The 243,578-nt window shown below is 57.6% G+C and overlaps 2 protein-coding genes across 3 annotated transcripts; one reads left to right on the top strand and one right to left on the bottom strand.

Annotated features, from left to right (window-relative positions):
• Positions 1-17,046: 17,046 nt before the first annotated feature.
• On the top strand, positions 17,047-176,532 carry LOC148141845 (uncharacterized). Its single transcript, XM_087977049.1, has 7 exons — positions 17,047-17,122; positions 18,753-18,870; positions 171,869-171,964; positions 172,546-172,636; positions 174,052-174,170; positions 174,675-174,838; positions 175,788-176,532. The coding sequence occupies exons 1-7, from the start codon at positions 17,073-17,075 to the stop codon at positions 175,918-175,920; spliced, it is 771 nt and encodes a 256-aa protein (XP_087833175.1). The 5' UTR covers positions 17,047-17,072; the 3' UTR covers positions 175,921-176,532.
• A 1,455-nt stretch (positions 176,533-177,987) lies between these two features.
• On the bottom strand, positions 177,988-225,735 carry ywhae1 (tyrosine 3-monooxygenase/tryptophan 5-monooxygenase activation protein, epsilon polypeptide 1). 2 transcript variants are annotated; one of them, XM_087977143.1, is made up of 7 exons: positions 225,207-225,735; positions 194,921-195,120; positions 187,253-187,359; positions 186,535-186,741; positions 185,798-185,934; positions 184,296-184,342; positions 177,988-181,144 (listed from the first exon to the last, which is right to left on the bottom strand). In XM_087977143.1, the coding sequence occupies exons 1-6, from the start codon at positions 225,268-225,270 to the stop codon at positions 184,335-184,337; spliced, it is 723 nt and encodes a 240-aa protein (XP_087833269.1). In that variant the 5' UTR covers positions 225,271-225,735; the 3' UTR covers positions 177,988-181,144; positions 184,296-184,334. The 2 variants fall into 2 exon arrangements, with proteins under 2 accessions (XP_087833269.1, XP_087833268.1); XM_087977142.1 differs by lacking the exon at positions 184,296-184,342 and having other exon boundaries at positions 225,207-225,731.
• Between the last annotated feature and the right edge of the window lie 17,843 nt (positions 225,736-243,578).

The following is a 243,578-nucleotide window of genomic DNA, read 5'->3' as shown; positions in this document are numbered from 1 at the left end:
TCAGTCAGTGCAGACAGGTTTAAGCAGTGTGTTAAAGGTGGTGAGAGAATAAGAGAGGTTTAAGGGAGGGAATTCCAAACAGCCCCAGAGAAGTGAAACAATTCACATCCGTGATACGTCAACTTCCCGAATTCAAAGAGCACGGAGCTGCTGAGGGCCGGAGATTTCCGAGATGGAGTTTGGTGAGGTTTTGGTGGAATTTGTGAACAATGAGGGGAATTTTTAAAATTGAGGTGTCAGTTAACCAGAAACCCATGGAGGTCATTGAGCACAGGATAAAATTATCCAATGATGGGGATAAGATGGTCCAGGGTCACGGAGCAGTCCAGGGTCACGGAGCAGTCCAGGTCACGGAACAGTCCAGGGTAGAAGCAGCTTTGGGAAATAGAGTTCAAGCTCTCTCCCTGCCCCTTGTTCGAAATCAGGCCCAGGTACAGAACACAGAACTGTACAGCACAGTTGTATAGAATATGATGCCAAATGAAACTAATGCCTTCTGCCTGCCCTTGGTCCATATTCCTCCATTCCTTGCATATTCCATCTGCTTATCTAAAAGTCTCTTAAAACCCCAATCGTATTTACCTCCACCACCCCCAGCAGTGCATTCCAGACTCTTACTGCATATCTCCTTTGAACTGCCCACCTCTCACCTTAAATATATGTCCCCTGGGTATTAGACATTTCAACTCTGGGGGGAAAAAAATTCTGACCATCAACCCTGCCTCTGCATCTCAATTTTATAAACTTCTCCCCTCAGTCTCTGCCCGAGTTTTTCTTATAGCTCATTCCCTCTAATCCAGGCAGTGGTAAACCTCTTCTGCAGGGAGAAAGTGAGGACTGCAGATGCTGGAGATTAGAGTCGAGAGTGTGGTGCTGGAAAAGCACAACAGGTCAGGCAGCATCTGAGGGGCAGGAGAATCGATGTTTGGTGAAGGGCTTCTGCCCGAAACATCGACTCTCCTGCTCCTCAGATCCCGTCTGACCTGCATGCTTTTCCAGCACTTCTCTCGACTCAAACCTCTTCTGCACCCTCTCCAAAGCCACTGCATCCTTCCTGTAATGTGGCAACCAGGACTAAATGCAATAATCTAAGTGTAGCCTAACCAAAGTCTTATAAAGCTGAAACATGACATCCTGACTCTTGTAATCACTTCTCCAACCACTTCAGGCCTGCATGCCATACACCACCTTTACCACCCTATCCACTTCTGTGACCACTTTCAGGGAGCTATGGACTTGAACCCCAAGATCCTTCTGTCCATCAATGCTTTTCGGAGTCTTGCCATTAACTGTATACTTTTCCTTAACATTTCTGTGGGAACTAGGGAAGTGATTGCCGGGCCCCTTGCTGAGATATTTGTATCAGCGATAGTCGCAGGTGAGGTGCCGGAAGATTGGAGGTTGGCAAATGTGATGCCACTGTTTAAGAAGGGTAGTAAAGACAAGCCAGGGAACTATAGACCGGTGAGCCCGACATCGGTGGTGGGCAAGTTGTTGGAGGGAACCCTGAGGGACAGGATGTACATGTATTTGGAAAGGATTGATTAGGGATAGTTAGCATAGCTTAGTGTGTGGGAAATTATGTCTCACAAACTTGATTGTTACTTCAAGAAACACAGGATTGATGAGGGCAGAGTGATAGACGTGACCTCTATGGACTTCTGGTTAGCAAGGTTAGGTCACATGGAATAGTGAGACCGAGCCGTTTGGATGCAGAACTGGCTCAAAGGTAGAAGATAGAGGGTAGTGGTTGAGGGTTGTTTTTCAGACTGGAGGCCTGTGACCAGTGGAGTGCCACAAGGATCGGTGCTGGGTCCACTACTTTTCATTTATGTAAATGATTTGGATGTGAATATAGGAGGTACAGTTAGTAAGTTTGCAGGTGGCAGCAAAATTGGAGGTGTAGTGGACAGTGAAGAGGGTTACCTCAGAGTACCATGGGATCTGGACCAGATGGGCCAGTGGGCTGAGAAGTGGCAGATGGAGTTTAATTTAGATAAATGTGAGGTGCTGCATTTTAGGAAAGCAAATCAGAGCAGGACTTATACACTTAACGGTAAGGTCCGCGGGAGTGTTGCTGAACAAAGAGACCTTGGAGTGCAGGTTCATAGCTCCTTGAAAGTGGAGTCACAGGTAGATAGGATAGTGAAGAAGGCGTTTGGTATGCTTTCCTTTATTGGTCAGAGTATTGAGTACAGGAGTTGGGAGGACATGTAGCAGCTGTACAGGACATTGGTTAGGCCACTGTTGGAATATTGCATGCAATTCTGGTCTCCTTCCTACCGGAAAGATGTTGTGAAACTTGAAAGGGTTCAGAAAAGATTTACAAGGATGTTACCACGGTTGGAGGATTTGAGCTACAGGGAGAGGCTGAACAGGCTGGGGCTGTTTTCCCTGGAGCATTGGAGGCTGAGGGGTGACCTTATAGAGATTTATAAAATCATTAGGAGCATGGATAGGATAAATAGACAAGGTCTTTTCCCTGTGGTGAGGGAGTCCAGAACTAGAGGGCATAGGTTTAGGGTGAGAGGGGAAAGATTTAAAGGCCTAAGAGGCAACTTTTCAAGGTAGAGGGTGGTACATGTATGGAATGAGCTGCCAGAGGAAGTGGTGGAGGCTGGTATAACTGCAATATTTAAAAGGCATCTGGATGGGTATATGAATAGGAAGGGTTTCAGGGGATATGGGCTGGGTGCTGGCAAATGGGATTAGATTAGGTTGGGATATCTGGGCGGCATGGACTATTTGGAACAAAAAGTCTGTTTCTGTGCTGTACGTCTCTATCACTCCTTAAGGTTCACACTTACCCTGATTAAACTCCATCTGTCATTTTCTCTGCCCATATGGACAACTGATCTATATCCCACTGCTTCCTTTGACAACCTTCTACACTATCCACAACTCAAACTGATCTTTGTATCATCTGTAAACTCACTAACCCATCCATCTACATTTTCATCTAAATCATATATATATATATCACTAACAGCAGAGGTCCCAGTACAGATCCCTGGGGAACACCACTTGTCACGGAATTCTAACCTGAAAAACACCCTTCCACCGTTGCCCTCTGTCTTCTATGGGCAAGCCAATCCTGAATCCACGAGGCCAAGTCACTGTTGATCCCACGCATTTTAATCTTCTGGATGAGCCTATGATGACAGAGCTTGTCGAAATACTTACTAAAATCCATGTAAACAACATGCACCGCTCTACCCTCATTGATCATCTTCGTCACCTCCTTGAAAAATTCCATCAAGTCAGTAAGACATGACCTGCCCTGCCACAATACCATGCTGATGCTCCCTAATTAGGCCATGCTTTTCCAAATGTGTTTAAATCCTATTTCTAAGAATTCTCTCCGATAGCTTCCCAACCACCAATGTGTGACTCACCAGTCTATAGTTCCCTATTTCCCTTGAACATCGGGTTAGTGTGTGTACTGGGAATTGATCATACTTGATATGGAGCTTGGATCTTTTGTGTCCTGATACTGTGCGTGAAGTATCCTTTGAGGAGTATGTTCGGTTCTGATGTTTCATTAAACTATCGGCGTTCAGGAGGAAGCCTCAATTCCAATGAACTCACTGCTCAGAACTCTCTCTGCTCACATCAAGGCATTCTGCAAACACAGTAACAAGCTACTCAAATGAGGAACCTGTCATAGGTAAGCCTGATTTATCCCTTTTCCTGATAAACTGCAACAGTGTTGTGATCTGTGATGAATCTTCCATTGCTGTAGCTTTAGTCTTCATGTTTACAGAAGGATTTGCATTCCTACAGTACTTTTTCACCTGTTGTAATATAGAAGACCTGACAGTCACCGAAATAGAAAGCTGAGAATGATCAGATCACCTGTTATACTTGGGTGAGTGTTCCCCAGAACACGAGGAGAGAATTCCCTTGTTCTTTGAATCTTGGCTGCTTGGGATCTTTCTGAACCACCTGAGAAGGTAGACTGGGTCTCTGTTTAACACCATTCCAAAAGATGTCACCTCTGATAGTGAATTACTCTCTTGGTCTCCTACCTTAAAACAGTGTCAGCACTTCAGAACAGTTTCAATAGTTGTAATTTTGATTTGGAGATTCCGGTGTTGGACTGGGGTGTACAAAGTTAAAAATCACACAACACCAGGTTATAGTCCAACAGGTTTATTTGGAAACACTAGCTTTCAGAGCGACGCTCCTTCATCAGGTGGTAGTGAAGAATAAGATCGTAGGACTCAGAGTTTATAGCAAAAGTTTACAGTGTGATGTAGCTGAAATTATACATTGAAAAATACCTTGATTATTTGTTAAGTCTCTCATCTGTTAGAATGATCATAATAGTTTCATTTCTTTCATATGTAAGTCACAAAACATTTTTTAAAAAGTGTGGAAGGTCTTGGTGAGGTGCTCATCCTCATTGATAATGAGTTTTTCGGCTCCTGGGAAATACTGGACAATCGGTCTAAACATTATGGCACAGACAGCAGCACGCAAGGGGCTAACACCCTCAACACATTATCTGGGCTGACACCAATTGTTAAAGTTAACCTGAGAATGTAACGTTTAAAAGAAAGTTTTGTGACTTACAATTGATAGAAGTGAAACTATCATGGTCATTCTAACAGATGAGAAACTTAACAAATAATCAAGGTATTTTTCAATGTATAATTTCAGCTACATCACACTGTAAACTTTTGCTATAAACTCTGAGTCCTACGATCTTATTCTCCACTACCACCTGATGAAGGAGCGACACTCTAAAAGCTAGTGTTTCCAAATAAACCTGTTGGAATATAACCTGGTGTTGTGTGATTTTTAACTCAATAGTTGTAAAGAGGCTTGGGAGAAGCTGCAGGTGGAGAATGCTTTTGACATATGACTTGAGCCATGATCATATTGATTGGTGGAGCAGGCTCAATGGGCAGAATGACCTACTGCTGCATCTATTTTCAATGTCTGTTTCTATGTTTGGTCCCACACCCCGATCATTAAAAGTAATATGGTATTGAGCCACAGGTTGGCTGGGAAAGGTGCTTTGAGGGTCCCAGGAACATCTCAAAGCAGGGACCTGATTCAGCCCATCGAGTCCACTCCGCTATTCAATGATGGCTGATGGGCATTTCAACTCCCCTTACCCGCACTCTCCCCGTAGTCCTTAGTTCCTTGCGAGATCAAGAATTTATGTCTCTGTCTTGTACACATTTAATGTCCCGGCCTCCACTGTGCTCCGTGGCAATGAATTCCCCAGGCCCACCGCTCTCTGGCTGAAGAAATGTCCCCTCATTTCTGTTCTAAATTGACCCTTTCTAATTCTAAGGCTATATGCCCATGGGTTCTAGTCTCCCCACCTAACGGAAACAATTTCCCAGCATCCACCCTTTGTATGCCATGCATTATCTTGTAAGTTTCTATTAGATCTCCCCTCAACCTTCGAAACTCTAACGAATACAATCCCAGGATCCTCAGAGGCAGGGAAGATGGAGGAGAGGATTCTTGAGGCTATTAATAGTATTGACTTTATTGTCCCTTTAACCAACTGCGCATGTGTAAATTTGCATTAAAGAGCCCCAAAAGGCAGGTGTTTCTGAGCCAGAGTCCAGGTTCAAGCCTCACCTGCTCCAGAGTTGTATCTCAACATCCCAGAACTGGTTGATTCAAATATCCACAACACCCTGTCTGTGGAAGTCCGCCTCAACTGATGGGCAGCTCAAACCTTCAGCGAGAGGATCAGTGTCGACAGACTACCATCCAAGCATTTGCCCGAGACAAAGTGTAGTATCGGTCCGCCACTAGACTGATTGAAATAGAGAACGTTGGAGAAACTCAGCAGGTCTGGCAGCCTCTGTGGAGAGAGAAACAAAGTTAACATTTCAGTCCAGTTACCCGTTGTCAGAATTGACAATAGCTGGGAAAGGATGGTATTTTTGTAGCTGAAAATGTGTTGCTGGAAAAGCGCAGCAGGTCAGGCAGCATCCAGGGAACAGGAGAATTGACGTTTCGGGCATAAGCCCTTCTTCAGGAATGTGTCAACAACAAGTGTGACCATTTGAAAATGGGAACCTGGAGGGAACAGAAGCTGATGGTGTGAGGGTGGGTGATAACATGGAGGGAGGTGGTCCCACTCTGAAATTGTTAAACTTAGTGTTGGGTCATGAACACATTGCAGTACAGACATGGAAGATGAGGTGCTGTTCCTCTAGCTGGTGTTCGTGTATCCTGGTGGCACTGTAGCAGGCCTGAGACACAAGTATTGGCATGGCAACATGGTGGGGTGTCAAAGTGGCAGGCAGCTGGGAGCTCAGGGTCATTATTACTGATAGAGCTTTGGTGTTTGGCAAATGATCACTCAATCTGCATTTTGACTTCCCAGTAGAGAAGACCACATTGTGAGCAGTGAATACATTCAACGTGCAGGTAAATTGCTGCTTCTTCTGGGGAGTGAGCCTGGGACCTGGGATAGTGAGGAGAGATATGGGCAGGTATTGTAGCTTCGGCAACTGCTGGGAAGGTCCTGTGGGAGTGTGAGGAGGTGCTGGGATGGACTACGGTGTTCTGGAGGGACCAGTCCCTGCAGAATGCTGACAAGGAAGGGGAGGGACTTGTGTCGGGTGGACATTTCCTGCTGAAGGTGGGGTAATGGAAGCTTACGATCCCTTGGATGCGGATGCTCGTGGGGTGAGAAGTGAGGACAAGGGAGACCCTATTGTTGTTGTGGGAGGGGAGGAAAGGGAAAGGCTGAAGGCACAAGTACAGGAAATGGGTGGGACATGGCTGAGAACTCTGACAACCATTATAGAGGGGAATCCGTGATTGAGGAAAAAGATTGACATTCTGAGGCCTCATCATCAGAACAGGTGTGACAAAGATGGTGAAACTGGGAGAATGGAATGGAGTGTATACAGGAAGCAGAATGAATAGTCCAGGTCATCATGGGAGTCAGTGGGATTGTAATGGGATTCAATGGCCAGCCTTTCCCCAGGAAAGGAAACAGAGATGTCAAGGAAGGGAAGGGAGGAGGTGAGAGTGGAGTAGAAATTGGAAGCGAAATTGATAATATTTTCCAATTCCAGACAAGAAAAGGAAGCAGCACTAAGGATGTCATTGATTTAATGGAGAAAGAGTTCTTGGGAGAGACCCAAGTAGGATTAAAACAAGGAATGTTCCATGTACCCCACAAAGAGACAGGCAAAACTGCGGCCCACATGGGTACTCATGGCCATTCTTTCAATCTGAAGAAAATGAGAGCAGTGAAAGGAGTTGTTCAAAGTGAGGATGAACTCAGCCAGGTAGAGGAGGGCACTGGTGGATGGGGATGGTTCAGCCATGTTTTTCCAGGAGTAAGCAGAGGGCCCTGAGCCAATCCTGATGGGGATGGAGGTGTAAAGAGATTGCACGTCCATGGTGAAGAGGAGGCAGCTGGAGCTCGGGAACTGGAAATTCTGAAAGCGACATAAACCATCATAAGAATCATGAATATAATTGGGAGCAGACTGGATGGGGGAGAAATAAATAACAGGTCAATGTTGGATGAAGTAAGTTCCATGGGGCAAGGACAGTTAGAAACAATGGGTCAGCCTGGGCCCTGCTGAGTGTGGATTTTGGGAAGAAGGTAGAAGTGGACTGGAGGGATTTGGGGATTATGAGCTGGGAGGTTGTGGGTGGGGATAGTTCCAGATGAGATGAGATTAGTGACAGTTGTACACACAATAGTTTGATGTTTGGTGGTGGGGTCATGGTCCGGGGGAAATGGGAGAATGTGCCTGACTGAGAGTTGGCAGTGAGTCTCCACAATGTAAAGGTCAGTCTGTCAGACAACAGCAACCAGCCTTTCCCACCCCCACCCCCACCCCATTGGTTGGCTTCATGATAAAGCCTGGGTTGGAATGCCATCAGTTCAGAGGGAGATGAGTTTTCGAATGGGTGAGGCAGAGAGAGGAGTTGTCACTGAAATTAAGGTGACCAATGGGTCCTGTGGATTAGAATAGTCAGGTGGTTGGTTTTGACTGGCACAGACTCAATGGACTGAAAGGCCTTTCCCTGTGCTCCAGACCTCTGACAGTTCTCAATGTAAAGGTCAAGTTCAGGTTAAAGGTCAAGTTCAGGTAAAAGGCAAGATGGAGGGGTCGAGATGAAGGAAGGGTATCGGAGGTGGGCAAAGGGGAGTGTGGAACTGGGAAAGGACTTCTGTCGAGGACACGGAGGTGAAAAGTTCAACATTACATTGTACCTGAAATTCATTATGGTGGGGCAGAGGGGGGTTAAAACGGAGACCTTTGCTGAATACAGAACATGAGGCATCAGAGAGTGGGAGGTCAGAAAGGATAGTAAATATGTGACAGGAGTGGGGGTTGTGAAAGGGGATGGAGTCAGAGGGAAGGGGATTGGGGTGAAGGCCCTGAAGGGGTGTAGGTATCTCTAAATTGTTGCATCTTGCATTCCTCAATACCTGAAAGGAATAGAAAAAGTTTCTTGTCAGAATGCTGCATGAGCCAGAGGATGAAGTGCTACTGGAGAGGCAGGGCACGGCAGCTCTGAGCCAGCGTGAGGCGGTATTGATGGGGAGAGTGGTAATGCAGCTCTGAGCCAGCGTGAGGTGGTATTGATGGGGAGAGTGGTAATGCAGCTCCGAGCCAGCGTGAGGCAGTATTGATGGGGAGAATGATTGAGAGTGTGGTGTGGCGACACATGGCACTGAGTGTGGATCTCAGAATACAGCAACGATGGTGACATGAGGAGTGATGTACGCCGTGGAGATACCTGCGATCCTGGCTGGATTCCAAACACAAAAGATGAACCTTCAGTTGGAATCCACTTGGGGGTGAGTCTGAGTCTGAGGCGGAGGCTGTTGGCGGAACACCAGGTTATAGTCCAACAGGTTTAATTGGAAGCACTAGCTTTTGGAGCATCGCTCCTTCATCAGGTGGTAGTGGAGGGCTCAATCCTAACACAGAATTTATAGCAAAAGTTTACAGTGTGATGTAACTGAAATGATACATTGAAAAATACCCTGATTGTCTGTTAAGCCTTTCATCTGTTCAAATACCAAGATAGTTTCACTTCTTTCATGTGTAAATCACAAAACTTTTTTTCTAAAAAGTTGCATTCTCAGGTTAGCTATTAACAATTGTCTAGCTATCACCCATAGTTAACAGCTAACCTAAGAATGCAACTTTTAAAAATAAAAGGTTTTGTGATTTACACATGAAAGAAGTGAAACTATCTTGGTATTTGAACAGATGAAAGGCTTAACAGACAATCAGGGTATTTTTCAATGTATCATTTCAGTTACATCACACTGTAAATTTTTGCTATAAATTCTGTGTTAGGATTGAGCCCCCCACAACCACCTGATGAAGGAGCGTCGCTCCGAAAGCTAGTGCTTCCAATTAAACCTGTTGGACTATACCCTGGTGTTGTGTGGTTTTAACTTGGAAGAGATATGGCAATGAATTAAACACAGAAATCAAACAAAGAACTGAAACCAAAAACAGGGAATGCTGGAAAAGCTCAGCCGCTACTTTGATTGAAGGTAATAAGAGAAATATTTACAGATTATAAACAAAAAAAATACAGTAGAATTTTTTTAAAGTTAAGAACTAAGTCATTAAAAGAGAAATGCAGGACCAGGCGATTTGCTGTTTAGGGACATTGTCTCCACTGGCAAGTGAAACTGGAACTAGGGAGGATATGCTCACAATAAGGGGGGAGCAGATTTCGGACTGATCTGAGGAGGAACTTCTTCACCCAGAGGGTTGTGATTCTGTGGAATTCTCTGCCCAGTGAAACAGCTGACACTACCTTGTTGAATGTTTTTAAGGCAAAGATAGATATTTGAACAGTAAAGGAATCAAACGTTATGGTGAGTGGGTGGGTGAGTGGCGCTGAGTCCATGAAAAGACCAGCCATGAGCCAGCTGACGATGGCATCATGGTGCAGAAGGCCATTCAAGAGGGGGCATCAAAAAGACAAGTCGTTGTTATAGGGGATTCTATAATTAGGGGGACAGATAACGAGACGGATTGGGAGTCCCACATGGTGTGTTGTCTGCCCAGTGCCAGAGTGCAGGACAGCTCCAACTGGCTTGAAAGGTTATTGGTCTGGGAGAGAGAGGATCCAGTTGTGGTCCATGTTGGGACTAACAACATAGACAAGACTAGGAAGGGGGACCTGTTTGGGGATTATCAAGCATGAGGAAGGAAATTGAAGAACAGATCCTCGAGGGTCATAATCTCTGGATCACTGCCCGAGCCACGTGTTCATTGGCAAAGGGATAAGAAAAATAGAGAAGTAAACACGCAGCTAGGAGATTGGTGTGGGAAAGAGGCATTCCATTTTATGGGACATTGGCATCAGTTTTGGAACCAGGAGGATCTGTACCGATGGGATGGTCTCCACCTGAAACGATCTGGAACCAGCGTTCTAGCGAAAAGGATAAGTAAGGTGGTCACTAGGACTTTAAACTTGTGGGTCGGTGGGGGGAAGGGAAAGGGAAAGCAACAGGGAGTATGGAGTCAAGTAGAAAGATAAGCAGCAGGTTAGCCTGTGTGCAGGGTTTCAGTTCAAGGCAGGCTAGGAATGAAGCAAAAAGGAAGGATAACTTAGGACCTATCACTAGAGATATTGGAAATCAGGATAAGAAAATTAGCATTAAGGTGCTTTACCTGAATGCTCATAGTATTCATAACAAAGTAGATGAATTAATGGCACAAATCATCGTGAATGATTATGATGTGGTAGACATCACAGAGACGTGGTTACAGGGGGTTCAGAACTGGCAGTTAAACATCCAAGGATTTACTATCAGAAAGACAAGGAAGTGGGCAGAGGGGGTGGGTGTGCCTTGTTAGTTAGGAATGAAATTAAATCAATTGCACTGAATGACATAGGGTCAGGTGATGTGGAGTCTGTGTGGGTGGAGTTGAGGAACCACAAAGGCAAAAAAAACCATAGTGGGAGTTATGTACAGACCTCCTAACAGTGGTCAGGACCAGGGGCGCAATATGTACCAGGAAATAGATAGGGCATGTCAGAAAGGCAAGGTCACGGTGATCAAGGGGAACTTCAATATGCAGGTGGACTGGGTAAATAATGTTGCCAGTGGATCCAAAGGAAGGGAATTCATGGAATGCTTACAGGATGGCTTTTTGGAACAGCTTGTGATGGAGCAGGCTATTCTGGACTTAATGCCATGTAATGAGCCAGACTTTTTAAAAGATCTTAAAGTAAGGGAGCACTTAGTAGGCAGCAATCGTAACATGGTAAAGTTCAGTCTGCAGTTTGAAAGAGAGAAGGCAAAATCCGATGTAATGGTGTTACAGTTAAATACAGGGGCATGAGAGAGGATCTGACAAAAATCGACTGGAAGCAGAACCTAGCGGGGATGACAGCAGAGCAACAATGGCAGGAGTTTCTGGATGTAATTGAGGACACAGTGCAGAGGTACATCCCAAAGAAAAGAAAGATTATCCGGGAGGTGGGTGGATTAGACAGTCATGGCGTATCACAGAAAATGAGAGAGCATATAAAGTGGCCAAGAGCACAGGGAAATCAGAGATTGGGAAGGCTACAAAAACAACCAGAGGATAACAAAGAGAGAAATAAGGAAGGAGAGGATCAAATATGGAGGTAGGCTAGCTAGTAATATTTGAGGAGAAAGTAAGGTCTGCAGATGCTGGAGATCAGAGCTGAAAATGTGTTGCTGGAAAAGCACAGCAGGTCAGGCAGCATCCAGGGAACAGAAGGGCTTATTCCTGAAGAAGGGCTTATGCCCGAAACGTCGATTCTCCTGTTCCCTGGATGCTGCCTGACCTGCTGTGCTTTTCTAGCAACACATTTTTAGCTAGTAATATTAGAAATGATAGTAAAAGTTTCTTTCAATACATAAGAAATGAATGAGAGGCAAAAGTAGACATTGGGCTGCTCCAAGTTGATGCAGGAAGGCTAGTGATGGGAGATAAGGAAATAGCTGCAGGACTTAAGAAATACTTTGTGTCAGTCTTCACAGCGGAAGACATGAGTAGTATCCCAACAATTAAGGAGAGTCAGGGGGCAGAGTTGAATATGGTAGTCATTACAAAAGAGAAAGTGCTAGAAAAGCTAAAAGGTCTAAAAATTGATAAATCTCCAGGCCCCGATGGGCTACATCCTAGAATTCTGAGGAAGGTGGCTGAGGAAATAGCGGAGGCCTTGGTAGTAATCTTTCAAAAGTCACTGGAGTCGGGGAAAGTCCCGGATGATTGGAAGATCGCTGTTGTAACCCCCTTGTTCAGAAAGGATCAAGACAAAAGATGGAAAATTATAGGCCAATTAGCCTAACCTCGGTTGTAGGTCAAATTCTAGAATCCATCGTTAAGGATTAAATTTCTAAATTCTTGGAAGTGCAGGGTCAGATTAGAACAAGCCAGCATGGATTTAGTAAGGGGAGGTCATGCCTGACAAACCTTTTAGAATTCTTTGAAGAGATAACAAGTAGATTAAACCAGGGAAACCCAGTGGATGTGGTCTATCTGGACTTCCAAAAGGCCTTTGATAAGGTGCCTCATGGGAGGCTGCTGAGCAAGGTGAGGGCCCATGGTGTTCGAGGTGAGCTACTGACATGGATTGAGGATTGGCTGTCTGACAGAAGGCAGAGAGTTGGGATAAAAGATTATTTTTGGGAATGGCAGCCGATGACAAGCGGTGTCCCACAGGATTCAGTGTTAGGGCTGCAGCTGTTCACTCTATATATTAATGATCTGGATGAGGAGACTGGAGGAATTCTGGTGAAGATCGCCGATGATACCAAGTTAGGTGGACAGGCAGGTACTACTGAGGAGGTGGGGAGGCTGCAGGCAGATTTAGACAGTTTAGGAGAGTGGATCAGGAAATGGCTGATGAAATTCAATGTGAGTAAATGTGAGGTCTTGCACTTTGGAAAAAAAGAATACAAGCATGGACTACTTTCTAAACGGTGAGAAAATTCATAAAGCCAAAGTACAAAAGGATCTGGGAGTGCTACTCCAGGATTCTCTAAAGGTTGTCTTGCAGGCTGAGTCCGTGATTAAGAAAGTGAATGTAATGATGTCATTTAGCTCAAGAGGGTTGGACTGTAAAAGCAGCGATGTGCTACTGAGTCTTCATAAAGCTCTAGTTAGGCCCCATTTTGAACACTGTGTCCAGGCTTAGGCCCCACACCTCAGGAAGGACTTACTGGCACCGGAGCGTGTCCAGCGGTGATTCACATGGATGATAATAGACAATAGACAATAGGTGCAGGAGTAGGCCATTCTGCCCTTCGAGCCTGCACCACCATTCATTATGATCATGGCTGATCATCCTCAATCAGTATCCTGTTCCTCCTTATCTCCATAACCTTGATCCCACTATTCCTGAGAGCTCTATCCAACTCTTTCTTAAATGAATCCAGAGACTGGGCCTCCACTGCCCTCTGGGGCAGAGTATTCCACACAGCCACCACTCTCTGGGTGAAGATGTTTCTCCTCATCTCTGTCCTAAATGGCCTACCCCTTATTTTTAAACTGTGTCCTCTGGTTCGGGATTCACCCATCAGCGGAAACATGTTTCCTGCTGCCAGAGTGTCCAATCCTTTAATAATCTTATATGTCTCAATCAGATCCCCTCTCAGTCTTCTAAACTCAAGGGTATACTAGCCCAGTCGCTTCAGTCTTTCAGTATAAGATAGTCCCGCCATTCCAGGAATTGACCTCGTGAACCTATGCTGCACTCCCTCAATAGCCAGAATGTCTTTCCTCAAATTTGGAGACCAGAACTGCACACAATATTCCAGGTGCGGTCTCACCAGGGCCCTGTACAGCTGCAGAAGAACCTCTTTGCTTCTATACTCAATCCCTCTTGTTATGAAGGCCAGCATGCTATTAGCCTTCTTCACTACCTGCTGTACCTGCATGCTTACCTTCATTGACTGGTGTACAAGAACACCCAGATCTCTTTGTACTGCCCCTTTACCTAACTTGACTCCATTGAGGTAGTAATCTGCCTTCCTGTTCTTGCCACCAAAGTGGATAGCCACACATTTATCCACATTAAACTGCATCTCTATGCATCTGTCCACTCACCTAACCTGTCCAGGTCACCCTGTAATCTCCTAACATCCTCCTCACATTTCACCCTGCCACCCAGCTTTGTATCATCAGAAAATTTGCTAATGTTACTATTAATACCATCTTCTATATCATTAGTATATATTGTAAAAAGCTGTTGATCCCTGGAATGTAGGCCTAACATACGATGAACAGCTGAGGATCCTGGGATTGTATTCATTAGAGTTTAGAAGGTTGAGGGGAGATTAATAGAAATTTACAAGATAATGCATGGGTTAGAAAGGGTGGATGCTGGGAAATTGTTTCCGTTAGGTGGGGAGACTAGGACCCGTGGGCACAGCCTTAGAATTAGAGGAGGTAAATTTAGAATGGAAACGAGGTGACATTTCTTTAGCCAGAGAGCGGTGGGCCTGTGGAACTCATTGCCATGGAGCGCAGTGGAGGCCGGGATGTTAAATGTCTTCAAGGCAGAGACTGATAAGTTCCTAATCTCGCAAGGAATTAAGGGCTACGGGGAGAGTGTAGGTAAGGGGAGTTGAACTGCCCATCAGCCATGATTAAATGGCAGATGGACTTGATGGGCCAAATGGCCTTACTTCCACTCCTATTTCCTATGGGCTTATGATCTTATTAAGTGGCGGAGCAGGCTCGAAGAGCCGGATGGACTATTCCTGCTTCTACTTCTTATGTTCCTGTTTGATGTGGGAGCTGGGGGACTCCATTGTGGTTCATAGTGATTGCATCAGAAGCAAGTATTGGTTGCTGGAAGAACGCTGACTCGGAGTTGCTGAGGTGGAGTCTGAGCATCGAATACTGTGACACATTAAGGAGGGGCCAATTACTTGGATGCTGTTTCAGGAGGCAGTCACACCCCTCAGATTGGGTCAGTGGTCAGGGACAGGAGGGCAAAGTCAGAAGTCACATGACACTGGGTTATAGCCCAACAGGTGTATTTGAAATCACAAGTTTTTGGAGCGCTGTGAAAGCTAGTGATTTCAAATAAACCTGTTGGACTATAACCTGGTGTCATGTGACTTCTGACTTTGTCCACCCCACGGGCACTTCCATGTCAGGGACAGGAGGGTGTGACTGCGAGCAAGACACGGAGAGGGATCCAGGAGGTGGTCCTGAAGGAGCCTCAGCCTAACAGGTTTGAGATCTTGCTCCCTGTGGATTTTAGAATTGATTATTAAGGATGAGATTTCAGAGTGCTTGGAAGTACACACAGCTTTCTTAAGGGGAGGTCATGCCTGACAAATCTGTTAGACTGTTTTGAGGAGATAACAAGCAAGTTAGACAAAGGAGAGCCAAGTGGATGTGCCACACAGGAGACTGCTAAATAAGATAAGAGCCCATGATGTTATGGGAAGGTGCTGGTGTAGAGAGAGGATTAGCTGACTGGCAGAAGGCAGAGAGTGGGGATAAACGGCTCTTTTTCACTAACCAGTGACTAATGGACAATCTACAAGGCTGTGTGTTGTGACTACAACACGTTACACAATAATAATCTAGATAAAGGAACTGAGGACATCGTTGCTAAGTTGCAGATCACACAAACATAGAGGGAGAGACAGGTAGTGTTGAGGAAGCAGGGAGGTTGCACAAGGACTTGGACATGCTAGGAGAGTGGGCAAATGAAATACAATGTGGCAATGTGTGACATTATGCATTTAGATTATTCTCTAAATGGGGAAAGGCTTCAGAAATCTTATGTATACAAAGGAGTCCTAGTTCAAGATTCTCTTAAGGTTAATGTGCAGATTTAGTTGGCATTCGGGAAGGCAAATGCAATGTTAGCATTCATTTAGAAAGGACTTTATTACAAAAGCAGTGATGTACTGCTGAGGCTGTATAAAGCTCTGGTCAAACCACATTTGGAATATTGTGAGCAGTTTTAGGTTCCATATCTAAGGAAGGATGTGCTGGAGTAAATTGCTGCAGATGCTGGAACCTGTACTGAAACCAACAAATGCTGGGGATCACCGCGGGTCAGGCAGCATCCATGGGGAGAGCAGGCTAACGTCTCCAGTGTAGATGACTCCAACAGAGCTGAAGGGCTGGCCTTGGGTGGGGGGGTCGGTTCCAGAAGAGGCTTACAAGATGAAGGGCTTGTCATATGAGAACTGTTAGTGTGTACTCAGAGGTTAGAAGGGTGAGGGGGAGAATCTGATTGAATCTTAAAAGGATATTGAGAAGTCTAGATAGTGCAGACATAATGAAGATGTTTCCCCAAGTAGGAGAGACTAGTACCTGAGGGCACAGCCTCAGAGTGAAGTGACTACCCTTTCGAACTGAGATGAGGAGGAATTTCTTCAGATGGTGGTGTATCTATGGAACTCATCAGCATAGACGGCTGTAGAGTCTAAGTCATTGAGTGTCTTTAAGACAGAGCTAGATAGGAGCTTGATTAGTTAAGGGGATTAAGGGTTAGGAGAGAATGGGATTGAGAAACATATCACCATGTGAATGATAGAGCACACTTGATAGACTGAATAGCCTAATTCTGATCCTATATCTTATGGTATTATACTCTATCTCTCTCACACTATCACACACACACACAGATAGACACAGATACAAACTGTCACTTACAGAGACATAGGTGCACACTAACAACCACACACACCGGCATTGATACACATGGATCCACACGTGTGTGTGTATACATACAAACAGATGTATACAGATGAATGTATATGCACACATATACAGTTCTATATAAATTCCAATCTCCCATGAGGAGAAATTGGTGGAAGCCGTGGCTAATTTTTCTTTCTGAAAGTAGCAGCATTGAGGTCAGTGGTAAGAGAGTTTCTTGAGGAAAAGCTAAAGTTCTTGTTGCTTTCTGTTCTCCAGAGCCACTCCCTGCCCTCTGTTTATTCTTACAGTCAGTAACTGCCCTGTGCCTAGCAACCAGGCAGTTACTGCCCAGAGGGAGGGTATGGACTTCAGGCAGCTAATAAAGAGGGGGCAGTCAAGAGGAGAGATCCACCAGAGACAGGATCTTCACAGAGAGAAACTCCAATGGTTCATAAAAGAGCCAAGAAATGGTTAGCTCAAGCAGGAAGCAAGAGGTGAGACGTGTAAAATGTACCAAAGGAGTGATTTCTAACTAATGTTGTTGACAGCTTCCTTACCACAGGTGGATGAGAAACATTCATTTGTGGTCATTTATACCCTGGTACCAAGATCAGAGCTTGAGCAAACATGTTAATACAAAGGATTGGATATTTTCAAAACGATGGGGCAAGAGCAGGAGAGTGGGACAAATTGGACACTTTCACAGAGCTAGCACAGGCATGATAGGTTAAGTAGCCTGCGATATCATTCTGCCACTTAATATATCACCCCAAAGGAGTACACACACATATCCAGTCAAAAAGAACTGACAAGCGGGAAGACAAGCACAAACATATGTACAAGACTTGTATACACCTAGATCTACAACAATAATAGCTTGCAACAAAAACAGAATTTGCTGGAAAAACTCAGTAGGTCTGGAAGCATCTGTGGAGGGAAAGCAGAGTTAATGTTTTGGGTCCCATGAACCTTCCTCAGAATCGAAGGGTCTGAACAAGAGATACTAGACCTTAAATGTTAACTCTGATTTCTCTCCATCGATGCTGCCAGACCTGCTGAGTTTTTCCAGCAATTTGTTTTTGTTTCAGATTTCCAGCAACCACAGCTCTTTGGGTTTTTAAAAACTTAATAATAATTTGCATTTATATAACTCCTTCCATATAAAAAAGGCATAATTAGTAAAAGTGTGCACTGACCTCTTAAAAAAATCTATTAGAATTGATGACCAAATGCTGGTTAATTAGGGAGATTTCCCCAATCTGGACTAGTCTTACAGGCGGTGAGAGGCAGAGAGATGGACAGAGAGAATTCCAGAGCCAAAGAGTGTGTATTGCTGGAAAAGCTCAGCTGGTCAGGCAGCAGCCGAGGGCATTTCAAGCATAAATTCCTGATGAAAAGCTTATACTTGAAATGTTGATTGTCCAGCTCCTCGGATGCTGCCTGACTGGCTGTGCTTTTCCAGCACCACACTCTCAACTCTGATCTCCAGCATCTGCAGTCCTCACCCTCTCCCAGCAGCTGTGGTCCCACCAACACAACCAAAATGTGGGTGATGCCAGGATGGGAAGGTTGCAGAAATCCCTGATGGCTGTACACATGGAAGAGGTTACAGAGATAAAGAGTGATTGATTTGAACATTTCAATAGCACTGCCGGACTGAGAGCCAGACAAACAGGACAGTGTTGAAAATGTGTTGCTGGAAAAGCGCAGCAGGTCAGGCAGCATCCGAGGAACAGGAGAATCGACGTTTCGGGCCCTTCTTCCTGCTGCGCTTTTCCAGCAACACATTTTCAGCTCTGATCTCCAGCATCTGCAGCCCTCACTTTCTCTCAAACAGGACAGTGTGCATGGTGTTAGGTTACAGGCAACAGGGCTCTGACATGGAAATAGTTAATGCTTCAGGCCAATTAAATTCATTTCAGGGGAGTGTCGGAGACTGGTCACTAGATCAATAAATTTTAAATGTGACAAAGATGTAAATGAGAATTTCCACCATTAGATGGAGATAATTAAGAATCAGTAGCTTTGAATCCTAATCCCCTAACTCAGCATCTTACACCTTTGAGTATCAACAACAACTTCAAATATGTTGGAGTAATTAATGACTTGTGTGTTTCCTCAAAGCCAAGCGAAGGAAGCCCGGAAATCAGGGAAAAGTAAAACAAAGACCGTAAAGAGGAAATCAAAATCCAGAACAGATGTCAAGCCTCCCAGTGACAGCCTGCTCCTGTATGACCCAGAGGTACAGATTTAACACCATCATTGGTCTTCACTGACAAAGTTTAAAAATCACGCAGCACCAGGTTATAGTCCAACAGAATTATTTGGAAGTACAAGCTTTTGGAGCGCTGCTCCTTCATCAGGCAGACAGTGGGGCAGGATCATAGGACACAGAATTTATGAGTCAAGAATGGTCACTAGGAACAAGGTTGTGTCCAGTAACGAAAGTCCGTGCAACTAACACCCCCAGGAAGGTAACACCAGGAGTCATAGTCATGCAGCACAGAAACAGACCGTCGAACTCAACCAGGCTGCACAGCTTTCATTTGCCAGCACCCGGCCCATATCCCTCCAAACCCTTCCTATTCATATACCCATCCAAATGCCTCTTAAATGTTGTAATTGTACCAGCCTCCATCACATCCTCTGGCAGCTCATTCCATACACGTACCACCCTCTGAGTGAGAAAGTTGAGCATTGTAACAGTGAGGGGGTGATCAGTTGGGGTGCCTCAATGTAGGGGGGTGTCAGTGTGGGGGCGTGTGTCAGTTGGGGGGATGTGTGTCAGTTGGGGGGATGTGTGTCAGTTGGGGGGGGCGTGTCAGTTGGGGGGGGCGTGTCAGTTGGGGGGGGCGTGTCAGTGGCAGGGGGCGTGTCAGTGGCGGGGGGCGTGTCAGTGGCGGGGGGCGTGTCAGTGGGGAGGCGTGTCAGTGGGGAGGCGTGTCAGTGGGGAGGCGTGTCAGTGGCGGGGGGCGTGTCAGTGGCGGGGGGGCGTGTCAGTGGCGGGGGCGTGTCAGTGGCGGGGGGCGTGTCAGTGGCGGGGGCGTGTCAGTGGCGAGGCGTGTCAGTGGGGAGGCGTGTCAGTGGGGGGGCGTGTCAGTGGGGGGCGTGTCAGTGGGGGGGGCGTGTCAGTGGGGGGGCGTGTCAGTGGGGGGGGCGTGTCAGCGGGGGGGGCGTGTCAGCGGGGGGGGCGTGTCAGCGGGGGGGGCGTGTCAGTGGGGGGGGCGTGTCAGTGGGGGGGGCGTGTCAGTGGGGGGGGGCGTGTCAGTGGGGGGGGCGTGTCAGTGGGGGGGGCGTGTCAGTGGGGGGGCGTGTCAGTGGGGGGGCGTGTCAGTGGGGGGGCGTGTCAGTGGGGGGGCGTGTCAGTGGGGGGGCGTGTCAGTGGGGGGGCGTGTCAGTGGGGGGGCGTGTCAGTGGGGGGGCGTGTCAGTGGGGGGGCGTGTCAGTGGGGGGGCGTGTCAGTGGGGGGGGGGGCGTGTCAGTGGGGGGGGGCGTGTCAGTGGGGGGGGGGCGTGTCAGTGAGGGGGGGCGTGTCAGTGGGGGGGCGTGTCAGTGGGGGGGGCGTGTCAGTGGGGGGGGCGTGTCAGTGGGGGGGGCGTGTCAGTGGGGGGGCGTGTCAGTGGGGGGGGCGTGTCAGTGGGGGGGGCGTGTCAGTGGGGGGGGCGTGTCAGTGGGGGGGCGTGTCAGTGGGGGGGCGTGTCAGTGGGGGGGCGTGTCAGTGGGGGGGCGTGTCAGTGGGGGGGGCGTGTCAGTGGGGGGGGCGTGTCAGTGGGGGGGGCGTGTCAGTGGGGGGGGCGTGTCAGTGGGGGGGGGGCATGTCAGTGGGGGGGCGTGTCAGTGGGGGGGCGTGTCAGTGGGGGGGGGCGTGTCAGTGGGGGGGCGTGTCAGTGGGGGGGGCGTGTCAGTGGGGGGGCGTGTCAGTGGGGGGGCGTGTCAGTGGGGGGGGCGTGTCAGTGGGGGGGGCGTGTCAGTGGGGGGGGCGTGTCAGTGGTGGGGCGTGTCAGTGGTGGGGCGTGTCAGTGGTGGGGCGTGTCAGTGGTGGGGCGTGTCAGTGGTGGGGCGTGTCAGTGGGGGGGCGTGTCAGTGGGGGGGCGTGTCAGTGGGGGGGCGTGTCAGTGGGGGGGCGTGTCAGTGGGGGGGCGTGTCAGTGGGGGGGCGTGTCAGTGGGGGGGCGTGTCAGTGGGGGGGCGTGTCAGTGGGGGGGCGTGTCAGTGGGGGGGCGTGTCAGTGGGGGGGCGTGTCAGTGGGGGGGCGTGTCAGTGGGGGGGCGTGTCAGTGGGGGGGCGTGTCAGTGGGGGGGCGTGTCAGTGGGGGGGCGTGTCAGTGGGGGGTGGCGTGTCAGTGGGGGGTGGCGTGTCAGTGGGGGGTGGCGTGTCAGTGGGGGGTGGCGTGTCAGTGGGGGGGGCGTGTCAGTGGGGGGGGCCGAGTCAGTGGGGGGCCGAGTCAGTGGGGGGCCGAGTCAGTGGGGGGGCGTGTCATTGTGGGGGGGCGTGTCATTGTGGGGGCGTGTCATTGTGGGGGCGTGTCATTGTGGGGGCGTGTCAGTGGGGGGCGTGTCAGTGGGGGGCGTGTCAGTGGGGGGCGTGTCAGTGGGGGGCGTGTCAGTGGGGGGCGTGTCAGTGGGGGGCGTGTGGGGGGGCGTGACAGTGGGGGGGCGTGACAGTGGGGGGGCGTGACAGTGGGGGGGGCGTGACAGTGGGGGGGGCGTGACAGTGGGGGGGGCGTGACAGTGGGGGGGCGGGTCAGTGGGGGGGCGGGTCAGTGGGGGGGTCGGGTCAGTGGGGGGGTCGGGTCAGTGGGGGGGTCGGGTCAGTGGGGGGGTCGGGTCAGTGGGGGGGTCGGGTCAGTGGGGAGTCGGGTCAGTGGGGGGTCGGGTCAGTGGGGGGTCGGGTCAGTGGGGGGTCGGGTCAGTGGGGGGTCGGGTCAGTGTGGGGCCGTGTCAGTGGTGGGGGCGTGTCAGTGGTGGGGGCGTGTCAGTGGTGGGGGCATGTCAGTGTGGGGGGTGTCGGTGTGGGATGGTGTCAGTGTGGGGGGGCGTGTCAGTGTGGGCGGCGTGTCAGTGTGGGGGTGTGTGTCAGTGTGGGGGGGGCGTCAGTATGGGGGGGCGTCAGTGTGGGGGGGCGTGTCAGTGTGGGGGGGCGTGTCAGTGTGGGGGTGTGTGTCAGTGTGGGGGGGGCGTCAGTATGGGGGGGCGTCAGTATGGGGGGGCGTCAGTGTGGGGGGGCGTGTCAGTGTGGGGGGGCGTGTCAGTGTGGGGGGGCGTGTCAGTGTGGGGGGGCGTGTCAGTGTGGGGGGGCGTGTCAGTGTGGGGCAGTGTCAGTGTGGGGCAGTGTCAGTGTGGGGGGGCGTGTCAGTGTGGTGGGTCGTGTCAGTGTGGGGGGGCGTGTCAGTGTGGGGGGGCGTGTCAGTGGGGGGGGGCGTGTCAGTGGGGGGGGCGTGTCAGTGGGGGGGGCGTGTCAGTGTGGTGGGTCGTGTCAGTGTGGGGGGGCGTGTCAGTGTGGGGGGGCGTGTCAGTGGGGGGGGGCGTGTCAGTGGGGGGGGCGTGTCAGTGGGGGGGGCGTGTCAGTGTGGGGGGGCGTGTCAGTGTGGGGGGGCGTGTCAGTGTGGGAAGGTGTGTCAGAGCGGGGTGGGTGTCAGTGCAAGGGGGGGTGTCAGTGCAAGGGAGGTGTCAGTGTGGGGGATGAGTGTGGGGGGGCGTCAGTGTGGGGGTGTGTGTCAGTGTCAGTGTGCGGGCGTGTATCAGTGTGTGGGGTGTCAGTGCGGGGGGTTGTCAGTGCGGGGTGTGTGTCAGTGTGGGGTGTGTGTCAGTGTGGGATTTGTGTGTCAGTGTGGGTGGGGTGTCTCTGTGTGGGGTGTCAGTGGGGGGGACGTGTGAGTGGGGGGGCGTGTCAGTGGTGGGCTTGTCAGTGGGGGGGCGTGTCAGTGGGGGGGGGCGTTTCAGTGGGGGGCGTGTGAGTTGGGGGCGTGTGTGAGGGGTCGTGTGAGTGGGGGGGCGTGTCAGTGGGGGGGCGTGTGTCAGTGTGCAGGTGTGTGTCAGTGTGCGGGTGTGTGTCAGTGTGGGGCGGTGTCAGTGTGGGGGTGTGTGTCAGTGTGGGGGTGTGTGTCAGTGTGGGCGTGTCAGTGTGGGCGTGTCAGTGTGCGGGTGTGTGTCAGTGTGGGGGGTGTCTGTATGGGGGTGTGTCAGTGCGGGGCGGTGTCAGTGTGGGGGGGTCAGTGTGGGGGGTCAGTGTGGGGGGTGTCAGTGTGGGGGGTGTGTCAGTGTGGGGGGGGTGTCAGTGCGGGGTGTTGTCAGTGTGGGGGGGTGTGTCAGTATGGGGGTTTGTATCAGTGTGGGGGGTGTCAGTATGGGGGTTTGTGTCAGTGTGGGGGTGTGTGTCAGTGTGGGGATGGGTGTCAGTGTGGGGGTGTCAGTGTGGGGGTGTGTGTCAGTGTGGGGTGTGTGTCAGTGTGGGGGTGTCAGTGTGGGGGTGTGTCAGTGTGCGGATGTGTGTCAGTGTGGGGTGTGTCAGTGTGGGGCGTGTCAGTGTGGGGTGTGTCAGTGTGGGGCGTGTCAGTGGGGGGCGTGTCAGTGGGGGGGCGTGTGTCAGTATGGGGGGGCGTCTCAGTGTGGGGGGGGCGTGTCAGTGTGGTGGGGCGTGTCAGTGTGGTGGGGCGTGTCAGTGTGGTGGGGCGTGTCAGTGTGGTGGGGCGTGTCAGTGTGGTGGGGCGTGTCAGTGTGGGCGGCGTGTCAGTGTGGGGGGGGCGAGTCAGTGGGGGGGGCGTGTCAGTGTGGGGGGGCGTGTCAGTGTGGGGGGGCGTGTCAGTGTGGGGGGGCGTGTCAGTGTGGGCGGCGTGTCAGTGTGGGCGGCGTGTCAGTGTGGGCGGCGTGTCAGTGTGGGCGGCGTGTCAGTGTGGGGGGGTGTCAGTGGGGCGGGGCGTGTCAGTGGGGCGGGGCGTGTCAGTGGGGCGGGGCGTGTCAGTGGGGCGGGGCGTGTCAGTGGGGCGGGGCGTGTCAGTGGGGCGGGGCGTGTCAGTGGGGGGGCGTGTCAGTGTGGGGGGGCGTGTCAGTGTGGGGGGGCATGACAGTGTGGGAAGGCGTGTCAGAGCGGGGTGGGTGTCAGTGCAAGGGGGGGTGTCAGTGCAAGGGAGGTGTCAGTGTGGGGGATGAGTGTGGGGGGGCGTCAGTGTGGGGGTGTGTGTCAGTGTCAGTGTGCGGGTGTGTATCAGTGTGTGGGGTGTCAGTGCGGGGGGTTGTCAGTGCGGGGTGTGTGTGTCAGTGCGGGGTGTGTGTGTCAGTGTGGGGTGTGTGTCAGTGTGGGGTGTGTGTCAGTGTGGGGTGTGTGTCAGAGTGGGATTTGTGTGTCAGTGTGGGTGGGGTGTCTCTGTGTGGGGTGTCAGTGGGGGGGACGTGTGAGTGGGGGGGCGTGTCAGTGGTGGGCTTGTCAGTGGGGGGGCGTGTCAGTGGGGGGGCGTTTCAGTGGGGGGGGCGTTTCAGTGGGGGGCGTGTGAGTTGGGGGCGTGTGTGAGGGGTCGTGTGAGTGGGGGGGCGTGTCAGTGGGGGGGCGTGTGTCAGTGGGGGGGGCGTGTGTCAGTGTGCAGGTGTGTGTCAGTGTGCGGGTGTGTGTCAGTGTGGGGCGGTGTCAGTGTGGGGGTGTGTGTCAGTGTGGGGGTGTGTGTCAGTGTGGGGGTGTGTGTCAGTGTGGGGGTGTGTGTCAGTGTGCAGGTGTGTGTCAGTGTGCGGGTGTGTGTCAGTGTGGGGCGGTGTCAGTGTGGGGGTGTGTGTCAGTGGGGGGGGCGTGTGTCAGTGTGCAGGTGTGTGTCAGTGTGCGGGTGTGTGTCAGTGTGGGGCGGTGTCAGTGTGGGGGTGTGTGTCAGTGGGGGGGGCGTGTGTCAGTGTGCAGGTGTGTGTCAGTGTGCGGGTGTGTGTCAGTGTGGGGCGGTGTCAGTGTGGGGGTGTGTGTCAGTGTGGGGGTGTGTGTCAGTGTGGGGGTGTGTGTCAGTGTGGGCGTGTCAGTGTGCGGGTGTGTGTCAGTGTGGGGGGTGTCTGTATGGGGGTGTGTCAGTGTGCGGGTGTGTGTCAGTGTGGGGGTTGTCAGTATGGGGGTGTGTCAGTGCGGGGCGGTGTCATTGTGGGGGGGTCAGTGTGGGGGGGTCAGTGTGGGGGGTGTCAGTGTGGGGGGTGTCAGTGTGGGGGTGTGTCAGTGTGGGGGGGGTGTCAGTGCGGGGTGTTGTCAGTGTGGGGGGGTGTGTCAGTGTGGTGGGTGTCAGTATGGGGGTTTGTGTCAGTGTGGGGGGGTGTGTCAGTGTGGGGGTGGGTGTCAGTGTGGGGGTGTCAGTGTGGGGGTGTGTGTCAGTGTGGGGGTGTCAGTGTGGGGGGTGTCAGTGTGGGGGTGTGTCAGTGTGCGGGTGTGTGTCAGTGTGGGGGTTGTCAGTATGGGGTGTGTCAGTGTGGGGCGGTGTCAGTGTGGGGGGTGTCAGTGTGGGGGTGTGTGTCAGTGTGGGGGGGTGTCAGTGTGGGGGGGTGTCAGTGTGGGGGGTGTCAGTGTGGGGGGTGTCAGTGTGGGGGGTGTCAGTGTGGGGGGTGTCAGTGTGGGGGGTGTGTCAGTGTGGGGGGGTGTCAGTGTGCGGGTGTGTATCAGTATGGGGGGTGTCAGTGCGAGGGGTTGTCAGTGCGGGGTGTTGTCAGTGTGGGGAGGTGTGTCAGTGTGGGGAGGTGTGTCAGTGTGGGGAGGTGTGTCAGTGTGGGGAGGTGTGTCAGTGTGGGGGGGTGTCAGTGTGGGGGGGTGTCAGTGGGGGGGGGTGTCAGTGGGGGGGGGTGTCAGTGGGGGGGGTGTCAGTGGGGGGGCGTGTGTCAGTGTGCGGGTGTGTGTCAGTGTGCGGGTGTGTGTCAGTGTGCGGGTGTCAGTGTGGGGGGGTGTGTCAGTGTGGTGGGTGTCAGTATGGGGATGTGTGTCAGTGTGGGGGTGTGTGTCAGTGTGGGGCGGTGTCAGTGTGGGGGTGTGTGTCAGTGTGGGGGTGTCAGTGTGGGGGGGTGTCAGTGTGGGGGGGTGTCAGTGTGGGGGGGTGTCAGTGTGGGGGGTGTCTGTATGGGGGGGTGTCAGTGTGCGGGTGTGTGTCAGTGTGGGGGTTGTCAGTATGGGGGGTGTCAGTGTGGGGGTTGTCAGTATGGGGGTGTCAGTGTGGGGGGTGTCAGTGTGGGGGGTCAGTGTGGGGCGTGTCAGTATGGGGGTGTGTCAGTGTGGGGCGGTGTCAGTGTGGGGCGGTGTCAGTGTGGGGCGGTGTCAGTGTGGGGCGGTGTCAGTGTGCGGGTGTGTGTCAGTGTGGGGGGGTGTCAGTGTGGGGAGGGTGTCAGTGTGGGGGGGGTGTCAGTGTGGGGGGAGTCAGTGTGGGGGGTGTCAGTGTGGGGGGGTGTCAGTGTGGGGGGGTGTCAGTGTGGGGGGGTGTCAGTGTGGGGGTGTGTGTCAGTGTGGTGGGTGTGTCAGTGTGGGGGTATGTGTCAGTGTGGGTGTGTGTCAGTGTGGGGCGGTGTCAGTGTGGGGCGGTGTCAGTGTGGGGCGGTGTCAGTGTGGGGGGTGTCAGTGTGGGGGTATGTGTCAGTGTGGGGGGGTGTCAGTGTGGGGAGGGTGTCAGTGTGGGGAGGGTGTCAGTGTGGGGGTATGTGTCAGTGTGGGGGGGTGTCAGTGTGGGGAGGGTGTCAGTGTGGGGGGGTGTCAGTGTGGGGGGAGTGTGTCAGTGTGGGGGTGTGTGTCAGTGTGGGGGGGTGTCAGTGTGGGGAGGGTGTCAGTGTGGGGAGGGTGTCAGTGTGGGGGTATGTGTCAGTGTGGGGGGGTGTCAGTGTGGGGAGGGTGTCAGTGTGGGGGGGGTGTCAGTGTGGGGGTATGTGTCAGTGTGGGGGGGTGTCAGTGTGGGGAGGGTGTCAGTGTGGGGGGGTGTCAGTGTGGGGGGAGTGTGTCAGTGTGGGGGTGTGTGTCAGTGTGGGGGGGTGTCAGTGTGGGGAGGGTGTCAGTGTGGGGGGGGTGTCAGTGTGGGGGTATGTGTCAGTGTGGGGGGGTGTCAGTGTGGGGAGGGTGTCAGTGTGGGGGGGGTGTCAGTGTGGGGGGAGTGTGTCAGTGTGGGGGTGTGTGTCAGTGTGGGGGGGTGTCAGTGTGGGGGGGTGTCAGTGTGGGGGGGTGTCAGTGTGGGGGGGTGTCAGTGTGGGGCGTGTCAGTGTGGGGCGGTGTCAGTGTGGGGCGGTGTCAGTGTGGGGCGGTGTCAGTGTGGGGTGTGTGTCAGTGTGGGGCGGTGTCAGTGTGGGGCGGTGTCAGTGTGGGGGGGTGTCAGTGTGGGGGGGTGTCAGTGTGGGGGGGTGTCAGTGTGGGGGGGTGTCAGTGTGGGGGGGAGTCAGTGTGGGGGGAGTCAGTGTGGGGAGGAGTCAGTGTGGGGGGGTGTCAGTGTGGGGGGGTGTCAGTGTGGGGGGGTGTCAGTGTGGGGGGGTGTCAGTGTGGGGGGGTGTCAGTGTGGGGGGGTGTCAGTGGGGGGGCGTGTCAGTGGGGGGGCGTGTCAGTGGGGGGGCGTGTCAGTGTGGGGGGTCGTGTCAGTGGGGGGGCGTGTCAGTGAGGGGTCGTGTCAGTGGGGGGGCGTGTCAGTGGGGGGGCGTGTCAGTGGGGGGGGCGTGTCAGTGGGGGGGGCGTGTCAGTGGGGGGGCGTGTCAGTGGGGGGGCGTGTCAGTGGGGGGGCGTGTCAGTGGGGGGGCGTGTCAGTGGGGGGGCGTGTCAGTGGGGGGGCGTGTCAGTGGGGGGGCGTGTCAGTGGGGGGGCGTGTCAGTGGGGGGGCGTGTCAGTGGGGGGGCGTGTCAGTGGGGGGGCGTGTCAGTGGGGGGGCGTGTCAGTGGGGGGGCGTGTCAGTGGGGGGGCGTGTCAGTGGGGGGGGCGTGTCAGTGGGGGGGGGCGTGTCAGTGGGGGGGCGTGTCAGTGGGGGGGCGTGTCAGTGGGGGGGGTGTCAGTGGGGGGGCGTGTCAGTGGGGGGGCGTGTCAGTGGGGGGGCGTGTCAGTGGGGGGGCGTGTCAGTGGGGGGGCGTGTCAGTGGGGGGGCGTGTCAGTGGGGGGGCGTGTCAGTGGGGGGGCGTGTCAGTGGGGGGGCGTGTCAGTGGGGGGGCGTGTCAGTGGGGGGGCGTGTCAGTGGGGGGCGTGTCAGTGGGGGGGGCGTGTCAGTGGGGGGGGCGTGTCAGTGGGGGGGGGGGCGTGTCAGTGGGGGGGGCGTGTCAGTGGGGGGGGCGTGTCAGTGGGGGGGGCGTGTCAGTGGGGGGGGCGTGTCAGTGGGGGGGCGTGTCAGTGGGGGGGCGTGTCAGTGGGGGGGGGCGTGTCAGTGGGGGGGTCGTGTCAGTGGGGGGGCGTGTCATTGTGGGGGGCGTGTCAGTGGGGGGGGCGTGTCAGTGGGGGGGGCGTGTCATTGTGGGGGGCGTGTCATTGTGGGGGGCGTGTCATTGTGGGGGGCGTGTCATTGTGGGGGGCGTGTCATTGTGGGGGGCGTGTCATTCTGGGGGGCGTGTCATTCTGGGGGGCGTGTCATTCTGGGGGGCGTGTCATTCTGGGGGGCGTCTCATTCTGGGGGGCGTCTCATTCTGGGGGGCGTCTCATTCTGGGGGGCGTCTCATTCTGGGGGGCGTGTCACTGTGGGGGGCGTGTCACTGTGGGGGGCGTGTCATTCTGGGGGGGCGTGTCATTCTGGGGGGGCGTGTCATTCTGGGGGGGCGTGTCAGTGGGGGGGCGTGTCAGTGGGGGGGCGTGTCAGTGGGGGGGCGTCGCATTGTGGGAGGCGTCGCATTGTGGGGGGCGTCTCATTCTGGGGGGCGTCTCATTCTGGGGGGCGTCTCATTCTGGGGGGCGTCTCATTCTGGGGGGCGTCTCATTCTGGGGGGCGTGTCAGTGGGGGGGCGTGTCAGTGGGGGGGCGTGTCAGTGGGGGGGCGTGTCAGTGGGGGGGCGTGTCAGTGGGGGGGCGTGTCAGTGTGGGGGGCGTGTCATTGTGGGGGGCACGTCAGTGGGGGAGGCGTGTCAGTGTGGGGGGGCATGACAGTGTGGGAAGGCTGGGGGTGGGTGTCAGTACGGGGTGGGTGTCAGTGCAAGGGGGGTTGTCAGTGCAAGGGAGGTGCAAGTGTGGGGGATGAGTGTGGGCAGGCGTCAGTGTGCGGGTGTGTATCAGTGCGGAGGGTTGTCAGTGCGGGGTGTGTGTGTCAGTGTGGGGTGTGTGTCAGTGTGGGGTGTGTGTCAGTGTGGGGTGTGTGTCAGTGTGGGGTGTGTGTCAGTGTGGGGTGTGTGTCAGTGTGGGATGTGTGTGTCAGTGTGGGTGGGGTGTCTCTGTGTGGGGTGTCAGTGGGGGGGACGTGTGAGTGGGGGGCGTGTCAGTGGGTGGCGTGTGAGTGGGGGGGGCGTGTGTCAGTGTGCAGGTGTGTCAGTGTGGGGGGCGTGTGTCAGTGGCGGGTGCGTGTCAGTGGTGGGGGGGCGTGTCAGTGGCGGGGGCGTGTCAGTGGTGGGGGCGTGTCAGTGGTGGGGGCGTGTCAGTGGTGGGGGCGTGTCAGTGGTGGGGGCGTGTCAGTGGTGGGGGCGTGTCAGTGGTGGGGGCGTGTCAGTGGGGGGCGGTGTCAGTGGGGGGCGGTGTCAGTGGGGGGGTGTGTCAGTGTCGGAGGTGTGTCAGTGTCGGGGGTGTCAGTGTGCGGGTGTGTGTCAGTGTGGGGGTTGTCAGTATGGGGTGTGTCAGTGTGTGGGTGTGTGTCAGTGTGGATGGGAGTGTCAGTGTGGGGTGGTGTGTGTGTGTGTGGGATGGTGTCAGTGTGGGGGGCGTGTCAGTGTGGTGGGGCGTGTCAGTGTGGTGGGGCGTGTCAGTGTGGGGGTGTGTGTCAGTGTGGGGGTGTGTGTCAGTGTGGGGGTGGCGTGTCAGTGGGGGAGGCGTGTCAGTGTGGGATGTGTGTCAGTGTGGGATGTGTGTCAGTGTGGGGTGTCAGTGGGGGGGGCGTGTGAGTGGGGGGTCGTGTGACAGTGTGCAGGTGTGTGTCAGTCTGGGGGGTGTCAGTGTGGGGGTGTGTGTCAGTGTGGGGGTGTGTGTCAGTTGGGGGGATGTGTGTCAGTGGCGGGTGCGTGTCAGTGGTGGGGAGGCGTGTCAGTGGCGGGGGCGTGTCAGTGTGGGGGGCGTGTCAGTGTGGGGGGGTGTGTCAGTGCGGGGGGTGTTGTCAGTCCGGGGTGTGTGTGTCAGTGTGGGGTGTGTGTCAGAGTGGGATGTGTGTGTCAGAGTGGGATGTGTGTGTCAGTGTGGGTGGGGTGTCTCTGTGTGGGGTGTCAGTGGGGGGGATGTGTGAGTGGGGGGGCGTGTCAGTGGGGGGCGTGTCAGTGGGGGGCGTGTCAGTGGGGGGCGTGTCAGTGGGGGGCGTGTCAGTGGGGGGGGCGTGTCAGTGGGGGGGGCGTGTCAGTGGGGGGGGCGTGTCAGTGGGGGGGCGTCAGTGTGGGGCGGTGTCAGTGTGGGGGGGGTTGTCAGTGTGGGGGTTGTCAGTGTGGGGGTTGTCAGTGTGGGGGTTGTCAGTGTGGGGGGTGATAGTGTGCGGGTGTGTGTCAGTGTGGGGGGGTGTCAGTGTGGTGGGTGTCAGTATGGGGGTGGGTGTCAGTGTGGGGTGGTGTCTGTGTGTGTGGGATGGTGTCAGTGTGGGGGGGCGTGTCAGTGGGGAGCGTGTCAGTGGGGAGTGGGTCAGTGGGGAGCGGGTCAGTGGGGGGGGCGTGTCAGTGTGGGGGTGTGTGTCAGTGTGGGGGTGTGTGTCAGTGGCGGGTGCGTGTCAGTGGTGGGGCGGCGTGTCAGTGGCGGGGCGGTGTCAGTGTGGGGGTGTCAGTGTGGGGGGTGTCAGTGTCGGGGGTGTCAGTGTCGGGGGTGTCAGTGTGGGGGGTGTCAGTGTGGGGGGGTGTCAGTGTGGGGGGGTGTCAGTGTGGTGGTGGGTGTCAGTGTGGTGGTGGGTGTCAGTGTGGTGGTGGGTGTCAGTGTGGGGGGTGTCAGTGTGGGGCGGTGTCAGTGTGTGGGTGCGTGTCAGTGTGTGGGTGCGTGTCAGTGTGGGGGGGGCATGTCAGGGGGGGCATGTCAGTGGGGGGGGCGTGTCAGTTTGGGGGGCGTGTCATTGTGAGGGGCGTGTCATTGTGGGCGGCCTGTCATTGTGGGCGGCCTGTCATTGTGGGGGGGCGTGTCAGTGTGGGGGGGCGTGTCAGTGTGGGGGGGCGTGTCAGTGTGGGGGGGCATGTCAGAGCGGGGTGGGTGTCAGTGCAAGGGGGGGTGTCAGTGCAAGTGGGGTGTCAGTGTGGGGGATGAGTGTGGGGGGGCGTCAGTGTGGGGGTGTGTGTCAGTCTCAGTGTGCGGGTGTGTATCTGTGTGTGGGGTGTCAGTGCGGGGGGTTGTCAGTGCGGGGGGTTGTGAGTGTGGGGGGGTGATAGTGTGCGGGTGTGTGTCAGTGTGGGCGGTGTCAGTGTGGGGGGTGTCAGTGTGGGGGGTGTCAGTGTGGAGGGTGTCAGTGTGGAGGGTGTCAGTGTGGAGGGTGTCAGTGTGGAGGGTGTCAGTGTGGAGGGTGTCAGTGTGGGGGGTGTCAGTGTGGGGGGTGTCAGTGTGGGGGGTGTCAGTGTGGGGGGTGTCAGTGTGGAGGGTGTCAGTGTGGAGGGTGTCAGTGTGGAGGGTGTCAGTGTGGGGGGGGTGTCTCTGTGTGGGAGTGTGTCAGTGTGGGATGTGTGCTGCAGTGTGGTGGTGTGTGTGTCAGTGGGGGGGCGTGTCAGTGGGGGGGGCGTGTCAGTGGGGGGGCGTGTCAGTGGGGGGTGCGTGTCAGTGGGGGGTGCGTGTCAGTGGGGGGTGCGTGTCAGTGGGGGGTGCGTGTCAGTGGGGGGTGTGTCAATGGGGGGGCGTGTCAGTGGGGGGCGCGTGTCAGTGGGGGGCGCGTGTCAGTGGGGGGGCGTGTCAGTGGGGGGCGCGTGTCAGTGGGGTGGGGCGTGTCAGTGGGGTGGGGCGTGTCAGTGGGGTGGGGTGTGTCAGTGGGGGGCGTGTCAGTGGGGGGGCGTGTCAGTGGGGGGGCGTGTAAGTGGGGGGCGCGTGTGAGTGGGGGGGAGCGTGTCAGTGTGCGGGTGTGTGTCAGAGTGCGGGTGTGTGTCAGTGTGGGGGGGGTGTCAGTGTGGGGGGGTGTGTCAGTGTGGGGGGGGTGTCAGTGTGGGGGGGTGTGTCAGTGTGGGGCGGTGTCGGTGTGGGGGTGTGTGTCAGTGTGGGGGGTGTCTGTATGGGGGTGTGTCAGTGTGGGGGTTGTCAGTATGGGGGTGTCAGTGTGGGGGGTGTCTGTATGGGGGCGTGTCAGTGTGGGGAGGTGTGTCAGTGAGGGGGTGTGTGTCAGTGTGGGGGGTGTGTCAGTGTGGTGGATGTCAGTATGGGGGTGTGTGTCAGTGTGGGGGTGTGTGTCAGTGTGGGGGTGTGTGTCAGTGTGGGGCGGTGTCAGTGTGGGGGTGTGTGTCAGTGTGGGGGTGTCAGTGTGGGGGGGTGTCAGTGTGGGGGGTGTCTGTATGGGGGTGTGTCAGTGTGCGAGTGTGTGTCAGTGTGGGGGTTGTCAGTGTGGGGGTTGTCAGTGTGGGGGGGGTCAGTGTGGGGCGTGTCAGTGTGGGGGTGTGTCAGTGTGGGGCGGTGTCAGTGTGGGGGGGGGTGTCAGTGTGCGGGTGTGTGTCAGTGTGGGGGGGTGTCTGTGTGTGTGGGATGGTGTCAGTATGGGGGGCGTGTCAGTATGGGGGGCGTGTGTCAGTGGGGGGGGCGTGTGTCAGTGTGCAGGTGTGTGTCAGTGTGCGGGTGTGTGTCAGTGTGGGGGGGGTGTCAGTGTGGGGGGGGTGTCAGTGTGGGGGGGGTGTCAGTGTGGGGGGGTGTCAGTATGGGGGTGGGTGTCAGTGTGGGGGTGTGTGTCAGTGTGGGTCAGTGTGGGGGGTGTCAGTGTGGGGGGTGTCAGTGTGGGGGGGGTCAGTGCGGGGGGTTGTCAGTGCGGGGTGTTGTCAGTGTGGGGGGGTGTGTCAGTGTGGTGGGTGTATGGGGGTTTGTGTCAGTGTGGGGGTGTGTGTCAGTGTGGGGGGGTGTGTCAGTATGGGGGGTGTCAGTGTGGGGGGTGTCAGTGTGGGGGTGTGTCAGTGTGCGGGTGTGTGTCAGTACGGGGTGTGTCAGTGTGGGGGGCGTGTCATTGTGAGGGGCGTGTCATTGTGGGCGGCCTGTCATTGTGGGCGGCCTGTCATTGTGGGGGGGCGTGTCAGTGTGGGGGGGCGTGTCAGTGTGGGGGGGCGTGTCAGTGTGGGGGGGCATGTCAGAGCGGGGTGGGTGTCAGTGCAAGTGGGGTGTCAGTGTGGGGGATGAGTGTGGGGGGGCGTCAGTGTGGGGGTGTGTGTCAGTCTCAGTGTGCGGGTGTGTATCTGTGTGTGGGGTGTCAGTGCGGGGGGTTGTCAGTGCGGGGGGTTGTGAGTGTGGGGGGGTGATAGTGTGCGGGTGTGTGTCAGTGTGGGCGGTGTCAGTGTGGGGGGTGTCAGTGTGGGGGGTGTCAGTGTGGAGGGTGTCAGTGTGGAGGGTGTCAGTGTGGAGGGTGTCAGTGTGGAGGGTGTCAGTGTGGAGGGTGTCAGTGTGGGGGTGTCAGTGTGGGGGGTGTCAGTGTGGAGGGTGTCAGTGTGGAGGGTGTCAGTGTGGAGGGTGTCAGTGTGGGGGGGGTGTCTCTGTGTGGGAGTGTGTCAGTGTGGGATGTGTGCTGCAGTGTGGTGGTGTGTGTGTCAGTGGGGGGGCGTGTCAGTGGGGGGGGCGTGTCAGTGGGGGGGCGTGTCAGTGGGGGGTGCGTGTCAGTGGGGGGTGCGTGTCAGTGGGGGGTGCGTGTCAGTGGGGGGTGCGTGTCAGTGGGGGGTGTGTCAATGGGGGGGCGTGTCAGTGGGGGGCGCGTGTCAGTGGGGGGCGCGTGTCAGTGGGGGGGCGTGTCAGTGGGGGGCGCGTGTCAGTGGGGTGGGGCGTGTCAGTGGGGTGGGGCGTGTCAGTGGGGTGGGGTGTGTCAGTGGGGGGCGTGTCAGTGGGGGGGCGTGTCAGTGGGGGGGCGTGTAAGTGGGGGGCGCGTGTGAGTGGGGGGGAGCGTGTCAGTGTGCGGGTGTGTGTCAGAGTGCGGGTGTGTGTCAGTGTGGGGGGGGTGTCAGTGTGGGGGGGTGTGTCAGTGTGGGGGGGGTGTCAGTGTGGGGGGGTGTGTCAGTGTGGGGCGGTGTCGGTGTGGGGGTGTGTGTCAGTGTGGGGGGTGTCTGTATGGGGGTGTGTCAGTGTGGGGGTTGTCAGTATGGGGGTGTCAGTGTGGGGGGTGTCTGTATGGGGGCGTGTCAGTGTGGGGAGGTGTGTCAGTGAGGGGGTGTGTGTCAGTGTGGGGGGTGTGTCAGTGTGGTGGATGTCAGTATGGGGGTGTGTGTCAGTGTGGGGGTGTGTGTCAGTGTGGGGGTGTGTGTCAGTGTGGGGCGGTGTCAGTGTGGGGGTGTGTGTCAGTGTGGGGGTGTCAGTGTGGGGGGGTGTCAGTGTGGGGGGTGTCTGTATGGGGGTGTGTCAGTGTGCGAGTGTGTGTCAGTGTGGGGGTTGTCAGTGTGGGGGTTGTCAGTGTGGGGGGGGTCAGTGTGGGGCGTGTCAGTGTGGGGGTGTGTCAGTGTGGGGCGGTGTCAGTGTGGGGGGGGGTGTCAGTGTGCGGGTGTGTGTCAGTGTGGGGGGGTGTCTGTGTGTGTGGGATGGTGTCAGTATGGGGGGCGTGTCAGTATGGGGGGCGTGTGTCAGTGGGGGGGGCGTGTGTCAGTGTGCAGGTGTGTGTCAGTGTGCGGGTGTGTGTCAGTGTGGGGGGGGTGTCAGTGTGGGGGGGGGTGTCAGTGTGGGGGGGGTGTCAGTGTGGGGGGGGTGTCAGTATGGGGGTGGGTGTCAGTGTGGGGGTGTGTGTCAGTGTGGGTCAGTGTGGGGGGTGTCAGTGTGGGGGGTGTCAGTGTGGGGGGGGTCAGTGCGGGGGGTTGTCAGTGCGGGGTGTTGTCAGTGTGGGGGGGTGTGTCAGTGTGGTGGGTGTATGGGGGTTTGTGTCAGTGTGGGGGTGTGTGTCAGTGTGGGGGGGTGTGTCAGTATGGGGGGTGTCAGTGTGGGGGGTGTCAGTGTGGGGGTGTGTCAGTGTGCGGGTGTGTGTCAGTACGGGGTGTGTCAGTGTGGGGGTGTGTGTCAGTGTGGGGGTGTGTGTCAGTGTGGGGGTGTGTGTCAGTGTGGGGCGGTGTCAGTGTGGGGGTGTGTTTCAGTGTGGGGGTGTGTTTCAGTGTGGGGGTGTGTCAGTGTGGGGGTGTGTGTCAGTGTGGGGGTGTGTGTCAGTGTGGGGGTGTGTCAGTGTGGGGGTGTGTCAGTGTGGGGGTGTGTCAGTGTGGGGGTGTGTCAGTGTGGGGGTGTCAGTGTGGGGGGTGTCAGTGTGGGGGTGTGTGTCAGTGTGGGGGTGTGTCAGTGTGGGGGTGTGTCAGTGTGGGGGTGTGTCAGTGTGGGGGTGTCAGTGTGGGGGGTGTCAGTGTGGGGGGTGTCAGTGTGGGGGGGGTGTCAGTGTGGGGGGTGTCAGTGTGGGGGGTGTCAGTGTGGGGGGTGTCAGTGTGGGGGGTGTCAGTGTGGGGGTGTGTGTCAGTGTGGGGGGTGTCAGTGTGGGGGGTGTCTGTTTGGGGGTGTGTCAGTGTGCGGGTGTGTGTCAGTGTGCGGGTGTGTGTCAGTGTGGGGCAGTGTCAGTGTGGGGGGGGTGTCAGTGTGGGGGGGCGTGTCAGTGTGGGGGGGCATGTCAGAGCGGGGTGGGTGTCAGTACGGGGGGGTGTCAGTGCAAGTGGGGTGTCAGTGTGGGGGATGAGTGTGGGGGGGCGTCAGTGTGGGGGTGTGTGTCAGTGTCAGTGTGCGGGTGTGTATCTGTGTGTGGGGTGTCAGTGCGGGGGGTTGTCAGTGTGGGGGGTGTCAGTGCGGGGTGTTGTCAGTGTGGGGGGGGTGTCAGTGGGGGGGGCGTGTCAGTGGGGGGGGCGTGTCAGTTTGGGGGGGCGTGTCATTGTGAGGGGCGTGTCATTGTGAGGGGCGTGTCATTGTGGGCGGCCTGTCATTGTGGGCGGCCTGTCATTGTGGGCGGCCTGTCATTGTGGGGGGGCGTGTCATTGTGGGGGGGCGTGTCATTGTGGGGGGGGCGTGTCATTGTGGGGGTCGTGTCATTGTGGGGGGCGTGTCATTGTGGGGGGGCGTGTCAGTGGGGGGGCGTGTCAGTGGGGGGGTGTCAGTGTGGGGGGGCGTGTCAGTGTGGGGGGGCGTGTCAGTGTGGGGGGCGTGTCATTGTGGGGGGCGTGTCATTGTGGGGGGGCGTGTCATTGTGGGGGGGCGTGTCATTGTGGGGGGGTGTGTCATTGTGGGGGGGGTGTGTCATTGTGGGGGTCGTGTCAGTGTGGGGGGGCGTGTCAGTGTGGGGGGGCGTGTCAGTGTGGGGGGGCGTGTCAGTGGGGGGGGCGTGTCAGTGGGGGGGGCGTGTCAGTGGGGGGGGCGTGTCAGTGGGGGGGGCGTGTCAGTGGGGGGGTGTCAGTGTGGGGGGGCGTGTCAGTGTGGGGGGGCATGTCATTGTGGGGGGGCGTGTCAGTGTGGGGGGGTGTGTCAGTATGGGGAGTGTGTCAGTGTGGGGGGGTGTGTCAGTATGGGGGGGGGTCAGTGTGGGGCGGTGTCAGTGTGGGGCGGTGTCAGTGTGGGGCGGTGTCAGTGTGGGGCGGTGTCAGTGTGGGGCGGTGTGTCAGTGTGGGGGTGTGTGTCAGTGTGGGGCGGTGTCAGTGTGGGGGTGTGTGTCAGTGTGGGGGGGTGTCAGTGTGGGGGTGTGTGTCAGTGTGGGGGGTGTCAATGTGGGGGTGTGTTTCAGTGTGGGGGTGTATTTCAGTGTGGGGGTGTGTTTCAGTGTGGGGGTGTGTCAGTGTGGGGGTGTGTCAGTGTGGGGGGTGTCAGTGTGGGGGGGTGTCAGTGTGGGGGGTGTCAGTGTGGGGGGTGTCAGTGTGGGGGTGTGTGTCAGTGTGGGGGGTGTCAGTGTGGGGGGGGTGTCAGTGTGCGGGTGTGTGTCAGTGTGGGGGGGGTGTCATTGTGGGGGGTGTCTGTGTGCGGGTGTGTGTCAGTGTGCGGGTGTGTGTCAGTGTGGGGCAGTGTCAGTGTGGGGGTGTGTGTCAGTGTGGGGGGTGTCAGTGTGGGGGGGGTGTCAGTGTGGGGGGGGTGTCAGTGTGGGGGGGTGTCAGTGTGGGGGGGTGTCAGTGTGGGGGGGTGTCAGTGTGGGGGGGTGTCTGTTTGGGGGAAGTCTGTTTGGGGGGGTGTCAGTGTGCGGGTGTGTGTCAGTGTGGGGGGGGTGTCAGTGTGGGGGGTGTCAGTATGGGGGTGTGTCAGTGTGGGGGCGGTGTCAGTGTGGGGTTGTGTGTCAGTGTGGGGGGTGTCAATGTGGGGGTGTTTGTCAGTGTGAGGGGTGTCAGTGTGGGGGGTGTCAGTGTGGGGGGTGTCAGTGTGGGGGGTGTCAGTGTGGGGGGGGGTGTCAGTGTGGGGGGGGGTGTCAGTGTGGGGGGGGGTGTCAGTGTGGGGGTGTGTGTCAGTGTGGGGCGGTGTCAGTGTGGGGGTGTGTGTCATTGTGGGGGGTGTCTGTTTGGGGGTGTGTCAGTGTGGGGGCGGTGTCAGTGTGGGGGTGTGTGTCAGTGTGGGGGGTGTCAATGTGGGGGTGTTTGTCAGTGTGGGGGGTGTCAGTGTGGGGGGTGTCAGTGTGCGGGTGTGTGTCAGTGTGGGGGGGTGTCAGTGTGGGAGGGCTGTCAGTGTGGGGGGGGTGTCAGTGTGGGGGGGGTGTCAGTGTGGGGGGGTGTCAGTGTGGGAGGGCTGTCAGTGTGGGGGGGGTGTCAGTGTGGGGGGGGTGTCAGTGTGGGGGGGGTGTCAGTGTGGGGGGGGTGTCAGTGTGGGGGGGTGTCAGTGTGGGGGGTGTCAGTGTGGGGGTGTGTGTCAGTGTGGGGGGTGTCAGTGTGGGGGGTGTCAGTGTGGGGGGTGTCAGTGTGGGGGTGTGTGTCAGTGTGGGGGGTGTCAGTGTGGGGCGGTGTCAGTGTGCGGGTGTGTGTCAGTGTGGGGGGTGTCAATGTGTGGATGTGTGTCAGTGTGGGGGGCGTGTCAGTGTGGGGTGGCGTGTGAGTGGGGGGGCGTGTCAGTGGGGGGGTGTAGGTTGGGGGGCGTGTCGGTGTGGGTGCGTGAGAGTGGGGGGCGTGAGAGTGGGGGGGCGTGTCAGTGGGGGGGCGGTGTCAGTGTGGGGGGTGTCAGTGTGTGGGTGCGTGTCAGTGTGGGGGGGCATGTCAGAGCGGGGTGGGTGTCAGAGCGGGGTGGGTGTCAGAGCGGGGTGGGTGTCAGTACGGGGGGGGGTGTCAGTACGGGGGGGGTGTCAGTGCAAGTGGGGTGTCAGTGTGGGGGGGCGTCAGTGTGGGGGTGTGTGTCAGTGTGGGATGTGTGTGTCAGTGTGGGTGGGGTGTCTCTGTGTGGGGTGTCTCTGTGTGGGGTGTCTCTGTGTGGGGTGTCTCTGTGTGGGGTGTCTCTGTGTGGGAGTGTGTCAGTGTGGGGGTGTGTCAGTGTGGGGGTGTGTGTGTCAGTGTGGATGGGAGTGTCAGTTTGGGGGGTCTCAGTGTGGGGGGTCTCAGTGTGGGGGGTCTCAGTGTGGGGTGTCTCTGTGTGGGGTGTCTCTGTGTGGGGTGTCTCTGTGTGGGGTGTCTCTGTGTGGGGTGTCTCTGTGTGGGGTGTCTCTGTGTGGGGTGTCTCTGTGTGGGAGTGTGTCAGTGTGGGATGTGTGTGTCAGTGTGGGTGGGGTGTCTCTGTGTGGGGTGTCTCTGTGTGGGGTGTCTCTGTGTGGGGTGTCTCTGTGTGGGGTGTCTCTGTGTGGGAGTGTGTCAGTGTGGGGGTGTGTGTGTCGGTGTGGATGGGAGTGTCAGTGTGGGGGGGGCATGTCAGTGGGGGGGCGTGTCAGTTTGGGGGGCGTGTCAGTTTGGGGGGGCGTGTCAGTGGTGGGGCGTGTCAGTGGTCGGGCGTGTCAGTGGGGGTGTCAGTGGGGGGGGGGTCAGTGTGGGGTGTGTGTCAGTGTGGGGGGTGTCAGTGTGGGGGGTGTCAGTGTGGGGGGTGTCAGTGTGGGGGTGTGTCAGTGTGGGGGTGTGTGTCAGTGTGGTGGGGGTGTCAGTGTGGTGCGGGGGTCTGTGTGGTGGGGGTGTCAGTGTGGGGGGGGTGTCTGTATGGGGGTGTGTCAGTGTGCGGGTGTGTGTCAGTATGGGGTTGTGTCAGTGTGGGGGGTGTCAGTGTGGGGGGTGTGTCAGTGTGGGGGGTGTCAGTGTGGGGCGGTGTCAGTGTGGGGCGGTGTCAGTGTGGGGCGGTGTCAGTGTGGGGCGGTGTCAGTGTGGGGCGGTGTCAGTGTGGGGGTGTGTGTCAGTGTGGAGGTTGTCAGTGTGGAGGTGTGTCAGTGTGGAGGTGTGTCAGTGTGGGGGGTGTCAGTGTGGGGGGTGTCAGTGTGGGGGGTGTCAGTGTGGGGGGTGTCAGTGTGGGGGGTGTCAGTGTGCGGGTGTGTCAGTGTGCGGGGGGGTGTCAGTGTGGGGGGTGTCAGTGTGGGGGGGTGTCAGTGTGGGAGGGTGTGTCAGTGTGGGGCGGTGTGTCAGTGTGGGGGGTGTCAGTGTGGGGGGGTGTCAGTGTGGGGGGTGTCAGTGTGGGGGGTGTCAGTGTGGGGGGTGTCAGTGTGGGGGGTGTGTGTCAGTGTGGGGGGTGTCAGTGTGGGGGTGTGTGTCAGTGTGGGGGGTGTCAGTGTGGGGGGGTGTCAGTGTGGGGGGTGTCTGTTTGGGGGGTGTCTGTTTGGGGGGGTGTCAGTGTGCGGGTGTGTGTCAGTGTGGGGGGTGTCAGTGTGGGGGGAGTGTCAGTGTGGGGGGTGTCTGTGTGCAGGTGTGTGTCAGTGTGGGGGCGGTGTCAGTGTGGGGGTGTGTGTCAGTGTGGGGGGTGTCAATGTGGGGGTGTGTGTCAGTGTGGGGGGTGTCAGTGTGGGGGGTGTCAGTGTGGGGGGGGTGTCAGTGTGGGGGCGTGTGTTAGTGTGTGTGTGTGTCAGTGTGGGGGGTGTCAGTGTGGGGGGGGTGTCAGTGTGGGGGGTTGTGTTAGTGTGGGTGTGTGTGTCAGTGTGGGGGGTGTCAGTGTGGGGTGTGTGTCAGTGTGGGGGGCGTGTCAGTGTGGGGTGGCGTGAGAGTGGGGGGGCATGTCAGTAGGGGGGCGTGTCAGTGGGGGGGCGTGAGAGTGGGGGGGGCTTGAGAGTGGGGGGGGCTTGAGAGTGGGGGGGCATGTCAGTGGGGGGGCGTGTCAGTTGGGGGGGCGTGTCAGTTGGGGGGTCGGTGTCAGTGTGGGGGGGCGGTGTCAGTGTGTGGGGGGGCGTGTCAGTGTGGGGTGTCTCTGTGTGGGGTGTCTCTGTGTGGGAGTGTGTCAGTGTGGGGGTGTGTGTGTCAGTGTGGATGGGAGTGTCAGTGTGGGGGGTGTCAGTTTGGGGGGTGTCTCTGTGTGGGGTGTCTCTGTGTGGGAGTGTGTCAGTGTGGGATGTGTGTGTCAGTGTGGGTGGGGTGTCTCTGTGTGGGGTGTCTCTGTGTGGGAGTGTGTCAGTGTGGGGGTGTGTGTGTCGGTGTGGATGGGAGTGTCAGTGTGGGGGGGGCATGTCAGTGGGGGGGCGTGTCATTGTGGGCAGCCTGTCATTGTGGGCGGCCTGTCATTGTGGGCGGCCTGTCATTGTGGGGGGGCGTCTCATTGTGGGGGGGGCGTCTCATTGTGGGGGGGCGTGTCATTGTGGGGGGGCGTGTCATTGTGGGGGGGCGTGTCAGTGGGGGGGGCGTGTCAGTTTGGGGGGCGTGTCAGTTTGGGGGGCGTGTCAGTTTGGGGGGCGTGTCAGTTTGGGGGGCGTGTCAGTGGTGGGGCGTGTCAGTGGTGGGGCGTGTCAGTGGGGGGGGTGTCAGTGTGGGGTGTGTGTCAGTGTGGGGGGTGTCAGTGTGGGGGGTGTCAGTGTGGGGGTGTGTGTCAGTGTGGGGGTGTGTGTCAGTGTGGTGGGGGTGTCAGTGTGGTGGGGGTGTCAGTGTGGTGGGGGTGTCAGTGTGGGGGGTGTCTGTATGGGGGTGTGTCAGTGTGCGGGTGTGTGTCAGTATGGGGTTGTGTCAGTGTGGGGGGTGTCAGTGTGGGGGGTGTGTCAGTGTGGGGGGTGTCAGTGTGGGGCGGTGTCAGTGTGGGGCGGTGTCAGTGTGGGGCGGTGTCAGTGTGGGGCGGTGTCAGTGTGGGGCGGTGTCAGTGTGGGGCGGTGTCAGTGTGGGGGTGTGTGTCAGTGTGGAGGTTGTCAGTGTGGAGGTTGTCAGTGTGGAGGTGTGTCAGTGTGGGGGGTGTCAGTGTGGGGGGTGTCAGTGTGGGGGGTGTCAGTGTGCGGGTGTGTCAGTGTGCGGGTGTGTGTCAGTGTGGGGGGTGTCAGTGTGGGGGGGTGTCAGTGTGGGAGGGTGTGTCAGTGTGGGGGTGTGTGTCAGTGTGGGGGTGTGTGTCAGTGTGGGGGGTGTCAGTGTGGGGGGGTGTCAGTGTGGGGGGTGTGTGTCAGTGTGGGGGGTGTCAGTGTGGGGGTGTGTGTCAGTGTGGGGGGTGTCAGTGTGGGGGGGTGTCAGTGTGGGGGGTGTCTGTTTGGGGGGTGTCTGTTTGGGGGGTGTCTGTTTGGGGGGGTGTCAGTGTGCGGGTGTGTGTCAGTGTGGGGGGTGTCAGTGTGGGGGGAGTGTCAGTGTGGGGGGTGTCTGTATGGGGGTGTGTCAGTGTGCAGGTGTGTGTCAGTGTGGGGGCGGTGTCAGTGTGGGGGTGTGTGTCAGTGTGGGGGGTGTCAATGTGGGGGTGTGTGTCAGTGTGGGGGGTGTCAGTGTGGGGGGTGTCAGTGTGGGGGGTGTCAGTGTGGGGGGGGTGTCAGTGTGGGGGGGTGTGTTAGTGTGTGTGTGTGTCAGTGTGGGGGGTGTCAGTGTGGGGGGGGGTGTCAGTGTGGGGGGTTGTGTTAGTGTGGGTGTGTGTGTCAGTGTGGGGGGTGTCAGTGTGGGGTGTGTGTCAGTGTGGGGGGCGTGTCAGTGTGGGGTGGCGTGAGAGTGGGGGGGCGTGTCAGTGGGGGGGCGTGTCAGTGGGGGGGCGTGTCAGTGGGGGGGCGTGTCAGGTGGGGGGGCGTGTCAGTTGGGGGGGCGTGTCAGTTGGGGGGGCGTGTCAGTTGGGGGGGCGGTGTCAGTGTGGGGGGGCGTGTCAGTGTGTGGGGGGGCGTGTCAGTGTGGGGTGTCTCTGTGTGGGGTGTCTCTGTGTGGGAGTGTGTCAGTGTGGGATGTGTGTGTCAGTGTGGGTGGGGTGTCTCTGTGTGGGGTGTCTCTGTGTGGGAGTGTGTCAGTGTGGGGGTGTGTGTGTCGGTGTGGATGGGAGTGTCAGTGTGGGGGGGGCATGTCAGTGGGGCGGCGTGTCATTGTGGGCAGCCTGTCATTGTGGGCGGCCTGTCATTGTGGGCGGCCTGTCATTGTGGGGGGGCGTCTCATTGTGGGGGGGGCGTGTCATTGTGGGGGGGGCGTGTCATTGTGGGGGGGCGTGTCATTGTGGGGGGGCGTGTCATTGTGGGGGGGCGTGTCAGTGGGGGGGGGCAGTGGTGGGGCATGTCAGTGGGGGGGGTGTCAGTGGGGGGGGTGTCAGTGGGGGGTGTCAGTGTGGGGGGTGTCAGTGTGGGGGGTGTCAGTGTGGGGGGTGTCAGTGTGGGGGGTGTCAGTGTGGGGGGTTGTCAGTGCGGGGTGTTGTCAGTGTGGGGGTGTGTGTCAGTGTGGGGGTGTGTGTCAGTGTGGGTGGGGTGTCTCTGTGTGGGGTGTCTCTGTGTGGGAGTGTGTCAGTGTGGATGGGAGTGTCAGTGTGGGGTGGTGTCTGTGTGTGTGGGATGGTGTCAGTGTGGGGGGGGCGTGTCAGTGGGGGGGGCGTGTCAGTGGGGGGGGGCGTGTCAGTTTGGGGGGGCGTGTCATTGTGAGGGGCGTGTCATTGTGGGCGGCCTGTCATTGTGGGCGGCCTGTCATTGTGGGCGGCCTGTCATTGTGCGGGGGGCGTGTCATTGTGGGGGGGCGTGTCATTGTGGGGGGGCGTGTCATTGTGGGGGGGCGTGTCAGAGTGGGGGGGCGTGTCAGAGTGGGGGGGCGTGTCAGAGTGGGGGGGCGTGTCAGAGTGGGGGGGCGTGTCAGAGTGCGGGTGTGTGTCAGTGTGGGGGTGTGTGTCAGTGTGGGGGTGTGTGTCAGTGTGGGGGTGTGTGTCAGTGGTGGGGGGGCGTGTCAGTGGTGGGGGGGCGTGTCAGTGGTGGGGGGGCGTGTCAGTGGCGGGGCGGTGTCAGTGTGGGGCAGTGTCAGTGTGGGGCAGTGTCAGTGTGGGGCAGTGTCAGTGTGGGGCAGTGTCAGTGTGGGGGTGTGTCAGTGTCGGGGGTGTGTCAGTGTCGGGGGTGTCAGTGTCGGGGGTGTCAGTGTCGGGGGTGTCAGTGTGGGGCGGTGTCAGTGTGCGGGTGTGTGTCAGTGTGGGGGTGTGTGTCAGTGTGGGGGTTGTCAGTATGGGGTGTGTCAGTCTGTGGGTGTGTGTCAGTGTGGATGGGAGTGTCAGTGTGGGGTGGTGTCAGTGTGGGGGGGCGTGTCAGTGTGGGGCGGTGTCAGTGTGGGGGTGTGTGTCAGTGTGGGGGGGTGTCAGTATGGGGGTGTGTCAGTATGGGGGTGTGTCAGTATTGGGGTGTGTCAGTATGGAGGTGTGTCAGTATGGAGGTGTGTCAGTATGGGGGTGTGTCAGTATGGGGGTGTGTCAGTATGGGGGTGTGTCAGTGTGGGGGGAGTCAGTGTGGGGGGAGTCAGTGTGGGGGGAGTCCGTGTGTGGGTGCGTGTCAGTGTGGGGGGGTGTCAGTGTGGGGGGGTGTGTCAGTATGGGGGTGTGTCAGTATGGGGGTGTGTCAGTATGGGGGTGTGTCAGTATGGAGGTGTGTCAGTGTGGGGGGAGTCAGTGTGGGGGGTGTCTGTGTGGGGGGTGTCAGTGTGGGGGGGCGTGTCAGTGTGGGGGGGCATGTCAGAGCGGGGTGGGGTGTCAGAGCGGGGTCAGTACGCGGGGGTGTCAGTGCAAGTGGGGTGTCAGTGTGGGCGGCCTGTCATTGTGGGCGGCCTGTCATTGTGGGGGGGCGTGTCATTGTGGGGGGGCGTGTCATTGTGGGGGGGCGTGTCATTGTGGGGGGGCGTGTCATTGTGGGGGGGGCGTGTCATTGTGGGGGGGCGTGTCATTGTGGGGGGCGTGTCATTGTGGGGGGCGTGTCAGTGTGGGGGGGCGTGTCAGTGTGGGGGGGCGTGTCAGTGTGGGGGGGCGTGTCAGTGTGGGGGGGCGTGTCAGAGTGGGGGGGCGTGTCAGAGTGGGGGGCAGTGTCAGAGTGGGGGTGTGTGTCAGTGTGGGGGTGTGTTTCAGTGTGGGGGGTGTCAGTGTGGGGGGGTGTGTCAGTATGGGGGTGTGTCAGTATGGGGGGTGTGTCAGTGTGGGGGGGTGTGTCAGTGTGGGGGGGTCAGTGTGGGGGTGTGTGTCAGTGTGGGGGGTGTCAATGTGGGGGTGTGTTTCAGTGTGGGGGTGTGTTTCAGTGTGGGGGTGTGTTTCAGTGTGGGGGTGTGTCAGTGTGGGGGGTGTCAGTGTGCGGGTGTGTGTCAGTGTGCGGGTGTGTGTCAGTGTGGGGGGGTGTCAGTGTGGGGGGGTGTCAGTGTGGGGGGGGTGTCATTGTGGGGGTGTGTGTCAGTGTGCGGGTGTGTATCAGTGTGTGGGGTGTCAGTGCGGAGTGTTGTCAGTGTGGGGGGTGTCACTGCGGGGGGTTGTCAGTGCGGGGGGTTGTCAGTGTGGGGGTGTGTGTCAGTGTGGGATGTGTGTGTCAGTGTGGGGTGTCTCCGTGTGGGGTGTCTCCGTGTGGGGTGTCTCTGTGTGGGGTGTCTCTGTGTGGGAGTGTGTCAGTGTGGGGGGGTGTGTGTCAGTGTGGATGGGAGTGTCAGTGTGGGGGGTGTCAGTTTGGGGGGTGTCTCTGTGTGGGGTGTCTCTGTGTGGGGTGTCTCTGTGTGGGGTGTCTCTGTGTGGGGTGTCTCTGTGTGGGAGTGTGTCAGTGTGGGATGTGTGTGTCAGTGTGGGTGGGGTGTCAGTGTGGGGGTGTGTGTGTCGGTGTGGATGGGAGTGTCAGTGTGGGGGGGGCGTGTCATTGTGGGGGGCGTGTCATTGTGGGCGGCCTGTCATTGTGGGCGGGCGTCTCATTGTGGGGGGGCGTCTCATTGTGGGGGGGCGTGTCATTGTGGGGGGGCGTGTCATTGTGGGGGGGCGTGTCATTGTGGGGGGGCGTGTCATTGTGGGGGGGCGTGTCAGTGGTGGGGGGGCAGTGGTGGGGCGTGTCAGTGGGGGGGGTGTCAGTGGGGGGGGTGTCAGTGTGCGGGTGTGTCAGTGTGCGGGTGTGTCAGTGTGCGGGTGTGTCAGTGTGCGGGTGTGTCAGTGTGGGGGGTGTCAGTGTGGGGGGGTTTCAGTGTGGGAGGATGTGTCAGTGTGGGGCGGTGTGTTAGTGTGGGGGTGTGTGTCAGTGTGGGGGGTGTCAGTGTGGGGGGGTGTCAGTGTGCGGGGTGTCAGTGTGGGGGTGTGTGTCAGTGTGGGGGGTGTCAGTGTGGGGGTGTGTGTCAGTGTGGGGGGTGTCAGTGTGGGGGGGTGTCAGTGTGGGGGGTGTCTGTTTGGGGGGGTCTGTTTGGGGGGGTGTCAGTGTGCAGGTGTGTGTCAGTGTGGGGGCGGTGTCAGTGTGGGGGTGTGTGTCAGTGTGGGGGGTGTCAATGTGGGGGTGTGTGTCAGTGTGGGGGGTGTCAGTGTGGGGGGTGTCAGTGTGGGGGGTGTCAGTGTGGGGGGGGTGTCAGTGTGGGGGGGGTGTCAGTGTGGGGGGGGTGTCAGTGTGGGGGGGTGTGTTAGTGTGTGTGTGTGTGTCAGTGTGGGGGGTGTCAGTGTGGGGGGTTGTGTTAGTGTGGGTGTGTGTGTCAGTGTGGGGGGTGTCAGTGTGGGGTGTGTGTCAGTGTGGGGGGCGTGTCAGTGTGGGGGGGCGTGAGAGTGGGGGGGCGTGTCAGTGGGGGGGCGTGTCAGTGGGGGGGCGTGTCAGTGGGGGGGCGTGTCAGTGGGGGGGCTTGAGAGTGGGGGGGCATGTCAGTGGGGGGGCGTGTCAGTTGGGGGGGCGTGTCAGTTGGGGGGGCGGTGTCAGTGTGGGGGGTGTCAGTGTGTGCGGGGGCGTGTCAGTTGGGGGGGCGGTGTCAGTGTGGGGGGTGTCAGTGTGTGGGGGGGCGTGTCAGTGCGGGGGGTTGTCAGTGTGGGGGGTGTCAGTGCGGGGGGTTGTCAGTGCGGGGGGTTGTCAGTGCGGGGGGTTGTCAGTGTGGGGGTGTGTGTCAGTGTGGGATGTGTGTGTCAGTGTGGGGTGTCTCTGTGTGGGGTGTCTCTGTGTGGGGTGTCTGTGTGGGAGTGTGTCAGTGTGGGGGTGTGTGTGTCAGTGTGGATGGGAGTGTCAGTGTGGGGAGTGTCAGTGTGGGGGGTGTCAGTGTGGGGGGTGTCAGTTTGGGGGGTGTCTCTGTGTGGGGTGTCTCTGTGTGGGGTGTCTCTGTGTGGGGTGTCTCTGTGTGGGGTGTCTCTGTGTGGGGTGTCTCTGTGTGGGGTGTCTCTGTGTGGGAGTGTGTCAGTGTGGGGGTGCGTGTGTCGGTGTGGATGGGAGTGTCAGTGTGGGGGGGGCATGTCAGTGGGGGGGCGTGTCATTGTGGGCGGCCTGTCATTGTGGGCGGCCTGTCATTGTGGGGGGGGCGTCTCATTGTGGGGGGGCGTCTCATTGTGGGGGGGCGTCTCATTGTGGGGGGGCGTCTCATTGTGGGGGGGCGTCTCATTGTGGGGGGGCGTCTCATTGTGGGGGGGCGTGTTATTGTGGGGGTGCGTGTTATTGTGGGGGGGCGTGTCAGTGGTGGGGGGGGCGTGTCAGTGGTGGGGCGTGTCAGTGGGGGGGCAGTGGTGGGGCGTGTCAGTGGGGGGGTGTCAGTGGGGGGGGTGTCAGTGGGGGGTGTGTGTCAGTGTGGGGGGTGTCAGTGTGGGGGGTGTCAGTGTGGAGGGTTGTCAGTGCGGGGTGTTGTCAGTGTGGGGGTGTGTGTCAGTGTGGGATGTGTGTCAGTGTGGGTGGGGTGTCTCTGTGTGGGGTGTCTCTGTGTGGGAGTGTGTCAGTGTGGGGGGGTGTGTGTCAGTGTGGATGGGAGTGTCAGTGTGGGGGGTGTCAGTTTGGGGGGTGTCTCTGTGTGGGGTGTCTCTGTGTGGGGTGTCTCTGTGTGGGGTGTCTCTGTGTGGGGTGTCTCTGTGTGGGGTGTCTCTGTGTGGGGTGTCTCTGTGTGGGGTGTCTCTGTGTGGGAGTGTGTCAGTGTGGGATGTGTGTGTCAGTGTGGGTGGGGTGTCAGTGTGGGGGTGTGTGTGTCGGTGTGGATGGGAGTGTCAGTGTGGGGGGGGCGTGTCATTGTGGGGGGCGTGTCATTGTGGGCGGCCTGTCATTGTGGGGGGGCGTCTCATTGTGGGGGGGCGTCTCATTGTGGGGGGGCGTGTCATTGTGGGGGGGCGTGTCATTGTGGGGGGGCGTGTCATTGTGGGGGGGCGTGTCATTGTGGGGGGGCGTGTCAGTGGTGGGGGGGCAGTGGTGGGGCGTGTCAGTGGGGGGGGTGTCAGTGGGGGGGGTGTCAGTGTGGGGGGTGTCAGTGTGCGGGTGTGTCAGTGTGCGGGTGTGTCAGTGTGCGGGTGTGTCAGTGTGGGGGGTGTCAGTGTGGGGGGGTTTCAGTGTGGGAGGATGTGTCAGTGTGGGGCGGTGTGTTAGTGTGGGGGTGTGTGTCAGTGTGGGGGGTGTCAGTGTGGGGGGGTGTCAGTGTGCGGGGTGTCAGTGTGGGGGTGTGTGTCAGTGTGGGGGGTGTCAGTGTGGGGGTGTGTGTCAGTGTGGGATGGTGTCAGTGTGGGGGGGGCGTGTCAGTGGGGGGGCGTGTCAGTGGGGGGGGCGTGTCAGTTTGGGGGGGCGTGTCATTGTGAGGGGCGTGTCATTGTGGGCGGCCTGTCATTGTGGGCGGCCTGTCATTGTGGGCGGCGTGTCATTGTGGGGGGGCGTGTCATTGTGGGGGGGCGTGTCATTGTGGGGGGGCGTGTCATTGTGGGGGGGCGTGTCATTGTGGGGGGGCGTGTCAGAGTGGGGGGGCGTGTCAGAGTGGGGGGGCGGGTCAGAGTGGGGGGGCGGGTCAGAGTGCGGGTGTGTGTCAGTGTGGGGGTGTGTGTCAGTGTGGGGGTGTGTGTCAGTGTGGGGGTGTGTGTCAGTGGTGGGGGGCCGTGTCAGTGGTGGGGGGGCGTGTCAGTGGCGGGGCGGTGTCAGTGTGGGGCAGTGTCAGTGTGGGGCAGTGTCAGTGTGGGGCAGTGTCAGTGTGGGGCAGTGTCAGTGTGTGTCAGTGTCGGGGGTGTCAGTGTCGGGGGTGTCAGTGTCGGGGGTGTCAGTGTGGGGTGGTGTCAGTGTGGGGCGGTGTCAGTGTGGGGGTGTGTGTCAGTGTGGGGGTTGTCAGTGTGGGGGGGTGTCCGTGTGTGGGTGCGTGTCAGTGTGGGGGGGTGTCAGTGTGGGGGTGTGTGTCAGTATGGGGGTGTGTCAGTATGGGGGTGTGTCAGTATGGGGGTGTGTCAGTATGGGGGTGTGTCAGTATGGGGGTGTGTCAGTATGGAGGTGTGTCAGTGTGGGGGGAGTCAGTGTGGGGGGTGTCAGTGTGGGGGGGCGTGTCAGTGTGGGGGGGCATGTCAGAGCGGGGTGGGTGTCAGTGTGGGGGATGAGTGTGGGGGGGCGTCAGTGTGGGGGTGTGTGTCAGTGTGGGGGTGTGTGTCAGTGTGCGGGTGTGTATCTGTGTGTGGGGTGTCAGTGCGGGGGGTTGTCAGTGCGGGGGGTTGTCAGTGCGGGGGGTTGTCAGTGCGGGGTGTTGTCAGTGCGGGGTGTTGTCAGTGCGGGGGGGGTGGGTGGGGTGTCTCTGTGTGGGGTGTCTCTGTGTGGGAGTGTGTCAGTGTGGGGGTGTGTGTGTCGGTGTGGATGGGAGTGTCAGTGTGGGGTGGTGTCTGTGTGTGTGGGATGGTGTCAGTGTGGGGGGGGCGTGTCAGTGGGGGGGGCGTGTCAGTTTGGGGGGGCGTGTCATTGTGAGGGGCGTGTCATTGTGAGGGGCGTGTCATTGTGAGGGGCGTGTCATTGTGAGCGGCGTGTCATTGTGAGCGGCGTGTCATTGTGAGCGGCCTGTCATTGTGAGCGGCCTGTCATTGTGGGCGGCCTGTCATTGTGGGCGGCCTGTCATTGTGGGCGGCCTGTCATTGTGGGCGGCCTGTCATTGTGGGCGGCCTGTCATTGTGGGCGGCCTGTCATTGTGGGCGGCCTGTCATTGTGGGCGGCCTGTCATTGTGGGCGGCCTGTCATTGTGGGCGGCCTGTCATTGTGGGCGGCCTGTCATTGTGGGCGGCGTGTCATTGTGGGGGGGGCGTGTCATTGTGGGGGGGCGTGTCATTGTGGGGGGGGCGTGTCATTGTGGGGGGGCGTGTCATTGTGGGGGGGGCGTGTCATTGTGGGGGGGGCGTGTCATTGTGGGGGGCGTGTCATTGTGGGGGGCGTGTCATTGTGGGGGGCGTGTCATTGTGGGGGGCGTGTCATTGTGGGGGGCGTGTCATTGTGGGGGGTGTGTCATTGTGGGGGGCGTGTCATTGTGGGGGGCGTGTCATTGTGGGGGGCGTGTCATTGTGGGGGGCGTGTCATTGTGGGGGCGTGTCATTGTGGGGGGGCATGTCAGTGTGGGGGGGCGTGTCAGTGTGGGGGGGGGCGTGTCAGTGTGGGGGGGCATGTCAGAGTGGGGGGGCGTGTCAGAGTGGGGGGGCGTGTCAGAGTGGGGGGGCGTGTCAGAGTGGGGGGCAGTGTCAGAGTGGGGGTGTGTGTCAGTGTGGGGGTGTGTGTCAGTGTGGGGGGTGTCAGTGTGGGGGGGTGTGTCAGTATGGGGGGTGTGTCAGTATGGGGGGTGTGTCAGTGTGGGGGGGGTGTGTCAGTATGGGGGGGTCAGTGTGGGGCGGTGTCAGTGTGGGGGGTGTCAGTGTGGGGGGTGTCAGTGTGGGGGTGTGTGTCAGTGTGGGGGTGTGTGTCAGTGTGGGGGGTGTCAATGTGGGGGTGGGTTTCAGTGTGGGGGTGTGTTTCAGTGTGGGGGTGTGTTTCAGTGTGGGGGTGTGTCAGTGTGGGGGGTGTCAGTGTGCGGGTGTGTGTCAGTGTGCGGGTGTGTGTCAGTGTGGGGGGGTGTCAGTGTGGGGGGGGTGTCATTGTGGGGGTGTGTGTCAGTGTGCGGGTGTGTATCAGTGTGTGGGGTGTCAGTGCGGGGGGTTGTCAGTGTGGGGGGTGTCAGTGCGGGGGGTTGTCAGTGCGGGGGGTTGTCAGTGTGGGGGTGTGTGTCAGTGTGGGATGTGTGTGTCAGTGTGGGGTGTCTCTGTGTGGGGTGTCTCTGTGTGGGGTGTCTCTGTGTGGGGTGTCTCTGTGTGGGGTGTCTCTGTGTGGGGTGTCTCTGTGTGGGGTGTCTCTGTGTGGGAGTGTGTCAGTGTGGATGGGAGTGTCAGTGTGGGGGGTGTCAGTTTGGGGGGTGTCTCTGTGTGGGGTGTCTCTGTGTGGGGTGTCTCTGTGTGGGGTGTCTCTGTGTGGGGTGTCTCTGTGTGGGGTGTCTCTGTGTGGGGTGTCTCTGTGTGGGGTGTCTCTGTGTGGGGTGTCTCTGTGTGGGGTGTCTCTGTGTGGGGTGTCTCTGTGTGGGGTGTCTCTGTGTGGGAGTGTGTCAGTGTGGATGGGAGTGTCAGTGTGGGGGGTGTCAGTTTGGGGGGTGTCTCTGTGTGGGGTGTCTCTGTGTGGGGTGTCTCTGTGTGGGGTGTCTCTGTGTGGGGTGTCTCTGTGTGGGGTGTCTCTGTGTGGGAGTGTGTCAGTGTGGGATGTGTGTGTCAGTGTGGGTGGGGTGTCTCTGTGTGGGAGTGTGTCAGTGTGGGGGTGTGTGTGTCGGTGTGGATGGGAGTGTCAGTGTGGGGGGGGCGTGTCATTGTGGGGGGCGTGTCATTGTGGGCGGCCTGTCATTGTGGGGGGGCGTCTCATTGTGGGGGGGCGTCTCATTGTGGGGGGGCGTCTCATTGTGGGGGGGGTGTCAGTGGGGGGGGTGTCAGTGGGGGGGGTGTCAGTGGGGGGGGTGTGTCAGTGTGGGGGGTGTGTCAGTGTGGGGGGTGTCAGTGTGGGGGGTGTGTGTCAGTGTGGGGGGTGTGTGTCAGTGTGGGGGGTGTCAGTGTGGGGGGTGTCAGTGTGGGGGGTGTCAGTGTGGGGGGTGTCAGTGTGGAGGGTGTCAGTGTGGGGGGTTGTCAGTGCGGGGGGTTGTCAGTGCGGGGGGTTGTCAGTGTGGGGGTGTGTGTCAGTGTGGGATGTGTGTCAGTGTGGGTGGGGTGTCTCTGTGTGGGGTGTCTCTGTGTGGGGTGTCTCTGTGTGGGGTGTCTCTGTGTGGGGTGTCTCTGTGTGGGGTGTCTCTGTGTGGGAGTGTGTCAGTGTGGGGGTGTGTGTGTCGGTGTGGATGGGAGTGTCAGTGTGGGGTGGTGTCTGTGTGTGTGGGATGGTGTCAGTGTGGGGGGGGCGTGTCAGTGGGGGGGCGTGTCAGTGGGGGGGGCGTGTCAGTTTGGGGGGGCGTGTCAGTTTGGGGGGGCGTGTCATTGTGAGGGGCCTGTCATTGTGAGGGGCCTGTCATTGTGGGCGGCCTGTCATTGTGGGCGGCCTGTCATTGTGGGCGGCCTGTCATTGTGGGCGGCCTGTCATTGTGGGCGGCCTGTCATTGTGGGCGGCCTGTCATTGTGCGGGGGGCGTGTCATTGTGCGGGGGGCGTGTCATTGTGCGGGGGGCGTGTCATTGTGGGGGGGGCGTGTCATTGTGGGGGGGCGTGTCATTGTGGGGGGGCGTGTCATTGTGGGGGGGCGTGTCAGTGGGGGGGGGCGTGTCAGTGGGGGGGGCATGTCAGTGGGGGGGGGCGTGTCAGTGGGGGGGGCGTGTCAGTGGGGGGGGCGTGTCAGTGGGGGGGCGGGTCAGTGGGGGGGGCGGGTCAGTGGGGGGGGCGGGTCAGTGGGGGGCGTGTGAGTGGGGGGGGGCGTGTGAGTGGGGGGGGCGTGTCAGAGTGCGGGTGTGTGTCAGTGTGGGGGTGTGTGTCAGTGGCGGGTGCGTGTCAGTGTGGGGGTGTGTGTCAGTGGCGGGGCGGTGTCAGTGTGGGGCAGTGTCAGTGTGGGGCGGTGTCAGTGTGGGGGGGTGTCAGTGTGGGGGGGTGTCAGTGTGGGGGGGTGTCAGTGTGGGGGGGTGTCAGTGTGGGGGGGTGTCAGTATGGGGGGGTGTCAGTATGGGGGGGTGTCAGTATGGGGGGGTGTCAGTATGGGGGTGTGTCAGTGTGGGGCGGTGTCAGTGTGGGGCGGTGTCAGTGTGGGGCGGTGTCAGTGTGGGGGGGTGTCAGTGTCGGGGGTGTCAGTGTCGGGGGTGTCAGTGTCGGGGGTGTCAGTGTCGGGGGTGTCAGTGTCGGGGGTGTCAGTGTCGGGGGTGTCAGTGTCGGGGGTGTCAGTGTGGGGGGTGTCAGTGTCGGGGGTGTCAGTGTCGGGGGTGTCAGTGTGGGGCGGTGTCAGTGTGCGGGTGTGTGTCAGTGTGGGGGTTGTCAGTATGGGGTGTGTCAGTCTGTGGGTGTGTGTCAGTGTGGATGGGAGTGTCAGTGTGGGGTGGTGTCAGTGTGGGGGGGCGTGTCAGTGTGGGGCGGTGTCAGTGTGGTGGTGGGTGTCAGTGTGGGGCGGTGTCAGTGTGGGGGGGTGTCCGTGTGTGGGTGCGTGTCAGTGTGTGGGTGCGTGTCAGTATGGGGGTGTGTCAGTATGGGGGTGTGTCAGTATGGGGGTGTGTCAGTATGGAGGTGTGTCAGTATGGAGGTGTGTCAGTGTGGGGGGAGTCAGTGTGGGGGGAGTCAGTGTGGGGGGTGTCAGTGTGGGGGGGCGTGTCAGTGTGGGGGGGCGTGTCAGTGTAGGGGGGCATGTCAGAGCGGGGTGGGTGTCAGTACGGGGGGGTGTCAGTGCAAGTGGGGTGTCAGTGTGGGGGATGAGTGTGGGGGGGCGTCAGTGTGGGGGTGTGTGTCAGTGTGCGGGTGTGTATCTGTGTGTGGGGTGTCAGTGTGGGGGGTGTCAGTGCGGGGGGTTGTCAGTGTGGGGCGGTGTCAGTGCGGGGTGTTGTCAGTGCGGGGTGTTGTCAGTGCGGGGTGTTGTCAGTGCGGGGGGGGTGTCAGTGTGGGGGGCGTGTCAGTTTGGGGGGGCATGTCATTGTGAGGGGCGTGTCATTGTGGGCGGCCTGTCATTGTGGGCGGCCTGTCATTGTGGGCGGCCTGTCATTGTGGGGGGGGGCGTGTCATTGTGGGGGGGCGTGTCATTGTGAGGGGGTGTGTCATTGTGGGGGGCGTGTCATTGTGGGGTGGCGTGTCATTGTGGGGTGGCGTGTCATTGTGGGGTGGCGTGTCATTGTGGGGTGGCGTGTCATTGTGGGGTGGCGTGTCATTGTGGGGGGGCGTGTCAGTGTGGGGGGGCGTGTCAGTGTGGGGGGCGTGTCAGTGTGGGGGGGCGTGTCAGAGTGGGGGGGCGTGTCAGAGTGGGGGGGCGTGTCAGAGTGGGGGGGCGTGTCAGAGTGGGGGGGCGTGTCAGAGTGGGGGGGCGTGTCAGAGTGGGGGGCAGTGTCAGAGTGGGGGTGTGTGTCAGTGTGGGGGTGTGTGTCAGTGTGGGGGGTGTCAGTGTGGGGGGGTGTGTCAGTATGGGGGGGGGTCAGTGTGGGGCGGTGTCAGTGTGGGGGGTGTCAGTGTGGGGGGTGTCAGTGTGGGGGGGTGTGTCAGTATGGGGGGTGTGTCAGTGTGGGGGGGTGTGTCAGTATGGGGGGGGTCAGTGTGGGGCGGTGTCAGTGTGGGGCGGTGTCAGTGTGGGGGGTGTCAGTGTGGGGGTGTGTGTCTGTGTGGGGGTGTGTGTCAGTGTGGGGGGTGTCAATGTGGGGGTGTGTTTCAGTGTGCGGGTGTGTGTCAGTGTGCGGGTGTGTGTCAGTGTGGGGGGGGTGTCAGTGTGGGGGGGGGTGTCATTGTGGGGGGGCGTGTCAGTGGTGGGGCGTGTCAGTGGGGGGGGCAGTGGTGGGGCGTGTCAGTGGGGGGGTGTCAGTGGGGGGGGTGTCAGTGGGGGGGGTGTCAGTGGGGGGTGGGGGGTGTCAGTGTGGAGGGTGTCAGTGTGGGGGTGTGTCAGTGTGGGGGTGTGTGTCAGTGTGGGGGTGTGTGTCAGTGTGGTGGGGGTGTCAGTGTGGTGGGGGTGTCAGTGTGGTGGGGGTGTCAGTGTGGTGGGGGTGTCAGTGTGGTGGGGGTGTCAGTGTGGGGGGTGTCTGTATGGGGTGTGTGTCAGTGTGCGGGTGTGTGTCAGTATGGGGTTGTGTCAGTGTGGGGGTGTGTTTCAGTGTGGGGGGTGTCAGTGTGGGGGGGTGTCAGTATGGGGGTGTGTCAGTGTGGGGCGGTGTCAGTGTCGGGGGTGTCAGTGTCGGGGGTGTCAGTGTCGGGGGTGTCAGTGTGGGGCGGTGTCAGTGTGCGGGTGTGTGTCAGTGTGGGGGTTGTCAGTATGGGGTGTGTCAGTGTGGATGGGAGTGTCAGTGTGGGGTGGTGTCAGTGTGGGGGGGCGTGTCAGTGTGGGGCGGTGTCAGTGTGGTGGTGGGTGTCAGTGTGGGGCGGTGTCAGTGTGGGGCGGTGTCAGTGTGGGGCGGTGTCAGTGTGGGGCGGTGTCAGTGTGGGGGGTGTGTGTCAGTGTGGGGCGGTGTCAGTGTGGGGGTGTGTGTCAGTGTGGGGGTTGTCAGTGTGGGGGGGTGTCAGTGTGGGGGTGTGTGTCAGTGTGGGGGTTGTCAGTGTGGGGGGGTGTCCGTGTGTGGGTGCGTGTCAGTGTGGGGGGGGTGTCAGTGTGGGGGTGTGTGTCAGTATGGGAGTGTGTCAGTATGGGGGTGTGTCAGTATGGGGGTGTGTCAGTATGGAGGTGTGTCAGTGTGGGGGGAGTCAGTGTGGGGGGAGTCAGTGTGGGGGGAGTCAGTGTGGGGGGAGTCAGTGTGGGGGGAGTCAGTGTGGGGGGTGTCAGTGTGGGGGGTGTCAGTGTGGGGGGGCGTGTCAGTGTGGGGGGGCATGTCAGAGCGGGGTGGGTGTCAGTACGGGGGGGTGTCAGTGCAAGTGGGGTGTCAGTGTGGGGGATGAGTGTGGGGGGGCGTCAGTGTGGGGGTGTGTGTCAGTGTGCGGGTGTGTATCTGTGTGTGGGGTGTCAGTGTGGGGGGTGTCAGTGCGGGGGGTTGTCAGTGCGGGGTGTTGTCAGTGTGGGGTGTTGTCAGTGCGGGGTGTTGTCAGTGCGGGGTGTTGTCAGTGCGGGGTGTTGTCAGTGCGGGGTGTTGTCAGTGCGGGGTGTTGTCAGTGCGGGGTGTTGTCAGTGGGGGGTGTTGTCAGTGGGGGGGGTTGTCAGTGGGGGGGGCGTGTCAGTTTGGGGGGGCGTGTCATTGTGAGGGGCGTGTCATTGTGAGGGGCGTGTCATTGTGAGGGGCGTGTCATTGTGAGGGGCCTGTCATTGTGAGGGGCCTGTCATTGTGAGGGGCCTGTCATTGTGAGGGGCGTGTCATTGTGGGCGGCCTGTCATTGTGGGCGGCCTGTCATTGTGGGCGGCCTGTCATTGTGGGCGGCCTGTCATTGTGGGCGGCCTGTCATTGTGGGCGGCCTGTCATTGTGGGGGGGGCGTGTCATTGTGGGGGGGGCGTGTCATTGTGGGGGGGCGTGTCATTGTGGGGTGGCGTGTCATTGTGGGGTGGCGTGTCATTGTGGGGGGCGTGTCATTGTGGGGGGGCGTGTCAGTGTGGGGGGGCGTGTCAGTGTGGGGGGGCGTGTCAGAGTGGGGGGGCGTGTCAGAGTGGGGGGGCGTGTCAGAGTGGGGGGGCAGTGTCAGAGTGGGGAGCAGTGTCAGAGTGGGGGTGTGTGTCAGTGTGGGGGTGTGTGTCAGTGTGGGGGTTGTCAGTGTGGGGGGTGTCAGTGTGGGGGGGTGTGTCAGTATGGGGGGTGTGTCAGTGTGGGGGGGTGTGTCAGTATGGGGGGGGTCAGTGTGGGGCGGTGTCAGTGTGGGGCGGTGTCAGTGTGGGGCGGTGTCAGTGTGGGGGGTGTCAGTGTGGGGGTGTGTGTCAGTGTGGGGGTGTGTGTCAGTGTGGGGGGTGTCAATGTGGGGGTGTGTTTCAGTGTGGGGGTGTGTTTCAGTGTGGGGGTGTGTTTCAGTGTGGGGGGTGTCAGTGTGCGGGTGTGTGTCAGTGTGCGGGTGTGTGTCAGTGTGGGGGGGTGTCAGTGTGGGGGGGGTGTCATTGTGGGGGGCGTGTCATTGTGGGGGGGCGTGTCATTGTGGGGGGGCGTGTCATTGTGGGGGGGCGTGTCAGTGGTGGGGCGTGTCAGTGGGGGGGGCAGTGGTGGGGCGTGTCAGTGGGGGGGGTGTCAGTGGGGGGTGGGGGGTGTCAGTGTGGAGGGTGTCAGTGTGGGGGTGTGTCAGTGTGGGGGTGTGTGTCAGTGTGGGGGTGTGTGTCAGTGTGGTGGGGGTGTCAGTGTGGTGGGGGTGTCAGTGTGGTGGGGATGTCAGTGTGGTGGGGATGTCAGTGTGGGGGGGATGTCAGTGTGGGGGGTGTCTGTATGGGGGTGTGTCAGTGTGCGGGTGTGTGTCAGTGTGGGGCGGTGTCAGTGTGGGGGTGTGTGTCAGTGTGGAGGTGTGTCAGTGTGGAGGTGTGTCAGTGTGGGGGTTGTCAGTGTGGAGGTGTGTCAGTGTGGAGGTGTGTCAGTGTGGAGGGTGTCAGTGTGGGGGGTGTCAGTATGGGGGGTGTCAGTGTGGGGGGTGTCAGTGTGGGGGGTGTCAGTGTGCGGGTGTGTCAGTGTGCGGGTGTGTGTCAGTGTGGGGGGTGTCAGTGTGGGGGGTGTCAGTGTGGGGGGGTGTCAGTGTGGTAGGGTGTGTTAGTGTGGGGCGGTGTGTTAGTGTGGGGGTGTGTGTCAGTGTGGGGGGTGTCAGTGTGGGGGGGTGTCAGTGTGGGGGGTGTCAGTGTGGGGGTGTGTGTCAGTGTGGGGGGTGTCAGTGTGGGTGGGGTGTCAGTGTGGGGGGTGTCTGTTTGGGGGTGTGTCAGTGTGCGGGTGTGTTTCAGTGTGGGGCAGTGTCAGTGTGGGGCAGTGTCAGTGTGGGGCAGTGTCAGTGTGGGGCAGTGTCAGTGTGGGGGTGTGTGTCAGTGTGGGGGGTGTCAGTGTGGGGGGGGTGTCAGTGTGGGGGGTGTCTGTTTGGGGGGGTGTCAGTGTGCAGGTGTGTGTCAGTGTGGGGGGTGTCAGTGTGGGGGGGGTGTCAGTGTGGGGGGTGTCTGTATGGGGGTGTGTCAGTGTGCAGGTGTGTGTCAGTGTGGGGGCGGTGTCAGTGTGGGGGTGTGTGTCAGTGTGGGGGGTGTCAATGTGGGGGTGTGTGTCAGTGTGGGGGGTGTCAGTGTGGGGGGTGTCAGTGTGGGGGGTGTCAGTGTGGGGGGGGTGTCAGTGTGGGGGGGGTGTCAGTGTGGGGGGGGTGTCAGTGTGGGGGGGGTGTCAGTGTGGGGGGGGTGTCAGTGTGGGGGGGTGTGTTAGTGTGGGGGGGTGTGTCAGTGTGGGGGCGGTGTCAGTGTGGGGGCGGTGTCAGTGTGGGGGGGGTGTCAGTGTGGGGGGGTGTCAGTGTGGGGGGGTGTCAGTGTGGGGGGGTGTGTTAGTGTGGGTGTGTGTGTCAGTGTGGGGGGTGTCAGTGTGGGGGGTGTCAGTGTGGGGCGGTGTCAGTGTGGGGCGGTGTCAGTGTGGGGGGTGTCAGTGTGGGGGGTGTCAGTGTGGGGGCGGTGTCAGTGTGGGGGCGGGTGTCAGTGTGGGGGGTGTCAGTGTGGGGGGTGTCAGTGTGCGGGTGTGTGTCAGTGTGGGGGGGTGTCAGTGTGGGGGGGGTGTCAGTGTGGGGGGGTGTCAGTGTGGGGGGTTGTGTTAGTGTGGGTGTGTGTGTCAGTGAGGGGGGTGTCAGTGTGGGGGGGGTGTCTGTGTGGGGGGGGTGTCAGTGTGGGGGGGGTGTCAGTGTGGGGGGGGTGTCAGTGTGGGGGGGTGTGTCAGTGTGGGGGGGTGTGTCAGTGTGGGGGGTGTCAATGTGTGGATGTGTGTCAGTGTGGGGGGCGTGTCAGTGTGGGGGGGCATGTCAGTGGGGGGGCGTGTCAGTTGGGGGGCGGTGTCAGTGTGGGGGGGCGTGTCAGTGTGGGGGGGTGGGTGTCAGAGCGGGATGGGTGTCAGTACGGAGGGGGTGTCAGTACGGGGGGGGTGTCAGTGCAAGTGGGGTGTCAGTGTGGGGGGGGGTCAGTGTGGGGGGGTGTGTCAGTGTGGGGGGGGGTCAGTGTGGGGGGGGGTCAGTGTGGGGGTGTGTGTCAGTGTGGGGGGTGTCAATGTGTGGATGTGTGTCAGTGTGGGGGGCGTGTCAGTGTGGGGTGGCGTGTGAGTGGGGGGGCGAGAGAGTGGGGGGCGTGTCAGTGGGGGGGCGTGTCAGTGGGGGGGCGTGAGAGTGGGGGGGGCGTGAGAGTGGGGGGGCGTGAGAGTGGGGGGGCATGTCAGTGGGGGGGCATGTCAGTGGGGGGGCGTGTCAGTTGGGGGGCGGTGTCAGTGTGGGGGGGCGTGTCAGTGTGGGGGTGTGGGTGTCAGAGCGGGATGGGTGTCAGTACGGGGGGGGGTGTCAGTACGGGGGGGGTGTCAGTACGGGGGGGGTGTCAGTGCAAGTGGGGTGTCAGTGTGGGGGGGCGTCAGTGTGTGGGTGTGTGTCAGTGTGCGGGGGGTTGTCAGTGTGGGGGGTGTCAGTGCGGGGGGTTGTCAGTGCGGGGGGTTGTCAGTGTGGGATGTGTGTGTCAGTGTGGGTGGGGTGTGTCTGTGTGGGGTGTCTCTGTGGGGAGTGTGTCAGTGTGGGGGTGTGTCAGTGTGGGGGTGTGTCAGTGTGGATGGGAGTGTCAGTGTGGGGGGTGTCAGTTTGGGGGGTGTCTCTGTGTGGGGTGTCTCTGTGTGGGAGTGTGTCAGTGTGGGATGTGTGTGTCAGTGTGGGTGGGGTGTCTCTGTGTGGGGTGTCTCTGTGTGGGGTGTCTCTGTGTGGGAGTGTGTCAGTGTGGGGGGGTGTGTGTCGGTGTGGATGGGAGTGTCAGTGTGGGGGGGGCATGTCAGTGGGGCGGCGTGTCATTGTGGGCAGCCTGTCATTGTGGGCGGCCTGTCATTGTGGGCGGCCTGTCATTGTGGGCGGCCTGTCATTGTGGGGGGGGCGTGTCATTGTGGGGGGGCGTGTCATTGTGGGGGGGGCGTGTCATTGTGGGGGGGCATGTCAGTGGGGGGGGTGTCAGTGGGGGGGGTGTCAGTGTGGGGGGTTGTCAGTGCGGGGTGTTGTCAGTGTGGGGGTGTGTGTCAGTGTGGGATGTGTGTCAGTGTGGGTGGGGTGTCTCTGTGTGGGGTGTCTCTGTGTGGGAGTGTGTCAGTGTGGGGGTGTGTGTGTCGGTGTGGATGGGAGTGTCAGTGTGGGGTGGTGTCTGTGTGTGGGGGATGGTGTCAGTGTGGGGGGGGCGTGTCAGTGGGGGGGGCGTGTCAGTGGGGGGGGGCGTGTCAGTTTGGGGGGGCGTGTCATTGTGAGGGGCGTGTCATTGTGGGCGGCCTGTCATTGTGGGCGGCCTGTCATTGTGCGGGGGGCGTGTCATTGTGGGGGGGCGTGTCAGAGTGGGGGGGCGTGTCAGAGTGGGGGGGGCGTGTCAGAGTGGGGGGGGCGTGTCAGAGTGGGGGGGCGGGTCAGAGTGCGGGTGTGTGTCAGTGTGGGGGTGTGTGTCAGTGTGGGGGTGTGTGTCAGTGTGGGGGGGCGTGTCAGTGTGGGGGGGCGTGTCAGTGTGGGGGGGCGTGTCAGTGGTGGGGGGGCGTGTTAGTGGTGGGGGGGCGTGTCAGTGGTGGGGGGGCGTGTCAGTGGTGGGGGGGCGTGTCAGTGGCGGGGCGGTGTCAGTGTGGGGCAGTGTCAGTGTGGGGCAGTGTCAGTGTGGGGCAGTGTCAGTGTGGGGCATTGTCAGTGTGGGGCAGTGTCAGTGTGGGGGTGTGTCAGTGTCGGGGGTGTCAGTGTCGGGGGTGTCAGTGTCGGGGGTGTCAGTGTCGGGGGTGTCAGTGTCGGGGGTGTCAGTGTGGGGCGGTGTCAGTGTGCGGGTGTGTGTCAGTGTGGGGGTTGTCAGTATGGGGTGTGTCAGTCTGTGGGTGTGTGTCAGTGTGGATGGGAGTGTCAGTGTGGGGTGGTGTCAGTGTGGGGGGGCGTGTCAGTGTGGGGCGGTGTCAGTGTGGTGGTGGGTGTCAGTGTGGGGGGTGTCAGTGTGGGGCGGTGTCAGTGTGGGGGTGTGTGTCAGTGTGGGGGTTGTCAGTGTGGGGGGGTGTCCGTGTGTGGGTGCGTGTCAGTGTGGGGGGGTGTCAGTGTGGGGGGGTGTGTCAGTATGGGGGTGTGTCAGTATGGGGGTGTGTCAGTGTGGGGGGAGTCAGTGTGGGGGGAGTCAGTGTGGGGGGAGTCAGTGTGGGGGGAGTCAGTGTGGGGGGTGTCAGTGTGGGGGGTGTCAGTGTGGGGGGTGTCAGTGTGGGGGGGCGTGTCAGTGTGGGGGGGCATGTCAGAGCGGGGTGGGTGTCAGTACGCGGGGGTGTCAGTGCAAGTGGGGTGTCAGTGTGGGGGATGAGTGTGGGGGGGCGTCAGTGTGGGGGTGTGTGTCAGTGTGCGGGTGTGTATCTGTGTGTGGGGTGTCAGTGTGGGGGGTGTCAGTGCGGGGGGTTGTCAGTGCGGGGTGTTGTCAGTGCGGGGTGTTGTCAGTGTGGGGGGGGTGGGTGGGGTGTCTCTGTGTGGGGTGTCTCAGTGTGGGGGTGTGTGTGTCGGTGTGGATGGGAGTGTCAGTGTGGGGTGGTGTCTGTGTGTGTGGGATGGTGTCAGTGTGGGGGGGGCGTGTCAGTGGGGGGGCGTGTCAGTGGGGGGGGCGTGTCAGTTTGGGGGGGCGTGTCATTGTGGGCGGCGTGTCATTGTGGGCGGCGTGTCATTGTGGGCGGCGTGTCATTGTGGGCGGCGTGTCATTGTGGGCGGCGTGTCATTGTGGGCGGCGTGTCATTGTGGGCGGCGTGTCATTGTGGGCGGCGTGTCATTGTGGGCGGCGTGTCATTGTGGGCGGCGTGTCATTGTGGGCGGCGTGTCATTGTGGGCGGCGTGTCATTGTGGGCGGCGTGTCATTGTGGGCGGCGTGTCATTGTGGGCGGCGTGTCATTGTGGGCGGCGTGTCATTGTGGGCGGCGTGTCATTGTGGGCGGCGTGTCATTGTGGGCGGCCTGTCATTGTGGGCGGCCTGTCATTGTGGGCGGCCTGTCATTGTGGGCGGCCTGTCATTGTGGGCGGCGTGTCATTGTGGGGGGGCGTGTCATTGTGGGGGGGCGTGTCATTGTGGGGGGGCGTGTCATTGTGGGGGGGCGTGTCATTGTGGGGGGGCGTGTCATTGTGGGGGGGCGTGTCATTGTGGGGGGGCGTGTCATTGTGGGGGGGCGTGTCATTGTGGGGGGGCGTGTCATTGTGGGGGGGGCGTGTCATTGTGGGGGGCGTGTCATTGTGGGGGGCGTGTCATTGTGGGGGGGCGTGTCAGTGTGGGGGGCGTGTCAGTGTGGGGGGGCGTGTCAGTGTGGGGGGGCGTGTCAGAGTGGGGGGCAGTGTCAGAGTGGGGGGCAGTGTCAGAGTGGGGGGCAGTGTCAGAGTGGGGGTGTGTGTCAGAGTGGGGGTGTGTGTCAGTGTGGGGGTGTGTGTCAGTGTGGGGGTGTGTGTCAGTGTGGGGGGTGTCAGTGTGGGGGGGTGTGTCAGTATGGGGGTGTGTCAGTATGGGGGGTGTGTCAGTGTGGGGGGGTGTGTCAGTGTGGGGGGGTCAGTGTGGGGGTGTGTGTCAGTGTGGGGGGTGTCAATGTGGGGATGTGTTTCAGTGTGGGGGTGTGTTTCAGTGTGGGGGTGTGTTTCAGTGTGGGGGTGTGTCAGTGTGGGGGGTGTCAGTGTGCGGGTGTGTGTCAGTGTGCGGGTGTGTGTCAGTGTGGGGGGGTGTCAGTGTGGGGGGGGTGTCATTGTGGGGGTGTGTGTCAGTGTGCGGGTGTGTATCAGTGTGTGGGGTGTCAGTGCGGAGTGTTGTCAGTGTGGGGGGTGTCAGTGCGGGGGGTTGTCAGTGCGGGGGGTTGTCAGTGTGGGGGTGTGTGTCAGTGTGGGATGTGTGTGTCAGTGTGGGGTGTCTCTGTGTGGGGTGTCTCTGTGTGGGGTGTCTCTGTGTGGGGTGTCTCTGTGTGGGAGTGTGTCAGTGTGGGGGGGTGTGTGTCAGTGTGGATGGGAGTGTCAGTGTGGGGGGTGTCAGTTTGGGGGGTGTCTCTGTGTGGGGTGTCTCTGTGTGGGGTGTCTCTGTGTGGGGTGTCTCTGTGTGGGGTGTCTCTGTGTGGGGTGTCTCTGTGTGGGAGTGTGTCAGTGTGGGATGTGTGTGTCAGTGTGGGTGGGGTGTCTCTGTGTGGGAGTGTGTCAGTGTGGGGGTGTGTGTGTCGGTGTGGATGGGAGTGTCAGTGTGGGGGGGGCGTGTCATTGTGGGGGGCGTGTCATTGTGGGCGGCCTGTCATTGTGGGGGGGCGTCTCATTGTGGGGGGGCGTCTCATTGTGGGGGGGCGTCTCATTGTGGGGGGGCGTGTCATTGTGGGGGGGCGTGTCAGTGGTGGGGGGGCAGTGGTGGGGCGTGTCAGTGGGGGGGGTGTCAGTGGGGGGGGTGTCAGTGTGGGGGGTGTCAGTGTGGGGGGTGTCAGTGTGCGGGTGTGTCAGTGTGCGTGGGGGTGTCAGTGTGGGGGGTGTCAGTGTGGGGGGGTTTCAGTGTGGGAGGGTGTGTCAGTGTGGGGCGGTGTGTTAGTGTGGGGGTGTGTGTCAGTGTGGGGGGGTGTCAGTGTGGGGGGGTGTCAGTGTGGGGGGGTGTCAGTGTGGGGGGTGTCAGTGTGGGGGTGTGTGTCAGTGTGGGGGGTGTCAGTGTGGGGGGGTGTCAGTGTGGGGGGTGTCTGTTTGGGGGGTGTCTGTTTGGGGGGGTGTCAGTGTGCGGGTGTGTGTCAGTGTGGGGGGTGTCAGTGTGGGGGGAGTGTCAGTGTGGGGGGTGTCTGTATGGGGGTGTGTCAGTGTGCAGGTGTGTGTCAGTGTGGGGGCGGTGTCAGTGTGGGGGTGTGTGTCAGTGTGGGGGGTGTCAATGTGGGGGTGTGTGTCAGTGTGGGGGGTGTCAGTGTGGGGGGTGTCAGTGTGGGGGGGTGTCAGTGTGGGGGGGTGTGTTAGTGTGTGTGTGTGTGTCAGTGTGGGGGGTGTCAGTGTGGGGGGGGTGTCAGTGTGGGGGGTTGTGTTAGTGTGGGTGTGTGTGTCAGTGTGGGGGGTGTCAGTGTGGGGTGTGTGTCAGTGTGGGGGGCGTGTCAGTGTGGGGTGGGCGTGTCAGTGGGGGGGCGTGTCAGTGGGGGGGCTTGAGAGTGGGGGGGCATGTCAGTGGGGGGGCGTGTCAGTTGGGGGGGCGGTGTCACTGTGGGGGGTGTCAGTGTGTGGGGGGGCGTGTCAGTGCGGGGGGTTGTCAGTGTGGGGGGTGTCAGTGCGGGGGGTTGTCAGTGCGGGGGGTTGTCAGTGTGGGGGTGTGTGTCAGTGTGGGACGTGTGTGTCAGTGTGGGGTGTCTCTGTGTGGGGTGTCTCTGTGTGGGGTGTCTCTGTGTGGGAGTGTGTCAGTGTGGGGGTGTGTGTGTCAGTGTGGATGGGAGTGTCAGTGTGGGGGGTGTCAGTGTGGGGGGTGTCAGTTTGGGGGGTGTCTCTGTGTGGGGTGTCTCTGTGTGGGGTGTCTCTGTGTGGGGTGTCTCTGTGTGGGGTGTCTCTGTGTGGGGTGTCTCTGTGTGGGGTGTCTCTGTGTGGGGTGTCTCTGTGTGGGAGTGTGTCAGTGTGGGGGTGCGTGTGTCGGTGTGGATGGGAGTGTCAGTGTGGGGGGGGCATGTCAGTGGGGGGGCGTGTCATTGTGGGCGGCCTGTCATTGTGGGCGGCCTGTCATTGTGGGGGGGCGTCTCATTGTGGGGGGGCGTCTCATTGTGGGGGGGCGTGTTATTGTGGGGGGGCGTGTTATTGTGGGGGGGCGTGTCAGTGGTGGGGGGGCGTGTCAGTGGTGGGGCGTGTCAGTGGGGGGGGGCAGTGGTGGGGCGTGTCAGTGGGGGGGTGTCAGTGGGGGGGTGTCAGTGGGGGGGGTGTCAGTGGGGGGGGTGTGTCAGTGTGGGGGGTGTCAGTGTGGGGGGTGTCAGTGTGGAGGGTTGTCAGTGCGGGGTGTTGTCAGTGTGGGGGTGTGTGTCAGTGTGGGATGTGTGTCAGTGTGGGTGGGGTGTCTCTGTGTGGGGTGTCTCTGTGTGGGAGTGTGTCAGTGTGGGGGTGTGTGTGTCGGTGTGGATGGGAGTGTCAGTGTGGGGTGGTGTCTGTGTGTGTGGGATGGTGTCAGTGTGGGGGGGGCGTGTCAGTGGGGGGGCGTGTCAGTGGGGGGGGCGTGTCAGTTTGGGGGGGCGTGTCATTGTGAGGGGCGTGTCATTGTGAGGGGCGTGTCATTGTGGGCGGCCTGTCATTGTGGGCGGCCTGTCATTGTGCGGGGGGCGTGTCATTGTGGGGGGCGTGTCATTGTGGGGGGGCGTGTCAGAGTGGGGGGGCGTGTCAGAGTGGGGGGGCGTGTCAGAGTGGGGGGCGTGTCAGAGTGGGGGGGCGGGTCAGAGTGCGGGTGTGTGTCAGTGTGGGGGTGTGTGTCAGTGTGGGGGTGTGTGTCAGTGTGGGGGTGTGTGTCAGTGGTGGGGGGGCGTGTCAGTGGTGGGGGGGCGTGTCAGTGGTGGGGGGGCGGTGTCAGTGGCGGGGCGGTGTCAGTGTGGGGCAGTGTCAGTGTGGGGCAGTGTCAGTGTGGGGCAGTGTCAGTGTGGGGCAGTGTCAGTGTGGGGGTGTGTCAGTGTCGGGGGTGTCAGTGTCGGGGGTGTCAGTGTCGGGGGTGTCAGTGTGGGGCGGTGTCAGTGTGGGGCGGTGTCAGTGTGGGGCGGTGTCAGTGTGCGGGTGTGTGTCAGTGTGGGGGTTGTCAGTATGCGGTGTGTCAGTCTGTGGGTGTGTGTCAGTGTGGATGGGAGTGTCAGTGTGGGGTGGTGTCAGTGTGGGGGGGCGTGTCAGTGTGGGGCGGTGTCAGTGTGGTGGTGGGTGTCAGTGTGGTGGTGGGTGTCAGTGTGGGGGGTGTCAGTGTGGGGCGGTGTCAGTGTGGGGGTGTGTGTCAGTGTGGGGGTTGTCAGTGTGGGGGGGTGTCCGTGTGTGGGTGCGTGTCAGTGTGGGGGGGTGTCAGTGTGGGGGTGTGTGTCAGTATGGGGGTGTGTCAGTATGGGGGTGTGTCAGTATGGGGGTGTGTCAGTATGGAGGTGTGTCAGTGTGGGGGGAGTCAGTGTGGGGGGTGTCAGTGTGGGGGGTGTCAGTGTGGGGGGGCGTGTCAGTGGGGGGGGTGTCAGTGGGGGGGGTGTCAGTGTGGGGGGTGTCAGTGTGCGGGTGTGTCAGTGTGCGTGGGGGTGTCAGTGTGGGGGGTGTCAGTGTGGGGGGGTTTCAGTGTGGGAGGGTGTGTCAGTGTGGGGCGGTGTGTTAGTGTGGGGGGGTGTGTCAGTGTGGGGGGGTGTCAGTGTGGGGGGGTGTCAGTGTGGGGGGGTGTCAGTGTGGGGGTGTGTGTCAGTGTGGGGGGTGTCAGTGTGGGGGTGTGTGTCAGTGTGGGGGGTGTCAGTGTGGGGGGGTGTCAGTGTGGGGGGTGTCTGTTTGGGGGGTGTCTGTTTGGGGGGGTGTCAGTGTGCGGGTGTGTGTCAGTGTGGGGGGTGTCAGTGTGGGGGGAGTGTCAGTGTGGGGGGTGTCTGTATGGGGGTGTGTCAGTGTGCAGGTGTGTGTCAGTGTGGGGGCGGTGTCAGTGTGGGGGTGTGTGTCAGTGTGGGGGGTGTCAATGTGGGGGTGTGTGTCAGTGTGGGGGGTGTCAGTGTGGGGGGTGTCAGTGTGGGGGGGGTGTCAGTGTGGGGGGGTGTGTTAGTGTGTGTGTGTGTGTCAGTGTGGGGGGTGTCAGTGTGGGGGGGGTGTCAGTGTGGGGGGTTGTGTTAGTGTGGGTGTGTGTGTCAGTGTGGGGGGTGTCAGTGTGGGGTGTGTGTCAGTGTGGGGGGCGTGTCAGTGTGGGGGGGCGTCTCATTGTGGGGGGGCGTCTCATTGTGGGGGGGCGTGTTATTGTGGGGGGGCGTGTTATTGTGGGGGGGCGTGTTATTGTGGGGGGGCGTGTCAGTGGTGGGGGGGCGTGTCAGTGGTGGGGCGTGTCAGTGGGGGGGGCAGTGGTGGGGCGTGTCAGTGGGGGGGTGTCAGTGGGGGGGGTGTCAGTGGGGGGGGTGTCAGTGGGGGGGGTGTCAGTGGGGGGGGTGTCAGTGGGGGGTGTGTGTCAGTGTGGGGGGTGTCAGTGTGGGGGGTGTCAGTGTGGAGGGTTGTCAGTGCGGGGTGTTGTCAGTGTGGGGGTGTGTGTCAGTGTGGGATGTGTGTCAGTGTGGGTGGGGTGTCTCTGTGTGGGGTGTCTCTGTGTGGGAGTGTGTCAGTGTGGGGGTGTGTGTGTCGGTGTGGATGGGAGTGTCAGTGTGGGGTGGTGTCTGTGTGTGTGGGATGGTGTCAGTGTGGGGGGGGCGTGTCAGTGGGGGGGCGTGTCAGTGGGGGGGCGTGTCAGTTTGGGGGGGCGTGTCATTGTGAGGGGCGTGTCATTGTGGGCGGCCTGTCATTGTGGGCGGCCTGTCATTGTGCGGGGGGCGTGTCAGAGTGGGGGGGCGTGTCAGAGTGGGGGGGCGTGTCAGAGTGGGGGGGCGTGTCAGAGTGGGGGGGCGTGTCAGAGTGGGGGGGCGTGTCAGAGTGGGGGGGCGTGTCAGAGTGCGGGTGTGTGTCAGTGTGGGGGTGTGTGTCAGTGTGGGGGTGTGTGTCAGTGTGGGGGTGTGTGTCAGTGGTGGGGGGGCGTGTCAGTGGTGGGGGGGCGTGTCAGTGGCGGGGCGGTGTCAGTGGCGGGGCGGTGTCAGTGTGGGGCAGTGTCAGTGTGGGGCAGTGTCAGTGTGGGGCAGTGTCAGTGTGGGGCAGTGTCAGTGTGGGGCAGTGTCAGTGTGGGGCAGTGTCAGTGTGGGGCAGTGTCAGTGTGGGGCAGTGTCAGTGTGGGGCAGTGTCAGTGTGGGGGTGTGTCAGTGTCGGGGGTGTCAGTGTCGGGGGTGTCAGTGTCGGGGGTGTCAGTGTCGGGGGTGTCAGTGTCGGGGGTGTCAGTGTCGGGGGTGTCAGTGTCGGGGGTGTCAGTGTCGGGGGTGTCAGTGTGGGGCGGTGTCAGTGTGGGGCGGTGTCAGTGTGGGGCGGTGTCAGTGTGCGGGTGTGTGTCAGTGTGGGGGTTGTCAGTATGCGGTGTGTCAGTCTGTGGGTGTGTGTCAGTGTGGATGGGAGTGTCAGTGTGGGGTGGTGTCAGTGTGGGGGGGCGTGTCAGTGTGGGGCGGTGTCAGTGTGGTGGTGGGTGTCAGTGTGGTGGTGGGTGTCAGTATGGGGGTGTGTCAGTATGGGGGTGTGTCAGTATGGGGGTGTGTCAGTATGGAGGTGTGTCAGTGTGGGGGGAGTCAGTGTGGGGGGAGTCAGTGTGGGGGGGCGTGTCAGTGGGGGGGTGTCAGTGGGGGGGGTGTCAGTGTGGGGGGTGTCAGTGTGGGGGGTGTCAGTGTGGGGGGGCGTGTCAGTGGGGGGGGTGTCAGTGGGGGGGGTGTCAGTGTGGGGGGTGTCAGTGTGCGGGTGTGTCAGTGTGCGTGGGGGTGTCAGTGTGGGGGGTGTCAGTGTGGGGGGGTTTCAGTGTGGGAGGGTGTGTCAGTGTGGGGCGGTGTGTTAGTGTGGGGGTGTGTGTCAGTGTGGGGGGTGTCAGTGTGGGGGGGTGTCAGTGTGGGGGGGTGTCAGTGTGGGGGTGTGTGTCAGTGTGGGGGGTGTCAGTGTGGGGGTGTGTGTCAGTGTGGGGGGTGTCAGTGTGGGGGGGTGTCAGTGGGGGGGGTGTCAGTGTGGGGGGTGTCAGTGTGGGGGGTGTCAGTGTGGGGGGGCGTGTCAGTGGGGGGGGTGTCAGTGGGGGGGGTGTCAGTGTGGGGGGTGTCAGTGTGCGGGTGTGTCAGTGTGCGTGGGGGTGTCAGTGTGGGGGGTGTCAGTGTGGGGGGGTTTCAGTGTGGGAGGGTGTGTCAGTGTGGGGCGGTGTCAGTGTGGGGCGGTGTGTTAGTGTGGGGGTGTGTGTCAGTGTGGGGGTGTGTGTCAGTGTGGGGGGTGTCAGTGTGGGGCGGTGTGTTAGTGTGGGGGGGTGTCAGTGTGGGGGTGTGTGTCAGTGTGGGGGGTGTCAGTGTGGGGGTGTGTGTCAGTGTGGGGGGTGTCAGTGTGGGGGGGTGTCAGTGTGGGTGGTGTCTGTTTGGGGGGGTGTCAGTGTGCGGGTGTGTGTCAGTGTGGGGCGGTGTCAGTGTGCGGGTGTGTGTCAGTGTGGGGGTTGTCAGTATGCGGTGTGTCAGTCTGTGGGTGTGTGTCAGTGTGGATGGGAGTGTCAGTATGGAGGTGTGTCAGTGTGGGGGGTGTCAGTGTGGGGGGTGTCAGTGTGGGGGGGCGTGTCAGTGGGGGGCGTGTCAGTGGGGGGGTGTCAGTGGGGGGGGTGTCAGTGTGGGGGGGTGTCAGTGCAAGTGGGGTGTCAGTGTGGGGGATGAGTGTGGGGGGGCGTCAGTGTGGGGGTGTGTGTCAGTGTGGGGGTGTGTGTCAGTGTGCGGGTGTGTATCTGTGTGTGGGGTGTCAGTGTGGGGGGTGTCAGTGCGGGGGGTTGTCAGTGCGGGGTGTTGTCAGTGCGGGGTGTTGTCAGTGCGGGGTGTTGTCAGTGTGGGGGGGGTGGGTGGGGTGTCTCTGTGTGGGGTGTCTCTGTGTGGGAGTGTGTCAGTGTGGGGGTGTGTGTGTCGGTGTGGATGGGAGTGTCAGTGTGGGGTGGTGTCTGTGTGTGTGGGATGGTGTCAGTGTGGGGGGGGCGTGTCAGTGGGGGGGGCGTGTCAGTGGGGGGGGGCGTGTCAGTTTGGGGGGGCGTGTCATTGTGAGGGGCGTGTCATTGTGAGGGGCGTGTCATTGTGAGGGGCGTGTCATTGTGGGCGGCGTGTCATTGTGGGCGGCGTGTCATTGTGGGCGGCGTGTCATTGTGGGCGGCGTGTCATTGTGGGCGGCGTGTCATTGTGGGCGGCCTGTCATTGCGGGTGTGTGTCAGTGTGGGGGGGTGTCAGTGTGGGGGGGTGTCATTGTGGGGGGGCGTGTCATTGTGGGGGGGTGTGTCAGTGTGGGGGGGGTGTCAGTGTGGGGGGGGTGTCATTGTGGGCGGCCTGTCATTGCGGGTGTGTGTCAGTGTGGGGGGGTGTCAGTGTGGGGGGGGTGTCATTGTGGGGGTGTGTGTCAGTGTGCGGGTGTGTATCAGTGTGTGGGGTGTCAGTGCGGGGGGTTGTCAGTGTGGGGGGTGTCAGTGCGGGGGGTTGTCAGTGCGGGGGGTTGTCAGTGTGGGGGTGTGTGTCAGTGTGGGATGTGTGTGTCAGTGTGGGGTGTCTCTGTGTGGGGTGTCTCTGTGTGGGAGTGTGTCAGTGTGGGGGTGTGTCAGTGTGGGGGTGTGTGTGTCAGTGTGGATGGGAGTGTCAGTGTGGGGGGTGTCAGTTTGGGGGGTGTCTCTGTGTGGGGTGTCTCTGTGTGGGGTGTCTCTGTGTGGGAGTGTGTCAGTGTGGGATGTGTGTGTCAGTGTGGGTGGGGTGTCTCTGTGTGGGGTGTCTCTGTGTGGGGTGTCTCTGTGTGGGAGTGTGTCAGTGTGGGGGTGTGTGTGTCGGTGTGGATGGGAGTGTCAGTGTGGGGGGGGCATGTCAGTGGGGGGGCGTGTCAGTTTGGGGGGCGTGTCAGTTTGGGGGGGCGTGTCAGTGGTGGGGCGTGTCAGTGGTCGGGCGTGTCAGTGGGGGTGTCAGTGGGGGGGGGGTCAGTGTGGGGTGTGTGTCAGTGTGGGGGGTGTCAGTGTGGGGGGTGTCAGTGTGGGGGGTGTCAGTGTGGGGGTGTGTCAGTGTGGGGGTGTGTGTCAGTGTGGTGGGGGTGTCAGTGTGGTGCGGGGGTCTGTGTGGTGGGGGTGTCAGTGTGGTGGGGGTGTCAGTGTGGGGGGTGTCTGTATGGGGGTGTGTCAGTGTGCGGGTGTGTGTCAGTATGGGGTTGTGTCAGTGTGGGGGGTGTCAGTGTGGGGGGTGTGTCAGTGTGGGGGGTGTCAGTGTGGGGCGGTGTCAGTGTGGGGCGGTGTCAGTGTGGGGCGGTGTCAGTGTGGGGCGGTGTCAGTGTGGGGGTGTGTGTCAGTGTGGAGGTTGTCAGTGTGGAGGTGTGTCAGTGTGGAGGTGTGTCAGTGTGGGGGGTGTCAGTGTGGGGGGTGTCAGTGTGGGGGGTGTCAGTGTGGGGGGTGTCAGTGTGGGGGGTGTCAGTGTGGGGGGTGTCAGTGTGCGGGTGTGTCAGTGTGCGGGGGGGTGTCAGTGTGGGGGGTGTCAGTGTGGGGGGGTGTCAGTGTGGGAGGGTGTGTCAGTGTGGGGCGGTGTGTTAGTGTGGGGGTGTGTGTCAGTGTGGGGGGTGTCAGTGTGGGGGGGTGTCAGTGTGGGGGGGTGTCAGTGTGGGGGGTGTCAGTGTGGGGGGTGTCAGTGTGGGGGGTGTCAGTGTGGGGGGGCGTGTCAGTGTGGGGGGGCATGTCAGAGCGGGGTGGGTGTCAGTACGCGGGGGTGTCAGTGCAAGTGGGGTGTCAGTGTGGGGGATGAGTGTGGGGGGGCGTCAGTGTGGGGGTGTGTGTCAGTGTGCGGGTGTGTATCTGTGTGTGGGGTGTCAGTGTGGGGGGTGTCAGTGCGGGGGGTTGTCAGTGCGGGGTGTTGTCAGTGCGGGGTGTTGTCAGTGTGGGGGGGGTGGGTGGGGTGTCTCTGTGTGGGGTGTCTCAGTGTGGGGGTGTGTGTGTCGGTGTGGATGGGAGTGTCAGTGTGGGGTGGTGTCTGTGTGTGTGGGATGGTGTCAGTGTGGGGGGGGCGTGTCAGTGGGGGGGCGTGTCAGTGGGGGGGGCGTGTCAGTTTGGGGGGGCGTGTCATTGTGAGGGGCGTGTCATTGTGGGCGGCGTGTCATTGTGGGCGGCGTGTCATTGTGGGCGGCGTGTCATTGTGGGCGGCGTGTCATTGTGGGCGGCGTGTCATTGTGGGCGGCGTGTCATTGTGGGCGGCCTGTCATTGTGGGCGGCCTGTCATTGTGGGCGGCCTGTCATTGTGGGCGGCCTGTCATTGTGGGCGGCCTGTCATTGTGGGCGGCCTGTCATTGTGGGCGGCCTGTCATTGTGGGCGGCCTGTCATTGTGGGCGGCCTGTCATTGTGGGCGGCCTGTCATTGTGGGGGGGCGTGTCATTGTGGGGGGGCGTGTCATTGTGGGGGGGCGTGTCATTGTGGGGGGGCGTGTCATTGTGGGGGGGCGTGTCATTGTGGGGGGGCATGTCATTGTGGGGGGGGCGTGTCATTGTGGGGGGCGTGTCATTGTGGGGGGCGTGTCATTGTGGGGGGCGTGTCATTGTGGGGGGGCGTGTCAGTGTGGGGGGCGTGTCAGTGTGGGGGGGCGTGTCAGTGTGGGGGGGCGTGTCAGAGTGGGGGGCAGTGTCAGAGTGGGGGGCAGTGTCAGAGTGGGGGGCAGTGTCAGAGTGGGGGTGTGTGTCAGTGTGGGGGTGTGTGTCAGTGTGGGGGTGTGTGTCAGTGTGGGGGGTGTCAGTGTGGGGGGGTGTGTCAGTATGGGGGTGTGTCAGTATGGGGGGTGTGTCAGTGTGGGGGGGTGTGTCAGTGTGGGGGGGTCAGTGTGGGGGTGTGTGTCAGTGTGGGGGGTGTCAATGTGGGGATGTGTTTCAGTGTGGGGGTGTGTTTCAGTGTGGGGGTGTGTTTCAGTGTGGGGGTGTGTCAGTGTGGGGGGTGTCAGTGTGCGGGTGTGTGTCAGTGTGCGGGTGTGTGTCAGTGTGGGGGGGTGTCAGTGTGGGGGGGGTGTCATTGTGGGGGTGTGTGTCAGTGTGCGGGTGTGTATCAGTGTGTGGGGTGTCAGTGCGGAGTGTTGTCAGTGTGGGGGGTGTCAGTGCGGGGGGTTGTCAGTGCGGGGGGTTGTCAGTGTGGGGGGTGTCAGTGCGGGGGGTTGTCAGTGCGGGGGGTTGTCAGTGTGGGGGTGTGTGTCAGTGTGGGGTGTGTGTGTCAGTGTGGGATGTGTGTGTCAGTGTGGGGTGTCTCTGTGTGGGGTGTCTCTGTGTGGGGTGTCTCTGTGTGGGGTGTCTCTGTGTGGGGTGTCTCTGTGTGGGGTGTCTCTGTGTGGGGTGTCTCTGTGTGGGAGTGTGTCAGTGTGGGGGGGTGTGTGTCAGTGTGGATGGGAGTGTCAGTGTGGGGGGTGTCAGTTTGGGGTGTCTCTGTGTGGGGTGTCTCTGTGTGGGGTGTCTCTGTGTGGGGTGTCTCTGTGTGGGGTGTCTCTGTGTGGGAGTGTGTCAGTGTGGGATGTGTGTGTCAGTGTGGGTGGGGTGTCTCTGTGTGGGAGTGTGTCAGTGTGGGGGTGTGTGTGTCGGTGTGGATGGGAGTGTCAGTGTGGGGGGGGCGTGTCATTGTGGGGGGCGTGTCATTGTGGGCGGCCTGTCATTGTGGGGGGGCGTCTCATTGTGGGGGGGCGTCTCATTGTGGGGGGGCGTGTCATTGTGGGGGGGCGTGTCAGTGGTGGGGGGGCGTGTCAGTGGTGGGGGGGCAGTGGTGGGGCGTGTCAGTGGGGGGGGTGTCAGTGGGGGGGGTGTCAGTGTGGTGGGTGTCAGTGTGCGGGTGTGTCAGTGTGCGTGGGGGTGTCAGTGTGGGGGGTGTCAGTGTGGGGGGGTTTCAGTGTGGGAGGGTGTGTCAGTGTGGGGCGGTGTGTTAGTGTGGGGGTGTGTGTCAGTGTGGGGGGTGTCAGTGTGGGGGGGTGTCAGTGTGGGGGGGTGTCAGTGTGGGGGGTGTCAGTGTGGGGGTGTGTGTCAGTGTGGGGGGTGTCAGTGTGGGGGGGTGTCAGTGTGGGGGGTGTCTGTTTGGGGGGTGTCTGTTTGGGGGGTGTCAGTGTGCGGGTGTGTGTCAGTGTGGGGGGTGTCAGTGTGGGGGGAGTGTCAGTGTGGGGGGTGTCTGTATGGGGGTGTGTCAGTGTGCAGGTGTGTGTCAGTGTGGGGGCGGTGTCAGTGTGGGGGTGTGTGTCAGTGTGGGGGGTGTCAATGTGGGGGTGTGTGTCAGTGTGGGGGGTGTCAGTGTGGGGGGTGTCAGTGTGGGGGGGTGTCAGTGTGGGGGGGTGTGTTAGTGTGTGTGTGTGTGTCAGTGTGGGGGGTGTCAGTGTGGGGGGGGTGTCAGTGTGGGGGGTTGTGTTAGTGTGGGTGTGTGTGTCAGTGTGGGGGGTGTCAGTGTGGGGTGTGTGTCAGTGTGGGGGGCGTGTCAGTGTGGGGTGGGCGTGTCATTGGGGGGGCGTGTCAGTGGGGGGGCTTGAGAGTGGGGGGGCTTGTCAGTGGGGGGGCGTGTCAGTTGGGGGGGCGGTGTCAGTGTGGGGGGTGTCAGTGTGTGGGGGGGCGTGTCAGTGCGGGGGGTTGTCAGTGTGGGGGGTGTCAGTGCGGGGGGTTGTCAGTGCGGGGGGTTGTCAGTGTGGGGGTGTGTGTCAGTGTGGGACGTGTGTGTCAGTGTGGGGTGTCTCTGTGTGGGGTGTCTCTGTGTGGGGTGTCTCTGTGTGGGAGTGTGTCAGTGTGGGGGTGTGTGTGTCAGTGTGGATGGGAGTGTCAGTGTGGGGGGTGTCAGTTTGGGGGGTGTCTCTGTGTGGGGTGTCTCTGTGTGGGGTGTCTCTGTGTGGGGTGTCTCTGTGTGGGGTGTCTCTGTGTGGGAGTGTGTCAGTGTGGGGGTGCGTGTGTCGGTGTGGATGGGAGTGTCAGTGTGGGGGGGGCATGTCAGTGGGGGGGCGTGTCATTGTGGGCGGCCTGTCATTGTGGGCGGCCTGTCATTGTGGGGGGGCGTCTCATTGTGGGGGGGCGTCTCATTGTGGGGGGGCGTGTTATTGTGGGGGGGCGTGTTATTGTGGGGGGGCGTTTCAGTGGTGGGGGGGCGTGTCAGTGGTGGGGCGTGTCAGTGGGGGGGGCAGTGGTGGGGCGTGTCAGTGGGGGGGTGTCAGTGGGGGGGGTGTCAGTGGGGGGGGTGTCAGTGGGGGGTGTGTGTCAGTGTGGGGGGTGTCAGTGTGGGGGGTGTCAGTGTGGAGGGTTGTCAGTGTGGAGGGTTGTCAGTGCGGGGTGTTGTCAGTGTGGGGGTGTGTGTCAGTGTGGGATGTGTGTCAGTGTGGGTGGGGTGTCTCTGTGTGGGGTGTCTCTGTGTGGGAGTGTGTCAGTGTGGGGGTGTGTGTGTCGGTGTGGATGGGAGTGTCAGTGTGGGGTGGTGTCTGTGTGTGTGGGATGGTGTCAGTGTGGGGGGGGCGTGTCAGTGGGGGGGCGTGTCAGTGGGGGGGGCGTGTCAGTTTGGGGGGGCGTGTCATTGTGAGGGGCGTGTCATTGTGAGGGGCGTGTCATTGTGGGCGGCCTGTCATTGTGGGCGGCCTGTCATTGTGCGGGGGGCGTGTCATTGTGGGGGGGCGTGTCATTGTGGGGGGGCGTGTCAGAGTGGGGGGGCGTGTCAGAGTGGGGGGGCGTGTCAGAGTGGGGGGGCGGGTCAGAGTGCGGGTGTGTGTCAGTGTGGGGGTGTGTGTCAGTGTGGGGGTGTGTGTCAGTGTGGGGGTGTGTGTCAGTGGTGGGGGGGCGTGTCAGTGGTGGGGGGGCGGTGTCAGTGGCGGGGCGGTGTCAGTGTGGGGCAGTGTCAGTGTGGGGCAGTGTCAGTGTGGGGCAGTGTCAGTGTGGGGCAGTGTCAGTGTGGGGGTGTGTCAGTGTCGGGGGTGTCAGTGTCGGGGGTGTCAGTGTCGGGGGTGTCAGTGTGGGGCGGTGTCAGTGTGGGGCGGTGTCAGTGTGGGGCGGTGTCAGTGTGGGGCGGTGTCAGTGTGGGGCGGTGTCAGTGTGGGGCGGTGTCAGTGTGCGGGTGTGTGTCAGTGTGGGGGTTGTCAGTATGCGGTGTGTCAGTCTGTGGGTGTGTGTCAGTGTGGATGGGAGTGTCAGTGTGGGGTGGTGTCAGTGTGGGGGGGCGTGTCAGTGTGGGGCGGTGTCAGTGTGGTGGTGGGTGTCAGTGTGGTGGTGGGTGTCAGTGTGGGGGGTGTCAGTGTGGGGCGGTGTCAGTGTGGGGGTGTGTGTCAGTGTGGGGGTTGTCAGTGTGGGGGGGTGTCCGTGTGTGGGTGCGTGTCAGTGTGGGGGGGTGTCAGTGTGGGGGTGTGTGTCAGTATGGGGGTGTGTCAGTATGGGGGTGTGTCAGTATGGGGGTGTGTCAGTATGGAGGTGTGTCAGTGTGGGGGGAGTCAGTGTGGGGGGTGTCAGTGTGGGGGGTGTCAGTGTGGGGGGGCGTGTCAGTGGGGGGGGTGTCAGTGGGGGGGGTGTCAGTGTGGGGGGTGTCAGTGTGCGGGTGTGTCAGTGTGCGTGGGGGTGTCAGTGTGGGGGGTGTCAGTGTGGGGGGGTTTCAGTGTGGGAGGGTGTGTCAGTGTGGGGCGGTGTGTTAGTGTGGGGGTGTGTGTCAGTGTGGGGGGTGTCAGTGTGGGGGGGTGTCAGTGTGGGGGGGTGTCAGTGTGGGGGGGTGTGTCAGTGTGGGGGGTGTCAGTGTGGGGGTGTGTGTCAGTGTGGGGGGTGTCAGTGTGGGGGGGTGTCAGTGTGGGGGGTGTCTGTTTGGGGGGTGTCTGTTTGGGGGGGTGTCAGTGTGCGGGTGTGTGTCAGTGTGGGGGGTGTCAGTGTGGGGGGAGTGTCAGTGTGGGGGGTGTCTGTATGGGGGTGTGTCAGTGTGCAGGTGTGTGTCAGTGTGGGGGCGGTGTCAGTGTGGGGGTGTGTGTCAGTGTGGGGGGTGTCAATGTGGGGGTGTGTGTCAGTGTGGGGGGTGTCAGTGTGGGGGGTGTCAGTGTGGGGGGGGTGTCAGTGTGGGGGGGTGTGTTAGTGTGTGTGTGTGTGTCAGTGTGGGGGGTGTCAGTGTGGGGGGGGTGTCAGTGTGGGGGGTTGTGTTAGTGTGGGTGTGTGTGTCAGTGTGGGGGGTGTCAGTGTGGGGTGTGTGTCAGTGTGGGGGGCGTGTCAGTGTGGGGGGGCGTCTCATTGTGGGGGGGCGTCTCATTGTGGGGGGGCGTGTTATTGTGGGGGGGCGTGTTATTGTGGGGGGGCGTGTTATTGTGGGGGGGCGTGTTATTGTGGGGGGGCGTGTCAGTGGTGGGGGGGCGTGTCAGTGGTGGGGCGTGTCAGTGGGGGGGGCAGTGGTGGGGCGTGTCAGTGGGGGGGTGTCAGTGTGGAGGGTTGTCAGTGCGGGGTGTTGTCAGTGTGGGGGTGTGTGTCAGTGTGGGATGTGTGTCAGTGTGGGTGGGGTGTCTCTCTGTGGGGTGTCTCTGTGTGGGAGTGTGTCAGTGTGGGGGTGTGTGTGTCGGTGTGGATGGGAGTGTCAGTGTGGGGTGGTGTCTGTGTGTGTGGGATGGTGTCAGTGTGGGGGGGGCGTGTCAGTGGGGGGGCGTGTCAGTGGGGGGGGCGTGTCAGTTTGGGGGGGCGTGTCATTGTGAGGGGCGTGTCATTGTGGGCGGCCTGTCATTGTGGGCGGCCTGTCATTGTGCGGGGGGCGTGTCATTGTGGGGGGGCGTGTCATTGTGGGGGGGCGTGTCAGAGTGGGGGGGCGTGTCAGAGTGGGGGGGCGTGTCAGAGTGGGGGGGCGGGTCAGAGTGCGGGTGTGTGTCAGTGTGGGGGTGTGTGTCAGTGTGGGGGTGTGTGTCAGTGTGGGGGTGTGTGTCAGTGGTGGGGGGGCGTGTCAGTGGTGGGGGGGCGGTGTCAGTGGCGGGGCGGTGTCAGTGTGGGGCAGTGTCAGTGTGGGGCAGTGTCAGTGTGGGGCAGTGTCAGTGTGGGGCAGTGTCAGTGTGGGGCAGTGTCAGTGTCGGGGGTGTCAGTGTCGGGGGTGTCAGTGTCGGGGGTGTCAGTGTCGGGGGTGTCAGTGTCGGGGGTGTCAGTGTGGGGCGGTGTCAGTGTGGGGCGGTGTCAGTGTGCGGGTGTGTGTCAGTGTGGGGGTTGTCAGTATGCGGTGTGTCAGTCTGTGGGTGTGTGTCAGTGTGGATGGGAGTGTCAGTGTGGGGTGGTGTCAGTGTGGGGGGGCGTGTCAGTGTGGGGCGGTGTCAGTGTGGTGGTGGGTGTCAGTGTGGTGGGGGTGTGTCAGTATGGGGGTGTGTCAGTATGGGGGTGTGTCAGTATGGAGGTGTGTCAGTGTGGGGGGTGTCAGTGTGGGGGGTGTCAGTGTGGGGGGGCGTGTCAGTGGGGGGGGTGTCAGTGGGGGGGGTGTCAGTGTGGGGGGGTGTCAGTGTGGGGGGTGTCAGTGTGGGGGGGCGTGTCAGTGGGGGGGGTGTCAGTGGGGGGGGTGTCAGTGTGGGGGGTGTCAGTGTGCGGGTGTGTCAGTGTGCGTGGGGGTGTCAGTGTGGGGGGTGTCAGTGTGGGGGGGTTTCAGTGTGGGAGGGTGTGTCAGTGTGGGGCGGTGTGTTAGTGTGGGGGTGTGTGTCAGTGTGGGGGGTGTCAGTGTGGGGGGGTGTCAGTGTGGGGGGGTGTCAGTGTGGGGGGGTGTCAGTGTGGGGGTGTGTGTCAGTGTGGGGGGTGTCAGTGTGGGGGTGTGTGTCAGTGTGGGGGGTGTCAGTGTGGGGGGGTGTCAGTGGGGGGGGTGTCAGTGTGGGGGGTGTCAGTGTGGGGGGTGTCAGTGTGGGGGGGCGTGTCAGTGGGGGGGGTGTCAGTGGGGGGGGTGTCAGTGTGGGGGGTGTCAGTGTGCGGGTGTGTCAGTGTGCGTGGGGGTGTCAGTGTGGGGGGTGTCAGTGTGGGGGGGTTTCAGTGTGGGAGGGTGTGTCAGTGTGGGGCGGTGTGTTAGTGTGGGGGTGTGTGTCAGTGTGGGGGGTGTCAGTGTGGGGGGGTGTCAGTGTGGGGGGGTGTCAGTGTGGGGGGGTGTCAGTGTGGGGGTGTGTGTCAGTGTGGGGGGTGTCAGTGTGGGGGTGTGTGTCAGTGTGGGGGGTGTCAGTGTGGGGGGGTGTCAGTGTGGGGGGTGTCTGTTTGGGGGGTGTCTGTTTGGGGGGGTGTCAGTGTGCGGGTGTGTGTCAGTGTGGGGCGGTGTCAGTGTGCGGGTGTGTGTCAGTGTGGGGGTTGTCAGTATGCGGTGTGTCAGTCTGTGGGTGTGTGTCAGTGTGGATGGGAGTGTCAGTATGGAGGTGTGTCAGTGTGGGGGGTGTCAGTGTGGGGGGTGTCAGTGTGGGGGGGCGTGTCAGTGGGGGGCGTGTCAGTGGGGGGGTGTCAGTGGGGGGGGTGTCAGTGTGGGGGGGTGTCAGTGCAAGTGGGGTGTCAGTGTGGGGGATGAGTGTGGGGGGGCGTCAGTGTGGGGGTGTGTGTCAGTGTGGGGGTGTGTGTCAGTGTGCGGGTGTGTATCTGTGTGTGGGGTGTCAGTGTGGGGGGTGTCAGTGCGGGGGGTTGTCAGTGCGGGGTGTTGTCAGTGCGGGGTGTTGTCAGTGCGGGGTGTTGTCAGTGTGGGGGGGGTGGGTGGGGTGTCTCTGTGTGGGGTGTCTCTGTGTGGGAGTGTCTCTGTGTGGGGTGTCTCTGTGTGGGAGTGTGTCAGTGTGGGGGTGTGTGTGTCGGTGTGGATGGGAGTGTCAGTGTGGGGTGGTGTCTGTGTGTGTGGGATGGTGTCAGTGTGGGGGGGGCGTGTCAGTGGGGGGGGCGTGTCAGTGGGGGGGGGCGTGTCAGTTTGGGGGGGCGTGTCATTGTGAGGGGCGTGTCATTGTGAGGGGCGTGTCATTGTGAGGGGCGTGTCATTGTGAGGGGCGTGTCATTGTGGGCGGCGTGTCATTGTGGGCGGCGTGTCATTGTGGGCGGCGTGTCATTGTGGGCGGCGTGTCATTGTGGGCGGCCTGTCATTGCGGGTGGGTGTCAGTGTGGGGGGGTGTCATTGTGGGGGGGCGTGTCATTGTGGGGGGGTGTGTCAGTGTGGGGGGGGTGTCAGTGTGGGGGGGGTGTCATTGTGGGCGGCCTGTCATTGCGGGTGTGTGTCAGTGTGGGGGGGTGTCAGTGTGGGGGGGGTGTCATTGTGGGGGTGTGTGTCAGTGTGCGGGTGTGTATCAGTGTGTGGGGTGTCAGTGCGGGGGGTTGTCAGTGTGGGGGGTGTCAGTGCGGGGGGTTGTCAGTGCGGGGGGTTGTCAGTGTGGGGGTGTGTGTCAGTGTGGGATGTGTGTGTCAGTGTGGGGTGTCTCTGTGTGGGGTGTCTCTGTGTGGGAGTGTGTCAGTGTGGGGGTGTGTCAGTGTGGGGGTGTGTGTGTCAGTGTGGATGGGAGTGTCAGTGTGGGGGGTGTCAGTTTGGGGGGTGTCTCTGTGTGGGGTGTCTCTGTGTGGGGTGTCTCTGTGTGGGGTGTCTCTGTGTGGGAGTGTGTCAGTGTGGGATGTGTGTGTCAGTGTGGGTGGGGTGTCTCTGTGTGGGAGTGTGTCAGTGTGGGGGTGTGTGTGTCGGTGTGGATGGGAGTGTCAGTGTGGGGGGGGCGTGTCATTGTGGGGGGCGTGTCATTGTGGGCGGCCTGTCATTGTGGGTGTGTGTCAGTGTGGGGGGGTGTCAGTGTGGGGGGGTGTCATTGTGGGGGGGCGTGTCATTGTGGGGGGGTGTGTCAGTGTGGGGGGGGTGTCAGTGTGGGGGGGGTGTCATTGTGGGCGGCCTGTCATTGCGGGTGTGTGTCAGTGTGGGGGGGTGTCAGTGTGGGGGGGGTGTCATTGTGGGGGTGTGTGTCAGTGTGCGGGTGTGTATCAGTGTGTGGGGTGTCAGTGCGGGGGGTTGTCAGTGTGGGGGGTGTCAGTGCGGGGGGTTGTCAGTGCGGGGGGTTGTCAGTGTGGGGGTGTGTGTCAGTGTGGGATGTGTGTGTCAGTGTGGGGTGTCTCTGTGTGGGGTGTCTCTGTGTGGGAGTGTGTCAGTGTGGGGGTGTGTCAGTGTGGGGGTGTGTGTGTCAGTGTGGATGGGAGTGTCAGTGTGGGGGGTGTCAGTTTGGGGGGTGTCTCTGTGTGGGGTGTCTCTGTGTGGGGTGTCTCTGTGTGGGAGTGTGTCAGTGTGGGATGTGTGTGTCAGTGTGGGTGGGGTGTCTCTGTGTGGGAGTGTGTCAGTGTGGGGGTGTGTGTGTCGGTGTGGATGGGAGTGTCAGTGTGGGGGGGGCGTGTCATTGTGGGGGGCGTGTCATTGTGGGCGGCCTGTCATTGTGGGGGGGCGTCTCATTGTGGGGGGGCGTGTCATTGTGGGGGGGCGTGTCATTGTGGGGGGGCGTGTCATTGTGGGGGGGCGTGTCATTGTGGGGGGGCGTGTCATTGTGGGGGGGCGTGTCATTGTGGGGGGGCGTGTCAGTGGTGGGGGGGCAGTGGTGGGGCGTGTCAGTGGGGGGGTGTCAGTGGGGGGGGTGTCAGTGGGGGGTGTGTGTCAGTGTGGGGGGTGTCAGTGTGGGGGGTGTCAGTGTGGGGGGTGTCAGTGTGGAGGGTGTCAGTGTGGGGGGTTGTCAGTGCGGGGGGTTGTCAGTGCGGGGGGTTGTCAGTGTGGGGGTGTGTGTCAGTGTGGGATGTGTGTCAGTGTGGGAGGGGTGTCTCTGTGTGGGGTGTCTCTGTGTGGGGTGTCTCTGTGTGGGGTGTCTCTGTGTGGGGTGTCTCTGTGTGGGGTGTCTCTGTGTGGGGTGTCTCTGTGTGGGGTGTCTCTGTGTGGGGTGTCTCTGTGTGGGAGTGTGTCAGTGTGGGGGTGTGTGTGTCGGTGTGGATGGGAGTGTCAGTGTGGGGTGGTGTCTGTGTGTGTGGGATGGTGTCAGTGTGGGGGGGGCGTGTCAGTGTGGGGGGCGTGTCAGTTTGGGGGGGCGTGTCATTGTGAGGGGCGTGTCATTGTGAGGGGCGTGTCATTGTGGGCGGCCTGTCATTGTGGGCGGCCTGTCATTGTGGGCGGCCTGTCATTGTGGGCGGCCTGTCATTGTGGGCGGCCTGTCATTGTGGGCGGCCTGTCATTGTGCGGGGGGCGTGTCATTGTGCGGGGGGCGTGCCATTGTGCGGAGGGCGTGTCATTGTGGGGGGGCGTGTCAGTGGGGGGGGCGTGTCAGTGGGGGGGGGCGTGTCAGTGGGGGGGGCGGGTCAGTGGGGGGCGTGTGAGTGGGGGGGGGCGTGTGAGTGGGGGGGGCGTGTCAGAGTGCGGGTGTGTGTCAGTGTGGGGGTGTGTGTCAGTGGCGGGTGCGTGTCAGTGTGGGGGTGTGTGTCAGTGGCGGGGCGGTGTCAGTGTGGGGCAGTGTCAGTGTGGGGCAGTGTCAGTGTGGGGGGGTGTCAGTGTGGGGGGGTGTCAGTGTGGGGGGGTGTCAGTGTGGGGGGGTGTCAGTATGGGGGGGTGTCAGTGTGGGGCGGTGTCAGTGTGGGGCGGTGTCAGTGTCGGGGATGTCAGTGTCGGGGGTGTCAGTGTCGGGGGTGTCAGTGTCGGGGGTGTCAGTGTCGGGGGTGTCAGTGTCGGGGGTGTCAGTGTCGGGGGTGTCAGTGTGGGGCGGTGTCAGTGTGCGGGTGTGTGTCAGTGTGGGGGTTGTCAGTATGGGGTGTGTCAGTCTGTGGGTGTGTGTCAGTGTGGATGGGAGTGTCAGTGTGGGGTGGTGTCAGTGTGGGGGGGCGTGTCAGTGTGGGGCGGTGTCAGTGTGGGGGGGTGTCCGTGTGTGGGTGCGTGTCAGTGTGGGGGTGTGTGTCAGTATGGGAGTGTGTCAGTATGGGGGTGTGTCAGTATGGGGGTGTGTCAGTATGGGGGTGTGTCAGTATGGGGGTGTGTCAGTATGGGAGTGTGTCAGTATGGGGGTGTGTCAGTATGGGGGTGTGTCAGTATGGGGGTGTGTCAGTATGGGGGTGTGTCAGTATGGAGGTGTGTCAGTATGGAGGTGTGTCAGTGTGGGGGGAGTCAGTGTGGGGGGAGTCAGTGTGGGGGGAGTCAGTGTGGGGGGTGTCAGTGTGGGGGGGCGTGTCAGTGTGGGGGGGCATGTCAGAGCGGGATGGGTGTCAGTACGGGGGGGTGTCAGTGCAAGTGGGGTGTCAGTGTGGGGGATGAGTGTGGGGGGGCGTCAGTGTGGGGGTGTGTGTCAGTGTGCGGGTGTGTATCTGTGTGTGGGGTGTCAGTGTGGGGGGTGTCAGTGCGGGGGGTTGTCAGTGCGGGGGGTTGTCAGTGCGGGGGGTTGTCAGTGCGGGGTGTTGTCAGTGCGGGGTGTTGTCAGTGCGGGGTGTTGTCAGTGTGGGGTGTTGTCAGTGTGGGGGGGGTGTCAGTGTGGGGGGCGTGTCAGTTTGGGGGGGCGTGTCATTGTGAGGGGCGTGTCATTGTGGGCGGCCTGTCATTGTGGGCGGCCTGTCATTGTGGGGGGGGCGTGTCATTGTGGGGGGGGCGTGTCATTGTGGGGGGGGCGTGTCATTGTGGGGGGGCGTGTCATTGTGGGGTGGCGTGTCATTGTGGGGTGGCGTGTCATTGTGGGGTGGCGTGTCATTGTGGGGTGGCGTGTCATTGTGGGGTGGCGTGTCAGTGTGGGGGGACGTGTCAGTGTGGGGGGGCGTGTCAGTGTGGGGGGGCGTGTCAGTGTGGGGGGGCGTGTCAGTGTGGGGGGGCGTGTCAGTGTGGGGGGGCGTGTCAGAGTGGGGGGGCGTGTCAGAGTGGGGGGGCGTGTCAGAGTGGGGGGCAGTGTCAGAGTGGGGGGCAGTGTCAGAGTGGGGGGCAGTGTCAGAGTGGGGGGCAGTGTCAGAGTGGGGGTGTGTGTCAGTGTGGGGGTTGTCAGTGTGGGGGGTGTCAGTGTGGGGGGTGTCAGTGTGGGGGGGTGTGTCAGTATGGGGGGGGGTCAGTGTGGGGCGGTGTCAGTGTGGGGGGTGTCAGTGTGGGGGGTGTCAGTGTGGGGGGGTGTGTCAGTATGGGGGGTGTGTCAGTGTGGGGGGGTGTGTCAGTATGGGGGGGGTCAGTGTGGGGCGGTGTCAGTGTGGGGCGGTGTCAGTGTGGGGCGGTGTCAGTGTGGGGGGTGTCAGTGTGGGGGTGTGTGTCTGTGTGGGGGTGTGTGTCAGTGTGGGGGGTGTCAATGTGGGGGTGTGTTTCAGTGTGCGGGTGTGTGTCATTGTGGGGGGGCGTGTCAGTGTGGGGGGCGTGTCAGTGTGGGGGGGCGTGTCAGTGTGGGGGGGCGTGTCAGAGTGGGGGGCAGTGTCAGAGTGGGGGGCAGTGTCAGAGTGGGGGGCAGTGTCAGAGTGGGGGTGTGTGTCAGTGTGGGGGTGTGTGTCAGTGTGGGGGTGTGTGTCAGTGTGGGGGGTGTCAGTGTGGGGGGGTGTGTCAGTATGGGGGTGTGTCAGTATGGGGGGTGTGTCAGTGTGGGGGGGTGTGTCAGTGTGGGGGGGTCAGTGTGGGGGTGTGTGTCAGTGTGGGGGGTGTCAATGTGGGGATGTGTTTCAGTGTGGGGGTGTGTTTCAGTGTGGGGGTGTGTTTCAGTGTGGGGGTGTGTCAGTGTGGGGGGTGTCAGTGTGCGGGTGTGTGTCAGTGTGCGGGTGTGTGTCAGTGTGGGGGGGTGTCAGTGTGGGGGGGGTGTCATTGTGGGGGTGTGTGTCAGTGTGCGGGTGTGTATCAGTGTGTGGGGTGTCAGTGCGGAGTGTTGTCAGTGTGGGGGGTGTCAGTGCGGGGGGTTGTCAGTGCGGGGGGTTGTCAGTGTGGGGGGTGTCAGTGCGGGGGGTTGTCAGTGCGGGGGGTTGTCAGTGTGGGGGTGTGTGTCAGTGTGGGATGTGTGTGTCAGTGTGGGGTGTCTCTGTGTGGGGTGTCTCTGTGTGGGGTGTCTCTGTGTGGGGTGTCTCTGTGTGGGGTGTCTCTGTGTGGGGTGTCTCTGTGTGGGAGTGTGTCAGTGTGGGGGGGTGTGTGTCAGTGTGGATGGGAGTGTCAGTGTGGGGGGTGTCAGTTTGGGGTGTCTCTGTGTGGGGTGTCTCTGTGTGGGGTGTCTCTGTGTGGGGTGTCTCTGTGTGGGGTGTCTCTGTGTGGGAGTGTGTCAGTGTGGGATGTGTGTGTCAGTGTGGGTGGGGTGTCTCTGTGTGGGAGTGTGTCAGTGTGGGGGTGTGTGTGTCGGTGTGGATGGGAGTGTCAGTGTGGGGGGGGCGTGTCATTGTGGGGGGCGTGTCATTGTGGGCGGCCTGTCATTGTGGGGGGGCGTCTCATTGTGGGGGGGCGTCTCATTGTGGGGGGGCGTGTCATTGTGGGGGGGCGTGTCAGTGGTGGGGGGGCGTGTCAGTGGTGGGGGGGTCAGTGTGGGGGGTGTCAGTGTGCGGGTGTGTCAGTGTGCGTGGGGGTGTCAGTGTGGGGGGTGTCAGTGTGGGGGGGTTTCAGTGTGGGAGGGTGTGTCAGTGTGGGGCGGTGTGTTAGTGTGGGGGTGTGTGTCAGTGTGGGGGGTGTCAGTGTGGGGGGGTGTCAGTGTGGGGGGGTGTCAGTGTGGGGGGTGTCAGTGTGGGGGTGTGTGTCAGTGTGGGGGGTGTCAGTGTGGGGGGGTGTCAGTCTGGGGGGAGTGTCAGTGTGGGGGGTGTCTGTATGGGGGTGTGTCAGTGTGCAGGTGTGTGTCAGTGTGGGGGCGGTGTCAGTGTGGGGGTGTGTGTCAGTGTGGGGGGTGTCAATGTGGGGGTGTGTGTCAGTGTGGGGGGTGTCAGTGTGGGGGGTGTCAGTGTGGGGGGGTGTCAGTGTGGGGGGGTGTGTTAGTGTGTGTGTGTGTGTCAGTGTGGGGGGTGTCAGTGTGGGGGGGGTGTCAGTGTGGGGGGTTGTGTTAGTGTGGGTGTGTGTGTCAGTGTGGGGGGTGTCAGTGTGGGGTGTGTGTCAGTGTGGGGGGCGTGTCAGTGTGGGGTGGGCGTGTCAGTGGGGGGGCGTGTCAGTGGGGGGGCTTGAGAGTGGGGGGGCATGTCAGTGGGGGGGTGTGTCAGTTGGGGGGGCGGTGTCAGTGTGGGGGGTGTCAGTGTGTGGGGGGGCGTGTCAGTGCGGGGGGTTGTCAGTGTGGGGGGTGTCAGTGCGGGGGGTTGTCAGTGCGGGGGGTTGTCAGTGTGGGGGTGTGTGTCAGTGTGGGACGTGTGTGTCAGTGTGGGGTGTCTCTGTGTGGGGTGTCTCTGTGTGGGGTGTCTCTGTGTGGGAGTGTGTCAGTGTGGGGGTGTGTGTGTCAGTGTGGATGGGAGTGTCAGTGTGGGGGGTGTCAGTGTGGGGGGTGTCAGTTTGGGGGGTGTCTCTGTGTGGGGTGTCTCTGTGTGGGGTGTCTCTGTGTGGGAGTGTGTCAGTGTGGGGGTGCGTGTGTCGGTGTGGATGGGAGTGTCAGTGTGGGGGGGGCATGTCAGTGGGGGGGCGTGTCATTGTGGGCGGCCTGTCATTGTGGGCGGCCTGTCATTGTGGGGGGGCGTCTCATTGTGGGGGGGCGTCTCATTGTGGGGGGGCGTGTTATTGTGGGGGGGCGTGTTATTGTGGGGGGGCGTTTCAGTGGTGGGGGGGCGTGTCAGTGGTGGGGCGTGTCAGTGGGGGGGGCAGTGGTGGGGCGTGTCAGTGGGGGGGTGTCAGTGGGGGGGGTGTCAGTGGGGGGGGTGTCAGTGGGGGGTGTGTGTCAGTGTGGGGGGTGTCAGTGTGGGGGGTGTCAGTGTGGAGGGTTGTCAGTGTGGAGGGTTGTCAGTGCGGGGTGTTGTCAGTGTGGGGGTGTGTGTCAGTGTGGGATGTGTGTCAGTGTGGGTGGGGTGTCTCTGTGTGGGGTGTCTCTGTGTGGGAGTGTGTCAGTGTGGGGGTGTGTGTGTCGGTGTGGATGGGAGTGTCAGTGTGGGGTGGTGTCTGTGTGTGTGGGATGGTGTCAGTGTGGGGGGGGCGTGTCAGTGGGGGGGCGTGTCAGTGGGGGGGGCGTGTCAGTTTGGGGGGGCGTGTCAGAGTGGGGGGGCGTGTCAGAGTGGGGGGGCGGGTCAGAGTGCGGGTGTGTGTCAGTGTGGGGGTGTGTGTCAGTGTGGGGGTGTGTGTCAGTGTGGGGGTGTGTGTCAGTGGTGGGGGGGCGTGTCAGTGGTGGGGGGGCGTGTCAGTGGTGGGGGGGCGGTGTCAGTGGCGGGGCGGTGTCAGTGTGGGGCAGTGTCAGTGTGGGGCAGTGTCAGTGTGGGGCAGTGTCAGTGTGGGGGTGTGTCAGTGTCGGGGGTGTCAGTGTCGGGGGTGTCAGTGTCGGGGGTGTCAGTGTGGGGCGGTGTCAGTGTGGGGCGGTGTCAGTGTGGGGCGGTGTCAGTGTGGGGCGGTGTCAGTGTGCGGGTGTGTGTCAGTGTGGGGAGGTGTCAGTGTGGGGGTGTGTGTCAGTGTGGGGGTTGTCAGTATGCGGTGTGTCAGTCTGTGGGTGTGTGTCAGTGTGGATGGGAGTGTCAGTGTGGGGTGGTGTCAGTGTGGGGGGGCGTGTCAGTGTGGGGCGGTGTCAGTGTGGTGGTGGGTGTCAGTGTGGTGGTGGGTGTCAGTGTGGGGGGTGTCAGTGTGGGGCGGTGTCAGTGTGGGGGTGTGTGTCAGTGTGGGGGTTGTCAGTGTGGGGGGGTGTCCGTGTGTGGGTGCGTGTCAGTGTGGGGGGGTGTCAGTGTGGGGGTGTGTGTCAGTATGGGGGTGTGTCAGTATGGGGGTGTGTCAGTATGGGGGTGTGTCAGTATGGAGGTGTGTCAGTGTGGGGGGAGTCAGTGTGGGGGGTGTCAGTGTGGGGGGTGTCAGTGTGGGGGGGCGTGTCAGTGGGGGGGGTGTCAGTGGGGGGGGTGTCAGTGTGGGGGGTGTCAGTGTGCGGGTGTGTCAGTGTGCGTGGGGGTGTCAGTGTGGGGGGTGTCAGTGTGGGGGGGTTTCAGTGTGGGAGGGTGTGTCAGTGTGGGGCGGTGTGTTAGTGTGGGGGTGTGTGTCAGTGTGGGGGGTGTCAGTGTGGGGGGGTGTCAGTGTGGGGGGGTGTCAGTGTGGGGGGGTGTCAGTGTGGGGGGGTGTGTCAGTGTGGGGGGTGTCAGTGTGGGGGTGTGTGTCAGTGTGGGGGGTGTCAGTGTGGGGGGGTGTCAGTGTGGGGGGTGTCTGTTTGGGGGGTGTCTGTTTGGGGGGGTGTCAGTGTGCGGGTGTGTGTCAGTGTGGGGGGTGTCAGTGTGGGGGGAGTGTCAGTGTGGGGGGTGTCTGTATGGGGGTGTGTCAGTGTGCAGGTGTGTGTCAGTGTGGGGGCGGTGTCAGTGTGGGGGTGTGTGTCAGTGTGGGGGGTGTCAATGTGGGGGTGTGTGTCAGTGTGGGGGGTGTCAGTGTGGGGGGTGTCAGTGTGGGGGGTGTCAGTGTGGGGGGGGTGTCAGTGTGGGGGGGTGTGTTAGTGTGTGTGTGTGTGTCAGTGTGGGGGGTGTCAGTGTGGGGGGGGTGTCAGTGTGGGGGGTTGTGTTAGTGTGGGTGTGTGTGTCAGTGTGGGGGGTGTCAGTGTGGGGTGTGTGTCAGTGTGGGGGGCGTGTCAGTGTGGGGGGGCGTCTCATTGTGGGGGGGCGTCTCATTGTGGGGGGGCGTGTTATTGTGGGGGGGCGTGTTATTGTGGGGGGGCGTGTCAGTGGTGGGGGGGCGTGTCAGTGGTGGGGCGTGTCAGTGGGGGGGGCAGTGGTGGGGCGTGTCAGTGGGGGGGTGTCAGTGTGGAGGGTTGTCAGTGCGGGGTGTTGTCAGTGTGGGGGTGTGTGTCAGTGTGGGATGTGTGTCAGTGTGGGTGGGGTGTCTCTGTGTGGGGTGTCTCTGTGTGGGAGTGTGTCAGTGTGGGGGTGTGTGTGTCGGTGTGGATGGGAGTGTCAGTGTGGGGTGGTGTCTGTGTGTGTGGGATGGTGTCAGTGTGGGGGGGGCGTGTCAGTGGGGGGGCGTGTCAGTGGGGGGGGCGTGTCAGTTTGGGGGGGCGTGTCATTGTGAGGGGCGTGTCATTGTGGGCGGCCTGTCATTGTGGGCGGCCTGTCATTGTGCGGGGGGCGTGTCATTGTGGGGGGGCGTGTCATTGTGGGGGGGCGTGTCAGAGTGGGGGGGCGTGTCAGAGTGGGGGGGCGTGTCAGAGTGGGGGGGCGTGTCAGAGTGGGGGGGCGGGTCAGAGTGCGGGTGTGTGTCAGTGTGGGGGTGTGTGTCAGTGTGGGGGTGTGTGTCAGTGTGGGGGTGTGTGTCAGTGGTGGGGGGGCGTGTCAGTGGTGGGGGGGCGGTGTCAGTGGCGGGGCGGTGTCAGTGTGGGGCAGTGTCAGTGTGGGGCAGTGTCAGTGTGGGGCAGTGTCAGTGTGGGGCAGTGTCAGTGTGGGGCAGTGTCAGTGTGGGGCAGTGTCAGTGTGGGGCAGTGTCAGTGTGGGGCAGTGTCAGTGTGGGGGTGTGTCAGTGTCGGGGGTGTCAGTGTCGGGGGTGTCAGTGTCGGGGGTGTCAGTGTCGGGGGTGTCAGTGTCGGGGGTGTCAGTGTCGGGGGTGTCAGTGTGGGGCGGTGTCAGTGTGGGGCGGTGTCAGTGTGGGGCGGTGTCAGTGTGCGGGTGTGTGTCAGTGTGGGGGTTGTCAGTATGCGGTGTGTCAGTCTGTGGGTGTGTGTCAGTGTGGATGGGAGTGTCAGTGTGGGGTGGTGTCAGTGTGGGGGGGCGTGTCAGTGTGGGGCGGTGTCAGTGTGGTGGTGGGTGTCAGTGTGGTGGGGGTGTGTCAGTATGGGGGTGTGTCAGTATGGGGGTGTGTCAGTATGGAGGTGTGTCAGTGTGGGGGGTGTCAGTGTGGGGGGTGTCAGTGTGGGGGGGCGTGTCAGTGGGGGGGGTGTCAGTGGGGGGGGTGTCAGTGTGGGGGGTGTCAGTGTGGGGGGTGTCAGTGTGGGGGGGCGTGTCAGTGGGGGGGGTGTCAGTGGGGGGGGTGTCAGTGTGGGGGGTGTCAGTGTGCGGGTGTGTCAGTGTGCGTGGGGGTGTCAGTGTGGGGGGTGTCAGTGTGGGGGGGTTTCAGTGTGGGAGGGTGTGTCAGTGTGGGGCGGTGTGTTAGTGTGGGGGTGTGTGTCAGTGTGGGGGGTGTCAGTGTGGGGGGGTGTCAGTGTGGGGGGGTGTCAGTGTGGGGGGGTGTCAGTGTGGGGGGGTGTCAGTGTGGGGGGGTGTCAGTGTGGGGGTGTGTGTCAGTGTGGGGGGTGTCAGTGTGGGGGTGTGTGTCAGTGTGGGGGGTGTCAGTGTGGGGGGGTGTCAGTGGGGGGGGTGTCAGTGTGGGGGGTGTCAGTGTGGGGGGTGTCAGTGTGGGGGGGCGTGTCAGTGGGGGGGGTGTCAGTGGGGGGGGTGTCAGTGTGGGGGGTGTCAGTGTGCGGGTGTGTCAGTGTGCGTGGGGGTGTCAGTGTGGGGGGTGTCAGTGTGGGGGGGTTTCAGTGTGGGAGGGTGTGTCAGTGTGGGGCGGTGTGTTAGTGTGGGGGTGTGTGTCAGTGTGGGGGGTGTCAGTGTGGGGGGGTGTCAGTGTGGGGGGGTGTCAGTGTGGGGGGGTGTCAGTGTGGGGGTGTGTGTCAGTGTGGGGGGTGTCAGTGTGGGGGTGTGTGTCAGTGTGGGGGGTGTCAGTGTGGGGGGGTGTCAGTGTGGGGGGTGTCTGTTTGGGGGGTGTCTGTTTGGGGGGGTGTCAGTGTGCGGGTGTGTGTCAGTGTGGGGCGGTGTCAGTGTGCGGGTGTGTGTCAGTGTGGGGGTTGTCAGTATGCGGTGTGTCAGTCTGTGGGTGTGTGTCAGTGTGGATGGGAGTGTCAGTATGGAGGTGTGTCAGTGTGGGGGGTGTCAGTGTGGGGGGTGTCAGTGTGGGGGGGCGTGTCAGTGGGGGGCGTGTCAGTGGGGGGGTGTCAGTGGGGGGGGTGTCAGTGTGGGGGGGTGTCAGTGCAAGTGGGGTGTCAGTGTGGGGGATGAGTGTGGGGGGGCGTCAGTGTGGGGGTGTGTGTCAGTGCGGGGGTGTGTGTCAGTGTGCGGGTGTGTATCTGTGTGTGGGGTGTCAGTGTGGGGGGTGTCAGTGCGGGGGGTTGTCAGTGCGGGGTGTTGTCAGTGCGGGGTGTTGTCAGTGCGGGGTGTTGTCAGTGTGGGGGGGGTGGGTGGGGTGTCTCTGTGTGGGGTGTCTCTGTGTGGGAGTGTGTCAGTGTGGGGGTGTGTGTGTCGGTGTGGATGGGAGTGTCAGTGTGGGGTGGTGTCTGTGTGTGTGGGATGGTGTCAGTGTGGGGGGGGCGTGTCAGTGGGGGGGGCGTGTCAGTGGGGGGGGGGCGTGTCAGTTTGGGGGGGCGTGTCATTGTGAGGGGCGTGTCATTGTGAGGGGCGTGTCATTGTGAGGGGCGTGTCATTGTGGGCGGCGTGTCATTGTGGGCGGCGTGTCATTGTGGGCGGCCTGTCATTGCGGGTGTGTGTCAGTGTGGGGGGGTGTCAGTGTGGGGGGGGTGTCATTGTGGGGGTGTGTGTCAGTGTGCGGGTGTGTATCAGTGTGTGGGGTGTCAGTGCGGGGGGTTGTCAGTGTGGGGGGTGTCAGTGCGGGGGGTTGTCAGTGCGGGGGGTTGTCAGTGTGGGGGTGTGTGTCAGTGTGGGATGTGTGTGTCAGTGTGGGGTGTCTCTGTGTGGGGTGTCTCTGTGTGGGAGTGTGTCAGTGTGGGGGTGTGTCAGTGTGGGGGTGTGTGTGTCAGTGTGGATGGGAGTGTCAGTGTGGGGGGTGTCAGTTTGGGGGGTGTCTCTGTGTGGGGTGTCTCTGTGTGGGGTGTCTCTGTGTGGGGTGTCTCTGTGTGGGAGTGTGTCAGTGTGGGATGTGTGTGTCAGTGTGGGTGGGGTGTCTCTGTGTGGGAGTGTGTCAGTGTGGGGGTGTGTGTGTCGGTGTGGATGGGAGTGTCAGTGTGGGGGGGGCGTGTCATTGTGGGGGGCGTGTCATTGTGGGCGGCCTGTCATTGTGGGTGTGTGTCAGTGTGGGGGGGTGTCAGTGTGGGGGGGTGTCATTGTGGGGGGGCGTGTCATTGTGGGGGGGTGTGTCAGTGTGGGGGGGGTGTCAGTGTGGGGGGGGTGTCATTGTGGGCGGCCTGTCATTGCGGGTGTGTGTCAGTGTGGGGGGGTGTCAGTGTGGGGGGGGTGTCATTGTGGGGGTGTGTGTCAGTGTGCGGGTGTGTATCAGTGTGTGGGGTGTCAGTGCGGGGGGTTGTCAGTGTGGGGGGTGTCAGTGCGGGGGGTTGTCAGTGCGGGGGGTTGTCAGTGTGGGGGTGTGTGTCAGTGTGGGATGTGTGTGTCAGTGTGGGGTGTCTCTGTGTGGGGTGTCTCTGTGTGGGAGTGTGTCAGTGTGGGGGTGTGTCAGTGTGGGGGTGTGTGTGTCAGTGTGGATGGGAGTGTCAGTGTGGGGGGTGTCAGTGTGGGGGGTGTCAGTTTGGGGGGTGTCTCTGTGTGGGGTGTCTCTGTGTGGGGTGTCTCTGTGTGGGAGTGTGTCAGTGTGGGATGTGTGTGTCAGTGTGGGTGGGGTGTCTCTGTGTGGGAGTGTGTCAGTGTGGGGGTGTGTGTGTCGGTGTGGATGGGAGTGTCAGTGTGGGGGGGGCGTGTCATTGTGGGGGGCGTGTCATTGTGGGCGGCCTGTCATTGTGGGGGGGCGTCTCATTGTGGGGGGGCGTGTCATTGTGGGGGGGCGTGTCATTGTGGGGGGGCGTGTCATTGTGGGGGGGCGTGTCATTGTGGGGGGGCGTGTCAGTGGTGGGGGGGCAGTGGTGGGGCGTGTCAGTGGGGGGGTGTCAGTGGGGGGGGTGTCAGTGGGGGGGGTGTCAGTGGGGGGTGTGTGTCAGTGTGGGGGGTGTCAGTGTGGGGGGTGTCAGTGTGGGGGGTGTCAGTGTGGGGGGTGTCAGTGTGGAGGGTGTCAGTGTGGGGGGTTGTCAGTGTGGGGGGTTGTCAGTGCGGGGGGTTGTCAGTGCGGGGGGTTGTCAGTGCGGGGGGTTGTCAGTGTGGGGGTGTGTGTCAGTGTGGGATGTGTGTCAGTGTGGGAGGGGTGTCTCTGTGTGGGGTGTCTCTGTGTGGGGTGTCTCTGTGTGGGGTGTCTCTGTGTGGGGTGTCTCTGTGTGGGGTGTCTCTGTGTGGGGTGTCTCTGTGTGGGGTGTCTCTGTGTGGGAGTGTGTCAGTGTGGGGGTGTGTGTGTCGGTGTGGATGGGAGTGTCAGTGTGGGGTGGTGTCTGTGTGTGTGGGATGGTGTCAGTGTGGGGGGGGCGTGTCAGTGTGGGGGGCGTGTCAGTTTGGGGGGGCGTGTCATTGTGGGCGGCCTGTCATTGTGGGCGGCCTGTCATTGTGGGCGGCCTGTCATTGTGGGCGGCCTGTCATTGTGGGCGGCCTGTCATTGTGGGCGGCCTGTCATTGTGGGCGGCCTGTCATTGTGCGGGGGGCGTGTCATTGTGCGGGGGGCGTGCCATTGTGCGGAGGGCGTGTCATTGTGGGGGGGCGTGTCAGTGGGGGGGGCGTGTCAGTGGGGGGGGGCGTGTCAGTGGGGGGGGCGGGTCAGTGGGGGGCGTGTGAGTGGGGGGGGGCGTGTGAGTGGGGGGGGCGTGTCAGAGTGCGGGTGTGTGTCAGTGTGGGGGTGTGTGTCAGTGGCGGGTGCGTGTCAGTGTGGGGGTGTGTGTCAGTGGCGGGGCGGTGTCAGTGTGGGGCAGTGTCAGTGTGGGGCAGTGTCAGTGTGGGGGGGTGTCAGTGTGGGGGGGTGTCAGTATGGGGGGGTGTCAGTGTGGGGCGGTGTCAGTGTGGGGCGGTGTCAGTGTCGGGGATGTCAGTGTCGGGGGTGTCAGTGTCGGGGGTGTCAGTGTCGGGGGTGTCAGTGTCGGGGGTGTCAGTGTCGGGGGTGTCAGTGTCGGGGGTGTCAGTGTCGGGGGTGTCAGTGTGGGGCGGTGTCAGTGTGCGGGTGTGTGTCAGTGTGGGGGTTGTCAGTATGGGGTGTGTCAGTCTGTGGGTGTGTGTCAGTGTGGATGGGAGTGTCAGTGTGGGGTGGTGTCAGTGTGGGGGGGCGTGTCAGTGTGGGGCGGTGTCAGTGTGGGGGGGTGTCCGTGTGTGGGTGCGTGTCAGTGTGGGGGTGTGTGTCAGTATGGGAGTGTGTCAGTATGGGGGTGTGTCAGTATGGGGGTGTGTCAGTATGGGGGTGTGTCAGTATGGGGGTGTGTCAGTATGGGAGTGTGTCAGTATGGGGGTGTGTCAGTATGGGGGTGTGTCAGTATGGGGGTGTGTCAGTATGGAGGTGTGTCAGTATGGAGGTGTGTCAGTATGGAGGTGTGTCAGTGTGGGGGGAGTCAGTGTGGGGGGAGTCAGTGTGGGGGGAGTCAGTGTGGGGGGTGTCAGTGTGGGGGGGCGTGTCAGTGTGGGGGGGCATGTCAGAGCGGGGTGGGTGTCAGTACGGGGGGGTGTCAGTGCAAGTGGGGTGTCAGTGTGGGGGATGAGTGTGGGGGGGCGTCAGTGTGGGGGTGTGTGTCAGTGTGCGGGTGTGTATCTGTGTGTGGGGTGTCAGTGTGGGGGGTGTCAGTGCGGGGGGTTGTCAGTGCGGGGGGTTGTCAGTGCGGGGGGTTGTCAGTGCGGGGTGTTGTCAGTGCGGGGTGTTGTCAGTGCGGGGTGTTGTCAGTGCGGGGTGTTGTCAGTGTGGGGGGGGTGTCAGTGTGGGGGGCGTGTCAGTTTGGGGGGGCGTGTCATTGTGAGGGGCGTGTCATTGTGGGCGGCCTGTCATTGTGGGCGGCCTGTCATTGTGGGCGGCCTGTCATTGTGGGGGGGGCGTGTCATTGTGGGGGGGGCGTGTCATTGTGGGGGGGGCGTGTCATTGTGGGGGGGCGTGTCATTGTGGGGTGGCGTGTCATTGTGGGGTGGCGTGTCATTGTGGGGTGGCGTGTCATTGTGGGGTGGCGTGTCATTGTGGGGTGGCGTGTCATTGTGGGGTGGCGTGTCAGTGTGGGGGGGCGTGTCAGTGTGGGGGGGCGTGTCAGTGTGGGGGGGCGTGTCAGTGTGGGGGGGCGTGTCAGTGTGGGGGGGCGTGTCAGTGTGGGGGGGCGTGTCAGAGTGGGGGGGCGTGTCAGAGTGGGGGGGCGTGTCAGAGTGGGGGGCAGTGTCAGAGTGGGGGGCAGTGTCAGAGTGGGGGGCAGTGTCAGAGTGGGGGTGTGTGTCAGTGTGGGGGTTGTCAGTGTGGGGGGTGTCAGTGTGGGGGGGTGTGTCAGTATGGGGGGGGGTCAGTGTGGGGCGGTGTCAGTGTGGGGGGTGTCAGTGTGGGGGGTGTCAGTGTGGGGGGGTGTGTCAGTATGGGGGGTGTGTCAGTGTGGGGGGGTGTGTCAGTATGGGGGGGGTCAGTGTGGGGCGGTGTCAGTGTGGGGCGGTGTCAGTGTGGGGCGGTGTCAGTGTGGGGGGTGTCAGTGTGGGGGTGTGTGTCTGTGTGGGGGTGTGTGTCAGTGTGGGGGGTGTCAATGTGGGGGTGTGTTTCAGTGTGCGGGTGTGTGTCAGTGTGCGGGTGTGTGTCATTGTGGGGGGGGTGTCATTGTGGGGGGGGTGTCATTGTGGGGGGGCGTGTCATTGTGGGGGGGCGTGTCATTGTGGGGGGGCGTGTCATTGTGGGGGGGCGTGTCATTGTGGGGGGGCGTGTCATTGTGGGGGGGCGTGTCAGTGGTGGGGCGTGTCAGTGGTGGGGCGTGTCAGTGGTGGGGCGTGTCAGTGGTGGGGCGTGTCAGTGGTGGGGCGTGTCAGTGGGGGGGGGCAGTGGTGGGGCGTGTCAGTGGGGGGGTGTCAGTGGGGGGGGTGTCAGTGGGGGGGGTGTCAGTGGGGGGGGTGTCAGTGGGGGGTGGGGGGTGTCAGTGGGGGGTGGGGGGTGTCAGTGTGGAGGGTGTCAGTGTGGGGGTGTGTGTCAGTGTGGGGGTGTGTGTCAGTGTGGTGGGGGTGTCAGTGTGGTGGGGGTGTCAGTGTGGTGGGGGTGTCAGTGTGGTGGGGGTGTCAGTGTGGGGGGTGTCTGTATGGGGGTGTGTCAGTGTGCGGGTGTGTGTCAGTATGGGGTTGTGTCAGTGTGGGGGTGTGTTTCAGTGTGGGGCGGTGTCAGTGTGGGGGTGTGTTTCAGTGTGGGGGGTGTCAGTGTGGGGGGTGTGTCAGTGTGGGGGGTGTGTCAGTGTGGGGCGGTGTCAGTGTGGGGGTGTGTGTCAGTGTGGAGGTGTGTCAGTGTGGAGGTGTGTCAGTATGGGGGGGTGTCAGTATGGGGGTGTGTCAGTGTGGGGCGGTGTCAGTGTCGGGGGTGTCAGTGTCGGGGGTGTCAGTGTCGGGGGTGTCAGTGTCGGGGGTGTCAGTGTCGGGGGTGTCAGTGTGGGGCGGTGTCAGTGTGCGGGTGTGTGTCAGTGTGGGGGTTGTCAGTATGGGGTGTGTCAGTCTGTGGGTGTGTGTCAGTGTGGATGGGAGTGTCAGTGTGGGGTGGTGTCAGTGTGGGGGGGCGTGTCAGTGTGGGGCGGTGTCAGTGTGGTGGTGGGTGTCAGTGTGGGGCGGTGTCAGTGTGGGGCGGTGTCAGTGTGGGGCGGTGTCAGTGTGGGGCGGTGTCAGTGTGGGGGTGTGTGTCAGTGTGGGGGTTGTCAGTGTGGGGGGTTGCCGTGTGTGGGTGCGTGTCAGTGTGGGGGGGGTGTCAGTGTGGGGGTGTGTGTCAGTATGGGAGTGTGTCAGTATGGGGGTGTGTCAGTATGGGGGTGTGTCAGTATGGGGGTGTGTCAGTATGGGGGTGTGTCAGTATGGGGGTGTGTCAGTATGGGGGTGTGTCAGTATGGGGGTGTGTCAGTATGGAGGTGTGTCAGTGTGGGGGGAGTCAGTGTGGGGGGAGTCAGTGTGGGGGGAGTCAGTGTGGGGGGAGTCAGTGTGGGGGGTGTCAGTGTGGGGGGTGTCAGTGTGGGGGGTGTCAGTGTGGGGGGGCGTGTCAGTGTGGGGGGTGTCAGTGTGGGGGATGAGTGTGGGGGGGCGTCAGTGTGGGGGTGTGTGTCAGTGTGCGGGTGTGTATCTGTGTGGGGGGTGTCAGTGCGGGGGGTTGTCAGTGCGGGGTGTTGTCAGTGCGGGGTGTTGTCAGTGCGGGGTGTTGTCAGTGTGGGGGGGGTGTCAGTGGGGGGGGGCGTGTCAGTGGGGGGGGGCGTGTCAGTTTGGGGGGGCGTGTCATTGTGAGGGGCGTGTCATTGTGAGGGGCGTGTCATTGTGAGGGGCGTGTCATTGTGGGCGGCCTGTCATTGTGGGCGGCCTGTCATTGTGGGCGGCCTGTCATTGTGGGCGGCCTGTCATTGTGGGCGGCCTGTCATTGTGGGCGGCGTGTCATTGTGGGGGGGCGTGTCATTGTGGGGGGGCGTGTCATTGTGGGGGGCGTGTCATTGTGGGGTGGCGTGTCATTGTGGGGGGCGTGTCATTGTGGGGGGGCGTGTCAGAGTGGGGGGGCGTGTCAGAGTGGGGGGGCGTGTCAGAGTGGGGGGGCGTGTCAGAGTGGGGGGGCGTGTCAGAGTGGGGGGGCAGTGTCAGAGTGGGGGGCAGTGTCAGAGTGGGGGGCAGTGTCAGAGTGGGGGTGTGTGTCAGTGTGGGGGTGTGTGTCAGTGTGGGGGTTGTCAGTGTGGGGGGTGTCAGTGTGGGGGGGTGTGTCAGTATGGGGGGTGTGTCAGTGTGGGGGGGTGTGTCAGTATGGGGGGGGTCAGTGTGGGGCGGTGTCAGTGTGGGGCGGTGTCAGTGTGGGGGGTGTCAGTGTGGGGGTGTGTGTCTGTGTGGGGGTGTGTGTCAGTGTGGGGGGTGTCAATGTGGGGGTGTGTTTCAGTGTGGGGGTGTGTTTCAGTGTGGGGGTGTGTTTCAGTGTGGGGGGTGTCAGTGTGCGGGTGTGTGTCAGTGTGCGGGTGTGTGTCAGTGTGGGGGGGTGTCATTGTGGGGGGCGTGTCATTGTGGGGGGCGTGTCATTGTGGGGGGGCGTGTCATTGTGGGGGGGCGTGTCAGTGGTGGGGCGTGTCAGTGGGGGGGGCAGTGGTGGGGCGTGTCAGTGGGGGGGGTGTCAGTGGGGAGTGGGGGGTGTCAGTGTGGAGGGTGTCAGTGTGGGGGTGTGTCAGTGTGGGGGTGTGTGTCAGTGTGGGGGTGTGTGTCAGTGTGGGGGTGTGTGTCAGTGTGGTGGGGGTGTCAGTGTGGTGGGGATGTCAGTGTGGTGGGGATGTCAGTGTGGGGGGTGTCTGTATGGGGGTGTGTCAGTGTGCGGGTGTGTGTCAGTGTGGGGCGGTGTCAGTGTGGGGGTGTGTGTCAGTGTGGAGGTGTGTCAGTGTGGAGGTGTGTCAGTGTGGGGGTTGTCAGTGTGGAGGTGTGTCAGTGTGGAGGTGTGTCAGTGTGGAGGTGTGTCAGTGTGGAGGGTGTCAGTGTGGGGGGTGTCAGTGTGGGGGGTGTCAGTGTGGGGGGTGTCAGTGTGCGGGTGTGTCAGTGTGCGGGTGTGTGTCAGTGTGGGGGTGTGTGTCAGTGGCGGGTGCGTGTCAGTGTGGGGGTGTGTGTCAGTGGCGGGGCGGTGTCAGTGTGGGGCAGTGTCAGTGTGGGGCAGTGTCAGTGTGGGGGGGTGTCAGTGTGGGGGGGTGTCAGTATGGGGGGGTGTCAGTGTGGGGCGGTGTCAGTGTGGGGCGGTGTCAGTGTCGGGGATGTCAGTGTCGGGGGTGTCAGTGTCGGGGGTGTCAGTGTCGGGGGTGTCAGTGTCGGGGGTGTCAGTGTCGGGGGTGTCAGTGTCGGGGGTGTCAGTGTCGGGGGTGTCAGTGTCGGGGGTGTCAGTGTGGGGCGGTGTCAGTGTGCGGGTGTGTGTCAGTGTGGGGGTTGTCAGTATGGGGTGTGTCAGTCTGTGGGTGTGTGTCAGTGTGGATGGGAGTGTCAGTGTGGGGTGGTGTCAGTGTGGGGGGGCGTGTCAGTGTGGGGCGGTGTCAGTGTGGGGGGGTGTCCGTGTGTGGGTGCGTGTCAGTGTGGGGGTGTGTGTCAGTATGGGAGTGTGTCAGTATGGGGGTGTGTCAGTATGGGGGTGTGTCAGTATGGGGGTGTGTCAGTATGGGGGTGTGTCAGTATGGGAGTGTGTCAGTATGGGGGTGTGTCAGTATGGGGGTGTGTCAGTATGGGGGTGTGTCAGTATGGGGGTGTGTCAGTATGGAGGTGTGTCAGTATGGAGGTGTGTCAGTGTGGGGGGAGTCAGTGTGGGGGGAGTCAGTGTGGGGGGAGTCAGTGTGGGGGGTGTCAGTGTGGGGGGGCGTGTCAGTGTGGGGGGGCATGTCAGAGCGGGGTGGGTGTCAGTACGGGGGGGTGTCAGTGCAAGTGGGGTGTCAGTGTGGGGGATGAGTGTGGGGGGGCGTCAGTGTGGGGGTGTGTGTCAGTGTGCGGGTGTGTATCTGTGTGTGGGGTGTCAGTGTGGGGGGTGTCAGTGCGGGGGGTTGTCAGTGCGGGGGGTTGTCAGTGCGGGGTGTTGTCAGTGCGGGGTGTTGTCAGTGCGGGGTGTTGTCAGTGCGGGGTGTTGTCAGTGTGGGGGGGGTGTCAGTGTGGGGGGCGTGTCAGTTTGGGGGGGCGTGTCATTGTGGGCGGCCTGTCATTGTGGGCGGCCTGTCATTGTGGGCGGCCTGTCATTGTGGGGGGGGCGTGTCATTGTGGGGGGGGCGTGTCATTGTGGGGGGGGCGTGTCATTGTGGGGGGGCGTGTCATTGTGGGGTGGCGTGTCATTGTGGGGTGGCGTGTCATTGTGGGGTGGCGTGTCATTGTGGGGTGGCGTGTCATTGTGGGGTGGCGTGTCATTGTGGGGTGGCGTGTCAGTGTGGGGGGGCGTGTCAGTGTGGGGGGGCGTGTCAGTGTGGGGGGGCGTGTCAGTGTGGGGGGGCGTGTCAGTGTGGGGGGGCGTGTCAGTGTGGGGGGGCGTGTCAGAGTGGGGGGGCGTGTCAGAGTGGGGGGGCGTGTCAGAGTGGGGGGGCGTGTCAGAGTGGGGGGCAGTGTCAGAGTGGGGGGCAGTGTCAGAGTGGGGGGCAGTGTCAGAGTGGGGGTGTGTGTCAGTGTGGGGGTTGTCAGTGTGGGGGGTGTCAGTGTGGGGGGGTGTGTCAGTATGGGGGGGGGTCAGTGTGGGGCGGTGTCAGTGTGGGGGGTGTCAGTGTGGGGGGTGTCAGTGTGGGGGGGTGTGTCAGTATGGGGGGTGTGTCAGTGTGGGGGGGTGTGTCAGTATGGGGGGGGTCAGTGTGGGGCGGTGTCAGTGTGGGGCGGTGTCAGTGTGGGGCGGTGTCAGTGTGGGGGGTGTCAGTGTGGGGGTGTGTGTCTGTGTGGGGGTGTGTGTCAGTGTGGGGGGTGTCAATGTGGGGGTGTGTTTCAGTGTGCGGGTGTGTGTCAGTGTGCGGGTGTGTGTCATTGTGGGGGGGGTGTCATTGTGGGGGGGGTGTCATTGTGGGGGGGCGTGTCATTGTGGGGGGGCGTGTCATTGTGGGGGGGCGTGTCATTGTGGGGGGGCGTGTCATTGTGGGGGGGCGTGTCAGTGGTGGGGCGTGTCAGTGGTGGGGCGTGTCAGTGGTGGGGCGTGTCAGTGGTGGGGCGTGTCAGTGGTGGGGCGTGTCAGTGGTGGGGCGTGTCAGTGGGGGGGGGCAGTGGTGGGGCGTGTCAGTGGGGGGGTGTCAGTGGGGGGGGTGTCAGTGGGGGGGGTGTCAGTGGGGGGGGTGTCAGTGGGGGGGGTGTCAGTGGGGGGGGTGTCAGTGGGGGGTGGGGGGTGTCAGTGTGGAGGGTGTCAGTGTGGGGGTGTGTGTCAGTGTGGGGGTGTGTGTCAGTGTGGTGGGGGTGTCAGTGTGGTGGGGGTGTCAGTGTGGTGGGGGTGTCAGTGTGGTGGGGGTGTCAGTGTGGGGGGTGTCTGTATGGGGGTGTGTCAGTGTGCGGGTGTGTGTCAGTATGGGGTTGTGTCAGTGTGGGGGTGTGTTTCAGTGTGGGGCGGTGTCAGTGTGGGGGTGTGTTTCAGTGTGGGGGGTGTCAGTGTGGGGGGTGTGTCAGTGTGGGGGGTGTGTCAGTGTGGGGCGGTGTCAGTGTGGGGGTGTGTGTCAGTGTGGAGGTGTGTCAGTGTGGAGGTGTGTCAGTATGGGGGGGTGTCAGTATGGGGGTGTGTCAGTGTGGGGCGGTGTCAGTGTCGGGGGTGTCAGTGTCGGGGGTGTCAGTGTCGGGGGTGTCAGTGTCGGGGGTGTCAGTGTCGGGGGTGTCAGTGTGGGGCGGTGTCAGTGTGCGGGTGTGTGTCAGTGTGGGGGTTGTCAGTATGGGGTGTGTCAGTCTGTGGGTGTGTGTCAGTGTGGATGGGAGTGTCAGTGTGGGGTGGTGTCAGTGTGGGGGGGCGTGTCAGTGTGGGGCGGTGTCAGTGTGGTGGTGGGTGTCAGTGTGGGGCGGTGTCAGTGTGGGGCGGTGTCAGTGTGGGGCGGTGTCAGTGTGGGGCGGTGTCAGTGTGGGGGTGTGTGTCAGTGTGGGGGTTGTCAGTGTGGGGGGTTGCCGTGTGTGGGTGCGTGTCAGTGTGGGGGGGGTGTCAGTGTGGGGGTGTGTGTCAGTATGGGAGTGTGTCAGTATGGGGGTGTGTCAGTATGGGGGTGTGTCAGTATGGGGGTGTGTCAGTATGGGGGTGTGTCAGTATGGGGGTGTGTCAGTATGGAGGTGTGTCAGTGTGGGGGGAGTCAGTGTGGGGGGAGTCAGTGTGGGGGGAGTCAGTGTGGGGGGAGTCAGTGTGGGGGGTGTCAGTGTGGGGGGTGTCAGTGTGGGGGGTGTCAGTGTGGGGGGGCGTGTCAGTGTGGGGGGTGTCAGTGTGGGGGATGAGTGTGGGGGGGCGTCAGTGTGGGGGTGTGTGTCAGTGTGCGGGTGTGTATCTGTGTGGGGGGTGTCAGTGCGGGGGGTTGTCAGTGCGGGGTGTTGTCAGTGCGGGGTGTTGTCAGTGCGGGGTGTTGTCAGTGTGGGGGGGGTGTCAGTGGGGGGGGGCGTGTCAGTGGGGGGGGGCGTGTCAGTGGGGGGGGGCGTGTCATTGTGAGGGGCGTGTCATTGTGAGGGGCGTGTCATTGTGAGGGGCGTGTCATTGTGAGGGGCGTGTCATTGTGGGCGGCCTGTCATTGTGGGCGGCCTGTCATTGTGGGCGGCCTGTCATTGTGGGCGGCCTGTCATTGTGGGCGGCCTGTCATTGTGGGCGGCGTGTCATTGTGGGGGGGCGTGTCATTGTGGGGGGGCGTGTCATTGTGGGGGGCGTGTCATTGTGGGGTGGCGTGTCATTGTGGGGGGCGTGTCATTGTGGGGGGCGTGTCAGAGTGGGGGGGCGTGTCAGAGTGGGGGGGCGTGTCAGAGTGGGGGGGCGTGTCAGAGTGGGGGGGCGTGTCAGAGTGGGGGGGCGTGTCAGAGTGGGGGGGCAGTGTCAGAGTGGGGGGCAGTGTCAGAGTGGGGGGCAGTGTCAGAGTGGGGGTGTGTGTCAGTGTGGGGGTGTGTGTCAGTGTGGGGGTTGTCAGTGTGGGGGGTGTCAGTGTGGGGGGGTGTGTCAGTATGGGGGGTGTGTCAGTGTGGGGGGGTGTGTCAGTATGGGGGGGGTCAGTGTGGGGCGGTGTCAGTGTGGGGCGGTGTCAGTGTGGGGGGTGTCAGTGTGGGGGTGTGTGTCTGTGTGGGGGTGTGTGTCAGTGTGGGGGGTGTCAATGTGGGGGTGTGTTTCAGTGTGGGGGTGTGTTTCAGTGTGGGGGTGTGTTTCAGTGTGGGGGGTGTCAGTGTGCGGGTGTGTGTCAGTGTGCGGGTGTGTGTCAGTGTGGGGGGGTGTCATTGTGGGGGGCGTGTCATTGTGGGGGGCGTGTCATTGTGGGGGGGCGTGTCATTGTGGGGGGGCGTGTCAGTGGTGGGGCGTGTCAGTGGGGGGGGCAGTGGTGGGGCGTGTCAGTGGGGGGGGTGTCAGTGGGGAGTGGGGGGTGTCAGTGTGGAGGGTGTCAGTGTGGGGGTGTGTCAGTGTGGGGGTGTGTGTCAGTGTGGGGGTGTGTGTCAGTGTGGGGGTGTGTGTCAGTGTGGTGGGGGTGTCAGTGTGGTGGGGATGTCAGTGTGGTGGGGATGTCAGTGTGGGGGGTGTCTGTATGGGGGTGTGTCAGTGTGCGGGTGTGTGTCAGTGTGGGGCGGTGTCAGTGTGGGGGTGTGTGTCAGTGTGGAGGTGTGTCAGTGTGGAGGTGTGTCAGTGTGGGGGTTGTCAGTGTGGAGGTGTGTCAGTGTGGAGGTGTGTCAGTGTGGAGGTGTGTCAGTGTGGAGGGTGTCAGTGTGGGGGGTGTCAGTGTGGGGGGTGTCAGTGTGGGGGGTGTCAGTGTGCGGGTGTGTCAGTGTGCGGGTGTGTGTCAGTGTGGGGGGTGTCAGTGTGGGGGGGTGTCAGTGTGGGAGGGTGTGTTAGTGTGGGGCGGTGTGTTAGTGTGGGGGTGTGTGTCAGTGTGGGGGGTGTCAGTGTGGGGGGGTGTCAGTGTGGGGGGTGTCAGTGTGGGGGTGTGTGTCAGTGTGGGGGGTGTCAGTGTGGGGGGGGTGTCAGTGTGGGGGGTGTCTGTATGGGGGTGTGTCAGTGTGCAGGTGTGTGTCAGTGTGGGGGGTGTCTGTTTGGGGGTGTGTCAGTGTGCGGGTGTGTTTCAGTGTGGGGCAGTGTCAGTGTGGGGCAGTGTCAGTGTGGGGCAGTGTCAGTGTGGGGGGTGTCAGTGTGGGGGGGGTGTCAGTGTGGGGGGTGTCTGTATGGGGGTGTGTCAGTGTGCAGGTGTGTGTCAGTGTGGGGGCGGTGTCAGTATGGGGGTGTGTGTCAGTGTGGGGGGTGTCAATGTGGGGGTGTGTGTCAGTGTGGGGGGTGTCAGTGTGGGGGGTGTCAGTGTGGGGGGGGTGTCAGTGTGGGGGGGGTGTCAGTGTGGGGGGGGTGTCAGTGTGGGGGGGTGTGTTAGTGTGGGGGGGTGTGTCAGTGTGGGGGCGGTGTCAGTGTGGGGGGGGTGTCAGTGTGGGGGGGTGTCAGTGTGGGGGGGTGTGTTAGTATGGGTGTGTGTGTCAGTGTGGGGGGTGTCAGTGTGGGGGGTGTCAGTGTGGGGCGGTGTCAGTGTGGGGGGTGTCAGTGTGGGGGGTGTCAGTGTGGGGGGTGTCAGTGTGGGGGGTGTCAGTATGGGGGTGTGTCAGTGTGGGGGCGGTGTCAGTGTGGGGGTGTGTGTCAGTGTGGGGGGTGTCAGTGTGGGGGGAGTCAGTGTGCGGGTGTGTGTCAGTGTGGGGGGGTGTCAGTGTGGGGGGGGTGTCAGTGTGGGGGGGGTGTCAGTGTGGGGGGGTGTCAGTGTGGGGGGTTGTGTTAGTGTGGGTGTGTGTGTCAGTGAGGGGGGTGTCAGTGTGGGGGGGGTGTCTGTGTGGGGGGGGTGTCAGTGTGGGGGGGGTGTCAGTGTGGGGGGGTGTCAGTGTGGGGGGGGTGTCAGTGTGGGGGGGTGTGTCAGTGTGGGGGGGGTGTCAGTGTGGGGGGGGTCAGTGTGGGGGGGTGTGTCAGTGTGGGGGGTGTCAGTGTGGGGGGTGTCAGTGTGGGGGTGTGTGTCAGTGTGGGGGGTGTCAATGTGTGGATGTGTGTCAGTGTGGGGGGCGTGTCAGTGTGGGGTGGCGTGTGAGTGGGGGGCGTGAGAGTGGGGGGCGTGAGAGTGGGGGGGCGTGTCAGTGGGGGGGCGTGAGAGTGGGGGGGGCGTGAGAGTGGGGGGGCATGTCAGTGGGGGGGCATGTCAGTGGGGGGGCGTGTCAGTTGGGGGGCGGTGTCAGTGTGGGGGGGCGTGTCAGTGTGGAGGGGTGGGTGTCAGAGCGGGATGGGTGTCAGTACGGGGGGGGTGTCAGTACGGGGGGGGTGTCAGTGCAAGTGGGGTGTCAGTGTGGGGGGGCGTCAGTGTGGGGGTGTGTGTCAGTGTGCGGGGGGTTGTCAGTGTGGGGGGTGTCAGTGCGGGGGGTTGTCAGTGCGGGGGGTTGTCAGTGTGGGTGGGGTGTCTCTGTGTGGGGTGTCTCTGTGGGGAGTGTGTCAGTGTGGGGGTGTGTCAGTGTGGGGGTGTGTCAGTGTGGATGGGAGTGTCAGTGTGGGGTGTCTCTGTGTGGGGTGTCTCAGTGTGGGGTGTCTCAGTGTGGGGTGTCTCAGTGTGGGGTGTCTCAGTGTGGGGTGTCTCAGTGTGGGGTGTCTCAGTGTGGGGTGTCTCAGTGTGGGGTGTCTCAGTGTGGGGTGTCTCAGTGTGGGGTGTCTCAGTGTGGGGTGTCTCAGTGTGGGGTGTCTCAGTGTGGGGTGTCTCAGTGTGGGGTGTCTCAGTGTGGGGTGTCTCTGTGTGGGGTGTCTCTGTGTGGGGTGTCTCTGTGTGGGGTGTCTCTGTGTGGGGTGTCTCTGTGTGGGGTGTCTCTGTGTGGGGTGTCTCTGTGTGGGAGTGTGTCAGTGTGGGATGTGTGTGTCAGTGTGGGTGGGGTGTCTCTGTGTGGGGTGTCTCTGTGTGGGGTGTCTCTGTGTGGGAGTGTGTCAGTGTGGGGGTGTGTGTGTCGGTGTGGATGGGAGTGTCAGTGGGGGGGCGTGTCAGTGGGGGGGCGTGTCAGTTTGGGGGGGCGTGTCATTGTGGGCGGCGTGTCATTGTGGGCGGCGTGTCATTGTGGGCGGCGTGTCATTGTGGGCGGCCTGTCATTGTGGGCGGCCTGTCATTGTGGGCGGCCTGTCATTGTGGGCGGCCTGTCATTGTGGGCGGCCTGTCATTGTGGGCGGCCTGTCATTGTGGGCGGCCTGTCATTGTGGGGGGGCGTGTCAGTGGGGGGGGGCAGTGGTGGGGGGGGCAGTGGTGGGGGTGTCAGTGGGGGGGGTGTCAGTGGGGGGGGTGTCAGTGGGGGGGGTGTCAGTGGGGGGGGTGTGTCAGTGTGGGGGGTGTCAGTGTGGGGGGTGTCAGTGTGGAGGGTGTCAGTGTGGAGGGTGTCAGTGCGGAGGGTGTCAGTGTGGGGGTGTGTCAGTGTGGTGGGGGTGTCAGTGTGGTGGGGGTGTCAGTGTGGTGGGGGTGTCAGTGTGGGTGGTGTCTGTATGGGGGTGTGTCAGTGTGCGGGTGTGTGTCAGTATGGGGTTGTGTCAGTGTGTGGGTGTGTGTCAGTGTGGATGGGATGGTGTCAGTGTGGGGGGCATATCAGTGTGGGGCGGTGTCAGTGTGGGGGTGTGTTTCAGTGTGGGGGGTGTCAGTGTGGGGGGTGTGTCAGTGTGGGGGGTGTCAGTGTGGGGGGTGTCAGTGTGGGGGGTGTGTCAGTGTGGGGGGTGTGTCAGTGTGGGGCGGTGTCAGTGTGGGGCGGTGTCAGTGTGGGGCGGTGTCAGTGTGGGGGTTGTCAGTGTGGGGGTTGTCAGTGTGGAGGGGTGTCAGTGTGGGGGGTGTCAGTGTGGGGGGTGTCAGTGTGGGGGGTGTCAGTGTGCGGGTGTGTGTCAGTGTGGGGGGTGTCAGTGTGGGGGTGTGTCAGTGTGGGGGGTGTCAGTGTGGGGGGTGTCAGTGTGGGGGGTGTCAGTGTGGGGGGTGTCAGTGTGGGGGGTGTCAGTGTGGGGGGGTGTCAGTGTGGGGCGGTGTGTTAGTGTGGGGCGGTGTGTTAGTGTGGGGGTGTGTGTCAGTGTGGGGGTGTGTGTCAGTGGGGGGGGCGTGTCAGTGGGGGGGGTGTCGGTTGGGGGGCGTGTCGGTTGGCGGGCGTGTCAGTGTGCGGGGGTGTCAGTGTGCGGGGGTGTCAGTGTGCGGGGGTGTCAGTGTGCGGGTGTGTGTCAGTGTGGGGGGGTGTCAGTGTGGGGGGGTGTCAGTGTGGGGGGCGGTGTCAGTGTGGGGGGGCGTGTCAGGGGGGGGCGTGTCAGGGGGGGGCGTGTCAGGGGGGGGCGTGTCAGGGGGGGGCGTGTCAGGGGGGGGCGTGTCAGGGGGAGGCGTGTCAGGGGGAGGCGTGTCAGGGGAGGCGTGTCAGGGGAGGCGTGTCAGGGGAGGCGTGTCAGGGGGAGGCGTGTCAGGGGGGAGGCGTGTCAGGGGGGAGGCGTGTCAGGGGGGAGGCGTGTCAGGGGGGAGGCGTGTCAGGGGGGAGGCGTGTCAGGGGGAGGCGTGTCAGGGGAGGCGTGTCAGGGGAGGCGTGTCAGGGGGAGGCGTGTCAGGGGAGGCGTGTCAGGGGAGGCGTGTCAGGGGGAGGCGTGTCAGGGGGGGAGGCGTGTCAGTGGGTGAGGGCGGTGTCAGTGTGCGGGTGTGTGTCAGTGTGGGGGGTGTCAGTGTGTGGGTGTGTGTCAGTGTGGAGGTGTGTCAGTGTGGATGGGATGGTATCAGTGTGGGGGGACGTGTCAGTGTGGGGGGGGGCATGTCAGGTGTGGGGGGTGTGTCGGGTGTGTCAGTGTGGGGGGTGTGTCAGTATGGGAGTGTGTCAGTGTGGGGGTTGTCAGTATGGGGGGGTGTCAGTGTGTGGGTGTGTGTCAGTGGGGGGGCGTGTGAGTGGGGTGGCGTGTCAGTGGGGTGGCGTGTCAGTGGGGTGGCGTGTCAGTGGGGTGGCGTGTCAGTGGGGTGGCGTGTCAGTGGGGTGGCGTGTCAGTGGGGTGGCGTGTCAGTGGGGTGGCGTGTCAGTGGGGTGGCGTGTCAGTGGGGTGGCGTGTCAGTGGTGGGGGCGTGTCAGTGGTGGGGGGCGTGTCAGTGGTGGGGGCGTGTCAGTGGGGGTGCCTGTCATTGTGGGGGGGCGTGTCATTGTGGGGGGGCGTGTCATTGTGGGGGGGCGTGTCATTGTGGGGGGGGTGTGAGAGTGGGGGGGCGTGAGAGTGGGGGGGTGTCAGTGTGCGGGTGTGTGTCAGTGTGGGACGGTGTCAGTGTGCGGGTTGTCAGTGTGGGGGGGTGTGTCAGTGTGGGGGGGTGTGTCAGTGTGCGGGTGTGTGTCAGTGCGGGTGTGTGTCAGTGTGGATGGGATGGTGTCAGTGTGGGGGGCATATCAGTGTGGGGGGACGTGTCAGTGTGGGGAGGTGTCTCTGTGTCGGTGGTGTGTCAGTGTGGGGGGTTGTGTCTTTGGGCGGTGTGTCAGTGTGGGAGGTGTGTGTCAGTGTGGGAGGTGTGTCAGTGTGGGGGGGTGTTTAGTTTGGGGGGTGTTTCTGTGTGGGGGGTGTCAGTGTGGGGATGTGTGTCAGTGTGGGGGGGTTCTGTGGGTGGTGTGTCAGTTTGGGTGGTGTGTCAGTGTGGATGGTGTGTCAGTGAGAGGGGGGTGTGTTAGTGTGGGGATTGTCTCAGTGTGCGGGGGGTGTCAGTGCGGGATGTGTGTCAGTGTGTGGGGGGGGGGGAGTCTCTGTGGGTGTCTTTTTCAGCGTGGGTGGTGTGTCAGTGGGTGTGTGTCTGTGTGGAGGGTGTGTCAGTGTGGGGGGTGTCAGTGTGGGGGTGGTGTGTCAGTGTGGGGGTGAGTGTCAGTGTGGGGGTGAGTGTCAGTGTGGGGGTGAGTGTCAGTGTGGGGGGGGTGTGTCAGTGTGGGGGGGGTGTGTCAGTGTGGGGGTGTCAGTGTCAGTGTGGAGTGTGTGTCTGTGTGGGGAGCTGTCAGTGTAAGGGGGTGTGTCAGTTTGGGGTGTGTCAGTTTGGGGTGTGTCAGTTTGGGGTGTGTCAGTTTGGGGTGTGTCAGTTTGGGGGATGTCAGTTTGGGGGATGTCAGTTTGGGGGATGTCAGTTTGGGGGGTGTCAGTTTGGGGGGTGTCAGTTTGGGGGGTGTCAGTGTGGGATGTGCGTCAGTGCGGGGGGGGTGTCAGTGCGGGGGGGTGTCAGTGCGGGGGGGTGTCAGTGCGGGGGGGTGTCAGTGTGGGATGTGCGTCAGTGCGGGGGTGTGTCAGTGCGGGGGGTGTGTCAGTGTGGGGGTGTGTGTCAGTGTGGGGGTGTGTGTCAGTGTGGGGGGGCGTCAGTGTGGAGGTGTGTCAGTGTGGGTGTGTGTGTCAGTGTGGGTGTGTGTGTCAGTGTGGTGGGTATCAGTGTGGGGGGTGTCTGTATGGGGGTGTGTCAGTGTGCAGGTGTGTGTCAGAATGGGTGTGTGTCAGTGTGGGGGGGTGTGTCAGTGTGGGGCTGTGTCAGTGTGGGGCTGTGTCAGTGTGGGGCGGTGTCAGTGTGGGGCGGTGTCAGTGTGGGGCGGTGTCAGTGTGGGGCGGTGTCAGTGTGGGGCGGTGTCAGTGTGGGGCGGTGTCAGTGTGGGGGTATGTGTCAGTGTGGAGGGTGTCAATGTGGGGGGGTGTTTCAGTGTGGGGGTGTGTCAGTGTGGGGGGTGTCAGTGTGGGGGTGTGTGTCAGTGTGGGGGTGTGTGTCAGTGTGGGGCGGTGTCAGTGTGGGGGTATGTGTCAGTGTGGGGGGTGTCAATGTGGGGGTGTGTTTCAGTGTGGGGGGGTGTCAGTGTGGGGGGTGTCAGTGTGGGGGGTGTCAGTGTGGGGGGTGTCAGTGTGGGGGGTGCCAGTGTGGGGGTGTGTGTCAGTGTGGGACGGTGTCAGTGTGTCAGTGTGGGGGGTGTCAGTGTGGGGGGTATGTCAGTGCGGGGGTGTGTCAGTGCGGGCGTGTGTCAGTGCGGGGGTGTGTCAGTGCGGGGGTGTGTCAGTGCGGGGGGGTGTCAGTGCGGGGGGGTGTCAGTGCGGGGGGGTGTCAGTGCGGGGGGGTGTCAGTGCGGGGGGGTGTCAGTGCGGGGGGGTGTCAGTGCGGGGGGGTGTCAGTGCGGGGGGGTGTCAGTGCGGGGGGGTGTCAGTGCGGGGGGGTGTCAGTGCGGGGGGGTGTGTCAGTGCGGGGGGGTGTGTCAGTGTGGGGGTGTGTGTCAGTGTGGGGGTCTGTCAGTGTGGGGGGTGTGTCAGTGTGGGGGTGTGTGTCAGTGTGGGGGTGTGTGTCAGTGTGGGGGGGCGTCAGTGTGGAGGTGTGTCAGTGTGGGTGTGTGTGTCAGTGTGGGTGTGTGTGTCAGTGTGGTGGGTATCAGTGTGGGGGGTGTCTGTATGGGGGTGTGTCAGTGTGCAGGTGTGTGTCAGAATGGGTGTGTGTCAGTGTGGGGGGGTGTGTCAGTGTGGGGCTGTGTCAGTGTGGGGCTGTGTCAGTGTGGGGCGGTGTCAGTGTGGGGCGGTGTCAGTGTGGGGCGGTGTCAGTGTGGGGCGGTGTCAGTGTGGGGCGGTGTCAGTGTGGGGCGGTGTCAGTGTGGGGGTATGTGTCAGTGTGGAGGGTGTCAATGTGGGGGGGTGTTTCAGTGTGGGGGTGTGTCAGTGTGGGGGGTGTCAGTGTGGGGGTGTGTGTCAGTGTGGGGGTGTGTGTCAGTGTGGGGCGGTGTCAGTGTGGGGGTATGTGTCAGTGTGGGGGGTGTCAATGTGGGGGTGTGTTTCAGTGTGGGGGGGTGTCAGTGTGGGGGGTGTCAGTGTGGGGGGTGTCAGTGTGGGGGGTGTCAGTGTGGGGGGTGCCAGTGTGGGGGTGTGTGTCAGTGTGGGACGGTGTCAGTGTGTCAGTGTGGGGGGTGTCAGTGTGGGGGGTATGTCAGTGCGGGGGTGTGTCAGTGCGGGCGTGTGTCAGTGCGGGCGTGTGTCAGTGCGGGGGGGTGTCAGTGCGGGGGGGTGTCAGTGCGGGGGGGTGTCAGTGCGGGGGGGTGTCAGTGCGGGGGGGTGTCAGTGCGGGGGGGTGTCAGTGCGGGGGGGTGTCAGTGCGGGGGGGTGTCAGTGCGGGGGGGTGTCAGTGCGGGGGGGTGTCAGTGCGGGGGGGTGTCAGTGCGGGGGGGTGTCAGTGCGGGGGGGTGTCAGTGCGGGGGGGTGTCAGTGCGGGGGGGTGTGTCAGTGCGGGGGGGTGTGTCAGTGTGGGGGTGTGTGTCAGTGTGGGGGTCTGTCAGTGTGGGGGGTGTCAGTGCGGGGGGGTGTCAGTGCGGGGGGGTGTCAGTGCGGGGGGGGGTGTCAGTGCGGGGGGGTGTGTCAGTGCGGGGGGGTGTGTCAGTGTGGGGGTCTGTCAGTGTGGGGGATGTGAGTGTGGGGGGTCAGTGCGGGGGGGTGTGTCAGTGTGGAGGTGTGTCAGTGTGGGGGTGTGTGTCAGTGTGGGGGTGTGTGTCAGTGTGGTGGGTATCAGTGTGGGGGGTGTCAGTGTGGGGGTGTCTGTATGGGGGTGTGTCAGTGTGCAGGTGTGTGTCAGAATGGGGGTGTGTCAGTGTGGGGGTGTGTCAGTGTGGGGGTGTGTCAGTGTGGGGGTGTGTCAGTGTGGGGGTGTGTCAGTGTGGGGGTGTGTCAGTGTGGGGGTGTGTGTCAGTGTGGTGGGTATCAGTGTGGGGGGTGTCAGTGTGGGGGTGTCTGTATGGGGGTGTGTCAGTGTGCAGGTGTGTGTCAGAATGGGGGTGTGTCAGTATGGGGGTGTGTCAGTGTGGGGGTGTGTCAGTGTGGGGGTGTGTCAGTGTGGGGGTATGTGTCAGTGTGGGGGGGTGTTTCAGTGTGGGGGGGTGTCAGTGTGGGGGGTGTCAGGGTGGGGGGGTGTCAGGGTGGGTGTGTGTGTCAGTGTGGGACGGTGTCAGAGTGGGGGTGTGTGTCAGTGTGGGGGGTGTCAGTGTGGGGGGTGTCTGTATGGGGGGGTGTCAGTGTGGGGCGGTGTCAGTGTGGGGGTGTGTGTCAGTGTGGGGGGTGTCAGGGTGGGGGGGGTGTCAGTGTGGGGGTGTGTGTCAGTGTGGGACGGTGTCAGTGTGGGGGTGTGTGTCAGTGTGGGGGGTGTCAGTGTGGGGGGTGTGTCAGTGTGGGGGGTGTGTCAGTGTGGGGATGTGTCAGTGTGGGGGGGGTGTCAGTGTGGGGGTGTGTGTCAGTGTGGGGGGGGTGTCAGTGTGGGGGGGGTGTCAGTGTGGGGGTGTGTGTCAGTGTGGGGGGTGTCAGTGTGGGGGGTGTGTCAGTGTGGGGCGGTGTGTCAGTGTGGGGATGTGTCAGTATGGGAGTGTGTCAGTGTGGGGGTTGTCAGTATGGGGGGGTGTCAGTGTGTGGGTGTGTGTCAGTGGGGGGGCGTGTGAGTGGGGTGGCGTGACAGTGGGGTGGCGTGACAGTGGGGGTGGCGTGTCAGTGGGGGTGGCGTGTCAGTGGGGTGGCGTGTCAGTGGGGTGGCGTGTCAGTGGGGGGGGCGTGTCAGTGGGGGGGGCGTGTCAGTGGGGGGCGTGTCAGTGGGGGGCGTGTCAGTGGGGGGCGTGTCAGTGGGGGGCGTGTCAGTGGGGGGCGTGTCAGTGGGGGGCGTGTCAGTGGGGGGCGTGTCAGTGGGGGGCGTGTCAGTGGGGGGCGTGTCAGTGGGGGGGCGTGTCAGTGGGGGGGCGTGTCAGTGGGGGGCGTGTCAGTGGGGGGCGTGTCAGAGGGGTGCGTGTCAGTGGGGGGCGTGTCAGTGTGCGGGTGTGTGTCAGTGTGGGGGGTGTCAGTATGGGGGTGTGTGTCAGTGTGGGGCAGTGTCAGTGTGGGGGGGGTGTGTTTGGGGGTGTGTCAGTGTAGGCGTTGTCAGTGTGGGGGGTGTCAGTGTGGGGGGGGGTCAGTGCGGGGGCTGTCAGTGCGGAGGGTGTCAGTGTGGAGGCGTGTGTCAGTATGGGGGTGTGTCAGTATGGGGGTGTGTCAGTGTGGGGGTGTGTCAGTGTGGGGGTGTGTCAGTGTGGGGGTGTGTCAGTGTGGGGCGGTGTCAGTGTGGGGGGGTGTGTGTCAGTGTGGGGGGTGTCAGTGTGGGGGGTGTCAGTATGGGGGTGTGTCAGTGTGGGGGTGTGTGTCAGTGTGGGGGTGTGTGTCAGTGTGGGGGTGTGTGTCAGTGTGGGGCGGTGTCAGTGTGGGGGGGTGTGTGTCAGTGTGGGGCGGTGTCAGTGTGGGGGTGTGTGTCAGTGTGGGGTGTGTCAGTGTGGGGGTTGTCAGTATGGGGGTTGTCAGTATGGGGGTGTGCCAGTGTGGGGCGGTGTCAATGTGGGGGTGTGTGTCAGTGTGGAGGTGTGTCAGTGTGGGGGGGTGTCAGTGTGGGGGGTGTCAGTGTAGGGGGTGTCAGTGTAGGGGGTGTCAGTGTAGGGGGTGTCAGTGTAGGGGGTGTCAGTGTAGGGGGTGTGTGTCAGTGTGGGGGGTGTCAGTGTAGGGGGTGTGTGTCAGTGTGGGGGGTGTCAGTGTGGGGGGGGTCAGTGTGGAGGGGTGTGTCAGTATGGGGGTGTGTCAGTATGGGGGTGTGTCAGTGTGGGGCTGTGTCAGTGTGGGGCTGTGTCAGTGTGGGGCGGTGTCAGTGTGGGGCGGTGTCAGTGTGGGGCGGTGTCAGTGTGGGGCGGTGTCAGTGTGGGGCGGTGTCAGTGTGGGGCGGTGTCAGTGTGGGGCGGTGTCAGTGTGCAGGTGTGTGTCAGTGTGCGGGTGTGTGTCAGTGTGGGGGGTGTCAGTGTGGGGGTATGTGTCAGTGTGGGGGGTGTTAGTGTGGGGGGTGTCAGTATGGGGGTGTGTCAGTGTGGGGGTATGTGTCAGTGTGGGGGGTGTTAGTGTGGGGGGTGTCAGTATGGGGGTGTGTCAGTGTGGGGGGGTGTGTCAGTGTGGGGGTGTGCCAGTGTGGGGCGGTGTCAGTGTGGGGGGGGTGTCAGTGTGGGGGGGTGTGTTAGTGTGGGGGGGTGTGTCAGTGGGGGGGTGTGTTAGTGTGGGGGGGTGTGTCAGTGTGGGGGTGTGTGTCAGTGTGGGGGGGTGTCAGTGTGGGGGTGTGTGTCAGTGTGGGGGTGTGTGTCAGTGTGGGGGTGTGTGTCAGTGTGGGGGGTGTTAGTGTGGGGGGTGTGTCAGTGTGGGGGGGCCAGTGTGGGGCGGTGTCAGTGTGGGGCGGTGTCAGTGTGGGGGTGTGTGTCTGTGTGGGGGGGCATGTCAGTGTGGGGGGGCATGTCAGTGTGGGGGGGCATGTCAGTGTGGGGGGGCATGTCAGTGTGGGGGGGCATGTCAGAGCGGGGTGGGTGTCAGTACGGGCGGGGTGTCAGTACGGGGGGGATGTCAGTGCAAGGGGGCTGTCAGTGTGGGGGATGAGTGTGGGGGGGCGTCAGTGTGGGGGTGTGTGTCAGTGTCAGTGTGCGGGTGTGTATCAGTGTGTGGGGTGTCAGTGCGGGGGGTTGTCAGTGTGGGATGTGTGAGTCAGTGTGGGTGGGGTGTCTCTGTGTGGGGTGTCTCTGTGTGGGAGTGTCTCTGTGTGGGGTGTCTCTGTGTGGGAGTGTGTCAGTGTGGGGGTGTGTCAGTGTGGATGGGGGTGTCTGTGTGTGGGGGATGGTGTCAGTGTGGGGGGGGGCATGTCAGTGTGGGGGGGGCATGTCAGTGTGGGGGGGGGGCATGTCAGTGGGCGGGGGGCGTGTCAGTGGTGGGGGGCGTGTCATTGCGGGGGGGCGTGTCAGTGTGGGGGGGCGTGTCAGTGTGGGGGGGCGTGTCAGTGTGGGGGGGCGTGTCAGTGGTGGGGGGCGTGTCAGTGGTGGGGGGCGTGTCAGTGGTGGGGGGGGCATGTCAGTGTGGGGGGGCATGTCAGAGCGGGGTGGGTGTCAGTACGGGGGGGGTGTCAGTACGGGGGGGGTGTCAGTACGGGGGGGATGTCAGTGCAAGGGGGCTGTCAGTGTGGGGGATGAGTGTGGGGGATGAGTGTGGGGGGGCGTCAGTGTGGGGGTGTGTGTCAGTGTCAGTGTGCGGGTGTGTATCAGTGTGTGGGGTGTCAGTGCGGGGGGTTGTCAGTGTGGGATGTGTGAGTCATTGTGGGTGGGGTGTCTCTGTGTGGGGTGTCTCTGTGTGGGGTGTCTCTGTGTGGGGTGTCTCTGTGTGGGGTGTCTCTGTGTGGGGTGTCTCTGTGTGGGGTGTCTCTGTGTGGGGTGTCTCTGTGTGGGGTGTCTCTGTGTGGGGTGTCTCTGTGTGGGAGTGTCTCTGTGTGGGGTGTCTCTGTGTGGGAGTGTGTCAGTGTGGGGGTGTGTCAGTGTGGGGGTGTGTCAGTGTGGATGGGGGTGTCTGTGTGTGGGGGATGGTGTCAGTGTGGGGGGGGGCATGTCAGTGTGGGGGGGGCATGTCAGTGGGCGGGGGGGCATGTCAGTGGGCGGGGGGCGTGTCAGTGGTGGGGGGCGTGTCATTGTGGGTGGGCGTGTCATTGTGGGGGGGGCGTGTCAGTGGTGGGGGGCGTGTCAGTGGTGGGGGGGGCGTGTCAGTGTGCGGGTGTGTGTCAGTGTGGGGGGTGTCCGTGTGGGGGGGGTGTCCGTGTGGGGGGGGGTGTCAGTGTGGGGGGGGGTGTCAGTGTGGGGGTGTGTCAGTGTGGGGGGGTGTGTCAGTGTGGGGGTTGTCAGTATGGGGGTGTGTCAGTGTGTGGGTGTGTGTCAGTGTGGATGGGATGGTGTCAGTGGGCGGGGCGTGTCAGTGGTGGGGGGGCGTGTCAGTGGGGGGGACGTGTCAGTGGGGGAGGGCGGTGTCAGTGTGCGGGTGTGTGTCAGTGTGGGGGGTGTCCGTGTGGGGGGTGTGTGTCAGTATGGGGGGTGTCCGTGTGGGGTGTGTGTGTCAGTGTGGGGTGTGTCAGTGTGGGGGTGTGTCAGTGTGGGGGTGTGTGTCAGTGTGGGGGGTGTCCGTGTGGGGGGTGTGTGTCAGTGTGGGGGGTGTGTCAGTGTGGGGGTGTGTCAGTGTGGGGGTGTGTGTCAGTGCGGGGGTGTGTGTCAGTGTGGGGGGGTGTCAGTGTGGGGGTGTGTGTCAGTGTGGGGGTGTGTCAGTGTGTGGGTGTGTGTCAGTGTGGATGGGATGGTGTCAGTGTGGGGGGCATATCAGTGTGGGGGGACGTGTCAGTGTGGGAGGGCGTGTCAGTGTGGGGGGGCATGTCAGTGTGGGGGGGGCGTGTCAGTGTGGGGGGGCATGTCAGTGTGTGGGGGGCATGTCAGTGTGGGGGGGCGTGTCAGTGTGGGGGGGCATGTCAGTGTGTGGGGGGCATGTCAGTGTGTGGGGGGCATGTCAGTGTGGGGGGGCGTGTCAGTGGGGGTGTGTGTCAGTTTGGGTGGGGTGTCACTGTGTGGGAGTGTGTCGGTGTGGATGGGAGTGTCAGTGTGGGGTGGTGTCTGTGTGTGTGGGATGGTGTCAGTGTGGGGGGGGCATGTCAGTGTGGGGGGGGCATGTCAGTGGGCGGGGGGGCGTGTCAGTGGGGGGGCGTGTCAGTGGGGGGGGCGTGTCATAGTGGGGGGCGTGTCATTGTGGGGGGCCTGTCATTGTGGGGGGCCTGTCATTGTGGGGGGCCTGTCATTGTGGGGGGGCGTGTCAGTGGGGGAGGGTGGTGTCAGTGTGCGGGTGTGTGTCAGTGTGGGGGGTGTCCGTGTGGGGGGGGGTGTCAGTGTGCGGGTGTGTGTCAGTGTGTGGGTGGGTGTCAGTGTGGGGGTGTGTCAGTGTGGGGGTGTGTGTCAGTGTGGGGGGTGTGTGTCAGTGTGGGGGTGTGTGTCAGTGTGGGGGGTGTGTGTCAGTGTGGGGGTGTGTGTCAGTGTGGGGGTGTGTGTCAGTGTGGGGGTGTGTGTCAGTGTGGGGCGAAGTCAGTGTGCGGGTGTGTGTCAGTGTGGGGGGTGTCAGTATGGGGGTGTGTCAGTGTGGGGGTTGTCAGTATGGGGGTGTGTCAGTGTGTGGGTTTGTGTCAGTGTGGATGGGATGGTGTCAGTGTGGGGGGGCATGTCAGTGTGGGGGTGGCATGTCAGTGTGGGGGTGGCATGTCAGTGTGGGGGGGCGTGTCAGTGGGGGGGGCGTGTCAGTGGGGGGGGCGTGTCAGTGGGGGGGGCGTGTCAGTGGGGGGGGCGTGTCAGTGGGGGGGGCGTGTCAGTGGGGGGCGTGTCAGTGGGGGGGGCGTGTCAGTGGGGGGGGCGTGTCAGTGGGGGGGCGTGTCAGTGGGGGGGGCGTGTCAGTGGGGGGCGGTGTCAGTGTGCGGGCGTGTGTCAGTGTGGGGGGTGTCAGTGTGGGGGGGTGTCAGTGTGTGGATGTGTGTCAGTGTGGATGGGATGGTGTCAGTGTGGGGGGACGTGTCAGTGTGGGGGGGCGTGTCAGTGTGGGGGGCATGTCAGTGTGGGGGCGTGTCAGTGGGGGGGGCGTTTCAGTGGGGCGGGCGTGTCAGTGAGGGGGCGTGTCACTGTGGGGGCGAGTCAGTGGGGGGACGTTACAGTGGGGGGGGCGTTTCAGTGGGGGGGCGTGTCAGTGGGGCGGGCGTGTCAGTGAGGGGGCGTGTCACTGTGGGGGCGAGTCAGTGGGGGGACGTTACAGTGGGGGGGGCGTTTCAGTGGGGGGGCGTGTCAGTGGGGGGGGCGTGTCAGTGGGGGGGGACGTGTCAGTGGGGGGGACGTGTCAGTGGGGGGGACGTGTCAGTGGGGGGGGACGTGTCAGTGGGGGGGCGTGTCAGTGGGGGGGGACGTGTCAGTGGGGGGGGACGTGTCATTGTGGGGGGCCTGTCATTGTGGGGGGCCTGTCATTGTGGGGAGGGCGGTGTCAGTGTGCGGGGTGTCAGTGTGGGGGGGCGTGTCAGTGTGCGGGTGTGTGTCAGTGTGTGGATGGGATGGTGTCAGTGTGGGGGGCATATCAGTGTGGGGGGGCGTGTCAGTGTGGGCGGGGCGTGTCAGTGTGGGGGGGCGTGTCAGTGTGGGGGGGCGTGTCAGTGTGGGGGGGCGTGTCAGTGTGGGGGGGCGTGTCAGTGGGGGGGGGCGTGTCAGTGGGGGGGGGGCGTGTCAGTGGGGGGGCGTGTCAGTGGGGGGGCGTGTCAGTGGGGGGGCGTGTCAGTGGGGGGGCGTGAGAGTGGGGGGGCGTGAGAGTGGGGGGGCGTGAGAGTGGGGGGGGTGTGAGAGTGGGGGGGGTGTGAGAGTGGGGGGGACGTGTCATTGTGGGGGGCCTGTCATTGTGGGGGGGGCGTGTCAGTGGGGAGGGCGTGTCAGTGGGGGAGGGCGGTGTCAGTGTGGGGTGGGTGCCAGTGTGTGGGTGTGTGTCAGTGTGTGGGGGGTGTCAGTGTGGGGGGTGTCAGTGTGGGGGGTGAGTGTCAGTGTGGGGGGTGTGTCAGTGTCAGTGTGGAGTGTGTGTCTGTGTGGGGGGCTGTCAGTGTGGGGGGCTGTCAGTGTGGGGGGTGTCAGTGCGGGGGGGGTGTCAGTGCAGGGGGGGTGTCAGTGCGGGGGGGTGTCAGTGCGGGGGGGTGTCAGTGCGGGGGGGTGTCAGTGCGGGGGGGGGTGTCAGTGCGGGGGGGGTGTCAGTGCGGGGGGGGTGTCAGTGCGGGGGGTGTCAGTGCGGGGGGGGGTGTCAGTGCGGGGGTGTGTGTCAGTGCGGGGGTGTGTGTCAGTGTGGTGGGTATCAGTGTGGGGGGTGTCAGTGTGGGGTGTGTGCTGCAGTGTGGGGTGTGTGCTGCAGTGTGGGGGGGTTTCAGTGTGGGTGTGTGTGTCAGTGTGGGGTGTGTGTCAGTGTTGGGGTGTCTCAGTGTGGGGTGGTGTCAGTGGGGGGGAGTGTCAGTTTGGGGGGGGTGTGTCAGTGTGGATGGGAGTGTCAGTGTGGGGTGGTGTCCCTGTGTGTGGGATGGTGTCAGTGTGGGGGGGCATGTCAGCATGGGGGACGTGTCATTGTGGGGGGCGTGTCAGTAGGGGTGGTGTGTCAGTGTGGGGGGGGCATGACAGTGCGGGGAGGCGTGTCAGTATAGGGGGTGTGTTAGTTTGGGGGGTGTCTCTGTGTGGGGGGTGTGTCAGTGTGGTGGGTGTGTTTCAGTGTGGGAGGTGTCAGTGTGGGGATGTGTGTCATTGTCGGGGGGGTTCTGTGGGTGGTGTGTCAGTGTGGGGTGTGTGTCAGTGAGGGGGGGTGTTAGTGTGGGGGTTGTCTCAGTGTGCGGGGGGTGTCAGTGCGGGGGGATGTCAGTATGGGGGGTGTCTCTGTGTGGGGGGTGTCTCTGTGTGGGGGGGGTTTCAGTGTGGGGGGGGTGTCAGTGTGGGGGGGGGGTGTCAGTGTGGGGGGCGTCAGTGCGGGGATGTGTGTCAGTGTGGGGGGGGGAGTCTCTATGGGTGGTTTCTTCAGTGTGGGTGGTGTGTCAGTGTGGGGGTGTGTGTCAGTGTGGCGGTGTGTGTCAGTGTGGGGGTGTGTGTCTGTATAGGGGGCTGTCAGTGTGAGAGTGTGTGTCAGTGTGGGGAGGTGTCAGTGTGGGGGGGTGTCAGTGTGGGGGGGTGTCAGTGTGGAGGGGTGTCAGTGTGGAGGGGTGTCAGTGTGGAGGGGTGTCAGTGTGGGGGGGTGTCAGTGTGGGTGGTGTGTTAGTGTGGGGTGTGTGTCAGTGAGAGGGGTGTGTGTTAGTGTGGGGGTTGTCTCAGTGTGGTGGGGTTGTCTCAGTGTGCGGGGGGTGTCAGTGGGGGGGGGTGTCAGTGGGGGTGGGTGTCTCTGTGTGGGTGGTGTCTCTGTGTGGGAGTGTGTGTCAGTGTGGGGGTGTGTCTCTGGGCGGTGTGTCAGTTTGGGGCTGTGTGTCAGTGCGGGAGGGTGTCAGTGCGGGAGGGCGGGTCAGTGTGGGGGGTGTATCTGTGTGGGGGGCGTGTCAGTGTGGGGGCTGTCTCTGTGTGATGGGTGTGTCAGTGCACGGGTGTGTGTAGTGTGGGGGGAGTGTGTCAGTGTGGGGGGGTGTCAGTGTGGGGGCGTGTCTCTGTGTGATGGGTGTGTCAGTGCGCGGGTGTGTGTCAGTGTGGGGGGAGTGTGTCAGTGTGGGGGGAGTGTGTCAGTGTGGGGGGGGTGTCAGTGTGGGGGTGATTTCTCAGTGTAGGGGGTGTGTCAGTGTGGGGGGGTGACAGTATGGGGTGGTGTCAATGTGGGGGTGGTGTCAGTGTGGGAGGTGTCAGTGTGGGGTGGCGTGTCAGTGTGTGGGCGTGTCTCTGTATGATGGGTGTGTCAGTGTGGGGGGAGTGTGTCAGTGTGGGGGGAGTGTGTCAGTGTGGCGGAAGTGTGTCAGTGTGGGGGGGTGTCAGTGTGGGGGGAGTGTGTCAGTGTGGGGGGGGCATGTCAGTGTGGGAGGTGTCAGTGTGGGGTGGCGTGTCAGTGTGGGGGCGTGTCTCTGTGTGATGGGTGTGTCAGTGTGGGGGGAGTGTGTCAGTGTGGCGGAAGTGTGTCAGTGCAGGCGTGTCAGTTTGGGGGCGTGTCTCTGTGTGGGGGCGTATCTCTGTGGAGGCGCGTGTCTCTGTGGGGGGGGTGTCAGTGTGGGGGGGTGTCAGTGTGGGGGGAGTGTGTCAGTGTTGGGGTGGTGTGTCAGTGTGAGGAGATGTCAGTGTGGGGGTGGTGTGTCATTGTGGGGAGGTGTCAGTGTGGGGGTGGTGTGTCAGTGTGGGGGTGGTGTGTCAGTGTGGGGGTGCGTCAGTGTGGTGGGGAGTGTGTCAGTGTTGGGGTGGTGTGTCAGTGTGGGGGGGTGTCAGTGTGGGGGGAGTGTGTCAGTGTGGGGGATGTCAGTGTGGGGATGGTGTGTCAGTGTTGGGGTGGTGTGTCAGTGTGGGGGGGTGTCAGTGTGGGGGTGTCAGTGTGGGGGTGTCAGTGTGGGGGTGTCAGTGTGGGGGTGTCAGTGTGGGGGGAGTGTGTCAGTGTGGGGGGTGTCAGTGTGGGGATGGTGTGTCAGTGTTGGGGTGGTGTGTCAGTGTGGGGGTGGTGTGTCATTGTGGGGAGGTGTCAGTGTGGGGGTGATGTGTCAGTGTGGGGGGGTGTCAGTGTGGGGGTGGTGTGTCAGTGTGGGGGGGCGTGTCAGTGTGGGGGGGCGTGTCAGTGTGGGGGGGCGTGTCAGTGTGGGGGGGCGTGTCAGTGTGGGGGGGCGTGTCAGTGTGGGGGGGCGTGTCAGTGTGGGGGGGCGTGTCAGTGGGGGGGGTCAGTGTGGGGGGGGTGTCAGTGTGGGGGTGTGTGTCAGTGTGGGGGTGTGTGTCAGTGTGGGGGTGTGTGTCAGTGTGGGGCGGTGTCAGTGTGGGGCGGTGTCAGTGTGGGGCGGTGTCAGTGTGGGGCGGTGTCAGTGTGGGGGTGTGTGTCAGTGTGGGGGGTGTCAGTGTGGGGGGTGTCAGTGTGGGGGGTGTCAGTGTGGGGGGTGTCAGTGCGGGGTGTTGTCAGTGGGGGGTGTTGTCAGTGGGGGGTGTCGTCAGTGGGGGGGACGTGTCAGTGTGGGGGGTGTGTCAGTGTGGTGGGGGTGTCAGTGTGGGAGGGTGTCAGTGTGGGGGGGTGTCAGTGTGGGGGTTGTATCAGTTTGAGGGGTGTCAGTGTGGGGGGTGTCAGTGTGGGGGGTGTCAGTGTGGGGGGTGTCAGTGTGGGGGGGAGCGTCAGTGTGGGGGATGTCAGTGTGGGGGTTGTATCAGTTTGAGGGGTGTCAGTGTGGGGGGTGTCAGTGTGGGGGGGTGTCAGTGTGGGGGGGTGTCAGTGTGGGGGGGTGTCAGTGTGGGGGGGTGTCAGTGTGGGGGTTGTCCGTGTGGGGGGGGTGTCAGTGAGAGGGAGGTGTGTTAGTGTGGGGGTTGTCTCAGTGTGGGGGGGTTGTCTCAGTGTGCGGGGGGTGTCAGTGAGGGGGGTGTCAGTGCGTGGTGGTGTGTCAGTATGGGGGGGTGTTAGTTTGGGGGGTGTTTCTGTGTGGGGGGGGTGTCAGTGTGGCGGAAGTGTGTCAGTGCGGGCGTGTCAGTATGGGGGCGTGTCTCTGTGTGGGGGCGTATCTCTGTGGAGGCGCGTGTCTCTGTGGGGGGTGTGTCAGTGTGGGGGGAGTGTGTCAGTGTTGGGGTGGTGTGTCAGTGTGAGGAGATGTCAGTGTGGGGGTGGTGTGTCATTGTGGGGAGGTGTCAGTGTGGGGGTGGTGTGTCAGTGTGGGGGTGCGTCAGTGTGGTGGGGAGTGTGTCAGCGTTGGGGTGGTGTGTCAGTGTGGGGGGGTGTCAGTGTGGGGGGAGTGTGTCAGTGTGGGGATGGTGGGGAGTGTGTCAGCGTTGGGGTGGTGTGTCAGTGTGGGGGGGGTGTCAGTGTGGGGGGGGCGTCAGTGTGGGGGTGGGTGTCAGTGTGGGGGGTGTGTCAGTGTGGGGGGTGTGTCAGTGTGGGGGGTGTGTCAGTGTGGGGGGGTGTCAGTGTGGGGGGAGTGTGTCAGTGTGGGGGTGGGTCAGTGTGGGGGGTGTGTCAGTGTGGGGGGTGTGTCAGTGTGGGGGTGGTTTCTCAGTGTAGAGGGTGTGTCAGTGTTGGGGTGGTGTGTCTGTGGGGGGCGTGTCAATGTGGGGTGGTGTCAATGTGGGGTGGTGTCAATGTGGGGGTGGTGTGTCAGTGTGGGGGGGTGTCATTGTGGGGATGTGTCAGTGTGGGGATGGTGTGTCAGTGTGGGGGTGGTGTGTCAGTGTGGGGGGGGTGTCAGTGTGGGGGGGGTGTCAGTGTGGGGGGTGTGTCAGTGTGGGGGTGGTTTCTCAGTGTAGAGGGTGTGTCAGTGTTGGGGTGGTGTGTCTGTGGGGGGCGTGTCAATGTGGGGTGGTGTCAATGTGGGGTGGTGTCAATGTGGGGGTGGTGTGTCAGTGTGGGGGGGTGTCATTGTGGGGATGTGTCAGTGTGGGGATGGTGTGTCAGTGTGGGGGTGGTGTGTCAGTGTGGGGGGGGTGTCAGTGTGGGGGGGGTGTCAGTGTGGGGGGGTGTCAGTGTGGGGGTGTCAGTGTGGGGGTGGGTGTCAGTGTGGGGGGTGTGTCAGTGTGGGGGATGTCAGTGTGGGGGGAGTGTGTCAGTGTGGGGGTGGGTCAGTGTGGGGGGGGTGTCAGTGTGGGGGTGGTTTCTCAGTATAGGGGGTGTGTCAGTGTGGGCGTGTCAATGTGGGGTGGTGTCAATGTGGGGTGGTGTCAATGTGGGGGTGGTGTGTCAGTGTGGGGGGGTGTCATTGTGGGGATGTGTCAGTGTGGGGATGGTGTGTCAGTGTGGGGGTGGTGTGTCAGTGTGGGGGGGGTGTCAGTGTGGGGGGGGGTGTCAGTGTGGGGGGGGTGTCAGTGTGGGGGGGGTGTCAGTGTGGGGGTGTCAGTGTGGGGGTGGGTGTCAGTGTGGGGGGTGTGTCAGTGTGGGGGATGTCAGTGTGGGGGGAGTGTGTCAGTGTGGGGGTGGGTCAGTGTGGGGGGGGTGTCAGTGTGGGGGTGGTTTCTCAGTATAGGGGGTGTGTCAGTGTGGGGGTGTCAGTGTGGGGGGGGCGTGTCAATGTGGGGGGGTGTCAATGTGGGGGTGGTCTGTCAGTGTGGGGGGGTGTCATTGTGGGGATGTGTCAGTGTGGGGATGGTGTGTCAGTGTGGGGGTGTGTGTCAGTGTAGGGGGTGTCAGTGTGAGGGTGTGTGTCAGTGTGGGGGGGGTCAGTGTGGGGGGGTGTCAGTGTGGGGGTGGTGTGTCATTGTGGGGAGGTGTCAGTGTGGGGGTGATGTGTCAGTGTGGGGGGGTGTCAGTGTGGGGGGGTGTCAGTGTGGGTGTGGTGTGTCAGTGTGGGTGTGGTGTGTCAGTGTGGGTGTGGTGTGTCAGTGTGGGGGTGGTGTGTCAGTGTGGGGGTGGTGTGTCAGTTTGGGGGTGGTGTGTCAGTTTGGGGGTGGTGTGTCATTGTGGGGATGTGTCAGTGTGGGGATGGTGTGTCAGTGTGGGGGTGTGTGTCAGTGTAGGGGGTGTCAGTGTGAGGGTGTGTGTCAGTGAGGGTGGGTGTCAGTGTGGGGGGGTGTCAGTGTGGGGGGGGTGTCAGTGTGGTGGGGGGTGTCAGTGTGGTGGGGGGTGTCAGTGTGGTGGGGGGTGTCAGTGTGGGGGGGGTGTCAGTGTGGGGGGGGTCAGTGTGGGGAGGTGTCAGTGTGGGGGTGATGTGTCAGTGTGGGGGGGGTGTCAGTGTGGGGGGGTGTGTCAGTGTGGTGGGGGTGTCAGTGTGGTGGGGATGTCAGTGTGGTGGGGATGTCAGTGTGGGGGGTGTCTGTATGGGGGTGTGTCAGTGTGCGGGTGTGTGTCAGTGTGGGGCGGTGTCAGTGTGGGGGTGTGTGTCAGTGTGGAGGTGTGTCAGTGTGGAGGTGTGTCAGTGTGGGGGTTGTCAGTGTGGAGGTGTGTCAGTGTGGAGGTGTGTCAGTGTGGAGGGTGTCAGTGTGGGGGGTGTCAGTGTGGGGGGTGTCAGTGTGGGGGGTGTCAGTGTGGGGGGTGTCAGTGTGCGGGTGTGTCAGTGTGCGGGTGTGTGTCAGTGTGGGGGGTGTCAGTGTGGGGGGGTGTCAGTGTGGGAGGGTGTGTTAGTGTGGGGCGGTGTGTTAGTGTGGGGGTGTGTGTCAGTGTGGGGGGTGTCAGTGTGGGGGGGTGTCAGTGTGGGGGGTGTCAGTGTGGGGGTGTGTGTCAGTGTGGGGGGTGTCAGTGTGGGGGGGGTGTCAGTGTGGGGGGTGTCTGTATGGGGGTGTGTCAGTGTGCAGGTGTGTGTCAGTGTGGGGGGTGTCTGTTTGGGGGTGTGTCAGTGTGCGGGTGTGTTTCAGTGTGGGGCAGTGTCAGTGTGGGGCAGTGTCAGTGTGGGGCAGTGTCAGTGTGGGGCAGTGTCAGTGTGGGGGGTGTCAGTGTGGGGGGGGTGTCAGTGTGGGGGGTGTCTGTATGGGGGTGTGTCAGTGTGCAGGTGTGTGTCAGTGTGGGGGCGGTGTCAGTATGGGGGTGTGTGTCAGTGTGGGGGGTGTCAATGTGGGGGTGTGTGTCAGTGTGGGGGGTGTCAGTGTGGGGGGTGTCAGTGTGGGGGGGGTGTCAGTGTGGGGGGGGTGTCAGTGTGGGGGGGGTGTCAGTGTGGGGGCGGTGTCAGTGTGGGGGCGGTGTCAGTGTGGGGGGGTGTCAGTGTGGGGGGGTGTGTTAGTATGGGTGTGTGTGTCAGTGTGGGGGGTGTCAGTGTGGGGGGTGTCAGTGTGGGGCGGTGTCAGTGTGGGGGGTGTCAGTGTGGGGGGTGTCAGTGTGGGGGGTGTCAGTGTGGGGGGTGTCAGTATGGGGGTGTGTCAGTGTGGGGGCGGTGTCAGTGTGGGGGTGTGTGTCAGTGTGGGGGGTGTCAGTGTGGGGGGAGTCAGTGTGCGGGTGTGTGTCAGTGTGGGGGGGTGTCAGTGTGGGGGGGGTGTCAGTGTGGGGGGGGTGTCAGTGTGGGGGGGGTGTCAGTGTGGGGGGGTGTCAGTGTGGGGGGTTGTGTTAGTGTGGGTGTGTGTGTCAGTGAGGGGGGTGTCAGTGTGGGGGGGGTGTCTGTGTGGGGGGGGTGTCAGTGTGGGGGGGGTGTCAGTGTGGGGGGGTGTCAGTGTGGGGGGGGTGTCAGTGTGGGGGGGTGTGTCAGTGTGGGGGGGGTGTCAGTGTGGGGGGGGTCAGTGTGGGGGGTGTCAGTGTGGGGGGTGTCAGTGTGGGGGGTGTCAGTGTGGGGGGTGTCAGTGTGGGGGTGTGTGTCAGTGTGGGGGGTGTCAATGTGTGGATGTGTGTCAGTGTGGGGGGCGTGTCAGTGTGGGGTGGCGTGTGAGTGGGGGGCGTGAGAGTGGGGGGCGTGAGAGTGGGGGGGCGTGTCAGTGGGGGGGCGTGAGAGTGGGGGGGCATGTCAGTGGGGGGGCATGTCAGTGGGGGGGCGTGTCAGTTGGGGGGCGGTGTCAGTGTGGGGGGGCGTGTCAGTGTGGGGGGGTGGGTGTCAGAGCGGGATGGGTGTCAGTACGGGGGGGGTGTCAGTACGGGGGGGGTGTCAGTGCAAGTGGGGTGTCAGTGTGGGGGGGCGTCAGTGTGGGGGTGTGTGTCAGTGTGCGGGGGGTTGTCAGTGTGGGGGGTGTCAGTGCGGGGGGTTGTCAGTGCGGGGGGTTGTCAGTGTGGGATGTGTGTGTCAGTATGGGTGGGGTGTCTCTGTGTGGGGTGTCTCTGTGGGGAGTGTGTCAGTGTGGGGGTGTGTCAGTGTGGGGGTGTGTCAGTGTGGATGGGAGTGTCAGTGTGGGGTGTCTCTGTGTGGGGTGTCTCAGTGTGGGGTGTCTCAGTGTGGGGTGTCTCAGTGTGGGGTGTCTCAGTGTGGGGTGTCTCAGTGTGGGGTGTCTCAGTGTGGGGTGTCTCAGTGTGGGGTGTCTCAGTGTGGGGTGTCTCAGTGTGGGGTGTCTCAGTGTGGGGTGTCTCAGTGTGGGGTGTCTCAGTGTGGGGTGTCTCAGTGTGGGGTGTCTCAGTGTGGGGTGTCTCAGTGTGGGGTGTCTCAGTGTGGGGTGTCTCAGTGTGGGGTGTCTCAGTGTGGGGTGTCTCAGTGTGGGGTGTCTCAGTGTGGGGTGTCTCAGTGTGGGGTGTCTCAGTGTGGGGTGTCTCAGTGTGGGGTGTGTCTGTGTGGGGTGTCTCTGTGTGGGGTGTGTCTGTGTGGGGTGTCTCTGTGTGGGGTGTCTCTGTGTGGGGTGTCTCTGTGTGGGGTGTCTCTGTGTGGGGTGTCTCTGTGTGGGGTGTCTCTGTGTGGGGTGTCTCTGTGTGGGGTGTCTCTGTGTGGGAGTGTGTCAGTGTGGGATGTGTGTGTCAGTGTGGGTGGGGTGTCTCTGTGTGGGGTGTCTCTGTGTGGGGTGTCTCTGTGTGGGAGTGTGTCAGTGTGGGGGTGTGTGTGTCGGTGTGGATGGGAGTGTCAGTGTGGGGGGGGGCATGTCAGTGGGGGGGCGTGTCAGTGGGGGGGCGTGTCAGTTTGGGGGGGCGTGTCATTGTGGGCGGCGTGTCATTGTGGGCGGCCTGTCATTGTGGGCGGCCTGTCATTGTGGGCGGCCTGTCATTGTGGGGGGGCGTGTCAGTGGGGGGGGGCAGTGGTGGGGGGGGCAGTGGTGGGGGTGTCAGTGGGGGGGGTGTCAGTGGGGGGGGTGTCAGTGGGGGGGGTGTCAGTGGGGGGGGTGTGTCAGTGTGGGGGGTGTCAGTGTGGGGGGTGTCAGTGTGGAGGGTGTCAGTGTGGAGGGTGTCAGTGCGGAGGGTGTCAGTGTGGGGGTGTGTCAGTGTGGTGGGGGTGTCAGTGTGGTGGGGGTGTCAGTGTGGTGGGGGTGTCAGTGTGGTGGGGGTGTCAGTGTGGGTGGTGTCTGTATGGGGGTGTGTCAGTGTGCGGGTGTGTGTCAGTATGGGGTTGTGTCAGTGTGTGGGTGTGTGTCAGTGTGGATGGGATGGTGTCAGTGTGGGGGGCATATCAGTGTGGGGCGGTGTCAGTGTGGGGGTGTGTTTCAGTGTGGGGGGTGTCAGTGTGGGGGGTGTGTCAGTGTGGGGGGTGTCAGTGTGGGGGGTGTCAGTGTGGGGGGTGTGTCAGTGTGGGGGGTGTGTCAGTGTGGGGCGGTGTCAGTGTGGGGCGGTGTCAGTGTGGGGCGGTGTCAGTGTGGGGGTTGTCAGTGTGGGGGTTGTCAGTGTGGAGGGGTGTCAGTGTGGGGGGTGTCAGTGTGGGGGGTGTCAGTGTGGGGGGTGTCAGTGTGGGGGGTGTCAGTGTGCGGGTGTGTGTCAGTGTGGGGGGTGTCAGTGTGGGGGGGTGTCAGTGTGGGGGGTGTCAGTGTGGGGGGTGTCAGTGTGGGGGGTGTCAGTGTGGGGGGTGTCAGTGTGGGGGGGTGTCAGTGTGGGGCGGTGTGTTAGTGTGGGGCGGTGTGTTAGTGTGGGGGTGTGTGTCAGTGGGGGGGGCGTGTCAGTGGGGGGGGTGTCGGTTGGGGGGCGTGTCGGTTTGCGGGCGTGTCAGTGTGCGGGGGTGTCAGTGTGCGGGGGTGTCAGTGTGCGGGGGTGTCAGTGTGCGGGTGTGTGTCAGTGTGGGGGGGTGTCAGTGTGGGGGGGTGTCAGTGTGGGGGGCGGTGTCAGTGTGGGGGGGCGTGTCAGGGGGGGGCGTGTCAGGGGGGGCGTGTCAGGGGGGGCGTGTCAGGGGGGGGCGTGTCAGGGGGAGGCGTGTCAGGGGGAGGCGTGTCAGGGGGAGGCGTGTCAGGGGGAGGCGTGTCAGGGGGAGGCGTGTCAGGGGAGGCGTGTCAGGGGAGGCGTGTCAGGGGAGGCGTGTCAGGGGGAGGCGTGTCAGGGGGGAGGCGTGTCAGGGGGGAGGCGTGTCAGGGGGGAGGCGTGTCAGGGGGGAGGCGTGTCAGGGGGAGGCGTGTCAGGGGAGGCGTGTCAGGGGAGGCGTGTCAGGGGGAGGCGTGTCAGGGGAGGCGTGTCAGGGGAGGCGTGTCAGGGGGAGGCGTGTCAGGGGGGGAGGCGTGTCAGTGGGTGAGGGCGGTGTCAGTGTGCGGGTGTGTGTCAGTGTGGGGGGTGTCAGTGTGTGGGTGTGTGTCAGTGTGGAGGTGTGTCAGTGTGGATGGGATGGTATCAGTGTGGGGGGACGTGTCAGTGTGGGGGGGGGCATGTCAGGTGTGGGGGGTGTGTCGGGTGTGTCAGTGTGGGGGGTGTGTCAGTATGGGAGTGTGTCAGTGTGGGGGTTGTCAGTATGGGGGGGTGTCAGTGTGTGGGTGTGTGTCAGTGGGGGGGCGTGTGAGTGGGGTGGCGTGTCAGTGGGGTGGCGTGTCAGTGGGGTGGCGTGTCAGTGGGGTGGCGTGTCAGTGGGGTGGCGTGTCAGTGGGGTGGCGTGTCAGTGGGGTGGCGTGTCAGTGGGGTGGCGTGTCAGTGGGGTGGCGTGTCAGTGGGGTGGCGTGTCAGTGGTGGGGGCGTGTCAGTGGTGGGGGGCGTGTCAGTGGTGGGGGCGTGTCAGTGGGGGTGCCTGTCATTGTGGGGGGGCGTGTCATTGTGGGGGGGCGTGTCATTGTGGGGGGGCGTGTCATTGTGGGGGGGGTGTGAGAGTGGGGGGGCGTGAGAGTGGGGGGGTGTCAGTGTGCGGGTGTGTGTCAGTGTGGGACGGTGTCAGTGTGCGGGTTGTCAGTGTGGGGGGGTGTGTCAGTGTGGGGGGGTGTGTCAGTGTGCGGGTGTGTGTCAGTGCGGGTGTGTGTCAGTGTGGATGGGATGGTGTCAGTGTGGGGGGCATATCAGTGTGGGGGGACGTGTCAGTGTGGGGAGGTGTCTCTGTGTCGGTGGTGTGTCAGTGTGGGGGGTTGTGTCTTTGGGCGGTGTGTCAGTGTGGGAGGTGTGTGTCAGTGTGGGAGGTGTGTCAGTGTGGGGGGGTGTTTAGTTTGGGGGGTGTTTCTGTGTGGGGGGTGTCAGTGTGGGGATGTGTGTCAGTGTGGGGGGGTTCTGTGGGTGGTGTGTCAGTTTGGGTGGTGTGTCAGTGTGGATGGTGTGTCAGTGAGAGGGGGGTGTGTTAGTGTGGGGATTGTCTCAGTGTGCGGGGGGTGTCAGTGCGGGATGTGTGTCAGTGTGTGGGGGGGGGGAGTCTCTGTGGGTGTCTTTTTCAGCGTGGGTGGTGTGTCAGTGGGTGTGTGTCTGTGTGGAGGGTGTGTCAGTGTGGGGGGTGTCAGTGTGGGGGTGGTGTGTCAGTGTGGGGGTGAGTGTCAGTGTGGGGGTGAGTGTCAGTGTGGGGGTGAGTGTCAGTGTGGGGGGGGTGTGTCAGTGTGGGGGGGTGTGTCAGTGTGGGGGTGTCAGTGTCAGTGTGGAGTGTGTGTCTGTGTGGGGAGCTGTCAGTGTAAGGGGGTGTGTCAGTTTGGGGTGTGTCAGTTTGGGGTGTGTCAGTTTGGGGTGTGTCAGTTTGGGGGATGTCAGTTTGGGGGATGTCAGTTTGGGGGATGTCAGTTTGGGGGATGTCAGTTTGGGGGGTGTCAGTTTGGGGGGTGTCAGTGTGGGATGTGCGTCAGTGCGGGGGGGGTGTCAGTGCGGGGGGGTGTCAGTGCGGGGGGGTGTCAGTGCGGGGGGGTGTCAGTGTGGGATGTGCGTCAGTGCGGGGGTGTGTCAGTGCGGGGGGTGTGTCAGTGTGGGGGTGTGTGTCAGTGTGGGGGTGTGTGTCAGTGTGGGGGGGCGTCAGTGTGGAGGTGTGTCAGTGTGGGTGTGTGTGTCAGTGTGGGTGTGTGTGTCAGTGTGGTGGGTATCAGTGTGGGGGGTGTCTGTATGGGGGTGTGTCAGTGTGCAGGTGTGTGTCAGAATGGGTGTGTGTCAGTGTGGGGGGGTGTGTCAGTGTGGGGCTGTGTCAGTGTGGGGCTGTGTCAGTGTGGGGCGGTGTCAGTGTGGGGCGGTGTCAGTGTGGGGCGGTGTCAGTGTGGGGCGGTGTCAGTGTGGGGCGGTGTCAGTGTGGGGCGGTGTCAGTGTGGGGCGGTGTCAGTGTGGGGGTATGTGTCAGTGTGGAGGGTGTCAATGTGGGGGGGTGTTTCAGTGTGGGGGTGTGTCAGTGTGGGGGGTGTCAGTGTGGGGGTGTGTGTCAGTGTGGGGGTGTGTGTCAGTGTGGGGCGGTGTCAGTGTGGGGGTATGTGTCAGTGTGGGGGGTGTCAATGTGGGGGTGTGTTTCAGTGTGGGGGGGTGTCAGTGTGGGGGGTGTCAGTGTGGGGGGTGTCAGTGTGGGGGGTGTCAGTGTGGGGGGTGTCAGTGTGGGGGGTGTCAGTGTGGGGGGTGCCAGTGTGGGGGTGTGTGTCAGTGTGGGACGGTGTCAGTGTGTCAGTGTGGGGGGTGTCAGTGTGGGGGGTATGTCAGTGCGGGGGTGTGTCAGTGCGGGCGTGTGTCAGTGCGGGGGTGTGTCAGTGCGGGGGTGTGTCAGTGCGGGGGGGTGTCAGTGCGGGGGGGTGTCAGTGCGGGGGGGTGTCAGTGCGGGGGGGTGTCAGTGCGGGGGGGTGTCAGTGCGGGGGGGTGTCAGTGCGGGGGGGTGTCAGTGCGGGGGGGTGTGTCAGTGCGGGGGGGTGTGTCAGTGCGGGGGGTGTGTGTCAGTGTGGGGGTCTGTCAGTGTGGGGGGTGTCAGTGCGGGGGGGTGTCAGTGCGGGGGGGTGTCAGTGCGGGGGGGTGTGTCAGTGCGGGGGGGTGTGTCAGTGCGGGGGGGTGTGTCAGTGTGGGGGTCTGTCAGTGTGGGGGATGTGAGTGTGGGGGGGCGTCAGTGTGGAGGTGTGTCAGTGTGGGGGTGTGTGTCAGTGTGGGGGTGTGTGTCAGTGTGGTGGGTATCAGTGTGGGGGGTGTCAGTGTGGGGGTGTCTGTATGGGGGTGTGTCAGTGTGCAGGTGTGTGTCAGAATGGGGGTGTGTCAGTGTGGGGGTGTGTCAGTGTGGGGGTGTGTCAGTGTGGGGGTGTGTCAGTGTGGGGGTGTGTGTCAGTGTGGTGGGTATCAGTGTGGGGGGTGTCAGTGTGGGGGTGTCTGTATGGGGGTGTGTCAGTGTGCAGGTGTGTGTCAGAATGGGGGTGTGTCAGTATGGGGGTGTGTCAGTGTGGGGGTGTGTCAGTGTGGGGGTGTGTCAGTGTGGGGGTATGTGTCAGTGTGGGGGGGTGTTTCAGTGTGGGGGTGTGTCAGTGTGGGGGGTGTCAGGGTGGGGGGGTGTCAGGGTGGGTGTGTGTGTCAGTGTGGGACGGTGTCAGAGTGGGGGTGTGTGTCAGTGTGGGGGGTGTCAGTGTGGGGGGTGTCTGTATGGGGGGGTGTCAGTGTGGGGCGGTGTCAGTGTGGGGCGGTGTCAGTGTGGGGCGGTGTCAGTGTGGGGGTGTGTGTCAGTGTGGGGGGTGTCAGGGTGGGGGGGGTGTCAGTGTGGGGGTGTGTGTCAGTGTGGGACGGTGTCAGTGTGGGGGGGTGTGTCAGTGTGGGGGGTGTCAGTGTGGGGGGTGTGTCAGTGTGGGGGGTGTGTCAGTGTGGGGATGTGTCAGTGTGGGGGGGGTGTCAGTGTGGGGGTGTGTGTCAGTGTGGGGGGGGTGTCAGTGTGGGGGGGGTGTCAGTGTGGGGGTGTGTGTCAGTGTGGGGGGTGTCAGTGTGGGGGGTGTGTCAGTGTGGGGCGGTGTGTCAGTGTGGGGATGTGTCAGTATGGGAGTGTGTCAGTGTGGGGGTTGTCAGTATGGGGGGGTGTCAGTGTGTGGGTGTGTGTCAGTGGGGGAGCGTGTGAGTGGGGTGGCGTGACAGTGGGGTGGCGTGACAGTGGGGGTGGCGTGTCAGTGGGGGTGGCGTGTCAGTGGGGTGGCGTGTCAGTGGGGTGGCGTGTCAGTGGGGGGGGCGTGTCAGTGGGGGGGGCGTGTCAGTGGGGGGCGTGTCAGTGGGGGGCGTGTCAGTGGGGGGCGTGTCAGTGGGGGGCGTGTCAGTGGGGGGCGTGTCAGTGGGGGGCGTGTCAGTGGGGGGCGTGTCAGTGGGGGGCGTGTCAGTGGGGGGCGTGTCAGTGGGGGGCGTGTCAGTGGGGGGCGTGTCAGTGGGGGGCGTGTCAGTGGGGGGGCGTGTCAGTGGGGGGGCGTGTCAGTGGGGGGCGTGTCAGTGGGGGGCGTGTCAGTGGGGGGCGTGTCAGTGGGGGGCGTGTCAGTGGGGGGCGTGTCAGTGGGGGGCGTGTCAGAGGGGTGCGTGTCAGTGTGCGGGTGTGTGTCAGTGTGGGGGGTGTCAGTATGGGGGTGTGTGTCAGTGTGGGGCAGTGTCAGTGTGGGGGGGGTGTGTTTGGGGGTGTGTCAGTGTAGGCGTTGTCAGTGTGGGGGGTGTCAGTGTGGGGGGGGGTCAGTGCGGGGGCTGTCAGTGCGGAGGGTGTCAGTGTGGAGGCGTGTGTCAGTGTGGGGGGTGTCAGTATGGGGGTGTGTCAGTGTGGGGGTGTGTCAGTGTGGGGGTGTGTCAGTGTGGGGGTGTGTCAGTGTGGGGCGGTGTCAGTGTGGGGGGGTGTGTGTCAGTGTGGGGGGTGTCAGTGTGGGGGGTGTCAGTGTGGGGGTGTGTCAGTGTGGGGGTGTGTGTCAGTGTGGGGGTGTGTGTCAGTGTGGGGGTGTGTGTCAGTGTGGGGGTGTGTGTCAGTGTGGGGCGGTGTCAGTGTGGGGGGGTGTGTGTCAGTGTGGGGCGGTGTCAGTGTGGGGGTGTGTGTCAGTGTGGGGTGTGTCAGTGTGGGGGTTGTCAGTATGGGGGTTGTCAGTATGGGGGTGTGCCAGTGTGGGGCGGTGTCAATGTGGGGGTGTGTGTCAGTGTGGAGGTGTGTCAGTGTGGGGGGGTGTCAGTGTGGGGGGTGTCAGTGTAGGGGGTGTCAGTGTAGGGGGTGTCAGTGTAGGGGGTGTCAGTGTAGGGGGTGTCAGTGTAGGGGGTGTGTGTCAGTGTGGGGGGTGTCAGTGTAGGGGGTGTGTGTCAGTGTGGGGGGTGTCAGTGTGGGGGGGGTCAGTGTGGAGGGGTGTGTCAGTATGGGGGTGTGTCAGTATGGGGGTGTGTCAGTGTGGGGCTGTGTCAGTGTGGGGCTGTGTCAGTGTGGGGCTGTGTCAGTGTGGGGCGGTGTCAGTGTGGGGCGGTGTCAGTGTGGGGCGGTGTCAGTGTGGGGCGGTGTCAGTGTGGGGCGGTGTCAGTGTGGGGCGGTGTCAGTGTGGGGCGGTGTCAGTGTGCAGGTGTGTGTCAGTGTGCGGGTGTGTGTCAGTGTGGGGGGTGTCAGTGTGGGGGTATGTGTCAGTGTGGGGGGTGTTAGTGTGGGGGGTGTCAGTATGGGGGTGTGTCAGTGTGGGGGTATGTGTCAGTGTGGGGGGTGTTAGTGTGGGGGGTGTCAGTATGGGGGTGTGTCAGTGTGGGGGGGTGTGTCAGTGTGGGGGTGTGCCAGTGTGGGGCGGTGTCAGTGTGGGGGGGTGTGTTAGTGTGGGGGGGTGTGTTAGTGTGGGGGGGTGTGTCAGTGTGGGGGTGTGTGTCAGTGTGGGGGGGTGTCAGTGTGGGGGGGTGTCAGTGTGGGGGTGTGTGTCAGTGTGGGGGTGTGTGTCAGTGTGGGGGGTGTTAGTGTGGGGGGTGTGTCAGTGTGGGGGGGCCAGTGTGGGGCGGTGTCAGTGTGGGGCGGTGTCAGTGTGGGGGTGTGTGTCTGTGTGGGGGGGCATGTCAGTGTGGGGGGGCATGTCAGTGTGGGGGGGCATGTCAGTGTGGGGGGGCATGTCAGAGCGGGGTGGGTGTCAGTACGGGCGGGGTGTCAGTACGGGGGGGATGTCAGTGCAAGGGGGCTGTCAGTGTGGGGGATGAGTGTGGGGGGGCGTCAGTGTGGGGGTGTGTGTCAGTGTCAGTGTACGGGTGTGTATCAGTGTGTGGGGTGTCAGTGCGGGGGGTTGTCAGTGTGGGATGTGTGAGTCAGTGTGGGTGGGGTGTCTCTGTGTGGGGTGTCTCTGTGTGGGAGTGTCTCTGTGTGGGAGTGTCTCTGTGTGGGGTGTCTCTGTGTGGGAGTGTGTCAGTGTGGGGGTGTGTCAGTGTGGATGGGGGTGTCTGTGTGTGGGGGATGGTGTCAGTGTGGGGGGGGGCATGTCAGTGTGGGGGGGGCATGTCAGTGTGGGGGGGGGGGCATGTCAGTGGGCGGGGGGCGTGTCAGTGGTGGGGGGCGTGTCATTGCGGGGGGGGCGTGTCAGTGTGGGGGGGCGTGTCAGTGTGGGGGGGCGTGTCAGTGTGGGGGGGCGTGTCAGTGGTGGGGGGCGTGTCAGTGGTGGGGGGCGTGTCAGTGGTGGGGGGGGCATGTCAGTGTGGGGGGGCATGTCAGAGCGGGGTGGGTGTCAGTACGGGGGGGGTGTCAGTACGGGGGGGGTGTCAGTACGGGGGGGGTGTCAGTGCAAGGGGGCTGTCAGTGTGGGGGATGAGTGTGGGGGATGAGTGTGGGGGGGCGTCAGTGTGGGGGTGTGTGTCAGTGTCAGTGTGCGGGTGTGTATCAGTGTGTGGGGTGTCAGTGCGGGGGGTTGTCAGTGTGGGATGTGTGAGTCATTGTGGGTGGGGTGTCTCTGTGTGGGGTGTCTCTGTGTGGGAGTGTCTCTGTGTGGGGTGTCTCTGTGTGGGAGTGTGTCAGTGTGGGGGTGTGTCAGTGTGGGGGTGTGTCAGTGTGGATGGGGGTGTCTGTGTGTGGGGGATGGTGTCAGTGTGGGGGGGTGCATGTCAGTGTGGGGGGGGCATGTCAGTGGGCGGGGGGGCATGTCAGTGGGCGGGGGGCGTGTCAGTGGTGGGGGGCGTGTCATTGTGGGTGGGCGTGTCATTGTGGGGGGGGCGTGTCAGTGGTGGGGGGCGTGTCAGTGGTGGGGGGGGGCGTGTCAGTGTGCGGGTGTGTGTCAGTGTGGGGGGTGTCCGTGTGGGGGGGGTGTCCGTGTGGGGGGGGGTGTCAGTGTGGGGGTGTGTCAGTGTGGGGGGGTGTGTCAGTGTGGGGGTTGTCAGTATGGGGGTGTGTCAGTGTGTGGGTGTGTGTCAGTGTGGATGGGATGGTGTCAGTGGGCGGGGCGTGTCAGTGGTGGGGGGGCGTGTCAGTGGGGGGGACGTGTCAGTGGGGGAGGGCGGTGTCAGTGTGCGGGTGTGTGTCAGTGTGGGGGGTGTCCGTGTGGGGGGTGTGTGTCAGTGTGGGGGGTGTCCGTGTGGGGGGTGTGTGTCAGTATGGGGGGTGTCCGTGTGGGGGGTGTGTGTCAGTGTGGGGTGTGTCAGTGTGGGGGTGTGTCAGTGTGGGGGTGTGTGTCAGTGTGGGGGGTGTCCGTGTGGGGGGTGTGTGTCAGTGTGGGGGGTGTGTCAGTGTGGGGGTGTGTCAGTGTGGGGGTGTGTGTCAGTGCGGGGGTGTGTGTCAGTGTGGGGGGGTGTCAGTGTGGGGGTGTGTGTCAGTGTGGGGGTGTGTCAGTGTGTGGGTGTGTGTCAGTGTGGATGGGATGGTGTCAGTGTGGGGGGCATATCAGTGTGGGGGGACGTGTCAGTGTGGGAGGGCGTGTCAGTGTGGGGGGGCATGTCAGTGTGGGGGGGCGTGTCAGTGTGGGGGGGCATGTCAGTGTGTGGGGGGCATGTCAGTGTGGGGGGGCGTGTCAGTGTGGGGGGGCATGTCAGTGTGTGGGGGGCATGTCAGTGTGTGGGGGGCATGTCAGTGTGGGGGGGCGTGTCAGTGGGGGTGTGTGTCAGTTTGGGTGGGGTGTCACTGTGTGGGAGTGTGTCGGTGTGGATGGGAGTGTCAGTGTGGGGTGGTGTCTGTGTGTGTGGCATGGTGTCAGTGTGGGGGGGGCATGTCAGTGTGGGGGGGGCATGTCAGTGGGCGGGGGGGCGTGTCAGTGGGGGGGCGTGTCAGTGGGGGGGGCGTGTCATAGTGGGGGGCGTGTCATTGTGGGGGGCCTGTCATTGTGGGGGGCCTGTCATTGTGGGGGGCCTGTCATTGTGGGGGGCCTGTCATTGTGGGGGGGCGTGTCAGTGGGGGAGGGTGGTGTCAGTGTGCGGGTGTGTGTCAGTGTGGGGGGTGTCAGTGTGCGGGTGTGTGTCAGTGTGTGGGTGGGTGTCAGTGTGTGGGTGGGTGTCAGTGTGGGGGTGTGTCAGTGTGGGGGTGTGTGTCAGTGTGGGGGGTGTGTGTCAGTGTGGGGGTGTGTGTCAGTGTGGGGGGTGTGTGTCAGTGTGGGGGTGTGTGTCAGTGTGGGGGTGTGTGTCAGTGTGGGGCGAAGTCAGTGTGCGGGTGTGTGTCAGTGTGGGGGGTGTCAGTATGGGGGTGTGTCAGTGTGGGGGTTGTCAGTATGGGGGTGTGTCAGTGTGTGGGTTTGTGTCAGTGTGGGGGTTGTCAGTATGGGGGTGTGTCAGTGTGTGGGTTTGTGTCAGTATGGGGGTGTGTCAGTGTGGGGGTTGTCAGTATGGGGGTGTGTCAGTGTGTGGGTTTGTGTCAGTGGGGGGGGGCATGTCAGTGTGGGGGTGGCATGTCAGTGTGGGGGTGGCGTGTCAGTGGGGGGGGCGTGTCAGTGGGGGGGGCGTGTCAGTGGGGGGGGCGTGTCAGTGGGGGGGGCGTGTCAGTGGGGGGGGCGTGTCAGTGGGGGGGGCGTGTCAGTGGGGGGCGTGTCAGTGGGGGGGGCGTGTCAGTGGGGGGGGCGTGTCAGTGGGGGGGGCGTGTCAGTGGGGGGGGCGTGTCAGTGGGGGGGGCGTGTCAGTGGGGGGCGGTGTCAGTGTGCGGGCGTGTGTCAGTGTGGGGGGTGTCAGTGTGGGGGGGTGTCAGTGTGTGGATGTGTGTCAGTGTGGATGGGATGGTGTCAGTGTGGGGGGACGTGTCAGTGTGGGGGGGCGTGTCAGTGTGGGGGGCATGTCAGTGTGGGGGCGTGTCAGTGGGGGGGGCGTTTCAGTGGGGGGGGCGTTTCAGTGGGGGGGCGTGTCAGTGGGGGGGGCGTGTCAGTGGGGGGGGACGTGTCAGTGGGGGGGACGTGTCAGTGGGGGGGACGTGTCAGTGGGGGGGGACGTGTCAGTGGGGGGGCGTGTCAGTGGGGGGGGACGTGTCATTGTGGGGGGCCTGTCATTGTGGGGGGCCTGTCATTGTGGGGAGGGCGGTGTCAGTGTGCGGGTGTGTGTCAGTGTGTGGATGGGATGGTGTCAGTGTGGGGGGCATATCAGTGTGGGGGGGCGTGTCAGTGTGGGCGGGGCGTGTCAGTGTGGGGGGCGTGTCAGTGTGGGGGGGGCGTGTCAGTGTGGGGGGGCGTGTCAGTGTGGGGGGGCGTGTCAGTGTGGGGGGGCGTGTCAGTGTGGGGGGGCGTGTCAGTGTGGGGGGGCGTGTCAGTGGGGGGGGCGTGTCAGTGGGGGGGCGTGTCAGTGGGGGGGCGTGTCAGTGGGGGGGCGTGTCAGTGGGGGGGCGTGAGAGTGGGGGGGCGTGAGAGTGGGGGGGGTGTGAGAGTGGGGGGGGTGTGAGAGTGGGGGGGACGTGTCATTGTGGGGGGCCTGTCATTGTGGGGGGGGCGTGTCAGTGGGGAGGGCGTGTCAGTGGGGGAGGGCGGTGTCAGTGTGGGGAGGGCGGTGTCAGTGTGGGGGTTGTCAGTGTGGGGTGGGTGCCAGTGTGTGGGTGTGTGTCAGTGTTGATGGGATGGTGCCAGTGTGGGGGGCATATCAGTGTGGGGGGGCGTGTCAGAGTGGGGGGGTGTCTCTGTGTCGGTGGTGTGTCAGTGTGGGGATGTGTGTCAGTGTGGGGGGGTTCTATGGGTGGTGTGTCAGTTTGGGTGGTGTGTCAGTGTGGATGGTGTGTCAGTGATAGGGGGGTGTGTTAGTGTGGGGATTGTCTCAGTGTGCGGGGGGTGTCAGTGCGGGATGTGTGTCAGTGTGGGGGGGGGGAGTCTCTGTGGTTGTCTTTTTCAGCGTGGGTGGTGTGTCAGTGGGTGTGTGTCAGTGTGGGGGGTGTCAGTGTGGGGGGTGTCAGTGTGGGGGGTGTCAGTGTGGGGGTGAGTGTCAGTGTGGGGGGTGTGTCAGTGTCAGTGTGGAGTGTGTGTCTGTGTGGGGGGCTGTCAGTGTGGGGGGCTGTCAGTGTGGGGGGTGTCAGTGCGGGGGGGGTGTCAGTGCAGGGGGGGTGTCAGTGCGGGGGGGTGTCAGTGCGGGGGGGTGTCAGTGCGGGGGGGTGTCAGTGCGGGGGGGGGTGTCAGTGCGGGGGGGGTGTCAGTGCGGGGGGGGTGTCAGTGCGGGGGGTGTCAGTGCGGGGGGGGGTGTCAGTGCGGGGGTGTGTGTCAGTGCGGGGGTGTGTGTCAGTGTGGTGGGTATCAGTGTGGGGGGTGTCAGTGTGGGGTGTGTGCTGCAGTGTGGGGTGTGTGCTGCAGTGTGGGGGGGTTTCAGTGTGGGTGTGTGTGTCAGTGTGGGGTGTGTGTCAGTGTTGGGGTGTCTCAGTGTGGGGTGGTGTCAGTGGGGGGGAGTGTCAGTTTGGGGGGGGTGTGTCAGTGTGGATGGGAGTGTCAGTGTGGGGTGGTGTCCCTGTGTGTGGGATGGTGTCAGTGTGGGGGGGCATGTCAGCATGGGGGACGTGTCATTGTGGGGGGCGTGTCAGTAGGGGTGGTGTGTCAGTGTGGGGGGGGCATGACAGTGGGGGGAGGCGTGTCAGTATAGGGGGTGTGTTAGTTTGGGGGGTGTCTCTGTGTGGGGGGTGTGTCAGTGTGGTGGGTGTGTTTCAGTGTGGGAGGTGTCAGTGTGGGGATGTGTGTCATTGTCGGGGGGGTTCTGTGGGTGGTGTGTCAGTGTGGGGTGTGTGTCAGTGAGGGGGGGTGTTAGTGTGGGGGTTGTCTCAGTGTGCGGGGGGTGTCAGTGCGGGGGGATGTCAGTATGGGGGGTGTCTCTGTGTGGGGGGTGTCTCTGTGTGGGGGGGGTTTCAGTGTGGGGGGGGTGTCAGTGTGGGGGGGGGTGTCAGTGTGGGGGGCGTCAGTGCGGGGATGTGTGTCAGTGTGGGGGGGGGAGTCTCTATGGGTGGTTTCTTCAGTGTGGGTGGTGTGTCAGTGTGGGGGTGTGTGTCAGTGTGGCGGTGTGTGTCAGTGTGGGGGTGTGTGTCTGTATAGGGGGCTGTCAGTGTGAGAGTGTGTGTCAGTGTGGGGAGGTGTCAGTGTGGGGGGGTGTCAGTGTGGGGGGGTGTCAGTGTGGAGGGGTGTCAGTGTGGAGGGGTGTCAGTGTGGGGGGGTGTCAGTGTGGGTGGTGTGTTAGTGTGGGGTGTGTGTCAGTGAGAGGGGTGTGTGTTAGTGTGGGGGTTGTCTCAGTGTGGTGGGGTTGTCTCAGTGTGCGGGGGGTGTCAGTGGGGGGGGGTGTCAGTGGGGGTGGGTGTCTCTGTGTGGGTGGTGTCTCTGTGTGGGAGTGTGTGTCAGTGTGGGGGTGTGTCTCTGGGCGGTGTGTCAGTTTGGGGCTGTGTGTCAGTGCGGGAGGGTGTCAGTGCGGGAGGGCGGGTCAGTGTGGGGGGTGTATCTGTGTGGGGGGCGTGTCAGTGTGGGGGCTGTCTCTGTGTGATGGGTGTGTCAGTGCACGGGTGTGTGTAGTGTGGGGGGAGTGTGTCAGTGTGGGGGGGTGTCAGTGTGGGGGCGTGTCTCTGTGTGATGGGTGTGTCAGTGCGCGGGTGTGTGTCAGTGTGGGGGGAGTGTGTCAGTGTGGGGGGAGTGTGTCAGTGTGGGGGGGGGTGTCAGTGTGGGGGTGATTTCTCAGTGTAGGGGGTGTGTCAGTGTGGGGGGGTGACAGTATGGGGTGGTGTCAATGTGGGGGTGGTGTCAGTGTGGGAGGTGTCAGTGTGGGGTGGCGTGTCAGTGTGTGGGCGTGTCTCTGTATGATGGGTGTGTCAGTGTGGGGGGAGTGTGTCAGTGTGGGGGGAGTGTGTCAGTGTGGCGGAAGTGTGTCAGTGTGGGGGGGTGTCAGTGTGGGGGGAGTGTGTCAGTGTGGGGGGGGCATGTCAGTGTGGGAGGTGTCAGTGTGGGGTGGCGTGTCAGTGTGGGGGCGTGTCTCTGTGTGATGGGTGTGTCAGTGTGGGGGGAGTGTGTCAGTGTGGCGGAAGTGTGTCAGTGCAGGCGTGTCAGTTTGGGGGCGTGTCTCTGTGTGGGGGCGTATCTCTGTGGAGGCGCGTGTCTCTGTGGGGGGGGTGTCAGTGTGGGGGGGTGTCAGTGTGGGGGGAGTGTGTCAGTGTTGGGGTGGTGTGTCAGTGTGAGGAGATGTCAGTGTGGGGGTGGTGTGTCATTGTGGGGAGGTGTCAGTGTGGGGGTGGTGTGTCAGTGTGGGGGTGGTGTGTCAGTGTGGGGGTGCGTCAGTGTGGTGGGGAGTGTGTCAGTGTTGGGGTGGTGTGTCAGTGTGGGGGGGTGTCAGTGTGGGGGGAGTGTGTCAGTGTGGGGGATGTCAGTGTGGGGATGGTGTGTCAGTGTTGGGGTGGTGTGTCAGTGTGGGGGGGTGTCAGTGTGGGGGTGTCAGTGTGGGGGTGTCAGTGTGGGGGTGTCAGTGTGGGGGTGTCAGTGTGGGGGGAGTGTGTCAGTGTGGGGGGTGTCAGTGTGGGGATGGTGTGTCAGTGTTGGGGTGGTGTGTCAGTGTGGGGGTGGTGTGTCATTGTGGGGAGGTGTCAGTGTGGGGGTGATGTGTCAGTGTGGGGGGGTGTCAGTGTGGGGGTGGTGTGTCAGTGTGGGGGGGCGTGTCAGTGTGGGGGGGCGTGTCAGTGTGGGGGGCGTGTCAGTGTGGGGGGGCGTGTCAGTGTGGGGGGGCGTGTCAGTGTGGGGGGGCGTGTCAGTGGGGGGGGTCAGTGTGGGGGGGGTGTCAGTGTGGGGGGGGTGTCAGTGTGGGGGTGTGTGTCAGTGTGGGGGTGTGTGTCAGTGTGGGGGTGTGTGTCAGTGTGGGGCGGTGTCAGTGTGGGGCGGTGTCAGTGTGGGGCGGTGTCAGTGTGGGGCGGTGTCAGTGTGGGGGGGTGTGTCAGTGTGGGGGGTGTCAGTGTGGGGGGTGTCAGTGTGGGGGGTGTCAGTGTGGGGGGTGTCAGTGTGGGGGGTGTCAGTGTGGGGGGTGTCAGTGTGGGGGGTGTCAGTGCGGGGTGTTGTCAGTGGGGGGTGTTGTCAGTGGGGGGTGTCGTCAGTGGGGGGGACGTGTCAGTGTGGGGGGTGTGTCAGTGTGGTGGGGGTGTCAGTGTGGGAGGGTGTCAGTGTGGGGGGGTGTCAGTGTGGGGGTTGTATCAGTTTGAGGGGTGTCAGTGTGGGGGGTGTCAGTGTGGGGGGTGTCAGTGTGGGGGGTGTCAGTGTGGGGGGGAGCGTCAGTGTGGGGGATGTCAGTGTGGGGGTTGTATCAGTTTGAGGGGTGTCAGTGTGGGGGGTGTCAGTGTGGGGGGTGTCAGTGTGGGGGGTGTCAGTGTGGGGGGGTGTCAGTGTGGGGGGGTGTCAGTGTGGGGGGGTGTCAGTGTGGGGGGGTGTCAGTGTGGGGGTTGTCCGTGTGGGGGGGGTGTCAGTGAGAGGGAGGTGTGTTAGTGTGGGGGTTGTCTCAGTGTGGGGGGGTTGTCTCAGTGTGCGGGGGGTGTCAGTGAGGGGGGTGTCAGTGCGTGGTGGTGTGTCAGTATGGGGGGGTGTTAGTTTGGGGGGTGTTTCTGTGTGGGGGGGGTGTCAGTGTGGCGGAAGTGTGTCAGTGCGGGCGTGTCAGTATGGGGGCGTGTCTCTGTGTGGGGGCGTATCTCTGTGGAGGCGCGTGTCTCTGTGGGGGGTGTGTCAGTGTGGGGGGAGTGTGTCAGTGTTGGGGTGGTGTGTCAGTGTGAGGAGATGTCAGTGTGGGGGTGGTGTGTCATTGTGGGGAGGTGTCAGTGTGGGGGTGGTGTGTCAGTGTGGGGGTGGTGTGTCAGTGTGGGGGTGCGTCAGTGTGGTGGGGAGTGTGTCAGCGTTGGGGTGGTGTGTCAGTGTGGGGGGGTGTCAGTGTGGGGGGAGTGTGTCAGTGTGGGGATGGTGGGGAGTGTGTCAGCGTTGGGGTGGTGTGTCAGTGTGGGGGGGGTGTCAGTGTGGGGGGGGCGTCAGTGTGGGGGTGGGTGTCAGTGTGGGGGGTGTGTCAGTGTGGGGGGTGTGTCAGTGTGGGGGGTGTGTCAGTGTGGGGGGTGTGTCAGTGTGGGGGGTGTGTCAGTGTGGGGGGGTGTCAGTGTGGGGGGAGTGTGTCAGTGTGGGGGTGGGTCAGTGTGGTGGGTGTGTCAGTGTGGGGGGTGTGTCAGTGTGGGGGTGGTTTCTCAGTGTAGAGGGTATGTCAGTGTTGGGGTGGTGTGTCTGTGGGGGGCGTGTCAATGTGGGGTGGTGTCAATGTGGGGTGGTGTCAATGTGGGGGTGGTGTGTCAGTGTGGGGGGGTGTCATTGTGGGGATGTGTCAGTGTGGGGATGGTGTGTCAGTGTGGGGGTGGTGTGTCAGTGTGGGGGGGGTGTCAGTGTGGGGGGGGTGTCAGTGTGGGGGGTGTGTCAGTGTGGGGGTGGTTTCTCAGTGTAGAGGGTGTGTCAGTGTTGGGGTGGTGTGTCTGTGGGGGGCGTGTCAATGTGGGGTGGTGTCAATGTGGGGTGGTGTCAATGTGGGGGTGGTGTGTCAGTGTGGGGGGGTGTCATTGTGGGGATGTGTCAGTGTGGGGATGGTGTGTCAGTGTGGGGGTGGTGTGTCAGTGTGGGGGGGGTGTCAGTGTGGGGGGGGTGTCAGTGTGGGGGGGTGTCAGTGTGGGGGTGTCAGTGTGGGGGTGGGTGTCAGTGTGGGGGGTGTGTCAGTGTGGGGGATGTCAGTGTGGGGGGAGTGTGTCAGTGTGGGGGTGGGTCAGTGTGGGGGGGGTGTCAGTGTGGGGGTGGTTTCTCAGTATAGGGGGTGTGTCAGTGTGGGCGTGTCAATGTGGGGTGGTGTCAATGTGGGGTGGTGTCAATGTGGGGGTGGTGTGTCAGTGTGGGGGGGTGTCATTGTGGGGATGTGTCAGTGTGGGGATGGTGTGTCAGTGTGGGGGTGGTGTGTCAGTGTGGGGGGGGTGTCAGTGTGGGGGGGGTGTCAGTGTGGGGGGGGTGTCAGTGTGGGGGGGGTGTCAGTGTGGGGGTGTCAGTGTGGGGGTGGGTGTCAGTGTGGGGGGTGTGTCAGTGTGGGGGATGTCAGTGTGGGGGGAGTGTGTCAGTGTGGGGGTGGGTCAGTGTGGGGGGGGTGTCAGTGTGGGGGTGGTTTCTCAGTATAGGGGGTGTGTCAGTGTGGGGGTGTCAGTGTGGGGGGGGCGTGTCAATGTGGGGGGGTGTCAATGTGGGGGTGGTCTGTCAGTGTGGGGGGGTGTCATTGTGGGGATGTGTCAGTGTGGGGATGGTGTGTCAGTGTGGGGGTGTGTGTCAGTGTAGGGGGTGTCAGTGTGAGGGTGTGTGTCAGTGTGGGGGGGGTCAGTGTGGGGGGGTGTCAGTGTGGGGGTGGTGTGTCATTGTGGGGAGGTGTCAGTGTGGGGGTGATGTGTCAGTGTGGGGGGGTGTCAGTGTGGGGGGGTGTCAGTGTGGGTGTGGTGTGTCAGTGTGGGTGTGGTGTGTCAGTGTGGGTGTGGTGTGTCAGTGTGGGGGTGGTGTGTCAGTTTGGGGGTGGTGTGTCAGTTTGGGGGTGGTGTGTCATTGTGGGGATGTGTCAGTGTGGGGATGGTGTGTCAGTGTGGGGGTGTGTGTCAGTGTAGGGGGTGTCAGTGTGAGGGTGTGTGTCAGTGAGGGTGTGTGTCAGTGTGGGGGGGTGTCAGTGTGGGGGGGGTGTCAGTGTGGGGGGGGGTGTCAGTGTGGTGGGGGGTGTCAGTGTGGTGGGGGGTGTCAGTGTGGTGGGGGGTGTCAGTGTGGGGGGGGTGTCAGTGTGGGGGGGGTCAGTGTGGGGAGGTGTCAGTGTGGGGGTGATGTGTCAGTGTGGGGGGGGTGTCAGTGTGGGGGGGTGTGTCAGTGTGGTGGGGGTGTCAGTGTGGTGGGGATGTCAGTGTGGTGGGGATGTCAGTGTGGGGGGTGTCTGTATGGGGGTGTGTCAGTGTGCGGGTGTGTGTCAGTGTGGGGCGGTGTCAGTGTGGGGGTGTGTGTCAGTGTGGAGGTGTGTCAGTGTGGAGGTGTGTCAGTGTGGGGGTTGTCAGTGTGGAGGTGTGTCAGTGTGGAGGTGTGTCAGTGTGGAGGGTGTCAGTGTGGGGGGTGTCAGTGTGGGGGGTGTCAGTGTGGGGGGTGTCAGTGTGGGGGGTGTCAGTGTGCGGGTGTGTCAGTGTGCGGGTGTGTGTCAGTGTGGGGGGTGTCAGTGTGGGGGGGTGTCAGTGTGGGAGGGTGTGTTAGTGTGGGGCGGTGTGTTAGTGTGGGGGTGTGTGTCAGTGTGGGGGGGGTGTCAGTGTGGGGGGGTGTCAGTGTGGGGGGTGTCAGTGTGGGGGTGTGTGTCAGTGTGGGGGGTGTCAGTGTGGGGGGGGGTGTCAGTGTGGGGGGTGTCTGTATGGGGGTGTGTCAGTGTGCAGGTGTGTGTCAGTGTGGGGGGTGTCTGTTTGGGGGTGTGTCAGTGTGCGGGTGTGTTTCAGTGTGGGGCAGTGTCAGTGTGGGGCAGTGTCAGTGTGGGGCAGTGTCAGTGTGGGGGGTGTCAGTGTGGGGGGGGTGTCAGTGTGGGGGGTGTCTGTATGGGGGTGTGTCAGTGTGCAGGTGTGTGTCAGTGTGGGGGCGGTGTCAGTATGGGGGTGTGTGTCAGTGTGGGGGGTGTCAATGTGGGGGTGTGTGTCAGTGTGGGGGGTGTCAGTGTGGGGGGTGTCAGTGTGGGGGGGGTGTCAGTGTGGGGGGGGTGTCAGTGTGGGGGGGGTGTCAGTGTGGGGGGGTGTGTCAGTGTGGGGGCGGTGTCAGTGTGGGGGCGGTGTCAGTGTGGGGGGGGTGTCAGTGTGGGGGGGTGTCAGTGTGGGGGGGTGTGTTAGTATGGGTGTGTGTGTCAGTGTGGGGGGTGTCAGTGTGGGGGGTGTCAGTGTGGGGCGGTGTCAGTGTGGGGGGTGTCAGTGTGGGGGGTGTCAGTGTGGGGGGTGTCAGTGTGGGGGGTGTCAGTGTGGGGGGTGTCAGTATGGGGGTGTGTCAGTGTGGGGGCGGTGTCAGTGTGGGGGTGTGTGTCAGTGTGGGGGGTGTCAGTGTGGGGGGAGTCAGTGTGCGGGTGTGTGTCAGTGTGGGGGGGTGTCAGTGTGGGGGGGGTGTCAGTGTGGGGGGGGTGTCAGTGTGGGGGGGTGTCAGTGTGGGGGGTTGTGTTAGTGTGGGTGTGTGTGTCAGTGAGGGGGGTGTCAGTGTGGGGGGGGTGTCTGTGTGGGGGGGGTGTCAGTGTGGGGGGGGTGTCAGTGTGGGGGGGTGTCAGTGTGGGGGGGGTGTCAGTGTGGGGGGGTGTGTCAGTGTGGGGGGGGTGTCAGTGTGGGGGGGGTCAGTGTGGGGGGGTGTGTCAGTGTGGGGGGTGTCAGTGTGGGGGGTGTCAGTGTGGGGGGTGTCAGTGTGGGGGTGTGTGTCAGTGTGGGGGGTGTCAATGTGTGGATGTGTGTCAGTGTGGGGGGCGTGTCAGTGTGGGGTGGCGTGTGAGTGGGGGGCGTGAGAGTGGGGGGCGTGAGAGTGGGGGGGCGTGTCAGTGGGGGGGCGTGAGAGTGGGGGGGGCGTGAGAGTGGGGGGGCATGTCAGTGGGGGGGCATGTCAGTGGGGGGGCGTGTCAGTTGGGGGGCGGTGTCAGTGTGGGGGGGCGTGTCAGTGTGGGGGGGTGGGTGTCAGAGCGGGATGGGTGTCAGTACGGGGGGGGTGTCAGTACGGGGGGGGTGTCAGTGCAAGTGGGGTGTCAGTGTGGGGGGGCGTCAGTGTGGGGGTGTGTGTCAGTGTGCGGGGGGTTGTCAGTGTGGGGGGTGTCAGTGCGGGGGGTTGTCAGTGCGGGGGGTTGTCAGTGTGGGATGTGTGTGTCAGTGTGGGTGGGGTGTCTCTGTGTGGGGTGTCTCTGTGGGGAGTGTGTCAGTGTGGGGGTGTGTCAGTGTGGGGGTGTGTCAGTGTGGATGGGAGTGTCAGTGTGGGGTGTCTCAGTGTGGGGTGTCTCAGTGTGGGGTGTCTCAGTGTGGGGTGTCTCAGTGTGGGGTGTCTCAGTGTGGGGTGTCTCAGTGTGGGGTGTCTCAGTGTGGGGTGTCTCAGTGTGGGGTGTCTCAGTGTGGGGTGTCTCAGTGTGGGGTGTCTCAGTGTGGGGTGTCTCAGTGTGGGGTGTCTCTGTGTGGGGTGTGTCTGTGTGGGGTGTGTCTGTGTGGGGTGTGTCTGTGTGGGGTGTCTCTGTGTGGGGTGTCTCTGTGTGGGGTGTCTCTGTGTGGGGTGTCTCTGTGTGGGAGTGTGTCAGTGTGGGATGTGTGTGTCAGTGTGGGTGGGGTGTCTCTGTGTGGGGTGTCTCTGTGTGGGGTGTCTCTGTGTGGGAGTGTGTCAGTGTGGGGGTGTGTGTGTCGGTGTGGATGGGAGTGTCAGTGTGGGGGGGGGCATGTCAGTGGGGGGGCGTGTCAGTGGGGGGGCGTGTCAGTTTGGGGGGGCGTGTCATTGTGGGCGGCGTGTCATTGTGGGCGGCGTGTCATTGTGGGCGGCGTGTCATTGTGGGCGGCCTGTCATTGTGGGCGGCCTGTCATTGTGGGCGGCCTGTCATTGTGGGCGGCGTGTCAGTGGGGGGGGGCGTGTCAGTGGGGGGGGGCAGTGGTGGGGGGGGCAGTGGTGGGGGTGTCAGTGGGGGGGGTGTCAGTGGGGGGGGTGTCAGTGGGGGGGGTGTCAGTGGGGGGGGTGTGTCAGTGTGGGGGGTGTCAGTGTGGGGGGTGTCAGTGTGGAGGGTGTCAGTGTGGAGGGTGTCAGTGCGGAGGGTGTCAGTGTGGGGGTGTGTCAGTGTGGTGGGGGTGTCAGTGTGGTGGGGGTGTCAGTGTGGTGGGGGTGTCAGTGTGGTGGGGGTGTCAGTGTGGGTGGTGTCTGTATGGGGGTGTGTCAGTGTGCGGGTGTGTGTCAGTATGGGGTTGTGTCAGTGTGTGGGTGTGTGTCAGTGTGGATGGGATGGTGTCAGTGTGGGGGGCATATCAGTGTGGGGCGGTGTCAGTGTGGGGGTGTGTTTCAGTGTGGGGGGTGTCAGTGTGGGGGGTGTGTCAGTGTGGGGGGTGTCAGTGTGGGGGGTGTCAGTGTGGGGGGTGTGTCAGTGTGGGGGGTGTGTCAGTGTGGGGCGGTGTCAGTGTGGGGCGGTGTCAGTGTGGGGGTTGTCAGTGTGGGGGTTGTCAGTGTGGAGGGGTGTCAGTGTGGGGGGTGTCAGTGTGGGGGGTGTCAGTGTGGGGGGTGTCAGTGTGCGGGTGTGTGTCAGTGTGGGGGGTGTCAGTGTGGGGGTGTGTCAGTGTGGGGGGTGTCAGTGTGGGGGGTGTCAGTGTGGGGGGTGTCAGTGTGGGGGGTGTCAGTGTGGGGGGTGTCAGTGTGGGGGGGTGTCAGTGTGGGGCGGTGTGTTAGTGTGGGGCGGTGTGTTAGTGTGGGGGTGTGTGTCAGTGTGGGGGTGTGTGTCAGTGGGGGGGCGTGTCAGTGGGGGGGGGTGTCGGTTGGCGGGCGTGTCGGTTGGCGGGCGTGTCAGTGTGCGGGGGTGTCAGTGTGCGGGGGTGTCAGTGTGCGGGGGTGTCAGTGTGCGGGTGTGTGTCAGTGTGGGGGGGTGTCAGTGTGGGGGGGTGTCAGTGTGGGGGGCGGTGTCAGTGTGGGGGGGCGTGTCAGGGGGGGGGGCGTGTCGGGGGGGGCGTGTCAGGGGGGGCGTGTCAGGGGGGGGGCGTGTCAGGGGGAGGCGTGTCAGGGGGAGGCGTGTCAGGGGAGGCGTGTCAGGGGAGGCGTGTCAGGGGAGGCGTGTCAGGGGAGGCGTGTCAGGGGGAGGCGTGTCAGGGGGAGGCGTGTCAGGGGGGGAGGCGTGTCAGGGGGGAGGCGTGTCAGGGGGAGGCGTGTCAGGGGAGGCGTGTCAGGGGGAGGCGTGTCAGGGGGAGGCGTGTCAGGGGAGGCGTGTCAGGGGGAGGCGTGTCAGGGGGGGAGGCGTGTCAGTGGGTGAGGGCGGTGTCAGTGTGCGGGTGTGTGTCAGTGTGGGGGGTGTCAGTGTGTGGGTGTGTGTCAGTGTGGAGGTGTGTCAGTGTGGATGGGATGGTATCAGTGTGGGGGGACGTGTCAGTGTGGGGGGGGGCATGTCAGGTGTGGGGGGTGTGTCGGGTGTGTCAGTGTGGGGGGTGTGTCAGTATGGGAGTGTGTCAGTGTGGGGGTTGTCAGTATGGGGGGGTGTCAGTGTGTGGGTGTGTGTCAGTGGGGGGGCGTGTGAGTGGGGTGGCGTGTCAGTGGGGTGGCGTGTCAGTGGGGTGGCGTGTCAGTGGGGTGGCGTGTCAGTGGGGTGGCGTGTCAGTGGGGTGGCGTGTCAGTGGGGTGGCGTGTCAGTGGTGGGGGCGTGTCAGTGGTGGGGGGCGTGTCAGTGGTGGGGGCGTGTCAGTGGGGGTGCCTGTCATTGTGGGGGGGCGTGTCATTGTGGGGGGGCGTGTCATTGTGGGGGGGCGTGTCATTGTGGGGGGGGTGTGAGAGTGGGGGGGCGTGAGAGTGGGGGGGTGTCAGTGTGCGGGTGTGTGTCAGTGTGGGACGGTGTCAGTGTGCGGGTTGTCAGTGTGGGGGGGTGTGTCAGTGTGGGGGGGTGTGTCAGTGTGCGGGTGTGTGTCAGTGCGGGTGTGTGTCAGTGTGGATGGGATGGTGTCAGTGTGGGGGGCATATCAGTGTGGGGGGACGTGTCAGTGTGGGGAGGTGTCTCTGTGTCGGTGGTGTGTCAGTGTGGGGGGTTGTGTCTTTGGGCGGTGTGTCAGTGTGGGAGGTGTGTGTCAGTGTGGGAGGTGTGTCAGTGTGGGGGGGTGTTTAGTTTGGGGGGTGTTTCTGTGTGGGGGGTGTCAGTGTGGGGATGTGTGTCAGTGTGGGGGGGTTCTGTGGGTGGTGTGTCAGTTTGGGTGGTGTGTCAGTGTGGATGGTGTGTCAGTGAGAGGGGGGTGTGTTAGTGTGGGGATTGTCTCAGTGTGCGGGGGGTGTCAGTGCGGGATGTGTGTCAGTGTGTGGGGGGGGGGAGTCTCTGTGGGTGTCTTTTTCAGCGTGGGTGGTGTGTCAGTGGGTGTGTGTCTGTGTGGAGGGTGTGTCAGTGTGGGGGGTGTCAGTGTGGGGGTGGTGTGTCAGTGTGGGGGTGAGTGTCAGTGTGGGGGTGAGTGTCAGTGTGGGGGGGGTGTGTCAGTGTGGGGGGGGTGTGTCAGTGTGGGGGGGGTGTGTCAGTGTGGGGGTGTCAGTGTCAGTGTGGAGTGTGTGTCTGTGTGGGGAGCTGTCAGTGTAAGGGGGTGTGTCAGTTTGGGGTGTGTCAGTTTGGGGTGTGTCAGTTTGGGGTGTGTCAGTTTGGGGGATGTCAGTTTGGGGGATGTCAGTTTGGGGGATGTCAGTTTGGGGGGTGTCAGTTTGGGGGGTGTCAGTGTGGGATGTGCGTCAGTGCGGGGGGGGTGTCAGTGCGGGGGGGTGTCAGTGCGGGGGGGTGTCAGTGCGGGGGGGTGTCAGTGCGGGGGGGTGTCAGTGCGGGGGGGTGTCAGTGTGGGATGTGCGTCAGTGCGGGGGTGTGTCAGTGCGGGGGGTGTGTCAGTGTGGGGGTGTGTGTCAGTGTGGGGGTGTGTGTCAGTGTGGGGGTGTGTGTCAGTGTGGGGGGGCGTCAGTGTGGAGGTGTGTCAGTGTGGGTGTGTGTGTCAGTGTGGGTGTGTGTGTCAGTGTGGTGGGTATCAGTGTGGGGGGTGTCTGTATGGGGGTGTGTCAGTGTGCAGGTGTGTGTCAGAATGGGTGTGTGTCAGTGTGGGGGGGTGTGTCAGTGTGGGGGGGTGTGTCAGTGTGGGGCTGTGTCAGTGTGGGGCTGTGTCAGTGTGGGGCGGTGTCAGTGTGGGGCGGTGTCAGTGTGGGGCGGTGTCAGTGTGGGGCGGTGTCAGTGTGGGGCGGTGTCAGTGTGGGGCGGTGTCAGTGTGGGGCGGTGTCAGTGTGGGGGTATGTGTCAGTGTGGAGGGTGTCAATGTGGGGGGGTGTTTCAGTGTGGGGGTGTGTCAGTGTGGGGGGTGTCAGTGTGGGGGTGTGTGTCAGTGTGGGGGTGTGTGTCAGTGTGGGGCGGTGTCAGTGTGGGGGTATGTGTCAGTGTGGGGGGTGTCAATGTGGGGGTGTGTTTCAGTGTGGGGGGGTGTCAGTGTGGGGGGTGTCAGTGTGGGGGGTGTCAGTGTGGGGGGTGTCAGTGTGGGGGGTGCCAGTGTGGGGGTGTGTGTCAGTGTGGGACGGTGTCAGTGTGTCAGTGTGGGGGGTGTCAGTGTGGGGGGTATGTCAGTGCGGGGGTGTGTCAGTGCGGGCGTGTGTCAGTGCGGGCGTGTGTCAGTGCGGGGGTGTGTCAGTGCGGGGGGGTGTCAGTGCGGGGGGGTGTCAGTGCGGGGGGGTGTCAGTGCGGGGGGGTGTCAGTGCGGGGGGGTGTCAGTGCGGGGGGGTGTCAGTGCGGGGGGGTGTCAGTGCGGGGGGGTGTCAGTGCGGGGGGGTGTCAGTGCGGGGGGGTGTCAGTGCGGGGGGGTGTCAGTGCGGGGGGGTGTCAGTGCGGGGGGGTGTCAGTGCGGGGGGGTGTGTCAGTGCGGGGGGGTGTGTCAGTGTGGGGGTGTGTGTCAGTGTGGGGGTCTGTCAGTGTGGGGGGTGTCAGTGCGGGGGGGTGTCAGTGCGGGGGGGTGTCAGTGCGGGGGGGTGTGTCAGTGCGGGGGGGTGTGTCAGTGTGGGGGTATGTGTCAGTGTGGGGGTCTGTCAGTGTGGGGGATGTGAGTGTGGGGGGGCGTCAGTGTGGAGGTGTGTCAGTGTGGGGGTGTGTGTCAGTGTGGGGGTGTGTGTCAGTGTGGTGGGTATCAGTGTGGGGGGTGTCAGTGTGGGGGTGTCTGTATGGGGGTGTGTCAGTGTGCAGGTGTGTGTCAGAATGGGGGTGTGTCAGTGTGGGGGTGTGTCAGTGTGGGGGTGTGTCAGTGTGGGGGTGTGTCAGTGTGGGGGTGTGTCAGTGTGGGGGTGTGTGTCAGTGTGGTGGGTATCAGTGTGGGGGGTGTCAGTGTGGGGGTGTCTGTATGGGGGTGTGTCAGTGTGCAGGTGTGTGTCAGAATGGGGGTGTGTCAGTGTGGGGGTGTGTCAGTGTGGGGGTGTGTCAGTGTGGGGGTGTGTCAGTGTGGGGGTATGTGTCAGTGTGGGGGGGTGTTTCAGTGTGGGGGTGTGTCAGTGTGGGGGGTGTCAGGGTGGGGGGGTGTCAGGGTGGGTGTGTGTGTCAGTGTGGGACGGTGTCAGAGTGGGGGTGTGTGTCAGTGTGGGGGGTGTCAGTGTGGGGGGTGTCTGTATGGGGGGGTGTCAGTGTGGGGCGGTGTCAGTGTGGGGGTGTGTGTCAGTGTGGGGGGTGTCAGGGTGGGGGGGGTGTCAGTGTGGGGGTGTGTGTCAGTGTGGGACGGTGTCAGTGTGGGGGTGTGTGTCAGTGTGGGGGGTGTCAGTGTGGGGGGTGTGTCAGTGTGGGGGGTGTGTCAGTGTGGGGGTGTGTGTCAGTGTGGGGGGGGTGTCAGTGTGGGGGGGGTGTCAGTGTGGGGGGGGTGTCAGTGTGGGGGTGTGTGTCAGTGTGGGGGTATGTGTCAGTGTGGGGGGGGTGTCAGTGTGGGGGGGGGTGTCAGTGTGGGGGTGTGTGTCAGTGTGGGGGGGGTGTCAGTGTGGGGGGGGTGTCAGTGTGGGGGTGTGTGTCAGTGTGGGGGGTGTCAGTGTGGGGGGTGTGTCAGTGTGGGGCGGTGTGTCAGTGTGGGGATGTGTCAGTATGGGAGTGTGTCAGTGTGGGGGTTGTCAGTATGGGGGGGTGTCAGTGTGTGGGTGTGTGTCAGTGGGGGGGCGTGTGAGTGGGGTGGCGTGACAGTGGGGTGGCGTGACAGTGGGGGTGGCGTGTCAGTGGGGGTGGCGTGTCAGTGGGGTGGCGTGTCAGTGGGGTGGCGTGTCAGTGGGGGGGGCGTGTCAGTGGGGGGGGCGTGTCAGTGGGGGGCGTGTCAGTGGGGGGCGTGTCAGTGGGGGGCGTGTCAGTGGGGGGCGTGTCAGTGGGGGGCGTGTCAGTGGGGGGCGTGTCAGTGGGGGGCGTGTCAGTGGGGGGCGTGTCAGTGGGGGGCGTGTCAGTGGGGGGCGTGTCAGTGGGGGGCGTGTCAGTGGGGGGCGTGTCAGTGGGGGGCGTGTCAGTGGGGGGCGTGTCAGAGGGGTGCGTGTCAGAGGGGTGCGTGTCAGTGGGGGGCGTGTCAGTGTGCGGGTGTGTGTCAGTGTGGGGGGTGTCAGTATGGGGGTGTGTGTCAGTGTGGGGCAGTGTCAGTGTGGGGGTGTGTGTCAGTGTAGGCGTTGTCAGTGTGGGGGGTGTCAGTGTGGGGGGGGGTCAGTGCGGGGGCTGTCAGTGCGGAGGGTGTCAGTGTGGAGGCGTGTGTCAGTATGGGGGTGTGTCAGTATGGGGGTGTGTCAGTGTGGGGGTGTGTCAGTGTGGGGGTGTGTCAGTGTGGGGGTGTGTCAGTGTGGGGGTGTGTCAGTGTGGGGCGGTGTCAGTGTGGGGGGGTGTGTGTCAGTGTGGGGGGTGTCAGTGTGGGGGGTGTCAGTGTGGGGGTGTGTCAGTGTGGGGGTGTGTGTCAGTGTGGGGGTGTGTGTCAGTGTGGGGGTGTGTGTCAGTGTGGGGGTGTGTGTCAGTGTGGGGCGGTGTCAGTGTGGGGGGGTGTGTGTCAGTGTGGGGCGGTGTCAGTGTGGGGGTGTGTGTCAGTGTGGGGTGTGTCAGTGTGGGGGTTGTCAGTATGGGGGTTGTCAGTATGGGGGTGTGCCAGTGTGGGGCGGTGTCAATGTGGGGGTGTGTGTCAGTGTGGAGGTGTGTCAGTGTGGGGGGGTGTCAGTGTGGGGGGTGTCAGTGTAGGGGGTGTCAGTGTAGGGGGTGTCAGTGTAGGGGGTGTCAGTGTAGGGGGTGTCAGTGTAGGGGGTGTGTGTCAGTGTGGGGGGTGTCAGTGTAGGGGGTGTGTGTCAGTGTGGGGGGTGTCAGTGTGGGGGGGGTCAGTGTGGAGGGGTGTGTCAGTGTGGGGCTGTGTCAGTGTGGGGCTGTGTCAGTGTGGGGCGGTGTCAGTGTGGGGCGGTGTCAGTGTGGGGCGGTGTCAGTGTGGGGCGGTGTCAGTGTGCAGGTGTGTGTCAGTGTGCGGGTGTGTGTCAGTGTGGGGGGTGTCAGTGTGGGGGTATGTGTCAGTGTGGGGGGTGTTAGTGTGGGGGGTGTCAGTATGGGGGTGTGTCAGTGTGGGGGTATGTGTCAGTGTGGGGGGTGTTAGTGTGGGGGGTGTCAGTATGGGGGTGTGTCAGTGGGGGGGGGTGTCAGTGTGGGGGGGTGTGTCAGTGTGGGGGTGTGCCAGTGTGGGGCGGTGTCAGTGTGGGGGGGGTGTCAGTGTGGGGGGGTGTGTTAGTGTGGGGGGGTGTGTCAGTGTGGGGGTGTGTGTCAGTGTGGGGGGGTGTCAGTGTGGGGGGGTGTCAGTGTGGGGGTGTGTGTCAGTGTGGGGGTGTGTGTCAGTGTGGGGGGTGTTAGTGTGGGGGGTGTGTCAGTGTGGGGGGGCCAGTGTGGGGCGGTGTCAGTGTGGGGCGGTGTCAGTGTGGGGGTGTGTGTCTGTGTGGGGGGGCATGTCAGTGTGGGGGGGCATGTCAGTGTGGGGGGGCATGTCAGTGTGGGGGGGCATGTCAGAGCGGGGTGGGTGTCAGTACGGGCGGGGTGTCAGTACGGGGGGGATGTCAGTGCAAGGGGGCTGTCAGTGTGGGGGATGAGTGTGGGGGGGCGTCAGTGTGGGGGTGTGTGTCAGTGTCAGTGTGCGGGTGTGTATCAGTGTGTGGGGTGTCAGTGCGGGGGGTTGTCAGTGTGGGATGTGTGAGTCAGTGTGGGTGGGGTGTCTCTGTGTGGGGTGTCTCTGTGTGGGAGTGTCTCTGTGTGGGGTGTCTCTGTGTGGGAGTGTGTCAGTGTGGGGGTGTGTCAGTGTGGATGGGGGTGTCTGTGTGTGGGGGATGGTGTCAGTGTGGGGGGGGGCATGTCAGTGTGGGGGGGGCATGTCAGTGTGGGGGGGGGGCATGTCAGTGGGCGGGGGGCGTGTCAGTGGTGGGGGGCGTGTCATTGCGGGGGGGGCGTGTCAGTGTGGGGGGGCGTGTCAGTGTGGGGGGGCGTGTCAGTGTGGGGGGGCGTGTCAGTGTGGGGGGGCGTGTCAGTGTGGGGGGGCGTGTCAGTGGTGGGGGGCGTGTCAGTGGTGGGGGGGGCATGTCAGTGTGGGGGGGCATGTCAGAGCGGGGTGGGTGTCAGTACGGGGGGGGTGTCAGTACGGGGGGGATGTCAGTGCAAGGGGGCTGTCAGTGTGGGGGATGAGTGTGGGGGATGAGTGTGGGGGGGCGTCAGTGTGGGGGTGTGTGTCAGTGTCAGTGTGCGGGTGTGTATCAGTGTGTGGGGTGTCAGTGCGGGGGGTTGTCAGTGTGGGATGTGTGAGTCATTGTGGGTGGGGTGTCTCTGTGTGGGGTGTCTCTGTGTGGGGTGTCTCTGTGTGGGAGTGTGTCAGTGTGGGGGTGTGTCAGTGTGGGGGTGTGTCAGTGTGGATGGGGGTGTCTGTGTGTGGGGGATGGTGTCAGTGTGGGGGGGGGCATGTCAGTGTGGGGGGGGCATGTCAGTGGGCGGGGGGGCATGTCAGTGGGCGGGGGGCGTGTCAGTGGTGGGGGGCGTGTCATTGTGGGTGGGCGTGTCATTGTGGGGGGGGCGTGTCAGTGGTGGGGGGCGTGTCAGTGGTGGGGGGGGCGTGTCAGTGTGCGGGTGTGTGTCAGTGTGGGGGGTGTCCGTGTGGGGGGGGTGTCCGTGTGGGGGGGGTGTCAGTGTGGGGGTGTGTCAGTGTGGGGGGGTGTGTCAGTGTGGGGGTTGTCAGTATGGGGGTGTGTCAGTGTGTGGGTGTGTGTCAGTGTGGATGGGATGGTGTCAGTGGGCGGGGCGTGTCAGTGGTGGGGGGGCGTGTCAGTGGGGGGGACGTGTCAGTGGGGGAGGGCGGTGTCAGTGTGCGGGTGTGTGTCAGTGTGGGGGGTGTCCGTGTGGGGGGTGTGTGTCAGTATGGGGGGTGTCCGTGTGGGGGGTGTGTGTCAGTGTGGGGTGTGTCAGTGTGGGGGTGTGTCAGTGTGGGGGTGTGTGTCAGTGTGGGGGGTGTCCGTGTGGGGGGGTGTGTGTCAGTGTGGGGGGTGTGTCAGTGTGGGGGTGTGTCAGTGTGGGGGTGTGTGTCAGTGCGGGGGTGTGTGTCAGTGCGGGGGTGTGTGTCAGTGTGGGGGGGTGTCAGTGTGGGGGTGTGTGTCAGTGTGGGGGTGTGTCAGTGTGTGGGTGTGTGTCAGTGTGGATGGGATGGTGTCAGTGTGGGGGGCATATCAGTGTGGGGGGACGTGTCAGTGTGGGAGGGCGTGTCAGTGTGGGGGGGCATGTCAGTGTGGGGGGGCGTGTCAGTGTGGGGGGGCATGTCAGTGTGTGGGGGGCATGTCAGTGTGGGGGGGCGTGTCAGTGTGGGGGGGCATGTCAGTGTGTGGGGGGCATGTCAGTGTGTGGGGGGCATGTCAGTGTGGGGGGGCGTGTCAGTGGGGGTGTGTGTCAGTTTGGGTGGGGTGTCACTGTGTGGGAGTGTGTCGGTGTGGATGGGAGTGTCAGTGTGGGGTGGTGTCTGTGTGTGTGGCATGGTGTCAGTGTGGGGGGGGCATGTCAGTGTGGGGGGGGCATGTCAGTGGGCGGGGGGGCGTGTCAGTGGGGGGGCGTGTCAGTGGGGGGGGCGTGTCATAGTGGGGGGCGTGTCATTGTGGGGGGCCTGTCATTGTGGGGGGCCTGTCATTGTGGGGGGCCTGTCATTGTGGGGGGGCGTGTCAGTGGGGGAGGGTGGTGTCAGTGTGCGGGTGTGTGTCAGTGTGGGGGGTGTCCGTGTGGGGGGGGGTGTCAGTGTGCGGGTGTGTGTCAGTGTGTGGGTGGGTGTCAGTGTGGGGGTGTGTCAGTGTGGGGGTGTGTGTCAGTGTGGGGGGTGTGTGTCAGTGTGGGGGTGTGTGTCAGTGTGGGGGGTGTGTGTCAGTGTGGGGGTGTGTGTCAGTGTGGGGGTGTGTGTCAGTGTGGGGCGAAGTCAGTGTGCGGGTGTGTGTCAGTGTGGGGGGTGTCAGTATGGGGGTGTGTCAGTGTGGGGGTTGTCAGTATGGGGGTGTGTCAGTGTGTGGGTTTGTGTCAGTGTGGATGGGATGGTGTCAGTGTGGGGGGGCATGTCAGTGTGGGGGTGGCATGTCAGTGTGGGGGTGGCATGTCAGTGTGGGGGGGCGTGTCAGTGGGGGGGGCGTGTCAGTGGGGGGGGCGTGTCAGTGGGGGGGGCGTGTCAGTGGGGGGGGCGTGTCAGTGGGGGGGGCGTGTCAGTGGGGGGGGCGTGTCAGGGGGGGGCGTGTCAGTGGGGGGGGCGTGTCAGTGGGGGGGGCGTGTCAGTGGGGGGGGCGTGTCAGTGGGGGGGCGTGTCAGTGGGGGGGGCGTGTCAGTGGGGGGCGGTGTCAGTGTGCGGGCGTGTGTCAGTGTGGGGGGTGTCAGTGTGGGGGGGTGTCAGTGTGTGGATGTGTGTCAGTGTGGATGGGATGGTGTCAGTGTGGGGGGACGTGTCAGTGTGGGGGGGCGTGTCAGTGTGGGGGGCATGTCAGTGTGGGGGCGTGTCAGTGGGGGGGGCGTTTCAGTGGGGCGGGCGTGTCAGTGAGGGGGCGTGTCACTGTGGGGGCGAGTCAGTGGGGGGACGTTACAGTGGGGGGGGCGTTTCAGTGGGGGGGCGTGTCAGTGGGGCGGGCGTGTCAGTGAGGGGGCGTGTCACTGTGGGGGCGAGTCAGTGGGGGGACGTTACAGTGGGGGGGGCGTTTCAGTGGGGGGGGCGTTTCAGTGGGGGGGCGTGTCAGTGGGGGGGGCGTGTCAGTGGGGGGGGACGTGTCAGTGGGGGGGACGTGTCAGTGGGGGGGGACGTGTCAGTGGGGGGGCGTGTCAGTGGGGGGGGACGTGTCAGTGGGGGGGGACGTGTCATTGTGGGGGGCCTGTCATTGTGGGGGGCCTGTCATTGTGGGGAGGGCGGTGTCAGTGTGCGGGGTGTCAGTGTGGGGGGGCGTGTCAGTGTGCGGGTGTGTGTCAGTGTGTGGATGGGATGGTGTCAGTGTGGGGGGCATATCAGTGTGGGGGGGGCGTGTCAGTGTGGGCGGGGCGTGTCAGTGTGGGCGGGGCGTGTCAGTGTGGGGGGGCGTGTCAGTGTGGGGGGGGCGTGTCAGTGTGGGGGGGCGTGTCAGTGTGGGGGGGCGTGTCAGTGGGGGGGGGCGTGTCAGTGGGGGGGGCGTGTCAGTGGGGGGGTGTGTCAGTGGGGGGGCGTGTCAGTGGGGGGGCGTGTCAGTGGGGGGGCGTGTCAGTGGGGGGGCGTGAGAGTGGGGGGGGTGTGAGAGTGGGGGGGACGTGTCATTGTGGGGGGCCTGTCATTGTGGGGGGGGCGTGTCAGTGGGGAGGGCGTGTCAGTGGGGGAGGGCGGTGTCAGTGTGGGGTGGGTGCCAGTGTGTGGGTGTGTGTCAGTGTTGATGGGATGGTGCCAGTGTGGGGGGCATATCAGTGTGGGGGGGCGTGTCAGAGTGGGGGGGTGTCTCTGTGTCGGTGGTGTGTCAGTGTGGGGGTGTGTGTCAGTGTGGGAGGTGTGTCAGTGATAGGGGGGTGTGTTAGTGTGGGGATTGTCTCAGTGTGCGGGGGGTGTCAGTGCGGGATGTGTGTCAGTGTGGGGGGGGGGAGTCTCTGTGGTTGTCTTTTTCAGCGTGGGTGGTGTGTCAGTGGGTGTGTGTCAGTGTGGGGAGTGTCAGTGTGGGGGGTGTCAGTGTGGGGGGTGAGTGTCAGTGTGGGGGGTGTGTCAGTGTCAGTGTGGAGTGTGTGTCTGTGTGGGGGGCTGTCAGTGTGGGGGGCTGTCAGTGTGGGGGGTGTCAGTGCGGGGGGGGTGTCAGTGCAGGGGGGGTGTCAGTGCGGGGGGGTGTCAGTGCGGGGGGGTGTCAGTGCGGGGGGGTGTCAGTGCGGGGGGGGGTGTCAGTGCGGGGGGGGTGTCAGTGCGGGGGGTGTCAGTGCGGGGGGGGGTGTCAGTGCGGGGGTGTGTGTCAGTGCGGGGGTGTGTGTCAGTGTGGTGGGTATCAGTGTGGGGGGTGTCAGTGTGGGGTGTGTGCTGCAGTGTGGGGTGTGTGCTGCAGTGTGGGGGGGTTTCAGTGTGGGTGTGTGTGTCAGTGTGGGGTGTGTGTCAGTGTTGGGGTGTCTCAGTGTGGGGTGGTGTCAGTGGGGGGGAGTGTCAGTTTGGGGGGGGTGTGTCAGTGTGGATGGGAGTGTCAGTGTGGGGTGGTGTCCCTGTGTGTGGGATGGTGTCAGTGTGGGGGGGCATGTCAGCATGGGGGACGTGTCATTGTGGGGGGCGTGTCAGTAGGGGTGGTGTGTCAGTGTGGGGGGGGCATGACAGTGGGGGGAGGCGTGTCAGTATAGGGGGTGTGTTAGTTTGGGGGGTGTCTCTGTGTGGGGGGTGTGTCAGTGTGGTGGGTGTGTTTCAGTGTGGGAGGTGTCAGTGTGGGGATGTGTGTCATTGTCGGGGGGGTTCTGTGGGTGGTGTGTCAGTGTGGGGTGTGTGTCAGTGAGGGGGGGTGTTAGTGTGGGGGTTGTCTCAGTGTGCGGGGGGTGTCAGTGCGGGGGGATGTCAGTATGGGGGGTGTCTCTGTGTGGGGGGTGTCTCTGTGTGGGGGGGGTTTCAGTGTGGGGGGGGTGTCAGTGTGGGGGGGGGGGGTGTCAGTGTGGGGGGCGTCAGTGCGGGGATGTGTGTCAGTGTGGGGGGGGGGAGTCTCTATGGGTGGTTTCTTCAGTGTGGGTGGTGTGTCAGTGTGGGGGTGTGTGTCAGTGTGGCGGTGTGTGTCAGTGTGGGGGTGTGTGTCTGTATAGGGGGCTGTCAGTGTGAGAGTGTGTGTCAGTGTGGGGAGGTGTCAGTGTGGGGGGGTGTCAGTGTGGGGGGGTGTCAGTGTGGAGGGGTGTCAGTGTGGGGGGGTGTCAGTGTGGGGGGGTGTCAGTGTGGGTGGTGTGTTAGTGTGGGGTGTGTGTCAGTGAGAGGGGTGTGTGTTAGTGTGGGGGTTGTCTCAGTGTGGTGGGGTTGTCTCAGTGTGCGGGGGGTGTCAGTGGGGGGGGGTGTCAGTGGGGGGGGGTGTCAGTGGGGGTGGGTGTCTCTGTGTGGGTGGTGTCTCTGTGTGGGAGTGTGTGTCAGTGTGGGGGTGTGTCTCTGGGCGGTGTGTCAGTTTGGGGCTGTGTGTCAGTGCGGGAGGGTGTCAGTGCGGGAGGGCGGGTCAGTGTGGGGGGTGTATCTGTGTGGGGGGCGTGTCAGTGTGGGGGCTGTCTCTGTGTGATGGGTGTGTCAGTGCACGGGTGTGTGTAGTGTGGGGGGAGTGTGTCAGTGTGGGGGGGTGTCAGTGTGGGGGCGTGTCTCTGTGTGATGGGTGTGTCAGTGCGCGGGTGTGTGTCAGTGTGGGGGGAGTGTGTCAGTGTGGGGGGAGTGTGTCAGTGTGGGGGGGGTGTCAGTGTGGGGGTGATTTCTCAGTGTAGGGGGTGTGTCAGTGTGGGGGGGTGACAGTATGGGGTGGTGTCAATGTGGGGGTGGTGTCAGTGTGGGAGGTGTCAGTGTGGGGTGGCGTGTCAGTGTGTGGGCGTGTCTCTGTATGATGGGTGTGTCAGTGTGGGGGGAGTGTGTCAGTGTGGGGGGAGTGTGTCAGTGTGGGGGGAGTGTGTCAGTGTGGGGGGGTGTCAGTGTGGGGGGAGTGTGTCAGTGTGGGGGGGGCATGTCAGTGTGGGAGGTGTCAGTGTGGGGTGGCGTGTCAGTGTGGGGGCGTGTCTCTGTGTGATGGGTGTGTCAGTGTGGGGGGAGTGTGTCAGTGTGGCGGAAGTGTGTCAGTGCAGGCGTGTCAGTTTGGGGGCGTGTCTCTGTGTGGGGGCGTATCTCTGTGGAGGCGCGTGTCTCTGTGGGGGGGGTGTCAGTGTGGGGGGGTGTCAGTGTGGGGGGAGTGTGTCAGTGTTGGGGTGGTGTGTCAGTGTGAGGAGATGTCAGTGTGGGGGTGGTGTGTCATTGTGGGGAGGTGTCAGTGTGGGGGTGGTGTGTCAGTGTGGGGGTGGTGTGTCAGTGTGGGGGTGCGTCAGTGTGGTGGGGAGTGTGTCAGTGTTGGGGTGGTGTGTCAGTGTGGGGGGGTGTCAGTGTGGGGGGAGTGTGTCAGTGTGGGGGATGTCAGTGTGGGGATGGTGTGTCAGTGTTGGGGTGGTGTGTCAGTGTGGGGGGGTGTCAGTGTGGGGGTGTCAGTGTGGGGGTGTCAGTGTGGGGGTGTCAGTGTGGGGGGAGTGTGTCAGTGTGGGGGGTGTCAGTGTGGGGATGGTGTGTCAGTGTTGGGGTGGTGTGTCAGTGTGGGGGGGGTGTCAGTGTGGGGGTGTCAGTGTGGGGGTGTCAGTGTGGGGGTGTCAGTGTGGGGGTGGGTGTCAGTGTGGGGGGTGTGTCAGTGTGGGGGGGGTGTCAGTGTGGGGGTGGTTTCTCAGTGTAGGGGGTGTGTCAGTGTGGGGGTGTCAGTGTGGGGGTGGTGTGTCTGTGGGGGGGGCGTGTCAATGTGGGGGGATGTCAATGTGGGGTGGTGTCAATGTGGGGGTGGTGTGTCAGTGTGGGGGGGTGTCATTGTGGGGATGTGTCAGTGTGGGGATGGTGTGTCAGTGTGGGGGTGTGTGTCAGTGTAGGGGTGTCAGTGTGAGGGGGTGTGTCAGTGAGGGGGGGTGTCAGTGTGGGGGGTGTCAGTGTGGGGGGGTGTCAGTGTGGGGGGGGTGTCAGTGTGGGGGGGGGTGTCAGTGTGGGGGGGGGTGTCAGTGTGGGGGGGGTGTCAGTGTGGGGGGTGTCAGTGTGGGGATGGTGTGTCAGTGTGGGGGTGGTGTGTCATTGTGGGGAGGTGTCAGTGTGGGGGTGATGTGTCAGTGTGGGGGGGTGTCAGTGTGGGGGTGGTGTGTCAGTGTGGGGGTGGTGTGTCAGTGTGGGGGTGTGTCAGTGTGGGGGTGGTGTGTCAGTGTGGGGGAGGTGTGTCAGTGTGGGGGAGGGGTGTCAGTGTGGGGGAGGTGTCAGTGTGGGGGGTGTCAGTGTGGATGGGATGGTGTCAGTGTGGGAGGGCGTGTCAGTGTGGGGGGGCGTGTCAGTGTGGGGGGGCGTGTCAGTGTGGGGGGCGTGTCAGTGTGGGGGGGCGTGTCAGTGTGGGGGGGCGTGTCAGTGGGGGGGTCAGTGTGGGGGGGGTGTCAGTGTGGGGGTGTGTGTCAGTGTGGGGGTGTGTGTCAGTGTGGGGGTGTGTGTCAGTGTGGGGCGGTGTCAGTGTGGGGCGGTGTCAGTGTGGGGCGGTGTCAGTGTGGGGGTGTGTGTCAGTGTGGGGGGTGTCAGTGTGGGGGGTGTCAGTGTGGGGGGTGTCAGTGCGGGGTGTTGTCAGTGGGGGGTGTTGTCAGTGGGGGGTGTCGTCAGTGGGGGGGACGTGTCAGTGTGGGGGGTGTGTCAGTGTGGTGGGGGTGTCAGTGTGGGAGGGTGTCAGTGTGGGGGGGTGTCAGTGTGGGGGTTGTATCAGTTTGAGGGGTGTCAGTGTGGGGGGTGTCAGTGTGGGGGGTGTCAGTGTGGGGGGGAGCGTCAGTGTGGGGGATGTCAGTGTGGGGGTTGTATCAGTTTGAGGGGTGTCAGTGTGGGGGGTGTCAGTGTGGGGGGGTGTCAGTGTGGGGGGGTGTCAGTGTGGGGGGGTGTCAGTGTGGGGGTTGTCCGTGTGGGGGGGGTGTCAGTGAGAGGGAGGTGTGTTAGTGTGGGGGTTGTCTCAGTGTGGGGGGGTTGTCTCAGTGTGCGGGGGGTGTCAGTGAGGGGGGTGTCAGTGCGTGGTGGTGTGTCAGTATGGGGGGGTGTTAGTTTGGGGGGTGTTTCTGTGTGGGGGGGGTGTCAGTGTGGCGGAAGTGTGTCAGTGCGGGCGTGTCAGTATGGGGGCGTGTCTCTGTGTGGGGGCGTATCTCTGTGGAGGCGCGTGTCTCTGTGGGGGGTGTGTCAGTGTGGGGGGAGTGTGTCAGTGTTGGGGTGGTGTGTCAGTGTGAGGAGATGTCAGTGTGGGGGTGGTGTGTCATTGTGGGGAGGTGTCAGTGTGGGGGTGGTGTGTCAGTGTGGGGGTGGTGTGTCAGTGTGGGGGTGCGTCAGTGTGGTGGGGAGTGTGTCAGCGTTGGGGTGGTGTGTCAGTGTGGGGGGGTGTCAGTGTGGGGGGAGTGTGTCAGTGTGGGGATGGTGGGGAGTGTGTCAGCGTTGGGGTGGTGTGTCAGTGTGGGGGGGGTGTCAGTGTGGGGGGGGCGTCAGTGTGGGGGTGGGTGTCAGTGTGGGGGGTGTGTCAGTGTGGGGGGTGTGTCAGTGTGGGGGGGTGTCAGTGTGGGGGGAGTGTGTCAGTGTGGGGGTGGGTCAGTGTGGGGGGTGTGTCAGTGTGGGGGTGGTTTCTCAGTGTAGAGGGTGTGTCAGTGTTGGGGTGGTGTGTCTGTGGGGGGCGTGTCAATGTGGGGTGGTGTCAATGTGGGGTGGTGTCAATGTGGGGGTGGTGTGTCAGTGTGGGGGGGTGTCATTGTGGGGATGTGTCAGTGTGGGGATGGTGTGTCAGTGTGGGGGTGGTGTGTCAGTGTGGGGGGGGTGTCAGTGTGGGGGGGGTGTCAGTGTGGGGGGTGTGTCAGTGTGGGGGTGGTTTCTCAGTGTAGAGGGTGTGTCAGTGTTGGGGTGGTGTGTCTGTGGGGGGCGTGTCAATGTGGGGTGGTGTCAATGTGGGGTGGTGTCAATGTGGGGGTGGTGTGTCAGTGTGGGGGGGTGTCATTGTGGGGATGTGTCAGTGTGGGGATGGTGTGTCAGTGTGGGGGTGGTGTGTCAGTGTGGGGGGGGTGTCAGTGTGGGGGGGGTGTCAGTGTGGGGGGGGTGTCAGTGTGGGGGTGTCAGTGTGGGGGTGGGTGTCAGTGTGGGGGGTGTGTCAGTGTGGGGGATGTCAGTGTGGGGGGAGTGTGTCAGTGTGGGGGTGGGTCAGTGTGGGGGGGGTGTCAGTGTGGGGGTGGTTTCTCAGTATAGGGGGTGTGTCAGTGTGGGCGTGTCAATGTGGGGTGGTGTCAATGTGGGGTGGTGTCAATGTGGGGTGGTGTCAATGTGGGGGTGGTGTGTCAGTGTGGGGGGGTGTCATTGTGGGGATGTGTCAGTGTGGGGATGGTGTGTCAGTGTGGGGGTGGTGTGTCAGTGTGGGGGGGGTGTCAGTGTGGGGGGGGTGTCAGTGTGGGGGGGGTGTCAGTGTGGGGGTGTCAGTGTGGGGGTGTCAGTGTGGGGGTGGGTGTCAGTGTGGGGGGTGTGTCAGTGTGGGGGATGTCAGTGTGGGGGGAGTGTGTCAGTGTGGGGGTGGGTCAGTGTGGGGGGGGTGTCAGTGTGGGGGTGGTTTCTCAGTATAGGGGGTGTGTCAGTGTGGGGGTGTCAGTGTGGGGGGGCGTGTCAATGTGGGGGGGTGTCAATGTGGGGGTGGTCTGTCAGTGTGGGGGGGTGTCATTGTGGGGATGTGTCAGTGTGGGGATGGTGTGTCAGTGTGGGGGTGTGTGTCAGTGTAGGGGGTGTCAGTGTGAGGGTGTGTGTCAGTGTGGGGGGGGTCAGTGTGGGGGGGTGTCAGTGTGGGGGTGGTGTGTCATTGTGGGGAGGTGTCAGTGTGGGGGTGATGTGTCAGTATGGGGGGGTGTCAGTGTGGGGGGGTGTCAGTGTGGGTGTGGTGTGTCAGTGTGGGGGTGGTGTGTCAGTGTGGGGGTGGTGTGTCAGTTTGGGGGTGGTGTGTCAGTTTGGGGGTGGTGTGTCATTGTGGGGATGTGTCAGTGTGGGGATGGTGTGTCAGTGTGGGGGTGTGTGTCAGTGTAGGGGGTGTCAGTGTGAGGGTGTGTGTCAGTGAGGGTGGGTGTCAGTGTGGGGGGGTGTCAGTGTGGGGGGGGTGTCAGTGTGGTGGGGGGTGTCAGTGTGGTGGGGGGTGTCAGTGTGGGGGGGGTGTCAGTGTGGGGGGGGTCAGTGTGGGGAGGTGTCAGTGTGGGGGTGATGTGTCAGTGTGGGGGGGGTGTCAGTGTGGGGGGGTGTCAGTGTGGGGGGGTGTCAGTGTGGGGGGGTGTCAGTGTGGGTGTGGTGTATCAGTGTGGGTGTGGTGTGTCAGTGTGGGGGTGGTGTGTCATTGTGGGGATGTGTCAGTGTGGGGATGGTGTGTCAGTGTGGGGGTGTGTGTCAGTGTAGGGGGTGTCAGTGTGGGGGGGTGTCAGTGTGGGGGGGGTGTCAGTGTGGGGGGGTGTCAGTGTGGGGGGGGGTGTCAGTGTGGGGGGGGTCAGTGTGGGGGGCTGTCAGTGTGGGGGGGGTGTTAGTGTGGGGTGTGTGTCAGTGAGAGGGGTGTGTGTTAGTGTGGGGGTTGTCTCAGTGTGCGGGGGGTGTCAGTGGGGGGGGGTGTCAGTGGGGGTGGGTGTCTCTGTGTGGGTGGTGTCTCTGTGTGGGAGTGTGTGTCAGTGTGGGGGTGTGTCTCTGGGCGGTGTGTCAGTTTGGGGCTGTGTGTCAGTGCGGGAGGGTGTCAGTGCGGGAGGGCGGGTCAGTGTGGGGGGTGTATCTGTGTGGGGGGCGTGTCAGTGTGGGGGCTGTCTCTGTGTGATGGGTGTGTCAGTGCACGGGTGTGTAGTGTGGGGGGAGTGTGTCAGTGTGGGGGGGTGTCAGTGTGGGGGCGTGTCTCTGTGTGATGGGTGTGTCAGTGCGCGGGTGTGTGTCAGTGTGGGGGGAGTGTGTCAGTGTGGGGGGAGTGTGTCAGTGTGGGGGGGGTGTCAGTGTGGGGGTGATTTCTCAGTGTGGGGGGGTGACAGTATGGGGGGGTGTCAGTGTGGGGGGGTGTCAGTGTGGGGGTGTCAGTGTGGGGGTGGTGTGTCTGCGGGGGGGTGTCAGTGTGGGGAGTGTGTCAGTGTGGGGGGGTGTCACTGTGGGGGTGGTGTCAGTGTGGGAGGTGTCAGTGTGGGGTGGCGTGTCAGTGTGTGGGCGTGTCTCTGTATGATGGGTGTGTCAGTGTGGGGGGAGTGTGTCAGTGTGGCGGAAGTGTGTCAGTGTGGGGGGGTGTCAGTGTGGAGGGAGTGTGTCAGTGTGGGGGGGGCATGTCAGTGTGGGAGGTGTCAGTGTGGGGTGGCGTGTCAGTGTGGGGGCGTGTCTCTGTGTGATGGGTGTGTCAGTGTGGGGGGAGTGTGTCAGTGTGGCGGAAGTGTGTCAGTGCAGGCGTGTCAGTTTGGGGGCGTGTCTCTGTGTGGGGGCGTATCTCTGTGGAGGCGCGTGTCTCTGTGGGGGGTGTGTCAGTGTGGGGGGGTGTCAGTGTGGGGGGAGTGTGTCAGTGTTGGGGTGGTGTGTCAGTGTGAGGAGATGTCAGTGTGGGGGTGGTGTGTCATTGTGGGGAGGTGTCAGTGTGGGGGTGGTGTGTCAGTGTGGGGGTGCGTCAGTGTGGTGGGGAGTGTGTCAGTGTTGGGGTGGTGTGTCAGTGTGGGGGGGTGTCAGTGTGGGGGGAGTGTGTCAGTGTGGGGGATGTCAGTGTGGGGATGGTGTGTCAGTGTTGGGGTGGTGTGTCAGTGTGGGGGGGGTGTCAGTGTGGGGGTGTCAGTGTGGGGGTGTCAGTGTGGGGGTGTCAGTGTGGGGGTGGGTGTCAGTGTGGGGGTGGGTGTCAGTGTAGGGGGTGTCAGTGTGGGGGTGTCAGTGTGGGGGTGTCAGTGTGGGGGTGTCAGTGTGGGGGGGTGTCAGTGTGGGTGTGGTGTGTCAGTGTGGGGGTGGTGTGTCAGTTTGGGGGTGGTGTGTCATTGTGGGGATGTGTCAGTGTGGGGATGGTGTGTCAGTGTGGGGGTGTGTGTCAGTGTAGGGGGTGTCAGTGTGGGGGGGGTGTCAGTGTGGGGGGGGTGTCAGTGTGGGGGGGGTGTCAGTGTGGGGGGGTGTCAGTGTGGGGGGGTGTCAGTGTGGGGGGGTGTCAGTGTGGGTGTGGTGTGTCAGTGTGGGGGTGGTGTGTCAGTTTGGGGGTGGTGTGTCAGTGTGGGGGGGTGTCAGTGTGGGGGTGGTGTGTCAGTGTGGGGGCGGTGTGTCAGTGTGGGGGAGGTGTGTCAGTGTGGGGGAGGTGTCAGTGTGGAGGTGGTGTGTCAGTGTGGGAGGGTGTCAGTGTGGGGGGTGTCAGTGTGGGGGGGGTGTCAGTGTGGGGGGTGTGTCAGTGTGGTGGGGGTGTGTCAGTGTGGTGGGGGTGTGTCAGTGTGGGGGGTGTGTCAGTGTGGTGGGGGTGTCAGTGTGGTGGGGGTGTCAGTGTGGTGGGGGTGTCAGTGTGGGGGGTGTGTCAGTGTGGTGGGGGTGTCAGTGTGGTGGGGGTGTCAATGTGGTGGGGGTGTCAATGTGGTGGGGGTGTCAGTGTGGTGGGGGTGTGTCAGTGTGGTGGGGGTGTGTCAGTGTGGTGGGGGTGTGTCAGTGTGGGGGGTGTCAGTGAGTGGGGGAGCGTCAGTGTGGGGGATGTATCAGTTTGAGGGGTGTCAGTGTGGGGGGGGACAGTGTGGGGGGGGACAGTGTGGGGGGGGACAGTGTGGGGGGGTCAGTATGGGGGGGTGTCAGTGTGGGGGGGTGTCAGTGTGGGGGGGTGTCAGTGTGGGGGGGTGTCAGTGAGAGGGAGGTGTGTTAGTGTGGGGGTTGTCTCAGTGTGGGGGGGTTGTCTCAGTGTGCGGGGGGTGTCAGTGAGGGGGGTGTCAGTGCGGGGTGGGGTGTCAGTATGGGGGGGGTGTTAGTTTGGGGGGTGTCTCTGTGTGGGCGGGGTGTCAGTGTGAGGGTTGTCTGAGTGTGGGGGGGTGTCGGTGTGGGGGATGTGTCTGTGTGATGGGTGTGTCAGTGTGGGGGGGCATGTCAGTGTGGGAGGTGTCAGTGTGGGGGGGGTGTCAGTTTGGGGGGTGTCTCTGTGTGGGGGGGTGTCAGTGTGGGGGTGGTCAGTGTGGGTGGGGGTCAGTGTGGGGGGGGTCAGTGTGGGGGGGGTCAGTGTGGGGGGGGTCAGTGTGGGGGGGTCAGTGTGGGGGGGTGTCAGTGTGGGGGGAGTGTGTCAGTGTGGGGGTGGGTCAGTGTGGGGGGGGTGTCAGTGTGGGGGTGGTTTCTCAGTATAGGGGGTGTGTCAGTGTGGGGGTGGTTTCTCAGTATAGGGGGTGTGTCAGTGTGGGGGTGGTGTGTCTGTGGGGGGCGTGTCAATGTGGGGGGGTGTCAATGTGGGGGTGGTCTGTCAGTGTGGGGGGGTGTCATTGTGGGGATGTGTCAGTGTGGGGATGGTGTGTCAGTGTGGGGGTGTGTGTCAGTGTGGGGGTGTGTGTCAGTGTAGGGGGTGTCAGTGTGAGGGTGGGTGTCAGTGTGGGGGGGGTGTCAGTGTGGGGGGGTGTCAGTGTGGGGGGGGTGTCAGTGTGGGGGGGGGTGTCAGTGTGGGGGGGGTGTCAGTGTGGGGGGGGTCAGTGTGGGGGGGTGTCAGTGTGGGGGGGTGTCAGTGTGGGGGTGGTGTGTCATTGTGGGGAGGTGTCAGTGTGGGGGTGATGTGTCAGTGTGGGGGGGTGTCAGTGTGGGGGTGATGTGTCAGTGTGGGGGGGTGTCAGTGTGGGGGGGTGTCAGTGTGGGTGTGGTGTGTCAGTGTGGGGGTGGTGTGTCAGTGTGGGGGGGGTGTCAGTGTGGGGGGGGTCAGTGTGGGGGGGGTGTCAGTGTGGGGGGGGTCAGTGTGGGGGGGTGTCAGTGTGGGGGTGGTGTGTCATTGTGGGGAGGTGTCAGTGTGGGGGTGATGTGTCAGTGTGGGGGGGTGTCAGTGTGGGGGTGATGTGTCAGTGTGGGGGGGTGTCAGTGTGGGTGTGGTGTGTCAGTGTGGGGGTGGTGTGTCAGTGTGGGGGCGGTGTGTCAGTGTGGGGGGGTGTCAGTGTGGGGGTGGTGTGTCAGTGTGGGGGCGGTGTGTCAGTGTGGGGGAGGTGTGTCAGTGTGGGGGAGGTGTGTCAGTGTGGGGGAGGTGTCAGTGTGGAGGTGGTGTGTCAGTGTGGGAGGGTGTCAGTGTGGGGGGTGTCAGTGTGGGGGGGGTGTCAGTGTGGGGGTGTGTCAGTGTGGGGGGTGTGTCAGTGTGGGGGGTGTGTCAGTGTGGTGGGGGTGTCAGTGTGGTGGGGGTGTCAGTGTGGTGGGGGTGTGTCAGTGTGGTGGGGGTGTCAGTGTGGTGGGGGTGTCAGTGTGGGGGGTGTGTCAGTGTGGTGGGGGTGTCAGTGTGGTGGGGGTGTGTCAGTGTGGTGGGGGTGTCAGTGTGGGGGGTGTCAGTGAGTGGGGGAGCGTCAGTGTGGGGGATGTCAGTGTGGGGGTTGTATCAGTTTGAGGGGTGTCAGTGTGGGGGGGGACAGTGTGGGGGGGGACAGTGTGTGGGGGGTCAGTGTGGGGGGGTGTCAGTGTGGGGGGGTGTCAGTGAGACGGAGGTGTGTTAGTGTGGGGGTTGTCTCAGTGTGGGGGGGTTGTCTCAGTGTGCGGGGGGTGTCAGTGAGGGGGGTGTCAGTGCGGGGTGGGGTGTCAGTTTGGGGGGTGTCTCTGTGTGGGGGGGGTGTCAGTGTGAGGGTTGTCTGAGTGTGGGGGGTTGTCGGTGTGGGGGATGTGTCTGTGTGATGGGTGTGTCAGTGTGGGGGGGCATGTCAGTGTGGGAGGTGTCAGTGTGGGGGGGGGGTCAGTGTGGGGGGGGGTCAGTGTGGGGGGGGTCAGTGTGGGGGGATGTGTCATTGTGGGGGGGTTTAGATTAGATTACTTACAGTGTGGAAACAGGCCCTTCGGCCCAACAAGTCCACACTGACCCGCCGAAGCGCAACCCACTCATTCCCCTACATTTACCCCTTTACCTAACACTACGGGCAATTTAGCATGGCCAATTCACCTACCTGCACATCTTTGGACTGTGGGAGGAAAGCGGAGCACCCGGAGGAAACCCACGCAGACACGGGGAGAACGTGCAAACTCCACACAGTCAGTCACCCTGAGGCTGGAATCAAACCTGGGACCCTGGTGCTGTGAGGTAGCAGTGCTAACCACTGAGCCACCGTGCCGCCCAGTGTGGGGAGGAGTGTCAGTGCGGGGGGTGTCTCTGTGAGTGGGTTTGTCAGTGCGGGGGGTGTCAGTGCGGGGGGGGGGGCGGGTCAGTGTGGGGGGTGTGCCTGTGTGGGGGGGTGTTAGTGTGGGGGGGCATGTCAGTGTGGGGGGGGCGAGTCAGTGTGGGGGGCGTGTCAGTGTGGGGAAGTGTCTCAGTGCGCAGGTGTGTCAGTGTGGGGGGAGTTTGTCAGTGTGGAGGGTGTGTCTCTGTGTGGGGGTGTGTCAGTGTGGGGGGGGTGTCAGTGTGATGGGTGTGTCAGTGCTGGGTGGGTGTGTCAGTGCGGGGGTGTGTGTCAGTGCGCAGGTGTGTGTCAGTGCGGGCGGGAGTGTGTCAGTGCGGGCGGGAGTGTGTCAGTGCGGGCGGGAGTGTGTCAGTGCGGGCGGGAGTGTGTCAGTGCGGGCGGGAGTGTGTCAGTGCGGGCGGGAGTGTGTCAGTGCGGGCGGGAGTGTGTCAGAGGTGTGTCAGTGCGGGCGTGTCTCTGTGTTGGGGCGTATCTGTGGAGGCGCGTGTCTCTAGGGGTGTGTCAGTGTGGGGGGTGTGTCAGTGTTGGGGTGGTGTGTCAGTGTGAGGGGGTGTCAGTGTGGGGGGGTGTGTGTCATTGTGGGGAGGTGTCAGTGGGGGTAGTGTGACATTGTGGGGAGGTGTCAGTGTGGGGGTGGTGTGTCAGTGTGGGGGTGGTGTGTCAGTGTGGGGGTGCGTCAGTGTGGGGGGGATTGTCAGTGGGGGCGCGGGTGTCAGTGTGCGGGTGTGTGTCAGTGTGGGTGTGGTGTGTCAGTGTGGGGGTGGTGTGTCAGTGTGGGGGTGCGTCAGTGTGGTGGAGTGTTTGTCAGTGTGGTGGTGTGTGTCAGTGTTGGGGGTGTGTTAGTGTGGGGGGGATTGTCAGTGGGGGCGCGGGTGACAGTGTGCGAGTGTGTGTCAGTGTCGGTGTGGTGTGTCAGTGTGGGTGTGGTGTGTCAGTGTGGGGGTGGTGTGTCAGTGTGGGGGTGGGTGTCAGTGTGGGGGTGGGTGTCAGTGTGGGGGTGGGTGTCAGTGTGGGGGTGGGTGTCAGTGTGGGGAGGTGTGTCAGTGTGGGGGGAGTGTGTCAGTGTGGGGGGAGTGTGTCAGTGTGGGGGGATTGTGTCAGTGTGGGGGGATTGTGTCAGTGTGGGGAGGTGTGTCAGTGTGGGGGGAGTGTGTAGTGTGGGGGGAGTGTGTAGTGTGGGGGGAGTGTGTCAGTGTGGGGGGAGTGTGTCAGTGTGGGGGTATTGTGTCAGTGTGGGGAGGTGTGTCAGTGTGGGGGGAGTGTGTAGTGTGGGGGGAGTGTGTAGTGTGGGGGGAGTGTGTCAGTGTGGGGGGAGTGTGTCAGTGTGGGGAGGTGTGTCATTGTGGGGGTGGGTGTCAGTGTGGGGGTGGGTGTCAGTGTGGGGAGGTGTGTCATTGTGGGGAGGTGTGTCAGTGTGGGGGGAGTGTGTCAGTGTGGGGGGAGTGTGTCAGTGTGGGGAGGTGTGTCATTGTGGGGGTGGGTGTCAGTGTGGGGAGGTGTGTCATTGTGGGGAGGTGTGTCAGTGTGGGGGGAGTGTGTCAGTGTGGGGGGAGTGTGTCAGTGTGGGGGGAGTGTGTCAGTGTGGGGGTGGGTGTCAGTGTGGGGGTGGGTGTCAGTGTGGGGGTGGGTGTCATTGTGGGGAGGTGTGTCATTGTGGGGGGAGTGTGTCAGTGTGGGGGGAGTGTGTCAGTGCGGGGGGGTGTCAGTGCGGTGGGGGGGGTCAGTGCGGGGGAGGGTGTCAGTCTGTGCGAGTGTGTCAGTGTGGGGGGTTCTCACTGTGGGGGGGGTGTCAGTGTGGTGGGGTGTGTCAGGGGAGTGTGTGTCAGTGTGCGAGTGTGTGTCAGTGTGGAGGGGTGCCTGTGTGGGGGGGTGTGTCAGTGTGGGGTGGGGTGTCAGTGCGCGGGGGTGTGTCAGTGTGGGGGTGTGTCAGTGCGCAGGGGTGTGTGTCAGTGTGGGGGTGTGTGTCAGTGTGTGGAGGTGTCAGTGTGGGGGCGCGTGTCAGTGTCGGGGGTGTCTCAGTGTGGGGGGCGTCTCTGTGATGGGTGTGTCAGTTCGCGGGTGTGTGTCAGTGTTGGGGGGGGAGTGTGTCAGTGTTGGGGTGTGTCAGTGTGGGGGGTGTGTCAGTGTGGGGGGTGTGTCAGTGTTGGGGTGGTGTGTCAGTGTGGGGGTGGTGTGTCAGTGTGGGGGTGGTGTGTCAGTGTGAGGGGGTATCAGTGTGAGGGGGTGTTTCAGTGTTGGAGTGTGTGTCAGTGTGGTGTGTGTCAGTGTGGCGGGGTGTGTCACTTTGGGGGATGTGTTAGTGTGAGGGTTGTCTCAATGTGGGGGGTGTCAGTGTGGGGGATGTGTCTGTGTGATGGGTGTGTCAGTGTGGGGGGTCGTGTCAGTGTGGGAGGTGTGTCAGTGTGGGAGGTGTGTCAGTGTGGGGGGTGTCTCTGTGTGATGGGTGTGTCAGTGCGCAGGTGTGTGTCAGTGTGGGGGGAGTGTGTCAGAAGTGTGTCAGTGCGAGCGTGTCTCTGTGTGGGGGCGTATCTGTGGAGGCGCGTGTCTCTAGGGGTGTGTCAGTGTGGGGGGGGTGTCAGTGTTGGGGTGGTGTGTCAGTGTGAGGGGGTGTCAGTGTGGGGGGGTGTGTCATTGTGGGGAGGTGTCAGTGTGGGGGTGGTGTGTCAGTGTGGGGGTGCGTCAGTGTGGGTGGAGTGTGTGTCAGTGTGGTGGTGTGTCAGTGTTGGGGTGTGTCAGTGTGGGGGGGGATTGTCAGTATGGGGCGCGAGTGTGTGTCAGTGTGGGGGTGGTGTATCAGTGTGGGTGTGGTGTGTCAGTGTGGGAGGTGTCAGTGTGGGGGTGGGTGTCAGTGCGGGGAGGTGTGTCATTGTGGGGGTGATGTGTCAGTGTGGGGGGAGTGTCACAGTGTGGGGGTGGTTTCTCAGTGTAGGGTGTGTTAGTGTGGGGGGGTGTCAATGTGGGGAGGTGTCATTGTGGGGGTGGTGTGTCAGTGTGGGTAGGTGTGTCATTGTGGGGAGGTGTCAGTGTGGGGGTGGTGTGTCAGTGTGGGGGGGGGTGTCATTGTGGGGAGGTGTCAGTGTGGGTAGGTGTGTCAGTGTGGGGGGTTGTCATTGTGGGGAGGTGTGAGTGTGGGGGGGGGTGAGAGTGTTGGGGGGGTTGTGTCAGTAAAGGGGCTGTGATGTGTTTGGGGTCGGTGGAGTTGATTTTCTTATCCCCCTCTTCGGGCATGTTACATTCCTATGGCCCCAGGCCTCCTAGCTCCGAGGTAGGGGCATTAGCACTGTGCCCCAGTGTCTTGGTTATTTGCTTCTTCATCTATATACCTACAAGGAGGGTGAATCATAGGCGATGGATTTTGCCGGAGATGGGAATATGGTATTCAACTGGATGTAGGTTTGCTCACTGAGCCAGAAGGTTCATTTCCAGATGTTTCGTCACCTTACTAGGTAACATCTTCAGAAAGCAGGAGTCATCAGCAATGCTTCGCCCAGAGGCTCACTGAAGATATTACCTAGTAGGGTGATGAAACATCTGGAAATGAACCTTCCAGCTCAGCGAGCAAACCTACATCCAGAACCTCAAACTGAGCTACAAATCTTCTGAAAACTCGCTAAAATGTTTACAACTATGAACAAACAGTTCAGTTCCTGTTTTGTATGTTCATGTACTGGCTGGGCACTACCCAAGGGGTAGATGCTGTAATAACTGGAAAAGAGACTCAGTTTCCTTGCCATGTTGTTCCCTTTCTAAGGCTGCACTGCAGGAATTGAAGTCACAACATCAACCAGCACCAAAGGAGAATGGGCTAACCAAAATCATCATGGAAATAGCCAGCTATCAAGCCTCTGTAAGTAACCAGCATGATCAGGAAACACTGCAAGAGACTGACCACCTTTTGGTTTAATTTTGTCCCCTTCATGCCTTGGTTGGCAGACTTCCCATCAGGACAGCACAATGCTATTTAGGAACAAGGTGAGCTCAGACTCTAACCCTGCTCTGTCTGCAAGCTGAGCAACTTATGGACCCTGGGGTGAGAGGTGAGCAGGAAGACCGATATGAGGGAAAATAATAGCAAAGGCTGAACGGATTGGAGTCTTCCTTCAGTAAAAGAACTGAGGGCTATCGAGATAAGACACTCATAAACCGATGGGGCATCCAGGAGAAACATCTTCCTGGAGAGAGGTCAAGGGGAACTGTGTTGAGATGTTAAAGTGTAAGCTGCATAAACAAAGGGAAAGGATATAGTGATGGAGTGAGATGAAGAGGAAATGGGAATGGTCTTGTGTGAGTCAAATGTAACAAGAATTCAGTACCAAATTCAGCTGAGTCTCAAGAAGTTTCACAGAGGATTCCGGAGCAGTGACTGACCTTGTGATAAACTACAGCTTGATTGGACATCACTTAATGTGCTGTTTTATTAATCCACAGAGGAGGAGATCCAACCCAATCCAGTGCCGTCTCGCACTCTCCAAACAGATCAGCAGGTTCAAGTTGCCCATGGATATGAGACAGTTGGAAGGTTAGTGTCCACCTAAGCCATTCAATCTCATTGTCACAGATAAAGTAAACACAAACCAATGATTTTTTAAAAAGATTGATGAGATATGGTGTCATTGGTTGGGCCAGCATTTATTACCCATCCTCCATTACCCAGAGGGCAGTGGGAGTCAACCACGTTGCTGTGGTCTGGAGTCACATGTAAGCAGACCGGATAAAGATGGCAGATTTCTTTCCCTGAAGGAAGGACATTCGTGAACCACTTGGGTTTTTTCAATAACCAACAATGATTTCATGATGACCATTCAACCATTTGATCAGACTACAGTTTAATTGAATTCAGATTTCATCATCTGCTATGATGGGATTTGAACCCATGTGGGGCTTCAGATTACAATTCTAATGGCACTACAGCATCCCCAGCGTAGGTGAGTCTGTGCCTCCCAGAGTCTGACTCCGGAATTTGGGAAGGTTTGAACAGCAGCACCATTTGCCTCTCCGGGGAACAGCCATTGCAGGGTTTCAGCACAGTCAAGGAAAACGTGACACTTTAACACAGAGGAGGTACTGCACAAAATGATGACCACACCCTAGTCGTCATATTTCCAACAATCACTAGGCAGCAATCTTCTGAGTTTGAACCTGTATAAGGAGCTGTTCCCTGTATCAAATGCCATACTGTACCTATCCTGTGTTTGAAGAATCTGGTTGTGAATGTTTGACCGGGATAGTGCAGAGTGTTTTATTCTTTATCTAAACTCCTGCTTTCCCTGTCCTGGAACATTTAATGGAGGGTATTAGAGGATGCTGTTAAGCATTACCTCCTTCCTGCACTTAGTCTCATTGTCATTTCAGATTCGACCAACAACAGTGGTGTGATCAGCAAACTAGTAAATGGAGTTGGCGTGGAATTTGTTTAGTCAGGAGTGCATAGTAGGGGGCTGAGTATGCTTTGTGGAGCACCAGTGTTCAAGGTTATCATGGAGGAGGTATTGACATGTTTACTGACTGCAGCCTGTTGGTCAGGAAGTTGAGAATCCAGTTACAGAGTGGGGAACAGAGACCAGAGTCCTAAACTTTAGAGATGAGTTTGTTTGGAATTATGGTGTCAAATCAGAGCTGCAGACTATAAGTAGGAGGCTGATGTAGGTATCCTTGTCGTCCAAATATTCCAGGGATGAGTGTAGGGCCAGGGAGATGATGTCTATACTGGACCTGTTGTACCGGTGGACACATTACAAGGGATCAAGACAATCTGGGAGGCTGGAGCTAATGTGAGTCATGACCAACCTCTCAATGTACTTCATAATGACAAGTGTCAGTCACCAGGTGGTAGGCATTGAGGCACACCACATGGGTTTTCTTTGACACAGAGTACATTTATTTTCAGTTCAAAAGAGTCACATTTTACTCATGATCTAAACACTGTGATTGCAGCTCTTTCACCTCAAGGCTACCTCATGAAGTACTGCACCATTTGTAAGAGGAGACAGGTTCTGTACAAGAGATCCTTTGATAGATTCAACAAGAACAGAGATGGAACCCTTTCATTCCAGGTAATAACAAAGTGCCAACCATCTTTAATTGCTGTCACACACCAGACATGAGATTTAAATGGGATTGTCTGGATTTACAAGTGCAGGAGTGAAGTGCTGCATTTTTACATGTGGTGAGTGTATGAAATAAACTGTCAGAGGAAGTGGTGGAGGCTGGTACATTTAAAAGGCAACTGGACGGGTATATGAATAGGAAGGGTTTGGAGGGATATGGGCCAAATAGGACCAGATTAAGTTAGGATATCTGGTCGGCATGGATGAGTTGGACCAAAGGGTCTGTTTCCATGCTGTACATCTCTATGACTCTATGTGCAATTTGTAAGAAATGTTCCAACAATGCAGCACACCCTCGGCGCCGACACCCCCCCCCCCGACAGTGCGGCGCTCCCTCTGCACTGACCCTCGGACAGCGCACTGGAAATTTTGCTCTGGACTAAGGATTGAATCCAGAAGTGTGCTTTGCACCCAGACCCTTAGTTGTGACTGTAACACCTTCTTTCCTAGGAAATGGAGAAAGCTCTGATGGACTTGTACTGTAACAGTATCTCTTCCCAACATATCCGCCAAGTAACAAGCATCCTACTGCTTGATGAAAACACCAAATTCACATACAAATTGTTCTTTTCACTCTGTGCTCTCTCTGAACGCATCCTCTACAATCTGTTTGAGTAAGTAAACATTAATTTCCTTCCAAACTGTTGTGTTCATGTTAGAGGGACCAGTCCTTCACCTGCTGGTCAGTTTCTCTCAGTACAGGGAAGCAAGCACTGAAACTGAACCAATCCTCTTGCAGTAGGATGGACCAAACAGGTTACACAATTCATATTTCAGGGAGGGTTTGATTCTATTAGGGGCAAATGGGCAAGTGCGGTGTGCGTATGGTTGGTGTGAAGGGCAGTGCTGAGGAAGTGCAGAACTGTCAGAGGATCTGGATTGGGAATCTTATTGAATGGCAGAGCAGATTCAAGGTACCAAATAGTCTACTTCTGCCATTTTTCTACGTATTGAAACGTGCAGGTGGCTCCCACACTTAGCCACAACAGCAAATGTTTTAGAAACCACTCAAAAACACAAGCTTTACTTTGACAAGTTGCAAAGGCTCAGGTTTGCCCACCACTTCCCTGATCCAATTCTTGCTCACCCTAACAACTCACATCAAGTATCTTGCACATTACCACATCAACTGGAATCTTTCAGCCACAAAACCCCAGGCACTCTGCATTCATACTTCAGCTTAGAGTGATATGCCACTTTAGAGACATAACAGAAAAGTGTTTTTAAAAGCAAACCACTTTTAATGCTGTTCAGCAACTCCTTTAACAAGGGGGCAGATCCCTCATTGATGACAACAGTAATTATCAGCTCCCCAAAAGTAGTGCCTTTGGGGCTGAACATGCTGCAGGACTGCCTCCGAACCTACTTGATGTAGCTGCTCAGTATTGAATGCAGGAGGTCCGGTTATCCTGTGTGCTCAGGGCAAGAACAGGAAACGGCCAATGTTCTGCCCCAGAGATTCAATTACCTTTGTGGTGCTGCTAGCTGAAATGGGTATGGTAAAAGTCACAGCATGAATGGTAATTAGCAAGTTTGAATAAAGAGATCTCATTCTTTCCCCAGGACGAAGGATGCTCAACGTGATGAGCATAGGGAGAAGCACCACGTGGAGAAGGTTGATTTCAGTGGCTTGAAATGGAAGTTTCAAGGCTGCCAAGTCAGTGATGAGATGAAGAAACTCATGTATCTTCTGTAGATGTGGTAATTCCTAGTTAATTCCCAACTCTTGCCTCTATGAAGTGCTGCAGTGGGATCAGTAAATAGGCCAGAGATTTCATTGTCAGTACCACAGGCAGTTGCTGTTTTGAAGATGCCTCTTCAGTTGCTTTATCCACTTCCTTTACTCCTGCACCGAAACAAGATGCATTGCACTGGCTGGCATAATGCTTCAACCTGCTTCATGCAGAAAAAGTGCATTTAAAACCAAAGCTAAGCAGCAACTCACCACAACTTCCTTCATCTCAAAAAGTCCACAGATGCTGGAAGTCAGAAACAAAAACAAACATTGCTGGAAAAAACTCAGGTCTGGCAGCACCCATGCTTCAGAACAGTTCTGAAGGATCAACGGATCTGAAATGTTAATTTGTTTTTATTCATCGATGTTGCCAGACCTGCTGAATATTTCCAAAAAGTACTGTTGTTCCTTCATCACCCATCTAAAGCTTTGAACAGATCCAAATTCTAACCAAGGCAGTTACTGGTTACATTCTGTACCATGTGTCTCAATTTCAACACAGTTATGGTTTGGCAGTTGCTTTGAATTATAACCTGTACTGTTTCCATTCAATTAAGCTTATTTTATTATACTGCTGCTAATCAATATGTGCCTTTATTAAAGAATTTGATATGCTGACATTACTTGGAATACTGCCATCATTAATTCATTGCAAACACTGGATTTAAAGGCTAGCATCATTTGGCTGATAATCTAAACATGTTCAGGCACAGTTTCAATGCTCCACATGACAATTCCTAGAAGCATGGCATTCCAACTGGAATCAAAAAACATATTGACTTGGATCCCATTTACAACCTCCTGAGAAAAAGAACAGGAAATAACATCGTCACCCCAAAGAAGCCTAAACACAAATAAAAGCAGGCCATACCAACAGTGCTTCACTGGAGGCTTACTGATGATGTTACCTAGTATGGTGACAAGATGTCTGAAAACAAATCTTACAGCTCAGCGAGCAAACTTACACCCATTTATCTTAATCTCCAGAGACATAAATTGTGATGATTTGAAGTTTGCATTCATGTTTGTTCTGATGAGTATTAAGGCAAAAAACTCTGGCAACATTTCTCTCTGTTCAGCAATAGCTGTTAAATTGCTGCCAGGAACCCTATAGGTTACCAGGTATTGCTGATCAATGGCACACTGATTAGTGAGTCCATATTGGAGATAGTCGATCTATCAAGAAAACTGTTCTGTGCTGAATGGAATCACTCATGTCATTGAAGCTACACCCAGGGAAGCAAACAGCATTCTAGCCTTGTAAAATAGAGAAGTGCTCTGAGTTGGTGTTACAGAATATACAGGGTATACCAGTGTCAAACCTTTTGACAGTTTCTAGTCAGGAGTAACCCCAAAATGTGTGCCATTCTCCTTTCCAGAAGCATATCTGTGCCAGATTCACACTGTCAACCTCACCAATACCGTAATTCCACCGCTGGGACAAAAGTTTTCCAACTTCTCATTTTTAAAGACTTGCCCCAACAGAATTAGAACACTTTAAAAGATGAACAATTAACCCATAAACATTTGAGTAATCTGCATTAGGTCTCAGTTTCCCAAACAATTAACCAGAATCCCTACTCATGTACCCCATCAAGGGCAATGCCATCCCTTCAGAGAGTGGCTTCTATGAAAAGGTAGGCAAATTTGAAAGGAAATTTAATTTGTTCTATACCAGCCAAGGTAGATAGTACAAATGCATATTAGTTAGATCATCATGAGAAAAAGCACTACTTGAGGCACTAGTTTAAGTACAATGAAAATGTTTTTCTTAAAAACTTGATAAAATAGCAAGTGACGTTTTCTTAATTGAGCTTGAAGCTAACACTGCAAATATCTTACATTGCAGCTTCATTCTAGTTGTTTAGCATACTCAAATATAGCACCAACTCTTTAGATCCTGTTATTTAATATATACTACATATTTTAGTCCCTTACGAATCTTAAGTATCTTGTTTACCATTTTGGTACCCGTAACTTTATTTACTATACTCAGACAAATGAGTAATCTCACCACTGCACAAGAAGTTGAGAACATTTTGTTTAATTACAGTAAGTGTTACACAACATACTACAGTGGATCACTGGTGGCAATGCTCATGGAAATAAGTCATTGCTCATTTGCAATAAGTCGCAGGAGGCCAGGGCTGAAAAAATTAGAACAATTACGATCAATTATAGCAATAGATCATGTCAGGAAAACAGGTGGTGAAAATATCAAACAGGAACACAGATGGGGAATGTCAGTGACCAATGGTCAAAAAATTAAAGATAATGGAAACAAAACTAAGTGGACAGCCAAGAACTTGTAAGCTGAACAAATTCCTTTCAAGGAGTGAAACTTAAATGGCAAAAATTTTATGGGCAAAAATAGAGAAAATTTAACCATATTCAAAGACAGTGGAACAAGTATATAAAGGTTTTGGGAAATTAGAGAAAATCAGCATGCTTTACAGAAACAATGTTAATCATTGGCAAAAGACTCAATGAAACTCTCTCACTACCTGAAAAGTCCTCAGTTATACTTTTATATCTCCAATCTACTTCTTCGTGGTGATAAATCATTCAAATATTAAGCTCTCTGAAAAAGATCTCAATGACACTTTCCTGATCTACACATCAAATTATCTTCTAACACCAGTAGTTCCTTCCTAGAATGATGTTGCATTCGAGCCTTGCTTTATACCCATAGCCATCTTCCAAATACGATCCATTGATATTAAATTTACTGGTCTACAGCTTTCATTGAGTTCAACTCTTAAATAATAATTTAGTTACCAATTATCTAGTATACCACTCAAATTGAGAGAAATTCAATTTTCCATCTACCTAGCATTGCTCCTCCATTTACTGAGTATTTTGATATTTATGTCTGCTACTCAGCTGAAATAGACTAATACTCAGATCATTGATTACTAATTATGTGATCTCTAGCTGAAAGGTTCGCTGGTATTTTTTCCACACTATTTGCTTTAAAACCTTAAGTATTGAAACACTCCACCAACATTGCCCTTGCTAGGTGACTACCATCATTCTCAAAACTATACATACATTTTGGCAACCAGTATCTTTTGACTTTATTTCAGCTGGGCTCTCAAATCTCCATTCTGTTCTCTAGTCTGGTTGCTTGCACTTGCTTTATTTTTCCTGGGCTGCTTTTCCAACAACTCATCAAGGAGACAGCTTATTCGCAGGCTGTAAGGAAGGGGTCTCCAACCATTAACTGACCTGCTCTCCTTTGAAGACATTTTGCTGAAAAATTAATCACAGCTTTAATTGTTGTAATCTATAGTCCTTGCAGTACCACTCCAAGATCAGTGCTCCTCCTTTCTTTTCAGCAATTATTTGACAGTTACTTCACAATAGATTGATTTAGTGGGGAAAATAAGCATTTGTAATTTATCAAATGTGTGATATGTACTTATTGTATTTGATGTGGTAGCTCAGATTCATAAACAATTCCTAGAGGGACAATCCAATGCAGACAGATCAGGGGCAAGATTCTGCTCAAGTTTTTGAACATGTTTTCCAGCTGGTGTCTGATTGAAGGGATCATTACCTCAGACATTAAATGGTCACTGGATATTGAGGTTTTGGCTGAAGTTCTGCTAAATCCACTGAGATTCCTAAGCTAAGGAAAGAAGGTAACCCATTCAATTACTATCGAATAGCATTGCTAAAGAGATGGTGCAACTGCCTGGGACAAGGACAAAACTTGCTCCATTTTATACACTTCAGAATTTTTGGTAAAGTAGCAAACGATTGCTGACATCAGTAAAACTGAAAGCAAAACCAACTAATTGTTTCGGGAGAGGACAATAATTGCTTCATCTCAAAAATCAACCTGGTACAATAGCCAGGATGTAGTGGAGGAGACTAGGCTGCACTGGATTCTTCAAATTATACCAATGACCAAAACTACTGCCAGCTAATACCAACTTTCCAAAAGAATATTTTCTGCAAGTCAGTTTAACTAACACCAAAAAGGTTCTCTTACTTTTCTCACTCCCTACAATCTTGCTTCCAATTCTGGCACCAAAATCAAGAGTATTCGTAATATACTGAACAGCAACACTCCTCCTTTCATTTAATCTTCCTAATCACTGTGTTCTCTTTTCAAAGTCTGTAAAACAAACAGGCAACGCAGAGTCACAGACAGGATAAACAGCAAGAGATCTTAATTTAGGTTCTTTTATTTAAGTTTAATATTAATCCATGCTGTGTTTCAGTAAGAAGGATACAGATCTGTATCGGTGGCTCCAGTCAGATATATCCAGTAGTACAAATTAGCTTCAAGTTACACATACTGAACAAAGAGAGAAAGAGAAGGGGTAGGGAGAAAAAGGAGGAGTGGGTAGGAAAAAACCAAAACTTGTTTTAAGCATGCAGGCTTCAACAGCAGCTCAAACACGACCTGCTCTGCCAGGATGGACAAAAAAACAGCAAAGGACTATCTATGGATTGTAACTGTCATCTGCTATCCTTAGGATCAAAAGCACTGAAGAAAAACACTGCACATCAGGCTCACAGACTTTCAGAGCAAGCTACTTAACTGCTCACAAATACAGTTTTATTTGTTTAGCCACACTAATCGCTGCAAGTATTTTTTCTGGGGAATAAAAATAAGCAAACCAACAGCATGCAGTCGCTAAGAAGATTTGGTGTGCAAGATGCACAACACACTTAAAAGGGTTTTTTTTGGGGGGCAGGGGGTGGTGCTCACAGCACACAGGTTCGGTTGTCATTCTTTGCAATTCATGACCAACCAGCAATTAAAATTGAATGCTCAGATCTCAAGTGGTTAAAAAAAGTGCAGGCATGAACTATTCATAAAGCTGCATTAAGTAGAATTGAACAGTTGTTTCAAAACAATTTCCAAAGAATTATGGTAGCTAGTCAAGAAAGCAGGTCCCAGTTAAACATCCATAGAGAGACAGCATTGCTTTTAGATTTTATTTTAACCAAGTAAAAAATAAAATAAAAAACAAAAATAATCCTCGGAACCCAAATGGGCACATAGCTAATTCTGAGGTCCAGCACCAACATCAAATTTACTGGTTCTCAGCTTGGACTAGGACTGTAGGGAGGGACAGGAGAGGGGCAGACAGGGTCTTCTCATTCGCCATGTCTTCTCACTGATTGTCGTCATCAACATCTTGCACCACATCTTTACACGGTTCCTCACCTGTACAAAAGGAATGAAGTAAGATAGATAATTAATTTACACACCCGCTGCACAATTAAACACCAGCTACATACTCCTCAGCAGCAGCTTTCACAGATAACATGCAGCTTTTTCAACATAGGCTGTTGCATTCCAGTGACTAAAGCCATGGTCAATTTGCCCCAACCCACCTTCCACTTAGGGCTTTGTTGTTCTTCAATCCTGAGAAGTGAGCTGGATTCTAACTTGGTTCAGCTAATAAGCTTTTGTTTTTAAAAGGTGATCAGTATGCATCACACCACCCCTAAAAAGCCAGGATGATGAATAATGATCAGCATGTATGACCAGGTCATAGGAGAGTTTGACATATCACTCAGACATAAAGCCTCAACTGGAAGAGCATGTCAGGGCAGAAATGAATATATAAACAGATCTACTCAGTTCAATTATTCTAAAAACATAAATTCTAGTAAAAACTGCATTCAAAACAAGGCTTTGGAGAATGTGTATTCAGCTCCACAAGCAAAAAGCAGACAGGGAACTGTCAGACTCTAAATTCTTGTTGCCATGTTCAGACCAGAAATGACAGCGTTTGGAAAATCTGGTGGATGCTACACCTCAAGCATTAGCAAATGCATTTTTCAATAATGGGACTAGAGGCCACAAATTTCTTCATTAAAAAGCAACCTGTGTGTTACTGTAACATAGGCATTAGCCAGCTTACTTTGGAATGGATTAATACCAGTTAGAATAGAACAGGATGGAAGCTCACAAGTACAATCTGCTTTCCCATACAAGATCGAGGTAGGTAATGATAATCTTCTAGAAAGTCACTCACTCCCTTTAGGAAACCTTTTCTGTCATTCATTACAGAGGCACACATCCCATTCCCAATAATTCCAGCCAAAGATGTGTACAAGGAGAGACACGCAGAATACCAATTCCTCAAACTTCTCATAACTCTATTTCATGACTTGGATTTTAGTCAAACTTTCCACAATGAAAAGTTTATCTAGAAGCAGAGGGAGGTATCAGAATTACTACCTAGGAAGAATTTGACTCAGCAAGCTGCTGTTTTGATTTCATCTTAAAAATTTTTGGGCTTGCCTCACTGTGGAGCAAAACAGGGGACAACTTCTAATGCCTGAATACTTGCTGCAGGAGCAGGAAATGTGACTTGCATCAACAATTCAAACTGCTTTTAAGCATGTTTTATCATCTGAAAATAGCATAAAGCAATGGTTGCTTGAATTAGGTTATGCATTATCTCTAAGCTAAATATTGGTACTATTTGCAGTGTCATTTTAAATTCCAGAAATTGAGGTTGATAAATTTTACACTTTCACTCCCACCAAAAAAAGCACCTGAATATCGGTTAAAACAAAAGCAAATTTTTCTTCCCTTGCTAAAGGGAAACAGATATCTGGAATATCAAAGCTATTGCATTGGTTTAATTCCAGTGCTTCTAAATTGCAAAGTCATGATCTAAAAGCTATAGCAGTAACTCAGCCAATCATTAGCTAAACAAATTACTTGAATAGGTCGGAGATATCAGAGAGAGATCTTAAATTCAAGAACCACAGCTTTAGAAGTACTGTACACCACCATCTTTTGTATTTTACTAGGTCCAGAGCTCAAGTACCAATTGTGGGCAATGCATGGATTAAAACTATTTTCAACATGTAGGAAAGAGACTGACCAGACTGATACCAAAGAAAACAAAGCCCCATTCATCAAAATCAAATTCAAAGGTTGTACACCAGATAGTGTCCCAACTCTGGGAGCTACATTTCAATCTAGTCAAAAACAATGAAACAGGCCTTGCATGTGAAACTGATTATTTGTAGCCCCACTGCTGGAAAATACAAAGCATGAGTCTGTTTACAATTCCGGGTTTGCCAGACAATTTAATGACAACTGACATGAACAGTGTCACACTGATGCAAATGTGCGCTGGAGTGAATTAAATGTAACTGATGCTGTGTGGATAGAGTCTGCTATACTGCATGCTGCATTAAACTGGGGGTTGCAGAAGTCAGGGAAATTAAGCATAGGATTTTATTGCATAGACTTCAAATGTTGGTTGGCGAGGGTGTCAGACTACCCTCTTCAGCTCAGAGCTCAAGTACTCCATGGTCATTTGGGCACACACAAATGCTCAAAGGTTTGACAGCTGGTGTGCCTTAGCACAACATTATCATTTGCAATGAAACACTATGGACTTGGAAAGATTTTTTAGAATTCTACTTCAGTGTGCTGGTGGTAACCTCCCTTTGACAGGGATGGGGGCAATGAAAATAGTTTGAATTGGACTAGGCCTAACAGAGATACTTCACCCAATGTTTCAATCGACCAAGCTCAAGCAAGGGACAAGTGAATTAAGTACCTCATAACCAGATTCAGAAGTCAACTACTCTTCTACATCACCATGAAACTATAAGGTCCCAATGAAAACAGCCATGATGCAGGGCATTATTATCCCAGTCTGTTGTATGCCGATTGTGACAAACTACAACACCACAGAAATTCACAAGCAGCTGAAACCACAAACTGAAGTCCAAACATGCCCACTTGTTAAAATGCATCAGAGTATGCCCAATACTTTTAGAATGCTGAGGCAGACCTAGCTGTGAGACAAGCCACACAGGTTAATTCAAAGTTGAGGCAGATGTCACAATACCAGATAAATATGAAAACCACAAATCCAAGATTAAAAATGTCCTTCTTCTTACTGGCCTTGGTTTCTGTGGAGTTAAAAGTTAGTGATGGAGTGGGGCTTTTTTTTCTGCTGTACATTGTGATGCTTTCTTTCCCAAATCTGAGCCACCCAAAACTAAGGGCATACTAGCACATTCCACCACACCCCACAACTCTGATGATGTCATTTTAAAGTAGATTCTAGAAGGGCAGAAGCACAGGAAATACCTGAATTTCATTTGCCAGCTTCAAATAGTTTATCAAGATACAGCACACAAGGCTCAAATGCCCCAATGAGCTAATACAATAAGAATCACAAAATAGGCCAGATTCAGCAACTGACTGACATTTGCCCCAACAGTGACACCATTTTCTCTGGGATAAGGCCCTAACAATACATCATGAAAACTTAACTTTAAAATGGTATTGTGACATCTCATGATATGACAAATGCTTGGCATTCTCAATGACTTACAAAGTACAGTTTACAGGGGGAATGAATGGTTCATATCCTTTAGGAATCTATTCAGGAAGGAGAAAGGAATGGAAGAAAAAACAGGAATGTGAATACTAAAGAGGAAAATGAAACAGTACATAACAAATGGAACATAAGTGAAACAGGAGAATCCTCAATGAAATGGGAAGATGTATGGTTATTGGGACTGCTTTTCACAATGTCAACTAATGTCACCTGGGCTCAGAAAGCGATCATTCATTCAGCAACAATTAGTGGAGAAACTGCCAAATGCAGACAATATCATTAGTCAATACCATTAAGGCCTATGTTTGTTTGTTCCCACAGGTAAAAGTTGTCTCTATACTAGAGCACAGGAAACAACTAAAAGAATATGGTGCATTGGGACAGGAAATAAAAGCACGATATATAGTGTCACACTGACTCCCAAGTTATATTGGAACTGAAACCTCAAATTAGAATTGATTAAACTCAAATTCAGACAAAAGCTGAGGTAGTTCTGCTTTAAAAGGATACTTCATCCATAATCAACATGTTGTAAATGCTATCTGAACTCATCCTCAGACAAGGCAAAGATAAATTGCAATTTCATTGTTTTGTCTATTTTGGTAAATTCTCAAATCCAATTGTAGAAATCATATGATGAAACTGAGTGCTCACCAAAGCGCTATTTAGCAGATTAAACAAAGTTCACCATTAACTCCACACGACCAAGCTCTCTCTCTGATCAGAACCCACGATATCTGAATTGAGAGCACCAGCACATGGTACGAGGATGGTATAATCTGGTCTCAGGTTACATAAAGTAGGTATACTCTGTGAAGACTAAGTCTTCTACAGTTCCCAAACAGCTAGACAATAATCAACAAGAAAAAACTCTTTCAGAATAGGGAATAAAGCACATATTCACAGCAAAGGGAGAATCAGAAGCTTAGACTTGAAAACATTTTCATGGACTCCAGGCTCAACAGCAGACTTGAGTGGCTCAATGACTTAATCCTGATTATATGCCCAGCAGAGTCAAAGTTTCAACCCTTCCAAATGTTAAAAGTTGAGTTGGGCCAAGTTCAATTCCAACTGGTTGAGTCCTTTGATCAGATTAGAACACAATTCTCCCAGATAATCAGCAGACATTTTGTTTGATTAGACAGCAAGGTAATGCAGAAGAGATTCAATAGCTCATCTTATTTATTTTCTATTTCCCTTTGAATACACTCACAAATGAAATATCCCACGCATCAAAAAGCCTTCCACTACTTTGGCAATAATTATTTGATATGCATGGACAAGTGCAGACAAGAAATCCTGAAGAATCTCCTCAGCTTCTGGGGCACAGATTGAAATACCCCCAAAAGAATGAGATACCCCCTCCCACCAATGTATTGGTGTCAGTGGGCTGAGGACGAAGAACACCGAGGCAATACAAAAAAGGGAACTGATTGCATTTAGCAAATAAAAAGATATGGTTCTGTGGAAATCAGAAGTATTTGCTGGTTACGTACCATCTCCCTGCATGTCTGAAGTCCATAGTGTCAAGTTGTCACGTAACAACTGCATAATGAGTGTAGAGTCCTTGTAGCTTTCTTCACTCAAGGTGTCCAGTTCCGCAATTGCATCATCAAATGCTGCCTTTGCCAATCTGTGGGGTGAAAATGATTTTTTATATTGGTGCTTCAGCTAACTTAACTACATTTGAAAAGCCAGACTAGCACTTAGCATTTCAGTCTCAACAGTTAATATTCAGTCTTACCAATTTCAGTATGGTGGTTCATTGGATAAAAACTGTAACCATTATGCATTAGCTACCTCCCACATTGGAGATGAATAGCCCATTAATCTGTTTTGGCAAATCTGCATGAGGGACGTTAGCCAGGTCACCATCAGAAATCCCTTGAAAATGTCGACAGAATCTTTTAACATTCACTTAACACCCACCAACCCACAGGATTAAGACAGGACTTCAGTTTAACATCTTCAAAGGATAGTGTCTAAAATTGTAGCTCTCCAGTACTTCATTGAAGTATTTGCCCAGAGGTGATCTAAACCTTAACTTAGGACTAGGTTGACAATTTGCCCACCATAGTTGAAGCGTAGGCTCTCTTCCCTGTCTTTACAAATATGGTTACTCCAATAAGGTAGCAGAGGTAATCTAATGTGGCTCAGCAACCTTAGGAGAGAAGGCTACAACTGGAAACCTAAATATCTGTTGTTCTAGTTTTTATGCATACTGTGTACATACCTGCAGGCACGGTCAGGAGAGTTGAGAATTTCATAGTAGAATACAGAGAAATTCAAAGCAAGGCCTAAGCGAATGGGGTGTGTTGGTGGAAGTTCTGTCATTGCAATATCACTAGCCGCCTTGTATGCAACCAGGCTGTTTTCTGCTGCCTCCTTCCTGTCATTCCCTGTTGCAAACTCTGCCAGATACCTGTGGTAATCACCTTTCCTGTAATTAGAACAAAGGACAATAAGACCAGTCGCAACAACTAACGAATGGTTTGTTAACTATAATATAGTTCAAAGCAAAGCAAGGGCACACAGCGACTCATCCGAACACTGGTGAATGACTTATCAGATATTACTGAGAAGCTCGATTTTTGGCTAATTTCTTTCCCCTCTCTCTGTTAGCTAGGGCACTTGGCTAACTGCAGTTGTCCTAAATACATCTCTGATCAAGGTCAGGTAATTCAGCACAGGTCAGTAATTCTATTTGTGCCTTTTACTTCACCACCACTTTAAGCAGCGATTTTTACTGACCAGACCATTCTAGGAACACCTATTATTTTGTTAGTGTATTTTTCTTTGGCTGGAAGAGGAAATGAATTTTTGCCTATAAATTCTGCTTTACTACAATAGTACTTTTATCTACAGTGCAACAATAGCGCACAACTCGGAGGTGACAGGTGAGCATAGTGCAGCATGGAAATCTAGCATACCCCAAAATACCCAGTACGTACATTTTATAGTAGAAAACCTTTGACTCTCCGGTGTTGGCAGCAGGAATGAGGTGTTTATCCAGTACATCCAGAATGTCATTACAAATTGATTTCAGTTCATCCTCAACCTGAAATTACAAACACAACATCAACTCTCACAATAGACCAAAAAGTTAGTTACTTGCAAATTAGAATACTTAGGGGCTTGAATAGAACGGATGTGGAAAAGATCTTTCCACTTGTGCGAGAAACTAAGGCCCAAGGGCACAGCCTCAGAGTGAAGGGACAGCCCCTCAGAACTGGAACGAGGAGGAATTTCTTCAGCCAGAGGGTGGCAAATCTTTGGAACTAATTACAGAGACAGCTGTGGAGGCAAAGTCAGAGTACAGTTAAGCCAAAAGATAGATAAGTTCTTGATTAGTATGGGAATCAGGCAGGAGAATGGGATTCAGAAAAACATCAGCCATAATCAGATGGCACAGGAGACTTGATGGGCCAAATGGTCTATTTCTGTTCTTATATTCTTTTGGTCAAAACCTATCTGCATGGCTATTTCAGTGTGAATGTACAAATTAGGTATGTGAATTCAAAGACAAAACATCATGATTGTTCACCCAGATAAAGTAACCTGAGATGTATGGATGGTGTAAACTGGGCTCATGACATATTTTCATTGTATATCTGTAAATATATTGAAAAGAGCACAGAAGCACTAACATGAGGGATGGTATGGAAACTTTTCACTTGAACACAACATACTAGCCAAGTGCTTTTGGTCTACTGTTGCTCAAATGCAACACCTTTTGTTAATAAAAAGTACTTCTAGGCAGAAGGAACTTTACCCCTGAAGGATGAAACATTTCCTGGGCAATCATAGCATTGAATGCACCATATGTCACATTCCTAACTGCAAGAAGCCTGAACTTGCATTAATGGCACTACCTGGCAAAGTACAAGATTTTTGTTTTTGTTTTGGGGCGGGGGTGGAATAACGATGTGGTGGTGAGAGAGCGCATGAGACAAAAAAAAAAAAATCGGGCAGGGAAGAGAAAAGACTCGAGAAGGAAAAAAAAGTTATACCAATTCATAACTAGAGTGATTTGGAGATTTTGTTTCCTCTTCTCAGGGGATAGTGCTACCCTAGAAAAGCTATTCACTTGATTTGACCAGTACATGAAACAAAAGCAGCACTAAAAGTCTGCCTTTGAGTCATGATTGAAGTGCTCTGCCTACAGTTTTACCTACACAAGTCATTTGCATTTACAAGTATATCTTAATTTGTGTCATTACAGCTAGTTACATTACCCATGTTCATTTTTGTACAATGCAAAGCGTAGAGAATAGGTTGGTGCTGTTCCCAAAATATAACAACATTGAGAATATAACCTGAGATTTTTCAGTGTATACCAAAACACAGGAGTGCAGATTTTAATTCTCAAACGGCAGACCATGCTTTAGTTGCTTCAAGGGGCTCCAATTGATTTTAGTGACTAGTGCACTCCAGATGCTGGAATTCAGCACTCAGCTGAATCAGAGAACGCATGTAAGACAGCATATGTCAGCAAGGTTCTTTAGTTGAGAAACCAAGTGAGTCTCACATTAGGTTATTTTCAAATTCACTGGAAAGGAAATCAGAATAAAATTCCTCAGGCTGTATTCCAATAAAAGCAAACCCTGGGAAGTAAAAATAATTTCCAAAACTTAAGTGTTTAGATCAAAATTTTTGTATTCCCAGTTCCAAATTGAGCTCAACTGATGTCATGAACTTAATCTCAGCTGAAGTCCTGTAATACCATTCTAATGAGATCAGAAATTGGAATGGGTCAGAGAAAGAAAATGGGGAATAATGCTGTTTAAAAAAAGTTAAGTGGAGATTTTGAGGACATCAACTTAATACCATCACTAAGAGATGCTGTTAAATATTGGGAAATAGAAACAAAGTGAAATCCTCAAAAAAGCTTCAAGCACTTTTTCCAAAGCAGGAAAACTCCCTCAAATGGAGCTGTAATTTTTTAAATCCAAAATAAAAACACTTAGATATTAGTATTGAGAAAAGCTTTGATACAATTATGGTAATCAATCACATACAAAACCCTATGCACTGTGGAAAGATCTTGGAATATATTGGAAGCAAGAAAGTCATCTGTCTGCTGAGGTTCACTCCCCTTGCAGGGCAGAATCCTGAATCTCAGGAAATGAGGTGGCACAGTATTTGGCAAGTATTCAGCAATATTCAATGTGATCCAATCAATTAAGTCAAAGAATCAAGTGACTTTTCTTTCAAAATACTGATCAATCTGGTGTTGAACTAATTAAAAGAGCATGTTGCCTCTACCAACTCAGTGTGAAGGCACTCTTTAGTTTGCACACAGCAATACAACTGTATCCGGAGTCTCCCTAACAGAACATCATTCTGTTTAGGAAGAGTGCGCAAATCCTCATGTTTCTTAGCACTGGTAAGAGGATACTCTCAATCATTTAACTGATACTGACTAGAAGAAAAAACAAAATCAAGGCTGATCCAATTTGTAGTACTGGTCAATTTGAATGCGTCATTATTTTAATTAGTAGAGGTTGGCGTTGGAGAACATGGCCTGATCCTTGGACTCATTTTACTCACTGTTGGAGGAATGGTATTAGAACACTGATTTTTCTCAAAGGTTCAGCATGAGGCCAGTCAGTTGTGTCTGTGCTGGCTATTGTTGTAATTGTTTGAAGCCACTCGAACTCAGCACATTCTTCCTTCCCAGATATCTAATTCCCTCTTGAAAGCCTCAACCAAACCTGCCTCAGGCATAGTTCCAGATCCAGAGTTTTTCTTCATGTCAGCATTATGCTCTTTTGAGAATTACTTTCAACCTGCACACTTCGGTGCTTGTCCCTTTCTCCAATAGGAAAGTTGTTCCCTATGTACAAGGCCCCAACTGCTTGATTTTGAACATCTCAATCAAATCTTGTCTTGAAGAAAACTTCAAGACAGAGTTTCAAGTTTTTCTAATAGGTCTACATAACTAAGGCCCCCTCACATGTGGGACTTTTCTTGTGGATCTTCTCTCAATGCCTTCACATCTTTCCTAAAATGTAGTACCTAGAACCAGCAATGGTTCAGGGAGGTCAACTAGTGCACAATTTATTTACTTCTATAATCAGTGCCCCTTTTCATAAAGCTTAGGAATCTGTATGTTTAGAACAACCTACCCTGCCACCTTCAATAATTTACACACCCAATGTTTCTGTACCCCCTTGAGAATTACACCCTTTATATTCTTTGTCCTTGTTCCTTTCACCAAAATCATTTTGCTGAATGTCACTAATCCACTCATTCCAACATTCTACGTGCTTTTGAAGTTCCACACCATCCTCCTCAGAATTCATGACTTCCAAGACTTGTATCAACTGCAAATGATCAAATGTGAAAGTATATTCTCTACATACCAAAGCCTGAATTGTTAATACTATATATCAGAGAGAGCAGGGCCCTAATGCCAATCCTTGGGAAACTCCCACTCTCTCAACTGTGGCTTTTCTCTAGCAAAAATTACAACTGGCGAATTAATTTGCAATCCATAAATTACAAACCTAACTTAAAAATCAATATTAAATCCCAACTTAATTCACTTAAGAATTAGTGATTTCCAATTTCAATGGCGGAAAATAGCATTATGCTTTTGTGACATAGGTTTATCTGGAATGATCATCTGAATCCACCCACAGGCATCAGTGGCTATATAGCTACCAGCAATAACTTAACACTACATTAAACATATATAGTATAGAAACATGAACAGCCTTCCTATTGTACAGCCACAATCCAATTGAATGGTGGAGCAGACTCAAGGGGCTGAACAGTTTAATCCTGTTTTTATTTCTAATAGTCTACCCAATCATCTCTAGCCTTGTTTAACTGGACATCAGTTTGCGACTTGTGCTATCCCATTTATACCAACTTCTGAAAACCCCAACTTTAACTTAGCCTTCCCTCCATGTGCTTCTTCAGAGGGTTGTTACAGACTCAATAGGCCAAATAGTCTCTTTCTACAGTGTCGGAATGCGATCTTAGGCAACCTGGTGGCACAGCAGTTAGCACTGCTGTCTCACAGGGCCAGGGACCCAGCTTCAATTCCAGGCTTAGGGGACTGTCTGTGTTAATGTTGCATTTTCTCCCCGCGCCTGTTTGGGTTTGTTTTCACAGTCCAAAGGTATACAGGTTAGAAGGATTAGCCATGCTAAAATAAAAACCATCCCAGTGTCCAGGGATGTGCAAGTTAGGTGGTTTAGCCATAGTTAAAAACCCCATGCAGGATACTTCAACATCCAATTGTGGAAGTTGCAGTCAGCCACAGACCTCAGAGGTCCACGTGTTGGGAAAAATTAAAGGGAACACAGCCCACAGGAACAAACATCTTTTCTGTGCCCAAGTCCTCAAGTTCATTATTTTATACACTTTAAATCAATATAACATAGAATATTACAGCACATTACAGGCCCTTCGGCCCTCAATGTTATGCCGACCTGTGAACCAATTTGAAGTCCATCTAACCTAAACAATTCCATATGTTTATCCAATGACCATTTAAATGCCCTTAAAGTTGGCGAGTCATCTGTTACAAGCAGGGCATTCCACGCCCCTATTAGTGAGTAAAGAAACAACCTCTGACATCTGTCCTATTATCTATCACCCCTCAATTTAAAGCTATGTCCTCTTGTGCTCGTCATCACCATCTGAGGATGATCTTCTCACAAATCAGCCCAGCCTGTCCAATCTTTCCTCCCAAGATAATCAGTTCACTCCAGGTATCAATCTCGTAAGCCGCCTCTGAACTGCCCCATAATGCAATTACATCCTTCCTAAATTAAGGACACTTAAATATACACAGTATTCCAGAAGCTGTTTAGATTAGATTCCCCACAGTGTGGAAACAGGCCCTTTGCCCGAGCAAGTCCACACTGACCTCTGAAGAGTACCCACCCAGACTCATTTCCCCTACATTTACCCCAACTAATGGACCTAACACCATGGACAATTTAGCTTGGCCAATTCATCTGACCTGCACATCGGCTGGAATGATCATCAATACTCTTCATAATTGAAGCATTACATCCTTACCTTGATGTTCAAGTTCTCTCATAACAAAGGTATAATTACATTAGCCTTTGACTCGAGCACTGGAGCATTTAGATCACACTTTAGAATGTGGCAGTTGTTCCTCTTCTAAACCTTTTCAATCTTCCCTACCAAAGTAAAGAACTTCAGATTTTTCCACTATATGCTCCACCTGCCAGATTTTTGTTTATCCATGAAATCAGATTATTCTACACCTTTGGTATATCATCTTCATGGCATAGTTTCCTACAACTGAATCCCTTGAGTCCACTCAGAGTCCTCACCGATCCTTCGAAGAGCATCCCACCCAGATAGATCCCTCTACCCTCCTAACCCTGCATTTCCCATGGCTAAGCCACCTAGCTCACGCACCCCAGGGCACTGCGGGCAATTCAGCATGGACAATCTACCTAAACTGCACATCTTTGGACTGTGGAAGAAAACAGGACTTGAAGGAAACTCTCACAATCATGGGGAGAGTGGGCAAACTCCAGACAGAGGGTGGAACCAAACCTGAATCTCTGGCACTGACAGGCAGCAATGCTAACCATTGAGCCACAGTGTCATTTGTAGATCTGTAAATTTAGCCAACATACCTTGAGATTTTCTTTACAAAAGTCATTGATAAAATAACACGCAAAATGTTGAGGGCCCAGAGACCCATGTGGGACTCCATTCCTCATTTATACCACCAGAGTTTACTCCATTCTGCCAGCCAGCTAATCTATCCATGATTAGATTAGATTACATTACATTACAGTGTGGAAACAGGCCCTTCGGCCCAACAAGTCCACACCGACCCGCCGAAGCGTAACCCACCCATACCCCTACATTTACCCCTTACCTAACACTACGGGCAATTTAGCATGGCCAATTCACCTAACCTGCACATCTTTGGACTGTGGGAGGAAACCGGAGCACCCGGAGGAAACCCACACAGTCACGGGGAGAACGTGCAAACTCCACACAGTCAGTCGCCTGAGGCGGGAATTGAACCCGGGTCTCTGGCGCTGTGAGGGAGCAGTGCTAACCACTATGCCACCGTGCCGCCCACAAATGTCATCCTTACAACAGGAGCTCTTACTTTGCACGATAACCTTTTATATAGCATCTTGTCAAATGCCTTCTGGAAACATCTACCTCTGACCATGTGTTCTATAGTAATACATTGCAGAGCTTGGTGTTAAATATGTCGATAATATTCCTGTGAAATATCTCTGACATTTTCATTTACATTTGTATAGTGCTTAAATGTAAGTTGCTGTAGTGAATTAACTTTCTGACAATCTGCAACATAACACTGGGAATCGTTTCAATTTCATCCAATTCCAATCAGCAATTAGTTTATGGTACTGACTTTTAATGTATTAAGACTCAAACTTAGCAGATCATATGCTTGGTGAAAAATAGAAGCAATAAGCTTCACTGTAGGATGAATAAAGGGCTCTAACAATGCTGACCATTCAGCATGATACACCTTGTGTGCCATAACTAGGAATTGTGTAGTATGCTAATTGAGGAAGAGTCGGGGATTAAAAAAGGATTCATTATTTGACTGATGTTCAGATATGCAAGATAAGTTGGTGAATAGAATATTTAGATGTTGCAAGTGAGGGGGCTGGGAATGATAAAGTAAATTGTAAAATCAACATTTGTTAGAAGTTAGTGACTGTTACTCTCTGGTTAGAAGTCAATTATTTTATGACCACCACACAGCACTGCTTCACCGAAAACAAAAGGACAATTTAGTGACTGCATATTAATTTATCATCCATAAAATACTGGAAAATTCCACTGGTCAAGCATCACCTGCAAAGAAAAAAAAATGTTTCAGATCAATAATCTTTCAGAGGTTGTCCAGATATCTCAACACTCATTCTTGCTCCACAGATGCTGTCAGATTTTCTAAGCATTTCCAGCAATTTCCTTGTTCTTGGATATTTTCTTCATAGAATTGCTGGGCAATGGAAGCCTTGCAATAATTTTTTTAAACACAAGAACATATTTGTGTTCTTGTTAGAAAATAATTCAAGAACAACAGTCTATTGCTGCTGCTTTTCAAAAAAAAATCTCAGCTACGTTGTTGCCAGCAAAATTGCTTTAATTACACTTCCAGTTACCAAATTACTAATGGTTTCTAGGAACATCACATAGGGCAGAAAAGTCCTGGAATGCTCTAAATAGAACTGTGGATGTGCCTATACCCAAAGGATTGTAGTGGTTCAAGATTGCTCACTGCTACCCTCAAGAACAATTAGGGATGGCCAATAAATGCTGGCCAAGCCAAAGACACCAACCCACAAACAAATATTACAAGTTAATTACATGTGGGACAAGAGCATCAGCCCATTCCAGAATGCTACTCCCTCTGTCACCTTTCCTGTAGGTTAGTTTGTTACTGCTTCACTTTCTTTCATGCATAATTTTGTTGGAAGCTAACGACAAAATGGAAACTTTTTTTAAAAAAAAGGAAAGCACCACCTTAAACCCTTTGCAGGCTCAGTAATTACACTGTTACCAAAAACAACTGAATTATTGTTTGTAAACTGGCTGTTTTATAACTCTGCAATTTGTTATGGCCTTACCGTTTTTCTGTATTCACGGATCATTTTGAGTTTGTCCTCTCCACCTTTGTTTTCCTCCTTTTGCTCAATACTGCTGATTATCCTCCAGGACGCTCTCCGTGCTCCAATCACATTTTTATAGGCCACAGACAGTAAATTCCTTTCCTCAACCGTCAACTCTACATCCATGCCAGCTACCTTCTTCATTGATTCCACCATTTCTGTGACAGGAAAGAAACATTAAAAAAATCAAGTAACTAGTGATAACTCATACATTAAGTATTTGTTAAGATCATTCAGACTTCTTTATTGAGGAACTAAGTGCAGATAATATTCTAAATCCAACTTTCAACATACTACAGAACAGCACAGATTTAGAGGAAAAAAAACTGCATTCACCAATGTCAGATGCCTAAACTCAAATTGCCAAACCAATCCTTTATTTGTTGAGCTCAAAGTGTGCTTAAATTTCTGGTATCCCATTCATGGTCCAGATATTATTTTATTATAAATGACAGATGAACTCAAAACTTTATTCGTTACCTTTAACTGAACTCTGATTTAATATCAATTAGAGACATTAATCTCATTCACTTTCATAAAAAGCACAGGATTTAAGTTGAATTGGTTTGCAGATATTCCTCTCTTCCTGACTTTCATCCCAAAGTAAGACAATTACCTGCAAGGCCAAGCTTTTGCCTGCAATTAGTACCAGAACAAACAAGCATCGCATAATCGTCACCCTATAAAACAGTGAGCTCACCACACCAATACACAGAGGAACCTTGATTACCCAACATTCGATTAACCGAATTTCAGATCATCCGAACGAGATCATAAGGTCCCAATGCTTCGCTGTGTTATCCGGCATCAGATTAACCGAACAAAATATGCCCCACCCATGCTCTTCAGATAATCGAGGTTCCTCTGTATTGGTCAAATGCCCGCAAATACTCAACTCAATAATCAACTTACAGTTAGCATTCAGATCCTTTTTCAAGGAAGGGGGTTGCACCTTCTATCTATTCCTTCCTAAATCTCCACACAGACTTTATTTATACAAGTAATATTCTCACATGCCAGCCTCATGTTGATGTGCCAAACTAAGGTTGTGAGATCTACTCAAGAGGGCACATTTCAAATTTTTCTACCCCCAATCATGGGACAGATGACCAAATTTAGATAAGAAACAAATTTTATAATAAAAGTTAAGACATGATGGAAGCATGACATGCTTCAGCAAAAGTATCAAAGCAATAAACTGAATTTAGAAATGAGTAATTCTTTAACATGACAAAAAGTGCTGTAGCAGAGCTACCATCCTTACCAGTCTGCCGACTGCAGATATCAGTCCTTGGAGACAAAATCCCATTTTCACATTGAGAATACCAGTCATCGTGTTGTATGGTACTTATCACCATACTAAACAGGATAGACTTCAAATAGATCTAGCAACTAAAGACTAAGCACCCATGAGGTGCTGGGGGCCATCAACTGCAGCAGCATTGTACTCCAACATAATCTGCAATCTCTCAACCTGGCATACCCCCCACTCAATCATTACCATCAAACCAGGGGCTCAACGCCAGTTCAATGGAGCAGTACCATGCATACCTAAGAATGAGGAGTCAGCCTGATGAAGCTACCAAATAAGCTACATTCTTGCCAAACAACATAAGCAGCAAGTGATAACTGAGCGATACAACCAATGGGTCTGATCCACATCCAGCTGTGAATAATAGTGGGCAATTAAACTACTCACTGGAGGCTGAGTCTCCACAAATATTCTCATCCTCAATGATAAAAGAAGCCCAACACATCAGTACAAAAGATAAAGCTGAAACATTCAAAGGAAAATTCAGCCAAGTGTCAAGCGGATGATCCATCTGTGCCTCCTCCAGGTGGTGCCTAGCATCACAGATGCCAGTCTTCAGTCAATTTAATTCATTCCACGTAAGAAACAGTTGGAGGCGCTGGATACTGCAAGGTTATGGACCCTGACAACACTCGAGCAATAGTACTAAAGACTGTGCTACAGACCTTACCACACACCTAGCCAAGCTGTTCAAGGACAATACAACATCAGCATCTCCGATAATGTGGAAAACTGCCCAGGTTTGTCCCACACACAAGAAGCACAACAAATAGAATCCCTACAGTGTGGAAACCCAACAGAGTTAATCACCATCCCATCAGTCTACTCTCAATCAATAAACAGAAAATGTCATCAAGCAGCACCTGCTCACTAACATACAGTTTGATATTTTAAGTTAATGGTTTGCTTTAAAAAAAGGACACTTTCCTAACTTTTTCTCCTTCTTTAACAATTCCTTGTGTTCTACTAGCTTACTTACCTTACCAGTAAAAAACCTCTCAAATATCAGACCTCCCATGGTTCCCTAGCATTAATGAAAACTGGCCTAGTTAGTAAAGCTTCTTGTAACTAAAGCTCCAATTTACCCAAGTACCAATACCTCAGATCATACAGCACAGAAACAGACCTTGCCATCCAACTCAGCCACACGACATCCCAATATGGCCTAGCCTCATTGGCCACCATTTGACCCATACTCCTCCTTTAGCAGCTTCCATGGCAACAATCAGGAAAATTAATCCTTTACTCTCCTCTTGCCTGCAACCTTCGACAAACACCAAGCCCAGGTGCGGTTATCCTTGCTCCCAATACAATTCTGAACCTAGCTTACTATCATCCATTTGCAAGTGACATTGTCTAGTCCTAATTCTAATATTACCAACTGGTTAAGAATTCTAGATGCAACTAGTTCCAACTTCTAGACATGAATTCTCTAAAGTGGAGGTAAACTTAAAAGGGAAAAACGTATTGCTTTCCTCAAAAACATGCAGCTCAAATTACTGCATAAAACTCAATGTAAGGGCTCTTCTAGCATGATGGCTGTCTTCCTATCTTTGAGCCAGAAAGCCCAGATTCAAGTTAAGGGTAGGCCACTTAGAATTGCTGAGGAGAATTTTCTTCACCTCTCGAGTGAGAGCCTGTAGAATTCTCCAATACAAAATGGTTGAAACTAAAACATTCAATGTTATCAAGAACAAGTTAAATATAGTTCTTGGGACTAAAGGGTCAAAGAGTACGAAGAAAACAGTATACTGAACTACAGAATCAGCTATTTTCATACTGAATGATGGGTAGACGCAAAGAGCTGAAGAGTCTAATCCTACTTCCATGTTTCAACATCCTACCTCCTCCACAAGTGCGTCATAACAGATTAATTAAAATAAATACCAGGAGACAATGATGACATTTTTCTTTATTGGGATCTTGCTTAACCGTTGGTTCTTCTGGTGCAACAGTAGTGCCCCTACCTTTGAGGCAGGAGATCAAGATTTGAGTTCCATCTCATCCAGGTGTGTAATATCTCCAAACAGGTTGATTAGAAAGATCTTTATACAGGTAGGGAAAATGCAGGGGCAGCCAGTGTTATTAATTTATGCAGCACACTTTAATTACCACTTGGTGTCATCTGCACACCATACAAAATATTGCGAGGGGTATTTATAGTCAATTAGTAGTGTACCAAAATCATCAGAGGACTGTAGGCATCAAGCATAGCTATTAATAACTACATTACCAGAGACCCTAACTGCAGTTCTAAATTTGTTTATGCATCCTGAATATGAACCAAGAACTTACTTGCTTCCAAAGACATAAGACCAAACTATCACCAATATCTAGTAGAGATCCCTCATACAGCCTACAAGTCTAGTTGGAATACAAAGCAAGAACATAAGCAATATTAACAGATTCCTCTCATCTGGTGGGTGCAGGTGCCCATCCCTCAATGCCAGTTCCAAGAACTCATATATACTTCCAGCTTTTAAGAAGCTAGCCATCTCTATATCAAAGTTAAAAATCACAACACCAGATTATAGTCCAACAGGTTTATTTGGAAGTACTAGCTTTCAGAGTGCTGCTCCTTCATCAGGGAGCTAGTGGGACAGAATCATACGACATAGAATTTATAGCAAAAGATCATAATGCATTCCAGTCCAACACCGGCACCTCCACATCTTTATATCAGTTTATGAGCTAGATCATGGGGAGGGTACTTACATAATGGCTTGTTGGACTGTTCATCAGCCCCTGATTTCACTATTTCTTTGGTTTTCCAAGGGAAAAGTCAAAGATACAAATAACAAATTTGTGCTAGTCATTTGTATGCTCATTTTGAATGTTTCTTTACTAGATACAGTACACAATGTTGAGCCAGCTTGTTACGCATGGAAGTATGCAATCCAATGTCACTGGCTCCATTCAAATTGGTACAGAAGACAAAATGCCTATCCCAGATCATAGCTAAACCTGTTTCAAACAGAATATTCAGAGAACAACTGCACTAAAGTACAAGCAGTAAAATTCTGGACAGAGTCTGCGACAAACAGGAATTTAGTTTTGAAAAAAATCATTTACCTTACCCTTTTGGTTCTCCTGGTGCAACAGCAGTGCCCCTATCTTTGAGACAGAAGACCACGATTTGAGTTCCATCTCATCCACGTTTGCAATATCACCAAACAGGTTGATTAGAAAGACCTTTTAGAGGGCTAGACGGGCATTAATTGCCCATCCCTAAATTTCCCCAGAGGGAAGTTCAAAGTCAACCACATTCTTGTGAAGTCCCATGTCAGCCAGACCAGGTAAGATACAAGTTTATTTCCTCAAGGGAAAGTGAATAAAATTGGGTTTTCTGACAATGATTTCATAGTCATCATTAGACTCTTAATTCCATAATTTTATTGAATGGGCAGGATTTGAACCCAGGCCTCCAGACCAAAAGTCCCATGATAATACCAGTAGACCATACACTCCCCTTTAATATACATGATCCAAGTCAAGGTGTTACAACCGCAAGGTTGCGCACTTACAAAGAGATGATATAATCCAAAAGGAATACGCAAATAAAACTACACCCTATTTTATTAGGGAAGTCTACAAAAAAGAAAGTGCCCAGAGATCGGTGTTGCTGATTTGTAACCATTCACTGCATCTGAATGCCCAGTCTTATGAGTCAGTGCTCTTAGAAAGAATTAAAGCAATCCAACAAGCCAGACTAGTTCCTCATTTTACTGCACTTAATCCACAAATTGCCCAGACAATAAGTCTTTTGCTAATGCAGTATATTTTTCCTTTATCAATGCACTGTATTAGATACAATGCAGCCTTCTTTTTAGTACTCAGTTTCCTACATTTGGACTAACTGGAGGAGATGTTTCAGCATATGAATCATGAATCAAACAATCAAGCAGCAAGCTCTCAAAATCATCCTTCAATAGAATTCTACAGATTGTCATCGGTTGTCTGGCATTACCATATGAACAAGTTTTACATCAATTTGATTATTGGGATTTTCAATCTCATGTCACACCTGAGGAATCAATTTAATGACTTGGTATTTTATAATCTGTGAGCGCTAATATGGCATTGATCCAGGACATCACATTTTAATTGAAGGCTGATTAAATGTGGCATCAACAGTTGAAATCTTTATTAAAAATCATTAAGTGGGAAGATAAGTCTGTTAATACATTCAATACACATGCATACACAAGCACTAGGAACTCGCATGTACCAAGAGTCAGAGACTTGCTGAATTTTCTCCTTAGCCTTATCAACTACAAAGCAGCCATACCCCAACACATGCAGCGATCTGTACAACTGCAGCTCCAAACCTGTATTTTACCAGTCCCTGCAAAAGGAAAACTGAATTCAGACACCCAGCAACGTTTCATTTCAACAAGCTGCTCTAATAGTTCCTGTCAAAAGCTAACTTCAAATTCAATTTGGCTTTGGGCTGCTAAAAGGAGCAGAGAAAACAAAGACAACATGCAGTGTGTCAAGTAAATAGTATGCTGATTTTGGGCTGCATTAATACAGGTGCAATCAACAATAAGCCACGAGCCTGATTCAAGACATTTTACCCATCACATGAAAACCAAAACACGTCAAACAGTACATCTATTGAAGAAACTAACTTGAATTATAATATGGCTATATTTCCAAAAAAAAGGGAATTCCAGTTCACACTTCAATTCCAGAAATGTGAATAGCTAAAAGTTTCTAGGAACAGATGGTAGTTTGGCCCCTCAAGTCTGATTAGATTAGATTACTTGCAGTGTGGAAGCAGGCCCTTCGGCCCAACAAGTCCACACTGACCCGCCGAAGCGCAACTCACCCAGACCCATTCCCCTACATTTACCCCTTCACCTAACATTACGGGCAATTTAGCATGGCCAATTCACCTGACCTGCACATTTTTTGACTGTGGGAGGAAACCGGAGCACCCGGAGCAAATCCACGCAGACATGGGGAGAATGTGCAAACTCCACAGAGAGTCACCTGAGGCGGGAATTGAACCCGTGTCTCTGGCGCTGTGAGGCAGCAATGCTAACCACTGTGCCACCATGCCGCCCACTGCAGGGAACAGTTTCTCCCTGTCACCTCGATCTATTCCCTCCATCGTTCTGTCTGCTTCACTATATAAATGAAATCATATTTGATGTGGCACAGAACTCCACATAACTTTGACCCTTCACTCAATATCCACTAACCTTTAAAAAAAAATCAAACTCAGTTTTAAAATAAGTAATTTAGTGTTGTCGTATCAATAGCTATTTGCAGCGTGTTCCAAACTTTAATGGCGCCATGTTTGAAGTAACAACCAAATCTCAAGACTGATGACTTGCACTAACAACCAGATTTAACTCCAGTACCTGAAGTAAACTAACCAGGTTTAATTCCAGTACATGAAGTAAAATAAACTATGTTGAACCTCCTTGAAATTAGATTAGAATTCTACTTATAAAAATAAAGTGTAATCTGAAGATAAATCTCATCCCACCTAAATCCAGTAATCTCTTTCTAAATGTCAACTTGGAAGATTCTCTTCCTGCCACATCATTTCTGCATCAGCTGAACTTGCCGTATGTTCTGACAAAAATGAATGCTCAGGATATCACAGCAGCTCTATCATAGAAACCCTACACTGTGAAAACAGACCCTTCGGCCCAACATGTCCACATCTACCCTCCAAAGAGTAATCCACCCACAGATCCATTTGCCTACCCAAGTAATGCCCCTAACCTGCATGATGGTCAATTTAACATGGCCAATTCAGGTAACCTGCACATCTTTGGACTGTGGGAGGAAATCGTAGCACCCAGAGGAAACCCATGCAGTCACTGGGAGAATGGCAACTGTTTGTGTGGTGTTTGCACAAAGGCTGGAATCGAACCCAGGTCCCTGGCGCTGTAAGGCAGCAGTGCTAACCAATGAGTCACCATGCTGCCCTCATACCGTTGACTGCTTTGCCTATGGCTCGACTGTAGATACTATAACCTACCTACACTAATTAAATCTTCTCAAAATTGATTAAAAGAAACAATTAAGCAAGCAAAATCCGGGAATGGAATTAAAGAGTGGTATTTGAAACTGACATCCTGAAGACAAAGACAATGTAACTGCAGTACCGCACAATCAACAAATGCTACTAGTTCTTCGTAAGTAGAATTTCACATACTTCAAACTATACGAATCCAGTACTTAAATCCAGGAAGTAAACATCTCAAAATTATTTAGTATAAACTTACCATTAGAAAGTTAAAAATCACAACACCAAGTTACACAGTCTAACAGGTTCATTTGAAAGTACAAGCTTTCAGAGCAATTTTATGATTTTTAAACTTTGTCCACCCAGTCCAACACTGGTACTGCCACATCATGCTTACCAATAGAAAGTGCAGTGTCAAATTCAGCACATTGCAAATGCAAATACAATGGCAAGGTTCTCAATGGCAGTCACAAAGTTTTCATCCTCCTGTCTTTTGGAGGTAATTTTGAACTTTTCTTCCAGCTGCAATGATAAATTTGGATCACACCTTGCGTCTTACAATAACAATACACTTCCAGTTTCCTAAATGCACAATTCACAAAATCCTGTCACCAACTTGGAAATCTAACTTTTCAAAGACCCTAAAGAGAGAGGAGTTAATCAATTCTTCGTACAAGCTAGCAGAGTACATGCAGGCTAAAGCTTTTACCAATTCTTAAAACACAGTATTGCTCAGGTTGAGGAAGGAAGTGACCGTTGAAAACAAATGCTTAATCACTAGGCATTTGCTTGCTCCAGGATGAAGACTAACTGCCTGATATGGGCTCAACTTCCCCAGTTGACAACTAGCAGGATAACTGCAGTAATAGTCTTTTTACATGCAACAGGAACTTTACATTCTCTTAAATTTCAAACCTTTCAATTAGCCCTCATTAGACCAAGACATGATGAAATTCCCTCACTTTTGACCCATCCATTGTAATACAGGGGAAAAAATCTCATTTTCATAAGGAAGTCATAAGCAAGTCATAAGGAAGTTGATACTTTTCTTGATTTTTACATTGTCCTTTTAAAGCCAGTGAGTTCTTGCTGGGATAGGCAACATCAATGTTTTGCCCAAGTGGCCACAGTTGAGTGCAGAGATTGCTAGCTAACTACAGAAGGTAACAAAATGCAGTTCACTCCTAGACAGATTGGGTGATCCAGCAATCAAAAATGAAAAGTTGTAGTCAAGGTATCAATAACTATTTGCTACAGCTATCCTAGTTAACGCAAGTCTGGGAACAGCTTTGTACACAAGGAATGAATCATTAAGAGCACCCTGCACACAGATCTTAAAATTATATATATTAGTGATCATGATTTGTTCAATTTTACTTTTGCTCATGCAAACAGAGGTGGATGCTGGTTCCTTTGGTGCTTGCTGCACAAACTTAAGTGAAACTTCTCAAAATCATAAGCTGCACAGGTCTGCTGACAGAAGGAAGCAAAAAAACTAATTGGTGCCAGTTTCTGACAGGTGAGCAAAGAACATTGTCATTCAACTGGTTAGTGCCATAACTAAGCAAACCTCGTATCAAATGGTCATGAAACTAACATGCTGTATAAGACTAGTCATGACATTTGACCTACTGCAGATGATTGTTTTATTAGGCTTAATTCCACTGCAACAAATCCGTCAGCCAAGTAACAGACATATTGCTGAGAAAAGATGTTTTATTGAAGTTTTCACCTACCACTCATCCAGACTCAACTCTTGGCATGTTTGCAGCAAGAATACAAATTCAAGGGAAAAATTAACATTTATTTGGTACGAGAAGAGTGCCATGTGTTTGACAGACTGACTCGGATAGGCACTGCTATGTGGAATACACCTATGAATGCGAATGACTGGTAGATCGTATCAATCAGTATAGCTCTTGGGATAGAGGGCTCATAATGTAGTTGTGTTCCTGCCTGAGCCAGAAGGTCCAGATTTAAGTCCCACATGCCCATAAGTGTGTAATAGCATCTCTGAAGATGTGGATTAGACATGGTCTTGCAGGATATTTGCAACAAACAAAATATTAACCATACCCAAGCAACTTGCATTTGCAAAACTCATGTGCCCAGCATTTGATAAATTCCACAATTGAACATTTGCTGGATAATCCCAAATGTAAATAATTATGCTGACAACTAATTTAGGGGTATCAGTTGGGCTGGTAGTCAGGTGTGTGTGTGTACTGGAAGCTACACATTAATACACAGTGTCCTGTTTCTTGAAGGGAAAAAAAAACTTATACATGCACTATGACTGTTTCAATGAAAAATAGGTAACAGCCACTTGTCAGTTCATTTATTAGGGCAATGCCCACACCAGACTCAATTTGCCCAATTTAAAATTTATATCAGCCCTGGCAGTTACCTAGCAATCCATATTAATGGCTGTACTTTTCATGGTAATATCTCTATCAGAGTTCACTTGCCAACTGATCAGTACTCTCCTCTCATGCAATACAAATGCTGACTTCCCCTTTAATTGGCATTCTTGCAAAACGTCCTGAGTGCAAGACCAGTTGCCTCAATAAGTTAGAGCCATACAGCATGGACTCAAGCCCTTCGATCCAAACTGGCCCATGCTGACCAAAATTCCTTTTTGATGTCTTAAGATGTCTTTTTTCAGAAATCCTAGAGTTCAGTACCAGCCAATGGTTACAAGTAACAAAGTGAACCATATTTCAAATATGATTAACAGGCCTAAAAATGGCACAGCTATTAACTCAGTCTTCACCAAAAATAAACAATGTGAAGGATCACACAAAATAGCAAAGCTAGCAAAACCACCTCAAATATAAAAAGAGGGAACAGTCACCATTACCTGCATTAACAACTATTAAGACCAAGTGCAAGCTATTTGAGAATGTAACAGACAGAATACAGAAAGGTTGCAGAATAATTGAGCCAAGCTACTCAGAGTCAGAGATGTACAGCATGGAAACAGACCCTTCGGTCCAACCTGTCCATGCCGACCAGATATCCCAATCCAATCTAGTCCCACCTGCCAGCACCTGGCCCATATCCTTCCAAACCCTTCCTATTCATATACCCATCCAAATGCCTCTTAAATGTTGCAATTGTACCAGCCTCCACTACATCCTCTGACAGGTCATTCCATACACGTACCTTAGGTCTCTTATATCTTTCCCCTCTCACCCTAAACCTATGCCCTCTAATTCTGGACTCCCCGACCCCAGGGAAAAGAATTTGCCTATTTACCCTATCTATGCCCCTCACGATTTTGTAAACCTCTTATAACGTCACTCCTCAGCCTCCGACGGTCCAGAGAAAACAGCCCCAGCCTGTTCAGCCTCTCGCTATCGCTCAAATCCTCCAACCCTGGCAACATCCTTGTAGATCTTTTCTGGACCCTTTCAAGTTTCACAACATCGTTCCGATAGGAAGGAGACCAGAATTGCACGCAATATTCCAACAGTGGCCTAACAAATGCCCAGTACAGCTGCAACATGTCCTCCCAACAACTCCTGTACTCAATACTCTGACCAATAAAGGAAAGCATACCAAACGCCGTCTTCACTATCCTATCTACCTGCGACTCCACTTTCAAGGAGCTATGAATCTGCACTCCAAGGTCTCTTTGTTCAACAACACTCCCTAGGACCTTACCATTAAGTGTATAAGTCCTAATAAGATACATTTAAAGGTTAGCTGTTACACAGAAATCAAGAGCATAATGCAAGTGAATACAAAGTAAGATTTGGCTAACTGGAAAACCATAAAACACAAGGGTTTATTCAGTACTTGGTTTCTGGAGGAACCAGTGGAGTGAAAACAAATCAGAACTAATTTCAAGTTTTGAACAGTTTAATCATCTTTTGAGACATTATGACCTTACTGACAGGTAGGATTTGAACCTGATCCTTCTGGTCCAGAGGTAGGGATACTACCTCTGTGCCACGAAGCACCTTAAAAATAAAACACACATGCTATGATACACCTCAAAGGCAGGCAATAGATCAAAAGTCCTTACAAATATTAGTGTCACAGGAATCATAATACTTAAGCAGCCAATGGTAAGCAAGAATAAAATTCCTGAGATTATTCAATCAATCTGACAATAGCCTCACATTAGATATGGCACAATACTGTAGCCTGGCAAGTACACAGAACTCAATCTTTAACAAGTGGAGCAAGCCAAGTCAGCTGAGGCAACATTGAGACAGCCTCATTGCGCTGGTCTCAATTGCAATCCAGCCATTATTGCATAAAATATAACTGTGGTTGATACCTGGCTCAACTGTGATGTGCTACACAATTAAATAGTTGGCATTTATTTTAGCTTTACACACAATGGTCCCAAGCATAAGGTAACAGCCACCACTTCCATGAGAACAACTGAAAATATCAAAACAAATAGTTTCTAATTTTAATACATGAAATATTCCATGTCTCCCTGACCACTCCCAACACCTCAAATTTAACTTTCAAGATTTCATCTCTTTCATAGAGTCATAGAGATGTACAGCAGGCAAACAGACCCTTTGCTCTAACCCGTCCCATGCCGACCAGATATCCCAACCCAATCTAGTCCCACTTGCCAGCACCCGGCCCATATCCCTCCAAACCCTTCATATTCACATTACCATCCAGGCGCCTTTTAAATGTTGCAATTGTACTCGCCTCCACCACTTCCTCTGGCAGTTCATTCCATACACGTACCACCCTCTGTGTGAAAAAGTTGCCCCTTAGGTCTCTTTTATATCTTTCCCCCCTCACCCTAAACCTATGCCCTTTAGTTCTGGACTCCCCCACCCCAGGGAAAAGATTTTGCCTATTTAACATATCTATGCCCCTCAATTTTGTAAACCCAAGTTCACCCCTCAGCTTCCGACACCATGGAAAACAGTCCCAGCCTGTTCAGCCTCTCCCTATAGCTCAAATCCTCCAAGCCTGGCAACATCTTTTTAAATCTTTTCTGAACTCTTTCAAGTTTCACAACTTCTCTCCCAGTTTTAAATATATAGATACAGCACACGTCCTTAGGAGATCAAGTTGGATTTTCAATACTTGCCTGATGAACTGCATAAAAACACTACTATATCAAGTTAATCAAAAATGGAGATGCAATTTTTGTCCAATACAGTTTTGGTTTATTGGCCCATCACTACCATAATGGTTTAGGGTGGCTGAACTTCGGAGGTCGGACCAAACAAGGGATGCATTTCCAAGCTTTTCAAATATTAGATACAAAAGCAATAACAATTCGCTTGACATGCTACCAAGATACCAACAGTATCTGTTTACAGTTAGAATTTCATTTTTTGGGATTTTACTGTCATCCTTAGCTGCCTTAGAGTGTTAGACATATTTCAATTATTGCAATTAACAGTGGAAGATACCAAAAATACGTTAGACAGTGAAATGCAGGATTTTAACCCAACAATGAAGGATCTGACTCACTTGCTCACATTTTGCATTTTATTCCCACTAAAGATCCCCATCTAAGTTAATATTCTGCCTAGAAAACAATTTATCAAAGGAAAAATGGATTAAGATACACAAAATGTTTAAGAGTTTTCCGAATAGATATAGAAAATTAACACTTTAAATAATGTCAACAGTTCTTACAGAAATCATTGCAATTGCTTTCAAGCTTTCAATAAGATCAAAATATAATAATCATTACCAGCTTCCAAGTTTTACAACATAACCTTTTGCACATTTCTGATGACAGGCTACCATTCTCCCAATTCCCTGCTCCCTTTACCCACTTAGGTTTCCTCGAAGACATGAACAGTTTGCTCTCAGATAAACATCTATGGCTGGTACCAGAACTACATGACCCTGTCCTTGATTATTGTGCTAATAATCCATCATTACACTGGCTCTTGAGATGGAAGGTTTACAAGTTATTATGCCAAAGCTCTTTATCATGAATAGATAATATAACATTATTGAAACAATGTTAAAGACTTCTCTTCAAGCCACACTAAATTGTGTGGCCAAACATAAATTACTTAAAGCTGTTAGGCATTTCAATTCTTTTACTGATAGATACCTCTAAAAATCTTGGATCTATTATGCTTTATTAGATTAAAAAAAAGGTCAGGCAAATATTTGCAACTTTACACAAAACAGATCTCAATGGGCCCCAACAGCTCAAATATACTTTTCAGGATTAATCCAATCAATTCATCCCTATTCCATAGGAGTGACAAATTGAAATACTAAAATGAAAAAAAACTTTGAATCATTCCAGCTTAAACGTTAATTCTGCCTTTAAAAATACACTGAAATTATTTATCTGCAAGAACAAGAGGCTGATTTCAAATGATTATAGCTGATAAAACGGCCGAGGATCCTGGGATTGTATTCATTGGAGTTTAAAAGATTAAGGGGAGATCTAATAGAAACTTACAAGATAATACATGGCTTGGAGAGGGTGGACGCTAGGAAATTGTTTCCATTAGGCGAGGAGACTAGGACCCGTGGACACAGCCTTAGAATTAGAGGGGGTAAATTCAGAACAGAAATGCGGAGATATTTCTTCAGCCAGAGAGTGGTGGGCCTCTGGAATTCATTACCAAAAAGAGTGCAGTGGAGGCTGGGACACTAAATGTCTTCAAGGCAGAAATTGATAAATTCTTGATGTCACAAGGAATTAAGGGCTACAGGGAGAATGCGGGTAAGTGGAGTTGAAATGTCCATCAGCCATGATTGAATGGCGGAGTGGACTCGATGGGCCGAATGGCCTTACTTCCACTCCTATGTCTTATGGTATAACCACAAGCTGTTTGCACACAGAAATTAAGTGAGGCTGACTGACCAATTTCCAGATGTATTAGTTCCACTTTTTACAATGAGAAATTGGCTCGGTTTTGCACATTAACTTACAACTACACTTAAATGCCGCAAACAGAATCACATCACTGCATATCCTTTACCCAAAAGGAAAGCAAACAATATTATAACCCACTAATCGGGTTTTGAATACATAGCATATTACCCATCAAAGATTCAAAATTTAACAAAAGTTTCATTTTAGAGCACAGCAAGGATTTTTAAAAATTAGGACTGGCTGGAATAGAAAACATTCTCCTGCTAACTGCTCAGTTCAGTAGACTAGATTTGTTCAAATTCCAAATACAGTTGTGTAAATCTGAAATGTAAACAGTGCTTGAAAAATTCAGGTCAGGCAGTATTCTGCAGAGAAATGAACAGGTAAAAACAAGGACTGCAGATGCTGGAAACCAGAGTCTAGATTAGAGTGGTGCTGGAAAAACACAGCAGATCAGGCAGCATCCGAGGAGCATATTGCAGATATCGCTGATTAGGTTACACTCATTGCCTACCCTGACTAAGGGCAGTGGAGTCATATATAGGGAAGACCAGGTAAGGACAGAGTTCTTTTCCTAAAGGATATTAGGAAACCATTTAGAGAAAACAGCATAATGTGGTGGCCTCCAAAGACTAATGTTGTTTACTTTATCATTTTAATCTTTGAGATGTGGCAGCCACAGGTAAGGCCAGCATTTGTTGTCCATGCCCAAATGCTCTTGAGAATGCAGTCATAAGTCATTTTCTTGAATCCCTGCAGTCCATTTAGATACATGTTCAGTGCTGTTAGGAAGGCAGTTGCAGCATTTTTGCCAAGCAGTGAAAAAGTAAGTCAGGATCATGTGGAGCTTGAAAGTGGCAGTGTTCCCACATGTCTGTTGTTCTTGTCTTTCTAGGCTCTAGGAGATCCCAGATTTGGACGGTACTGTCAAAGTGCACTTGCTGAGTTCTCCAAGCACATAGAGGAAGTTAATGTATAGTGTGGTGCGAAATGGGTGCCATTCAAATGGGTTGCTTTGTTCTTGATTGAGTTGAGCTTGAGCGCAATATAACCGAAGCAAATATTCAAATCACACTCCTGACTTGCATCTTAAAGGATGGTGGAATTGATTTTGGGGATAAAAGAGAGGAGTTACATGCTCCAAAATTCTACCCTCTAACCTGCTCTTGTGGCCATACTATATGGATAGTCCAATTAAATTTCAGTGGTGGCAGATGAAAATCATTTAACCGAAGCATCAATTGTTCACCAACCTATTTAGACATTAGTGACGTAACAGACAAAGGTAGACAGCACAATGATCTGCCAGAACCTACCCAAATTACAACATGAACACAGGATTTTATTCATAGAACAGTTGGCTCAATGGTTTACCTATTTAAACGATGGAAGGTTATCACTTTGGATGAGATATTTGCATACTTTATTGGTATATGACTGCAATCATTCTGAAGCCAGATCAAGTCATCATTCGGTGAAAAACGAAACAAATTATGTTCAGATTTACTACGTTAAATTAGATAAACATCTAAGTTATGAAAATTAGTGAGCACCATACTTCAGCAGGTCATCTTAAGTAAAACAGTACTTCACTTTCAGATGGTGAACTACAGTTCAGGATAAAGCACCTTCTCCTTAACTATCTGACTGTTACCCAAAAGGACCCTCTTGCTTTGCAAAAAAAATCCTTCTCCTTGCAGAATCAGAGTCATGGAGTTATACAGCACGTAAACACAAAGCTTTGACAAAATGAGGATTCCTCATTCCCATTTACCTAAATGAGCAAACAAATTAGTCATTAGGGAGAAAAATAATTTGGCTTAATAACCACTTCAGCTAGAAATTCATGCAACTAACTTCAAGATAACACACAAGTTTAATGTTAGGCAAAAAATGTCAGTTACAAATGTGAAGAACGAGTAAGTGATACATTTTGAGAAGAACTACACAGTAAAAGGCCATTCAGCCCCTCAAACCAACAGAATCTCAGACTTCATTTTTAAGGATGGGAGCAGAATTTGAGAGTTTTAAAACAGACTAATATTCTAACTTCTAGAAACAGAAGTTTAAAAAAAATTATTAATAATCTCATACAGGACAACATTTGGACTAACATCCAATTCCTAGTGTCATACAAAAAAGGATTAGTAATATCACGGAGAAGATGCAGAAGTTATTCACTACAATGCTGGGAATAGGATTATGGAAATGAGGCCACACTGAATACAAAATTAAGACAGATACGAAGCAGGAAAGATCAGAAGGGGATATGGGATATTTTTGTGAGCTCAGAAAAATATTGAGTTATATGACAAATCTACAATCAGGAGAGAGAAAGGACAGTTTTTTTTTTAAATTAAATTTCATGTCCACCCAAAGACAGTCTTTGGAGCAGAGTGCTGAAATCCATAACATGGAAATGTCAAGTCACTAGTCTTACCATACCATAGGGCAGTTCTCTCACGACAGAAACATGACTAGTAGTGATTTAACCTGAGGGCCACCGTATCTCAGGCAAAGGAAGAAATTCAGGAGTCCTTCAAGGTAACATCAGCTAGTAATAGGAATTAAATCCTTACTGTCAGCATCTCACTGCTTCACAAACCAACTGTCCAAGACAACTGAGCTAAACTGTCCCATATGCAAATTAGCCAAGTGGTAAATAAGACAACCAAATAGACATTTCTGAGATCTGATAAGTGCATAACAGGCAATAATGTTTTTGCTGTCCACATAGAAAACATTAAGTTATTTTGGCATTAACCTATCTTGACTGTTCTATTTGTTCAGATTGTATGTCCTCAATACTAAAGGTCCAATGTTTTTTGGACAAGTTGAATCATTGCAGGTAAATCTCCAAACACTATAAAAAAAAATTTGTTCTTGGGATTTGGGTGTCACCAGCTAAGTCAGCATTTATAGTATTGCCCATCCCTACTAATTGCCTACAGGGCAGCTGAGTCAACCACATCACTGTGGGTTTAGAGTCACAACTATGTCAAGCCAGGTAAGGATGATCTAAAGGAGATTAGTGAACCGTCTTGTCTGTCAATCTATCCAATATCTCAGAATCATTCAATACATCAAGACTGTACCATCAAAAATATTCTACTATCTACACTAGGGCCCATAACCTTGAATGTGATGATACATGTGCTCATCCAAGTAGTTTTTAAAAGATTTGAATTGCCCCACCTCAACTATCCCGCCATACAGTGTATTCCACACCCAACCATCCTCTGGGTGAAAAGGTTTTCCTCAAATATCTTCAAAACAACTGTGTAATTATGAACCCTTGTCGCTGACCTTTCAACTAAGGGGAACAGCTGCTTTCTATTCATCCTGTTCACGCCTTTCAATCTTCTACATCTCTTTCAGATGCCACCTTGACCTCTGACCAGCCTTATTATCGATTCATTTCCACTATCCTCAAGCAGAAACCAATTCCTTCTTTCTCAGGACCAATGCAATTCCACATCTTCCTACAATTGCAAACATTTATAAGTCTTAGGAATAAATTCATCATTTATAGATTCTCAGACAGCACTTTCCAAACCCATGACCATCTACAAGGACAAGGGCAGCAGATACATGGGAACACCACCCCCTGCAAGTTCCCCTTCAAGCCATTCACCATCATGACTTGGAAATATATCACTGTTCCTTTACCTTTACTGGGTCAAAATCCTGGAATTCCCTCTAAGAGCAACATGGGTCAAACTAAAGCATGGTGATTGCAGCTGTTCAAGGCAGCAGCTTACCACCACCATCTTTTCAAGGGCAACTAGGGACACAAATGCTTGCTGGCCAGCCAGCAACACCGATAACTCACTAGTGACTTAAATAGATTTACCTCTGCACATTTCAAATGTTGTGACCTACACAATCAAGTTTGATACCCTCAGGCTTCCAAATATTCATTTGTGGTATGCAGTTATTGAAGGCTGGGTGAGTGTTTCATGCCCACCTCTATCTGCCCATGAGGAAAAGGCAAGCTTACTGCTTGAACCACTATAGTCATGTGTTGTAGGAGACATATGATGCTATTAAGGACAGAGTTCCAGGATTTTGACTCAATTGCAGGGATGAGTCTTCCATGTAAATCACATTTGTAGCCACTCCAACACCTGCACATGAAGATCTGCATTGGCACTGACTTTTAGGCCCAGGATTTATCACCATAATGGGTCTTGGAGACACATGCCTAATTAAGAATTCTCGATGGTGTAACTGCACTGGAAAGGCTGGGCTTTTTATTGGGCAGGGACGTGATTTCATGAGTTCTAGAGCACAGGTTTTCTGTACTGTTGCTGTAATTTGATCACAGCCCAGAAAAGTAGATATGGTAGCATGTGGGATCCTGGACTTTCTTAGTCAATACATTGAATACAAGAGCAAGACGTTATGATAGAGCGGTGTTAAGAAGTTAGGCAATAGCTGGAGTACCATGTGCAGTTCTAATCTCCACATTATAGGGAGGATGTCACTGCAGAGAAGATTCACCAAAATGTTGCCTGAGCTGCAATAATTCAGCAATGAGGAGCTGAAGCTATTTAAGTTGGACCAGACAAGACTAAGGGGTGAACCTGACTGAGGTGCACAAAGTCTAAAGGTCATTGATACAGTAGATACCTTTCATTAGATGGGCCAATAACCAGGGGGCACAGTTGCAATGACAGCAACAGGTAGTTTATAAGGAATTTGAGATCAAAATGTGTTTTCCTGCAAAGGGTGATGGATATCTGGAACTCAATATTTACTGGAATGATCATAGCATACAAGTTTTAGAAAATGAGATTAGAATAAATGCTCAATGAAGAGTGGGAACAAGACGGGCGGACAAGGGCATGTTTTTACACACTATGCGGGTGCTGTTGGCTAGGTCAGCATTTTTGCCCACCCCGAGTTGACATTTGAACAAGAGTCCATTTGAAGTAGGCACAATTGTAACACTGTTAAGGGAGGAAGCACCAAAAGTTTGGCTGTGACAGTAAAGGAACAGCACTAAGTCAGAATGGTGCACAGCTTGGTGGGAAAATTTACCAGGTGGAGAGATAGCTGAGCAAAATTGGAAGAGCTATTGGTGAGAATCCAAAGATGTGCAGGTTAGGTGATTTGGCAACACTAAATTTCCCATAATGTTCAGGGAGGTGCATTAGTCAGGGGTAAATATCGAGTAATACGGAGGGGAATGGGTCTGAGCAGGTTACTCTGCAGAGGGTTGGCGTGGATTTGTTGGGCGGAAGGGCTTGTTTCCACACTGTAGGGATTCTATGATGCCAAGTCAGCAGGGTAAACAGAGTTGAGTTCATCATTGCTGATGCCTGGCATTTCATTGCTTCACCGAGACTTGGGAGTGGTTAAGACAACCGAAAGACTTCATAGGCCATTTTGGGAAGTTAAGTGTCAACCACCTTGCTGTGGATTTGGTATCATGTGTAGATGAGGCCAGGTAAGGAGATCAGTTTTCCCTAGCCTGAAGATTATTAGTGAACCAGATCAGGTTTTGTTTTACAATTGACAATAGTTTCAGACTGTTGATTCCCAATTTTTTAAATTTCAAATCACACCTGCCAGGGTAGGATTCAAACAGACCCCAGAACATTCTCTAGGTCTCTGCATCGCTAGTTCAGTGACAATATTACAACACAGGCTCCCATCACTTATCACTTCACATTCATCTGCAAAAGTGGCATTATCCATCCCATTATTTTACAGGCAAGGTCAGATTTAAATCACTGGAGCTAATTAATTGTCTGCAAATGTATTTTTAAGTCTAAAAGGTTGTGACAAATATTTAACTGCAAGGTGACCAGATTGTTTCATTAAATTAAGCACTGGCAGGGTACAGGAAACAATGAATAAGGACTGCAATGACTCAAATGTGATTTGGAAACTCAGCAAAGTACAGCATTCCAGTGTGCACACCTAAAGCAGTAGTGGTACATGGATGACAATCACAGCCATTTAACTACAAAACTGGCAAATTCCATTATTTTATCAAATTGTATTTGCATTACACCTTACAACAAATTCCCCCATAAGTGTGAAGAATCTGAATGACCCACATAAATATTAGGGTGGGTGATAAGTTCTTAAAAAAAAAAAAGGCCTTAAGAAGCACCTTAAGAGTAACAGATCAAGGTTTCAATGGAATTTCAGAGCTTTATGGTGATGAAAGCATAGGTACCTTTGGTACAGCAATTAAAATCAGAAACTAGAACTGGAAGGCTACAGTTCAGAGGCTTGTTTACCTGGATGAGAAAGAGGGATAAGAGAAGGGAGGCTTTGGGAGGATTTGAAAGCAAGTGAGAATTTAATAATCAAGGCATTCATCAAGAATTTATGTGAATCATAAGCCTAACTGTGATGGATGAAAAGAGTTTTGTGCAAATAAGGGCAGGAGCTGGCCAGGAATGTCTTTGGAATAGTCAGCCTCAAGGTAACACAAGGGTGTTACCAAGGACAGATACCAAACATAGAAACAGGCAAGTTTGTATAAGCTGAAAATGTGTTGCTGGAAAAGCGCAGCAGGTCAGGCAGCATCCAAGGAACAGGAGAATCGACGTTTCGGGCATAAGCCCTTCTTCATTCCTGATGGTGATGAAAGCATAGGCCATTCGGGCATAAGCCATTCCTGAAGAAGGGCTTATGCCCGAAACGTCGATCATTCCTGAAGAAGGGCTTATGCCCGAAACGTCGATCATTCCTGAAGAAGGGCTTATGCCCGAAACGTCGATCATTCCTGAAGAAGGGCTTATGCCCGAAACGTCGATTCTCCTGTTCCTTGGATGCTACCTGACCTGCTGCGCTTTTCCAGCAACACATTTTCAGCTCTGATCTCCAGCATCTGCAGACCTCACTTTCTCCTCAAAGCTTGTATAAGGCACAGAATAATCTTGTGGCAGCACCCCTATCTTTGGGCCAGATAGTGGGATTTTCCAGGGGTTTGGGGGGCGGTGAGAACAGCAGAAGAGGATATGATGACAATCACCAGGCTTCCCAACAATTAGCTGAAAAAATTTCGGTTTATCCAGCACATAATGTTGAATAAGCATTCTGCCAATTGAATGATGGCGGAAGAGAAGTGGAGAGAGATTGTGGAGAGCTATAGTTGAGTCATGTCAGTGTTAATGTGGACACTGACACGGTCAGAAGGGCACCACCAAGGTAAATCTGAGCCAAACATATGGGACTTGAAAAAACCATCATAGAAGATTCTCTGGCTACAGTTTAATGGATGACAATGGAAATGCAATAAAGGAAAAAGAGTACATCATTTCAAAGACTTCAAAGGGGCCAAGAAGGATAAGGACAAATTACTTTTGTCAGTGATACAGGTTGACATTTATGACTAATAGGAGTCACATTGTGGCAGGCATTGAAACCGAGACAAATTAAAACATGGAGTTGGGAAAAATGAATTTCATGGATGACATCACATTCAAAGACTATGAAGCAGGAAGGCAGACAAACTTATAATTTACAAGGAGAGATGGTCAAACACTAGTGTTCCTCAGACCATTTCCTTCAATGAAACTTTAAAATGAGTTGGATCATTTATCTGACAAGTGGCAGTGTTTTAATTAAGCCTAAAGAAGCCATTCCATATTGAAATTAGATTTGCATTCTTAAGCAAAATTACAAAAGATTAAACCTTAATGACTAAATTAGAATGTCCGATTATGACTTTTTCATTAATACCATAGCTTCTTCATGTTTTTTTTAAAAACACCCCGATGGTTTATTGGTAAAGGCAACACCAATGTCAACTTGGTTCAGTTGGGAGAATTGTAACCAGATAGAACAATGTCAGTTTACATCGTGCTGCAGACCCGAGAACCTGCTGTGGGCAAACACTCCGTGATATGGTTGGAAATACCATCACCATCACCTGAATGAGACCCTGAAGGAAGGGGTTATCCTGGCCAAGTGGTATTATAAAAGGAGGCATTCCCAAAATCTGAACCACAATTCCTCTAAGTGACCAAGAAGTGGTCACTGATTTGCTCAAGATGTTTATTTGCCAGTGACACTTTATATATTTGAATGGTTATGAATAGGGAGAAAGAAATCTGCAACAAGATCCAGTGTCCTGACAGACCAATTGCTGAACATAAGCAAGTTCACTAGGTCGTCACTGTTTGCCTTCATATCAAGTGTAATAGAGTATAGGAGCAGCTTGTCTTGCTGCAATTATACATGGCTTTGGTGAGACTACACCTGAAATGTTGTGTGCAGTTTTGGTCTCATCTGAGGGAAGATAACCTTGCTATAGAAGGTGAATTAGTTAGGATTATATTCACTACAGTTCAGATTGGAGGATCTCAGAAACCTCAAATTCTAACCAGGCTAGGTGGAGGAAGTATGTTCTCAAATGATAGGAGTCTTGATCTCAAGAGTTGCAAACTAAACACATCAGTAATCCATTTAGGACATAGATGGAAAAAAAATTGAGTTGTGAACTTGTAGAATTTGTTACCGCAGAAAGCAGTCAAGGTCAAAACACTATGATTTCAAGGAGATGGATATAGCACTTGGGGTTAAAGGAATCAAAGAATATAGGGAAAAAAACAGAACAGGCTATCGAGTTGGATGATCAACTAATGAATGGGACCAACTTTGAAATTCCATCATGTACTTATTTAGCTGAACCTAGTTAGAAGCTGCTTCCATGCACCCAATGGCAATGTAGCTTTCTGATTGTGACCTATGACTCTAGGAAGTGCAGCATATGGACTTAAATGACTCAGGATCAGGCCTTTAATGAGCAATGAATCAAAAGGATGTGGCTGCTTGTCTACCAATGTATAAGTAAATAAGCATTTTTAAAACTCTACAGTTGTAAGGTTCCATGCCATCCAAGAAACACATCCAGTCAAGTGTTCCAAAGAACACCTGTATTCCTAAGCACCAACTAATTCAATGACAGGAATGAAAATTGCAGAGGTCTCACCCTGAACAGTGAGCAGCACAGTAGAAGCTGTCTTAGTCACACAGCTAGTGGTACGTTTCAATGCGTTGAGACATCTGCCATTCCTGAAGAAGGGCTCATGCCCGAAACGTCGATTCTCCTGCTTCTTGAATGCTGCCTGACCTGCTGGGCTATTCCAGCAATACATTTTCAGCTCTGATCTCCAGCATCTGCAGTCCTTACTTTCTCCATCTGCCAATCAATGTTCACACCTTCTAAATGGCCTCGGATGAGGACAACTGGACCGGTAAAATGCATGGAGCATAATCAGAACAAAGAAAATGAGTAGACAAATGGAACTGGAATGTTACAACAGCCATTAAATTAAAGAGCCTATATAAAACATTTGAACCAATCAGTATAGACCTTTCTAAGAGGTACTCAAGAAATTCTTGCACAAAAATTTAACATTCCATTCCATGTTTCAACTTCAGTTACACTTGAAACAACAGCTGGTTCATGGACCAACAAACAGGGTTAATTACAGAGTTCATATACTTCATCTTCCTGATGTGTATGAAAATGTCATATTATGCAACATTAATATTTTAACTACCGAATCTTCCAAAATGTAAAATTTTCAAAAACAGACTGACAGCAATATCCCAGTGACAGTTTTATTGCTACTGTAGATTAAAAAAAAGACATGGGAGACTTGTTTAAATCAGTTTTATTTGTTGCAGAAATGAGTTTACCATACAATTGTCCTAGTTCTGTTTCCGATCATTTCACACAGGTTATTCAACCTAGATCTATGACAACTATTTACAGGAAACATTTTAGTGTCAGAAACAAACTGCAGGCTGTCTGACAGTGGAAGTAAGGCCTGAATTTAGTTTGGAAGTTCAGCAAGAAAAAGTGCAAAAATGCCCCACGGTTAGAGGATTTCTGCTGGGGGAAAAAAGCCACTCATTCTGTTAAAAAGATCAAAGTGTAAACACATTCATAGGTAAAGACATCCTTTAGTCCTGAATACACAATAAGATCATATCTAAAGCATTACAATCTTATTAGTCTAGTCAGCATAATGCACCAAGATGTGAAGTACTTAACTGTTTAGATATACATTCTGATGGAATCAGAATATTTACTAAGAATCTTAAACCGATTCCACCTCCTGGCCATTGTACCAGTGGCCTGCTTGGAAGATACATTTGGACTCGCTGCCACTCATGCAGCATAATTAAGTCAGTAATGGCAAAGACTACAGTGCATTTCTACCAACAACCAGCAGACCTAGCGAAAAATTGAGAACAATGCACCTCACCTCCCTCCTTCAGTATGAATATGTGAATCTAGCTTCACGGAGTCTGTTAACTCCAACTACAATCCAGCAGATTTGCACTCAAAATGAAGTTACAAGGCAAAGGTCTTGTCACTTTTTATAAAAGATCCCATCCATAGTTAATTTTGAAATTGCAATAAACCATGCAGATACTGCAAAAGTTTAAAACGTCACATCATAAATGCAGTAAATAAGCAATTAAAATCTCCATGATACTTGCGAAGAAACAGCCCCTTCCTCCAAAAAAAACCTACTCACATACCAGACAAATTATCTGGTAAGTTGATCAAATTTATAGTAATTAGTTAGTTAGCTGAAGGGACCTGAATTTAAAATGTCAAGAATTGCACACCTTTCCTCAATTATTAACAGGCCAGATAACCACTTTGGATAAATAAAATGATTCCTATTGTGAGCAATGGAGATGGTGAATAGCATCAAAAATAATATCCTATTTGCATAATAGCCTATATTTAGCTTAATGTTAAATTGGAAAAACGAATTTAACAACTCCTGACCCCACGTCCAAGATTTGCAACTGCAGAACAGACTTTTCAGTAGGCTGCAATCACCAAAATAAATAGCTCACAAAACCTTGAGATAAAAATCCCAGAAACCCTGATTAGGGACAAAAAAAACCCTCTGCAGAAACTGGATTTGAGAAAAAGAATTTCTGGCCTCCATCCCGCCTTATTTCACAGCATGTGTGCGCCAAGGGTGACCCGCAACTTCCGCCTAGGCAGAACGAGGAAAGGATCGTCCTTAATCCCATTGTGTAGTTTAACTCTTACATTATACACAAAGATTAAATATCCCAATTTATTTCAAATCAAAATTCTAATTTATGTGAGGCATAGATATGAATTAAAATGGAGGTTTTGCCCATTCTCTGGGCGCTAAACCTTCAGATCTACATTCCACCGCATTCATTTTCTAAGTTAAAATCAGTGGGATTCGGTCGGGAGGTGAAAAGACATATACCGCCATTCATTAACCCGACTCTCTCTCTCTCTTCCTGCCCAAACATTGAGGAAGCAGCTCAATACAGTTCTACAAATCGGTGCTTTATCTTTAGTTGGCGGGGTGGGGGGAGGAGAGAGGAGGAAAGATTCAACCTTCAGAAGGGGGGGGGGGGGGGGGGGGGGAGAGAGAGGAGAAAGGGGGGGGGGGGGAGGGAGAAAGGGGGGGGGGGGGAGGGAGAAAGGGGGAGGGGGGAGGGAGAAAGGGGGAGGGGGGAGGGAGAAAGGGGGAGGGGGGAGGGAGAAAGGGGGAGGGGGGAGGGAGAAAGGGGGGGGAGGGAGAAAGGGGGGGGGGGGAGAAAGGGGGGGGGGGAGAAAGGGGGGGGGAGGGAGAAAGGGGGGGGGAGGGAGAAAGGGGGGGGAGGGAGAAAGGGGGGGGGAGGGAGAAAGGGGGGGGGAGGGAGAAAGGGGGGGGGAGGGAGAAAGGGGGGGGGAGGGAGAAAGGGGGGGGGAGGGAGAAAGGGGGGGGGAGGGAGAAAGGGGGGGGGAGGGAGAAAGGGGGGGGGAGGGAGAAAGGGGGGGGGAGGGAGAAAGGGGGGGGGAGGGAGAAGGGGGGGGAGGGAGAAGGGGGGGGAGGGAGAAGGGGGGGGAGGGAGAAGGGGGGGGAGGGAGAAGGGGGGGGAGGGAGAAGGGGGGGGAGGGAGAAGGGGGGGAGGGAGAAGGGGGGGGGAGGGAGAAGGGGGGGGGAGGGAGAAGGGGGGGGAGGGAGAAGGGGGGGAGGGAGAAGGGGGGGAGGGAGAAGGGGGGGAGGGAGAAGGGGGGGGATCGGGAGAAGGGGGGGATCGGGAGAAGGGGGGGATCGGGAGAAGGGGGGGATCGGGAGAAGGGGGGGATCGGGAGAAGGGGGGGATCGGGAGAAGGGGGGGATCGGGAGAAGGGGGGGATCGGGAGAAGGGGGGGATCGGGAGAAGGGGGGGATCGGGAGAAGGGGGGGATCGGGAGAAGGGGGGGATCGGGAGAAGGGGGGGAGGGAGAAGGGGGGGGATCGGGAGGTGGGGGGAGGGAGGGAGGGATCGGGAGGTGGGGGGAGGGAGGGAGGGATCGGGAGGTGGGGGGAGGGGGGAGGGATCGGGAGGTGGGGGGAGGGGGGAGGGAGGGAGGGATCGGGAGGTGGGGGGAGGGGGGAGGGAGTGAGGGATCGGGAGGTGGGGGGAGGGAGGGAGTGAGGGATCGGGAGGTGGGGGGAGGGAGGGAGGGATCGGGAGGTGGGGGGAGGGAGGGAGGGAGGGATCGGGAGGTGGGGGGAGGGAGGGAGGGATCGGGAGGTGGGGGGAGGGAGGGAGGGATCGGGAGGTGGGGGGAGGGAGGGAGGGATCGGGAGGTGGGGGGAGGGAGGGAGGGATCGGGAGGTGGGGGGAGGGAGGGAGGGATCGGGAGGTGGGGGGAGGGAGGGAGGGATCGGGAGGTGGGGGGAGGGAGGGAGGGATCGGGAGGTGGGGGGAGGGAGGGTAGGATCGGGGGGGGAGGGAGGGAAGGATCAGGGGGTGGGGGTGGGGGGAGGGAGGGATCGGGGGGTGGGGTGGGGGGGAGGGAGGGATCGGGGGGTGGGGTGGGGGGGGGAGGGAGGGATCGGGGGGTGGGGTGGGGGGAGGGAGGGAGGGATCGGGGGGTGGGGTGGGGGGAGGGAGGGAGGGATCGGGAGTTGGGGGGAGGGAGGGAGGGATCGGGAGGTGGGGGGAGGGAGGGAGGGATCGGGAGGTGGGGGGAGGGAGGGAGGGATCGGGAGGTGGGGGGAGGGAGGGAGGGATCGGGAGGTGGGGGGAGGGAGGGAGGGATCGGGAGGTGGGGGGAGGGAGGGAGGGATCGGGAGGTGGGGGGAGGGAGGGAGGGATCGGGAGGTGGGGGGAGGGAGGGAGGGATCGGGAGGTGGGGGGAGGGAGGGAGGGATCGGGAGGTGGGGGGAGGGAGGGAGGGATCGGGAGGTGGGGGGAGGGAGGGAGGGATCGGGAGGTGGGGGGAGGGAGGGAGGGATCGGGAGGTGGGGGGAGGGAGGGAGGGATCGGGAGGTGGGGGGAGGGAGGGAGGGATCGGGAGGTGGGGGGAGGGAGGGAGGGATCGGGAGGTGGGGGGAGGGAGGGAGGGATCGGGAGGTGGGGGGAGGGAGGGAGGGATCGGGAGGTGGGGGGAGGGAGGGAGGGATCGGGAGGTGGGGGGAGGGAGGGAGGGATCGGGAGGTGGGGGGAGGGAGGGAGGGATCGGGAGGTGGGGGGAGGGAGGGAGGGATCGGGAGGTGGGGGGAGGGAGGGAGGGATCGGGAGGTGGGGGGAGGGAGGGAGGGATCGGGAGGTGGGGGGAGGGATCGGGAGGTGGGGGGAGGGATCGGGAGGTGGGGGGAGGGTGGGAGGGATCGGGAGGTGGGGGGAGGGAGGGAGGGATCGGGAGGTGGGGGGAGGGAGGGAGGGATCGGGAGGTGGGGGGAGGGAGGGAGGGATCGGGAGGTGGGGGGAGGGAGTGATCGGGGGGGAGGGAGGGTAGGATCGGGGGGTGGGGGGAGGGAGGGAGGGAAGGATCGGGGGGTGGGGGTGGGAGGGATCGGGGGGTGGGGGTGGGGGGGGAGGGAGGGAAGGATCGGGGGTGGGGGGGAGGGAGGGAAGGATCGGGGGGTGGGGGGGGAGGGAGGGATCGGGGGTGGGGTGGGGGGGGAGGGAGGGATCGGGGGGTGGGGTGGGGGGGAGGGAGGGATCGGGGGGTGGGGTGGGGGGGAGGGAGGGATCGGGGGGTGGGGTGGGCGGGGCGAGGGAGGGATCGGGGGGTGGGGTGGGGGGGGAGGGAGGGATCGGGGGGTGGGGTGGGGGGGAGGGAGGGATCGGGGGGTGGGGTGGGGGGGAGGGAGGGATCGGGGGGAGGGAGTGATCGGGGGGTGGGGTGGGGGGGAGGGAGCGGGGGGGTGTGGGGAGCGGGGGTTGGGGGGAGGGAGGGAAGGATCGGGGGGTGGGGGGGGGGAAGGGAGGGAAGGATCGAGGGGTGGGCTGGGGGGGTGGGAGGGAAGGATCGGGGGGTGGGGGGGGGAGGGAGGGAAGGATCGGGGGGTGGGGGTTGGGGGGGAGGGAGGGATCGGGGGTGGGGTGGGGTGGAGGGAGGGATCGGGGGTGGGGTGGGGCGGAGGGAGGGATCGGGGGGTGGGGTGGGGGGGGAGGGAGGGATCGGGGGTGGGGTGGGGGGGAGGGAGGGATCGGGGGTGGGGTGGGGGGGGAGGGAGGGATCGGGGGTGGGGTGGGGGGGGAGGGAGGGATCGGGGGTGGGGTGGGGGGGGGAGGGAGGGATCGGGGGTGGGGTGGGGGGGGAGGGAGGGATCGGGGGGTGGGGGGGAGGGATCGGGGGGTGGGGTGGGAGGGAGGGAGGGATCGGGGGGTGGGGTGGGGGGAGGGAGGGATCGGGGGGTGGGGTGGGATCGGGGGGTGGGGTGGGGGGAGGGAGGGATCGGGGGGTGGGGTGGGAGGGAGGGAGGGATCGGGGGGTGGGGTGGGGGGAGGGAGGGATCGGGGGGTGGGGTGGGGGGAGGGAGGGATCGGGGGGTGGGGTGGGGGGAGGGAGGGATCGGGGGGTGGGGTGGGGGGGGAGGGGGGAGCGGGGGTTGGGGGGGGTGGGAGGGAGCGGGGGTTGGGGGGGGTGGGAGGGAGCGGGGGTTGGGGGGGGTGGGAGGGAGCGGGGGTTGGGGGGGGTGGGAGGGAGCGGGGGTTGGGGGGGGTGGGAGGGAGCGGGGGTTGGGGGGGGTGGGGGGGAGCGGGGGTTGGGGGGGAGCTGGGGGTGAGGGGGGAGCGGGGGTTGGGGGGGGGAGGGAGAGAGGGAGCGGGGGTTGGGGGGGGGAGGGAGGGAGGGAGCGGGGGTTGGGGGGGGGAGGGAGGGAGGGAGCGGGGGTTGGGGGGGGAGGGAGGGAGGGAGCGGGGGTTGGGGGGGGGAGGGAGGGAGCGGGGGTTGGGGGGGGAGCGGGGGTTGGGGGGGGGAGCGGGGGTTGGGGGGGGGAGAGAGGGTGGGGGGGAGAGAGAGGGTGGGGGGGGGAGAGAGGGTGGGGGGGGGAGAGAGGGTGGGGGGGGGAGAGAGGGTGGGGGGGGGAGAGAGGGTGGGGGGGGGAGAGAGGGTGGGGGGGGGAGAGAGGGTGGGGGGGGGAGAGAGGGTGGGGGGGGGAGAGAGGGTGGGGGGGGGAGAGAGGGTGGGGGGGGGAGAGAGGGTGGGGGGGGGAGAGAGGGTGGGGGGGGGAGAGAGGGTGGGGGGGGGAGAGAGGGTGGGGGGGGGAGAGAGGGTGGGGGGGGAGAGAGGGTGGGGGGGGAGAGAGGGTGGGGGGGGGAGAGAGGGTGGGGGGGGGGAGAGAGGGTGGGGGGGGAGAGAGGGTGGGGGGGGGAGAGAGGGTGGGGGTGGGGGGGGAGAGAGGGTGGGGGTGGGGGGGGAGAGAGGGTGGGGGTGGGGGGGGGGGGGGAGACTTCTGTACAGCAGACGCACCTCTCTCCCTGATGGGAAAGGGAGGGGTCGGTGAGAATTGAAAAGACGGCTGGGATCTTTCCGTGCCCGCTCTGGAGCAGCGTCACCACCCCCGCCCTCCCAGGATTGGGGGTTAATGTTTGTTAATCTTGAGCCGGTGTTGGGTGTGTGAGGGTGTGTGTGAGGGTGTGTGTGAGGGGAGGGGAGCGCGCGGGCACCGAGCGGCCGCTGGGCGCCATTTTGTGAAGCCGGCGGCCGCGGAGAGGGAGAGGGTGAGGAGGGGGCGGGAGGGAGAAACCCCCCGCCCCGGGCCCCAATCATTCAAACGGGGGAGAAGAGACATGCCTAGAACATACCCCCCCCCCTTCAAGAAAACCCCCCTCAAGTCCCCTCACAACAAGGAACACCTCTCACCGTCGTAGCGCTCAGCCTGCTCGGCCAGCTTGGCTTGGTAGACGAGGTCCTCACGGTCCTCCATGTTCTCCGGCGGGGGAGCTGAACCGCTCGATGGACGGCGAGGAGGAGGATTACCTTTTTTAAAAAAAATAAATATCGCCGGCGGCTTCTAATCGGAGGGGGCTTCTTTCTTTCCGTCTAGGTGGGATGGGGAGGAGGAGGAGGAGGAATGGGGGGGGGCGGGGAGGGCGGTGATAGGCGATCGAAGGGCGCAGAGGTTCCGGGAAGAGAGAAAAATAATAACGAGCTTTTCGTTTTGTTTTTCCTTCCCAGGCTTAAAAAGGAAAGCCCGAAGACGGAGGAGAGTGGTTCGAGGAGTGGAGTGGAGTGGGGTGGGGGGTGTGGGGAAAGAGAGAGGGCGAGGCGAAGTCGAGTAGCAGACGCGGAGGGAGCGACCGCCGTCTTCAGGAAGCAGCCAAGCCGCTGACACACGAAGCTCGTTCGCCCACTCGCACCCGCCGCCGAGCAGCTGCCAAAATGGCGGACGGACAGGGTATAGTTCCGGGCTCCGCTGTCCCAGCGCCTCCTCCCTCACTCACTCCCTCCCTCACTCACACACACACACACTCTCACATTGCGCGCCGCCATGTGGTGAAGCGACTACCGAACTACTTCCCCTCCCTCACGCCCACCCCCAAGGCCTCCACTCTGCCGTGGCATGGCGTTCCGCGCATGTGCGTGCGGAAGGATACGCGCCCCTCCCCGGGTGGAACCGCACGGCGGTGTGTGTTTTAAAAAAAAAGGCAACAAAGCCCGTAGTGCCGGGCACCGCGCCTTCGGGCGAGCGCTCCGCATCGGTGAGGCGGCACAAGCGGAGCGCAGGCACAAAGAGTGGGGAGTGGGTAAAGGAGGCCAAGCACTACCAGAGAAAGAATATCGTGGGCGTAAGGAAAGCAGCATGCATATGTAGATGTAAAACATTGCAAGGTGTTAGGAATGCACCATTTTTAGACACATGCAAAAAATACTTCTTAATATTTTCAAAAAAAGCATATTGCTCCATGGATTCCACTCAAAGGAAAAATATGTTCAATTAATCTATGATGATCCATGACTTCCGCTTTAAGGGAAAATTAAAAAGAACCATTCCACAAAGGGCATCCGAAAACAAAGTGTGTCAGTCACTTCCAAGTGTCAGGACATCTCTGCTGGAATTCCTAGGTCCTATAAATGTTCAGCAGCTTGTTGCCTGACCTTGCTTCCATCAGATGGTCAGAAGTGGGCATGATTGTGCAAATATTGGCAATGTTCAGCACCATTTGCAACTCCACAGATACTGAAGCAGGCCACATCCACAAACGTCGATTTCGCTGCTCCTTGGATGCTGCCTGAACTGCTGTGCTCTTCCAGCACCACTAATCCAATATCCAGATTCGGTCTGATAGGTGGCAAGTAACATTCAGGCCATCCAAATGCCAGGCAAATTCCATTTCCAAGGAAAGAATCTCATCATGGCCCCTTGGCGTTCAATGTAATTAACATTGCTGAATCTCCTATCTGGAATTCTGATGATAGGGAGATGCAGAGAAATTCCCTCTATCAAATGATCCCAAGACACGGAGATGTGACGTTAAACTTAGAGGTAGGCTGCTTAGGTGTGAAATCAGAAAATATTTCACAAAGGGTTCAAAACATTTACGAGGATGTTGCCAGGGTTAGAGGTCTGCATTATAGGGAGAGGCTGAACAGGCTGGGGCTGTTTACCCTGGAGCATCAGAGGCTGAGGTGATCTTTTGGAGGTTTAGAAAATCTCCAAAGGGGTACAGATAGGATAAATTGACAAGATTTTTTCCCTTGGGTGGGAGAATCCAGAACTAGAGAGCATAGATTTAAGGTGAGAGGAGAAAGATTTAAAAGGAACCTAAGGGCAACTTTTTCACGCAGAGGGTAGTGCGTGTTTGGAATGAGCTGCCAGAGAAAGTGGTGGAGGCTGGTACAATTACAACGTTTAAAAGATATCCGGATATGTATATGAATAGGAAGGGTAGAGAGATTTAGGGTTTAGGGCCAAGTGCTAGCAAATAAGACTACATTAGTTTGTGGGCGGCATGGTGGCACAGTGGTTAGCACTGCTGCCTCACAGCGCCAGAGACCCGGGTTCAATTCCCGCCTCAGGCGACTGACTGTGTGGAGTTTGCACGTTCTCCCCGTGTCTGCGTGGGTTTCCTCCGGGTGCTCCGGTTTCCTCCCACATCACAAAGATGTGCAGGGTCAGGTGAATTGGCCATACTAAATTGCCCGTAGTGTTAGGTAAGGGGTAAATGTAGGGGTATGGGTGGGTTTCGCTTCGGCGGGTCAGTGTGGACTTGTTGGGCCGAAGGGCCTGTTTCCACACTCTAATCTAATCTAATCTAATCTAGTTTAGGATATCTGGTCAACATGGACAAGTTGGACTGGAGGGTCTGTTTCCGTGCTATATATCCCTATGACTCTATGAGTAGCAGAAATCTAGAACTATCCATGAAAAGGTTATGCACACAAAGCCAATTTGAAATGCTAAAAGACTGAGGTTGATTGATATATTTTTAAGGTCATCATACGGTTTGGAATCGGAGTACAGATAATTCATTATCTAATGAATGATGAACAAGGTTTGAGGCTGATTGATCAACTCCCATGTTACAGAAACAATTAGACTTATCAGAACTCTCATCCATACAATACAAGAGTTATTTAACCAGATAAAACTCTGTATTTTTACAGCTCAAAGTATTTACCTGTTTGTACTTTATAATTACCTGTTAAAATTATTTGTAAAGTTTATTTCTGCAATGCATGAACTGGACGTTGTCAAACTTTAAAAAAGATCATCTCTTCAAATTGGCCTGAAATCTCCTTTCTAAAACATCTGAGATTATGGCCTGAAAGAAGATGTACTCTCCCAAGTTCCATTCAGCCAGGTTCTAATATCTCTAAATTTACACAGGGTGGTTCGTTACATGCAGGTACAGTTACAACATTGAAAAGACATTTGGATAGTTACATTAATAGGAAAGTTTTGGAGAGATATGGCAAGTGGGCAGTGTGGGGCAAGTGGGACTAGTTTCAGGGAAACTTTGTCAGCATGTGTGAGTTGGACTGAAGGGTCTGTTTCCATGCTGTATGACTCTATGACTAACATTGTAAAAGGAGGCTGTTTGGCTCTTCCAATTGCATCAGCTCTCCAAATCAGCATTGCACTTAGTGTTCTTACCCAACATACTCTCTGTATCCCTGCACATTCTTCCTTTTCCAAATGACAGCCTGCTTCAATTTAAACATCCTGGACACACTCTTAGGCAGTGCATTCCAGACCATAACACTCATTGCATGAACAAGTTTATTTTCTCCTTACCACAATTACTTATTTTATCAATGCAAAATCAACATCCTGGGGGTTAACATTGGCCAGAAACTGAACTGGCCCAATTATAAAAATACTGTGCAGCTACAGAACAAAAAAGAAGTGATAATTCTGGGTGAGTAACCCACCTGACTCCCCAAGTCAAGAGTGTGAAGGAATACTCCTCCATTTGTCCGGATGGGATGCAGTTCCAACAAAACTGAAGAAGCTTGACACCATCCAAGATAAAGCAGCCTACTTGATTAGCACCATATCCACCAACTTTACCATTCACCCCCTCCGCTACCAACGCACAGTGACGGTGGGATGTACTATCTATAACATGTGCTGGAGTAAGTAGCAAAGCTCCTTCAGCAGCACCTTCCAAACCCTCAACCTCTACCACCTAGAGGGACAAGGGTAATAGTGCATAAGAACATGACGACCTATCAGTTTGCCTTCAAGAGGGAAAAGCATACTTGACCTCGTCATACCAATCTGCTGGCTGCAGAGACATCTAAAAGTGACAGTATTGGTAAAAATGGCCATCACACAGTCCTTGTGGAGATAAAGTCCCATCTTCACATTCTGAATGCCCTCCATTGTGCTGTGTGGCACTATCACCACGCTAAATGGGACAGACTTTGAACAAATCTAGCGATTGAACACTGGGCACACAGGAGGCCCTGAGGGCCATCAATAGCAGCAGAATTGTACTCCAACCAAATATGTGACCTCATGGCTTGGCATGTCCCCCACTCAACCATTACTATCAAGCCAGGAGATCAATCTTGGTTCAATGGAGAGTGCAGGAGGGCATGCCAGGAGCAGCAGCAGGCATGAAAATGAGCTATCAAAACTGGTGAAGCTACCAAACACAGCAGGTCAGGCAGCATCCAAGGAGCAGGAAAATTGATGTTTCAGACATAAGCCTTTCATCAGGGAATTCCTGATGAAGGGCTTATGCTCAGATGCTGCCTGACTTACTGTGCTTTTCCAGCACCCTAGGTTTTGACTCTGACCTCCAGCATCTGCAGTCCTCACTTTCTCCCAGGACAGACACAATACTAGCATCTACTCAACAATCTGGAAAATTGCCCAACTTTGTCCTATACATAAAAAGCAGATCTAATCCAACCTGGCTAATTACCATCCCATCGGTCTATTGTCGATCATCAGTAAAGTGAAGGACAGTGTCAGTAACAGTGTTATCAAGCAGCACCTGCTCAGTAATAACCTGCTCAGTGACGTTCAGTTTGGGTTACACCAGGGTCACTCAGCTCCTGAACTCATTACAGCCTTGGTTCAAACATGGACAAAAGAGCTAAATTCCAGAGGGGAGGGGAGTGACAGCCCTTGATATCAAGGCTGCATTTGACTGATCATGTGGCATCATGGAGCCCTGGCAAAACTGGAAACAATGGGTATTAGGGGGCAAATTCTCCCTGGCACAAAGGAAGATGGTTGTGGTTGTTGGAGTAAATCATCTCACCTCCGGGATAACTTTATAGGAGTTCCTCAGGGTAGTGCCCAACCATCTTCACTTGCTTCATCAATGACCTTCCCTCCATCATAAGGTCAGAAGTGGGACTGTTCACCAATTATTGCACAATGTTCAACACCATTTGCAACTCCTCAGATACTGAAGCAGCCCATGTTCAAATGCAACAAGATCTGGACACTATCCAGGGTTGGACTGACAACTGGCAAGTAATATTCATGCCACACAAATGCCAGGCAATGACCATCACCAATAAGAAGCAATCTAATGTTAACTATTTTGTAAACTGTGTCTTGTTTAATAAAATAAAAAAAGAAACAATCTGACCACCACCCTTTGCCATTCAATGGTGTTACCATCACTGAATCTCCCACTATCAACATCCTTGGGTTTATCATTGACCACAAGCTCAACTGGACTTGCCTCATAATGTAGTGGCTGAAAGAGCAGTTCAAAGACAAGGAATACTGCAGCGATTCCCCAAAGCCTGTCCCCATCAACAAGGGACAAGTCAGTACTTGCTTAGATGGATACAGCTCCAACAACACTCAAGAAGATTGACACCAGAGCAGCCCATTTGATTGGCACCATATCCCCAAGCATCCCCTCCCTCCACCATGAACACTCTGTCCTATCTACCAGATGCACTGCAGAAATTCACCAAAGATCCTCAGACAGCACCTTCCAAACCCACAACTACTTCCATCTAGAAAGACAAGGCAGCAGATGAAGGGGAACACCACCCCCTGCAAGTTCCCCTCTGAGCCACTCACCATCCTGACTTGGAAATATATTGCCGTTCCTTCACTGTTGCTGGGTCAAAGTCCATGATTTCCCTCCCTAATGGCATTGTGGGTCAACACACAGCACATGGACTGCAGCGGTTCAAGAAGGCAGCTCACCCCCACTTTCCCAATGTTAACTAGGGTAGGCAATAAATACTAGCTAGACAGCGATGCCTTCATCTCACGAGTGAATTTCAAAATGTAATACACCATCCTTAAAGGGAACAGGATCATGGATCCTTCACTATTGGTGAGTCAGAGCTGAGGGAGTGCCACACTGTTAGAGGGTCAGTACTGAGGGAATGCCACACTGTTGGAGAGTCAGTGCTGACAGAGTGCCACACTGTTGAAGGGTCAGTACTGAGGGAATGCCACACTGTTGGAGAGTCAGTGCTGAGGGAGTGCCACACAGTTGGAGAGTCGTGCTGAGGGAGTGCCACACTGTCGGAGGGTCACTGCTGAGGGACCGCCGCACTGTCGGAGGGTCTGTGCTGAGGGAGCGCCGCACTGTCAGAAGGCCAGTGCTGAGGGAGTGCTGCACTGTCAGAGGGTCAGTGCTGAGGATGCACGGCACTGTCGGAGGGTCAGTGCTGAGGGAGCGCTGCACTGTCAGAGGGTCAGTGCTGAGGGAGCGCCACACTGTCGGAAGGTCAGTACTGAGGGTGTGCTGCACTGTCGGAAGGTCAGTACTGAGGGAGTGCTGCACTGTCGGAAGGTCAGTACTGAGGGAGTGCTGCACTGTCGGAAGGTCAGTACTGAGGGTGTGCTGCACTGTCGAAAGGTCAGGACTGAGGGAGGGCTGCACTGTCGGAAGGTCAGTACTGTGGGTGTGCTGCACTGTCGAAAGGTCAGTACTGAGGGAGGGCTGCACTGTCGGAAGGTCAGTACTGAGGGAGCGCCGCACTGTCAGAGGGTCAGTACTGAGGGAGTGCTGCACTGTCGGAGGGTCAGTACTGATGGAGCGCCGCATTGTCGGAGGGTCAGTACTGAGGGAGTGCTGCACAGTCAGAAGGTCAGTACTGAGGGAGTGCTGCACTGTCGGAGGGTCAGTGCTGAGGGAGTGCTGCATTGTCGGAAGGTCTGTACTGAGGGAGTGCTGCACTGTCGGAGGACCAGTGCTGAGGGACTGCTGCACTGTGGGAAGGTCAGCAATGAGGGAGTGCCGCACTGTCGGAGGATCAGTACTGAGGGAGTGCTGCACTGTCGGAAGGTCAGGACTGAGGAGTGCGCACTGTCAGACGGTCTGTACTGAGGGAGTGCCGCACTGTCAGAGGATCAGTGCTGAGGGAGTGCTGCACTGTCAGAAGGTCAGTACTGAGGGAGTGCCCCACTGTCAGACGGTCTGTACTGAGGGAGTGCCGCACTGTCAGAGGATAAGTGCTGAGGGAGTGCTTCACTGTCGGAAGATCAGTACTGAGGGAGTGCTGCACTGTCGGAAGGTCAGTACTGAGGGAGTGTTGCACTGTCGGAGGGTCAGTGCTGACGGAGTGGGCACTGTCAGAGGGTCAGTGCTGAGGGAGTGCTGCACTGTCGGAAGGTCAGTACTGAAGGAGTGCCGCAATGTCGGAGGGTCAGTGCTGAGGGAGTGCTGCACTGTCGGAGGGTCAGTGCTGAGGGAGTGCCGCACTGTCAGAAGGTCAGTACTGAGGGAATGGCGCACTGTTGGAGGGTCAGTGCTGAGGGAGTGCCACACTGTCAGAAGGTCAGTACTGAGGGAGTGCCGTACTGTCGGAAGGTCAGTACTGAGGGAGCCCCGCCCTGTCGGAAGGTCAGTACTGAGAGAGTGCTGCACTGTCGGAAGGTCAGTACTGAGGGAGTGCTGCACTGTCGGATGATCAGTACTGAGGGAGTGCTGCACTGTCGGAGTGGGCACTGTCAGAGGGTCAGTGCTGAGGGAGTGCTGCACTGTCGGAAGGTCAGTACTGAAGGAGTGCCGCACTGTCGAAAGGTCAGTGCTGAGGGAGTGCTGCACTGTCGGAAGGTCAGTACTGAAGGAGTGCCGCACTGTCGGAGGGTCAGTGCTGATGGAGTGCTGCACTGTCGGAGGGTCAGTGCTGATGGAGTGCTGCACTGTCAGCAGGTCAGTACTGAGGGAGTGCCACACTGTCAGAAGGTCAGTACTGAGGGAGTGCCGCACTGTCGGAAGGTCAGTACTGAGGGAGCCCCGCCCTGTCGGAAGGTCAGTACTGAGAGAGTGCTGCACTGTCGGAAGGTCAGTACTGAGGGAGTGCTGCACTGTCAGAGGGTCAGTGCTGAGGGAGCCCCGCACTGTCGGAAGGTCAGTGCTGAGGGAGTGCTGCACTGTCGGAGGGTCAGTGCTGAGGGAGTGCTGCACTGTCGTAAGGTCAGTATTGAGGGAGTGCTGCACTATCAGAGGGTCAGTGCTGAGGGACTGCTGCACTGTCGGAAGGTCTGTACTGAGGGAGTGCTGCACTGTCGGAGGACCAGTGCTGAGGGAGTGCTGCACTGTGGGAAGGTTAGTAATGAGGGAGTGCCGCACTGTCGGAGGATCAGTACTGAGGGAGTGCTGCACTGTCGGAAGGTCAGTACTGAAGGAGTGCCGCACTGTCGGAGGGTCAGTGCTGAGGGAGTGCTGCACTGTTGGAGGGTCAGTGCTGAGGGAGTGCCGCACTGTCAGAAGGTCAGTACTGAGGGAGTGGCGCACTGTCGGAGGGTCAGTGCTGAGGGAGTGCCACACTGTCAGAAGGTCAGTACTGAGGGAGTGCCGCACTGTCGGAAGGTCAGTACTGAGGGAGCCCCGCCCAGTCGGAAGGTCAGTACTGAGAGAGTGCTGCACTGTCAGAAGGTCAGTACTGAGGGAGTGCTGCACTGTCGGAAGATCAGTACTGAGGGAGTGCTGCACTGTCGGAGTGGGCACTGTCAGAGGGTCAGTGCTGAGGGAGTGCTGCACTGTCAGAAGGTCAGTACTGAAGGGGTGCCGCACTGTCGAAGGGTCAGTGCTGAGGGAGTGCTGCACTGTCGGAGGGTCAGTGCTGAGGGAGTGCCGCACTGTCATAGGGTCAGTGCCAAGGGAGCGCCGCACTGTCGGAAGGTCAGTACTGAGGGAGCACCGCACTGTCGGAAGGTCAGTACTCAGGGTGTGCTGCACTGTCGGAAGGTCAGTACTGAGGGACTGCTGCACTGTCAGATGGTCAGTACTGAGGGAGCGCCGCACTGTCGGAAGGTCAGTACTGAGGGAGTGCTGGACTGTCGGAGGGTCAGTGCTGAGGGAGTGCTGCACTGTCGGAAGGTCTGTACTGAGGGAGTGCCGCACTGTCGGAGGATCAGTGCTGAGGGAGTGCTGCACTGTGGGAAGGTCAGTAATGAGGGAGTGCTGCACTGTCGGAAGGTCAGTACTGAGGGAGTGCAAAGCTGTCGGTCGGTGAGTGCTGAGGGAGTGCCGCACTGTCGGAAGGTCAGTACTGAGGGAGTGCTGCACTGTCAGAGGGTCAGTGCTGAGGGAGTTCTGCACTGTCAGAGGGTCAGTACTGAGGGAGTGCCGCACTGTCGGAGGGTCAGTGCTGAGAGAGCGCTGCACTGTCGGAGGGTCAGTGCTGAGGGAGCGCCGCACTGTCGGAAGGTCAGTACTGAGGGAGTGCTGCACTGTCGGAAGGTCAGTGCTGAGGGAGTGCCGCACTGTCAGAGGGTCAGTGCTGAGGGAGCGCCGCACTGTCGGAAGATCAGGACTGAGGGAGTGCTGCACTGTCGGACGGTCAGTACTGAGAGAGTGCTGCACTGTCGGAAGGTCAGTACTGAGGGAGCGCTGCACTGTCGGTAGGTCAGTACTGAGGGAGTGCTGCACTGTCGGAGGGTCAGTGCTGAGGGAGTGCTGCACTGTCGGAGTGTCAGTACTGAGGGAGCGCCGAACTGTCGGATGGTCAGTGCTGAGGGAGTGCTGCACTGTCGGAAGATCAGTACTGAGGGAGTGCCGCACTGTCGGAAGGTCAGTACTGAGGGAGTGCTGCACTGTCGGAGGGTCAGTGCTGAGGGAGAGCCGCACTGCCGGAGGATCCGTGCTGAAGGAGCGCCACACTGTCGGAGGATCAGTGCTGAGGGAGTGCTGCACTGTCGGAGGGTCAGTACTGAGGAGTGCTGCACTGTCGGTGGGTCAGTGCTGAGTAAGTGCTGCACTGTCGTAAGGTCAGTACTGAGGGAGTGCTGCACTGTCAGAGGGTCAGTGCTGAGGGAGTGCTGCACTGTCGGAAGATCAGTAATGAGGGAGTTCCACACTGTCGGAGGATCAGTGCTGAGGGAGTGCTGCACTGTCGGAGGATCAGTGCTGAGGGAGTGCTGCACTGTCGGATGGTCAGTACTGAGGGTGTTCCGCACTGTCGGAGGATCAGTGTTGAGGGAGTGCTGCACTGTCGGAGGGTCAGTGCTGAGAGAGTGCTGCACTGTCGGAAGGTCAGTACTGAGGGAGTGCCCCACTGTCAGAGCGTCAGTACTGAGGGAGTGCCGCACTGTCAGAGGATCAGTGCTGAGGGAGTGCTGCACTGTTGGAAGGTCAGTACTGAGGGAGTGCTGCACTGTCGGAAGATCAGTAATGAGCGAGTGCCGCACTGTCGGAGGGTCAGTGCTGAGGGAGTGCTGCACTGTCGGAGGGTCAGTACTGAGGGAGTGCTGCACTGTCGGTGGGTCAGTGCTGAGTAAGTGCTGCACTGTCGTAAGGTCAGTACTGAGGGAGTGCCACACTGTCAGAGGGTCAGTGCTGAGGGAGTGCTGCACTGTCGGAAGATCAGTAATGAGGGAGTTCCGCACTGTCGGAGGATCAGTGCTGAGGGAGTGCTGCACTGTCGGAGGATCAGTGCTGAGGGAGTGCTGCACTGTCGGAGGGTCAGTGCTGAGGGAGCGCCGCACTGTCAGAGGGTCAGTGTTGAGGGAGTGCTGCACAGTCGGAAGGTCAGTACTGAGGGAGTGCTGCACTGTCAGAAGATCAGGACTGAGGGAGTGCTGCACTGTCGGAGTGGGCACTGTCAGAGGGTCAGTGCTGAGGGAGTGCTGCACTGTCAGAAGGTCAGTACTGAAGGAGTGCCGCACTGTCGAAGGGTCAGTGCTGAGGGAGTGCTGCACTGTCGGAGGGTCAGTGCTGAGGGAGTGCTGCACTGTCGGAGGGTCAGTGCTGACGGAGTGGGCACTGTCAGTGGGTCAGTGCTGAGGGAGCGCAGCACTGTCGGAGGATCAGTGCTGAGGGTGCCCCGCACTGTCGGAAGGTCAGTACTGAGGGAGTGATGCACTGTCGGAAGGTCAGTACTGAGAGACTGCTGCACTGTCAGAGGGTCAGTGCTGAGGGAGCCCCGCACTGTCGGAAGGTCAGTGCTGAGGGAGTGCTGCACTGTCGGAGGGTCAGTGCTGAGGGAGTGCTGCACTGTCGTAAGGTCAGTATTGAGGGAGTGCTGCACTATCAGAGGGTCAGTGCTGAGGGACTGCTGCACTGTCGGAAGGTCTGTACTGAGGGAGTGCTGCACTGTCGGAGGACCAGTGCTGAGGGAGTGCTGCACTGTGGGAAGGTTAGTAATGAGGGAGTGCCGCACTGTCGGAGGATCAGTACTGAGGGAGTGCTGCACTGTCGGAAGGTCAGTACTGAAGGAGTGCCGCACTGTCGGAGGGTCAGTGCTGAGGGAGTGCTGCACTGTTGGAGGGTCAGTGCTGAGGGAGTGCCGCACTGTCAGAAGGTCAGTACTGAGGGAGTGGCGCACTGTCGGAGGGTCAGTGCTGAGGGAGTGCCACACTGTCAGAAGGTCAGTACTGAGGGAGTGCCGCACTGTCGGAAGGTCAGTACTGAGGGAGCCCCGCCCAGTCGGAAGGTCAGTACTGAGAGAGTGCTGCACTGTCGGAAGGTCAGTACTGAGGGAGTGCTGCACTGTCGGAAGATCAGTACTGAGGGAGTGCTGCACTGTCGGAGTGGGCACTGTCAGAGGGTCAGTGCTGAGGGAGTGCTGCACTGTCAGAAGGTCAGTACTGAAGGGGTGCCGCACTGTCGAAGGGTCAGTGCTGAGGGAGTGCTGCACTGTCGGAGGGTCAGTGCTGAGGGAGTGCCGCACTGTCATAGGGTCAGTGCCAAGGGAGCGCCGCACTGTCAGAAGGTCAGTACTGAGGGAGCACCGCACTGTCGGAAGGTCAGTACTCAGGGTGTGCTGCACTGTCGGAAGGTCAGTACTGAGGGAGTGCTGCACTGTCGTAAGGTCAGTATTGAGGGAGTGCTGCACTATCAGAGGGTCAGTGCTGAGGGACTGCTGCACTGTCGGAAGGTCTGTACTGAGGGAGTGCTGCACTGTCGGAGGACCAGTGCTGAGGGAGTGCTGCACTGTGGGAAGGTTAGTAATGAGGGAGTGCCGCACTGTCGGAGGATCAGTACTGAGGGAGTGCTGCACTGTCGGAAGGTCAGTACTGAAGGAGTGCCGCACTGTCGGAGGGTCAGTGCTGAGGGAGTGCTGCACTGTTGGAGGGTCAGTGCTGAGGGAGTGCCGCACTGTCAGAAGGTCAGTACTGAGGGAGTGGCGCACTGTCGGAGGGTCAGTGCTGAGGGAGTGCCACACTGTCAGAAGGTCAGTACTGAGGGAGTGCCGCACTGTCGGAAGGTCAGTACTGAGGGAGCCCCGCCCAGTCGGAAGGTCAGTACTGAGAGAGTGCTGCACTGTCGGAAGGTCAGTACTGAGGGAGTGCTGCACTGTCGGAAGATCAGTACTGAGGGAGTGCTGCACTGTCGGAGTGGGCACTGTCAGAGGGTCAGTGCTGAGGGAGTGCTGCACTGTCAGAAGGTCAGTACTGAAGGGGTGCCGCACTGTCGAAGGGTCAGTGCTGAGGGAGTGCTGCACTGTCGGAGGGTCAGTGCTGAGGGAGTGCCGCACTGTCATAGGGTCAGTGCCAAGGGAGCGCCGCACTGTCGGAAGGTCAGTACTGAGGGAGCACCGCACTGTCGGAAGGTCAGTACTGAGGGAGTGCTGGACTGTCGGAAGGTCAGTGCTGAGGGAGTGCCGCACTGTCAGAGGGTCAGTGCTGAGGGAGCGCCGCACTATCGGAAGATCAGGACTGAGGGAGTGCTGCACTGTCGGAAGGTCAGTACTCAGGGTGTGCTGCACTGTCGGAAGGTCAGTACTGAGGGACTGCTGCACTGTCAGATGGTCAGTACTGAGGGAGCGCCGCACTGTCGGAAGGTCAGTACTGAGGGAGTGCTGGACTGTCGGAGGGTCAGTGCTGAGGGAGTGCTGCACTGTCGGAAGGTCTGTACTGAGGGAGTGCCGCACTGTCGGAGGATCAGTGCTGAGGGAGTGCTGCACTGTGGGAAGGTCAGTAATGAGGGAGTGCTGCACTGTCGGAAGGTCAGTACTGAGGGAGTGCAAAGCTGTCGGTCGGTGAGTGCTGAGGGAGTGCCGCACTGTCGGAAGGTCAGTACTGAGGGAGTGCTGCACTGTCAGAGGGTCAGTGCTGAGTGAGTTCTGCACTGTCAGAGGGTCAGTACTGAGGGAGTGCCGCACTGTCGGAGGATCAGTGCTGAGAGAGCGCTGCACTGTCGGAGGGTCAGTGCTGAGGGAGCGCCGCACTGTCGGAAGGTCAGTACTGAGGGAGTGCTGCACTGTCGGAAGGTCAGTGCTGAGGGAGTGCCGCACTGTCAGAGGGTCAGTGCTGAGGGAGCGCCGCACTGTCGGAAGATCAGGACTGAGGGAGTGCTGCACTGTCGGAGGGTCAGTACTGAGAGAGTGCTGCACTGTCGGAAGGTCAGTACTGAGGGAGCGCTGCACTGTCGGTAGGTCAGTACTGAGGGAGTGCTGCACTGTCGGAGGGTCAGTGCTGAGGGAGCGCCGCACTGTCGGAAGGTCAGTACTGAGGGAGTGCTGGACTGTCGGAAGGTCAGTGCTGAGGGAGTGCCGCACTGTCAGAGGGTCAGTGCTGAGGGAGCGCCGCACTATCGGAAGATCAGGACTGAGGGAGTGCTGCACTGTCGGAAGGTCAGTACTCAGGGTGTGCTGCACTGTCGGAAGGTCAGTACTGAGGGACTGCTGCACTGTCAGATGGTCAGTACTGAGGGAGCGCCGCACTGTCGGAAGGTCAGTACTGAGGGAGTGCTGGACTGTCGGAGGGTCAGTGCTGAGGGAGTGCTGCACTGTCGGAAGGTCTGTACTGAGGGAGTGCCGCACTGTCGGAGGATCAGTGCTGAGGGAGTGCTGCACTGTGGGAAGGTCAGTAATGAGGGAGTGCTGCACTGTCGGAAGGTCAGTACTGAGGGAGTGCAAAGCTGTCGGTCGGTGAGTGCTGAGGGAGTGCCGCACTGTCGGAAGGTCAGTACTGAGGGAGTGCTGCACTGTCAGAGGGTCAGTGCTGAGTGAGTTCTGCACTGTCAGAGGGTCAGTACTGAGGGAGTGCCGCACTGTCGGAGGATCAGTGCTGAGAGAGCGCTGCACTGTCGGAGGGTCAGTGCTGAGGGAGCGCCGCACTGTCGGAAGGTCAGTACTGAGGGAGTGCTGCACTGTCGGAAGGTCAGTGCTGAGGGAGTGCCGCACTGTCAGAGGGTCAGTGCTGAGGGAGCGCCGCACTGTCGGAAGATCAGGACTGAGGGAGTGCTGCACTGTCGGAGGGTCAGTACTGAGAGAGTGCTGCACTGTCGGAAGGTCAGTACTGAGGGAGCGCTGCACTGTCGGTAGGTCAGTACTGAGGGAGTGCTGCACTGTCGGAGGGTCAGTGCTGAGGGAGTGCTGCACTGTCGGAGGGTCAGTACTGAGGGAGCGCCGAACTGTCGGATGGTCAGTGCTGAGGGAGTGCTGCACTGTCGGAAGGTCAGTACTGAGGGAGTGCTGCACTGTCGGAAGGTCAGTACTGAGGGAGTGCTGCACTGTCGGAGGGTCAGTGCTGAGGGAGAGCCGCACTGCCGGAGGATCCGTGCTGAAGGAGCGCCACACTGTCGGAGGATCAGTGCTGAGGGAGTGCTGCACTGTCGGAGGGTCAGTACTGAGGAGTGCTGCACTGTCGGTGGGTCAGTGCTGAGTAAGTGCTGCACTGTCGTAAGGTCAGTACTGAGGGAGTGCTGCACTGTCAGAGGGTCAGTGCTGAGGGAGTGCTGCACTGTCGGAAGATCAGTAATGAGGGAGTTCCACACTGTCGGAGGATCAGTGCTGAGGGAGTGCTGCACTGTCGGAGGATCAGTGCTGAGGGAGTGCTGCACTGTCGGATGGTCAGTACTGAGGGTGTTCCGCACTGTCGGAGGATCAGTGTTGAGGGAGTGCTGCACTGTCGGAGGGTCAGTGCTGAGAGAGTGCTGCACTGTCGGAAGGTCAGTACTGAGGGAGTGCCCCACTGTCAGAGCGTCAGTACTGAGGGAGTGCCGCACTGTCAGAGGATCAGTGCTGAGGGAGTGCTGCACTGTCGGAGGGTCAGTACTGAGGAGTGCTGCACTGTCGGTGGGTCAGTGCTGAGTAAGTGCTGCACTGTCGTAAGGTCAGTACTGAGGGAGTGCTGCACTGTCAGAGGGTCAGTGCTGAGGGAGTGCTGCACTGTCGGAAGATCAGTAATGAGGGAGTTCCACACTGTCGGAGGATCAGTGCTGAGGGAGTGCTGCACTGTCGGAGGATCAGTGCTGAGGGAGTGCTGCACTGTCGGATGGTCAGTACTGAGGGTGTTCCGCACTGTCGGAGGATCAGTGTTGAGGGAGTGCTGCACTGTCGGAGGGTCAGTGCTGAGAGAGTGCTGCACTGTCGGAGGGTCAGTACTGAGGAGTGCTGCACTGTCGGTGGGTCAGTGCTGAGTAAGTGCTGCACTGTCGTAAGGTCAGTACTGAGGGAGTGCTGCACTGTCAGAGGGTCAGTGCTGAGGGAGTGCTGCACTGTCGGAAGATCAGTAATGAGGGAGTTCCACACTGTCGGAGGATCAGTGCTGAGGGAGTGCTGCACTGTCGGAGGATCAGTGCTGAGGGAGTGCTGCACTGTCGGATGGTCAGTACTGAGGGTGTTCCGCACTGTCGGAGGATCAGTGTTGAGGGAGTGCTGCACTGTCGGAGGGTCAGTGCTGAGAGAGTGCTGCACTGTCGGAAGGTCAGTACTGAGGGAGTGCCCCACTGTCAGAGCGTCAGTACTGAGGGAGTGCCGCACTGTCAGAGGATCAGTGCTGAGGGAGTGCTGCACTGTCGGAAGGTCAGTACTGAGGGAGTGCTGCACTGTCGTAAGGTCAGTACTGAGGGAGTGCTGCACTGTCAGAGGGTCAGTGCTGAGGGAGTGCTGCACTGTCGGAAGATCAGTAATGAGGGAGTTCCACACTGTCAGAGGGTCAGTGCTGAGGGAGTGCTGCACTGTCGGAAGATCAGTAATGAGGGAGTTCCACACTGTCGGAGGATCAGTGCTGAGGGAGTGCTGCACTGTCGGAGGATCAGTGCTGAGGGAGTGCTGCACTGTCGGATGGTCAGTACTGAGGGTGTTCCGCACTGTCGGAGGATCAGTGTTGAGGGAGTGCTGCACTGTCGGAGGGTCAGTGCTGAGAGAGTGCTGCACTGTCGGAAGGTCAGTACTGAGGGAGTGCCCCACTGTCAGAGCGTCAGTACTGAGGGAGTGCCGCACTGTCAGAGGATCAGTGCTGAGGGAGTGCTGCACTGTTGGAAGGTCAGTACTGAGGGAGTGCTGCACTGTCGGAAGATCAGTAATGAGCGAGTGCCGCACTGTCGGAGGGTCAGTGCTGAGGGAGTGCTGCACTGTCGGAGGGTCAGTACTGAGGGAGTGCTGCACTGTCGGTGGGTCAGTGCTGAGTAAGTGCTGCACTGTCGTAAGGTCAGTACTGAGGGAGTGCCACACTGTCAGAGGGTCAGTGCTGAGGGAGTGCTGCACTGTCGGAAGATCAGTAATGAGGGAGTTCCGCACTGTCGGAGGATCAGTGCTGAGGGAGTGCTGCACTGTCGGAGGATCAGTGCTGAGGGAGTGCTGCACTGTCGGAGGGTCAGTGCTGAGGGAGCGCCGCACTGTCAGAGGGTCAGTGTTGTGGGAGTGCTGCACAGTCGGAAGGTCAGTACTGAGGGAGTGCTGCACTGTCTGAGGATCAGTGCTGAGGGAGTGCTGCACTGTCTTTAGGTCAGTACTGAGGGAGTGCCACACTGTCGGAGGATCAGTGCTGAGGGAGTGCTGCACTGTCGGAGGGTCAGTGCTGATGGAGTTGGCACTGTCAGAGGGTCAGTACCGAGGGAGTGCCACACTGTCGGAGGATCAGTACTGAGGGAGTGCCACACTGTCAGAGGGTTAGTTCTGAGGGAGTGCTGCACTGTCGGAGGGTCAGTGCTGAGGGAGTGCCGCACTGTCAGAGGATTGGTACAGAGCGAATGCTGTATTTCCAGAGGTTCTGTATTTCAGATCGTACATTTATCTCAGTCCTTACTGACTATTTGCTGAGACACACAATCCTCAATTTTCTAATCTCCCTGTTCAGTAATGTTATGACACACCTCTGCAGCAGTTGGGTTTTGAAACCCCTCCCCCTGACCCTAGACTAATTCATCTGATACTTTATTTCACCACTGTTATGGCAGCTTTCTGCCCTATTTCCAATGTGAATACACTAAGTGTAATTCAAATATTCATCATTAATTGTAAAAAGCTTTGACACGTTAAGAGATTTTGGAAGGTGCTACGTAAATGCAAGTCGTTCCTATGATGTGCTGCAGTGTCCTCGATGGGGGTGGTGAGGAATGATGATTGGAGCAGGTTTTGGTCATAGTCATTCTCCAGTACACCCTACTGGATCGAAGCAGGTAATTCAAGGATTCAGCAAGGGTGTGTGTGAGCTGAACTGTGATACTCCTGCATAATCCAACACGAATCCTCAACAACTAGGCTCTCTCTCGCATATATATATATACACATGCACATAATGTTCACCTATGCAGGTGAAGCAAGGAAGCTGTTCTCTTCAGAATTAATCAAAGTCTTCAGAAGAGGAGGACAGCATAATGAGAGAAAAAGGTTCGAACTGCAGCTCATCATGTGTAGGTTCCATGGCAACAGACGCTGCATCATCACCAGGCAGTTTGTTGTTCTGAGGAAGCAATCCAGTGGGAGGAAGGTGTTCAGTAGATTATGGCACATAGAATTTACAACCAACATACAGGCCATTTGGCCTATCAGTTGCATGATAGGGATTTCTGCTGCACACAAGCCTCCTCCACTCTGTCTCACTCTATTACCATCTCCTTCATGTGCTTATTCCTCTTAATTACATCCAGTCACTTCTATCTCTTCTTGCGACATCACTTCTGTATTTTACACATTTATGAGATTATAGAAACCAATTAATAACTAAAATTGCAATTAGAAGAGTTTTTTTGGAAACAAGTTTTGTGGATTTTAGTCGCTGTTTCTCTCTCGCTCTGTCTCTCTGTGGATGTAATGCCTCAGATGGTTGGGCATGTCACTCAATATCTTATGCAGGCACCAGACAGAGAGTAACATTGATTTTAGGAAAGTGTTAATCATGATTCTCATCCCAGTCAGACATATCTAGGTTACTGCAGAGTTCTTGGTTATTGTACGCTTTTTTACTTATAAATTCTTGGGTGTGGGTGCTGCTGACAGTCTTTCCTAATTCCCTATCCACTTTCTGTAAAGACTCCGCGACTACCTCGTCAGGTCCCCGCCCCCTAACAACCCACCCTGTCCTCCTGGCACCTTCCCCTGCCACCGCGCCCGCACCTCCCCCCTCACCTCCATTCAAGACCTCAAAGGAGCCTTCCACATCCATCAAAGTTTCACCTGCAT

Source organism: Chiloscyllium plagiosum, unplaced genomic scaffold (genome assembly GCF_037043375.1).
Source record: "Chiloscyllium plagiosum isolate Xiang-an unplaced genomic scaffold, Cpla_swu_hap1 HiC_scaffold_31, whole genome shotgun sequence".
Taxonomy (NCBI): Eukaryota; Metazoa; Chordata; class Chondrichthyes; order Orectolobiformes; family Hemiscylliidae; genus Chiloscyllium; species Chiloscyllium plagiosum.
This window is presented reverse-complemented; position numbering and strand designations above follow the sequence as displayed.

What these genes read in the sequence shown, in the direction of transcription:
- LOC148141845 (XM_087977049.1), top strand. Translation starts at nt 17,073, where the DNA reads ATGGTTCATAAAAGAGCCAAGAAATGGTTAGCTCAAGCAGGAAGCAAG. An exon ending in GGATATGAGACAGTTGGAAG is followed by an intron (nt 172,637 to 174,051) that starts GTTAGTGTCCAC and finishes CTGTGATTGCAG; the next exon opens with CTCTTTCACCTCAAGGCTAC. An exon ending in ATGGAACCCTTTCATTCCAG is followed by an intron (nt 174,171 to 174,674) that starts GTAATAACAAAG and finishes CTTCTTTCCTAG; the next exon opens with GAAATGGAGAAAGCTCTGAT.
- ywhae1 (XM_087977142.1), bottom strand. Translation starts at nt 225,270, where the DNA reads ATGGAGGACCGTGAGGACCTCGTCTACCAAGCCAAGCTGGCCGAGCAG. An exon ending in TCCGTGAATACAGAAAAACG is followed by an intron (nt 187,360 to 194,920) that starts GTAAGGCCATAA and finishes TTGTAATTTCAG; the next exon opens with GTTGAGGATGAACTGAAATC. An exon ending in TTCAGACATGCAGGGAGATG is followed by an intron (nt 181,145 to 185,797) that starts GTACGTAACCAG and finishes CCTTTTGTACAG; the next exon opens with GTGAGGAACCGTGTAAAGAT.